At 40.6% G+C, this 288,358-nt stretch overlaps 1 protein-coding gene and 1 long non-coding RNA gene across 5 annotated transcripts; both read right to left on the bottom strand.

Moving 5' to 3' along the window:
- Positions 1–157,720: 157,720 nt before the first annotated feature.
- Positions 157,721–275,075, bottom strand: LOC100663640 (ABC-type organic anion transporter ABCA8). Of its 3 annotated transcripts, XM_010596996.3 has the most exons (40): positions 274,966–275,075; positions 240,840–241,086; positions 229,564–229,665; positions 228,261–228,465; positions 224,860–225,024; positions 222,718–222,821; positions 221,555–221,781; positions 212,045–212,186; positions 211,595–211,780; positions 210,080–210,227; positions 206,116–206,284; positions 200,861–200,919; positions 199,008–199,118; positions 197,178–197,353; positions 196,364–196,483; positions 195,989–196,127; positions 195,285–195,375; positions 192,245–192,384; positions 189,642–189,761; positions 185,060–185,258; positions 181,034–181,200; positions 180,732–180,865; positions 179,842–179,979; positions 177,871–177,978; positions 175,571–175,744; positions 175,260–175,373; positions 173,522–173,641; positions 172,531–172,593; positions 171,988–172,079; positions 170,363–170,483; positions 169,410–169,527; positions 167,785–167,876; positions 165,752–165,912; positions 164,929–165,004; positions 164,759–164,853; positions 163,585–163,704; positions 163,232–163,372; positions 161,542–161,621; positions 160,006–160,061; positions 157,724–159,874 (listed from the first exon to the last, which is right to left on the bottom strand). In XM_010596996.3, the coding sequence occupies exons 3-40, from the start codon at positions 229,657–229,659 to the stop codon at positions 159,776–159,778; spliced, it is 4,866 nt and encodes a 1,621-aa protein (XP_010595298.1). In that variant the 5' UTR covers positions 229,660–229,665; positions 240,840–241,086; positions 274,966–275,075; the 3' UTR covers positions 157,724–159,775. The 3 variants fall into 3 exon arrangements, with proteins under 3 accessions (XP_023412722.1, XP_023412723.1, XP_010595298.1); XM_023556954.2 differs by lacking the exons at positions 175,260–175,373; positions 274,966–275,075 and having other exon boundaries at positions 157,721–159,874; positions 240,840–241,065; XM_023556955.2 differs by lacking the exons at positions 196,364–196,483; positions 274,966–275,075 and having other exon boundaries at positions 157,721–159,874; positions 240,840–241,065.
- Positions 275,076–278,427: 3,352 nt separating this feature from the next.
- Positions 278,428–287,997, bottom strand: LOC111752616 (uncharacterized). 2 transcript variants are annotated; one of them, XR_002787508.2, is made up of 4 exons: positions 287,723–287,997; positions 287,345–287,518; positions 285,352–285,469; positions 278,428–279,166 (listed from the first exon to the last, which is right to left on the bottom strand). It is a non-coding gene; the product is annotated as an uncharacterized LOC111752616 (long non-coding RNA). The 2 variants fall into 2 exon arrangements; XR_002787507.2 differs by having other exon boundaries at positions 287,345–287,997.
- Positions 287,998–288,358: the final 361 nt, after the last annotated feature.

Below are 288,358 nucleotides of genomic sequence, written 5' to 3'. Positions count from 1 at the left end.
TACCTTTTGCCAAAAGTAGACTCTTTCCTGCTGCTAGTCAATCAAGGAGAAGAATATTCCTTCCTCTCTCCTGACTTTTCCAAGCTGTCACCTTTGCAGATCACCCTCCCTCTGACCAGGAACATTGGTCTTCCTTACAGTTCTGGCCTACCGTCTCTGTTCTCACTCTACTTACTCTTTTCCAGGTAACCTCATCCTCTTGCTCAACTTTAGCTGCCACCTATTTGTGTTAACTTGTCATCCACATAGTAGTCATCCTGACCTCCAGATTCATGTAGCCAACCAACAGCTGAATGGCGCCTCTAGGATGTCTTACAGGTTCTTGAAGTCCCAGAGTGAGTTCATCCTCTTTGCCCCCCAAACCTGTTCCTTCTCCAGTACCCCACATCAGTGAGTAACACTAGCATCCTCACAGATGCTCAAGCCTTAAACCCAGGAGCTGTCCTGACTCTTCTTGTTTCCTTGAGTCCCATATCCAAACAATGACAAGCTCTATCACTTTGACCTCTTTGTGTCTTTTGAAGCTGTCTAGTCTCCATTCTCAAGGCCCTAACCATGTCCAGAGACCCCATCATCTCTCTTCCAAATTACTGCCTCAGCTTCCCAGCTGGTCTGCCTCCTTGAGTTTGGCCCTGCACAGTTATAGGGTTGGGGAGACCGCAGTGAATAAAACAAAATGTTTAACGGGGTGGAGAAAGGTGGACATTGTGCAATTCAATATAAATTGCATACTGGCTGTAGGTTCTAGGAAGAAAATTAAAGCAGAGGGAGGGGCTGGAGAGTGATGGGGCATTGCTTCTGATAAGATGGTCACGGAAGGCCTTTCTGATAAGGTGACATTTGAGCAGAGACACAGCTTTATTTGTGTAGTCAAAAACTGGAAACAACCCAGATGTCCATCAGCAGTTGACTGGATAATCAAATAGTTTGGCAATATCTTGAAAGTGTTATAAATATGCCTATCTTTTGATTCATCCATTATGTATCTAGGAATTCTCCCCAAGGAAATAATAATAGATTTCTGCAAAGAGTTTTTTTTTTCTACAGGTGTGTTAACTACAATGTTTACAATAGAAATGAAAAATCGGAAGATCAGATGATTAGATAAACAAATAGTAATAAAAAGCACGAACTATTGATATATGTGACAACATGGATGAATCTCAAAAACAATTATGTTGAGTGAAAGAAGATAGCCAAAGAAGGGCACAAACTGTGTGGTTCTATCTACACAAAACTCTAAAAAAAACTCTAGACTTAACTTGTGTGCCTTCAAGTCAATTACGACTCATAGCGACCCTATAGGACAGAGAAGAACTGCCCCGTAGGGTTCCCAAGGGGCAGCTGGTGGATTTGAATGCTCATCTTTTAGTTAGCAGCCTGAGTTCTTAACCACTTTGCAACCAGGACTCCCTAAAAGACTTAGAGTGACAGAAAAATCAGTGGTTGCTTGAGGATATGAGTGGGAAAGGCAGGTAGGGAAGGCTTGCAAAAGGGCATGAAAAAACTTCTGGGGGTGAAGGATGTGCTCACAATCTTTCATGACTATAAATATGTCAAAACTTATCAAATTGTACACTTTGTCTTAAAGTCCATTTTGTCTGATATTAGCCTAGCCACTCCAGCTCTTTAATGATTGAAATTGTATGCTTTAAACATGCATAATTGATGGGCTGGCAATTATCCCTTAATTTTTTTTTTAAGATCACCAGCTGAAAGTCTCACTAACCGTAAGTGACAGAACCACAAATTTGAGCCCAGGAATATCTGATTCTAAAGCCCAAGCTCTTGACCAGTCTGCAATTAACTACTTCCTCTGTGAGGCAGATGGACAACTTTAGTTTGTGTGGTTGGTATGATTGGACTTCCCAATGTTGGTGTTTTTGGAAGACGGCACAGTTGTCTCTTATACACTTCTAGTGGGAGACTAAACTAATTCAGAGTTTCTGCAGGGCAATTTGGCAGTGGCTCGAAAGCTTTACAGATATGCCTAACTTTTGATTCATCAATTCCATATCTACGAATTTATCCCAAGGAAATAATTTATTTACAAGTGTATCAATCACAATTTTCAAAAAATATGAAAAATTGGAAAATCAGTCTGGACCATGGAATCTTATGTAGCCTCTGAAATGACTACAAAAAAAAAAAAAAAAAAACCGTTGCCATCCAGTTGATTCCAACTCATATCGACCTTATAGGACAGAGTGGAACTGCCCCGTATGTTTCGAAGGCTGTCATCTTTACGGAAGCAGATTGGCACATTGCTCTCCTGATGAGCTGCTGGTGGGTTTGAACTGCTGACCTTTTGGTTAGCAGCCGAGCTCTTAACCACTGCGCCACCTGGGCTCCCTGAAATGACTGTAGTAGTAGAATATTTCCTGACATGGAAAAACATCCAGGATATATTATTATGTGACTGGATCCATTTTAATAAACTACAGGTCATGTATGTGAAGAAAAAAAGCCTGGAAGTACACTTTAAAATGGTAACGTGGTTACTTTTGGCAGGGGAGTGCAGATGATGTTATTTTAATTCTATTCTTTGTGCTTTTTTGAGTGTTTTCCAAATTTTTCGTAAATTCGGATAAAACTATAAATAGGTATCGTTAAAAAAAGAAAGCACACCTGTGTGTGAGTTTGCTTTCTCAGGTGCTCTTCAACTTCTGGATTCTTCCTTGGATGAAAGCATCCACTGGGGCATGTGGGAGGACTTCCCAGGTGAGGAGGCATGTTTATGTGTCACTGGGTCGGGGTGGGGAGCTGTGGTCAAGAGATATGGCTACTAACCAAAGGTTGGCCGTTCGAGTTGACCAGGCCCTCCTCGGAAACCCTGTGGGGGAGCTCTGCTCCTTCCTACAGGGTCACTAGGAGTTGGAGTTGACTCCATGGCAATGGGGTTTTTGTTTTGTTTTTTAAATCTTGGGAGGAGATCACCAGGTCTTTCTCCCACGGAGTGGCTGGGTGGGTTTGAACTGTGAACTTTTTGTTTACAGGTGAGTGTTTAATCATTGAGCCACCAATGTTCTTTGTTAGAGACCTGATGCCCAGGTCCTCACATCACATCTCACTCCCCCATCAGCTGTAGTCTCTGCCATCTGGATGTGTGTTCTCTGCTGTACCCTTTTCCTCATGCTGCTATGTGTTTGCTCGCACTTGGCCCTTCCTCTGTTTCTTTCTCACCCAGCCTTATTCTTTTGCCTCTTGGAATCTCCATGCATGACCCCCCAATTCTCCTATACCATCAACATCTTCACAGGCTGCTTCTCCTTGGCATTTAAACATGTTTTTTATTGTTTTATTTACCCAATCATAAAGAATTTCTCCTTCCATACATCCAACAACCCATTGGATCTCCAACACTTACATATTTCATAGGCAACTTAAACACAACTTGTATAAAGAGAACTCTTCACCTTTCCTCCCATTCTCCTCTATTATTTTACTCTTATATTGAACCAAAGGAGCGTTGCAATGGCACCGTGGTTAAGTGCTCGGCTGCTAACCCAATCGTTGGCGGTTTGAACTTGCCCAGCAGCTCTGTGGGAGAAAGAGCCTGCAATCTGCCCTGGAAAGATTTCAGCCTAAAGAACCCTGTGGGGCTGTTCTACTCTGTCACATGGGGTTGCTATGATTTGAAAATCAACTCAACAGCAACAACATATCGAAGCAAGTTTACATACACGTTTTTCAGCCGGGTAGTTAATACTTTAACTCACTCACGCCTCATGTCCAGGTGTAACAATCTACCATCAAGCATATCACTTGAATGGGATCATAAAGACACGCAGAGCATAACAACAAAGCTTCAGTTTGGACTCTTGAGACAAGCTGCTTTTTCACTTAGCCTACTTACACACTTAATTTCTTCTCCACTTTTCCTTCTTCCTCAAAGAATGTGCTTACATGTCTGTTGCTTCCACAACAGTACAAGGGTATCATGCCAATTATCCTCATCTTTACACACTCCATGTAAGAAGCACCCAGCATCGCACGTGAAATAATAAACTCGAATACTCAGAGGAGTTAAGATGGGCTTGACTGAGGCTGTGATTTAGAATTCGAGTCATAACAAGTAACTGCAGTGTTCCATTTTAAAGTGCTTTAGCAGAGACAGTGTAAAATTATGCTTGTGCCTGGTCATTTCAGTTTCAAATTTAGGGGCAGACAGTCGCTCCAAACAAGAATTCACACAGGGCAGGGGTTCAGGTCAGGGGCGGGAAGGAGTACGGGTATCCAGTTGGCTATATCAGAGGTGGAGTCCCTGGGTGGCCCAAACAGTTAATGCATTTGGCTGCTAACTGAAAGATTGGAGGTTCAAGCCCACTCAGAGGAACCTTGGAAGAAAAACTTGGTGATCTACTTCCAAAAAACCAGCCATTGAAAATGTTCTGCATCCTGCTTTGGTGAATAGCAGCATCTGGGGCCTTAAAATCTTGGGAGCAGCCATCTAAAATACATCTGTTGGTCCCATCACATTCGGAGCAAAGGAGAATGAAGAAAACCAAAGATGCAAGGAAAGTATCAGTCCAAAGCACTAATGGATCACATGAACCACAGTCTCCCAGAACAGCTAGATGGTGCCCGGCTACCAACACCGTCCACGCTGACAGTGATCAGAATAGAGGGTTCTGGACAGAGCAGGAGAAAAATGTAGAACAAAATTCAAATTCCCCAAAAAAGACCAGAATTACTGATCTGACAGGAACTGGAGAGACCCCTGAGACTGTGGCCCCTGGATACCCTGCTAACCCAGAACTGAAGCCACTCCCAAAGTCCACCTTTCAGCCAAAGATTAGACAGGCCTATAAAACAATAACATACGCGAGAAACGTGGTTCCTAGTTCTATCAGTCAAGTATGAGAGATCTAATGGGCAACATCTGCCCAAAAGCAAAGATGAGGAGGCAGGAAGGGACAGGAAAACTGGAGGAAAGGACACGGGGCACCCTTGTAAAGGGAAAAGGGGAGAGTGCTGACACATTGTGGGGACTGCAACCAATACCACAAAACGATTTGTGTAAATTTTTGAATGAGAAACTAATTTCAGCTGTAAACTTTCGCCTAAAACACAATTAAAAACACTGAAAAACCCTGTGGAACCTTATTCTACTCTGACACATATAGAGTCGCCACGAGTCAGAAACACCTCGGTGGGAACTGATAACTGGCATTTCAGGGGTGCCACAGCCAAGGTGGCTACTACAGGTGCTTGTTATCCAGATTTTTATCAATATCCGAGGCTTTTCTAGATAACACAGTGATTGTTACTGGTAAGGCTTTTATTGGTAAAATTAAGACCTTGGTAATGAGCATGATGATTGATAAAAATGAGCCCTCATTGGAGAAAATTGAAGTGTTTGGGTTTTGTGGGTTGGCTGAAATGTTTTAGAGACATCCCTCCCCTCCATGATCAGGGTCTGTAGCCTGTACCCCTGGAGTGGGCACCCGAGGCTGGATCACTAAATGGCCTTGTGTCCAGCCTCTGGTTTTGGAGCATTTCTGGTGGCCAGGAGCCAACTGAGAGTAACTGAATTAGACTCCTGGAATGCTGTTAAGTCTGTCTTGACTAAGTCTTTCATTTAAAGGTGGTGTTCATAGCACCCAAAAGACAGAGAGGCAGGGCTTCACTTGAGTCTGCAGAACTGATTCCGTGAACTGTTTTGTGCCTGTTGTTGTTGTTCGGTGCTGTTGAGTCGATTCTGACTCACAGTGACCCCATGTGACACAGTAGAACCGCCCCATAAAGTTTTCATGGTTGTAATCTTTACAGGAGCAGATTGCCGGGTCTTTCTCCCATGGATCCTCTGGGTGGGTTCGAACTGCAAACTTGTGGTTAGTAACCAAGCGCTTAATTGTTGCACCACCAGGGCTCTGTTTTGTGCCTACTTCCAATAAATGTTGAATAAATGACCATGTGATAAGCAGAGTTTGGTCTGAGACTTGCTTTCCTTATAACCTGGCAGGAAGGTTATGAGGGATTAGCCAAATCTTTCCCACTCTAAACTTCTTCAGTGGCTAGCATTATCTAAAAACAGAATCAAGAGTTGTGCATATAACCCTTAGGCCAGTTGACCATATACCCGTTCTCGTGGAGTCAATCCTGACTCATGGGGACCCCCTATGTGTCAGAGTAGAACTGTGCTCCATAGGGTTTTAATAGCTGTGACCTTTGGGAAGCAGACTGCCAGACCTTTTTTCCGAGGTGTCTCTGGGTGTACTCAAATCACCAACCTTTAGTCAGTAGCTGAGCAAGTTAACCATTTATACCACCCAGGGACTCTTCTTCACAATATGGTGTGTGCCACTGAGTTGATCCCGATTCATAGTGACTTTGTAGGACAGAGTAGAACTGCCCCATAGTGTTTCCTAGGCTGTAGTCTTTATGGAAGCAGATAACCATGTCTTTTCTCCGTGGAGTGTCTAGTGGGTTTGAACTGCTGACCTTTCAGTTAGCAGCTGAGCACATTAACTGTCTGCACCACTCAGGGACTCCTGTTCACAGTATATGTAAAAATAATAGACCGCTTCATTCATCAACCTATGAACTGAAAAATTAGATTTTCAAATGCACAAGTACAAAATTCTTTAGATAACTTAGAGTTGTTGCTCTAAAGAAAAATGTCTTTAAAGCTTCACAGAATATCTAGTGGAAAAGGGATGCATAGAAATTCAAAGATTAACTGATGGCCGCATTAAAGCCCAGGAAGGCTGGGGCTGGGCTCTGGCAAGACTACTGTGGCGGAGCCTGGTGAGATGGAGTCATCTTGAATGCAGTGACAATGAGGAAAAGACTTTGGTTAGCATGTCCCGTTGCAATTATCTTTGCCCATAAGGATTTGTGACTTACTTCCTCTCTTAAATCAAGACCAGACCAGGCAAAGTACTAGCTAGCTCAAATGGCGGTGGCTTACCCACCAGTAGCCCAGGAGAATTAAGGACAAACCCATCTGGACTGAGGACACAGCAGTTAAGGTTCAAGTCCGCCTTGTCATTGTCTTCCCATTCCACACTTCCTTTGGTGCAGGCTGCAACGTCAGCATCTGGGAGACCAAAATCCAAGCAGGAAACAACACACAGGAAATTGTTTTGGGGTGAACATCTCTACTCATCAAATATTTAACTCTGGACAGGATGGTGGTGAGAATGGGAAGCGGTTAAATGAAAAGAACATTATTAGAAGGGTTGATATGCCTTCTACTCATTCTTCCCTGTGTTTGTTTTCAGTGTTACTCAGAGGAACCCAAGGAACCCTGGTGACACAGGGGTTATGTGATTGGCTGCTAACTGAAAGCTTGGTGGTTTGAACCCACCCAGGCGCGCCATGGAAGAAAGAGCTGGCGATCTGTTCCTGTAAACATCACAGCCTAGAAAACCCTATGGGGCAGTTCTGCTCTGTCATGTGGGGTTGCTATGGGTCGGAATTGACTAGATAGCATCTAACAACAACAACAAAATGATCTCTATTTATTTCTTTTCTCTCCAAGTCAGACTGCTTTATTTCTTATTGTTATTCACATCGCAGCACACTGATCCATTATCTATTGCCCAAATACATGCTGTTTGCCACTTCAGAAGAGAAGGTAAGGAAGACTGGCCAACTCAGAAAGGAATGAGAGAGGGGTAGTATCATTTTGACAGAAGGTAGCGCCTTATTCCTGGTGTGCCTCCTATGTGCAGAGAAACACATTTTTGTGTTACCCCTGGCTGCTGTCATGTTCTTTTTCTTCTGCCCTAGGCCCCTTTGATGTTGTTTTCTGTCTGCTGAGCTACATGTGGACACTTTGCCAGGGCATTGCTGCAGGAGGCACCCACCACTAAAGATGCTGGCATTTCCGCTAAGGGCACTGTCTCCAATTCGCCTAGAGGTGCCGGCGCCTATTCTTGCTCCCCATGTAGCTGCGGGCCCTAGGGGGCTGAGTGTGTCAGTGCGGGAACCTTGAGACCTGCTAATCTGCTGATGCCTTTGAGTTGCCAAAGTTGCCCATGTTTCTTACCAAATAGGGATTCCTCTCTCTTCCCATTTTGAGTTACCGCCTCTTGGTTCCAGAACAATGCTGTCTTGGTTCCCATGGTCTCGTAGCATTTCCATCTTCTTATTTGTAGTCCCCTTCCTCCTAGGACTGAGGCATAAGTCTGTGAGAGGTTGATCTGAGTGACAGACCCCTGCAGAAAATTGTTGCTTCTCTCCCAACAGTGGAGGTGTTCTTATTGGATCAAGCTTATGTGCCCACCAGGTCCGGAGTTACGCTTATGAATACCAGAATCCCAGGGAAACACAGCTTCTGTTCACTCAAGATCCTCACTACATTGAGAACATTGGCGGTTTGCTTTTCTGAAACTTCGAGAGGAGTCTTCAGTATCCTCTGCATGTGGGAAAGAGTCAGAACAAAGACCCAGATTCTTCAACACTTGGAAAAACTCAGGGCAACTACGTTTTAAAACAACTTTCTTCTCAGTTGAATCACTTTATGATGGCTGTTTTTTGCCCATGTGAGCATGCATAAGGATATTTCTCCAATCTGCCTGTTAGTGGTTGACTACAATACTATTGTTGTTGGAAGGGATGGGCAGATGGATACCAGCAGAAAGACATATCCAGGTGCCTATGCCATGCCATGAGAGTAGGAGCTCTGGTGCGCGATGGTTAAGCACTCTGCTGCTAACTGAGAGGTTGGTGGTTTGAACCCACTGGTTGCTTTGCGGGAGAAAAAGACCTGGCAAACCACTCCTGTAAAGATTATAGCCTAGGCAACCGTATAGGGCAATTCCACCCTGTCACATAGGGTCGCCATGAGTCAGAATCGACTCAATGGCACACAACAACAAAAAACATATCATGAGAGAAGATTCCTGGGTGGGGCAAATGGTTTGTGATTGACTACTAACTGAAAGGTTGTTCGAGCTCACCCACCAGCACTGCGGAAGAAAGGCCTGGTGATCTGCTTCCATAAATATTATAGCCAGGAAAGCCACATGGGCTAGTTCTATTCTGTAACACATAGGGGTGCCATGAGTCGGAATCGACTTGATGGCACTGGATTTTTTTTTTGTATGCCATGAGAAAATGGGAAGGAACCAAGCTGGGTGCATTCTAAGGGGGTAAGGGAAGTTCAAGGCAAGTAGGGGCAAAGCCCAGCTGAGCTGATGAACGCTTCATGGCAGACTGGTCAAATTATATCTCTTGGACTAAGATCCTCATTAAAGGCCTGCACCTCAGAGACATTTCGGCCTTCCAAGGTGTGTCATTGTGGAAGGCTGAGAATGATCATAGTAATTTAAATGAAAGTTCAAAGAAGAGTTGGAATTAGAACAGGTGGTCATGTTTCAGCTTCTCTCAAGAAAAGCCTCTGCTGGATGAAGAAAATCTACCGAGGAAATCATGAGCAAAATGATCTTTTTTGTTTGTTTTTCCAGTTGCCACTGAGTCGATTCTAACTTATAGTGACCCCATATGTGCAGAGTAGAACTAACTAATAGGGTTTGCAATGCTGTGAACTTTCAGAGGCAGATCGCCAGGCCTGTCTTCCCAGGTGCCTCTGGATAGGTTCAGACTGCCAACTTTTCAGACAGTAATTGAGTGCTTAATCATTTAAGCTACCCAGAGACTCCTAAGCTGCGACCTTTTGGAAGCAGATCACCAGGGTTTTCTTCGGAGGTGCCTCTGGGTGTACTGAGCTGCCAATCTTTTGGTTAGTATCTGAGTGCGTAACTACTTGCACCACCCAGGACTTTGCAAAATAATTTTTTGAAGGCAAACTTTACTAGCCCTGGTGAGCAAGGTTCAGAAACATACACCCTATTCTGTGGCTTTAGGGTTCTATTGTTTTCTTCCACATCATTTCATCACAGAAACATTTTCAGCAGCCACCTTGTCTACCTCGTGACTCAGTAATAATATGTTAGGGCGTTTCATCAAATGCCACCTTGTCCTCACCAGCATATCAAAAAAAAAAAAAAAAAAACCCAAACACATTGCCATCAAGTCGATTCCAACTCATAGTCCCAGTATAGGATAGAGTGGAACTGTCCCGTAGGGTTTCCAAAGAGCAGATGGTGGATTCGAAATACTGACCTTTTGGTTAGTGGCTAAGCTCTTAACCACTATGCCACCAGGGTTCCTCGCTAGCGTCTGAAAACAAAAACCAAACCCATTGCTGTTGAGTTGACTAGGACTCATAGCAACCCTATAGGACAGAATAGAACTGCCCCATATGGTTTCCAGGGAGCAGCTGGTGGATTCAAACCACTGACCTTTTGGTTAGCAGCTGTAGCTCTTAACTACTACGCCACCAGGGTTTTCCCCCACTAGCATAATCATAACTAAATAACTCTTTGTTTTCTTGAACTTCAAGTGAATCTCTTGAGGAATCCTCGATGGAGGATGAAGAGCCTTTTTTGACCCCTGTCCGTAGCTGTGCCTCTCCCAGGCTACTTTGCAATCTTTCACACGCTCTGTACCCAACAGGGGGACTGTAATATAGCAGCTTGGAAGACTACAAAGATTACAGCCTTGGAAAACCTATGGGCAGTTGGACTCTGTCTTATGGGGTCACTATGAGTCGAAATCAGCTCTGGGCATCAAGTTTGTTCTTTTTGGGTGGGGATGAGGGAGAAAGAGAGAAGGGGAGGGCCATTTTCTTGCTGTTCTTCACAGCACCCAGCAGAGGAAACACACAACATAGGTGTGGGAGTTTAGCTGACTTGTGGTAAAAAATAAACATGGTTTCCTGTTGACACTTATTTTCATTCCTAAGTGGCAAGGAGTTGCTGGTACTTCCTGCCAGGACTGGCATTTTATGCAGGCAAAGAAGGTGTGATTTGGGGACCAAAAAATATTAATACCTGCAATCTTCCAAAAATTCTCATCTCTCTTTCATTAGTAAACATCAGGGTAGAATTGTGCTCGATAGGTTTCCAGTAGCTGTGATCTTTCGGAAGTAGATCACCAGGCCTTTCTTCCGAGGTGTCTCTGGGTGAATTTGAACCTCCAACCTTTCCATTATAACCTACTGCTTAATGGTTTGCACCACCCAGGGACTCCATTAGTCCTGTAGTAGCTCATTGGCTCTACTACTACCTGTTGCCATCGAGTGGATTCTGATTCATAGTGACCCTATAGGACAGAGTAGAACTGCCCCACAGAGTTTCCAAGGAGTGGCTGGTGTATTTGAACTGCCGGCATTTTGGTTAGCAGCCGAGCTCGTAACCACTGTGCCACCAAGGCTCCTTGGCATTACTCCTTAAAAAAAATATTTTAGGCATTTTAATTTGGGTTAAATCCTTATGTGACTTACAGTGTTGACAGATTGGTGCTTCAAAGCATTATAATTTTCTCATCTATCTGATTAGTTTGAAGTAATTCCAAGTCCAGAGACTATTTGGCTCTCCATCCGTCCGTCCGTCCACCCGTCCGTCCTCCTGTCCGTCCATCCATCCATCCATCCATACACAAGGGTGAGTGTTCTGAGCTGAGAAAACAGGAAGTGCAGAGGCTCTGAGGAATGACAAGCTTGGTGCTTCTAAGGAAGAAAGAGTAGAGCATTGTAGCTGGAGCCCAGTGAGAAGGAAAAGAGCAGGCAGGGAAGACAACGGAGAGGGTGGAGAGGGAGCAGACAGAAGGAGGGAGAGGGCTATGGGGCCTGGGTCATGGAGAGCTCCATAGACTGCAGGTAAAGACTTTTGGCTATTTTATCTCAGTGCAATGGGAAGGCGTTGGAGGGCTTTAACTCAAGGGGTGATGTGATTAAACTTACATTTCAGAAAGAGCACTCCAGCTGCTACGTGGAGAATGGATGTTAGGAGAGCAAGAATAGAAGCTAGGGGTCCAAGTGTCCTAGAGTCCAAGAGAGGTGGCAGTGGTAATGGAGAGAAGAGGACAGACTCGGGATATAGATTGGTGGTCTACTAGATGTGAAGACAGAGAGGGAAAGAGAGTAACCAGAAGTGGCTTCTAGGTGTTTGGCTTGAGCAACTGGTTTATGTGACGTCATTTACTGGGACAGTAAACACTGAGGGGTGGGCAGGCTTTGGGGAATAGGGAACAATCAATAGTTCTGTTTGGATACTTCAGTTTGCAATGCCTATGAATCCTCCAAGAGAAAGTAGTGGACAGGAGGACATACAAGATTGGAACTCAGGAGAGTGGGAAGGCAGGAGATAGACATTTGGAGGCCATCAGCGTATAGAAAGTGTTTAAGACTATGAGATTAGAAAAGATCACCTAGGAAGAGAGTGTGGGTGGAGAAGGGATGCTGGGGCACTCCAACTTTTAGATGTTGGCAAGAAGACGAGAAGCCAGCAAAGAAGGTGTTTGTTTACTTGTTATCAGCACAGTTTGAGGCTAGTGGGCATGGGGCCTGGGCCATTGCCAGTCCATATGGAGTGTTTATCGAGACTTGCAGTGGTTCCCATAGCAGAAATCAACATTTTGCTGGTATGTTGTCTGTGCTGTCTGTTCAGCTGGCTGAATTACTCTACGTAATACATGTATTCCATGGAGTAACTTTACACTTAGGGAAGTAGAAAATGGTAAGACTTCTATGGTTTTTAGAAATTTAACCTAGTGACCTGGGATTCCACATTACTGAAGTGAAGATGCTCCATAATTTGCTTAGTTTATCTAATTAGTTCAGTGCCATGGTAAGGACTTGCCTGGAGCCTGGATTCCTGATCACCTACTAGCTGTGTGACCTTGAGCAAGTTATATAACCTCTCTAAGCCTCACTTTCCTAACATGCCATGTTGAGTTGTTAGCACTACCCACTTGAGACAGGGTTGTTTGTGTGTGTGTGCGTGTGTGTGAATGTGAAATAAGGGAAATAGCACATGAAAAGTGCTTAGCACACGGGCAAGTGTCTTGGTCATTTAGTGCTGCTGTAACAGAAATACCGCAAGTGGATAGTTTGAACAAAGCAAAATTTATTTCCTCACAGTAAAGTAGGCTAAAGCACAAATTCAGGGTGTCAGCTCTAGGGGAAGGCTTTCTCTCTCTGTCAGCCTTCTCATCAATCTTCCCCCAGACTAGGAGCTTCTCTGAGCAGGAACCTCAGGTCCAAAGGAAGTGCTCTGTTCCCAGCACTGCTTTCGTAGTGGTATGAGGTCCCTAACTCTCTGCTTGCTTCTCTTTCCTTTTATCTCTTGTAAGATAAAAGGTGGTGCAGGCCACACCCCAGGGAAACTCCCTTTATTTTGGATCAGGGATGCGACCTGAGTAAAAAAAAAAAAAAATTCCACCCTAATCCTCTGTAACATAAAATTATAATCACAAAATGGAAGGCAATCACACAATACTGGGAATCACAAATAGCCCAGCCAAATTGATACACACGTTTTTGGGGGGACATAATTCAATCCATGACAGAAAGGTTCCATAAATTATCGTTCTTATGTACTTATGTTGATGGTTATCGTATCCACTTTCTTCTTCTGAAACTGCGTTCTCTGCTCCTCATGGTGCTTATTTCCACTTTCGTTGAGATTTCCCCAACTCTGCAATGTCTTTTCTCCCTTTCCCTTTTCTACCCATCTCCTGTTCTATGTCCTTTACTCAATACTCGCCAAGCATTTCTTAAACTTGACCTGTGTGTCTGGCTCTCTGCCAGGCACTGGATGCCATGAATTCTTCCCTAACAATCTCATCTACCATCCATTCATCCGTCTGTATATCCATCCATCCATCCATTTATTTTCTAGGTACCTCTTTATTTATTACTAATTTTTCACAATCTAACATCGACCTTATACAGCATATACATCAGCTTTCTTACTGAGTGGAGGGAGAACATGTAATACTTTTTATTTCTTTAAATCCATCAGAACGTAGCGCAAAAGACCAAGCACTCAGTAGGTATTCAATATAGTCACAATAAAATAAATCGAAACCTGGGAATTGATTTGGCCAGCCTGGCTGGAGAAGTTCTCCAAACAAAGCTCTCCTCATCTTCCCCTGTGAGACTGCTGCAGTGTGGCCATTTCAGGCTGTGATTTAGAAGATGGGCTGGACAACCCAAATTACACAAAACACACACTACTGCCTAAGGGAAAAGCCTGCTGATTTCAGGGAAGTTTGCTGACATTCATTTCTGCTCCTTTGAGTTTTCAAGCATCGCCGTTTACCCTCTGCCACAGGCAAATTCACCTCCCCAGTCACCTTGCGCTCTCTCCAGCATCATCTTTGGTCTCTGGAAACAGCTGCTATATTGGTGCAAAACCATACTTGATTTTCCAAATACTGGTGTCATGTTTTTTCATTCACCTATTTCTTTGCCAGACATTTAACGAGTAGCCATTGAATCCCAGGCATTGGACTGGGCATGGGAGACTACAAAGAGGATAATACATAATGACTTCTCTTTAGGAAATCTGAGTCCTCAAGGCAGACAACAGACAACCGCAATCCATTGTGATAAACACAATGATAGAAGCAAAATAGAGAGGAACTAATTCTGCCTGTGAGTTCGGGGAGGCTTAACAGAGATGGCAATGCTTCATCTGAGTCCTGAAGGGCAAGTGGGAGGGATTCAGGAGGATAAGGAGTGGAAGGACAGTTTCGGCAGTGGGAACAGTAAGTGCAAAGGTACAGGGGATATTTGGTGGTGGGGAGAAGTTTGGTGTGAGGGTGGAATAGGAAGGATGTGGGTGGAGGAGTAAAGCAGGAGATGAGGCTGGAACAGATGAAGCAGGGCTTTATGTGACATGCTAAGGAGTTTGGCTTTTATCCTGTGCAGGCAACAGAGAGTCATTTAAGGATGGAGAGACAGGATCACAGTTGTGTTTCGGAAAGATCACTGACAGGGAGAATGGTTATGGAGCCATCGTAAGTGGAGAAAACGGAGTAAGATAATTGATTAGAATAATGCTTAGAAGGTAGGAACAATAGGTGAGATGTTAAGAGAGAGGGAGATATTAAGGTTGACCCCATGACTTCCAGTTTCAACAGCTTGGTAAACCAGTTGCCATCAAGTTGATCTGACTCATGGCGACCTCATGTGTGTCAGAGAAAAACTGGGCTCCATAGGGTTTACAGTGGCTGATTTTTTTTCAGAAGTTGATGGCCAGGCCTTTTTCCCAAGGTGTCTCTGGGTAGTCTCAAACTTCCAACCTTTTGTTTAGCAGCGGGGTATGTCAACCACTTGCACCCATCCAATAGCTTGGTGGATGGTGGCTTTATTAAATGAGATGCGGGCTATGAGAGAAAATAAAGACTTCGGAGGAGATATAATGCTTGAGTTTGGGGCATGTTGCACTTGGAGGCACCCAGGCAAATCCAGAACTTGAGGAGAAGGAGATGAAGATACAAATTGTGTTGTTTTAAGGTCATAGAATTTCTCTGTAGTTACTCTGCTTCCTTCATTCCCCCCCCCCCCCCCAGCTCACAGGTAGGGTAAAGTAGAAAGCTTCATCTTCTTGAGCTTCAGCATTAAACAGGCTTGGGTTTTAATTTTGTCACTGTGATTCACTAACAGCTTGTTCTTATATCCGTTAACCAATTGCTACCGACCAGTTTTCTTTCTTTCTTTTTTAATTGTACTTTAGATGAAGGTTTACAGAACAAACTAGTTTCTCATCAAACAGATAATACACACATTGTTCTATGACATTGGTTAACAACCCCGCACCATGTCAACACTCTCCTTTCTCATCTCTGGGTTCCCTATTACCAGCAATCAGCCAGTTTTCTAATCAGAAATAACCCAGTGCCATCGAGTCGATTCTGACTCGTAGCGACCCTATACGACAGAGTAGAACTGTCCCATAGAGTTTCCAAGGAGTGCCTGGTGGATTTGAACTGCTGACCATTTGGTTAGCAGCCATAGCACTTAACCACTACGCCACCAGGGTTTCCAATATGGGGGTATTAATATCTACCTATAGGGTGTGAACTGAACAGAAGATTTCAAAGGACACCTTGAAAAGACGAAGTAGAGTATTATAATGACATGTACAAAGAGCTGGAGATAGAAAACCAAAAGGGAAGAACAAGCTTGGCATTTCTCATGCTGAAAGAACTGAAGGAAAAATTCAAGCCTGAGTTGCAATAGTAAAGGATTCCGTGGGGAAAATATTAAACGATGCAGGAAGCATCAAAAGAAGATGGAAGGAATACACAGAGTCATTATACCAAAAAGAATTGGTCAATGTCCAACCATTTCAAGAGGTAGCGTATGATCAGGAACTGATGGTACAGAAGGAAGAAGTCCAAGCTGCACTGAAGGAAGGCATTGGCAAGAAACAAGGCTGCAGGAATTGACGGAATACCAACTGAGATGTCTCAGTGAACGGATGCGGCACTAGAAGTGCTCACTTGTCTATGCCAAGAAATTTGGAAGACAGCTACCTGGCCAACTGACTGGAAGAGAGCCATATCTGTGTCTATTCCCAAGAAAGGTGATCCAACCGAACGTGGAAATTTTCAAACAATATCATTAATGTCACAACAAGTAAAATTTTGCTGAAGATCATTCAAAAGCAGCTGCAGCAATATATCAACAGGGAATTGCCAGAAATTCAGGGTGGATTCAGAAGAGGACGTGGAACCAGGGATTGTCATTGCTGATGTCAGATGGATCCTGGCCGAAAGCAGAGAACACCAGAAAGATGTTTTCCTGTGTTTTATTGACTATGCAAAGGCATTAGACTGTGTGGATCATAACAAATTATGGATAACATTGGGAAGAATGGGAGTTCCAGAACACTTACTTGTGCTCATGAGGAATCTATACATAGATCAAGAGGCAGTTGTTTGAACAAAATAAGGGGATGCTGCCTTTTAAAGTCAGGAAAGGTGTGCATCAGGGTTGCATCCTTTCACCATACCTATTCAATCTGTATGCTGATCAAATAATCCAAGAAGCTGGACTGTATGAAGAATGGGGCATCAGGATTGGATGAAGAAGACTCATTAACAGCCAGCGTTATGCACATGACACAACCTTGCTTGCTGAAAGCGAAGAGGACTTGAAGCACTTACTGATGAAGATCAAAGACCACAGCCTTCAGTATGGATTACACCTCAACATAAAGAAAACAAAAATCCTCACAACTGGACCAATAAGCAACATCATGATTATGGAGAAAAGATCGAAGTTGTCAAGGATTTCATTTTACTTGGATCCAAAATCAACACCCACAGAAGCAGCAGTCAAGAAATCAAAAGACGCATTGTGTTGGGCCAATCTGCTGTGGAAGCCCCCTTAAAGTATTGAAAAGCAAAGATGTCACCTTGAAGACTAAGGTGCACCTGACTCAAGCCATGGTATTTTCAATTGCATCATATGCATATGAAAGCTGGACAATGAATAAGGAAGACTGAAGAAGAATCGACACCTTTGAATTGTGGTGTTGGTGAAGAATATTAAGCATACCATGGACTGCCAAAAGAATGAACAAATATGTCTTGGAAGAAGTGCAGCCAGAATGCTTCTTAGAGGCAAAGATGGCGAGACTATGTCTTACATACTTTGGACACGTTATCGGAGGAATCAGTCCCTGGAGAAGGACATCATACTTGGTAGAGGGTCAGCAAAAAAGAGGAAGACCCTTAATGAGATGGATTGACACAGTGGTCGCAACAATGGGCTCAAGCATAACAACGGGGCAGGGCCTGGCAACGTTTCCTTCTGTAGTACATAGGGTCGCTAATAGTCGGAACCGACTGAAAGACACCTAACAACGACAACATTAGGGTGTGCGTGTGAGGGCAGTGGTGATTCAGTGGTAGAATTCTTGCCTTCCATGTGGAAGACTTGGGTTTGATTCCTGATCAGTGCACTTCATGTGCAGTCACCACCTGTCTGTAGGTGAGGGCATTCGTGTTGCTATGATGCTGAACAGGTTTCAGCAGAGCATCTAGACTAAGATGAATTAGGAAGAAAGTCTGGTGATCTGCTTCTGAATAGCAGCCAGTGAAAGCCCTATGGATCACAATTGTTCTATCTGCAACTCCTCATGGGGATGGCACAGGACTGGGTGGCATTTCGTTCTGTTGTGCCATGAGTCATGGGCAGGGCCAGTATACCCAATAAGCAAGGTGTGCATGGGCCCAATTGTGCCTTCCCACCAATCTGCAGTGCATAATTTCATCTGACTCCCACTGGGTCAAAGATATGGTGAAACCCCTGTGAAATTGGCACCACGGATTTAGCAAGTAATACAATGAAGCTCTTGCATCACTCGCTCAGTGCACACTGGTACATACGTGTTTGCTGGTTAATCTGCCCCAGGTCAGGTGCCGACTCAGGGTAGCTAGCAATAACAATAGGGTTGTTGTGGTCATCCACTGAGACATGCGAGACACTCTGTAAATAGAAACCAGCAAGGTACAGAGTTCTAAAAAGACCATTGGAAGGACTCGGCTGGGCTCAGTGCGGATTTACCTCTTCCCAAACTTCTCACTTAAAAAGCAAGAAGATGATTTTGGGAAAAGCTCCTGGGCCTGGGTGTTGGGGTTCACCGAGGATTCACTTTGTTCACCTAGGCCCCGTTCCTCACATTGATTAGGTACTTCAGGAGGAAGGCTGCACATTCTGAAAGGCGCTGGGCCCCAAGATTCAACACACATGCTCCCTTTCCTGGCATTCCAGAAAAAAATTTTGGAAAAACACCAAAAATCTACCGTCCACAGTACGGCCCTCAGTGGTTATTGCAATTGCTCAATTACATGGTTATTCACGAAGTGCAGATTATAGGGTTACTTAGCTGAAGCCTCTATGACTTGACCAGATAAAACTAAATTAAAAGAAACATGCAAACGTTGGACATTTTCTGAGCATATGGCAGCATTTTTTTTTGTTTTTTTGTCAGCAAGAAATAGGAACAAAACTATGAGAAAGCTTTTTGTTTGTTTTCTTTTGTTATGCTTCTCAAGGATACGGATATCCGAGACCCCAGGCTTGGTTATAAGGAGCAAGTCTTATTTGAAAATGCCTGATATTAATAAAATAATGAAACTATAGGCTATTTGCAATTTACATATGGTCGCTGTTTCAAAAGTGTGTTGTTAGATCTGCTTTTTAGAAATTCGAATTTGATTTTGCATAGAGTTGGTAGTATATAGCTCTCCAGGTCAGCCTGGGAAAATGTATTCAATCTTATTTCAGCAAATGACATCACCATCCACCCAGTTGCTCAAACCAGAAACCTAGAAGCTATTTTGGAAACCTTCTGCTCCCACACCTGTGCCAGCCACTCTAGCATCAAGTTGTGCCAGCTACCTCCAAACTATGAGACATTGTTGGTTCAGTGGTAGAATGCTCGCCTTCCATGAGGGAGATCCCGATTCAATTCCCGGCCAAGGCACCTCAAGTGTAGCCACCACCCGTCTGTCAGTGGAGGCTTTTGTGTTGCTGAATAAATTTCAGCGGAGCTTCCAGCAGTGATTGGATGGTGCAAGACCAGTCAGCGTTCCATTGTGTTGTACATGGGATGGCCACAAGTCAGAGAATTGATGGGCTTCATTGGCAGACACCTACCCCTGTTCCTTCTAGGGAGGGAACTGGGTAAATTCTTGACTTCCCTTGCTGGCATTTTAATCTTCAAACAGGAAGAGGAAATCACATACTTGAGATTTAAATCAGTAAGGAAAAACTGATTGGGAACATCAGGGAAAGGGAAGCTTTGGGGACAGAGGCAGATTATCCAATAGGCAAGGTAAGCGTGGTACCTACCTTGCATACTAGCTCATCTGTAGTGAGCAATTTCACTTTTTTTTCACCATAGCAAAGGTTCTGCTGCTAGGTAGGGCTGGCATCTGTCTCTCTCCCAACCCCTCAGCACCTTCCTACAGAATTGAAGCCTCTTTTCAAGTTTATAATCCCTGACAGGGACGGATGACCCAGTAAGCAAGGTAAGCACGGGCTGACTTGTGCATACTGGTAATCTGCTGTGAAAAATTTCCCCCATGTGGTGAAAAACATGGGAGGAAACTGATTCCTGTTTACAGAGTACCTTCCATGTCTCAATGGATGACCATAAACATGTTTTTCACCACATGGGGGACAGGGAGAGAAATTGTTCACTATAGATTAGTAGGTAAGTACAAGTAAACCCGTGCTTACCTCGCTTACTGGGCAGTCCACCCCTGTTTGGGAGAGAATAACTCCAGCGGGCAGTTAAAATAGCATAGTGGCATATGGCATAGCATAGGGCATAGGTGCTAGGATCAAGTCTCCTGGGCCCAAACCTTGGTTCTGTTGCTTTGTAGCTGTTATTTTACCTAGTTATGCCTCCATTTTCTGCTCTGTAAAGTGGGGATAATAGTACCTATAGGGTCGCCATGAGTTGGAATTGACTTGGTGGCAACTAACAACTTTATAAGGTGGTTGCAAAAATTAAATGAATTCATACTTAACACATGGTAACCCAGTATAAGTGTTCAGTAAATGTTGGCTACTAGTATTATTTCATATTCATGATGGGAAGTTGAGTTGGGCATAGTGAATCATGAAGCCTACGGAAAAAAACAAATCAGAGGTAAGTGCAGTAGGATCCCTTAGCCAGAAATGGGCTTACAAAGGGCCAGGAAGCTTTTTCTGTAAAGGGCCAGAGAGTAAATATTTTCAGCTCCGTGGGCCATGGGGGCTCTGTGGCAGCCAGCCAACTCCACCATTGTAGCTCAAAAGCAGCAGCAGACAATATGCAAACAAATGGGTGTAGCCGAGTTACCTTAGAATTTTATTTACAGGAACAGGGAGGATTTGGCCCCAGGGCTGTCCTTTGCAATCCCTGGCTTAAGGGCCATGGGAAATTCTAAGATACAGAATTCTGCCTGTGTGATTGTAAATGATCTCAGCAAAGCGTGAAGCAAGAAGGCAATTAAATTAAGCCAGGTAGCTGCACAAGAAGCTGTTTCCGGCAGATTAAAAGAGAACACATGCCCGGAAGGAGGGCAACCACCCTGTGTGCATACCATATTTGTCAGAAATAAATATGAATGTGTTGAAAAAAGAAAAAGTTAAACCCTCCATGAACCTGTGGAACAGGGTAAGGATTAAAAAAAAAAAGTATCTTTTTTTCTTTTTTGTGGGAGTTGCTCTGTATGTTAAAAAGGTAGACACAAGGCAAGGAAAGGCCACCTGCTTGGGAACAATGCTGTAATGTCAACAGATGCCACGGGCTTGGGACCGACGCACATGGGAAATCATGCCAGACCAGGAGCTGGAAGTGTCCAGACGAGCCTCCAGAGATGTTGGGCGCTGGTGCCGAGAGACAACCCAACCAAAACCAGGGAAAGAAGATCTCTGCCCAAAGATGACCTCAGCATTATCAGTGAAGGCAAGAGATAGACAAACCAGCTAAAAGTTCCCAGATGCAAACACTACCTATCTCTAAGTGGCGGGACTTTGGGTAATTGTTATTTTCTTGTTTATACTTTCTAGTAGTTTTTATTATAAGCATATATTACTATTACAGTCAAAAGAAAATGGAAGCTATTTAAGAGGGAGGAGGCTCTTAGAGGAGCACCCTTAGGATTGATTGATGCCTAGAAATTCTAAGAGGACCGATTGTCACTCAGCATAAATAGATATGGCTGGTTCTCATTGTTCACAGAAGTTAAGTGCGATAGAGTCGCCATGAGCACTGAATAGCAAAGACCAAAAGCCCCTGATCCACCTCAGCTGAGAGTGTGTGTATACCACCACCGCCCACTGCTGTCTAGTGGATGCTGACTTATAATGACCCTATAGGATAGAGTACAACTGTCTCATAGGGTTTCCAAGGCTGTAAGTCTTTTATGGAAGCAGACTGCCACATCTTCCTCCCGCAGAGCGGCAGGTGGGTTCAAGCCACCAGCCTTTCGGTTAGTGGCCGAGTGCTTAACCACTGTGCCAGCAGGACTCCATAATGTGTTCCCGCTTCTGCACGTGCATATATCTGCAAATGCCTGCGCATGTACAGTGAATATTGATTTTGGGATTACAAATAAACTTTAGGGAGTGGGCAAATTTGCAAATATGAAATCCGTGAAGAATGAGGATCAACTATATTGGTTTGATTTTCAAAATAGTGAGTGTCTCACCATGGCAGATGTCTTGGGGCCCCCAAAATTGTAGGACACTTGACCAAGATAAAACGGCTGATCCAGAGTCCTGTCTCATACCCCATCCTAACTTCTGTCTCTGGCTAATGGGCTGTTAATCTTTTACACAGATCCAACCCAGTCACAAAGGAAATAATTTTTTTCTCTGTGACGAAGCAAAAAGGGGTGTCAGCAGAATGTTCCCTAGGGTCCATTGCTCAAACAGTTGCTGAAAACCTTTTTGTAAAATGTTCTCAGAAATCATTTTACTTTAAGCCAGTTATTTTAATAATCTGCTCTCAGAAAACCTATTCTGTAATCACCACACGTCTGTCAGTTTGTCCGACTGTGGGGGCATGCATGTTGCTATGATACTGGTAGCTTTCCCACCGACATTTCAAATACCACCGGGGCCACCCTTGGTAGACAGGTTTCTGTGGAGCTTCCAAACTAAGACAGACTAGGAAAGACCTAGCAGTCTAACTCCGAAAAAATTGGCCAGTGAAAACCTTATGAATAGCAGCAGAACACTGTCTGATATAGTGCTGGAAGATGAGCCCCTCAGGTTGGAAGGCTCTCAAAATACGACCGGGGAAGAACTGCCTCCTCAAAGTAGAGTCCACCTTGATGAAGTGGATGGAGTCAAGCTTTTGGGACTCTTCTTTGCCGAGGTGGCATGTCTCAAAATGAGAAGAAATAGCTGCAAACATTCACTAATAATTAGTACATGAAATGTACAATGTATGAATCTAGGAAAATTGGAAGTTGTCAAAAATGAAATGGACGACATAAAGATTGATATCCTAGGCATTATTGAGCTGAAACGGACGGGTATTGGCCATTTTGGATCAGACAATCATATGGTCTACTATGCCGGGAATGACAAATTGAAGAGGAATGTCATTTTGTTTATAGTCAAAAAGAACATTTTAGGATCTATCCTGAAGTACAATGCTGTCAGTGATAGGCTAATATCCATATGCCTACAAGAATTATTATTCAAATTTACACATCAACCACTAAGGCCAAAGAGGAGGAAATTGAAGATTTTTACCAACTTCTGCAGTCTGAAATTGATCAAACATGAAATCAAGATGCATTGGTAATTACTGGTGATTGGAATGCAAAAGTTGGAAACAGAAGGATGGGTAGCTGGAAAATATGGCCTTGGTGATAGAATCAATGCCAGAGATCTCATGATAGAATTTTGTAAGACCAATTGCTTCTTCATTGAAAATGCCTTTTTTCAACAGCATAAACGGGGACTATACAAGTGGATTTCACTGGTTGGAAAACACAAGAATCAAATCTAGTACATCTGTGGAAAGAGATGATGGAAAAGTTCAATATCATCTGTCAGAACAAGGCCATGGGCTACCTGTGGATCAGACCATCAATTGCTCATATGCAAGTTCAATTTGAAAGCTGAAGAAAATTAGAACAAGTCCATGAAAGCCCAAATACGACCGTGACTATATCCCACCTGAATTTAGAGACCATCTCAAGAATAGATTTGACTCACTGAACACTAATGACCGAAGATCAGATGAGCTGTGGGATGACATCAAGGACATCATATATGAAAGCAAAAAGGCATTAAAAAGACAGGAAAGAAAGAAAAGACCCAAATGGATGTCAGAAGAGACTCTGAAAGTTGTTCTTGAGTATAGAGTAGCTAAATTGAACAGAAGAAATGATGAAGTAAAAGAGCTGAACAGAAGATTTCAAAGGGTGGCTGCAGAAGACAAAGTAGTATAGTGAAATGTGCAAAGACCTGGAGTTAGAAAACCAAAAAGGGGAAGAACATGCTTGGCATTTCTCAAGCTGAAAGAGATGAAGAAAAAATTCAAGCCTCAAGTTGCAATACCAAAGGATTCTATGGACAAAATATTGAACAACACAGAATGCATCAAAAGCAGGTGGAAGGAATGCACAGAATCGCTGTACCAAAAAAAAACTGGTTGACATTCAGCCATTTCAGGGGGTAGCATATGATCAAGAACCAGTGGTAATGAAAGAAGAAGTCCAAGCTGCACTGAAGGCATTGGTGAAAAGCAAGTCTCCAGGAATTGATGGAACGCCAATTGAGATGTTTCAACAAACTGATGCAGCGCTGAAAGTGCTCGCTTGTGTATGCCAAGAAATTTGGAAGACAGCTACCTGGCCAATTGACTGGAAGAGATACATATTTGTGCCCATCCCCCCAAAAGGTGATCTAATAGAATGTGGAAATTATCAAACAATATCATTAATATCACACATGAGTAGAAATTTTCTGAAAATCATTCAAAATGTTGCAGCAGTACATCACCAGGGAACTCCCAGAAATTCAAGCTGGATTCAGAAGAGGACGTGGAACTAGGGATATCACTGCTGATGTCAAATGGGTCTTTGCTGAAAGCAGAGAATAGCAGAAAGATGTTTACCTGTGTTTTATTGACTATGCAAAGGCATTTGACTGTGTGGATCATAACAAATTATGGATAACATTGCAGAGAATGGGAATTCCAGAACACCTAAACTGTGCTCATGTGGAACCTGTACATAGACCAAGAGGCAGTTGTTAGAACAGAGCAAAGGGCATACTGCATGGTTTAAAATCAAGAAAGGCGTGTATCAGGGTTGTATCATTCACCATACTTATTCAGTCTGTATGCTGAGCAAATAATTTGAGAAGCTGGTCTTTATGAGGAAGAATGTGGCATCAGGATTTGTGGAAGACTCATTAACAAGCTTCAATATGAAGATGACACAACCTTGCTTGCTGAAAGGGAAAAGGACTTGAAACTCTTACCGATGATCAAAGACTACAGCTTCAGTATGGATTACCTTCAGCGTGAAGAAAACAAAAATTCTCACAACTGGATCAATAAGCAACATAATGATAAATGGAGAAAAGATTGAAGTTGTCAAGGATTTCATTTTACTTGGATTAACAATCAACTCCCGTGGAAGCAGCAGTCAGGAAATCAAGTGACATATTGCATTGGGCAAATCTGCTGCAAAAGACCTCTTTAAAGTATTAAAAAGCAGAGATGTCAGTTTGAGGGCTAAGGTGTGCCTGACCCAAGCCATGATATTTTCAATTGCCTCATATGCATGCGAAAGATGGACAATGAATAAGGAAGACTGAAGAAGAATTGATGACAAAGAATATTGAATCTTCCATGGACTGCTAGAAGAATGTACAAATCTGTTTTGAAAGAAATACAGCCAGAATGTTCCTTAGAAGTGAGGATGGTGAGTCTTCATCTCACATACTTTGAACATGTCATTAGGAGGGACCAGTCCCTGGAGAAGGATATCATGCTTGGTAAAGTAGAGGGGCAGTGAAAAGAGGCATACCCTTGACCATATGGAGTGATGAGGTGGCTGCAACAATGGGCTTCAACATAGCAATGATTTTGAGGATGACACAGGACTGGGCAGTGTTTCATTCTGTTGTACATAGGGTCACTACGAGTGGGAAGCAATTCAAAAGCTTCTAACAACAATCACCTAGGCTTTAATTCACTCCTCCCTAACCTGATAGGCGACTTTTACCTTTCAAAAGACTCCAAGCTGAAATTGACCTTTTTTTTTTTTTTTAGGCGACTTTTACCTTTCAAAAGACTCCAAGCTGAAATTGACCTGGTCTGCAATCAATAATTACCCTCCCCCCTCCCCCCTCGTTGGCCCATTCCTCTGCTGTTATGCACTGTAATTCCTTTTGTAATGTCCAATCAAAATAATGACTCTTAAGTTCTTTGTTCTCACCCTTCAAAAAGTCTCCACAGCTTCACCATTTTAGAAATGTCTGTTTCACTCTGTAAGGTCAGACGGTTTCCCCCGTCCAGACGATTTTCGAACCTTCAATATACCTCCTTGCTTTTATTATAACAGAGTATGGGTTATTACTCCTGAACACAGATAATAATTGAATCTCTACCAGCCATAGTCCTACTTTCCTTTCCTGTTGGCAGAACTTGCCTCCCAGCCAGTGTAACCTCAACACTTGCCTTCTAGCTTCACTTGTAGTTAGGACATGGGCAAGTTATTCCATCTTGGACCATGAGAATTGCTGAGAAATCTGCTCTCCTGGGAGAGGTTTTCCTTCTGAGTGTGTGTGTGTAACGTGAGGAGAAACATCACCCTTTCATTGTTTGATGTGTTCGTATGAGGGTGTGGCATTTGGTGCTGTGGCAGCCATCTTGTGACTATGAGGAGTGAAGCCTTAGGCTGCCATCCAGCACTCTGATAGTAGAGCAGAAAGATGGCAAGAGCTGGTTCTTGATACATTGAACTGTAACCGTTCCCTCCCTCATCTTCAGGCTTCTGAAAAAAGTGTTCTTATTGAAGATTCAGTTCCTGTTGGGTATTGTGGCTCCTAATTGTTTCATCGTCTCCAAAACATTCACACAGAGGCATGTTGGTGACGTTCCTCAAGTTAACAAAGTGTTAAGTCAGGCTTGAGAATGTATCAGCATTACTGAGTCCCCAGACTCTCGTCATTTTAAAGCAAAGTCTTGCAGCAAGGGTCCAGAATACAGTTTGGTAATTTTTATTATTTCATGTTGTTAGATTTTGTGGCTCTAACTATTGGGGGGAATAAAGGCGTTTTAATCTGGCTCATTGGTTTCTCTTTCTCATGGTTGTTGTCGCCCTTTCTCAAGCCCAGTTCTGTGAAAGACAAAGGTAAATCCTGGAGATTGATGTCGGTGGTGCCTGAAGCACCTGTCCTCCGCATGTGGGAACTCATGGGCAGGTCTTGCGGAAACACCAGTCTTCGCATCTCCTGTGTGTCAGAGAATAATGGCAGTGAAATGGAGTGTGGGGGTTGAGAGCAGTAACTCACATACCAGGTTTAAATTCTGGCTCTGCCACTACTAACTCTGTAATCTTGGGCAACTTACTTAACATGTCTTAGCTTTCATTTCTGCATCTATAAAATGGTGGAAGTCATGAGGATTAAGTATTTGTAAAGCCCTTACGCTATATTTGGCACATAGCTCAGTAAACCAGTTGCTGTTGAGTTGATTTCGACTCGTGGTGACCCCATGTGTGTCAGAGTAGAGCTGTACCCCGTAAAGTTTTCAATGGGTGATTTTTTTGGAAGTAGATTGCCAGGCCTTTCTCTAAGGCACTTCTAGGTGGACGCAAGCCTCCAGCCTTTCAGTTAACAGCCAAGCACATTAACTGTTTGCACAACTCAGGGACTCCAAGAGCTCAATATATGGGTGATATTACTCCCAATACCTTGGTGATCTGCTCTCCCAAAGTGGCGCCGTGAGTTAAGAGGGTGTCCCTATCTAGAGACTTTGTTCTTGGAAGCAAGGATGGAGAAGCTTCATCCCAAGAAGGACATCATACTTGACAAGGTAAAGGGTCAGCAAAAAAGAGGAAGACCCTCAACAAGATGACACAGTGGCTGCAACAAAGGGCTCATACGTAGCAATGATTGTGAGGGTGACGCAGGACTGGGCAGTGTTTCATTCTGCTGTACTTGGGGTCGCTATGAGTTGGAACTAACTCGATGGCACCTAACAACAACAACAAAGACCTCTGAGGTTGGTTTTAGCAGAAAGCAGCTCAAACCTGGATAAATGTCGTCATCTTCTGGGTCACTCAATTTATGGAGCAGTTCTGCACATTAGTGTTACATCAATTTTGTGTTTGTAGCATGATTTTGGTAGGTGGCTCAGTTGCCTTAGCAAATTAGAAGCTCCTTGAGGATAGGGTTGGGTTTTCCATACTTGAGTTCTCCACAGTGCTCAGCACTACGCTGTGCACACGCGCATGCTTAAGGCGTTTTAGACAGTGAATGGATGGATGGGCAGCAGCTACCTGCGATGTAAAGAATGGGGGCTAATTTCTAGAAAGTTCACATAGAGCAGTGGCCCTCAACCTTGGCTAACCATTGGAACTACCTATGGATGTGATGACCATCCATTCCTGGTTTGCCTAGGTTCCAGGGACATGGGACTTCTAGTTTTACAATCAGACTGAGGGGTTTCCCAGGATGTGGGGCTTTCAGAGCTAAAAGCAGGAAAGTCCCAGTAAAACCAGGACAAGTTGGTAGCCCTACTTGTGGTGCTTTAAAACATGCTGTTGCTGGGACTTGCCCTAGAGGTTCTGATTTAATTGGCCTGGGGTGAGGCCTGAGCATTAACATTTTTTAAAGTTATCCAGGTGTTTCTGATGTTTAGTCAAAGTTGAAAAGTACTGAGGAGGAGCAAAATTTCCCGACCTGGGTTATGGTGCACACTGTTGAGCTGTGAATAGGTTACGAGGGGCTTGAGTTATCCCTTCAGCCCTAGCCTTGTGAGCCAGCTATTAAATTCACCCCTGTGTGCCATGAAGGGAAAAGGTTGGGAAACCATGACTAAGCAATGTTACATAATGGTGGTGAAGAGAGAACTTGTTAAAAAAGGAAATTCCAAGACCCCATCCTAGACTGTCTGAATTGGAATTACTACAAGCCTGGGAATCAGCATTTTAACCAGACTTCCCAAGTGATTCATGGTCCCACATTTTTGCCTGAATTGACTTGGGTCTAGAAGGTAACAGGTGAGGTAGAGGGAGGGGAACCAGAACCACCTTCCGTTGTCTCACAAAAAACCTCCCCCTGCCCCTTGAAATGACCTTGGCCCCGAACACCACAGCTGCAACCATCTGCCTTCGTACGCTTTCCTAAACCTCTGGCCACTGGCCTGTCTGTAGGATCGATTTAGTCTCTTGTGGTAGATGGGATTATTGCTCTCAGTTTTTTTCTCCCTCCTGCCATGTGAGCCAATGAACAAGAGTGGAAGGAGTATATTTCTCTGCAGACCAGTGAGTGAGAAAAATGGATGCTTGTGATTATAAGCCACTGAGTGTTCAGGTGGTTTGTTACGCTGCATTTTCTTGGCCAGAACTGACTAATACACCCCTCAAAAGGAGAAAGAACTCGGGCTTAGCACTGATCCCACTGAAAGACTTTAAAACCCTTTACAAAAGAAGGATTGGCTCACCGTCGTGGCGAGCGCCTGGAAAGGAGAGAAGATCTGCCCAAACTGGTAGCACTTGTGAATGTTAACGTCTCCAAAGCGGCTGCGGCGCTCCTTCCTGCTGGCCAGTCTCTTCTCTACCCTCATGTCCATATATTGCTGGAAAGGGCCCTGGTGGGGTAGACAGGACAAAGGTGCCTGCAGTGAGGAACCCAGATAGTACGTGGTTACTAAGTACCACAGGCTCTAGCAAAGACAAGGTGTAGCTATTACACCAGGCAACTCTGCTGCGAGCCCCTCATTTACTAACTGGACTTCCATTTATCTTTGTTAATCTTGTGTTGCCTTGTGAGGCAGCCCACCACCTGTCTGACAGTTTGTTGTGTTGTGGTGGTTTACGTGTTGCTATGATACTGGAAGCTATGTCACTGGTATTTCAAATACCAGTAGGGTCACATGGTTGACGGGTTTCAGCAAAGCTTCCAGACTAAGACAGACTAGGAGGAAAGGTCTGGCGATCTACTTCTGAAAATTAACCAATGAAAACCTTACGGATCACAACAGAACATTGTCCCACTTAGTAGCTTTGGACATATTATCAGGAGGGACCAACCATTGAAGGACGACATCATGTGTAATGAAGCACAGGGCCATCAAGGCTGAGGGAAACCCTCAGTGAGAAGGACTGGCTACAGTGGTGGACAATAGCTACAGTGATGGACTTGGACATGCTGGTGATTGTAAGGATGACAGAGGATCGGGCAGTGTTTTGTTCTGTTGCACTAACGATCACCGTGAGTTGGAATCGATTTGACAGCAGCTTTTTTTTTTTTTTAATCTACCTATTGCTGGGAGGCAGAGAAAAGGGCTACCCCTTTGCTTTGTTGCTGGGAGCCTGGCACAGGAGATCGAGAATCAGGCTAACAAGATCTACAGGTGATAGTGCCTCTCACAATGGAACCCAGCTTCATTACCCACCTCTCTGGTGGATTATTGATTAAGGCTTTTTCTGGCCTTGAAATGGCATGCTGTATGTGAAAATAGCGTGCTAGACTGCGATGGGATGGAGGTCCCATTCTGGGATTCGAACCTCGCTTCTATTAGAAACGGAGCAGCAAAGTGGCCCCAACTAGGGTTCCACTAGGAAAGACACCCACATACGGTGCCTTCTCTAGGGTTTTCCCGAACTAGAGGGTTACTCTCACAGCACTCTCCCTCCCATGCATAGGGATGAGAGCTAGGGACGGAAAGCAGCCCTTGCTGGGAGCAACTCCTTCAGGCCTTGCCTCTCAATTCCTGCTCTGACCCTTGTTCTCAGCTGGTTTTCCCAGTTTCTGGCCATCTTGCCCTCACCTCATTTCTCCCTTCTGGCCTGGCCCCTTTGGACTCATGACACAGTCCCAAATTCTGCCTGCACAAGAGCTGGTACTTCTTCCTTCTCTGCCAATGTGTGGCCAGTGGGAGAGTGGAGCCCAGCCTGGATTCTTGACCTGGGGATGTAGCCCAGGCACATTTGGCTCCCTCTTGTTTGGGGAGGAGGGTCAGCAATTGCGGTCTCCATCGACATCTTGATTCTCTTACATTCCATGGAGGCAGGAGTGTGGTTGGCAACACGGTGGTGGTGGATTGGTCCCAGTTGCTGATGGCTGACTACTCCTCTTTTCTGGCTGTGACACCTGGAAGAGTGGGGGTGTGCTGAGGAGTGGGCAGCTGGACATACTACAAGAACCTCATCTCAATTAGGGGGTTAGGCCATTTCCTGCCTCCCACACAGCAGGAAACAATGATGTGTGCTTTTTTATTTCTTCCAGTATTGACCATAAGGATGTTAGATGGGCCCTGAGAAAGCTGCTCTGGAGGCAAGCAGGAGACAGAGGGGCTGATGAAAGTCAGAGGCCACTCAGGATGTTAGGGAGCAAGCACCCAACTTCCCAGACAAAGTTGCTGAGACCCAGCAAGGTGGGGGGACTTTTCTGAGGTCTCTTTGTCATCTTCTTTTGCATCAAGTTCCAAAAAAACTCTCACATATATAACTCTTTATGGGTATATATAACTCTAGGGGTAGCGGCGCTGTTCTAAGGGAGAAGGTTTCCAGAGTCTGCCTTGAAGAGTGCCGCTTGATGCCAGTGGACCTCAGGTTGGGCCAGAGCTGACCTTGACCAGAGCTGTATCTGCAGTGAGATGAGAGTGCCTTCATCCCTGGTCTCTTCTAGCTCTGCTCGTTCCTCCGATTTGTCACGTTGCCTTTCTTTAGGAGGGTCACCAACACCACCACCACCATCCTCATCACATTCTTAAAAACGAAGCCAAATTTTGCATGCACATCTTTTTCTGCCTGAATCCTCCTCCTCACCCGCATCCATTGCTCTCTTACCTTTCCCTGCCTCATTCCTGTTCATCTTTACCAAGCCTGATTTTTGCTTCCAACCAAGAGTCACCTCCACTGGAGGCCTTTCTGGCTCCTCCAATCAGAGTTATTTGTTCCTCCTCTGACTTCCATAACGTTTCCTCCAGGGGTCTGTGTCCCCCACTTGACTTACTGTTAGTGCCTATTTACTTGATCATGTCCCAACTGGATCATAATGTCCTTGAGAAGAGGACTGGTGTTTTATCCATCTACAAGGATTGTCCATCTACATAGGTTATATGTCATGTAATAAGTGCTCACAGAAGTTTGTCACATGAGTGAACATTTAACTTTTGATGGAGGGCATTCCTGAATTTTAAGACAATCAGGAGAAAGGCTTAGGTTAACACCAGACTTTTAAAAATACCTCTTTCACATAAAACAAAATGGACTTGTTAACTACAGGATAAGATGTTAGGGTATAAAAACTCACAACAACTTACATAATGGAAGGGCAGGAGAAACAGAAAAGACCATGAGGAATTTCAGGAAACTGTCAAATCTCGAGGATTCTGTCTTTCTTTTTAGGGACCTCTGATGAGGTTTACAATGCACTGTGACATGTATTCGAGGTTCATTTCTTGCCCCACACTGCTCTTATCTGGTGGCAGGGAGGTGGTGGTGCTGGTGGTGAATAGAAACTACTTAATCCTGCTCTTTTGGTCTTTGTCAACAGCCTTGCTTCATTTGCTCAGCTCCCCCCTCTATGGGACACATTCTCACTTTCTGTCGGCAAAGGTTAAGGGAGAAAAGGGACCCTTGAAAGGCTTACGTTATGGATTTGGAAGCTCTTTGCCATTCGTGGAGACAATTCCCAGCTTCGCCTCCCAGCTTTGGTGGTGTTCATACTGGAGGAGATTAGTGGTGGATAGACAGGTGCCGAGGGGATCGGCAGCTTCCAATCTGTACCAAGAAAGCAGGGGAGAGAATTGATACACTGTAGGGTCCCATGTACAGTGCTCACATCTTCCCCAGCTAGGCCAGGTTTGATTCCTTTGTGGCTGACCCCATAGCACAACAGGACAGAGGTGTCACTAGGGTTGGTGTTACCCAGTGTAGCAACTCATGGTATTACCCTCCACCCCGTGGACCTCCTCCCATACCAGACCATACAGAATCCTTAGTAACTTTTTTTGTACTAATGTTTTTGATTTTCTCCTTCTTCCTTTAATTACTACTTCATTCTCAAAAAAGTTATTCAGATAGGTCCACAAATACTAATTACCACAATATTGTAGCTAAAACACCAGAAAATTTGACGAAATCAGCAACCATAAAAACGCTGGCAGCCAAATTCTCATAAGACCAGACTTAATGGTCTGACTGAGACTAGAAGGACCCCGGTGGTCACGGCCCCCAGACCTTCTGTTGGTCCAGGACAGGAACCATTCCCAAAGCCAAGTCTTCAGACATGGATTGGACTGGACAATGGGTTGGAGAGGGATGCTGGTGAGGAGTGAGCTTCTTGGATCAGGTGGACACTTGAGACTATGTTGGCATCTCCTGCCTGGAGGGGTGATGAGAGAGTGGAGGGGGTTAGAAGCTGGCGAAATGGACACGAAAAGAGAGAGTGGAGGGAGACAGTGGGCTGTCTCATTAGGGGGAGAGTAATCGGGAGTGTGTAGCAAGGTGTATAGGGGTTTTTGTGTGAGAGACTGACTTGATCTGTAAACTTTCACTTAAAGCACGATAAAAATTATTAAAAAAAAAAAAAGCCAGTAGCAACGAAAACAAAATTGCGTGCTTGTAGTGCGTTCATATGAAACAATGTGATTCGAAGTGTCATTGTAATTGGGTAATAATGACAGCTCTGACCCAAGTTTTCTCAGCAGTTTTAAAATCTGTATTTAGGTTGGACACCTGGCCCATGACCAAGTCTTAAAAGATCCAAGCCCAGCCTCGCCAGCCCAATTCAGTGACCAAATCCAGGGCTCCCAGGGACCTTGAAGTCATCCAGCCCATATTCTAGCCTTTAGGTGTGACCACATTTACACCCACTTAGGGATTTGAGGTTCCCCTTCTATTTGGAAACAAGAAGTAAAAACCTCCCAGAGTAAATGATCTCATTATCATGTCCCATAATCCCTCCTCCTGACGCTGGCCGACTTTCAGGGTGCAGTGCGTGTCATCTAACTCATGTGTACTCTAACTTCCTAATGCTATTGGACAGAGTTACTCATTCGCCCACACATATGCACCGAAGGGGTAAGTAATGGCAAGTCTCCATCTCTAGGTTTTCTTTGACGTCTTCCTGTACTGGGCCAGTGCGTCCTTAGGTGGGACTCGTTTCCGCTTCCCCAGATGGAAGGAGCTGACGCTGTTCGAGCCAGGGTGGGGTACCTGGGTGGTGTTTGCTGATGTCGTTCCTAAATGTGTCCAGCAGCGGGGGCTGATTTTAAATTCTAACAGAGCTTAAAAATAGGGAATAAAGTAAACTTAACACAGCCACTTCCCAGGATGCCAGAGTAGGTATAAAAAATAACACCCATTGATTCCTTCTGGGGACTGCAAAAACACTGAGACCATAGTGGGATTCTGACATTTTAAAAATGTAATTGGTGGGGTGGAGGGATGCCAGTCCAGCCTAGCGTGGTGTCTCGGACATAGTAGATTCTCAATAAATGTTGATGAAACAAATGGATGAGGGTGAGGGGTTTGAACAATGCTTTGTCTGGGCAGGAATTTTGTTTCCATCTGGATGAACTGCCTCTCAGACCTTTGTAGGATCATGTGGTATTCTGGGAAAGCATTCCCCTTTAGACCTCAGGCAGACCTAATCCAATTTCAATTTTACAAGACCAAAGCACATTTCTCTCTCTCTCTCTCTCTCAAACGGCTGCAACAGGCTCAGAGCTGTCTTAAAAGAGGAATCTGGCTTGCTTGGGCTTTGTCAAAGCCCCAGCAGTTACACTGTGTCTACTTTCCCCCCACATTTGTAATCATTCCAGCTGGAAGCAAAGAAAATTCAGCAGGTAGAAAATACCGGCTCCCATGCAGTGCAAGATTCTTCCTGGGTTGGGAGTCTGTCCTTTTGTTCAGGAGAAAGAACAGGGGTGAGAAGGGGGAAGCAGAGGCTGGGACTCCATGTTGCTGTTTGTTCGTTGTGAGATAATCATGGTCTTTTAGTTCCTGTCCTTAGGAAGGAGCTCCTGGATGGCTCAGATGGTTAAGCACTTGACTACTAACCGAAGGGTTGGTGGTTCAAACCCATCCAGAGGTGCCTTGGAAGAAAGACCTAACAATCTGCTTCCCAAAGGTCAAAAACAAACAAAAAAAAAAGCCGAACCTGTTGCCATTGAGTCAATTCTGACTCATGGCGACCCCATGTGTTACAGAGTAGAACTGCTTCATAGGGTTTTCTTGAGTGTAATCTTTATGGAAACAGATGGCTGGGCCTTTTTTCCCTGATGCCACTAGGTCGGTTCGAACCACCAACCTTTAGGTTAGTAGTCAAGAGCAAACTGTTTGCACCACCCAGCCTTGTAAGCCCTATGGGATGTAGTTCTACTCTGCAACACATGGGGTCGCCATGAGTCAGAATTGACTCGACAGCAACTGGGTTGGATTCTTTTCATATTCTTTCCTGGGGGAGGGGGTAGAGGTGGGAAAGAAGGGAGAGTTAGAAGGAAGCTGCTCTCTGAAAGTCATTAAACCTGGAGAGAGGTATATTTTATAGAAAATGGTGAATTTTTTTTAAGATTATAAATCTTATAACCTCAAAACCAGTTCCATGCCCTCAATGCTGAAAACATTTCTCCTCTGGCACAAAAAAGCATCTTGGCATTAGACTGACCTCCTAAGGCACAGCTTGGGTCCTGCTGTTCTTTGAAGCCCCAGCACCCAGCATGAAGCTTGGCATGTAAAAAGCCCATTGCCCTCGAGTCAATTCCGACTCATAGAGACCCTATAGGACAGAGTAGAACTGCTCCATAGGATTTCCAAGGAGCAGCTGGTGGATTCCAACTGCCAGCCTTCCAGTTAGCGGAAGAACGCTTAACCACTTAGGTACTTAATACATGTAGGTGACAGAGAGAACATTTAACGAACAAGCAAAAAACATGCCGAACACCAACAGCTTCCTTGGATATGTGTGCAATTTAATCTTTTCTCAACGCTAAAAAAAGAAAAAAAAATTTTTTTTTTCTTTTTATCCCAGCTGTTCCCTGCCCCTGCAGCAGGCAGGCTATCTCTCCTAAAGCAGCAGCAGCTCAGACTTGGAATGATGGTTTGAAAAGGTGTGAAATGTGTTGAATTTCAATCTCTTTGCTGAAAGTAAATGGAAAAGTGCTTTATTGCTGCTCATGTCTCTTTGGCATGTCATGTCTTCAGCAGCTTCTCTTTAAAGGGAATTTAGCTTTCAGGGAATTGGGAGACTTCCAGGCTTTGTCTAAGCAGCAGTTCTCAACACTGGCAGCTTGTCAGAACCTTCTGAGGGGCTTTAAAAAATCCCGATGCCTTGACATCTATCTTCCCCCATCTCTCTTACTTGATCTGCTCATTTTATATCTCAAAATATATTGATTTGAGACACACTCTACACTTATCCTATCTTATTAACATGACAAAGAAAACCCATTTCCAAATGGGGTTACAACTACAGGTATATGGGTTAGGATTTACAACATATATTTTTGGGGGATGCAGTTCGATCTTTAACCGTGCTCTTTTCAAGTATTATCTCTACGTGATCATATTGACAACAGCAACTCAAAAGCTTACATGCAAAGCTGGGGGAGGGGGCAGTGAGTTTATGTTAATGGTGGTTAAAATAATTTGGAAAAAGATAGTGAGAATCGTTGCACGACTTGAAGGTAATCAATATCACTGAATTGTACATGTAGAAATTGAATTGGTGCCTGTTTGCTGTGTGTATTTTCACCAAAAATAAATAATTATTTTTAAAAGAAAAAAAAATCCCGATGCCTGAGTGGACACCAGACCAATTCCAGCTGAGTCTTGGGAATTGGGACCCTCTCAAATGTGTGCAGCCGAGGCTAAGAACCATTGTGCGAGAGTTTGAAAAGTCCCTGGGTGGTGCAAACAGTTAATGCACTTGGCTGCTAAACAAAAGGTTGAAGTTCGAGTTCACCCACAGGCACTGCAGAAGAAGGGCCTGGCAATCTACTTCTGAAAAACCAGCCATTGAAAATCTTCTGGAGCACAGTTCTGCCCTGACGCATGTGAGTCATAACCAGTGGCAACTGGTTATGCTGGAACAATACCAAAAAAACCAAACCCATTGCCATCGAGTCAATTCTGAATCATAGCGACCCTACACGACAGAGTAGAACTGCCCCACAGGGTTTCCAAGGAGCGCCTGGTGGATTCGAACTGCTGACTTTTAGCACCAACTAACTGCTCCTCTGATTGCAATTAACAGTCAACGACGGGAGAAATTCCAGTCCTCTGGATTACAGAATTTGATTGGAGTCAGCACTTTTTATTTTTGATGGTGGCCCCCACAAGCCAAGAGAACCCTGAGTCTTTAGATCAAAAAGTCATTTAGTTGGATGAAAACTGTATTGCTTTGTGCCAACTCATGAACTGAGGAGAGAAGTATTGGTACTAGAGAAACATGGTGGTATCTTTTAGCACACGGTTTGCGTTTTTATTTTCGGAATCCCCAGTTCCTAGAAGGGGGCTTGCTATGTGGTAGATGCGCAAAAATGCTAAAACAGAGCAGCTGCTGTTTGCCGGGTACTTACTATGTTACATTCATGATCTCCTTTAATTTTCAAAACAACACGTGAGATAGGTCCTATTAGAGTCTACGTTTTGCAGGGTGTGGTAGGCAGAATTTGAAGCTAGATAGCCCCCGAGGTTCCACCTCCTGTAGCGCAGGCTCTATATTATCTCCCTCCCCGCCGCCCGCTGACACACACACTTGAGTATAGGCGGGCCCGTGAATATGATGGAAACCCTGGTGGCGTAGTGGTTAAGACTATGGCTGCTAACCAAAAGGTCAGCAGTTAGAATCCACCACGCGCTCCTTGGAAACCCCATGGGGCAGTTCTACCCTGTCCTGTAGGGTCGCTATGAGTTGGAATCGACTGGACGGCAGTGGGTTTCACTTTGGTAAATGTGATGGGATACACCCCTGTGACTATGGCAAAGATGAAGGATTATTGCAGATGTCATGAAGTCAATCAGTTGCCTTTCATCAACAGGAAGCTTATATTGGGTGGGCTTGACCTCATCAGGTGAGCCCTTTAAAAGAGGATCTAGAGATCAGAGACTCAAGACCTGCTGGCCTTGAAGAAGCAAGCCACCATGAGCTCTACAGCTGCAAGGATATGAATTCTGCCAACAACCTTGAGCCTGAGATAAGACTCTGAGCAGAGAACCCAGTTAAACCATGCCTGACCCCTGACGCACAATTGAACAGGTGGTGTCTTAAGTCTCCAGAATTGAGGTAAGATGTTTTACAGCAATAGAAGACTACTATACTGCTGAAGGAACCCTGGGTGCACAGTGGTTAAGAGCTACAGCAAGCTATGGCTGCTAACCAAAAGGTTGGCAGTTCGAATCCACCAGCCGCTTCTTGGAAACCCTTTGAGGCAGCTCTGTTCTGTTCCATAGGGTCGCTCTGAGTCAGAATCGACTTGATGGCGATGGGTTTGGTTTTTGGTATAGTGGTGAAGGAATAATGATGCAGAGAGGTTAAAGGTCTTGGCCAGCGACCCGCTTTAGGAGCTGGTGGATTTGGCAGTCAAACCTTGATGTTTCTGACCCCATGCTGTTTAGAGAAGAAGCCCTTGTGGCACAATGATTAGGCGTTCGTCTGCTAACTGAAAGGTTGTTGGCTTGAACCCACCAGATGCTCCTCTGTAGAAAAGACCTGGTAATCTGCTCCCATAAAGATTTACAGCCTGGGAAACCCTATGGGGCAGTTCTAGTCTGTCCTATAGGGAACGTATGAGTTGGAATCCACTCGATAACACACAGCAACAACTGTTTAGACACTACTATTAGCTTATAACATGAGGCTCATCTTACCTCCCTATAAGCTATGAATAGGAACGAAACCAAGGTCGATTTCCAAGCCAGTTGATTCGTTAAATAAAGTGGGATTAGAGGCAGGAGTGTTGCTGGCAGATCCCACCCTTGGTTTCCACACACACACGGTTGGGGATCACAGCAAGAGATGTGGAAAAAGTGTCTTTTCCAAGTAGTCCCCTAAACTTCCAAAATTTGTAAGCTGTGCACAGAGGGCTGAGAGAAACTCTTTTAATCAGGACGCAGAGCACAAAGGCCAAGTCACTGAATACCAAAGAAGCCTCGAGAAACAAAGAGACACAGCCCTGCTCACTTGGCGACTCCTGTCTGCTTTGCTCCTGTACAGAGGACACCAGCCTCCTTTTCTGATCAGATCCAGAACTTACACCATCATAATTTGCAGAGGTCCCCTTCCTTAAAAAGAAAGCTAGCTTAACCTCCAATACCATAATTACGGTGTTGGCGAAGAATATAAAATATACCATGGACAGCCAGAAGAACGAACAAGCCTGTCTTAGAAGTACAGCCAGCATGCTCTTTAGAAGCAAGGATGGTGAGACTTCATCTCAAGTACTTTGGATATGTTATCGGGAGGGGTTGGTCCCTGGAGAAGGACATCACTCTTGGTAAAAAAGAGGGTCAGCCAAAAAGAGGAAGACCCTTGATGAGATGGATTGACACGGTGGCTCGAACAATGGGGTCAAGCATAACAAAGATTGTGAGGATGGCTCACGACTGGGCCGCGTTCCACTCTGTTGTACATGTAAGGTGGCTAAGAGTTGGAACTGACTGGATGGCACCTAACAATGACAACAAACCTTACTTCCAGTAGTATCATACATTGTGATCCAGCTTTTCCATTCTGTTAAAATAATGAGCGAGGGGGGAAAGACGGCTTGGGGGATTTGATTACCCTGGGCTGCATGTGCTCTTTCTGGAGGGAGCTGGCCATGGTTGGGGGGCCAAGGCCAACCTTTCTGGGGGGATGAATGTGTCCTAGTGGTGCGGTCTAAACGGGGTCTCCGAGAGCTAGTCACCATCCCTCCCCCATCTGGAATCATTCTCTCAAGCAAAGGCCAGAGATGCCCCATAAAGAGCAGGTCATGGGCATTTTATGTGAATTCTGCAACCGCTGGCTGATTAGGCAGACTTGGAATCAGGAGTCAGATGGACCCCACTATGTGGCTTTGGGCAAGTCACTGAAGTTATCTGAGCTTTTGTTGCTATGCTTGGGCAAACCTCCTACCCCATACCCAGCCTTTCCTTCTCCTTCAGTGGAAGGATCCTGACTGATGAAGCAACGTGCTGCCGATAAAAACCATTTCATTATTTTTCAACTGGCTGCCCTTGTGCCATAGTTCTGACCAGTGAGAAGTGAAAGTTCGCTAGTGGGGAAGGAACATCTTGGAATGTCATTGCTTTCTTGTGCTCAGCTAGAATTTGCCTTTCTCTTTCCCCTTCACCCTCCTGTCTCTATCCTGCCAGAAGGTGGATGTGATGCACAGAGGTGAGCAGCCATTTTGTGAACATGAGGATAAGGAGAAGAAGAAAGTTATGAATGGCTTGGATCTCTGATGGCATCATGGAGTTACCTACTGGCCCTGCAGTGCCTTCCTCTGGATGTCATGTCGTGTGAGGGAAATAAACTTCTCTTTCTGTTGTTGGTGTTTTTTCTTTTCCCCCCTCAGGCTAAATGAAATTCTGTCTGCTATAAAACTCTGCTTCATAAGGTGTATCCTTCTCCCAAGTATTTGAAAACATTTGATAAACTGTCAAGCGTTGACATGTGCAAGGAATACTTCAACACATAATTTAAGGAGTCCTTGGTTGGCAAAAGTGGTTAAGTGCTTGACTACTAGCTGAAAGGTTGGCAGTTCAAACCCATCCAGAGACACTTCAGAAGGCAGGCCTGGTTCTGAAAGGTCACAGCCTTGAAAACCCTATAGAGCAGTTCTACTCTGCACACATAGGGTTGCCATAAGTTGGAGTTGACTTGATGGCAATCGACAACAACATTATAATTTAAGGATCTCTTTCTAGAGCTATAATCAGTGTGAGAGGGGAAGGGAAGGGGCAGGGATGCTTCCCCCTGTCAGTACTGACTCATGGGAAGTCCTGATTCTGGTGAGGGGCAGAGAATAGGGGTGGCACAATGGCGCAAGCTCTAGGCTGCTAACTGAAAGGCTGGTAGTTCAAACCTACCAGCTGCTCCACGGGAGAAGGATGCGGCAGTCTGCTTCTGTAAAGATTCACAGCCTTAAAAACCCTATGGGACAGTTCTACTCTGTCCCATGAGGTTGCTGTGAGTCAGAATCGACTCGATGATACACAATAGCAACAACAACAAACTAGGTTTAACTAGAAGAGCAAATCACCTACCAGGCCTGATATGTCTAATTTTAACTGAGGCAGAGAATACCCAAGAAGGTTTTTTTTTTTGTCTATCTCTGAGCAGCCTTTGCCTGAGGGGTTGTTTGAAATCTGAAAACCCCATAGGAGGTTGGGGTGACATGAGTGGGCTGTAGTCAGCATACACAACAGTGAGGTTGTACCCTGCATCGATAGATGCAAGATCTGGGACAAGAGAAGGATGGATCCATTTTTCTCTCCCTGGTCCAACCATACTGGGTCCCAGAATTCAGCCCAAAGGCCCAGCTCCAGGAGGCACCTGGACAAACAGGAGCTCATTCAGAGGAGAGTGACAAGGATGGTCAGAAAACCAAAGCCCTGCTTGTTATTCGGGGCGTGGCTGACGGAGGCAGGGATGATTAGCCTAAAGAAGGATGGGCCTAGTGGGGGCTACGGCAGTTATTTTCAAATATCTGATGGACTACCATACAGAAGGGGAGTCCCTGGGTTGTGCAAATGGTTAACGTGCTTGGCTGCTAACCAAAAGATTGGAAGTTCAAGTCCACCTATAGGGTTGCTATGAGTTGGAATTGACTCAACGGCAACAGGTTTGTTTGTTTTAGAGATTTCTTGGAAGAAAGGCCTGGCAATCTACTTCTGAAAAATTAGCCATCAAAAACCCTATGGACTCAGTTCTATTCGGACACAAATGGGGTCGCCGGGAGTGAGAGTCGACTCAATGGTTTTAACCATACAGAAGAGGGATCAAATTAATTTGGTATGGCCCCACGGGGTGGAATTGGAGTCAGTGGTGACAGCTTCTAGCAGACAGATTTGGATTTGGGTCAATACGTGCAACACTAGCAGTGGTAGCTGCCAAAGACAGTGACCTATCTCAGTAGACGGTCCTGCTGCTGGTGGTATTTAAGCACGTATTGGACCACCACATGCTGGGATGTCATACATGGGATTCTAGCATACAGTCATGTGCTGGTTTCTTCATTCAGTTAATTAACGGATTAATTAAACAGTTATTTAGTACCTGCTACAACGACTCGATGGCAACTAGAAAAAAAAAAAACATGTTAGGAAGCCTTCGTGGTGTAGTTGTTAAGAGCTATGGTTGCTAACTAAAAGGTCGGCAGTTTGAATCCACCAGCTGCTCCTCGGAAATCCTATGGGGCAGTTCTACTCTGTCCTTTAGGATCACTCTGAGTTGGAATCGACTCCATGGTCATGGGTTTGGTTTGGTTTTTGGTTTACATGTTAGGCTTCACCATCCATCTGTCATTTCGTTGTACTGTGGTGGCTTGCATGTTGCTATGATGCTGGAAGCCATGCTACGGGCATTTCAAATACCAGCAGGGTCATGAATCGTGGACAGATTTCAGCAGAACTTTGAGACTAAGACAGACCAGGAAGAAAGGCCTGGCAATCTACTCCTAAAAATTAGCCAATGAAAACCCTATGGAGCAGAACAGAACATTGCCCAATAGAGTGTTGGAAACTGAGTTTTTAATGGTTGAATGATAACATTTAAGGTGCCTTTCAATTTTGTGACTCTTTGGTGCTTTGAATCTGATGAGCTCCAGTTTGCTCAAGGAAAGCCCAGGCACAGAGATCTGGGATGAGTTGCACAAAGGCACACAGCGAGGAAGTAGCAGACCTTTCCTTCTCTCTGAGCCTTTGCTCCATCTGCTCTCCTTCTTTTTCAATCATCTGTTCCTTTCAGAAAAAAAGAAAAAACCAAGTCATGCTCTACTAGCCATCTGGCCTTGGTGAGCGTGTTTGGACAGGGTGGTAGTGACTCAGTATCAGTCTGAAAAACGTGCTTTCCCGACTCTGGACAAACTGCAGCAAGTTCTCCCTTTCATCTGCAGTCTTCCAGATCTCCCCAGATACCCTCAAGCAGAGGCGGGTGAAGGGCGAGGGGATGTGGTTCAGCTTTCATACAACACATGGCTGTCTGACAGGGGCGTGGCCGCAGATTCTTCACCAGATACCGTTACCCCTCTATCCCTGCACCGAGATTCCAAAAATTACTGTGGAAACCACACAGCTCCAAGCAAGCCCACTACTTTCTAAACATTTCTCAATTTCTATGTTTTGTACACACACACACGCACGCACACACTCACTCACACTCCATTGCTAATCTTCACGTCCTCACGTCCTATATCTATGGACCTTTCCTGCCATGATCTTTGGCTAGCGGACCCTGCAAGGGTTGAGGACAGCCTGGGCGGGCAGTGAAACGCTACCTCGCTTTTGCAGATGGGCATTCTGCAAGCTGTCCAGCTCCAGCTGCTGCTGCTTCTTTGTGATGTGTCAGGCTTGCAAGACGTAGTGAGAGAAAATTGCCAGCTGGGGAGGACTGTCTGACGCTGGTGAAAGCATCTGTTGGAAAGCCTGCTTTGTAATTTCCGAAGCTTTTCAGGGTCAGAAGTGGGTAGAAACCCCCAAATGGAAGAAAATCCTAGTAGTTTTCAAGCGTGAGGAAAATAAGAAACAGACAGGCTCATTGGAGCAGCCTGTGGCTTCTGTGCTGCAGCCTCCCAGGGCAAATGTTTCCAAAGCTCTGTTTTCTTAGGAGCAAGCACTGACCTTCTCCTGAGGTGACTGATTTGGCCCAGGCTGGACCTTAAGTGTCCCTGAGTGCTGTAAACGGTTAATATACTCACCCTTTAACTGAAAGGTTGGCAGTTTGAGTCCACCCGGAGGTGCCTAGAGAGAAGGTCCTGGTGATCTCTTTCCAAAAAATCAGTCACTGAAAACCCCATGGAGCACAGTTCTACCCTGACGCGCAGGGTCACCATGAGTCAGAAATGACCTGCTGGCAGCTGGTGGTGGTGGTGGGCGACCATAAGTGGGCAGGAGTGGTGCTCAACTTTGCCCTCCCCCCAACTTTGTTCTGTAGGTCCGGAGGTGAATTGGAGGGTGAAATGGGGCCACTTAGCACATTCTCTGTGTTAGTATTTTTGGTCATCTTTATCGGTCTTATCCACAGAGGTATTTTTGGCACCTAGAAAAGTTCCTGACACACAGCAGGTATTCGGCAAATATTTGTTGAATTTTCAAAAACGAACAGTGTTTGCAGAACTAAAATCCTTTTCTGCTTCTGTGTGAATAGGTCTCCAGGTAACTTGGAGAATGAAAGAAAGAATCCATTTTTGTATGGTAGGCGTGCTTTCTAAATGAAGGCCCTGGGTGGCATGAATGGTTAAACGCTGGCCTACTAACAGAAAGGTAGGTATTTCTCACCCACGCAGAGGCACCTCAGACGTAGGTGATCTGCTTCCTAAAGGTCACAGCTTTGAAAACCCTGTGGAGCAGCTCTACTCTGCATACATGGGTGGCCATGAATCTAAATCGATTTGACAGCAACTAACAACAACAACAACAAAGCACTTCCTAAAGTGCTTGTCACTTAGTTGACTATGAATGGTTGCTGCAGGAAATTAAGGAAAAAAAAAAAAAAGCAAAGGAGGCTTCGATCTTTAAAGAAAACTGGAAGGAAGTATAAATTGGGGAGGTTGGAAGAGTGGGGGAGAATCAATATGGCGGGTTGCCTGTGTGGAGGTGTCTGTGAAGGTGTTGGGCTCATGTGTGGGTCCCCAGAAAGTGTCCTAGCTGGGAGACAGGAGTAGACCTAGAATTTCTCCAGTGCCTTTGAGTCCCCATCTCATTCTGAGCTGTCCGCAGCAATGATTTTGCACTTGCTTTCCTCGGGGACTTTATCCTTTATCCTAAGGTAAAGCATCTCCCTTCTCTCTCCTTCCCATTTTTGCTACATCTCTTCTTTCCGCTTTCCTTACCCTACAATTCTCCTTTAATTACTACTAGCTTCAGTCCTGGGGAGTAAGATCAGGCTTGGCAAATGACCCATTTCACCAAGCTTGCTCTTGAACCTGGTTCACATCTTCACAGCTTTCATTGGCCTGAATGTGACTAAAATCAAGAAGAGTCTGACGGAATTCGAGCTGAGATTTTTCAAAAAGTGAACAGTGTTTGCAGAACTAAAATCCCTTCCTGGTTCTGTGTGAATAGGGCCCTAGGTAATGTGGAAAATTTATGGATCCCCTTCTGGCAACTACAATTTATTTGGCACTTGTAGTCATGATCAGGAAGGTTTGCATCTTTCAGTTAGTAAATGAGCCTTAAAGGTAACTTTTCATCATTAAAAATATTCCTTGCTTACCCTCTCCCCTTCAACTAATGAGGCACGCTTACCAGCAACATCATGTAGACCTATTTGCGAAAGTTTGATTTCCTTAGCTACAGAAAGAAATAGAAACAGAGATGAATTGCCTCTGTGCCTTCCCCCAGCTCTCTTAGCACAGACAGTAGAGACTCCTCTGTGTGTCTAACCAGGGCTGGTAATGAGAGCTTTGAAAACTATGGGCAAGGATAAGTAATTCCTGTGGGTAACAGGCTAAGGCAGGGAAGAAGGGGCGAAGAGAGGGGGGAAAAATTTTACGATAGGGGAAAGAAGGAACGATCTTGACAACTTCCAGACCCAGTTCAGTTACTACTCTGTGTATCAACTCCATGACCACCATCCTCTGCTTTAAAGACATCTACCATTGGTGGTGCAAATGCTTAAGTGCTCTGCAACTATCTGAAAGGTTGGTGGTTCGAATCCACCCAAAGTACCTTAGAAGAAAGTCCTGGCAATCTACCTCCAAAAGATCACAGCCATTGAAAACCCTGTGGAGTGCAGTCCTACTCTGACACACCTGGTGTTGCTATGAGTTGGAATTGATTCCAAACCAAAAAACCAAACCCATTGCCATCGAGTTGAATCCAACTCATAGTGACCATATAGGACATAATATAACCGCCCCACATAGTTCCCAAGGAGCACCTGGTGGGTTTGAACTGCCGACGTTTTGGTTAGCAGCCGTGGCTCTGAACTACTACACCACCAGGGTTTCTGGAATTGACTCCACTTGGTACTAAGTGATGTGTTCCTCATACTTGAAGAGACGTCTCATTGGTTAGTGGCTGTTCTCTGGCTTAATGAGATGTGCCTGGGACTCCTGTATGTGCTCAGCTGGGGTTGGGGGCTGGGCCCAACATGGAAGAGCCCAACTCTGCAGAAGCAAAAGCAATGAATGGGGCAAGGATTGTGAGCTCTTGGCCAGAACCAAACCATCCTTCACCAATGACACTGTCTACTTGTACATCCAATAATCAAATTCTCTCAATTTGTGGCTAGTGAGGTAATCAGCATGTATGGCTTTTGGTTTCATTAGAAGCAGTCCTCTTTGAGCCAACCCTGGATAATACCTAAATATTAAAATTATAGGGTTTTTGACCAGATGCTCCATCATGAAGAGTGGTTTTCTCCTATTCATCTTGTCCTATGACATCTGCTCTGCTCCTGACCCGGTGGCTCCAGCTGCTCCAGATCCCCATTTCATAAAACCTGGTGAATGCTTGGGGCCTGGAGCTGTAGCTCCGGGTGGCTTACCCTTTAACTGTTTGTGTGGTTCTCCTTTGCAGAGTAGGGGGCCTTCCTCTGCAGCCTTGCCCTCTGCTGCCTCCTTGGTTTTGTCCTCAGAGCTCTGGGTCCCCTCCTGGTTCAGTAGCCCCTGCCCTGGGGGCACATGCTGGTCTTCAGGCTCATCTTCTTGTTTCTTGCTCTCCGCCTTCCTCTCACGGGTAGCTCTAAACATTAAAAAAGTCCACCATCAGGTGTGAGGTTTGGAGAGCTTCAACAGCCCCCAAGCAGCAGCCCAGGATGGGGCCATGAGAGGAAGGGGCTGAACTGGAACCCCCCAACCCCATGAAAAATGGCTTAATCTGGGATGAAGACAAATAGAGGCTGTCAGCTTGTTCTTGTGTATGGTAGTAACAAGAGAAGGGTGGGAATACTCTCCCGAGGACAACTGGAGAACAGGTGTTCCACATTAATACTCCCAGTGTGACACCCGAGAAATTTGGATATACACATATATATCTTTATATAATTTTTAAAACAAATTTCATTTTTTGTATAACTATACAACAACTATATAACTATATATAAGGAAAACAGTCTTACAGATGGCTGTTCCTGAGGGAGGGCCTGAAGCAATCATTTAACAGCCAGTATTTCATTTTTTGTACGTCAAAGTGTGTATTCCTTTTTTTCTTTTTCCATTTCACCTTATATCAATTGTTTATTTATTTACTTCTTTTTAAAACATTAAGCAGTTCTTCAGTGACTCTCAAACACCTACATTATCTCACACTGGCAACCCTGATGAAGCCCACAAGGTTCTTCATGATCTGACCTCTGTTCTTGCCCCTATCTACCCCCACCCTCCCAAGCACTGTTTCACCAGGAAACCATTCCAGAGCCCTGGAAATGCCAGGGGCTCTCAATCTTCTGCGACTTGGCTAGGGTTTCTCCGTCTGTCTGGAACGCTTTCCTTCCCTCCCTGGCACTCCCTTCTCTTAGAGAACTCCTACTTGTCACTTTCTTTAGGGTGCTGTCAGAGGCACCTCCTCATCACGCTCCCCAGGCTTAGACCCACCCCCTTTCTGCTTTCAGGCATCTTGTGAGCATCTCCATTTTAGTAACGACCAATTGTGTTATGGAGCCTTGGTGGTGGAGTGGTAAAAGAGCTATGGCTGCTAACCAAAAGGCTGGCAGTTCAAACCACTAGCTGCTCCTCGGAAACCCTATGGGGCAGTTCTACTCTGTCCTAAAGGGGTGCTATGAGTCAGAATCAACTGGACGGCAATAGGTTTGGTTTTGGTTTTTTTGGCTTTAAACGTGTTCTGGAGCCCTGGTTGCGCAAATGGTTAAGTGCTGGGCTGCTAACCTGAACACTGGTGGTTCAAATCCACCCAGCAGGCTCCGCGGGAGAAAGACTTGGTGATCTGCTCCAGTAAAGATTACAGCCAAGAAAACCCTACGGAGCAGTTTGACTGTGTCACATGGGGTCGCTGTGGGTGGGAATTGACTTGACGGCACCCAACAACAATTGTGTTACAATGATCACTATCCTTGCCTGTCTTCTCTCCTAGATTATATGTTGGCCATGAGGTCACAAACTGTGTCTACCTTGTTCATCCATGTATCCCTAGCATCTGGCAAGAGGTAGAGGCTCAATCCATATTTTTTGGCTGGATGACAAATTATTAGGTGAAGGTAGAGGGGAAAAAGAGAGTCGATTCAAAATAATACCTATGTGGGAGAGTTAGGGAACATTTAAAATTATCCCTGGATCCACATGGTAACCTGGGTCAGTTAGGAGCAGAAAGCCAAGGGGGTGCTTCTCTACCTGAGAAAGTTGCCTCTAGGAGTGGTCCAGAGTGCTTGGCCATAGTAAGGGCTCAGAAAGCAGGCCATGGCTTTGCTTTGTGGTTAGCCCATTTACAGAAACACTAAGTGGGAACATCTCTGGAGGGTTTAGTTTTTCCCCCCTGAAAGCCAAAGAAATTGAATAAAAAAACCAGCATCCTAGAATAATGAGGATTTAACCCTGAGAGTATGGCCCTCGGACACGCTTTTAACTCAGTACTGAAGTGACTCCTGAGGTTTACCCCTCAGCTAAAGATTAGAGAGGCCCATAAAACAAACAATAATACAAGGAGCTCAACCATGTATGCGAGACTAAATGGGCACATCAGCCCAGAGACAAGGATGAGAAGGCAGGAGGGGACAGGAAAGCTGGATGAACGGAAATGGAGTACTCAAGGTCGAGAAGGGGAGAGTGTTGACAAGTGGCGGGGTTGGCAACCAACGTCACAAAACAATATGTGTATTTATTGTTTAATGAGAAATGAATTTGCTCTGTAAGCCTTCATCTAAAGCACACACACACGAGAACAGTTGAGGATTTAGAAACAACTCAGTTGCTATTAGCAGCCTTATGTTTAACACCCGTCATTTAACCGGTCTCACTAATACTGGCCAGAAGCCTGACTTTCTTCATGCCATACAAAAAAAAAAAAAGCATCCTTTTTCTTTTATGAGTTTAAACTTGATGGCTTCTAAAGTGGTGGTTTCTGAAGCCTCTATCCACTTCCATCGGTCCTGTCCCTCCTCTCAAAATCCAAGCTGAAGCAGTTTGTATGCTGCCCAGTTGTGAGCAGCTGGGCAGTTTTGAGGAAAACAACATTCTGAAGCTCAGAAGAACATCTGTTCTGTATCTGGTGGTTAGATTCTTCCAACTTTTCGAACTACGTATGACATTTGAACAGACAGCCCTAAGGCGTATTTCGGCACCTTAAGGAAATCTACACTTAATAAAGATGTTATTTTACATTTCTCGAGTTCCCAATTCCAGGATTTTGAAGAGTTTTGCTCCTTTGGGCTTCTCGTTTCTAAAGCATCACCATCTCCCAGACCGAGGCAGATATGCAAATGAGCACGAACGCACAGCACTCAATTAAACCATGCCTTGTCAAGGCAAGTGATGCCAATAAATGTCTGCTGGGGCCTGGGGATGCCCTGGAAGAGGGAAAATTCTGGCACTTAAAAAATTACATTCATAAAATGTCAAAGACAAGAGAATCAATTTTAAAGGGCTCCAAGTCAAGGAACCAGTGGGGAACTGACCAAATTTCCATCTGCTTCAAATTAAATGTGTTTATTTTCTTTGTGTTTTGTTCCCTAGCTCAGCATCATCAGTTAGAAAATATCTTCTGTCATCTTAACTGAGAGTGTATTTTTATAAGCTTATCTGGGTGTTTGCTTTCACTCACACACAGATGGTGATAGCCATTCCCTCACCTTGACTCTGATGTAACTTTTGGGGGGCTCTAATAGGGTGGTGTCTGTGGGCTCTATTCATTCAACATCTTTTGTCCTCTATGATGTCCCAAGGTGCCCTGGTGGTACCGTTTGCCCTCGGCTACTAACATAAAGGTTGGCAGTTCAAACCTACCTAGTGGTGCTGTGGAAATGAAATAGAGAAAATACATTTTCTTTAGTATTTTAATATCAAAGTAGAGAGAATATATTTTCTAGTTGGTTTTAGTATAGCTGTATAAGCTGTGATTAATCTCTAGTCTTGGAAAAATGGCGCAGGTTCTGTTCAAGATGTGGCTGAGCAGCCTGTCCCACTCTTAACACAATAAGCATGACTGAGCTTTGTTTTGCAAATAGCCTTCAAGCTGCAAGACAGCAGCTAGGAAGGCTGCCCGGTGCTTTTGATCTGCAACTTTCTTTCTTGCTCCTTATCTCAGTCAGAGTGGACTTGGCAGAGCAGTTCCACTAAAAATTACTTAAGTTTTTTTCAACCTGTTACAAACATATAGATTAGAGTCCAGATGTCTGACATGCATATCTTTAGTTTAATAAAGAGTTTCTTGTAGTTGTTTTGTGAGGTATAAGACCATCTGTGGGCTACGTGCTTAAAAACAATAGGTAACCCTGACCTTCCCCCCTATAAAACCCTCCCGTTAGCCCTTTAGAATTAGAATTTGGGAGAAATTTAACCACCTCTGTCTCTTGGACACCAGTGTCCAAAAAAGCCCTCTTGCTGCTTACCTCCTCCTGTCTCAGTATTGGCTTTGTGGCAGGTGGCTCGAACCCGTGATATGCGGTAACAGAAGAAAGGTCTGGAGATCTGCTTCTGTAAAGATTTCAGCCACGAAAACCCTACAGAACAGTTCTACTCTGTAACACACGGGGTCACTACGAGTCAGAATTGACGATACGGCATCGTGTTTAACGGACTATTATGTCCCAAAATCTTTGCTAGGTGCTGAAGGTACAGTGGCAACCAGTCAGTAAACAAATATGTAAGTATAGTAAGAAGCCCTGGTGGTACGGTGGTTAAGGGCTCAGCTGCTAACTGAAAGGTCAGCAATTCAAACCCACCCAGAAGCTCTGTTGGAGAAAGGCCTGGTGATCTGCTTCTGTAAAGATTACAGCCAGGAAAACCCTCTGGGGCAGTTCTATTCTGTCACATGGGGTAGCTGTGAGTCAGAATCGACTCCACTGGCACCAGACAACAACAACGACAAAGTAAATGTAGTTTGTGAAAGGTGTCAGAGGGGAAATAAACCGAGGAGATAGAGAGAGAGAGAATAACTGTCAAGGACAATAGTTAGATCGGGCGGTCAGGAAGGCCTCTTTGGACAAAAGAATTTGGGGCTGAGACTTGAAGGATAAGAACAAGCCATTCAAATAGAAACGGGGATATGGGTATTCCAGGTAGAGGGAAGAGCAATTGCAAAGGCTTTGAGACAGGGCAAATGGTCAATGCACTCGCTGCTAACTGAAAGGTTGGCAGTTTCACTCCACCCAGAGGTGCCTTGGAAGAAAGGTCGGGCAATCTACTTCCACTCAACAGTAACTGGAACTGGGAAGTAGAAATTCATTTTGAACGTATTAACTGGAGAGACCTGTTACCAAGCACTATGTAGAAATGAAGAAATCTCATGCCAAGAAGTCTCTTACAAGGGTGAACCTTATAACTTACTGTTAACTCTAGAAATAATGATAGAAACACTAGGGAGGCCAGGCTATGAAGCTTGAGGCAACTGAAGTTTGGGGAATTAGAGAAGATTCAAGGCCTGGCAATAAATCCAGTGAATGTTATAGCATATAGAAGCAGGGACCATGGATTTTCTCCTTCTTTTCTGATCAAACTGTATTCCTGCATTGGAATAAAAGTGCTAGGTAAGAGCATGCAGAGCCCATGGGTGGTACAGATGATTTACGGGCTCATTGCTAACTGAAAGGCTGACAGTTGGAGCCTCCCCCCCCCTCCGGAGGCACCTTGAAAGAAAGACCTGGTGATCTATTTATGAAAACTTAGCCATTGGAAACCCCGTGGAGCACAGTTCTACTCTGACACACGCGAGGTCTCCAGGAGTTGGAATTGACTGGACAGCAACTGGTTTTAGATGAGAGGTGGGTACGGGGAACCCAAGAGCTGCTTGTGCTGAGATGGCTGGTGGAACCATCCAGAAAGGAGGGAGAAAACCACGACCCAGAGGGAGGAAGAGGTACTTGGAGCTTAGAAGGCATGCCTAAGAATGGTACAATCTATTTCTTTAATATTGTCCTTTGAGATCCGGGGAGTGGAGCGAATTTTTTAAAAGCTCTCCTGTAATATGCCATTCTCTCTGTGATCAGGCAGGAGAAACAATGAGTGGAGGCCTCCTTCAGCGTTGCTTCAGCTCAGGCTTTTGCCTTCCTATTATTTTTCAGCAGGTTGTTTGCTTTCCCAGGGGCCTGCCCTCTTCTGAGTACATGCTGTTCCGTTCTTTCCCTTGCTTATCTCTTCTTCTGTTTGGTGTTCTAAAGGTGTCTGTGGGGCTTTTAGGAAGCATAATATTTGGATGGCTGGTGAGCAGCCTGCAAAGCAAAATGTATTCTCTCCAGGTTATCGCTGGGAGCTGACTGCGAAGAACAGAGTGTTCCCGCCGGCCTCTGGTTTGTGTGCCTGGAATCCCAGAGCTGTGCCCGGGAAGGGCCTCTACCGTTGGTAGGAAGGGTAAGTTTTGGAGTCAGTTCTTAATACCAGTTGCCGGGGAGTTGACTCTGACTTATGGGGACCGCAGGTGAGTCTAAGTAGAACTGTGCTCGCTCCATAGAGTTTCAATGGCTGATTTTTCTAAAGCAACTGAGCACATTAACCGTTTATACCACCCGGGGACTCCAGACAAGCAAGATATCCAAGCAAAACAAAACAAAACCCCCACTCTTCCCTGGAAGGAAAATGAGGAATGATCAAGTATAAGGAAGTATTAAAAAGAAACACTGGATATTTTTCCAAAATATTATATCCTTGTAACATGTCTGTCTTACCCACAGCTAAATGTTGGAGTTCATTTAGTATGATTTCCAGTGTGAGTGGAGATACCCACACATTTGCAAAGCTTTCAGATGATAGCAATAGCTACCCCCGAGCGCTTTCTGTATGTCAAGCATCGTGGTAAACTGAATGTTATTGAATCCTCAGAAGAACCATCTGAGGTAGACATTGTTATTATCATCTCCATTTTACAGACGTGGAAACTGAGACAGAAAGAGTTAAAGTAGTTGTCCCTTGCAAACTTTGCTAGATTGTAATGGAGAAAGTTGGCTTTTATCACTGAGCATCCCTCCACCCTTGACTGTTACGCTTGTCAACTGCACTTATACGGGTTACAAAAAACAAACAGACAAGCCTGTTGTCGCTGAGCGATTCTGACTTACAGCAGTCTTATAGGACAGAGTAGAACTGTCCCATAGGGTTTCCAAGGAGTGGCTGGTGGATTCGAACTGCCAGCCTTTTGGTTAGCAGCTGAGATCTTAATCACTGCCCTAGCAGGGCTCCATTTATAGGGTTACCAAAACCAAACCCACTGCCATCGAGTTGATTCCGACTCATAGCGACCCTTATAGGACAGAGTAGAACTGCCCCATAGAGTTTCTAAGGAGCTCCTGGTGGATTTGAACTACCGACCTTTTGGTTAGCAGCCGTAGCACTGAACCACTATGCCACCAGGGTTTCCACTCGTAGGGTTAAACCAAAAAACCAAACCTGCTGCCGCCAAGTCGGTTCCAACTCATACAGGGCAGGGTAGAACTGCCCCATAGCGTTTCCAAGGAGCGCCTGGTGGATTCGAACTGCTGACTTTTTGGTTAGCAGCCATAGCACTTAACCACTATGCCACCAGGGTTTCCACTTACAGGGTTACAAACCAAAAAACGTTTGTTTTGTGCCTAATTGACCACCATTATGTCGGCAAGTTAAATAATAATAACTTGATAGATTTTTGTGGGTACCAGCATGAGTTATCATGCTAAGATGTTTACATATTAAACTATTTTTTTGTGTGTGATTTTGTCACCCATGTTATTCAAACACCAGCTGACAGATTGGCCAAATCAGTGGGTTGTCCCCTCTGTCTAGGGAAGACTGTGCTGCTAACACCCAGAGCTTGGCCCTGGTGACGCAGAGGCGGGGAGAGAGGTGAGCTGATTACCTGGGGTCGTAGGCTGTCATGCTTTTGCTTGCTCGGGCAGCCTTCCACTTAGAGAAATGGAACATTCTCAGGAAGGTGTCCAGATTCCACAGTGTTGACGGGATTTCAGTCTTTATCTCTGACTCTCTAGCCTTTGCCCTTATAGGAAACCCCAGGATTCATGGGGATTCCTCTCCATTCCTTCTCTGGCTTCCTAGACCCTGATTCTGGGCTCTGGACTCCTTTGGAATGTTGACATTGTGATGTCCCTGGGAATGTTACAGATGGAATTCCGAGACCTTGTTCAGCTGGCGACTCAGGGAGCAGATTTCACTTTTTGCGTGCAGCAGTATAATTTTACCTGCCTTAGCTTTCCTTATTTCGGAGTGTCTTTCCTCTTTGTGTTCTGCATGTGACGTTTTAAAGAAATGTTATACCTGGACAAGTGGGGAATGAACAGTGGAGCAAGATCCATTTCCCTGCTCTGACTGGTATTGCCTTGATTCGAAACCACAACCACTGCTTGTTCATGTGCTTCCATTTACTTGGGATCCCAAAGAGACATGATCCGATCTGCCCACATTCAAGAGTGAGAGAACTGCCTAGCTCGATGATAGTACCTACCAGTGTTAATGCGGAAGTAGTAGTATGTGGTAAGTAAAGGCAGCTGACATGTTGAGATTCCGCTTGGCTGTCTGCCCAAACATCCCCACGAGTGTTCCCTCAGCAGTCCTCAGCTTGCAGTTTCTATCAGAGGACCTCTGAGAAGAAGGCCTTGGAGCCACATGAGAAGTACCCAACACTGTGGACAACACTCCCGTGGGCTTTTCAGCTTGACCATTTGCAAAGTGGGGATTGCAGCAATCTCACTGCCTGTCTCAGAAGGCTGCTAAAAATTTGAATGAAATAAAATAAAATTACTTTACAAAGCGTTGTAAGAACTGTACAAAGCGTTGGTGTTGTTTATTGCCTTCGAGTTAATCCCAACTCACAGTGACCCCATGTGTGTCAGAGTAGAACTGTGCTCCACAGGGTTTTCAATGTCTGTGACCTATCAGAAGCAGATCGCCAGGCCAGTCTTCCAAAGTACCCCTGGGTCAGTTTGAACTGCCAACCTTTCGGCTAATAGCTGAGTGCCTAACCACCCAGGGACTCCAAACTGTAGAAAGTACTGTACAAAAAAGTCATGTAAGAGCATTATACAAAAATGAGGACTTGTTGTCATGCATATATGATTGATTTTTAGGAGCTCCCAGCTACCTAGTTTCTCTTCTGCATTGTTAGTAATGTTTTGTATACTGTTTATGCCATGTATTAGGGCTCCTAGCCTTGTCCCTATTTTTTCTTCCATACTCTTTATTGTTTTAGATTTTATATTTAGGTGATACAAGGGATTCTTACTACTTTTCTTTAATATGATTTATTTTATTTTTGCCATTGTTGTTGAGAATATATATAGCAGAACATACAGCAGTTCAACAATTTCTACATGTACAATTTAGTGACGTTGATTACATCCTTTGCGTTGTGCAACCATTCTCCCTTCTTTTTGGAGTTGTTTCTCCCCCATTAATATAAACTCACTGCCCCCTAAGTTTTCTGTCTAATCTTTGGAGTTGCTGTTTTCAGTTCACTTCCATACACCAAAAACACCAAACTCATTACCATCAAGTCAATTCTGACTCATTATAACCCCATAAGACAGAGTAGAACTGCCCAATAGGGTTTCCAAGGAGCAGCCGGTGGATTCCAACTGCAGACCCGTTGGTTAGCCGCTGAGCTCTTAACCACTAGGCCACTAGGGGTCCTGATTCTGTATAGATAGATCTTAGAAGAGCACAATGCTCAAGGCAGATATTCTTTACTAGTTAAGCTAAACTATTTTTTGGTTTTAAGTAGACTTCGGGGGTATTTTTGATTTAAGGTTTAAAAGTTATCTTAGGGCAATCTTTTCAGGGGCTCATCCAGCCTCCATGGCTCTGAGAAAGTCTGGAGTCCATGAGAATTTGAAATTCTGTCCTGCATTTTCCCTGTTTTGATTTGGATTCTTTTACAGAATCTTTGATGAAATGTTTGGTATTGGTAGCCGGGCACCATCCAGTTCTTTTGACTTCATGGAAAATGAGGCAGTTGTTCATAGAGACCATGAGCCACACTGTCCATTTCCTCCTTCTATTCCTGACGCTCCTTCTTCATTTGTTGTTCCGGGCTAATAGAGACAAATCGTTGTGCCTTGAATGACCACTTGCAACCTTTTAAGGCCCCAGGCACTACACAATGGACTAGATGGTACAGCAGAAGCACTAAACATTTTACTAGGCCAATTAACTGGGATGTCCCATAAAACCATCACGCTAAACCTCCAAATCTCACTATTTTTGAGTGTTTGAAAATTTCAATTATAACAAAAGTTTAAAAAATACTTCCTTGTTTGACTATTAAAGGTTAAAAACAAGGATTCTATAGCCAGAATACCTGGGTTCAAATCTAACCTCTGCCACTTACCAGCTGTGTGACCTTGGGTGAGTTACTTGACCTGTCAGTGTCTCAACGGTCTAATTTATAAAATGAGGGTAATAATAGTACCTACCCCAGAGACTTGTTTTTTGTTGTTTTTAGTTGCTGACAAGTTGACCCCTGACTCATGGCCACCTCATGTGCAACAAAATAAAATGCTGCCTAGTCCTGTACCGTCCCATAGTCAGTTGTAGATTGGACTGTTGTGATCCACGGGGTTTTCATAACTGATTTTCAGAAGTAGATTGCCAGGCCTATTTTCCTAGTCTCTTTTAGTCTGGACACTCTGCTGAAACCTGTTCAGCATCATATCAACAGGCAAGCCTCCACTGACGGATAGGTGGTGGCTGTGCGTGAGGCGCGTTGTCTAGGAATCGAACCTGGGTCTCTCACATGGAAGGTGAGAATTCCACTACTGACCCACCAATGCCTTATACGATGGCAATAACAGGGACAAAAACAAGGGGCCTAATGATATTCCGTTCACGTCTCTGGTCAGGCCAAATTCTTGACACCTCGCTCTCACCCCAGGCAGGAGCAGGCAGGCTTGTTACTTAGTAAATTATGGATATGTGTTTGATAAAGAAAATAAAAATCCTTTGGGTTCTGAATATCTCCATTTACAAGGAACCTGAGTAAAGGTCAAGTCCAGCTCTTTACGTAAACATACAGAATATATTTTAGCCTGTCCCATTGTTTCTGAACAAAAAGTAATAAATTTATGGTAGTCAAGATTGATGCTCACAATAAACAGACATAACATAATACTAAAAATACGAGTTTACAAGCAAACACCAAAAAGAGGATTAGCCCATAAAATTGTGTTAAAAACAGTGAGACTGAATCTTCAGGGGATAATATACAGGCAACACTTTTCTACTAGCCTGTTAAAGTATATATTTTTTCCAGGCAGATAGGCAGCTGACTACTGGCAAAGCTGCTCGATGGAATGGTTTAATTCTTTAAGAACCAATTTTCCAGTTCTCTGGGCCCCACTGAAACATTACTAAATTGTATTATCTGAGAATTCTTGGGATAGTGAAATAAAGGAGGGGAAATCTGCTGGTGTACCCAGTCAATTCAGATGATGTTGCAGGAAGAAGTTAATAAGGATCATTCATATAAAATGACATTTCCTGATATTTATGCAAAAAATAGTGAATATAAATGATTATGACGAAGGCAGCCTGTTAGCAGAAAGCTTCCCTTTTCACCTAATCACCAGTTAATGTAACTTGGAGAGAAACCAATCTCCTAATGTTCCTTAGTCATTCAACATCTCTCTCTGAGAGGGACGTGTCCTGACTTTCTGAGGCATTGGCAGGCTTGCTGAGTCTCCACATTCCACACAGTGATTTCTCCAACAAAGCTGGCTGCAGCAAGGAGATCAAGAAGTGGAGGTGGACACCCATCCACAGCTATGTGTAGCTGTTCTCCCTTCTAAGAATCGTCTGTAGTCACGTGCATGTTCTAGAAAGATCCAGAAGAAGAGACTAATCTGGATTCCCAGAAAGGATGGATCACCTTTGCAAAGTGGATGAGTGGCTTCCCCCAACCCTGCACTCCTAAAAGAGCTTTAAGACACCCAGAGCAGATTTCAGTTGACTCTCCTCCCCCTCCAGTGGAGAATGTACAATTCAAAGCCCATTCCAGATGGCTTTCAGGGTATTCTCTGGGTACTAATGACTACGTGAACCAGAGACACAGCAACCAGCCTCCTCTCTCCCCAGCGATTTTGTGGTTCATTTCTCCCACCTTACCCATTCATTCTTCCCCCTCAACATACTCTTGGAATTACTGTATTTTTCTCTCCATGTTTATGCTGATTACACATTTGTTGGTCTTGTCTCCCATACACCCTCTTTAAAGGGCAGGGTTGGAGCTTTTCTTCACTACTCATTATCTGCAGTGTCTATTTGCAGGACAGCCTGCCTTGCTGGGGTGCGGTAAAGGCTTGTTTACCAACTCCTGGTGTCTCAGTATGCCCTCTCTTCCGCTCTGGGAACTAGTCCGACTAAACTTTAGTTCAGGTCTGGTCAAGGCAGTTCAGGTCAATCTTGTCCACAGCTATTGAGTTCCTCCTATGAAGCGGAGCCCTCGTGGCACAGTGTTTAGGAGCTTGGCCGCTATCCAAAAGGTCAGCAGTTTGAATCCACCAGCCACTTCTTGGAAACCGTATGGGGCAGTTTTATTCTGCCCAATAGGGCCGCTATGAGTCAAAATCGACTTGACAGCAATGGGTACATGATTGAAGCATGGAGCCAGACCCTTTAAATGAATAGGACATAATGTTATGAATTGAATTGTGTTCCCCTAAAATTTACATTGAGGTTCTGACCCCGGTACCTGTGAACCCAATCTTTTTTTGGATATAGGGTCTTTGAAGATGTTAACAGTTAACATGAGGTCATACCAGAGTAGGGTAGATTCTAATCCAATCTGAGTAAACCAGAAAACTAAACCTGTTGCCGTTGAGTAGATTCCAATGCATACTGACCCTGTAAGACAGAGCCCATACGGCTTTCAAGGCTGTAAACTTTACAGAAGCAGACTGCCACATCTTTCTTCCTTGGAGCAGCTGGTGGGTTTGAACCGCCAACCATTTGGCTAGCAACCGAGTGCTTAGCCACTGTGCCACTGGAGCTCCTAATCTAAGTAGTGTCCTTATAAAAGGGGAAAAGAGACACAGAGGGAAGAGGGGCAGAGATGGAGTTATGCCGCAGCTGCAAGCCAAGGAATGCCTGAAGCCACCAGAAACTGGGAGACAAGAAAAGTCTTCCCCTAGAGACTTCAGGAAGAACGCGGTCCTACTGACACCTTGCTTTCAGACTTCTAGCCTCCAGAACATTGAGACAATGAATATCCATTCTTTAAAGCCACTAAGTGGTATTTTGTTGCAGCAGCATTAGGAAACTAATACACACAGTCTGTGCCTCCCAGAGCCTTTGAAGCCAGAGGAGGCATTAGTACCACCATTTTCAGCCTTGCTGAAGCTGCCAGGTCCGATTCTTAGTGAGATGTGTCACCAGTCATTTGTTACTAATAATAGCTGAAGATCTGAATGGACATGACTTGCTTTTAAAAATAAATTTGAGTAGATTCAGAGTTATTTTTTATAATAACTCTTCATAATTTCGCTAGCATTGTTTACGATTGTGAAACTCTAGTTTTCAGCTTATTTTTTTTTTTTTGCTGATGCGCATGCCCCACACATATCCATAGGCCTAGGTAAGGAGTGGTTGCTTCATTTCAACTGAGACATAAGTAAGACAGGTGATGGTGTATGTGTGTCAGCCAGTTCACTAGCTCTGACTCCATGCCTGTCTCATCAATGCAAGAAAGCATATCTGGATGCAGGTTGTTGATGTGACATTACTACAGACACCACCTACTAGGGAAGAGAGAGGTAACTTCTAAGGAGGAAGGAAAGAGACTGGTAACATTCTCAGGTTAAGGTGGCTCTACGCTGGGCATAAAAAATTGGACACGAATTGGACAGATAGCTCTGGGGTACAGGGATCAGCAGTAAGAAGATTTGGGCAAAGTTGCACAGAAGGGGACAGCGTGAATGGTGTTCAGAATACAATGACTTGTCCAATGTGAGAAGGAGGAGGTGAGGACTGTTGTAGGCTAGAACAAATCATGAAAGGCTACAAATAGAAGATGGAGATATTTAGACTTTACTATGTGTCACAGGAGCCCAACTGGTGCAATGGTTAAGTACTCAGCTGCAACCCAAAAGGCTGGCCGTTTGAACACACCCAACCTCTCTGCAGAAGAAAGACCCTGGCAATCTGCTCCAATATAGACTACTACCTAGCAAACCCTATGGGGCAGTTCTAGTCTGTCACATGGGGCTGCTGTGAGTCAAAAATTGACTCAATGGCACCTAACAACAACAACAACAGGATTGAATTGTGTCCCCCCACAAAAGATATGTTGAAGTCCTACCTAGCCTTTGGTACTTGTGAATGGGACCTGGTCTGGAAACAGGATCTTTGAAGATGTTATTAGTCAACATGAGGTCATATTGGAGTAGGGTGGGCTCCAATCTAACATGAGTGGTGCCTGTACAAAAGAGAAGAGACACAGAGACATAGAGGGAATTAGATGGCCATGTGATGATGGAGGCAGAGGTTGGAGTGCTGCTCCTATGAGCTGGAGTCCCTGGGTGGTTTGAATGGTTAATGCCCTCGGCTGCTAACTGAAAGGTTGGTGGTTTAGTTTACCCAGAGGCACCTTAGATGAAAGGCCTGCTGACCTACTTCTGAAAAATCAGGCATTAAAAACCTTATGTTGCACAATTATACTCTGACATGCATGGGGTCACCATGAGTCAGAATCCACTTGGCAGAAACCGATGGTGGTACGTGCTGGGTGGTGTGGTGGACATCCTACATACGCATTTCACTTCATCCTTAGAGCATCATTCAGGTCACGTAGCCTCTCGGTGCAGAGACAGTATTCAAATCCAAGTCTGTCTGACTTCAAATCCCATATTCTGTTCGTCAAAACACATTCCTTGGGGCCCAGTAAAGGGTTTCTAGAAAACTAAAACCTAAATCGCTGGCTTCCTGTTGGTGTGAGGATCTTAATGGGAACCTAAGAGGGGACCTAATGAAGAATCAAGTAGCTGGGCTGGCTGCCTTCCTGGGCTGTGCTGTATAAACCACAGCTGGCCTTCAAGGCTGAGAAAACACAAGCTCAGGTCTTTGCCGGCTCAGGCTGGCTGGGATCAGATTGACCTGATCCTTCTGAGACCTTCATGTTTTAGTAGAGGGAGAGGTGATGATTCTTTCCATCCCAGGTGCCTGGAAGTTCAGCTGGGGAGGTCATTATCCCATCAACAGCCTGCCAAAGAGATGCTCTGCTTTTTCGTTCCTTCTCAACATTTCCTGGCAGCAGCTTCCCCTTTATTCTCCCCCTCTCAGTCTAAACACAGGACTTGGAAAGGACAAGGAAGAAGGGAGAAAGGAAATGAATTCAGGGTCCATAACTGAGGAAAAGGGGCCCTGGTGGCACAGTGGTTAAGCTATTGGGTGCTAACTGAAAGGTCCGTGGTTGAAGCCCACCAGCTGCTCCACAGCAGAAAGATGTGGCAGTCTGCTTCTGTAAAGATTTACAGCCTTGGAAACCCTATGGGGCAGTTGTACTCTGATGCTTAGGGTTACTCTGAGTTGGAATCAACTCAGTGGCCACGGGTTTGGTTTTGGTTAACCAAAGACAGGAGCTACATGACTGAAGGAAGACACCGCTCTGTCTTACTGTTGCCCATTTGGGATCAAGAAGAAGAAGGCCCGAGAAGAGGAGGTAATTTTCTCATGATCCCTTTCTGACTTTTGGCAGCTTGAATTGTAGAACTGCAAAACCAGAGCAGGTTTTTCCGACTGCTTTGGGCAGCAGAATGAGTCCCAAATGTCACATGCCTGAGCTCCTCCATTTGTTGAAATTAAGGCCAGCTGCTTGACAGCCAGTAGCTGAGGAATGTGGAGGTGCTAGCTGGTGGATGGGAAGCACAAAAACTCACTCCTCTAACTAGCTTGTTGCTCCTTTGGGAACATGGAGGAGAGGGGGCAGTATAATTGTTTTTTTTCTTCACTGGTTTACTTTGAAAGAAATCTATGACTTAACTGTAACTAAAGGAGAATGATCTTTTAAACAGTACACCAAAAGTTATACAACCCAGGAGTATTAAATCCTATCATTGCTGTCATATTGACTACAAGCTTATTCCAAATATTTTCTGGGGTTGCCTCTTCTGTAATCATTGCTTCTTTACTTTCCGAAGTCATGCATAAAAGCCTATTTATCACAGAGGAAGTGAATTAAAATTAAACATATCTGGCACGTCAATTGGGCCCTGGTGGTGCAGTGATTAAGAGCTTGGCTGCTAACCAAAGGTCAGTAGTTCAAATCCACCAGCTGCTCCTTGGAAACCCTGTAGGCCAGTTCTACTCTGTCCTATAGCATCCCTATAAGTTGGAATTGACTCAATGGCAATGGGTTTGGTTTTTTGGTTTGGCATGACAATAACTGTAAATGGCCTAAAAATCATAATTAAAAAAATATGGCTAGATTACAAAGCAAAACCCAACTATAAACTGAAAGAGAGACATTTAAAGCAAAATGATTACATTAGTTGAAAATAAAAGAATTAGAAAAGGCACGCCAAGGAAATATTAAGTCGAAAGAAAGCATGAAGCCTCCTTTTAGTATCAGACAACGTTGAAGCCAAGGCAAAAAGCACTAAATGGAACAAAGAGAAATTTTTAAAGTAAACCAAAAACAAAACCAAACCCAATGCTGTGCAGTCAATTCTGACCCATAGCAACCCTAGAGGACAGAGCAGAACTGCCCCATAGGGTTTCTAAGGAGCACCTGGTGGATTTGAACAGCCGGCCTTTTTGTTAGCAGCCATATCACTTTAACCACTGTGCTACCAGGGCTCCTTTTAATGTAAAGAGTACAACATTTAGGATTTAACAAATATGGTCTCATCATACTGTAGTTAAAAAATTTAGATACTTCAGTGAAGATTTACAAAACGAGGAGATTTCAAATAAACAAAACTTTAGATTTTCAGTTTCTCTTGTAAAATCAGAAGTTCTGTCAACACTGTGCTTGAATTCTCATGCAGCTTGAACCAGCTAGGCAGTGAATGGAAAATGATGGCCTGTGGCCTACCACCCAAAGAAATATATGCTAAGTCACACACTAATCAAACTCCTGAAAACCGAAAACAAGGAAAAAAAAATCATAGAAGCAGAGAGAGAGAAATGACATTGTACATATAATTGCTCATTGGAAACCATGGAGGCCAGAAGGAAATGGCATAACATTTTTCATGTGCTGAAAGAAAAGAACCGTCAATCCACACACAATTCTCTATCCAGTGAAAATACCCTTCAGGAAAGAAAGGAAAAGCAAAGTATTTTTCAGATGAAGGAAAACTAAGGAAATTTGTTGCCAGCTGACCTACTCTAGAAGAGATTGGTAAAGTGGATAAAAACGTGATCCAACAATAGACAAAATTAATGAAATAAAAAGCTGGCTCTTTGAGAAAATCAGTAAAAGTGACAAGCCTCTATCAAGACTAACAGGAAAAAAAAAAAGGAGTAAAGACGCAAATTACCAATATTAGAATGAAGCAGGAGATATCACCTCAGATCCCTCAGACATCAAAAGTATAATAAAAGAATAGTACAAACAACTTGAATACTGAATATACCACGGACTGCCAAAAGAATGAACAAACCTGTCTTGGAAGAAGTACAGCCAGAATGCTCCTTAAAAGCAAGGCTGGTGAGACTTTGTCTCACATACTTTGGACACGTTATCAGGAGGGATCAGTCCCTGGAGAAGGACATAATGCTTGGTAAAGTAGAGGGTCAACAAAAAAGGAGGAAGACCCTTGATGAGATGGATTGACTCAGTGGCTGCAGCAACCGGCTAAAGTGTAACAGTGATTGTGAGAATGGCACAGGACCGGGCAGTGTTTCATTCTGTTGTACACAGGGTTGCTGTGAATCGGAAGTGACCCGATGACACCTGACAACAACACAAACAATGCTGTATACGTGAATTTGATAATATAGGTGAAATGGACCAATTCCTCAAAAGGCACTAAAACCAAAACCAAACCCATTAACGTCGAGTTGATTTTGACTCACGGCGACCCTATAGGGCAGAGTAGACTGTCCTAGAGGGTTCCCAAGGCTGTAAATCTTTAAGGAAACAGAATGCCACATCTTCCTCCCCTGGAATGGCTCCTGGGTTCTAACTACTGGCCTTTTAGTTAGCAGCCCAACACTTTAACCACTGTACCACCAGGGCTCCTCAGGGGGCACTAACTACTACGAAATGTGAAATAGCCCTATAACTACTAAAGAGATTGGTATAATATTATACTGAGGAAGTCAGTATAACTTGACCAAGGCAAGGTCATGGAAGCTTCATAGACACATCCAAACTCCCTGAAGGACTGAATTCCTGGACTGAGGGCTGGGGAGCATGGTCCCTGGGGACATCTAGCTCAATTGTCATAACATAGTTTATAACGAAAATGTCCTACATCCTACTTTGGTGAGTAGCATCTGGGATCTTAAAATCTCGTGAGCGGCCGTCTAATATATTCCACTGGTCCACACCATCTGGAGCAAGGGGGAATGTAGAAAACTAAAGTCATAATAGCAAGATTAGTCCAAAGGACTAAGGGATCACAACTACCACAGTCTCCACCAGACTGAGTCCAGTACAACTAGAGGGTATCCAGCTACCACCACGGACTGCTCTGACAGGGATCACAATAGAGGGTCCTAGACAGAGCTGGAGGAAAATGTAGAACAAAATTCTAAGTCACAAAAAAAGACCAGACTTAGTGGTCTGACAGAGACTGGAGAAACCCCGAAATTATGGCCCCCGGACACCTTTTAACTCAGTGCTGAAGTCATTCCTGAGGTTCACCCTTCAGCCAGAGATTAGACAGGCCCATAAAACAAACAATAATAATAAAACAAGCAATAATACAGGCCCATAAAACAAACAATAATACATGTATATAAGACTAAATGGGCACACCAGCCCAGGGGCAAAGATGAAAAGGCAGGAGGGGAAAGGAAAGCTGGACAAATGGAAATGGGGAACCCAAGGGCGGGTAGGGAAGAGCGCTGACATGTCTCAGGATTGGCAACCAACGACACAAAACAATATGTGTATTGATTGTTTAATGAGAAATGAATTTGCTCTGTAAACCTTCATCTAAAGCACAATAAAAAAAATAATAAAGAAATTGATGTAATATTAAGTAGTCCTGTAGCTGCTAAGGATCCCTGGTGGTGAAGTGGTTGAGCGCTTGGCTGCTAACCGAAAGACCAGCAGTTCGAACCCACCAGCTGCTCTGTGGGAGAAAGATGTAGCAGTTTGCTTCTGTAAAGACTACAGCCTTGGAAACCTCATGGGCAGTTCTACCCTGTCCTATAGGGTCACTAGGAGTTGGCGTTGACTTAACGGCAATGGGTTTGGGTTATTTTTGTTACAGCTGCTAATTGAAAGGTTAGTGGTTCAAACCCACCCAGCGGCCTGCAGGACAGTGACCTGGCAATTAGCTTCTGTAAAAGATTGCAGCTTAGAAGACACTATGGGGCAGTTCCAGTCTGTCACATGGGGCTGCTATGAGTCGGAATTGACTTAACGTCACCCAACAACAACACAACAGTGTAACCGCTAAAGAAGCTCAGATGATTTCGCTGGAAATTCTACCAAATGTCTAAAGAATTAACACCAATTCTATACAATCTCTTTCAAAAAAGTAGAAGAGGAAGCAACACTTTCCAAGTCATGTTATGAGGCCAGGGTTACCCTGATACCAAAACCAGACAAAGAGTACAAAAACAGGAAAACAATAGGCAATGTCCCTCATGAATATAGCTAACACCCATTTTTGTAAATAAAGTTTTATTAGAACACAGTCATACTCATTTGTCTGCTTGTTATCTATGGCTGCATTCACAGTACAATGGAAGAGTTGACTCATCATGATGGAGGATGCATGCTTGGCAAAGCCTAAAATATTTATCATCTGGCTCTTTATAGAAAACGTTTGCTGATTCCATCTGGAGCTGGGAAGCAGCTGTCTGCTGTAGATAGAACATGGAGTCTCCAATTAGCAGAGGTTTTCCATTTCTTATTATATTACATCTGGCCAGTGTCACTCATTTGTGTTTTTTTCTTCTTAGCCTTTGTACATATTTGCAAAACTGCTTTACAGCCACACTTTTTTGCTTCCCAAAATGCTAGAATTGGTTGTGGTAAGTTTGTTTATTTTCAAATATTTGATCCATCCTTTGAAAATAAAAACTCTGCTCCAGCAAATATGGAGTGGCTTGTAGCAGGTATCAATTCTACTGAAAACAACTAGGAAAGATGGATAAGGTACAATAAACATTTCTGTGAAAGCTCCAGAAGGCAGCCAAAGCGGAGGGGCTGAGATTCTGGTAAGAAAAGAAAGATTCTAGTAAGGAGCTCACCTTTGGTAAGTTCTACATTTGCTTTCTTCCCCTAAGGGATATGCCAGTGTACATCGTGGGTCATATAATTTGAACAAAATGAGGTTACATATAGTTTGTGGCAGTCATACTGAAGGAGGGGGATAAAAGTGGCAGCGAGGACTTAAGGGAAAATGTCCAGAGAAAAGTAAACAGCAGAGAAATTAGTTTAGCATCCTATGTGCAATTTTTCCTCGAAGCAGATACCAATTCCTGAGCTGCACAACCTCAGAGCACGATGTTAAAACACCAAGCAGAAAAGAGCTGCTGAGAATCTCAAATGCCACACAGAGACTTCAGCAGTCTCAGAGCTGGGGAGATGAAAATTACCATTCAGGTCCTGCCAAGGAGGAGCGGCTCAGTAAACACCCTTGACTTTCAGTGGAGTCCCCTAACTTACAACAAAAGTGCCATGGCAGAATAGAGAGAAAAGGGTGGTTTTTTCAACAAATGATGCTGAATCAACTGGATATTGGTATGGAAATAATGAATCTTAGTTGCTTAGTTACAGTGAAGACACAAATCAGTTCTGGATAGGTCTTAGACCTGAATGTGAAAGTTAAAACAGTAAAGGTTCTATTAGAAAACAGAGAAATGTTTTCATGATCCTAGGGTGAACAATAGTTTCTTAAACAGGACACAGTAACACTAAGCATAAAGGAAACATTGATAAATTGGACTTATAAAAGTAAAGAACTTTTTTCCTCCCATCAATTGCCTGGGAGAAGAAATTTGAAATACATATATCTAAAAAAGGACTAGGTCCCCGGGTGGTGCAAATGATTTGCACTTGACTACTAACCTAAGTTTTTTTTTTACTAAGATTGGAGGTTCAAACCCACCCAGTGGCACTGTAGAAGAAAGGCCTGGTAACCTACTTATGTAAAGATTACAGTCAAGGAAGCCCTACAGACCAGTTCTACTATGTAACACAAGAGGCTGGCATGAGTCCAAGTGGAATCATAAGCAATGGATTTGGTTTGGTTTGGAACAAGCACTTTGTATCTAGCATATATAAAGAATTTCTATGAATCAATAACAAAAAGACAACTGGAAAAAAAAAGCGGGGGGGGGGAGATAAACAAGTTGAATAGGCACTTCACAAAGAGAATTTCCAAATGGGCAATCAGGAAAGGAAAGGTGCTCAGCATTATTAGTAATTAAGGAAATGCAAATTCAAACCACAGGAGGTACTATTAGACACCCAAATGGCCCACATTAAAAAACTGAAAACACTAAGTGTTGTTGAGGACCTGGAGTAAATAGAACATTCATACACTGCAGGCCAGAGTATAAATTAATATAATCATTCTGAAAAACTGTTTGCCAGTGTCTATTAAAAACATGCATACATGCATTCCCAACTATACTCAGCAATTACATTCTTAAATATCTACCCAACACAAGAGAGGCCTTATATATCCCAAACCATATACAAGAAATGTTGATAGGAGCATTCATTATTCATAACAGCCAAAAAGTGACAAAACCCAAAATATCCATCAAAGTAGAATGGATAAATAAATAGTTATTATCCTAGTTATCTAGTGCTGCTATAACAGAAATACCACAAGTGGATTGCTTTAACAAAGATAAATTTATTTTCTCACAGTCTAGTAGGTTACAAGCCCAAATTCAGGGTGCAAGCTCCAGGGGAAAGCTTTCTTTCTTTGTCGGCTCTGGAGGAAGGTCCTTGTCTTCAATCTTCTCCTGGTCGAGGAGCTTCTCAGGCACAGGGACTCCGGGTCCAAAGGACACACGCTGCTCCTGGTGCTGCTTTCTTGATGGTATGAGCTCCCCAACTCTTTGCTTGGTTCTCTTTCTTTTTTTATCTCTTAAGAGATAAAACCTGGTGCAGGCCACACCCCAGGGAAACTCCCTTTATGTCAGGATCAGAGATGTGACCTGGGTAAGCATGGTGTTACAATCTCACCCTAATCCTTTCTAACACAAAATTACAATCACAAAATGGAGGACAACTACAGAATATTGGAGATCATGGCCCAACCAAGTTGATACATACATTTCTGGGGGGACATAATTCAATCCATGGTAGTGATATATTCAAACAGTGGAATACCGTATAGTAATGGAAACAAAAATAAAACTTGAACAAACTATGGCTACAAGTGGCAATAGGAAATGACTCAAACTGTGTACATTTTATGGTTCTGTAAATATAAAGTTCAAAAACAGGAAAACTATAGTGATAGAAGTCAGAATAGTGTTTGCCTTTGGGTGGGAAAGAAAATGGGGGAGGCTTCTGGGAGGCAGTTACAGGAGTGTTTCAACTTTGTAAAAGTTCATTGAGCTGGGTACTTAAGGTTTGTGCATTTTTCTATATTATGCTTACTTCAAAATAAGTTTATAGAAAGAAGGACTTTTATTCAAGACTAAAGGGTTACACCAGCCCAGGGGCAAGGACTAGTAGACAGGAAGGAACAGGAAAGCTGGTAAAAGGGAATCCAAGGCCGAGAAGGGAGAGTGTTGACATGTTGTGGGGTTGTTAATCAATGTCATAAAACAATATGTGTACTAACTGTTTAATAAGAAACTAGTTTGTTCTGTAAACCTTCGTCTAAAGCACAATAAAAGATTTTTTTTTTTAAAAAAGGACTTTTTTAATGTTAAAATAGTGGAAAGAATGTTGCCACTGGCCATGAAGTCAGTTCCTGAAGAGGGATTCCCAAGCTGTTTTGAGAAACGAGAGTCACAGGAAGATAGTTACCTTTCTAAGTACTTTCTAAGGGACAACATTCATGTACATGTTCAGCCTATGCTTGTTAAGAAACAAAGTCTAGTCTCTTTACATGCAGCCTTTTTCAACCTGGGTTTTGTTAGGGCATACAGCCCGACAGAAAATGATTTGAATGACTGTGTTCTCAATTCTCTCAAGGGTAGTACAGTCATGTGCCTCATAAAGTCCCTTCGGGCAACATCTGACCACATATACATCTGTGGTCTCATTAGGTTATAATAGAGTTCAGAAATCCTGACCGGAGAATGGGACACAGCTGACGTAAATGGATGTAGTGAACGCAACAGCTTCCCACACACGCAACACGTTTATTTCATGTCTCTTGTATACAAAGTGATTGCGCTACCAGGCGTAAAATGGAATAGTAGGTATATAACCTATAATACATAAGTCTTGATAGTCATAATAAATGCCTATGTTACTGGCTTATGTATGTACTGTACTTTCTATCATTATTTTAATGTGAACTTTCCCTACTTACAAATAAAAAGTTTACCTTATAATAGTGTATGCTTCGACTCGTAGGCAGCAGCATCCAGCATCATGCGTCTTTTGAGTGTTGTAACGTTATCTTTCTGTTTATCATTTGAAAATATTAATGTGAAGTGCATTGTGGCTCCCAAAGGCAGCAAAAGCAATGCTAGTGAAAGCAGGAGCAAAAGGCAAAGTATCAATTTGAAAGTGAAACAAAAGATTATTAAACAACACAAAGGTGGAAAATCAGTGCATGCTCTCGCTCGAGATGTAAGCATGTTCACACAACATCCGAATCGCGTATCCTACTTCACAGAATGTATGGTGGACCTTAAGCGACGTATGACTGTACATAGTTGGGACCATTCTAGACGCAAAGGAGAGAAGTTAACTCATCACCTACAACGAATGCCTCACGACCCTCACTTCTGACTCACAGGCCATTAGGTTTAATTCCCAGCAGAGTCCAGAGTTAAGAAGGGCTGTGAGTTTAGAGTCTCTTCTAGAACCCTGGTGCTGGGTGGAGGTGTGGAAATGGAGCTAGTTATCCTATCCAGTCCTGCAGGCTGCTTTTTGACCCTCTCAGCATGAAAGCAATTTATTTCCAGATACTGGGGAGAGTTTTCAACATTCAAGGAGTAACTGTGCTACAAAAAAGTAACTGTGTGTTTTAGAGTTTCTGTTTCTCCTTCCTTTTCAGAACACTCTTTGGACTTGGAATTCCATAGCACTCACTTCTGCTGGATAATGCTTTCTATTTTGGAATCACAATTGAAGGTGTGTTTGAGCCACTTAGCCTACAGATCTTTGTTCGAGGACTTCAGATTAAGACTAAACTAAGAAGATAACAGCAAGTGGTTAGCTTTATGGAGAGCAGATATCTACTGCAGATTGCCCACATCTGGACATTTCCGAACTCATTAGAGAACAAACCAAAAAAAAAAACAAAAAACAAAAACCATTGTCGGAGTAGAACTGCCCCACAGGGTTTCCAAGGAGGGGCTGGTGGATTCCAACAGCTGACCTTTTGGTTAGTAGCTGAGCTCTTAACCACTGTGCCCCCAGGGTTCAGAACTCATATGAGGGTTGTTTTACCTTTCCTTTGACCTCACACTTACTTATTTCTGCTGCCTAGATCAGGACAGGCCAGCATCACCGAGGAGCAGGCTACAGACCAAATCTACCCTTGCCATAGCCTGTGCAGGATCCATCACTGTGGCCCTAAAACCTTAAGAGGTTTCAGTCACGAAAGTGATTGGTAGTGGTAGTTGTGTTTGCACAAGGTCCCAAAGAGTGGGGTTTTGGTGCCAGTTGGCTGTCTGATCAACTTGAGTAGACTGACCGAGTCAGCACAGCAGACCAGCAGAAGAGGGACAGGCTACTGGACAAGCAAAGGGAGAAGTTTCCTGCTGCAGTGGGTGACCCAGGGAGAGATCAGATTCCTTCAGCCTCGTGGTCTGCAGTCATGTGTGGGAGAGAATGTCCTGAAGCTTCATCACCTGAGAAGGAGGTGAGGCCATCATTCCATGGACTGTGTTGATGTTAAAACATCAGAGGCTTGTAGACCATTGTATTGCGGATCGAGATAATCATCTATACCCTTGTGTTCATAGCTCCTGCACATCAGTCCTTTTATCTAAAGATCCCAACCCACTTCCAAGAAGCTTATGTACCCACAACACCCTGATCATTAAATACATAGTAGTGGGTTTGCTGGGTGGGATTCGTTCCAATGATGATCCATTTAATCTGGTGACCAAGATATATGTGTGGAACAAGGGTAGTGGTTTCAGAAACAGCCTTATACAGACATTATCTACACCTGAAGGAAGACATTTGCTTGTCTCTGGCAAGCTGTAACAAGAAACTAAATCAGGAATGGATTTTTATCTTTGTATTGTTTAATAAGCATTTATTGAGTACTTACTATGGATGAAGTTCTGGGGGATACAAAGATAAATAAAACATGTGCCCAGCCAGCAAAGAACACTCAGTGTGGCTAAGAAAACAGACATATAATCAAATGGTTAAAATGGCATGTGGTGAGGGTTTATAGAAGAATTGCAGCCCAAGACTATTAAGTCTTACGACACATCAGAGAAAACTTTATGGTTTCTGCGGATGTAGAGATGTGGAAACTGTATCCTGTAAGCTGAGGAGAAGGAACTGAATGTGCAAATGAGTGAATAGAAAGACCATGACCTGTTGAGGGAATTTAAAATAATTAGGTAAGGTCAGGCAACAAGGATATTAAAGGGAGAGTAAGAGAGTGAGAGGGAGAGAGAGATTGACTGTGTGTGCATGTGTGGTTGAGGGTGGCAGGAAGGAAGGTGACTGGAAAGATAAGCAAAAACCCAGTTGCTGTTGAGTTGACTGATTCATGGTGACCCCATGTGCTTCAGACTAGATCTGTGCCCCACAGGTTTTGGGTGGCTGATTTTTCAGAAGTAGATCACGAGGTCTTTCTTCTGAGTTGCCTTTGGGTGAACTTGAACTTCAATCTTTCGGTTAGCACGTTTGCACCGCCCAGGGACGGGGCGGATTATACAATAAGCAAGGTAAGCACATGCTTACTTGCGCTTACTTACTAATTTGTAGTTAAAAATTTCACACGAGGTTTCACTACACCACATCAAAGTGAAACTCATGTGAAATTGTTCACTATAGATTAGTAAATAAGCCCATGCTTACCTTGTTTGCTGAGCCATCCACCTGTGTCAGGGATTATACATTTTTTTTTTTATTGTGCTTTAAGTGAAAGTTTACAAATCAAGTCAGTCTCTCATACAAAAATTTATATACGCCTTGCTATGTACTCCTAGCTGCTCTCTCCCTAATGTGGCGGCACACTTCTTCTCTCCACCCTGTATTCCCTGTGTCCATTCAGCCAGCATCTGTCCCCCTCTGCCTTCTCATCTTCCCTCCAGACAGGCGCTGCCCATGTAATCTCCTGTGTCTACTTGAGCCGAAAAGCTCACTTCTTACCTGTATGATTTTCTATCTTATAGTCCAGTCCAATCCCTGTCTGAAGAGTTGGCTTTGGGAATGGTTCCTGTCCTGGGCCAACAGAAGGTCAGGCGGGAGGTGGTGGTGGGGGTTATACATCTGAAAAGAGGCTTTGATGCTGTAGGAAGGTGCTGTGGGGCTGAAAGACAGATGCCAGCCATACCCAGGAGCAGAGTCTTTGATGCAGTGAAAAAACATGAAATTGTTCACTGCAGATTAGTAAGTAATTAACTAAGCACAAGTAGGCCTGTGCTTACCTTGCTTGTTGGATAATCCACCCCTGCCCAGGGACTCCAGAATGATAATAAGCATAAGATCCTTAATGACCGTACTACAGATTTTGGACTTTATCCATTAAAGAGGTTTTAAGATTGGAAGTGATACTCTCAGATTTGTGATTTATCAGAATTGTGATTTAGAAAGCTCTCTCCAGAAGCAATGTGGAGGATGAATTAGGAAAAGGCTGGAGCTCATGAACTAAGACAGTGAAGATGAGAAAGTGAGATCAAAATGACTTGATTTGGATATCAGCTGAATATAAAAAAAAACATGAAGTTGGAGAAGGAATCTTAGGCTGACACTTGAGTTTTAGGCGTGGGTGTCTGGGTGGATGATGAGCATACTAACTTGGCTAGGAAACTCCGAAGGAGAAGGAGGGCCAGAGTGGGCTGAAGAGCAAAGATAAGGGATTCACAGTCTTTTGTCTGAAAGCACCATTGACGAAGCCTGTGTCATGGCTTTTTGTCTACTGAACATTTGAACTTCATCAGCAACGTGCTCAGGATCCAGCTCCAGGTCCATGGGTATTCAATTTCCTATGAGTTTTCTCTTGGATACAGTGGTAGCCAGCCTCCATGATGGCCCCTATCTAGCGTAGATGCTTCTAGCCCAGTAAATGGCACAGCTTTTTGTTGTTGTTTCAGGGAGATTGGTTGGTTCTCAGGAGAATATATCTGATCAACAGAAGCTTAATTCCCACCAGAAGGGAGAGCTGATTCTACCGGTTCCCCTTGTCCTTGGAGGCTTAGTGCTTGTAATTGTTTAAAGAAGAGCTAAGGTTAAAGGTTACTATCCTAAAATGAGGGTATGCAAGGGCCGCAAAGTGAGGACAAGTCTTACTGATGATCTCAAAGCATATGAAGAAGCCAGAGAAAATCACCCAATGTAAGACAACCACCTTTGCTCAACAGTTTTATTCCTTCTAAGTCGATTTGTTTTTCTGGAGATGGAGGAACTTCTACCAAATTTAAAAATTAGCACGCAGCTACATTTAACATCAAACTTTTGCCACATAGGGTCATTACAGGGTCTTGGGTGCCTAGAAGACTTCAAACTAAGTATGTGCCTCTGCCTAGCTTCTATGACAAGGAAAGTCTACTGGTGGTGGTGGAGACACTTTAGCTATGGAGCAAAGCTGCCCACAACCTTGGGCCAATAAAAGAGATGAAGTCTTGCTCCTGGGAGAGAGTTAGAGCTTTTATCATTGTAGAGGAAAGAGACACAACCCTGGAGGAATGGCTTTGGTTTTGGGATTGGTGAAGAACTGAGCAGATTTTCAGGAATATCCTGGTGATCAAGTTGTCTTTCAAGGATTAGGTGACAGAAAGACACTTCTAGAGGACTTGGAGTAGGAGGTGCCCACTGATGCCAATGGCAGAACAGCTGTAGGTAGACTCAGGGTAGCCTTTGGTGGAATGCTTGTGTGCTTTGGAAGGGATGGAAAGAGCCAATTTTAAGTAGAAAAGAGTAATATTTAATCTACTTTCTGCTCCATAATCTCAGGCTTCGCAAACTGCCATGGGATTTGGCTCCTGCTAACTGTTACTTTGCCATAGAAGACCACAAAAACCCAACCACTCTAGCAAAAATCCAGCCGCTGTACACACCTCAGCACAGCAAGGTGGACTGTCAGCAGGGATCACTGCCTACACCCCCCCATACTACAAAGAGAGTATAATTTTATTTAGCATTTCCAAAAGAATATTCCATAGAATACTATTCCAAAGATGCTAATGGGGGTAGTTGTTTTTGCTGGGGCCTTTGAGTCAATACCGACTCATAGTGACCCCATGTGACAGAGTAGAACTGCCCCGTAGGGTTTTCTAGGCTGTAACCTTTACTGGCACATATCATCAGGGCTTTCTCCCGAGGAGCTAGCTGATGGATGGGTTGGAACTACCAACTTTCCAGCCACCAGAGCTCCTTACTAGGGGTGGTGCTGTGGAAAAAAAGTGATCTATGTTCAAGTAAAGTTTGGAAAATATGTGGTTAAATAGAGTTAAGCTGTTTGTTTCCTGCAGGATTTCTCAGGGCTTTTCATCTGCTATCCAGAATTATGCATCTCTAACAGAGAGACTGAGTGTATATTTTAAAGTCAGATTCTAATGTAAAAGTTAGGTGACATTTCTACTTACTTTTGGGGTATACCAGTTACACTGCGCTGTTGCCACAGTTCTTAAAACTGCAGGAACACAAAGCTGGATTAGTGCACTTCTGTATCTGGCATTTGTTTGGTACTTTAAAAAAAGAACCATACAAATGCCATATGCATAAGGAACGAACAAGTTGATGGCGGTAGAGGAGAAGGAGGGCCTGGGTGGCTGAGATTTAGGAAAGTTGCCATGGATTGAAAGTCCAGAGACCATGATTCTAACTCTGAATCCCCAAGTGAACTTTGCAGGGTCACTCAATGTATCTGGTCCTGTTTCCCCATTTGCAAAGCAGAAAATTCAAAAAGCAAAGTCATCTCAAACATTCCTTACAAAATACTATAAGGAGACAAGCCCATGCCATTGAAAATGTTTTCAGCCCTGTGGTCAAGTACATGACCTAATGACAGGGTATGGCCCTGACCACCAGTAGGATTAGTCAAGGGGTTCGAGGAGCAGGGACAGGCAGAGTCTGTTCTCCAAGGACTGTGGGCAGCTGACATCCTGGGGTCAGGGAGCGTCACGCCCTGTTTGCATAAATTCAGGCACGTATGCGGTACCCTTGGTTTTAAATCCCCAAAAGACAACCCTGAAAACTTAAAAAGGAAGAAAAACCTAGAACAATGAGCAGGAGTCTTCTCTTCTGTTGAAAACAGAAAGAAAACAAAATGGTCAGCCAACCTTCAATGAACATGGTATCTTCCTTTTTCTATTAGTAGCCTATGGGATTTTCTATTCATTATCTTTTTGTTGTGTGTTTTGGAGGGAGGAGTGTGTGTCTAAGTTAGCTTGTTGTTGGTTGCAGTGGAGTTGGCTCCGACTAATGATGACCTCATGAATAACAGAATGAAATGTTGTCTGGTCCTGCACCATTTTCATGATCTTTGGTACTTTTGAGCCCGTGGTTGTATCCATTGTGTCAATCCATCTCATTGAGTCTCCCTCGACTTTACTGTCCCTCCAAATATGAAGTGAATCAAAATCTCAGGCAATATTGTGTGATCCATAGGGTTTCCATCAGCTAATTTTGAGGATTGCCAGGCCTTTCTTCCTAGTCTCTCTTAGTCTGGAAGGTTCACTGAAACCTGTCCACTATGGATGATCCTGCTGGTTTTTGAAATACCGCTGGCATAGCTTGCAGCATCGCAGCGTCACGCAAGCCATCACAGTGTGACAAACGGACAGACGGGTGCTGGATTATTTGCTCTGAGCGTGCTCAATCCTACCAAAGAGATGGAACTCCTCAAAGACAGGTTTAAGAAAGGACACATTCAAAAAATTAATTTTTCTGTTGGTGGTGATGGCAGGTTTATATCCACTGGGCACGCAGGCAACGTCCTTTGTCCAATTTTTAGCTTATTTTTCCCCCCCATTGCTGAGTCATGGCACTCACTTGACCTCTGAGGAAAAAAATCCTGAGGCGGGACAAGCAACAAGGAAGCCTGGCTCTTTTGAGTAGAGCAAGGGCACCATCTTGAGTTGTGTATGAGCAATACAAGCTAGAGTCAAACCAAACAACAACAAACCCATTGCCATAGAGTGGATTCAGACTCCTAGGGACCCTGTAGGACAGAGTTCTGCCCCATAGGTTTTCCAAGGCTGTAACTCCTTCAGGGAAGCAGACTGCCTTCTGGTGAGTTCGAACCGCAGACCTTTCGGTTAGCAGCTGAGCACTTAACCCTTGCACCTTAGGTCTATACTCAATCGTGCCAAAAACATTTTCCCTGCTTGGATTATTAAGGTCCCTGGGTGGTGCAAATGGTTTGCATTTGACTACTAACCTAAAAGCTGGAGGTTTAAACCCACCCAGCAGCACCACAGAAGAAAGGCTTGGTGATGTCTGTAAAAAATACAGCCGAGAAAATCTTACGGAGCAGTTCTACTCTGTAACACACGGGCTCACCACGAGTCGAAATCTACCTGACGGTCAGAGATACTTAGATTCTGAGCAGCTCAGAGAGATGAGGCCCATGAGGCTGGTTCCCTTTTGCAACAGAAAGCAGGACAGTGAGCTGTGATTACTTCTATGACATCCTCAATTATTTTTGGTAAGAGATGGCAACTTTAGCTCATGTAAAAAATATGTTTTTTAGCATTTTTTACAGTTTTTTTTTTTCTTTCAGTTTCTGCCAAGTCAGTTTCGACTCATGGTGATCCCATGTGTCGCAGAGCACAGCTGTGTTCCACAGCTTTCAAGGCTGTGATCTTTTGGAAGCAGATCACCAGGCCCTTCTTTCGAGGCACCTCTGGGTGGGTTCGAACCTCCAAACTTTTTGCTTAATAGCTGAGTACCTAACCATTTGTGCCACACAGAGACTCCCTTACAGCATTCACAGGTATTAATTATTCTTGACTTATTTCATTATCATACAGATTCAACTACACTTCTGGTTGTACCTGGTTCCTTACGTTTCTAGGATTCTTCACAACATGGGACCAGGTCCTGATGTGTTTCTGCCAGTCTACAACACATGTCGTATGCCTTCCCGGCAAGGCCATTGTAACAAAGACATGGGATATGTTAATAGGATCAGTTCCCAGGGCTGGGGCTTGTGTGTCTGCATCTGTGTGTAGTTCTGCGGCCGGGATTCTTCGTCCTGCAGTATAAGGCAAAGCGTGAAATGCTAGCCAGAGTCTCTTCCCAGGAGCGGCGCCCTCGTTTCCTACAAACTGACAGGTCTTTGGCACTACTGGCAGGACCTGAGAGTAGAACTTTCTGCCTGGGTAGGCATTCCACAGAGTGAAAGAGCTATCTGGATAGCTGTCCCACTGCCCACTGACCCACTCTGCACCCCCCAAAGCCCTCCTGTCTTGGTGGATTTTTACCCGTCCTATATTTTTTGAAGGTGGAGGCTGTGGTACCAACACTAGAATCCTTCCTCGGCTGACACTCAGAACCTGCAGAAGACACTGGTGGTCGGTTCCTGATGGGAGGAAAAAAGAGGAAGCTGGGTCTCACTGGAAATCTCTGGGCTGATAACAAGAGCAGGAAAACCCCAGAGAATCTGCTAAGGAGGTGGTAGAACCTACAACATCTGTATAGCAGAGGGGACATGTTTATTGGTATGTAACTCTTGTTGTTAAGTGCCATTGAGTCGGTTTCAACTCAGAGACCCTATGTACAATGGAACGAAACACCGCTCAGTCCTGCGCCATCCTCACAATTGTTATTATGCTTGAGCCCATTGTTGCAGCCACTGTGTCAACCCATCTTGTTAAGGGTCTTCCTCTTTTTCACTGACCCTCTACTTTACCCAGCATAATGTCCTTCTCCAGGGAATGAATCCTCCTGACAGCATGTCCAAAGTACGTGGGACGAAGTCTCGACATCCTTGCTTCCGAGGAGAACTCTGGCTGTATTTCTTCCAAGACAGATTTGTTCATTCTTTCGGCAGTCCATGGTATACTCAATATTCCTCCCCAACACCACAATTCAAAGGCGTCAATTCTTCTTAGGTCTTCCTTATTCATTGTCCAGCTTTCACATGCATATGATGCGACTGAAAACATCATGGCTTGGGTCAGGCACACCTTAGTCTTCAAGGTGACGTCTTTGCTTTTCAACACTTTAAAGAGGTCCTTTGCAGCAGATTCGCCCAATGCAATGCATCTTTTGGTTTCTTTTTTAAAATAATTCTTATTGTGCTTTAAGTGAAAGTTTACAAATCAAGTCTGTCTCTCATACCAGAATTTATATACACCTTGTTAAAAATTTGTATACACCTTGCTATGTACTTCTAATTGCTCTCCCCCAATGAGACAGCCTGCTTATTCCCTCCACTCTCTCTTTTCCTGTCCATTCAGCCAGCTTCTGACCCCCTCTGCCCTCTCATCTCCTCTCCAGACAGGAGATGCCAACATAGTCTCAAGTGTCTACTTGATCCAAGAAGGTCATTTTTCACCAGCATCTTTTTCTATCCCATTGTCCAGTCCAATCCCTGTCTGAAGAGTTGGCTTTGGGACTGGTTCCTGTCTTGGGCTGGCAGAAGGTCTGGAGACCATGATCACCGGGGTCCTTCTAGTCTCAGTCAGACCATTAAGTCTGGTCTTTTTATGAGAATTTTGGGTCTACATCCCACTGCTCTCCTGCTTCGTCAGGGGTTCTCTGTTGTGTTCTATGTCAGGGCAGTCATCCGTTGTGGCTGGGCACCATCTTGTTCTTCTGGTTTCAGGATGATGTAGACTGATTTATGTGGCCCTTTCTGTCTCTTGGGCACATAATTACCTTGTGTCCTTGGTGTTCTTTATTCTCCTTTGATCCAGGTGGGTTGAGACCAATTGATGCATCTTAGATGGCCGCTTGCTAGCGTTTAAGACCCCAGACGCCACTTTTCAAAGTGGGATGCAGAATGTTTTCTTAATAGATTTTACTATGCCAATTGACTTAGATGTCCCCTGAAACCATGGTCCCAAACCCCTGCCCCTGCCACGCTGGCCTTCAAAGCATTCAGTTTATTCAGGAAACTTCTTTGCTTTTGGTTTAGTCCAGTTGTGCTGACCTCTCCTGTATTATGTGTTATCTTTCCCTTCACCTAAAGTAGTTCTTATCTACTATCTAATTAGTGAATACCCCTTTCTCTCCCTTCCTCCTCCCTCTTGTAACCATCAAAGAATATTTTCTTTTCTGTTTAAACTACTTCTCGAGTTCTTATAACAGTGGTCTTATACAATATTTGTCCTTTTGCAACTGGCTAATTTCATTCAGCATAATGCCTTCCAGGTTCCTCCATGTTTTGAAATGTTTCACAGATTCCTCACTGTTCTTTATCGATGAGTAGTATTCCATTGTGTGAATATACCATAATTTATTTATCCATTCATCTGTCTTTGGGCACCTTGGTTGCTTCCATCTCTTTGCTATTGTAAACAGTGCTGCAGTGAACATGGGTGTACATGTATCTGTTCGTGTAAAGGCTCTTATTTCTCTAGGATATATTCCAAGGAGTGGGATTGCTAGATCGTATGGCAGTTCTATTTCTAGCTTATTAAGGAAGTGCCAAATCGATTTTTCTTCTGCAGTATACTGTTTATGCCATGTATTGGGCTCCTAGCAAGGTCTCTGTTTTTTCTTCCATGATCTTTATCGTTTTAGATTTTATATTTAGGTCTTTGATCCATTTTGAGTTAGTTTGAGTCCTATTTCATTTTTTTGCAGTGGAGATCCAGTTATGCCAACACCAGTTGTTAAAAAGACTATCTTTATCACAATTAACTGACTTTGGGCCTTTGTCAAATATCAACTGCTCATATGTGGATGTATTTATGTCTAGATTCTTTTCCAATGGTCTATGTATCTGTTGTTGTACCAGTACCAGGCTGTTTTGACTACTGTGGCGGTATAATAGATTCTAAAATCAAGTAAAGTGAGGCCTCCCATTTTGTTCTTCTTTTTCAGTAATGCTTTACTTATCTGGGGCATCTTTCCCTTCCATATGAAATTGGTGATTTGTTTCTCCATCTCGCTAAAGAATGTCGTTGGCATTTGGATTGGAATTGCATTAAATCTGTAGATTGCTTTTGGTAGAATAGACATTTTTATAATGTTAAGTCTTCCTATCCATGAGCAAGGTATGTTTTTCCACTTATGTGGGTCTCTTTTGGTTTCTTTCAGAAGTGTATTGTAGTTTTCTTTGTATAAGTCTTTTACATCCCTGTTAAGATTTATTCCTAAGTATTTTATCTTCTTCGGGGCTACTGTTAATGGTATTGATTTGGTGATTTCCTCTTTGATGTTCTTTTTGTTGGTGTAGAGGAATCCAACTGATTTTTTGTGTGTTTATCTTGTATCCCGATACTCTGCTGAACTCTTCTATTAGTTTCAGTAGTTTTCTTGAGGCTTCCTTAGGGCTTTCTGTGTATAAGATCATGCCATCTGCAAATAGAGATATTTTTACTTCTTCCTTGCCAATCTGGATGCCCTTTATTTCTTTATCTAGCCTAATTGCTGTGACTAGGACCTTTAGCACAATGTTGAATAAGAGTGGTGATAAAGGGTATCCATGTCTGGTTCCCGTTCTCAAGGGGAATACCTTCAGATTCTCTCCATTTAGGATGATGTTGGCTATTGGTTTTGTATAAATGCCCTCTATTATGTTGAGGAGTTTTCCTCCTATTCCTATTTTGCTGAGTTTTTATCATGAATGGGTGTTGAACTTTGTCGAATGCCTTTTCTGCGTCAATTGATAAAAGCATGTCATTCTTGTCTTTTGTTTTATTTATACGATGGATTACATTGTTTTTCTAATGTTGAACCATCCCTGCATACCTGGTATAAATCACACTTGGTCATGGTGAATTATTTTTTTGGTATGTTGTTGAATTCTATTGGCTAGAATTTTGTTGAGGATTTTTGTATCTAAGTTTGTGAGGGATATAGGTCTCTAATTTTGTTTTTTTGTGGTGTCTTTACCTGCTTTTGGTATCAGGGATATGATGGCTTCATGGAATGAGTTTGGGAGTATTCCATCCTTTTCTATGCTCTGAAATACCTTTAGTAGTAGTGGTGTTAACTCTTCTCTGAAAGCTTGTTAGAACTCTGCAATGAAGCCGCCTGGGCCAGGGCTTTTTTTTGTTGGGAGTTTTTTGATCACTTTTTCAATCTCTTCTTTTGTTATGGGTCCATTTATTTTGTTCTACCTCTGTTTGTGTTAGTTTAGGTAGGTAGTGTTTTTCTAGAAATTCATCCATTTCTTCTAGATTTTCAAATTTGTTAGAGTACAATTTTTTCTGGTAATCTGATATGGTTCTTTTAATTTTATTTGGGTCTGTTGTAATATCACCCATCTCATTTCTTACTTGGGTTATTTGCTTCCTCTCGTGTTTTTCTTTTGTCAGTTTGGCCAATGATTTATCAATTTTGTTAATTTTTTCAAAGAACCAGCTTATGGTCTTGTTAACTCTTTCAGTTGTTTTTCTGTTTCATTTAATTCTGCTCTAATTTTTATTATTTGCTTTCTTCTGGTGCCTGAGGGTTTCTTTTTTGCTCTCTTTCTATTTTGTTCAAGTTTTTTTTTTTTTTAATAGGGATAATTCTTTGATTTTGGCCCTTCTTTTTGGATGTGTGCATTTATTGATGTAAGTTGACCTCAGAGTACTGCTTTCACCGCGTCCCAAAGGTTCTGATAGGAAGTGTTTTCATTCTCACTTGATTCTATGGATTTCTTTATTCCATCCTTAATGTCTTCTATAATCCAGTCTTTTTTGAGCAGGGTATTTTTCAGTTTCCAAGTGTTTGACTTCTTTTTGCTGCTTTTTCTGTTATTGATTTACACTTTTATGGTCTTATGACCAGAGAAGATGCTTTGTAATATTTCAGTGTTTTGGATTCTGCTAAGGCTTGCTTTATGACCTAATGTGTGGTCTATTCTAAAGAATGTTCCATGTGCACTAGAAAAGAAAGTATACTTGGCTGCTGTCGGGTGGAGTGTTCTGTATATGTCTACGAGCTCAAGTTGGTTGATTGTGGCATTTAGATCTTCTGTGTCTTTATTGAGCTCCTTTCTGGATGTCGTGTCCTTCACTGAAAGTGGTGTGTTGAAGTCTCTACTATTATTGTGGAGCTGTCTATCTCACTTTTCAGTACTGATAGAGTTTGTTTTATGTATCTTGCAGCCCTGCCGTTGGGTGTATAAATATTTAATATGGTTATATCCTCCTGGTATATTGTCCATTTAATCATTATATAGTGTCCTTCCTTATCCTTTCTGATGGATTTAATTTTAAAGACTATTTTTTCAGAAATTAATATTGCCACTCCTGCTCTTTTTTGATTGTTTTTTGTTTGATATATTTTTTCCATCCTTTGAGTTTTAGTTTGTTTGTGTCTCTAAGTCTAAGGTGTGTCTCTTGCAGGCAGCATATAGACGGATCTTGTTCCTTTATCCAGTCTGAAACTCTCTGTCTCTTTATTGGTGCATTTAGTCCATTTACATTCAGCGTAATTATGGGTAAGTATGAATTTAGTGCTATAATTTTGATGTCTTTTTTTGTGTGTTGTTGACAGTTTCTTTTTCCCACTTAATTTTTTTTGTGCTGAGTAGTTTATCTTGATATATTGTCTTTTCCTCATATCTGTTATTTTTGATTTTGTTTCTGCTGAGTCTCTATTTTCTTCTTGTATTTTATTTTAATGTGTAGGATAGTTTGTCTCCTTTGTGGTTACCTTAATATTTACAGTATTTTCTAAATTTAAACTTAACTTTTATTTCTTTGTATTGCCTTGTCTTCCTCTCCATATGAAAGATCTATGACTGCATTTCTTAGTCCTTCTTCATTGTTTTAATGTTGTCTTCTTTTACATAATAACATCGCTGTTTCCCTGTTTTGAGTGTTTTTTTAATCTTGATTTATTTTTCTGATTTCCCTGTCTGGGCTGACATCTGATTGCTCTGTCCAGTGTTCTAGTCTTGAGTTGATACCTGATATTGTTGATTTTCTAACCAAAGAACTCCCTTTAGTATTTCCTGTAGTTTTGGTTTGGTTTTTATGAATTCCCTAAACTTTTGTTTATCTGGAAATGTCCTAATTTCACCTTCAGATTTGAGAGACAGTTTTGCTGGATATACGATTCTTGGCTGGCAATTTTTTTCCGTCAATGTTTTATATAAATCATCCCATTGCCTTTTGCCTGCATGGTTTCTGCCTAGTAGTTCAAGCTTATTCTTATTGACTCTCCCTTGTAGGTGACTTTTCATGTAGGTGACTTTTCATTTATCCCCAGATGCTCTTAAAATTCTTGCTTTGTCTTTGCTTTTGGCAAGTTTGATTATAATATGTCTTGGTGACTTTCTTTTAAAATCTACCTTATGTGGAGTTCGATGGGCATCTTGGATAGATATCTTCTCATCTTTCACGATATCAGGGAAGTTTTCTGCCAACAAATCTTCAACAATTCTCTCTGTATTTTCTGTTATCCCTCCCTGTTCATGTACTCCAATCACTTGTAGGTTATTTCTCTGGATACAGTCCCCCAGGAGTCTTAAGTTTTCTTCAATTTTTTAAATTCTTTTAACTGATTTTTCTTCAAAAATATTGGTGCCAAGTGCTTTATCTTCAAGTTCACAAATTCTGCCTTCCGCTTGCTCAATTCTGCTCCTTTGACTTTCTATTAAGTTGTCTAATTCTCTAATTTTATTGTTAATCTTCTGAATTTCTGATTGCTGTCTATAGATTTTTCCAGCTTATTAAATTTTTCATTATGTTCCTGAATAACCTTTTTAATTTCTTCAACTGCTTTATCTGTGTGTTCCTTGGCTTGTTCTGTATATTGCCTGATTTCCTTCCTGATGTCTTGAAGGGTTCTGTATATTAGTCTTTTGTATTCTGCCTCCAGTGATTCTAGGAAGGCACTTTCATCTAGAAGATCCCTTGATTCTTTATTTTGAGAGCTTGTTGAGGCGATCATGGTCTGTTTCTTTACGTAACTTGATATCGACTGTTGTCTCTGAGCCATCTATAAGTTATTGTATTCATTTATTTTATGTTTGTTTAGTGTATTGTAGCCTCTTACTTTGTTTTGATGTGCCCAAATGGGTTGCTTGAGTGAGCTAGCTTGATTATTTTCGCCTTTGAAGCTCTGATGTCCCCGGATGGCTAGAGCTGTTATCAGGTGTATCAGTCTAGGAGTCCATTCACTTTTCTTCTATGAATTCAGCTCAGGTGTCCAGGTAGCTGATCATCAAGTGTGTGGTACAGGCTTTGTCCTACCATCTTAGAGGGGCAGGGGTGATTGGTATAGGTACCGTAATCTGGTTGCAGCAGGGGGTCACGCTCTGAACAAGGCAGGGGGCTGAGAATCATCCCTGAAGTGTCTCTGAGGAAAGTGTGTCCCTCTTCCCTAGAGCATACATGTGGGTGGTTTCTGCAGACAGACCATGGGCATGCAATGTTTTTGGTTGTAAGGGTGGGAGGTACCAGTTATGCTTGGACCCCTGTCACGAGTGGCTGGGTGACCTGAGTGGAGCCACCAGTCCTTATGCCCCTGATGTGGGTAGGTGAGGACCCTGTTTAATAGGCAAAGCAATGTCAAACATCAAACACCCACCTCTCCGCCACACAGCTGAAACAGTTGTAGTCTGCCAACAAGGGCCTATTCTCCTGAAATAGGCCCACACAGGTCCATGCAGGGGGGAAAGGTACTCAAAGTCCATGGACTGTTTATGCGTGGACTGGAGCCGCTTCTGTCCTGAGCTCCCCCAGTTAGTGGGGCTGGCAAATTATCTTTTCCCCTAATTGAGAATTTATTCCTTGTCCAAGGCTGGGAGGATGGCTCTAGGTTCTCAACAGGGCCTATCTCAGGCCCAGGGAAATCAACAGCTGCTGAAGCCAGCTTGGGGGCTGGGGGCGTGGTAAAATATACGCAAGTACTTAGCTTTTGCCAAGAGCACCATTCTTCTCTGGTTCCGGAGGAGTGAGTAGGCTGTGTGGCTGGCTGCTTCTCCCTGAGGAAACTGCGGCCAAACGCTAGTATCAGCCCACTTCAGCCGCTCCTGGAATGGTGCCTGAGGGCTCCCAGTGATTCAGGTCCGGTAACTCTTCTCCGCTGCTGAACCATCTCTTCCTCCCCCTGCCACTCAGTTTGTTTTCTAACTTTGCCTTTGATGTTCAGGGCTCCTAGCTTGTCATAAATATGCTCATTTCACTTGTTTTTTTAAGTCTTTATTGTAAGAGGGCTCCCTGGAAGCATCTGTCTATTCCACCATCTTGGCCCTGCCTCCATCTTTTGATTTCTTGACTGCTGCTTCCATGGGTGTTGATTGTGGATCCAAGTAAAATGAAATCCTTGACATCGTCAATCTTTTCTCCTTTTATCATGATGTTGCTTATTGGTCTAGTTGTGAGGACTTTTGTTTTCTTTATGTTGAGGTGTAATCTATACTGAAGGCTGTGGTCTTTGATCTTCATCAGCAAGTGCTTCAAGTCTTCTTCACTTTCAGCAAGCAAGGTTGTGCCATCTGCATATGTCAGGTTATTAATGAGTCTTCCCCTAAATTGATGCCCCTCTCTTCTTCATATAGTCCAGCTTCTCAGATTATTTGCTCAGCATACAGATTGAATAGGCACGGTGAAAGGATAAAACCCTGACACACACTTTTCCAGACTTTAATCCACACAGTGTCCCCTTGTTCTGTCCAAACAATTGCCTCTTGATCTATGTACATGTTCCTTATGACCACAGTTAAGTGTTCTGGAATTCCCATTCTTTGCAATGTTATCCATAATTTGTTATGATCCACACAGTCGAGTGCCTTTGCATAGTCAGTAAAACACAGGTAAACATCCTTCTGGTATTCTCTGCTTTCAGCCAGGATTCATCTGACATCAGCAATGATATCCCTGGTTCCACATTCTTTTCTGAATCCAGCCTGAATTTCTGGCTATTCCTGTTGATATATTGCTGCAGTTGCTTTTGAATGATCTTCAGCAAAATTTTGCCTGTGTGTGATATTAATCATATTGTTCGATAATTTCCACATTTGGTTGAATCACCTTTCTTGGGAATAGGCATAAGCATGGATCTCTTCCAGTCATTAGGGACTAGAATAATGAAATGAGATTAATTTAACCTAGTATTTTTTTGGACGATGGTTTTTTTTAAAAAAAATTTTGTGCTTTTGGTGAAAGTTTACTGTACAAATTAGTTTTTAATTCAAAAATCTATACACAAATAGTTTTGTGACATTGGTTGCAATCTCCACGACGTCTCAGCACTGTCCCCCTTTCCCTTCACACCCCAGGTTCCCCATGTCCATTCGCCCAAGTTTCCTGTCCCTTTCTGCCTTCTTGTCTTTGCTTTTGGGAAGGTGTTGCCCATTTGGTGTCATATACTAGATTGAGCTATGAAGCATATTCCTCACATGTATTATTGTTTGTTTCATAGGCCTGCCTAATCTTTGGCTAAATGGTGAATTTCGGAAGTAACTTCAGTTCTGAGGTAAAAGGGAGTCTGGGGGCCATAGTCTTGAGGCTTCCTCCAGCCTCTCTCAGACCAGTAAATCTTGTCTTTTTTTGTGAATTTGAATTTTGTTCTACATTTTTCTCCTGCTCTGTCCAGGACCCTCTATTGTGATCCCTATCAGAATAGTTGGTGGTGGTAGCCAGGCACCATCTAATTCTTTGGGCTCAGGCTGGTGGAGGTGGTGGTACTTGTGGTCCATGAGAACTTTGGATTATCTTTCCCTTGTGTCTTTGGTTTTCTTACGTTCTCCTTTGCTCCAGATGAGATGTATCATAGATGGCTGCTTGAAAGCTTTTAAGACGGCAGATATTACTCACCAAAGTAGGATGTAGAACATTTTCTTTATAAACTCCATTATGCCAATTAGCCTAGACGTCCCTCAAGACCATGGTCCCCAGCCCTTAGCCCCAGTACTTCAGTCCCTCAGGGTGTTTGGATTTGTCTAAGGAGCTTTTATGACTTTGCCTTGGTCAAGTGGTGCTGACTTCCCCTACTTTGTGTACTGTTTTTCCCTTCACCAAAGTTAACACTTCCTTCATATCTAGTTAGTGATTTCTCCTCCCTTGCCCTCCCTTGTAACCATCAAGGATTGTTTCTTTCTGTGTGTAAACCTTTTCTTGAGCTGTTATCGTAGTGGTCTCATACAGTACTTGTTCTTTTGTGATTGAGTACTTCACTCAGCATAATGCCCTCCAGATGTTATGAGATGTTTTGTGGATTCATCATTGTTCTTTATTGTTGCGTAGTATTCCATTGTGCGTAGGTATCATAATTTGTTAATGGGCACTTAGGTCGTTTCCATCTTTTTGCTACTGTGAATAATGCTGCGATGAACCTCCGTGTGCATCTGTCTCTTCGTGTGATGGCTCTTACGTCTCTAGGGTATATTCCTAAGAGTAGGATTGTTGGATCATATGGCATTGTATTATTTTCTGATATGATGCTAAATTATATTGGCTAGAATTTTGTTGAGAATTTTTCCATCTATATTCATGAGAGATATTGGCCTGTAGTTTTCTCTCTCTCTCTCTCTCTCTGTGTGTGTGTGTGTGTGTGTGTGTGTGTGTGTGTGTGGTGTCTTTGTCTGGCTTTGGTATTACGGTTATACTGGCTTCATAGAATGAATTCAGGAGTACTCCTTCCTTTTCTATGCTCTGAAATAGTTTGAATAATACTGGTATGAGCTCTTCTCTGAATGTTTGGTTGATTTCTCCAGTGAAGCCATCCAGACCAGGGCTTTTTTTTTTGTTAGGAGTTTTTTAAATTACCTCTTCAATCTCTTCTCTTGTTATAGGCCTGTTCAGATTTTCTATCTCAGTTTGTGTTAGTTTAGGTAGGTAGTATTTCTAGAAATTTGCCCATTTCCTCTAGGTTCTCAAATTTGTTTGAGTACAGTTTTTTATACTATTCTGTTATGGTTCTTTTTTTTTTTTTTTAGTTGGTTCTGTTGTAAAACTTGATTTTTTTTAAGGAGCTAGAATATAGCTGTCACATAATGCTTCACATCAGGAGACATATTGCTTCTTATTTTCCACACAGGGCATAGAAGGAAAGCCCAAAGCACCCAGGTGCCTCCTTTCCCATTAGCTGTGTGGTGTTAGGGTATAACCTGATAGGACGGACACAGCCTCTGCCCTAATACCGTTGGACCCTCATGAATTCAGGTCCATACACTCCTTACACTTTTAGGGAACAGTGTTGGAGCAATGGTTTCCACAAAAACAAACAACTTTTTAAAATTTTCCTTGGAATGACCTCTCTTTTTATATTTGAGCATTTATAGCAGTGTGCAGAAGTTTCTGCCAACAAGATTGTCCCTGGCTGTATTAACCTCAAAGGGAAAGAAGAAAAGAAAGGATGATCCATAGTAACTGATTGGCTCAAAAATCAACACAATCACCTCTGAGTACTGTGCTTCTTTAAAAAAAAAATCATCTATATGAGACCAAACAGTCAATATTTACCCTAAAGCAAAGATGAGAACGTTGGTGGGGGCAGGGAAGCTAGATTAATGGAAATAGAACAACCAGAAAGGAAATAATGAGAATGTTAGCACAATGTGAAAACCCCGGTGGCGTAGTGGCTAAGTGCTACGGCTGCTAACCAAAGGGTCAGCAGTTTGAATCTGCCAGGTGCTCCTTGGAGACTCTATGGGGCAGGTCTACTCTGTCTATAGGGTCGCTATGAGTCGGAATTGACTCCACGGCACTGGGTTTGGTTCTGGTTTGGTAGCACGATGTGGAAAATGTGCAGAGAGTCACTAATATTATGTATAGAAATTGCTAAATGGGAACCTAATTTGCTGTGTAAACTTTCACCAAAAACACAATAAAATATTAAAAAAAAAAAAAAAAAAAAGTTCTGTGCTTGAGTGTTTGCCTACAAAACGCTGTAGAGGGCAGTATTTCCTCTCACCTAAAATAATTTCAGGATTCCAAACACAACAGCAAGGCAAAGTAGCAGCTTCCAAGGAGGGCAGAAATTAAGAGAACCTCCTGGGTTCCGTTTTGACCACAAATGCCCGAGGGAAAGGAAACAATTGCTAGAACATGTTCCTTTGCCTTCCTGGGCGCTGGGTTGAGGGTTGCACATTAAAAAAGATTGAGACAGAATGAAAGCAGGGAGAGTGAGAAAAGATAGAAATCTGTAAACAGTGGGAGGATTTTCACAATGAGAGGTGAGAAGATCCAAATTCTCATAAACTCAGGCAACTGCCAAGTTTCTGACTCAGGCAAAGAGTATCCTGTTTCACTCCTGGGCAGGAGTTCTCTTACCCTCTGTAGGAGGCCTGCCCCAAGCTCGATGCCAACAAGGGATTAAGATTGTAAGGCTGAAGAATAATACCTTGAAAATAATACCTTGTTGAAAAAGAAGGCTACTTGGTCCCAGTAGTTGTTGCTGTTAGCTGCCATTGAGTTGGTTCTGGATTCATGGCAACCCTATGCACAAGGAACAAAACACTGCCAGGTCCTGCGCCACTCCCATCATCAGTTGCAGATCAGACCGTTGTGATCCACAGGGTTTTCATTGGCTGATTTTCAGAAGTAGGTCACCAGGCCTTTATTCCTAGTCCACCTTAGTCTGGAAACCAAACCGAAACCAAACCAAAACCAAACCTATTGCTGTTGAATCGATTCTAACTCATAGAGGCCCTATAGGGCAGAGTAGAAGTGTTACATAGAGTTTACGAGGATTGGCTGGTGGATATGAACTGCCGACCTTTTGGTTAGCTGCCAAGCTCTTAACCACTGTGCTCTGCTGAAACCTGTTCAGCATCACAGCAACACACAAGCCTCCACTGACAAGCCTTACTGAGTTACAGATGACAATGACTTCTTCATAGGGAGCCCAAGATAAGATTTTTGGATTTTCCATCTTGGACCTTCTATTTTTCCCACTCAGATTTCTTGCATGGTAGTAGCAATTTGTGATCAGAAATCACCTGATCCTTTGGCAAGGGTGGGCAGAAATGACTATGGACCCCTCCTTAGTTGTCCATAAACTTTTCCACAACAGAGTGAAAAAGGATTGGAGGAATCAGGACCAGCATCTGTGCGTGGAAGTAAAAATTCTGTTCATGACAGTATGTAATACTGGGGGAGCCAGCACAACTTGTCCAAGGCAAGGTCATGGAAGCTCCATAGACACATCCAAACTCCCTGAAGGACCAAATTACTAGGGTGAAGGCTGTGGGTAGCATGGTCTTGGGGAACATCTAGCTCAACTTGCATAACATACTTTATGAAGAAAATGTTCTACATTCTACTTTGGTGGGTAGTTCCTGGGGTCTTAAAAGCTCATGAGCAGTCATCTAAGATACTCCACTGGTCTCACCCCATCTGAGCAAGGGGGAATGAAGAAAACCAAAGCCACAAGGGAAAGATTAGTCCAAAGAACTAATGGACCACAACTGCCACAGCCTCCACCAGACTGAGTCCAGCACAACTAGATGGTGCCTGGCTACCACCACTGACTGCTCTGACGGGGATCACAATAGGGGGTCCTGGGCACAGCTGGAGGAAAATATAAAACAAAATTCTAACTCCCCCCACTCTGCCCCTCCCCCCCCCAAATAAGACCAGACTTACTGGTCTGACAGAAACTGGAAAAACTCTAAGAATATGGCCCCTGGACACGCTTTTAACTCAGTACTGAGGTCACTCCTGAGTTTCACCCTTCAGCCAAAGATTTGATAGGCACATAAAACAAAATGAGACTAAATGGCTACACATGCCCAGGGGCAAGGACAAGAAGACAGGAGGGGAGAGGAAAGCTGGCAACGGGGAACCCAAGGTCGAGAAGTGGAGAGTGTTCACATGTCATGGAGTTGGCAGCCAATGTCACAAAACAATATGTGTATTAATTCTTTAATGAGAAACTAGTTTGTTCTGTAAACCTTCATCCGAAGTACAATTAAAAAAAAGAGAGAAATTCTGTTCATGAAATCAAAAGTGCAGCTCTTTTCTGACCCCGACTGAAAGGAGCACTTGCCAGTCAGAACTATTCCTTGTAGGTGACATTTCAAATTGCGCCCCTTGGTAGAAAGGAGACAGGCTATCCGCTCCCAGCATTGCGTGTGAAATCTCAGGAGTCATCGATGGCTTTCAGCACAATGTTATTGTTGTTAGGTACCATGGAGTCGATTTTGACTCATAGTGACCCTACAGGACAGAGTAAACCTGCCCATAGGGTTTTCTAGGCTATAATCTTTATGAAAGCAAATGATCAGGTCTTCCTCCCATTGAGGAAGGAATCTACCTCACTGGGTGGGCCCAAACTATCAATCTTTTGGTTAGCAGCTGAGTTCCTAACCATTGTGCTACCAAACCCATTGCCCAAAGTGTTTGGGCAAAACCCTTCCTCAAAGGGTTTCCAAGGCTGTCATCTTTACAGAAGCAGGGGGCCACATCTTTCTCCCACTGAGCAATAGTGAATATCATTAAACCTAAACAAGAGGAGGTTCCAAGACATGGCACTTAATCCCCTTGTGCTTGAATTAGCAAAATAAAGGGGAAGCAAATCCTTGCAGAGGAAGTCTGTATGGGAGATGAAGGTAAAGTGGAAGGGAAAGTGCGGTCTGTTCGTTATGAACTACTCTTAAGAGGAAAAGCAAATTGAGTTTCTCCAGGGAAATTTGCTCAATCTTAACAGATTTCAGCCAGAGCAACCCACTGGCAAATTTCCAGAAGGTTATCATGGTGCACACTGTTCCCCTCCAAGCGGGAAACACAGTGTCCTATGAAAATAACCCAGAAATGAAAAGTGGTTATACCTCGTATGGGAAACATATGAAGAGGTTCCTTCCAAGTTTAAAATTCTAGGAAAAGCACCAAAAAGGAGAACTTGATGGATTTGTTTTTTTCTGTTCGTGAGTCATACAAGTTACAGCTTTATCAATCCTTAAGGCTGGAGAGGAGGAGGGGGGCTTTTACCAGCCACTCCAGTCCATGCTCAGTCTCCTTTTACAGAAAGAAACTGAAATCCAATCCTTTTTAAGAGAGTGACATAAAGAGCAAGATTTCTGTAAGGTTCAGTAGAGTCAGAATGTTACAATATTCACTTTAGAATTCAGCTTTCCAAATACAGATGGGCTGATTCACTTCATAAATGATTTATTGACTTATGGGGGAGCTGATGATTTCCTGTTGGCATAACTACAAGCTGTGCTGTTGTTTCCTGGAATTCGCATTGTTGTTACGGCAGAGGCTTAGCGGAATGATATAGATGGGTCCTCGGCCACTCCAGGACCACTTGGTTCAGTCTCTCTTCTCTGCTCTCACGTCATTGGGTTGTTTGCAGTTACCTAGCAATGATGCCTTGGTCCCTGTGTTGAGGCCATCTCTCCTGGTTCTAGGAAATCATCATCATCAACAGCAAACACCTCCCATGCCTGCTTGTTTTATGAGCAGCCCACACTGGTTCAACCTCATGGTGACCCCATGTGTGTCAGAGTAGAACTATGCACTATAGGGTTTCCAACAGCGGATTTTTGGGAAGCAGATCACCAGGTTTTCTTCAGAAGTGCCTCTGGATGGGCTTGGACCTCCCACTTTCTGGTTAGCGGCCAAGTGGGTTAACCTTTTGCACCACCTAGGGACTCTCTTTTACGAGCAAAATTTCCTATGACATGTTTCTTAGAGCACAGCATCCTTCAGGTCTTGTTAGATGTTCCTCTACATCCATATTCCTTGGCTAATGAAGTTGGAAAATTTTATGTTATGCAAATTTAAACTGTTAAAAAATTTTCTTTTCCTTTAAGTTTCTCAAAGCCTTCATAAGCTTGTGTGCACTGTGAATCTCTTAGAAGGCAGATATAACACAGGATATTTCTCCAACTTTTTTCGTTACAGACTGTTTTTGTCAAGCATCTTGAGACACCAGTGTTCCAAGCAACAGATTTTGGAAAATGATGTATTAATTCAACTTTTGCCATATGTCTTAGGCTGGGTTCTCTAGAGAAGCAAAACCAGTAAAGCATAAATAAATACATATACATATATATAGAGAGAGATTTATATCAAGGAAATGCCTCACACAGTTGTAGAGGCTGTAACGTCCCAAGTCCATCGGCCAGGATAGAGGCTTCTCCTGGTTCACACAGCTGTGGGGGCTGGCAAACCCAAGATCAGTAGATCAGAGAGCAGGGCTTTTGCTCACAAGCTCTGAAGATCGATGAATCTCAAGATCAGCAGGCAAGACTGTAAGTAAGCTGCTAGCTCAAGTTCCAAGAACTGGAGGTCAGATGAACAGGAGCCAGCTGCAGGATCCAGAATGAGCGAAAGCCCCCGTGCCCTGCCAGAACGTCCACCCATACTTGATGTAGGCCACATGCCCCAGGAAACTCCCCTTCAATTGATTGGCTACTCACAGCAGATCCCATCATGGGGGTGATCACGTATCAAATCTCAACAGGGAAGTGACCACAATATCATATGACTGCCAAAACACTGAGAATCATGGCGCAGCCAAGTTGGCACACAGCCTTAACCATCACACCATAAGACCAGTTCTCCTGGAAGCTACCTGTCGCTGGAAAAAAACAAAACAAAACAAAACTAAGTGTCATGGATTGAATTGTGTCCCCCCAAAATACCTGTCAACTTGGCTAGGTCATGATTCCCTTGTATGATTGTGTGGTTGTCTACCATTTTATCATTGGATGTGATTTTCCTGTGTGTTGTAAATCCTATCACTATGACGTAATAAGATGGATTAGTGGCAGTTACAATGATGAGTTCTACAAGGTTAGGTAGTGTCTTAAGCCAATCTCTTTTGAGATATAAAAGATAGAAATGAGCGGAGAGACATGGGAAACTCATACCACCAAGAAAGCAGCCTGGGAGCAGAGTGTGTCCTTTGGACCTGAGATTCCTGCGCTGGGATGCTCCCAGACCAAGGGAAGAATGATGACAAGGACCTTCCTCCAGAGATGACAGAGAGAGAAAGCCTTCCCCTGGAGATGGTGCCCTGAATTCGGACTTACAGCCTTCTAGTGAGAGAATAAACTTCTCTTTGTTAAAGCCATCCACTTGTGATATTTCTGTTATAGCAGCACTAGATAACCAAGACACTAAGGTTTTAATACAAAATTGTATTAAGCAATAATTACTTATGGCCTCAGGATCCACCTCATGACAAATCAGGTATACCTTTAGGTCTATGTGTGGATATACCTTTATATCCTGTTCCTTTTAAAACCATCTATATAGATACATTTCATAGAGAATAACAGATTCATACTCCTATTTTCATGTTATTTTAAACAATATTTATATTTTTCTCAAAAAAGCATAGCTGGCTTTGGAAATGTGTGTTTTGCACCACTCTCTGTGCCCAGACTTTGTCACCAGAGTAGCGGTGTTTTCGGTTTTCTGGAAAGCACCACTTCAGCAGTGTCAGCTGAAAGTGGACATTACAATTCTGACCTATTTCAGATTCAGAAAGTGCTGTTGAATTTTGTTCTGGTAAAAGCTGCTGGTCTCAGGAGGGAATGAATTCTGTTCAAGCTCCCCTCTCCTCTCCACTCTTCCATCAAAGGGATGTATTGCCCAGAAGTTTTGGGGGGCATCCTGGGGCTGCAGAGCTGGGCCAAGGCAATTGATTCAACATACCCAGGGACTGGAACTCTTCACAAGGTGTTGCGAGATCAGTTCCTTGGGCTTGCCTCCTTAATTTTGTTGCTATATTTTTTTCTCAAATTTTTTTTTTTTTTTTTATTTTGGTGGTTTGTGTTTTCAGTGCTGGAATACATACTTACTAATTGAGTGTGTTTAAAATTTTGCTCAGTAATATGGATTTTGAGAAATATGTTCTGGCAATGAGGCGAGTGGCATGTTGAAGCCACCGATCCGTGGTTGACAGTATGCCACCGAGACCTAGGTAGACAACTTATTGCTGGTGCCTTTCCTTTTTTTTTTTTTTTTTTCCATTAGGTTACATGGGGGAACCTCTGGTTTTCCAAATATGACACAGTAAAACCAAAACAAGCCCATCAGGGCTCCCTAACTATCACACAGGAAAGCCAGAATTATGCTTACAGGCCTTATCTCACAGAAATAAAGGTGTGGGGGGAGCAAAAGCTTACAAAACTAACATACCCAGGAAACATCACCTAATAAAACGCTCAACCTGAGTGTCGTGCTTTTCCAAAGCGACCCACCTTGACGTTAAATGCCATAGAACCAGAATAATGCCTTACCTCTGAGGTACAGAGCTGTAAAAAGTGGCTGGCATACTGTTTATGCCAAATGGTAACAAAAGGGTTAAGGTTTGTTGTGGGTTGAATTGTGTCCCCTCAAAATATGTGTTGTAAATCCTATCCCATACCTCTGGTTATAATCTCATTTAGGAATGGGTTTTCTTTGTTATGTTAAGAGGCCATATCATGTAGGGTGTGTTTTAAGCCAATCACCTTTGAGATATTAAAAGAGCAGATTAGGCACAGAGTAAGAAGCAGAGATGGGAGAAGATAGATCCCCCTAGGCCACATGAAGATCACCAAGAAGTCAAGGAATAGAAAACGGAGAGACAAGGACCTTCCCCCAGAGCCAACAGAGACAGAAAGATTTAGCCTAGAGCCGTACCCTGAATTTAGACTTCTAGCCTCCTAACTGTGAGAACATAAATATCTGTTCGTTAAAGCCACCCATTTGTGGTATTTCTGTTATAGCAGCACTAGATAACTAAGACAAAGTTCTAGTCTTCCATGAAGTACAAGCACTAGGTAGCTGTGGGATGCCGCCCTCCCGGGTAAGCCTGTCTTCTTTCTCCTTCATTCTGCTCCGGAAAGTCCTGGGGCTGCAGAGCTGGACTTTCGAGTTCTAATCTGGATTTTTAATCTGGATTTTTGAGCTCCAAGAAGAAACTTTGTTATCTGTGTGGCTCTTATATCCTGGGCTTATCTTTCCTTGTTCTTTTCTCCTCAGCAGATACTGGATTAGATTAAGACGTGGGTCTAGGGAGAACAGGTTAAGAGGTTGCTCGATCTTCTGTTTAGTGGTTAGGGCAGAAGCTCAAAAGGAGTCTTGGTGGTGTCTATGTAGAAAGGGTTCAACACAAGGACTCGGGGGCCAAAGTTGTGGTAGCAAACAAAAGGGTTTTTCTAGAATGACCTCTTTGGTCATAATAAATAGACTGAGGATTCCCAATCCTAGTTCTTTCTCTCACTCAATCTCTCTATCAGAGATACAAAAATAATTTTGAGTAAGTTCAGGCAACTAAAAACAAATGACTTATACATCTGTTGGAAGCTAAGAGCATTTTAGAAAGGTCCCAATTCCCCTTCCCAGGGATTGAACCTACATCAGGGCATTAAAAAAAAAAAAAAAAAAAAAGTAATTAATTGCTCTTTAGCAGGAACATGTCCTTCTAAATAAATAAACACTGAACTCTTGAAACTGTCCCACGGTTTGACTTTGAAAACAACTCAAGCTCTCACCTCCTGGGAGGCCTGGATGAGATTCTGGGGAGGCAGATGTTTCTTGCCTGGCTTCCCTGGTGGCGCAGGCTCCGTGGCACACTAAAGACAAGCAAGGAGCTGCCACTTTGGTTTCCGGATTTGACCAGAAGATGGCACAATCTGAAAACCTATTTCTTCATCTCACTAGTAACACGGGGTTTCTGTTTTCTCACATAGAGATCAAAGATCCAAAGTAGAACTGGTTAAAGTCCATATATTGTAAAAGACCTTGATTCACATCCTGAAGACTTTTGCAGTCCTTGCGGGTATTTCTTTGGGAGGGCTTGGGAAAAAAAAAAAAAAAAAAAAACCAGGGAAAAGAAATCTCGTATGTAGATTCTGGGAATTTTAGAGAGAGTTTACCATGTTCTTTTGAATGAAAGGTACAGAAACAAAGCAGTGTTTGTTGTTGTAAATAAGAAGCTGGGGTAGGGATTGGGAGAAGGGCTTTCAGTCCATTTCTAGAAAGAAAGAGCTTCATGATTTCAGTTCTGTGACCTTTCTCACTGCCCTGAAGGAACAGAAACTTCCTGACTGCTACAACAAGACCTTTCCATCCTCCGTATTCTCGTGGGATTTAAGAATCGGAAAGAATTTTTGAGGACATTTCGTTCAACCTTTACCGAGCACGGGAATCAATCTCAGTACCTCCCTGGCTGACAGTAGAAGCGCCATCTCTTTGCAAACAACACTAGGTTCAAGGATTCATTCGTGCATCTTTCATTTCATTCTCTGATCCGCCAAATGGGGTTTTTGTTTTAGTCTTGCTACTGCCACAATTGCTGATCCTAATAATGCTTATCGAGTCACTCATTCATTCATTCATTCATTTATGTAATAAATGCTTTCCTGGGCTTCTTTCTTGTCCCAAGCCAGGCATGGGTTACATGAGGGAAACACGTTGCATACCTTACCTCACTGAATCCTACAACCAGCACCTGAGACAGGTCCCATTTGCTGATGAAGAAACGGGCCCTCACAAAGACTAAACAGTTTGTCCCAGGAAATAATCTGATTAGTGATGATGGTGAAGGGGAGGAGGCTTGCTTTGACCCAGGTCTGCCCTACCCAGAGTTCATACACTGAACTACCATGTTCTCTTGTCTCCTGAAATGTGTATGGACTGTCCGTCGGGGATCCTGTCTTCTCCCTCTGCCAGTTGAACATTTTCAGTGGAATCTCACAGGAAATGTCTACCTTTCAGGGCACCTGGGTCTACCTTGCGCTCGCTCAGCAATTCACAGATCCACTTTTCTTCTTCTTCCACATGATAACCCTTCAAATATTTGAATGCCATGATTTTGCCCCAGCACTAATTCTTTTTTTTTTGTTTGTTTGTTTTTTAGGCTAAAGAGACCCAAAGGAGCCCTGGTGGCACAAATCGTTAAGCACTTGGCTGTTAACTGAAAAGTTGGCAGTTTGTACCCACCCAGCAGCTCCTCGGAGAAAGACCTGGAGATCTGCTTCCATGAGGATTACAGCCAAGAAATCCCTATGGGGCAGTTCTATGAGACTACAAGTTGGAGCTGACTTGATGGCACCTATCAACAACAAACAGGCCCCGCTTTCTGAACTGCCCCTTAAAACATGGCTTTTGATCTCTCACTATCCTGCTGGCCCCTTCTGCAAGCTTCTTAGTTGTCAATGTTTCTCTTTAAAAAAAAATCTCTCACTATCCTGCTGGCCCCTTCTGCAAGCTTCTTAGTTGTCAATGTTTCTCTTTAAAAAAAAAAAAGTTGCCATTGAGTTGATTCCAACTCACAGTGATCCCATAGGACAGAGTGGAACTCCCTTATAGGGTTTCCAAGGCTGTAATCTTTACAGAAACAGGCTGCCACAACTTTCTCCCAAGAAGCAGCTGGTGGGGTCAAACCACTGAAATTTTTCAGCTGGTAGCCAAGAGCTTAACCACTCCACAACCAGGCCTCCTTTCTCTTTCAAAAGGGTGCCCCAAATGGTGTGACCAGGCTAGAGATCAGTGGGTGTGACTTTTTTTCTTCATCAGACAGTGGTTGTCCAGGGTCAGAGGATATGGGTTCTGGTTATATTTCTACCACAAACCAGTTCTCATCTGACCTCATGTAAATCACTTAGCCCCTGTGGAATTCTGTTTCCTTACTTGTTTTTCTCTTTTACCCTGTTGTAACCTTCTGAGACTTGCAATTACCCGCTGGCCAACTGCCTTCCCCACTACGCTCTGGGCTCTGTGAGGGCCAAGGTCATGGCTCTTCTATTCATCACTGATTCCTAGAGCCTTGCTCAGTGCCTGGCATATTGTAGCTGTTTCATTGATAAAATAATGAATCTATAAAATGGGATTCCTCAGTCACAGGATTACTGTGTGAAACAAATGAGAAAATATGTGTAAAAGGAGTCTGTAATGCTTAAAAAAATGCTTCTATTATTACTAAGATTCTCAGTTACATGTGCTTTTTATAAAAGTCACACTGTTGCTTTGCATGGAGTACAAAACTCCCCAGCCGGTTATTCATTGATTTATTGAGTTGTTCATTCATTCACGGTGCAAAGAGTTGACATACCTGAAAGGTTGAGAGTCGGAGTCAACCCAGAGGCTCCTCAGAAGAAAGGGCTTGTGATCTAATTCCAAAAATAAAATAAAATCAGCCATTGAAAACCCAATGGAGCACAGTTCTCCACTGACACACATGGGGGCGCCATGAGCCAGACTCAACAAGACTGCGGCTGGTTTTATGTGCTTAGATAATGTCTTTTTGTTTAAAGTCCTGTTTATGAGTTTAGCAAATTCTTCTTGTTTACTCGAGTTGCACTATTTTTCAGGTTCCTAATTTTGGCACTTTTTCTGTTGTTGCATCTACTCCTATCACTTTCACGTGTACAGCCTAAACCTATTACTTTAATGCAGTATGCAACGTATTAATTGGGTTTTTACGTGGGTTAATTACACACATAATAATCATGCGTTTGATTTTGTTTGTTTGCTAGAAGAATTATATTTGGTAGAATAGAGGAAAGTGCTACCATGTTTTAATGTGTTTCTATTAGTGAAAGAAGCAAAAGGAAACATGGCTTAAAATGACTTAAATACCAGGGAAAATTTTATTGGGGTTGAAGGTAATCGATCCCTAGAGTAGTTTGTCCATTTTAGACTGAAAGATGCTGAGAAAATATAAAAATCAAATCCAAATCAACATGAATCAAAAGTCCCCCTTTTCTGCCCTGTTCAGTTCTGACACCAGCTGCTCATACAGCCTTGTTTCTCTGGCCCTAACCTTGCAGAAGGCTCCCAAGGTGAAGCCGCTGTGTCCCAAAAAGGACATGCTACCCTCCCAGGTTCATGTATGTCTTTCATCAACCAGGAAGCCCATGGAGCTTCCAGGTCCGGAGATTTTATTGGCTTCATTACATAGTCATGATTGAGGCCTCATTGCATAGGCATGGTTGATTGAATCATGTCCCTCTCCTCCCTGAAGTCAGCTGATATCAGACCATGTGGTGGTCTTTCTGTTTGACCAGTATCCAGTTCATTTGGACAAACTCTCAGATGTGGTTTAGATAACAAAAGTATATGTGGGTCATATGGTAATTTTATGTTTAACATATTGGGGAATTGCCAGACTAGTTTTCATAGCAGCTACACCATTTTATAACCCCACCAGCAATGTAGGAAGGTTCCAATTTCCCCACATTTTTGGCTAGTACCTGTTCTTTTCCGTGATTCATTTGTTTGTTTGATTGCTTACTTTACTATAGCCATCCTAGTGAGTGTGAAGTGGTACCTCATGGTTTTGATATGCATTTCCCTAATGACTAATGAAGCTGAGCATCTTTTCATAGGCTCATTGGCCATTTGTGTATCTTCTTTGGAGAAATGTCTATTCAAGTCTTAAACTGGGTTGTTTTTCTTTTTACTGTTCAGTTGTAAATGTTCTTTATAAATTTTGGATATTATGCCTTTATCAGACATAACAATTTTCAAATATTTTCTCCCATTATGTGGTTGCCTTTTCATTTTTTTGGTAGTGTTGTTTGGCGCACAAAAGTTTTTAATCTTGATGAAGTCCAACTTATCTATTTTTTCCTTGTTTGCTTGTGTGTTTTGATGTAATTTTTAAGAAACTATGGCCTAATTCAAGGTCACAAAGACTTACAAGTTTCCTTCTAAGACTTTTGAGCTCTTACGTTTAGGTCTTTGGTGTACTTTGAGTTAATTTTTGTATGTAGTCTGAGGTAGGGGTCAAACTTCATTCTTTTATATGGGGCTATCCTAGAACAGACTCTTGGCTTGTACTCTCATGTTGGAAAAAAGCCTAGCAAAGTCTTGGCAGTTACATAATTCCTGATGAGGAGCCTGACGACTTAAGTCCAGTTGTGAGCATGTGCAGCTAGAGTTATGGTGTGCATGTCAACTCGTAGGAGACAGATTCTCATCCCAACAACCCCCAAGGGACTCTTAAATTATCATCATGGCTTTCCTGTATAGAACTCTGAGGCTTCAGGTTATGTTCCAGTGAAGGGGTATTGGCCAGGATGGAGATATCTTTTAGGCAGATGGAGATTTTGGCTGTAATGGCATTTGAGTAATGGAATTTGGCTTGCAGTGTTCTTGCAACATTAAGCCTGAAGATGGATAATGTAATGACAGGGTCAGCTCATTACCAAATTTCAGTGTGGACAACAGGATTTCCTCTAAGAAGTGTCTCTCTCTCTCCTTTCCTGCATGCTACACACACTTAAAAATATGAGACATAGCAGACCTAGAAAAATGTTAAACTTTCTACCTTTCCCAGAAAGAGAAAAAAAAAAAGAAACAGATCTTAAAATGAGTGGCATTGAGAGTTTTTAATTCCTAGCAGGCAATGGATAAGCTGAGGTTTCTTATTTTGCTTTCAGTTTTTTCCCCCCACCCTTAAAGAAAAGTCAAGGAGCGCTGGTGGTGCAATAGTGAAGCACTGGGCTGCTAACTGAAAGGTTGGTGGTTCGAATCCACCCAGCAGCTCCGCTAAAGAAAGACACGGCAATCTGTTCCCATAAAGATTACAACCCAGGTAACTTTATGGGGGCAGTTCTATTCTGTCACATAGGGTCACTATGAGTTGAAAATCAACTTGATGGCACCTAACGACAACAACAATAATAAGTTAAGCCTCTGAGGGCTTTAGTGGGGGTGCCTCATTTTGGACCTGTCTTCACACTTTCAGCTTTTTAAAAAATACTAGGTATTATCTGAAGATTTAATTAGAATCAATATTTGTGACAAGCTTCCTCCAACTCTCCTGAAAAAATATATCACCACTGAAGAGCAGTTAAAATGTGAGGCCGTGTTGACTCTGGGGTTCAGGTCAAAAGGTCCTTTTAAATAAGTTAAGGGGTGACTTGTTGCTCCGAGTTGTTGTTTTTCTTATGAAACAAGTGTGAATTGTCCTGGCCCATGTCGGGAGTCTAGAATGGAATGTGTGTCAGCCCTCAGGGTGATGGGATTTGGGTTCCCATGTAACGAAGACTGCCCATCTGGGGACCAAATGCCAGTACTGCTAAGGATGTAAACTTCCTAGAGAAGGGACCGCTTGTTCTCCTGGCATGAATAAAGCCCACCTTGTGTTTGTGAAGCATCCTGTGCCAGCTCCCAGCAGCAACGAGGGGACTACAGCACACCACCGTAGGCCGATATCCAAGGCACCGATGGCCGGTGCTCTATGAGCATTCTGTGAACACAATGGCTTTAAACACTGGGACGAAAGGTCACAATGGAATGAAGAGCCAGGGATCTTTTTTTTTTTTTTTTTCCACAAAGACCCAAGGAAACCCCTATTACTCTGAGAACTTGCCTCTCCGGCTCTGAGACTTTTTTCCATCCTATTCATCCCACTCACTTATTTGTTCACTGCAAGTAGTTTAAGGACAATAGACATCTGAGTGAAATTTATTCTGATTACAGTTTTGAATTCCTGGTAGTAAACACAGAATTACAGCTTCAATAACCCCCTGCTGTGGAATAAGAATTCATTATCTTTACTCAAGGTACCCTAAGGCATCTGGTCCTGGTGTGTGAACATGAATGCATGAGGTTTCCCCTGCCAGAAACCAGCTGCCGTTTAGCCGATTCTGACTCATGGTGACCCCATGTGTGTCAGAGTAGGACTGTGCTCCACAGGGTTTTCGATGGCTGATTTTTCAGAAGTAGATTGCCAGGCCATTCTTCCGAGGCACCTCCAACCTGTGGCATGTGTTGGGATTTCATTGTTCTTTGTGGCTGGACAATATTCCATTGTGTATTTTTTATATAGGCCACGTTTTGTTTATCCATTCACCCGTTCATGGACACTTGAGTTATTTCCACCTTTTGGCTATTGTGTTCATGTAAGCTTTTTATATGCTTTATTGTTGCTGTTGTTAGGTGCCAAAGAGTTGGCTCCAACTCATAGTGGACTGATGTGTAAGAGAATAAAATTTTGCTTGGTCCTGTGCCATCATCGCAATTGTTGCTATGTTTGAATTCATTGTTGCAGCCACTGAGTCAATCCTTCTTATTGAGCGTCTCCCTCTTTTTGATGACCCTCTACTTTACCAAGTGTGATGTCTTTCTCTAGCGATTGGTCCCTCCTGATAACATATCCAAAGTATGTGAGATGAAGTCTTGCCATACTCAGTTCTAAGGAACATTCTGCCTGTATTTCTTCCAAGACAGATTTTTTTTTTATTCTTCTGGCAGTTCATGGTATATTCAATATTCTTCGCCAACACGACAATTCGAATGCCTCAATTCTTCTTTGGTCTTCCTTATATGCTTTATAATTTTATATCGCATGCTAGAATTCACTGCTCTGAAGCCATGTGGCTAGGTTTGATGTTTATAATCTGTCTACTTTACCACATACAGCTTGAATGACATCCCTCCTTTTTTTGATTCTATTTTTCTCCATTTTTTTCAAGTACATTTACTAAACTAAATCACAGAAAATTAATTGCACCTGATAATGAAAAAAAAATTTGAGGCAGTTGGCAAGCACTGATGTCTGTGACTAAGAATGAAATTTCCATAGTAGAAGCTTGAAGTTTCCATGAAGTGCCATAAATTGCTCTTCAACTTTTAGGTGATAATGATGGTGCTGCTTTTGCTATCATTTATTGAGTGCTTACCAGGAGCCAAATACATGCTGATAATAAATCTAACTATTATAGATCACTATCTTATTTGATCCTTGTGCCTCAATTATAAGGTAGTTGCAGACATCAGCTATCTACTACTCCTGAGGAAGCTGAGGCTGAAGAGCTGAGGGAACTTGCCCCAAGTTGCCCAGGGAGGAAATGATGGGGCCAAGTGTTTGATCGGGTCAAGTCTTGCCATACTCAGTTCTAAGGAACATTCTGCCTGTATTTCTTCCAAGACAGATTTTTTTTTATTCTTCGGGCAGTTCATGGTATATCGCCCTGAGTCTAACACACCTGCACAAGATGGGCCAGATGTGTGGCTTATATAACAGTAACATGTGGGCCACTGGACTCTACGCTGCAAGGTAGACAATTAAGATGTGAGAGGAAGTACTTTTTGGCTATTTCTCTCTAAAGCCTAAAAATGTATCAACAGCTGCAGGAAATCAGCAACCAATATCAAATATCAATCATATCCACCCAAAATGTCCAGGCTAGAAGAAGTGTGTAAACACCAAATTCCAGACTCAACATAGATCCTGGCAAGCAGACACTGAACCAGTAGACTCACTGGCAGGTGCTAGGCAGTCCTCATATCATAAATCAGGCATTTGTTACCCATTGATTAATATTTTTGAGACTCAAGGCACTGAACAACAATACAAAACGTTCTATGAAACAATGGAAAAACCAATTGTTTCTGACTTTTTTTTCCATCTTTATCCCCAAGTCCAAAGCAAATACGTTCATCTCACTCCAAGATTCACGGCAGCCAATTGAGTAACCTGAGGGAGTGGGGAGAATTGAATAACATCAGGGAAAAAGGAATCAGTGACTGCCATACAAGTGAGAGAACAAATAACAAAGCCAATCCAAGAAGGGTGTTTTATAATTTACAAATACCGTTCATATTTTTCTCACCTAGAGTTAGAAGGAGAAAGGGTGAGAAAGTGGGTGAGGAAAGGTAAAAGTGGAAAGAAAGACTCTCAACAAGAAAACCAGTGCCTCCTTTCTCTGGAATTTGAGTACATTATATGGCAATTGGAACTATCAGAATAAAACCAAGAAATAAGAATCAAGAATAACTGCTGTTCCCAAATATCATGTTATTATAAAACACACAATAGTAAAAACCAGTTGCTGTCGCCTCAACTTTGATCGTGGCGACCCCATGTGTGTCAGAGTAGAAAAGTGCTCCATAAGGTTGTCAGGGGCTGGTTTTTCAAAGTAAATCACCAGGCCTTTCTTTTAAGGTGCAATGGGTCTGGCAGGACTTGAACCTCCAATCTTTCACTTAGCGGCCAAGGTGTGTTAACTATTTGTGCCACCCAGGGACTCCCTAAATAATGGTAGCTGACTAATTTTGTATAGTTATTTCCATAAACATTTAAATAAATGATTTGCATTTGTGAATAGAAACTTTCGAGGATTGGGTATTGCCCTCTTGTGCTTCGTAGACCACTGGACAAATTCATGCACATGACTAATCTTGAAAGAAAACCATCATTTTAGCCTTACTCTGCCATCTTCTGTCTTCTCACAAACCCAGGTCAAAGTTGACAAAAAAGTTTTTGACAGTTTGCATATTGTTATGTTTCTGCATACTGATTCTCAGGCTCAACGGATAATCTGCAGTGAAATCTTGGGCTGTCCATCCTATTTCACCTTTCTGCCTCCCTCAGATTTTACTAAATCCAAGCACACGAGAAAAACACAATAAATCCAAGTTACAAAGGGCCATTGTTCTTGGATCCAGTCCTTTTGCTGGTCAGATCATAATGACTGGGAAAGTCGTGTTCGATGTCCTTCTCCCTACTCACCGAAACCATAAATCTCCGGTAACAGCCCCGGGTACCCGGGGCTGTGGTGGCGTTATGGTTTCTGCTGTAGGTAGGCAACCACTCTCTGCTTTCCTGCAACTTCTGAGCATTCTATCATTCTTTGCTGCACTAACTGGCTGATGCTACATTCCAAGATGGACTTCAGAGTCAATATTTAAATCTTATGCCAAATCGAGAAACTTAGTTCCTGAGTTGTTTCTGAAAGTAAAGCTTCGGCTCAGTAATCTTGACTTTATTCCAATGCCAATGTAATAATACTATTTTAATGTTGTCTTTATTCCAACGCCATCGAAATAATATTATTAAATTTCAGAATAAGTGAATAAATTAAAGCTTTCTTTTTTAAAAAAAAATGTGTTTTAGGTGCAAGTTTACAGTGCAAATTAGTTTTTGCTTAAAAAATATTATATGCAAATTGCTTTGTGACATTAATTCTAATCCCTTCAATGTGTCAGCACTCTCCCCCTTTCCCTTTCCACCCGGGGCTTTCCGTGAGCGTTTGTCCAGTTTTCCTGTCCATTCCTGCCTTCTTGTCTTTGCTTTTGGGCAGGTGTTGTCCATTTGGTCTTGTATAAGTGACTGAACGTTGCTCACGTGTGTTATTGTTTGTTTTGTAGGCCTGTCTAATCTTTGGAAGAAAGATGGACTTTGGGAGTGGCTTCAGTTCTGAGTTAGAGGAGTGTCCAGGGGCCATAGTCCTGGAGGTTCCTCCATTTATACCAGTAAGTCTGATCTTTTTTGGTGAATTTAAATTTTGTTCTACGTTTTACTTCTGCTCTGTCTGGGACCCTCTGTTGTGATCCCTGTCAGAGCTGTCGGTGGTGGTAGCTGGGCACCATTTATAGGTCTTCTGGGTTCAGGCTGGTGGAAGCTCTAGTACATATGGTCCATTAGTCATTCGGACTAATATTTTCCTTGGGTCTTTGGTTTTCTTCATTCTCCTTTGTTCCAAACATGATGGGACCAATAGATGTATCTTAGAAGTCTGATTGCAAGCTTTTTTTTTTTTTTTAAATAATTTTTATTATGCTTTAAGTGAAAGTTTACAAATCAAGTCAGTCTCTCACACAAAAACCCATACACACCTTGCTACACACTCCCAATTACTCTCCCCCTAATGAGACAGCCTGCTCTCTCCCTCCACTCTCTCTTTTCATGTCCTTTTCGCCAGCTTCTAACCCACTCCACCCTCTCATCTCCCCTCCAGGCAGAAGATGCCAGCATAGTCTCAAGTGTTCACCTGATCCAAGAAGCTCTCTCCAAACCACTGTCCAGTTCAATCCATGTCTGAAGAGTCGGCTTCGGGAATGGTTCCTGTCCTGGGCCAACAGAAGGTCTGGGGGCCATGACCACTGGGGTCCTTCCAGTCTCAGTCAGGCCATTAAGTCTGGTCTTATAAGCATTTGGGGTCTGCATCCCACTGCTCTCCTGCTCCCTCAGGGGTTCTCTGTTGTGTTCCCTGTCAGGGCAGTCATCAGTTGTAGCCGGGCACCATCTAGTTCTTCTGGTCTCAAGATGATGTAGTCCCTGGTTCATGTGGCCCTTTCTGTCTCTTGGGCTCGTAATCACCTTGTGTCCTTGGTGTTCTTCATACTCCTTTAATCCAGGTGGGTTGAGACCAATAGATGCATCTTAGATGGCTGCTTGCTGGCGTTTAAGACCCCAGACGCCACTTTTCAAAGTGGGATGCAGAATGTTTTCTTAATAGATTTCATTATGCCAATTGACTTAGATGTCCCCTGAAACCATGGTCCCCAGACCCCTGCCCTTGCTACGCTGGCCTTTGAAGCATTCATTTTATTCAGGAAACGTCTTTGCTTTTGGTTTAGTCCAGTTGTGCTGACCTCCCCTGTATTGTGTGCTGTCTTTCCCTTCACCTAAAGTGGTTCTTATCTACTAATTAGTGAATACTCCTCTCCCACCCTCCCTCTCTCCCCCCTCTCGTAACCACAAAAGAATGTTTTCTTCTCAGTTTAAACTATTTCTCAAGTTCTTATAATAGTGGTCTTACACAATATTTGTCCTTTTGCAACTGACTAATTTCCCTCAGCATAATGCCTTCCAGGTTCCTCCATGTTATGAAATGTTTCACAGATTCCTCACTGTTCTTTATCGATGCATAATATTCCATTGTGTGAATATACCATAATTTATTTATCCATTCATCTGTTGATGGGCACCTTGGTTGCTTCCATGTTTTTGCTATTGTAAACAGTGCTGCAATAAACTTGGGTGTGCATATATCTGTTTGTGTAAAGGCTCTTATTTCTCTAGGATATATTCCAAGGAGTGGGATTTCTGGATAGTATGGTAGTTCTATTTCTAACTGTTTCAGGAAGCATCAAATCAATTTCCAAAGTGGTTGTACCATTTGACATTCCCACCAGCAGTGTAGAAGTGTTCCAATCTCTCCACAGCCTCTCCAACATTTATTATTTTGTGTTTTTTGGATTAATGCCCGCCTTGTTGGAGTGAGACGAAATCTCATTGTAGTTTTGATCTGCATTTCTCTAATGGCTAATGATTGTGAACATTTCCTCGTGTATCTGTTAGCCACCTGAATGTCTTCTTTAGTGAAGCGTCTATTCATATCTTTTGCCCATTTTTTTAATTGGGTTATTTGTCTTTTTGCAGTTGAGTTTTTGCAGTATCATGTAGATTTTAGAGATCAGGCGCTGATCAGAAATTTGTCATAGCTAAAAACTTTTTCCCAGTCTGTAGGTAGTCTTTTTACTCTTTTGGTGAAGTCTTTGGATGAACATAAGTGTTTGATTTTTTAGGAGCTCCCCCAGTTATCTAGTTTTTCTTCCACATTCTTTATAATGTTTTCTATACTGTTTATGCCATGTATCAGGGTTCCTAACATTGTCCCTATTTTTTCTTCCATGATCTTTATCATTTTAGATTTTATATTTAGGTCTTCGATCCATTTTGAGTTAGTTTTTGTGCATGGAGTGAGGTATGGGTCTTGTTTCATTTTTTTGCAGATGGGTATCCAGTTATGCCAGCACCATTTGTTAAAAAGACTGTCCTTTCCCTATTTAACTGTTTTGGGGCCTTTGTCAAATATTAACTGCTCATATGTGGATGGATTTATGTCTGGATTCTCAATTCTGTTCCATTGGTCCATGTATCTGTTGTTGTACCAGTACCAGGCTGTTTTGACTACTGTGGTGGTATAATAGGTTCTAAAATCAGGTAAAGTAAGGCCTCCCACCTTGTTCTTCTTTTTTAGTAATGCCTTGTTTATCCGGGGCCTCTTTCCCTTCCATATGAAGTTGGTGATTTGTTTCTCCATCTCATTAAAGAATGTCCTTGGGATTTGGACCGGAATTGCATTAAATGTATAGATCGCTTTTGGTGGAATAGACATTTTTATAATGTTAAGTCTTCCTATCCATGAGCAAGGTATGTTCTTCCACTTATGTAAGTCTCTTTTGGTTTCTTGTAGAAGCGTCCTGTAGTTTTCTTTGTATAAGTCTTTTACATCTCTGGTAAGATTTATTCCTAAGTATTTTATCTTCTTGGGGGCTATTATAAATGGCATTGATTTGGTGATTTCCTCTTCGATGTTCTTTTTGTTGGTGTAGAGGAATCCAACTGATTTTTGTATGTTTATTTTATATCCCGATACTCTGCTGAACCCTTCTATTAGTTTCAGTAGTTTTCTGGAGGATTCCTTAGGGTTTTCTGTGTATAAGACCATGTCATCTGCAAATAGAGATACTTTTACTTCTTCCTTGCCAATCTGGATGCCCTTTATTTCTTTATGTAGCCTAATTGCTCTGGCTAGGAATTCCAGCACAATGTTGAATAAGAGTGGTAATAAAGGGCATCCTTGACTGGTTCCAATCTCAATGGGAATGTTTTCAGGCTCTCTCCATTTAGGGTGAGGTTGGCTGTTGGCTTTGTATAAATGCCCTTTATTATGTTGGGAAATTTTCCTTCCATTCCTATTTTGCTGAGAGTTTTTATCATGAATGAGTGTTGAACTTTGTCAAATGCCTTTTCTGCATCAATTGATAAAATCATGTGATTCTTGTCTTTTGTTTTATTTATGTGGTGTATTACATTAATTGTTTTTCTAATGTTGAACCATCCCTGCATACCTGGTATGAATCCCACTTGGTCATGGTGAATTATTTTTTTTGATATGTTGTTGAAGTCCATTGGCTAGAATTTTGTTGAGGATTTTTGCATCTACATTCATGAGGGATATAGGTCTATAATTTTCTTTTCTTGTGGTGTCTTTACCTGGTTTTGGTATCAGGGATATGGTGGCTTCATAGAATGAGTGTGGTAGTATTCCATCCTTTTCTATGCTCTGAAATACCTTTAGTAGTAGTGGTGTTAACTGTTCTCTGAAAGTTTGGTAGAAGTCTGCAGTGAAGCCATCCGGACCAGGGCTTTTTTTGGGGGGGGAGGGGGGAGTTTTTTGATTACTTTTTCAATCTCTTCTTTTGTTATGGGTCTATTTAGTCATTCTACCTCTGTTTGTGTTAGTTTAGGTAGGTAGTGTGTTTCTAGAAATTCATCCATTTCTTCTAGGTTTTCAAATTTGTTAGAGTACAACTTTTCATAGTAATCTAATATGATTCTTTTAATTTCAGTTGGGTCTGTTTTTATATCGCCCCTCTTATTTCTTATTCGGGTTATTTGCTTCCTCTCCTGTTTTTCTTTTGTCGGTTTCAACAGTGGTTTATCAATTTTGTTGAATTTTTCAAAAAACCAGCTTTTGGTCTTGTTAATTCTTTCAATTGTTTTTCTGTTTCCTATTTCATTTAGTTCAGCTCTAATTTTTATTATTTGTTTTCTTCTGGTGCCTGTGGGTTTTTTTGTTGCTCTCTTTCTATTTGTTCAAGTTGTAGGGATAATTTTTTGATTTTGGCCCTTTCTTCTTTTTGGATGTGTGCATTTATTGATGTACATTGGCCTCTGAGCACCACTTTTGCTGTGTCCCAAAGGTTCTGATAGGAAATGTTTTCATTCTCATTGGATTCTCTGAATTTCTTATTCCATCCTCAATGTCTTCTATAATCCAGTCTTTTTTGAGCAGGGTCTTGTGCAGTTTCCAAGTGTTTGATTTATTTGCCTTGCTTTTTCTGTTATTGATTTCCACTTTTATGGCCTTATGGTCAGAGATGATGCTTTGTAATATTTCAATGTTTTGGATTCTGCTAAAGCTTGCTTTATGACCTAATATGTGATCTATTCTAGAGAATGTTCCATGTGCACTAGAAAAGAAAGTATACTTGGTTGCTGTCGGGTGGAGTGTTCTGGATATGTCTATGAGCTCAAGTTGGTTGATTGTGGCATTTAGATCTTCCGTGTCTTTATTGAGCTTCTTTCTGGACGTCCTGTCCTTCACCGAAAGTGGTGTGTTGAAGTCTCCTACTATTATTGTGGAGCTGTCTATCTCACTTTTCAATGCTGATAGAGTTTGTTTTATGTATCTTGTAGCCCTGTCATTGGGTGCATAAATATTTAATATGGTTATATCTTCTTGGTATATTGTCCCTTTAATCATTATATAGTGCCCTTCCTTATCCTTTCTGATGGATTTAACTTTAAAGTCTATTTTGTCAGAAATTAATATTGCCACTCCTGCTCTTTTTTGATTGTTGTTTACTTGATATATTTTTTTCCATCCTTTGAGTTTTTGTTTGTTTGTGTCTCTAAGGTGTGTCTCTTGTGGGTAGCATATAGACAGATCTGGTTTTTTAATCTATTCTGCCACTGTCTGTCTCTTTATCGGTGCATTTAGTCCATTTACGTTCAGGGTAATTACAGATAGGTATGAATTTAGTGCTATCATTTTGACGTCTCTTTTTGTGTGTTGACAGCTTCTTTTTCCCACTTGATTTCATGTGCTGAGTAGATTTTCTTTGTATTTTGTCCTTTCCTCATATTCGTTGTTGTTGATTTTGTTTCTGCTGAGTCTGTATTTTTCCCTTGTATTTTACTTTGATGAGTAGGATAGTTTGTCTCCTTTGTGGTTACCTTAATATTTACCCCTATTTTTCTAAATTTATAACTAACTTTTATTTCTTTGTATCACTGTATCTTCCTCTCCATATGGAAGGTGTATGATTACATTTCTTAGTCCCTCTTTATTATTTTAATGTTGTCTTCTTTTATATAATAACATCACCATTACCCTGTGTTGGGCTTTTTATTTTTTTTATTATTATTATTTTTAATCTTGCTTTGTTTTTTTTTTTTTGTTTCCCTGTCTGGGTTGACTTCTGGTTGCTCTGCCCAGTGTTCTAGACTTGGATTGATACCTGATATTATTGATTTTCTAACTAAAGAATTCTCTTTAGTATTTCTTGTAGTTTTGGTTTGGTTTTTACAAATTCCCTCAACTTGTGTTTATCTGGAAATGTCTTAATTTCACCTTCAGATTTAAGAGACAGTTTTGATGGATATATGATTCTTGGCAGGCAATTTTTTTCCTTCAATTTTTTAAATATGTCATCTCATTGCCTTCTTGTCTGCATGGTTTCTGACGAGTAGTCCGAGCTTATTCTTATTGGCTCTCTTTGTAGATGACTTTTCTTTTATCCCTCGCTGCTCTTATAATTGTCTCTTTATCTTTGGTTTTGGCAAGCTTGATTATAATATGTCTTGGTGACTTTCTTTTAGGTCTACCTTATGTGGAGTTCAATGAGCATCTTGGATAGATATCTTCTCATCTTTCACAATATCAGGGAAGTTTTCTGCCAACAAATCCTCAACAATTTTCTCTGTATTTTCTGTTATCCTTCCCTGTTCTGATACTCCACTCACTCGTAGGTTATTTCTCTTGATAGGTCCCACATGATTCTTGAGGTTTCTTCATTTTTTAAAATTCTTTTATCTGATTTTTCTTCAAATATATTAGTGCCAAGTGATTTATCTTCAAGTTCAGAAATTCTAGCTTCTACTTGCTCAATTCTGCTCCTCTGACTTTCTACTGAGTTATTTAATTCTGTAATTTTATTGTTAATCTTCTGAATTTCTGATTGCTATCTGTCTATGGATTTTTCCAGCTTATTAAACTTTTCATTATGTTCTTGAATAATCTTTCTGATTTCTTCAATTGCTTTATCTGTGTGTTCCTTGGCTTGTTCTGCGTATTGCCTCATTTCCTTCCTGATGTCTTGAAGGGTTCTGTATATTAAACTTTCGTATTCTGCACCTGGTAATTCCAGGAATGCACTTTCATCTAAAAGATCCCTGGATTCTTTGTTTTGAGAGCCTGTGGATGTGACCTGTTTCTTTATGTGACTTGATATTGACTGTTGTCTCTGAGCCATCTATAAGTTATTGTATTAGTTTATGCTTGCTTACTGTGTAGTAGCTGCTTGCTTTGTTTTGTTTTGGTATACATCTATGGGTTGCTTGAGTGAGCTAGCTTGATTATTTTTGCCTTTGGAGCTCTGGTGTCCTGTCCCCAGCTGGCTAGAGCTGTTATCAGGTATATCAGTCTAGGAGTCCATTCACTTTTCTTCTGTGAATTCAGCTCAGGTGTCCAGGTAGCTGATCATCAAGTGTGTGGTACAGGCTTTGTCCTACCATCTTAGAGGGGCAGGGGTGATTGGTATAGGTACCGTAATCTGGTTGCAGCAGGGGGTCACGCTCTGAACAAGGCAGGGTGCTGAGAATCATCCCTGAAGTGTTTCTGAGGAAAGTGTGTCCCTCTTCCCTAGAGCTTACATGTGGGTGGTTTCTGCAGACAGACCATGGGCATGCAATGTTTTTGGTTGTAAGGATGGGAGGTACCAGTTATCCTTGGACACCTGTCACGAGTGGCTGGGTGACCTGAGTGGAGCCACCAGTCCTTATGCCCCTGATGTGGGTAGGTGAGGACCCTGTTTAATAGGCAAAATGGTGTCAAACATCAAACACCCACCTCTCCACCACATAGCTAAAACAGTTGTAGTCTGCCAACAAGGGCCTATTCTCCTGAAATAGGCCCACACAGGTCCATGCAGAGGGGAAAGGTACTCAAAGTCCATGGACTGTTTATGCGTGGACAGGAGCCGCTTCTGTCCTGAGCTCCCCCAGTTAGTGGGGCTGGCAAATTATCTTTTCCCCTAATTGAGAATTTATTCCTTGTTCAAGGCTGGGAGGATGGCTCTAGGTTCTCAACAGGGCCTATCTCAGGCCCAGGGAAATCAACAGCTGCTGAAGCCAGCTTGGGGACTGGGGGCGTGGTAAAATATACGCAAGTACTTAGCTTTTGCCAAGAGCACCATTCTTCTCTGGTTCCGGAGGTGTGAGTAGGCTGTGTGGCTGGCTGCTTCTCCCTGAGGAAACTGCGGCCAAATGCTAGTATCAGCTCACCGCAGCCGCTCCTGGAATGGTGCCTGAGGGCTCCTGGCGATTCAGTCCGGTAACTCTTCTCCGCTTCTGAACGGTTTCTTCCTCTCACTGACCCTCAGTTCATTGTCTAAGCTTGCCTTTGATGCTCAGGGCTCCCAACTTGTCACAGATACACTCGTTTCACTTGTTTTTTCAGGTCTTTGTTGTAAAGAGGGCTTGACAGAAGCATCTGTCTATTCCGCCATCTTGGCCCCGTCCCCTGATTGCAAGCTTTTAAGACCCCAGACACTACTCAACAAAGTAGGATGTAGCACAACTGCTTTATGAACTATGTTATGCCAATTGACCTTGATGTTCCCTGAGACCATGGATATTGGTGCTAATATAAGATGGATCCTAGCTGAAAGCAGAGAATGCCAGAAAGATGTTTACCCGTGTTTTATTGACTATGCAAAGGCATTTGACTGTGCCATAAATTATGGATAACATTTCAAAGAATGGGAATTCCAAAACACTTAACTGTACTCATGAGGAACCTGTACATAGATCAAGAGGCAGTTTTTTGAACAGAACAAGGGGATACTGCATAGCTTAAAGTCAGGAAAGGTGTGTGTCAAGGTTGTATCCTTTCACTATACTTATTCAATCTGTGTTCTGGGCAGATAATCCACAAAGCTGGACTATATGAAGAAGAACAGGGCATCAGGATTGGAGGAAGACTCATTAACAACCTACATTATGCAGATGACAACATCGTTTGCTGAAAGTGAAAAGGACTTGAAGCACTTACTGATGAAGATCAAAGACCATAACCTTCAATAGGGATTTCACCTCAGCATAAAGAAAACAAAAATCCTCTCAAGTGGACCAACAAGCAACATCATGATAAAGGAGAAAAGATTGAAGTTATCAAGGATTTCATTTTACTTGGATCCACAATCAACACCCGTGGAAGCAGCAGTCAAGGAATCAAACGGTTCATTGCATTGGCAAATCTGCTGCAAAAACCTCTTTGAAGTGTTGAAAATCAAAGATGTCGCCTTGAAAACTAAGGTACACCTGACCCAAGCCATGATATTTTCAATTGTCTGATACATGTGTGAAAGCTAGACCATGAATAAGGAAGACTGAAGAAGAACTGATAACTTTGAATGATGGTGTTGGCGAAGAATATTGAATACACCATGGATTGCCAAAAGAGCAAATCTGTCTTGAAGAAGTACAACCAGAATGTTCCTAAGAAGCAAGGGTGGTGAGACTATGTCTCACAAACTTGGACATGTTATCAGGAGGGATTAATCCCTGGAGAAGATAAACTAGATGGTCAGTGAAAAAGAGGAAGGCCGTCAACAAGATGGATTGACACAGTGGCTGCAACGATGGGCTGAAGCATAACAATGATTGTGAGGATGAAGCCGGACTGGACAGTGTTTTGTTCTGTTTTACGTAGGGTTGCTATGAGTTGGAACCACCTCGACAGCACCTAACAACAACAACAACATTCATGAGAGATATTTGTCTGTAATTTTCTTTGTTGGCAGTGTCTCTGCCTGCCTTTGGTATCAGGGTTATGCTGGCTTCATAGAATGTATTTGGGAGTATTCCTTCCTTTTGTATGCTCTGAAATAGTTTGAGTAGTATTGGTGTGAACTCTTCTCTGGATGTTTGGTAGAATTCTCCAGTGAAGCCATCTGAGCCAGTGCTATTTTTGTTACGAGTTTTTTTTTTAATTGCCTCTTCAGTCTTTCTTCTCTTGTTATGGGGTTTATTCAGATTTTCTATCTCAGTTGTGTTAGTTTAGGTAGGTAGTGTGTTCCTAGAAATGTGTCCATTTCCTCTAGGTTCCCCGATTTGTTGGAGTACAATTTTTCATAGTATTCTGCTATGATACTTTTTGTTTCATTTGGGTCTTTTGTAACGTCCCCATCTCATTTCTTTTTCAGATTGTTTGCTTCCTCTTCTGTTTATCTTTTGTCAGTTTGGCCAGTGGTTTGTCAATTTTATTGATCTTTTTCAAGAACCAGCTTTTGGTCTTGTTGATTCTTTCTATTGTTTTTCTGTTCTCTATTTCATTTCTTTCTTTTCTTTTTTATTGTATTTTAGATGAAGTTTTACAAAGCTTACTAGTTTCTCATTAAACAATTAATACACATATTGTTTAGTGACATTGGTTGCCAGCCCCATAGTATGTCAACACTCTCCCCTTCTTGACCTTGGGTTCCCCATTACCAGCTTTCCTGTCCCCTCCTGCCTTCTTGTCCTTGCCCCTGGGTGGGTGTGCCCATTTAGTGTTGTTTTGTTTCATGGGCCTGTCTAATCTTTGGCTGAAGAGTGAACCTCAGGAGTGACTTCATTACTGAGCTATTAGGGCGTGGAGGCCATACTCTTGGGGTTTCTTCTGTCTCTGTCAGACCAGAAAGTCTGGTCTTTTGTTATAAGTTAAAATTTTGTTTTACATTTTTCTCCTGCTCTGTCTGGGACCAGCTATTGTGATCCCTGTCAGAGAAATCAGTGATGGTAGCCAGGCACCATCCAGTTGTGCTGGACTCAGTCTGGTGGAGGCGGTGGTAGTTTTGGTCAATTAGTCCTTTGGACTAATCTCTTTCCCTTGTGTCTTTGGTTTTCTTCATTCTCTCTTGCTCAGATGGAGTGAGACTAGTGATCTTAGATAGATGCTCACAAGCTTTTAAGATCCCAGACGCTACTCACCAAAGTAGAATGTAGAACATATTGTTTATAAAGTATGTTATGCCAGTTGAGCTAGATGTTCCCTGAGATCATGGTCCTCACAGCCCTCGGCCCAGTAATTTGGCCCTTCAGGGAGTTTGGATGTGTCTATGGAGCTTCCATGACCTTGTCTTGGATAAGTTATCCTGGCTTCCCCTGTATCGTGTATTATCTTAACCTTCACCAATGTTACCACTTATCTACTGTCTATTTAGTGTTTTTCCTTCCCACCCCTCCCCTCCCTCGTAACCATTAAAGATTGTTTCTTTTTGCATGTAAACCTCTTCATGAGTTTTTATGGTAGTGTTCTCATAACAATATTTGTCCTTTTGTGATTGACTTATTTCACTCAGCATAACGCCCCTCCAGATTCATCCATGTTGTGAGATGCTTTGCAGATTCATCATTGTTCTTTATTGTTGTGTAGTATTCCATTGTGTGTATGTACCATAGTTTGTTTACCCATATATCTGTTGATGGGCCCTAGGTTGTTTCCCTCTTTTTACTATTGTGAATGATGCTGTACTGAACATGGGTGCACATGTGTCTATTCATGTGATTTTTCTTCAAACATAGTATCCAAAGATTTGTCTTCAATTTTGCTGATCCTGTCTTCCGTTGTTTCAAATTTGCACCTAAAACCTCCTATTGCACCGTCCATTTCTGAAATCTTGTTGTTTATCATTTGGATTTCTAATTGCTGTATTTGTATGATTTCTAGTTGTTTATTTATTTTGACATTTTGTTCCTGTATTATTTTCCTGTTTTCTTCCATTGTTTTGTCTGTGTTTTCCATGATTTTTTCTGTTTTTTCCTTATTTTTATCTGCATTTTCCTTCATCTGTTGGAGAACCCTGAATATTATAGTTCTGAATTCCCTATCAGGTAGTTTCAGTTCCTTTCCTTCTACTGGAAGGTCATTTGGTGTTTTATTTTAGTCACTTTCTGGAGCCATCCTCTCCTATGTTTTTTTTTTAAATACGTTTTGAGATTGTCTGCTGTTTTCAGGACCCTCAGGGGTGATTTCATTCATTTATTGATTGTAGATTTGGTTGTTTTGTCCTGCTTTGTTGTTTTATTTGGGTATATCTGTGGGCACAATACTTCTCACCACATTGTCCAGGTGAACAGGGCTGGTCACTCAGCTATGGCGCAGTAGGGCAGATCCAGTGGGGGTGGAGAGGAGGGGATGGGTAGTTTGTGACATGAACTGGGATTGATGGGGCAGGGCTGGGAGACAGTGCAGAGTGGGGTCAGGGGACCAAGTCAGTACGGCTTGGGGGTGTGGCACTTGGTGTATGGTGAAAATAGGCAGGTGGGAAAGGAAAGGATGTGGTGTGCAGAGCTAAGTGGGTGGATGAAAGAAGAGAAAGACACAAAGGCAAAAAAAGTTTTTAAAAAAGGAAAAATGAAGTAAAAAAAAGCAAAAGTAAATAATATAGTGGTGTGGTAGGATATGGTGGGTGGTGGAGGAGCAGACCCAGTAAGGCCATGTGCTGGTGGCTCTCTAGCTGAGCAGTGTGGCTCAGCCTGTTGAGAAGTGGCATACGTGGAGCAAGGGGCTAGGTGGGCAGGAGAAAGGAAAGAAAAGAAGGGAAAGTGAGAGAAGAAAGCAACAATCAAACAAACAAAAAAATAAAAAATAATTAAAAACAACAACAACAAAAAATATGGTCTCAGGAGCACCAGCTATTGGAGGTGGGGTGGAATTGGGGTGGCAGCAAGCTAATGTCTCTCTCACTGGGTGGCTCAGCATGGCTTGTTAGGAAGGGGCAGGGCAGTGCAGCACAGGGCCTAGGTGAGATGGAGAAAGAAAAGGAGGGGAAAGCTAAAAAAAAAAAAAAATGTGGCACTGAGAGAGCTGGCCTGTGGTGCAGCACAGACCCTGGAAGGCCGTATTCCAGGGGCTCTCCAGCCGGGCACTACAGCACAGCCCACCAAGAAGTTGGGGGCAGTGTACAGGAATAGGTAAATGGGAGGAAAGAAAGGAAGGAAGGGTGAGAGAAAGAAGAAACAATAACAGCAATGACAAAAACAAACAAAAAACCCAAAACAAACAATAAATGAATGAATTAAATGGCACTGAGGGAGCTGGTTGGTGATGGTGGCTCACAGACCCGAGAAGGCCATGCCCAGTGACTGTCCAACTCAGCTGTGTAGCACAGCCTATCCAGGAGGGGCAGGGGCAATGCACAGAGCTGGGTGGGCAGGAGAAAGAAAAGGAAGGAAAGGAGAGGGAAAGAAGAAACAGAAAAAAAAAAAAAAAAAGGACAAAGCAAACAACCAAAAAATCATAGCCTGTTAAGAAGAGGAGAGGATGGCACATGGGGTTAGCCGGCCAGGAGAAAGGAAAGGAAGGGAGGGAAAGGGAAAAAAGCAGCAACAACATCAAAGTAAAAACAAAAACAAGCAAACAAACAAAAAATGGCAATGAAGGGGCTGGCTGGTGAAGGCCTGTGGCCCGTTAGCAAGCAACAGAAGCTGTGTAGAGGGAAGAAAGATGGCGGGTGGGAAAGTGTGTAACCCTGGTTACTGGGTGCTCTGTATCCTGCTCGGAGCTTCATGGAGTTGGCTTCCCGTACTCCCTGTCCTCCCTCAGTCCTTGGTGGCTGAGGCCCAGATGGCAAATCTGGCCACATTAGTGGGTATGGGACCTCCACTCCTCTTTCTCTGTTCTCTGTCAATTTCTTATTCCATTCGGTGCTTGATTGAGCTCTTGATTCCTTCATTTGGTACTTAGGGTTCCAGGACTGATGTTTGTGTCTGTTTTACTTAGTTTTTTGGGTCTTTTCTGCAGAGGGATGGCATGGTACTTCTGTCTATAGCACCATATTGGCTCTACCTCCTCTATTTCATTTATTTCTTTTCTAATCTTTATTATGTCTTTTCTGGTGGCTGTGGGCTTCTTTTCATATTCTCTTTCTATTTGTTCAAGTTGTAGGGCTAATGTTTTAATTTTGGCCCATTCTGATTTTTGATGTGTGCGTTTATTGCTATAAATTGACCTCTGTGCACTGACTTTGCTGTGTACCAAAGGTTTTGGTATGATGTGTTTTCATTCTCATTTGATTCTAGGAATTTTTTTATTCCCTTTGATTTCTTCTATTACCCAATTGTTTTTAAGCAAGGTTTTATTCAGTTTCCACTTATTCGATTTTTTATCCTTGTTTTTCCTCTTACTGATTTCTACTTTTATGTTGTTGTGATCAGGGATAATGCTTCGTTATTATTTCGATGTTTTGGATTTTATTGAGGGTTGCTTTCTGGCCTAAAATGTGGTCTATTCTGGAAAAAGTTCCTTGTGCATTAGAAAAGAATGTGTACTTTGCTACTGTTGAGTGGAAGTTTTCATCTAAGTATTTTTTTAAAAGGAAAGCAACTGAGTAATTTCCACAACTGCCTTCCCACAGTAAGACATGTTGAAATATTGAGTGCTTCTATAATTAAAATGCACTTTTTTCTTAATTACAAAATTTAAGCTCAGGCATTATTGGCTTTTTTTTAAAGGCAGCATATATTCCATGCCCCAGAGCTTTCTTCTCCCCTTAGATAGAAGTCCCTTCTTCTCAATACTCCTTGAATACAATGTGGGTCATTTTGTAACCTGTGGAAGAGTACAGAGCATCCCAGTAGAAATATGTAAAAATAGTAGCAACTTCTAACCATTCCCTGTTCTTGGTTTCCAAGTCACTGAGATTTCCCTGAAGGCTGGAGCTCGGGGAACGATTTGCCTAATAATCTGATTCATGGGTGAGATCCTAATGTTACAAGTTTGCAGTGCCTAGCTCAATATGGTTGGATCGACTACGTGGCACATAACAACAAGTTGAAAAATGAAGATCCCAAAGATGTGTTTAGAAAAGCCTTGGAAGTAAATTCTCCTTGGCTTTTTTTTTTTTTTTTAGGGTTCAAATGACAAAGGCAAGAAAAACCAGAAACATGAATGACTCCTTTTTAAGTCATTTTTCTTTGGGCAAATTTTGGTCAGGTCATAAAGTCAGGGGTTGGCACTGGGTTCTTTAAGTTTCAGAGCTTTGCAAACAATGAGGTTATCAGGTTGTGACTCAACGTGCCGTGAATTATTTGATGCCTTCAAGACAAGAAACTGTTGTTGTTACTTGCTATCAAGTCGAGACTCATAGTGACCCTGGGTGACAGTGTAGAGCTGCCCCAGTGGGTTTTCTAGGCTGTAATCTTTATGGGAGCAGATCCCCAGGTCTTTCTCCCATGGAGCTGCTGAGTGGGTTTAAATCACCAATCTTTTGATTAGCAACTGAATGCTTAACTGTTACACCACCAGGGCTCCTTAGGATAACAAACTAACCACCAAGAAATCAGCTCATGTTTACAACGAAGTGGCTCGGCCTTCCAAACAAGGACAGAACTACAGCTTCCACGATCTCTGTGGGGATTTCTATTTAGGACAGGGGAATCACTACCCCCAGAATGTGCTTGCATTCTTACCTAGGATTTAAATAATTCAAGCTTCCGTGGGTGAAGGACTTTATTTTGGACCATTATTTTATTTGAGGACATTTTTCTGGAATGTACAAAGTGGTTGAAGAGAACACAAATCTTTAAGGTTGACAGAACAGGGAGTACTTGTAACTTTGAAATAACAAAAAGCATGACGTTCCCTTTGTATAATAGGGCTTTGTCTATTTTCTTTTTTAAATCAGCTCTTTTTACAGCTGCTTGTAGCACCAGATGTTCTCGCTGTGAGCCCTCCCGAGCACCGACATTCCTATTGTTTCCAGAATTCCCACCTATTCTCTCCCTTTCCATATTATTTCCATGGAGCAATCCATTATTCTTATTACCTTACAGGTCGGAAATCTGATCATCTCTTAAGCGTTGGTAAAAATAAACACAAGCAAGCTAGAAAGAAGATGATGGCAGTAAGGTAAAGAGCTGGTAAATCCAAAAGCAGGAGAGGAGGCAAGCAGGGAAGAAGCTAGAAAACAAGGTGGAGTAAGTGTAGATACTTTGTGAAGATAACTGGCTGAAAAGTAAAAAACAAAGCAACAACAAGAAAAAATTAACTATCCATGTATCTTGCTTTCCACTATGCAAAACATTACGTTTGGTGTGTTTTATTTATTATTGTCATCTTACAGATGTAAACCCAAAACTCAAAACTAGCCAGTTAATTCTGACTCATCGTGACCCTATAAGACAGGCTAGAACTGCCCCATAGGGTTTCCAGGCTCTAGTCTTTTCGGGAGCAGATTGCCACGTCTTTCTCCTGCTGAGCCACTGGGTGGGTTTCAACCACCAACCTTTTGGTTAGCAGCCGAGCACTTAACCAGTGTGCCACCAGGGCTCAGAAAGAGAAGACAGAGAATGAGGGATAGGTCTCCACTCATGTGCCTTTCCTAGTAGGTTGAGTAGCATAAATTTGCCAATATTTGAGTGTTTTTGACCTAGAGATATGGTAATTTCATGATTAAGCCTAACATAATTGCAGATGAGATGACAAGTTTGAGCATAAAGAGCGATCACGTGCATCACAAATCGACCTTTATCAGTTTGGTGGTTACGATGATCAGCTTTTGTGAAGAGAAAATGGAGAGGACTCTGGAAATGACCTTCCTTGTATAAAATCTACTTGACTGAGAGAGATCATGTGAGCTGTTTTACAAGGCAGTTGAAGGAGTTTGACTCTGTAGTTCTAAGCACTTGATATTTTTGGTCAGAAAAAGAAAATACAGTCAGGGATGACCTCCTCTTGAGAAATCTTCAGTGATAATTACAAAGTTGCCTTTTTTTTTTTTAATTTAAATGAGATTCGTTCTCTCTTGAAACTAATCTCTTCACTTACATGGTAGGGGATTTTCAAAGGAGTCGGGAATTAATTAATCAAGCCCGTTTCCTCGAACTTCTCTCTCATTCACTGTAACTTCAACCCAGCAGTTAAACTGAGTGTTTCCATGTGCCAGTCAACCATTTGAGGGCAATTTTGTGCAGATTTTGGGGATCCTTCTCTGTGGTTCTCATTTCTCCAGGATTAATTTCCAGCCACTACGGAAGCCCTGAACTCTGAGTACAGTCTCCTAAAATTCAGTAAGACTCCTACTTCCTCCTTCAGCTCTAGTCCCAGATTGGAAAGTATTGGAAACTTCCTTTAGGAGAAAAGGTGAGTAAACGTGGAGCTTGCCTAGTGTGCACCCCTTATTTCCAGGGTTATATTTTTTTTTATAACCCCCAGTTTTTGCCTGCTTTCATTGTTCTTCACTGCCTTTGAACACTGTTCCCTCAGTTTTGTAACTGTTAGTACTAGTGAGGAGCCCCGTGGTGCAGCAGTTAAAACATTTGCTAACCAAAAAGTTGTCTATTTGAATCCACCAGTGGCTACACAGGAGAAAGGCCTAGCGATCTGCTCCCATAAAGATTCCAGAGACCAAACCAAACCCATTGGTGTTGAGTCGATTCTGACTCGTAGTGACCCTATAGGACAAAGTAGAACTGCCCCATAGAGTTTCCAAGAAGCAGCTGGTCGATTCGAACTGCCAACCTTTTGTTTAGCAGCCAAATTCTTACCCACTATACCACCAGGGCTCTTCCTAAAGATTATAGCCTTGGAAACCCTTTTGGGGGCAGTTCTACTCTGTCATATAGGGTCTCTCTGAGTTGGAATGAACCTGACAGAACGCAACAAAAATTATTAGTAAGGAGCTGTCATGGTTGGAACTGGCATTCACTGATAAAGAGTAAGACAGGACTTTAAAATTTGACATAATGAATTATTTAGTGACTCAAATAAATGACAGACATGAAAGCATTTTGTGTTGGAATAAGCTGCAGATTCCAGGGTTGGTGCTATATTAAATATGGCTGAAAGGCTGGAAAGCACATAGCTTATGGATGTCTGGTTCCGTTGGCAGGAAAGAGTCCTTTGGAGGAGCAACCTGTCCCCAGCATAGAGACAAAATGTATTTGTAAGGCATAATGATGATGCTTAAAAGCTGTCTTCAGATCTGCAGGCACTGCACTTTTGAAATACTCATCCTGTTGGAATTCATTTCCAACCAGTGCCTGCCAAGAAGCTTCGGTCAGATTCTCTGAAGACCGAGACATTTGATGCCACCCAGGTGGCTGGAAGGGGAAGCAAATATTTCCCCATTCTTGTAGGGCCACTGAATATGAAGCATCTAGAAGCATTCTGAAGTTGAAAGTCCATGAATATTTAAAAAATCAGACCACAAGATAGCACCCTTTAAAAATTTAGCTTGACCAATAAAAGGGGCAGGGATGGGGGGGGAGGAATACAGAAACATGCCTTTTATGTCACTTCCAGAAATGGAGTGCAGAGCTGGGAAAAGAACAGCTATTGTAAAAGACCTTAAATGACCCCGTCATGATGATTTCAAGCTTTAAGAGATTGCTGTTGTTGTTGTTAAATTGTTTTCAGTTTAGGAAAAAAATTGGCAAAGAAATCTCATTTGTCCTTTCTGGGAAAATTGGAGACATTTTACAATGTTCTAAAGAAAGTTGCAAACAAAGCCTTTTCTACACTGATGGAAATAACAGCATGGAGTGGGAGGCTTTTTTCATTCTTTCTTGACTTGGTAAGAACAAGCTATTGGCTAAGAAAGCAGGAAGGAAAATAAAGCTCCAAGTCCTGAGACGTCTCACACCAATGTTTGTGTCCTGTTCTGGTTGCTGTCGAGTCAATTTCAACTCATAGCTACCCTATAGGACAGAGTAGAACTGCCCCATAGGGTTTCCAAGGAGAGGCTGGTGGACTCAAACTGCTGACCTTCTCTCAGCAGCTGTAGGTCTTAATCACTGCGCCACCAGGGCTCCATGTTATGTGTAGAGATACTCAACTGACTTTCTAATATTTAGCATTAAAGTTTTATTCATTTTTCCTATCACGAACCAAGAGTAACCAGTATAAGAATTTCATAAAAGTCCTGCTATGTTTAGAAGTTATAACTTGTGGGAATACCTTTTATTCTAACCCTGATGGTCTTCATATCCCAAACCCATATTTTGGGAAAGTATGCTAGGTCCAAAACACAGGAACACAAAATTTATCATTTATTCAGGTTGCTTATACTGTATAGAAAACTGGAAAACTCGTTTCTCTCTTCTGTACTTCCACATTCCTAGCCTTGAAGTTGCTTTAGTTGACTTGAGATTATTTCTAATGAGAGAAATTCACCTGCTAGAGTTCTCTTGCCTCACCAACCATTTATTCTGGGGCCTGAAATAAAGCAAACGATTTAATATGCTTGCCCCCCAACTTTAGGAACCCTCTAGCTAAGACTGTAATCTTCAGAGCTCTTTTTCTGCTCTAAAATCCACGTGGACTTCACATGGAACCCCTCTGGATGTTAGGAAGGAGAATCTTAGTTTCATTTTTATTCCTTTTTCAAATTCTTTCCTGTCCCTTCACCCCATATACACACAGCCCTGTTTGCTACATTACTACAAAGGAGCCCTGGTGGTGCAGGGGTTAAGCACTCAGCTGCTAACCAAAAGGTCGGCGGTTCCAACCCACCAGCCGCTCCTCTGAGAGAGATGTGGCAGTCTGCTTCTGTAAAGACTACAGCCTTGGAAACCCTATGGGGCAGTTCTACTCAGTCCTACAGGGTCGCTATGAGTCGGAATCAACTCCATGGCAAGGGGAGTCTCGTTACTACTCCCACCGCCACCAGTTGTAGTCCAGTCGATTCCAATTTATGGCAACCTCTCCTCATTAGCCCTCAGTTAATCTCTCTGCCCAGTCTTTTCTACAATTGAGCTCGTCTTTACTATGAATTTCTAAAATGTAGTGGTTACACTAAGGAGAAGTGAGCTTGGGTTCATTTGATGTGGGGAAGAGGAGGAATAGAGAGAACTTTAGGAGAGTGGTGATTTTAAAGGTTACAGTGTTCATCCATGCATTTCCTCAATTCTTCAATCTGGTGTTAGTCCACAGCATAAATCTACTCATAGTTCCTTGGAGGTTAAGTGCTCAGCTGCAAACCAAAAAGCTGGTGGTCTGAACCCACCCAACCGCTCTGGGGGAGAATGATCTGGCAATCAGATTTTGTAGATTACAGCCAAGCAAACCCTATATGGGGCAGTTCTACTCTGTCCTGTGGGCTTGCTATGAGTCGGAATTGTCTCCATGGCACACAACAACTGCAACATAGTTCCCTGAACATGAACCCGAAAATTTACCTCCAAACTTTTTCTCTTTCTAGGGGCATGCTCTTTGGTTCATACCCTGTGGAATATACTGCACCCTGTTCTCATCTCTGGAGCCCTGATGGCATAGTGGCTAAGAGCTTGCACTGCTAACCAAAAGGTTGGCCGTTCGAACCCACCAGCTACTCCTTGGAAACCCTATGGGGCAGTTCTACTCCATCCTATAGGGTTGCTATGAGTCAGAATCAACTCGATGGCAGTGGGTTTGGTTTTTTGGTTTTGGCTCTCATCTCCAACCATGTTTCAAAGCTCTGCTCAGAGGTTCCCTATTTGTTGGTCCCTGTAGTTGGATTTTCTCCCTCCTTTCTCTGTGCCCTGTTAGCATTTTTTACTGCCTTGCACATTCCATGGTTGGCTTCATAAATAATTGCTCCAAATGATACCAGATTACAAATACCTGGAGTTAGAAGTTGGTTTTTGCATCTTCCACAGGGTCTTGTTCACAGTAAATATTGACAAGGTCTAAAAGAGGAATATGGAAATGAAACTGGACTGACTGAACTGGGTCTCGGTTCCCGTATGATAATTTTAACCCTTAAGGGCCAGCTTTCCTCAGTTCTCTTTCATTTTGCCCTTTAGGAACCTTCAGGTGGAAATTATTTTATGGCAGCTCTAACATTTACATTTTCCTATCTAAGAGGCATTTTACATTCCCTTTTACATTGGGGCTCTTACCTTTTGTGATTAAAAAACCAAAAACCAGACTCATTGCTGTTGAGCGGATTCTGACTCATAGCGACCCTAAGGAAAGAGTAGAACTGCCCCATAGGTTTTGCAAAAAGTGGTTGGTGGATTTGAACTGCCAACCTTTTGGTTAACAGCCAAGCTCTAAACCAGTGTGCCACCAGGGCTCCAGTTTGTGATTAGGGCATAGTTATATAATTAGACAAGTGTCCTATTTATGGTTACCATTTTTTTTTACTTACCATACAGAATTTATGAATATCTTTTTTTGCCCACATGGCAGAGAACTGCAAGTAGCCTTTGGCCAACAGCCAGTAAGGAACTGAGCCCCTCAGTTCAACAGCCCACCCTCTTGTGCTGCTAACTGAATCCTGCTAACACCACTGAGTGTGCTTGGAAGCAGATCCTCCCCTAGTCCAGCCTTCAGATGAGACTGCAGACCCTGGGCCTAAACTTTGGTTTTAGAGTCATGAGAGACCATGAAGCGGAGGATGTAGCTCAGCCATTCCCAGACTCCTTATTCACAAAGTCTGTGAGATAACGGATATGTGTTATTTTAAACCACTAAATTTTAGGATAATTTGTTATTCAGATGATGGACCTTTTTTTTTTTTTTAAAATATGGTAAAATATATACATAACTAAAGATTTGCCGTTTTAACCATTTTTAAACAATTTTTTTTATTGTACTTTAGATGAAGGTTTACAGAACAAACCAGTTTCTTATTAAACAGTCAGTATAATTTTTTTATACACATTACTCTATGACATTGGTTAACAACCCCACAAAATGTCAACACTCTCCCTTCTCAACCTTGGGTTCTTTATTACCAGCTTTGCTGCTCCCTCCTGCCTCCTAGTCCCTGCCTCTGGGCTGGTGTGCCCCATTTAGTCTGGTTTTAACCATTTTTTAAGTGTACAATTCAGTGGCATTAATTACATTCACAGTGTTATGCAACAATTACCACTGCTGATTTCCAGAATTTTTCATTGTCCCAAACAGAGACTCAGTTCCCATTAAGCAACCATGCCCCATTTTCCCCTGGTAATCACTAAGAAGCTTTTGTCTATAGGCATTTGCCTATTCTAGATATTTCACATAAGTGGGATCATGTTTGTCCTCTTGTGTCTGACTTAACTTCATTCAGCAGAATGTTTTCAAGCTTTACCCATGTGGTAGCATGTATCAAAACTTCATTTCTATTTATGGCTGAATAATATTCCTTGGAAACTCTACGGGGCAGTTCTACTCTGCCCTATGGGGTTGCTAAGAGTTGGAATCGACTCGATGGCAGTGGGTTAATATTCTGTTGTATGCATGTACTACATTTTGTTTCTCCATTCACTCATTGAAGGACACTTGGCTTGGTTGCACCTTTTGGCTGTTGTGAACAATGTTGCTATGAACATCGGTGTGCAAGTACCTGTTTGAGTCTCTGCTTCCCTGACTTTTGGGTATATACCTAGGAGTGAAATTCCTGGGTCGTATGGTAATTTTATGTTTAGCTTTTTGAGGACTTGCCAAACTGTTTTCTGAAGCCATTAGGCCATTTTATATTTGAATGGCAATGGATGAGGGTTCCAATTTCTCCACATCTTGTCCAACACTTGTCCATTTTTCTGATAATAGCCATTCTAGTGGCAGTGAAGTGGTATCTCGATGTGGTTTGATTTGCATTTTCCTAACAAGTATTGAAAGAGCCCTGGTGGTGCAGTGGTTAGAGTGCTCAGTTGCTAACTGACATGTTGGTATTTGGAACACATCAGCCCCTCTGCTGGAGGGAAATGTGGTGGTTTGCTTCCATAAAGATTGTAGCCTTGGAAACCTTATGGGAAAGTTCTACTCTGTCCTATAATGTCGCTCTGAGTCGGAATCCACTCAATGGCAGCTGGTTTTGTTTTGTTTAACAACCACTGATGTTGAGCGTATTTGTATATATTCTTTGGTGAAATATCTATTTAACTCCTTTGCCTATTTTTAAATTGGGTTGTTTGCCTTTTTGTTGTTGAGTTGTAGAAGTTCTTTATATATTCTGGATATTATGGTCTTCATCTTTTTTTAATTGTACATTAGATGAAGGCTTACAGAGCAAACTAGTTTCTCATTAAACAATACACATGTTGTTTTGTAACATTTGTTGCCAACCCCATGACATGTCAGCATACTTCCCTTCTCGACCTTGGGTTCCCCATTACCAGCTTTCCTGTCTCCTCTGCTTTCTCATCCTTGCCCCAGGGTTGGTGTGTCCCTTTAGACTTGTTTTGTTTCATGGGCCTGTCTAATCTTTGGCTGAAGGGTAAACCTCAGGAGTGACTTCATTACTGAGCTATGAGGGTGTCCAGGGGCCATACTCTCAGGGTTTCTCCAGTCTCTGTCAGACCATTAGTCCTGATCTTTTTTTTTTTGTGAGCTAGAATTTTGCTCTCCATTTTTCTTCAGCTCTGTCTGGGACCCTCTATTGTGATCCCTGTCAGAGCAGTTGGTGGTGGTAGCCAGGCACCATCTAGGTGTACTGGACTCAGTCTGGTGGAGACTGTGGTAGTTGTTGTCCATTAGTCCTTTGGGCTAATCTTTCCCTTGTACCCTTGGTTTTCTTCATTCTCCCTTGCCTGCATATTACATTCCTATCAGAAATATGGTTATAAAATATAAAGTCCCCTGATGTACAAAAGTTTTTAATCTTGATGAAATCCAATTGATGTATTTTGTCTTTTGTTCCTCATAATGGATTTTTGATGTTGATGAAAGGCATGATTGAAAATAAGTGGTACACTTCATGCCCAAATGTTGGAAACACTCAGGTGTAGCTGAAACTTTACCAGTTTTTTGCAGAAGCCACAGAAAACTGGTGGCATATTGAGGCTCTATTGTCAGCTCTGGAGTGTGTCTCTTGCTCTGTGTTTTAGAAATATTGCACATATTTTATCAGGTAGAAATGCGTCGCTATAATAAAATTCTCAAGGGTGATATAAGGTAAAAATAAACCATAAATTACCGTTGATAGGTGCTATAGGTCACAAGATGTCCAGAGCTTTTAAGAGGAAGATATAAGCCTTGGATGGTACTCATAAAGAATGACAGAAAAGCTTTCTTCTATATTTTTGTTGTTATAGGTTGAGGGAGGTGAGTAAATAGGAGAGGATTGGAAGAGGCATAATAATGAAACAGGCACAATCTTACAAATTTCTGGGGTTATTTATTAATTTGAGCTGTATTTGGGTTGTTGAAATAAATGCCTGGTCTCAATATTTGGATGGGCAATATTGAGGTCAATGCAATGTGCTTAGATTCTGGGAACCAGGCTATTCTATCTTCATTTACTTTCGGGAATACCAAGGAGGATATGGGGCTTAGACAGCTACGTGATTCAGGAATGTCAGAATTGGTAGCTATTGCCAGTGGTTTGTTTCATTGAATTTTACAAATTCTACCATTTCTGAAAAACATCTTAAACTCGTACTTGGTTTTGAATTGAGTGTTAAATAGAGCACTGTAATAAAAAAAAAAAAAATACTCTATGGATTTTCAGGAGCTAACTTCACTTGTATTTTTAGCTTTTACCTTAATCCAAATTTGTTCTCTCACACGAATAAAGCCCACCCAAGGTTCACAAAAGGAGCATATTTAAAGTTCAAGGGATGGTGTCCTGAGATTGAGAGTTAAAAGAGTTGTATAAATTAGCTTTTGTGATGACCGTGAACACGGAGGCCTCAGTCCTTGAGAGCAGAAGGACAAAGCACAGGGAAGAAGCGTGAATTTTTCACGGAAGCCACAGGAAACCACTGTCTTGGTAAGAATGCTTTGCTCGGCTCTGGAGTGTGTTTCTTGCTCTTTGTTTTAAAGATACTGAACACATTTTATGGGGTGCAAGTACATCTCTATAATAAAATTGTCAAGGATGAGATAAGGTTAAAAAAAAAATCATAAACCACAGTAAATTGGGAGAAAGTCTCTGGCTATAAATTGAACCACTTCAAGATTTTCTTTCCAATGCATGTCTTACAAAGTCCTTTTTATGTTTCCTAAAACTTGAATTTCAACTTAATTATTGTTTACTTATGAACAGGGTAATTTGTAATACTCGCCACTACTAATTTTTAAATCTGAGAAATCTTAGATTTAATGTCTCCAAGCCTTCTTACTTATAGCTGTGTATTTGATCTTGGGATATCAATACTACAAGGATCAGTATGACTAAAACCAACAAAAAAAAATTTTTTTAATTCCACCATTTGACTTGAAATCTAAAGAAGTAATATTTTATTTGCATTTTTGAAAAGGAAGTCACAGGATTACTTTACCTTCCCTCATGTGTAGTCTCATGTATGTAAATGACATAGATTCTTTACTTAAAGCAGGTTGTCTAGTGCATATGAGATTGGAAAGAAAAAATATGTTGTTGATCATGAGGCAGTGCCCGTGGCCATATATCCACCAAATGATGTAGCAATGTAAATTGCTCTTTAGGTTTGGAGTAACAAAAATAAATCCTTACCACATCTATACAACCTTAGAGTTTACCAGATGTTTTTGTAGCCCAGCAAGGAGGGACTTGGCAGTTAATATCAATCAAATTTTATATTATTATCAATTGTCTTTTGCACAAATTTGTTTAATTATTCAGTAAGCTAGTATTATCTTCATTTCATTAGTGGTTTTACCCATTCTGAATTATGTTTTTATAAAGTTTCAATTTGTTGAACTTAAAATATTATTATAGACAGGTAGGTCAAAGTTGGGTGTTACAGATAGCTCCATTTAGATTGAATCCATTTAGAATGAATGAGTACTCCTGTAGGCAAAAAAGATTCACAGCTCTGCACTGGCCTGCCCTTAATCTAGTTTTCTATTTTCTTCCTGGCACAGAATGTGTATAGTGTGCTCTTGAATTGCAATTCATAACCGGAAAGCACTTTTAGAGCTACAATGTCTCTAACCTTTCATGATCATTTACCTAGGTTTAAATCTGGCGCTGCCCTACTGTTATCTCAGGTGATGTCTTTTTATCCTTTCAACCCCACATAGTTCACAGTTGGGAGGTGGGCTAATTGTCCTTTTTGTTCCCCACTGCAGACTAGGAATTCACCACCTTTAAAAAAAAAAAAAACTACTCATTAGAGGTCATTGGCATTCATCTCCTTCCCTCCTCAAGGCTGATATCCAGCGACCACCTAGTCATTCCTCCTCATTCATCAATGACTTTGGCATTTGTTTCATAGCATTTCTCTCCATGGTAAGCTCAATATTCTTCTGGGTACCCTCCTCATATCCTCCAGCATCCACATGGACAACCGAGTGAACATCATGGCTTCTCAGTTCAGACCTCCACAGTTTTCTTCTTCAACCACCCACTCCTCCTCATCGACCCACTCATACAGATACCTCTTCAACCGTCCACTCATTTTGGAAATATGTCATCACCTAGATCTGTCCCACCTATAGAATTAATAATTCAAGCAGATTTCTTTCTGACCATACCTGCAGATTGTCCATCTGCTCCCAATAGACCTTATTTGATAATTTTTTACAACCTCCAATCCTTTGACTTCTCAACTTGCTCCCAATCTGTTGGCTGTTCCCCTTCTTCACTTCTGTTCTTACATAGTTTAAGATCTATGATTCATCATTTCAAAAACACTGTCTTGAATACCAAACTCCCTTGCTTCTCACTTCTCTGTCTTGTTTTCCCCTCTCCCATATAATAAAACCTTTGTCGTTGTTGTCGTTAGGTGTCATTGAGTTGATTTCAACTCATGGTGACCTCATGTGTTACAGAATAGAACAGGAAACAGGGCTGCCTCAGTCTCAAAGGGCAGGGCCATGACCTCTGGGGTCTCAAAGGGTAGAGCCATGGCCTCTGGGGTTTTAAAGGGTGGAGCCACAGCCTCCTAGGTTTCAAAGAGTCAGATCTTAACCAGCTTACTTCCAGACTGTGGGGCTGCCTTTCATGAGTGCCAGCAGGATGGGGCTAGATCTGCTGCCCAAAGCTGAGGGAGCAGGGGTGCTATGTCCAAGGAGCAGAAGAATGGGGCCTGCTGGGGCCAAGGAAGCACAGTTGCCATTCCAGCAGGCCTGGAAGGCAGAGCTGAAGCCCAGAGCCAAGGGATCTCCACCCAGAATCCAGAGAGTATGGCCAACACCCAGAGTCTGGAGGGCAGGGACTTTGCCTAAATGGTCTCAGAGAACAGAGGATTGTTTTCAAGCCTTGAGAGCTAATAAATTTTAGAGATTACACCCTTGTCAGATATGTCATAGCCAAAAAAAAAAAAAATCCCAATCTGTAGGTTCTTTTTTTGTTCTTTTGGAGAAGACTTTTGTTGAGCCTAAGTGTTTAATTTTTGCTGTTGTTGGTTTTAGGTGCTGTCGAGTCTGTTCCAACTCATAGAGACCCTATGTATAACAAAATGAAATACTGTCCAGTCCTGCACCATCCTCACGATCATTGTTAAGCTTGAGACAATTGTTGCAGCCACTGTGTCAATCCATCTCATCGAGAGTCTTCCTTTTTTCACTGACCCTTTGCTTTACCAAGCATGATGTACTTCTCTAGGGACTGATCCCTCCTGATAACATGTCCAAAGTTTGTGAGATGTAGTCTTACCATCCTTGCTTGTAAGGAGCATTCTAGTTGTACTTCTTCCAGGACAGATTTGTTTGTTGTTTTGGCAGTCCATGGTATATTCTGTACTTTTCACGCAATTCAAAGGCATCAGTTCTTTGGTCTTCCTTATTCATCATCCAACTTTCACATGCATATGATGCTATTGAAAACACCATGGTTTGGGTCAGGTACACCTTCTTCAAAGTGACTTCTTTAGGAGGTCCCATTTATCTAGTTCATCTTCTTCTGTGTGTGCAGTTTTAGTTACGTTTGGTATTCTATTTATGCCATATATTAGGGCTCCTAGCGTTGTCCCTATTTTTTCTTCCATGATCTTTATAGTTTCAGGTTTTATATTTAGGTCTTTCATCCATTTAGAATTAGTTTTTGTGTATGATGTGAGGTAAGGGTCCTGTTTCATTATTCTGTAGATAGATATCCAATTTTGCAGCACCATTTGTTGAAGAGACTGTCTCTTTCCCATTCAACAGACTTTGGTTCTTTGTCAAAGATCAGCTGTTCATAGGTTGATGGGTTTATGTCTGGGTTCTCAATTCTGTTCCATTGGTCTGCGTGTCTGTTGTACCGCCACCAGTCTGTTTTGACTCCCATGGTAGTGTGAGGCCTCCTGTTTTGTTCTTCTTTAATAAAGCTTTATTTATTTGGGGCTTTTTTCCTTTCCGTATAAAGTTAGTGATTAGTTTTTCCATCTCATTGAAAAAAGCTGTTGGGATTTGGATTGGGATTGCATTACATCTACACATCACTTTGGGTAGTATTGACATTTCCACTATGTTACGTCTTCTAATCCAAGAGCATGCTATGTTTTCCCATTTATGTAGGCCTCTTTGGTTCAAAGGAAAACTTTCTTAAAGCTAGGTTTAAAAGCAAAATAAGGGGATCATTTGTTAATCTGTCCAGTTGAATAAAAGTGACACAAAGTTGGATTTACTAGCTTTCAAATTCCAAAACTGGCCTAGAGATATGGATTTACTTATCACTTACCTGCAACACCAAGAAGCAAGCTATTAACAGGAGGACCAGACCCTCCGATGTTTCTAGCCAACATTAATTAGACATTTTTCAACAGCTGCAGGAAGTCAACAACTTAATAAAAAACATTGTAAAAACTTAATCTGTCCAGGGTGACCAGAACATTAAATTCCCACAACAGAAAGATGAACAAAAGGTTTAGTGATTCAAGTAACATGAATCAAAACAGATGCTAGCCAGCCTCCTCCTTGCAAAAGGGATTTAACACCATGACAAGGCTAATCTTGGTTACATATCAACATAGTCACGTGTCATAAGTCAAATAGCGCATTTGTTTCTTAAGAGTTTGAGAAACCATTTAAACATGCTTTATTTCTAAATCCAACAAGAAAGTCACAGAATCTTATATGCTCCATGTTTCTCCCTTTCCAAAGCAAGTACGTTAGTCATGCTCCAGATCTCAAATGTAGCTGGATTCAAAAGTTAATAGAGAACATGGATGGTGGATCCAGTGAGTGGTGGGCATTTCCTATGAAACAAAGTATAGTGTGGTATTAACTCAGATGTACAAAGAAAGAGAATAAATTAATAAGAAAATTATTTATTACTTTATAACAATTGAAGTAACTATGCTCAGCTGCTAACTGAAAGTTTAGAGCTTTGAATCTACCCAGAGGTGACTTGGAAGAAAGGCCTGGCAATCTACTTCTGAAAAATCAGCCATTGAAAATCCTATGGAGTAGCTTTACTGTGACACACATGGGGTCACTGTGAGTCAGAGTTGACTCTACAGTAACTGGTAATTACATCCCACTCAAAACTCATTGCCATTAAGTCAGTTCTACTCATAGAGGTCCTGTAGGTCCGAGGAGAACTACCCCATAGGTTTGCCAAGGCTTTAATCTTTGCGTAAGCAGACTGCCACACCTTTCTTCCGTGGAACAGCTGAGGATTTGAACTGCTGACCTCCTCCTTAGCAGCACAGCTCTTAAACACTGTGCCACCAGGGCTCCTTAGTAATTGTATAATAGTATGGATTATGTTTATTTTGAACCTCAGACTGCTTCAATTTTAATCTTTTAAACTATTTTCTTTATTATACTTTACATGAGGGTTTACAGAACAAATTAGTTTCTCATTAAACAATACACATATGGTTTTGTGACATTGGTTGTCAATCCCAAGACACGTCAACTCTCCCTTTAATCTATTTTTTAATGACTTAACTGAGACAAGTACTAACCAAAGTGACTGTATTTGATGAAAACACTGTGCTTGATGGAAGAGATTGGTTTTTGTCATTGTTGCTGTTTTCCATAGCACCTCCATTGCCACAGTTGACAGGAAAAAACACCCCATTGGATTCCCATAGCCCACCTCTCTTGTATTTCTTCGTCTCAGTACACACTATGTTTGAATCTGTGCCCATATATTGCTTGAGTCCCTTAGGCATAAAAAACTCCAGTCCTGAGAAATTCTCAGAAAATCTGTACTTTTGGAGCAGAAGGCAGAGGTGGCCACATAGCAGAAGGTATAGATCACTGAGGATGCTAGAGCCAGAGAAACAGGCAGGCACTTGTTGACTGGTCAACATGCCAAAGGCAGGCAGCGATGCATCATGAGCTGCCTCTTCAGAGAAACCAAGGCTGAGGCATCCCTGTGAACCAAACTGCTGTTGTTTGAAACCCTTGAGTCACTTCCGACTCATAGCAACCCTACATATAACAGAACGAAACACTGCTCGGTCCTGTACTACCCTCACAATCGTTGTTATGTTGGAGCCCATTGTTCCAGCCACTGTGTCAATCCATCTCATCCAGGGTCTTCTTCTTTTTTGCTGACCCTCTATTTTACCTAGCATGGTGTCCTCCTCCAGGGACTGGTCGCTCCTGATAACATGTCTAAAGCACGTGAGATGAAGTCTCACGTACTTGCTTCTAAGGAGCATTCTGGCTATATTTTTTTCTATGATAGACTTGTTTGTTCTTCTGGCAGTCCATGGTATATATACTGAATATTCTTTGTCAACACCATAATTCAAAGGCTTCAATTCTTCTTTGGTCTTCTTTATTCATTGTCCAGCTTTTGCATGCATATGATGCAATTGAAAACATCATGACTTGGGTTAGCCGTACTTTAGTCCTTAAAGTGACATCTTTGCTTTTTAACAGTTTAAAGAGCTCTTTAGCAGCAGATATGCCCAATGCATCATTTGATTTCCTGACTGCTGCTTCCGTGGACATTGGTTGTGGATCCAAGTAAAATGGAATCGTTGACAACTTCAATCTTTTCTCCATTTATCATGATGTTGCTTATTGGTCCAGTTGTGAGGATTTTTGTTTTCTTTCACTAATCCATAGTGAAGGCTGTGGTCTTTGACTTTCATGAACCAAACAACCCTTGGTAAGCCAAAAGAAAGAATGCGAATCAGACTGGGGAGAGGAGAGTGAATGACAAAGCTTAATGATTTCAACATGGAAGAATTTATCACTAATCACACATAAACAAGCCACTAATGTAGAAAACACAAGTTGTGGACTCCACTTAAAACAAAAACAAAAGAAAAACTTCACTTAAATAGTACCAAATGAGGTGAAAAACTTGCAGGAAGAACTCTTCTCAGGACTAGCCCATCAGAAATGCAGTTTTAGTCCCAATACGTCCTTCCACCTCAGCCTTGTTTTATCTGTCATTGCCATCTTCTCTCTAATATTCCCTAGTCATGTTGCATGAACACTGCTAGCCTGAGTGCAGGGTATTGTACAGGGTCAACCTTTCCAAAAAAAAAAAAAAAAGAAAAAATCCTGTTACACACCCATGTTTACTGCAGCATTACTCAGAACAGAAAAAAAAAAATGGAAACAACCTAAGTGCCCATCAACAGATAAATAGATAAACAAATTATGGCACATACACACAATGGAATACTACGCAACAATGAAGGACAATGATGACTCTGCAAAACATCTCACGGCATGGGTCATTCTGGACTGCATTACGCTGAGTGAAATGAGTCAGTCACAAGAGGGCAAATATTGTATGAAAGCACTGTAAGAAAACGTTAACATACAGACAAAAACCACCTTTGATGGCTACGAGGGAGGGGAAATCATTAACTAGATGGTAGACAAGTGTTAACTTTGGTGAAGGGAAAGATAACACACAATATAAGGGAAGTCAGCACACCTTGACAAAAGCAAAGTCATAGAAGCTTCCTAGACACATTCGAACACCTTGAGGGACTGAGTTACTGGGGCTGAGGGCTAGGGACCATTGTCTTGAGGGACATTTAGGTCAACTGGAATAACATAGTTCATAAAGAAAATGTCCTACATCCTACTTTGGTGAGTAGCGTCTGGGGTCTTAAAGGATACATCTATTGGTTTCATCCAGTCCAGTGCAAAGGATAATGAAGAAAACCAAAGACACAAGGAAAATATTAGTCCTAAGGACTAATGGGCCATATGAAGAACCACATTCTCCACCACCTTGAGCCCAGAAGAACCAGATGGTGCCTGGCTACCACTACCAACAGCTCTGATAGGGATCATAATAGAGGGTCTAGGACAGAGTGGGAGAAAAATATAGAACAAAATTCATATTCACACACACACACACACACACACAGAGGCAGATCTGACAGAGACTGAGGGAACCTCTAAAACTATGCCCCTGGACACCTGCTGACTCAGAACTGAAGCCACTCCCATGGTCCACCTTTCAGCCTAAAATTAGACAGTCCTATAAAACAAACAATAACACACGTGAGGAACGTATGTCTTTGTTCAATTAAGTGTATGAGACCAAATGGGCAACACCTGCCCAAACACAAAGACGAGAAGACAGAAAGGGACAGGAAGACTGGATGAATGGACACAGGGAGCTCGGGGTATGCAGGGAAATGGGGAGAGTTCTACACATTGCAGGGATTGCAATCAATATCACAAAACAATTGGTGAATAAATTTTTGAAAAAGAAACTAATTTGCACTGCAAACTTTCACCTAAAGCATATGTACACACACACAGACACGCACACACACACACACACACACAATCATCCTGTTATTTGCCCCCCAGGCCACCTGCTTCTCTTGGTGTCCACCCCCTTGCAGTATGGAGCTTCCACATCACTATCACTTTTTCTCACAGCCTTTCCTATCTATATTTTGGGCTGATTTTCATTTTTAATGTGCTCTTGCTTGTCGTTCTTTCAGGAATTCTTCACATTTTCTGGTCCACCAATTGCCTCTTTTTCTTTTTTTCCCCCAAACTCATTTGTTTTCCCATCTTTTCCATAATTTGTAATTTCTAAGGATAGAGTGGGAGAGAGGGAGGTATTTGAAATGGGAATCTTCCACTTGAGACAGAGCAGCCTAAAATTAAACTCTTTGGGGGCACTTGACGTGACTAAAAGAAGGCTGCCTCTGGGTCTGAACTCAAACTCCATTTTGGAATGCCTGCTCTACATGAAGGAATTAACCTTTATACAGACTTAATCTGGTATCTAAGGGACTGTTTTTCTTTGTAATCAAGCTCTCTTTTTATTCTTTTCACCACTAAGAAGTTAACTTTTGTACAGACTTAATGTTGTATCTAAGGAACTGCTTTCTTTGTTATCGAGCTATGCAAGCCACCCCCAGGAACCACATTGCACGAGAAAGCTATGTTAGCAGAAAGGAATGTCCTGCGCTTGTTTTGTAATTGCCCTGTAAACCCCCTACAGTCATCAAGCAGTAACTAATCAACAAAGCACACATACACTTTTTAAACCAATCATGTTAAGATCCCTTTTTAAGATATCCCACCTTCCACTTCTCTGAATCATCGAGCACCTATCAGAAATTTTGTATTGTTACTTCCTGATTTTACTATATAAATACACCTCTGTAACTACACCACCTCAAAGAATATAGTTCCACATTGTGGACCGAGGTCTCCCCTGTTCGAACTGCCCTGAATCCTCAATAAATCTCTTTGCTTTACTTTATCAGAGTACGAGTTCTTACTTGTTGAAATATTTGAGATGAAGAAAGCAAATAACCAGGAAACGGAAGCATCAGTCTCCTTCTTTTTTCTCCTCCCTACGCCCACAAGACTCACCACCTTCTAGTAGGTTTGAGAAAACCTCCCGACAAGCGTCATCTGAGAGATAAATGTGGGGCAGGCCACATGTTTCTTTCCGTTTCTTTATCCCCACATCAAGGCTCCAGATGAAGACTTTACCGACCAGTTGGGGTGACCAAATGAAAGCAGTGTGAGGATATATTATTCTCCTGTTTAAGCAAAGCCTTGAGCACATGTATGGAATGCTTTTCAATTCTTCACAGAATGGGTTGGTGAAAACTGGATTAATTATAATTCAAAATCTCAAGAAAAAGCAAAAGTATAAAATGCACTTTATTTTAATTGCTTTTTAAAAAGATAATTTATGGAAGAACCCAAGTGGTTTGTTTTTCTTCCAGTGTTTATCCAAGATTTTTATTATTTTAGTTCTGAGCTTATTTTTCTGACCTGTAAAAGGCACAAAATCAGTTATACTGGCTTCTTAATGACGTGACTATTGAGATTCCCAGGTAGAATAAGTTCAAAGGCAACAATGTTGTGAAGATTGTCTTTTATTTGTCTCTAGTGTTTAATCTAACATTTGTAAAATTTCAGATTTGTCTGTGACCTTGAATAGCTTCCCTTGGCAAATGAAGCTATTCTGAATTGTAGAATATCCTTTGTTGAAGAAAGTGATTGATGCTTGGCTAAAAAAAATGTCCAGACTGTGCAACTTTGGGCTTGAGAAGAGGCAAACACCCCATACCTATTGCCATTAAGTCAATTCTGACTCACAGCGACCCTATAGGACAGAGTAGAACTGCCCATAGGATTTCCAAGGCTGAAATCTTTACGGAAGTAGATTGCCACATCTTTCTCCCCTGGAGCGGGTGATGGGTTAGAACCACACACCTTTTGGTTAGCAACCAAGCACTTAATCATGACACTACTAAGTCTCCTCCCCAAAAGTCTCATAAAACCCATTGCTGTGTAGTCAATTTCCGACCCACAGCGACCCTATAGAACAGAGTAGAACTGCCTCATAGGGTTTCCAAAGAGCAGGTGGTGGATTCAAATTGCCAGCCTTTTGGTTAGAACCCAAGCTCTTAACCACTGTGCAGCTTAAATAGAAACTTGGTTTCCAATAAAATGGTGATTCTAGAGAGCCTCAACTCTATCACTGTTGTCATTAAAAGAGGTGGCTTGGAAAGAGAAAAACAAGGTGGTCATCGATCTTGTCAACATACGGAGAACTACTTGAAATCTTTGGGAGGTTTCAGAAACAACTAGCAAAGTGGTTTACAACCAAAACAAAGTAGACATAACCAATTATTAGCTGAGGTCCTTGGAGCATCATGTTGGAAATTATTAATCATTTTAAGGAAACGACCACCAATATTATTCCTTTATTCTTCTCTCCATTTCTTTCTTGCTCTCTCTCTCACACACACACGCGCACACACACACACACACAAGTATTAAACTGTAAATGTATCTGAGATTAAAAGCCTAAGTAACTATGTCTAGATACTTTTGTTTGTTTTAGTCCAGGATACTTTCATTGGGTATAGAAGACGATCTAGTATGGGATCTGAATATTTAAAATAGGTAAAAATTGATGAGTATGAAGAGGAGTATGAAGATCCTGGAGTAGTGACAAAACATGCAACAAAGAATAGAACAAGACCTTCCTCTGATAAATCTGATTTTCTGTTTGTCGTTGAGTGATCCTTCTCCCCTTGCAAACAGTTTTCCAGCTTCAAATCTTCCAGGTGTTCTCCCCTGAGAAGGTCTGTCTTTTTAGGAGTTCATGTTCCTTTCATGGTGACTCATTCTTTCCCGTTCCCTGCAGCATTACCAATAAAACAAGCCATTCTTCTAAGCCTCAAGCAACCTTTCTCACATTTAGCACGACCCTTTTGAATAACAAATTGAGCAATTTATAAGGTTGAGATGATATCATGCTTTACAGACATTTAATTAGACATTTATTAATATGAGCTTAAACCCATAACCCATTGCCATCAAGTCAATTCCGACTCAGCAAATATGAGCTTAGCAGGGTTTTTTTTTTTTTTTTTTTTAAATTTTGGAACCAATATTATTTTTTTAAACAAACATTTTGCAGGTCACCGAGAACCTCATAAAAAAATATCCCATTGCTCTTGAGCTGATTCCAACTCAACCTGGAAACTGCCCCACAGAATTTCCAAGGCTGTCATCTTTATGGAAGCTGACTGCTACATCTTTCTCCCACAGATCATCTGGTAGGTTCAAACCATTCAAACTACTGACTTTTCAGTTAGCAGCTGAGGACTTAACTATTGCACCACCAGGACTCCTGAGAATCTCATACTCCCCGATTAAGTGGGCCTTCTCTGCCTATAGGTGAAAATGGCTCAATGTGGGTGAGGATACAGAAAATATTACAAAGAATTCTTGCCCTGCAGGAGATAAAAATCATATTATGGAGATAAATTATACGTTTTTGAAAACTGAACTTCATGTAAATTTGTTAAATACCAACTCAAGGTAACAATAGAAGGAATTTTACGGGTTCATATGCAATCAACTTCCAAATAAATTTCTATTAAATAATGGCAATTTAAAGTACTGGAGAAAATGATTCAATTTTTGTCTATGAGAAGCTGGACTATATGAAGAAGAACGGGACATCAGGATTGGAGGAAGATTCATTAACAACCTGTGTTATGCAGATGACACAACCTTGCTTGCTGAAAGGGAAGAGGACTTGAAGCACTTACTAATGAAGATCAAAGACCACAGCCTTCTATATGGATTACACCTCAACATAAAGAAAACAAAAATCCTCACAACTGGACCAATGAGCAACATCACAATAAATGGAGAAAACACTGAAGTTGTCAAGGATTTCATTTTACTTGCATCCACAATCAACAGCCATAGAAGCAGCAGTCAAGAAATCAAAAGACGCATTGCATTGGGTAAATCTGCTGCAAAGGACTTCTTTAAAGTGTTGAAGAGCAAAGATGTCACCTTGAAGACTAAGGTGCACCTGACCCAAGCCATAGTATTTTCAATCGCATCATATGCATGTGAAAGCTGGACAATGAATAAGGAAGACCGAAGAAGAATGGACACCTTTGAATTGTGGTGTTGGCGAAGAATATTGAATATACCACGGACTGCCAAAAGAATGAACAAATTTGTCTTAGAAGAAGTACAACCAGAATGCTTCTTAGAAGCAAGGATGACGACGAGACTGCATCTTATATACTTTGGACATGTTGTCAATGAGGTAGATTGACACAGTGGCCGCAACAATGAGCATAAGCATAACAACGATTGTAAGGATGGCTCAGGGCCGGGCAGTCTTTCATTCTGTTGTGCATAGGGTCGCTATGAGTTGGAACCGACTCGACGGCACTTAACAACAACAACAAAAGTATTGGGATTTCATGTAACTTTTTTAAATGGGGGGGATTCTGCTAATTTAAATCACATTCGAATATCTGTAATTTGTTGACTTAACACTATACTGAAAATAGTTGTAGGGATTAGAATGATACGAAAATATTTAAGAAACTAGCCAATTTTTGCCTCAATCCAATGTTAAGTATCAGAGTTATCACTACCTTTATCTTGCCTTTACTTCAGGCTTATCTCTTAGTCATTCAGGCTCTGTCACTGACCAGCTGTGTGACTTTGTGCAAGTCCCTTAACCTTTCTGTGTACCGGTTTCTTCATTTGTAAAGTGGGAAGAATAATAGGACCTAAAGGATTGTATGAAGATTAAATCACTTAATATACATAAACTGCTTAGAAAAGCATGGTAGTCATTTCAAAATTTAATCTATTTTGGGATGAAAATACAAAACGTTTAAGAAAATTTGGTAACTAAAGAAAAACCCTGCTGGGACACTTTGGGCTTTCAAAAAAGGCGAGGGGTCCAAATCTACCCAGATAATTTTCAAAAGCAGAGGCTGAAAACAATGTGGTAATTTCTGGATATAGTGTGACCTTGTTTGGAGCAGAGAACAAAAAAGCAGGAGAGTAAGCTTCAGCTGTTTTCTGTGCCTATTGGCATACTCAAATTTCTGTCTCATTACTTATTTTTAAGGACCAAAATTGGACCTAGCCTCAAGACGAGGGGAGCATCCCTGATTTTGATACTTGTCTTCTACAGTATTGGTGGCTTATTTTTGTTTTCATTTTTATTCGTGTAGAGATTATGCTTGGGATATTTTGAGCCTGTAGGGCTTCCCCTGGCTCCTGCCTAATCTCTGTGTGGATTGAGAAACACATTCAAAGTCCCAGCAAGCTCTCAAATCTCTCCCACCTTACATGTTTTTTCAGGCTGTCATGGGTTTCCCCCATGCGTTCATAGGTTTGTCAGGCCCTTGGAGAGAATTTATTTTCTCAGTCTTTCTATGGTTCACTTCCTTCTAGAATCTCTCCATTACATTTCTAGCTGATTCGCTACCTGCTCGGAATCGAGCTGCCTGCTCGGAATTGAGTTCCCTGTCTGCAGTGGTAGAGCTGTGGGCTTTTGCTTCCAGTTCCAAAATAAGTTCACTAACATTTCCCATGGGCTCCCTGTGGGTTCCGTTGCCCGAGCGTGTCTGAAAGGGACGTGAACACCCCTAGCCAAGAAGGCCACACCCTGGTTCCTCCCACATTTCCCAAGAGGGAGCTCTTCACAATTTGTCATCTTCCAGTGCCTGGAATTGGTAGTTCTTTTAACAATTTTGTTCAGCTTTGTATCTGTTTTCTGTGAAGGGGAATTATCTGACCTCCTCATGCCACCTTTGCTGGAAGGAGTCTTACAACTTTTCTTTGGTCTGCGAAACAAGATGAATGAAATTTTTTAAGTTGGCTGGAAGTGCTCGTATACTAGGGTCTATATATATATATATATATATATATATATATATATATATATATATATTTAACCAAAAAAATAAAGTTTTTCTTAATAGAATGGCACCATTTTGGAGTTATTTTTTTACTTACCTACAAAGACTACTTTTTATTTCCACTTTGTTTTGTGGAGTGTTCCACACTGACCCATCTGTCTCCCAGAGGTCTTCTACAGATGGTATAATTTCAAGGGTTCATGTATTGTGGAATTTGATAGACCATGGTAGATTAATTCCTTTGGGGTCCAGCTGCAGCCATTGCAAAAGATGAAAAAGTACTCAGTTCTCTTTTAAAACCTGTTGAAGGTATGGAGTATCATTTTCCAAATCCATTGCCATCAAGTCAGTTTCGACCCATAGGCGCCCTAAAGGACAGGGTAGAGCTACCCCACAGGGTTTCCAAGACTGTAAATCTTTATGGATGCGGACTGCCACATCTTTCTCCCATGGAACAGCTGGTAGGTTAGAACCACTGATCTGTAGGTTAGCAGCTGAGTGCTTTAACCACTGCGCCACCAGGTTTCCATGAGTACCATTTTACACGTGTCTACATTTGTTTGTCCATTCTTGCTCCCCCTTACTGGTTTTTTTTTTTTTTTTGGTACTGATTCTTTTCCTTTTTTTTGTTCTTTTGTATTTGTCCTAAGTGTCTGGTTGTATTTTTTTCTTTTAATTGTAAGCTATCTCAATGCCTTTTATCAACATGAGAAAGTATAAATAATAAATGAGAACATTCTATTCTATAATTCAGTCATTTTCCTTTAAAATCCATGTCCTTTTAAGCTAAGAGGCAGATTTATTGTTTTGGGCAAGTAAAACTTATTGAATAAGCCACATTACACTTTTTGCATCTGATACTTAAAGACCTCAAGGGAACAAATAACTGAGAAGGAACAAATTAACCCCTCAGCCTGTGTTTCTCAGTTTTAAAATCCAAGCTCTCCTTTAATAAGCAAGATGCTCTCACTGTATTATTGATGTTATCTGAAATTTAAAACCAACAAAATTTAACCATCTTGTTTGATTTGGGGATACTTCAGTCTATCAGTTTATTATCTTAGTCCCTCAATGGACGAGGGAGTTATGGTTATAACATCTCTCTTTAGAACATTCTTCAACTTCTGTTTTAATTCATGGATGCAATTAGATGCTCCAGGGAGAAACTTAAGCTAAACTGAGCTTGTAGCAAAGTCCCCAGTGCAACATGGGTAGGTCGGGAGGGGCTGAGAACCCAGACTTCTGCATGCCCAAGTCAGCAGTTACATTACCACAGGTTCTACAACCAGTTGGCATCAAGTCGACTCTGACTTACAGCAACGCCGTGTGTGTCAGAGTAGAACCGTGTTCCACAGAGTTTTCAGTGGCTGCCTTTTTGGAAGTAGATCACCAGGCCTTTTTTCTGAGGTGCCTCTGGATGGATTTGAACCTCCAATGTCCCAGTTAGCTGCTGAGCACAGTAACTGTTTGACCTGTTATTGCAACCAAAGGGTGAGGAAACAGTAACCAACTCCTTGTCAGTTTCTGTTCCCAAGCCTTCTGAGTATACAAGTAAGCAGCGTGATTTAATAAAAAGTAAAGCAAAGGCAGCATTTTTTTTTCAAGCCCTGTTGATTGGAGGTAACCTGCATGGTGGTTTTGAGCACAGAAGAAACAGTACTGCCATAGTTTTATCTCAAGTTGATATATTTGTGCTAATTGCAGCATTAGCTTTCCCTCAGCTATCTTAGAGGCTTCAATAGCTTAACAGACTCCCCCACCCCATTACCGTTTCATTTTATCCAACCATCTCAAACTTTCGTCTTTCTAGATCTCCAGCAAGTTTTTGTTATCACAGGAAATGGCGCCAGATCAGCTCTTTCCCTTTCCAGCCCAGGGTCCCTAGGCACCACCCGACTCATCCCAGATCTCAGTTTTCATCTTTTCTGCTTTCTTTGCCAACATCCACTCTCTGCTCTGCTGGGATTTCTTAAAGGAGCCAGGCGCTCCAACTTTCTGTACCACAGAACACGGACGTTCTTCATAACGTCCCAGTTTTTGAATCGTAGATATGCAGCACAGAGTTTCAGAAATCTGGGTCCACATATGAATAGCCATCTCCCTGTTTATTTTTAAGCATCTTTGCTATTCAAACTCCCTCTTCAGAGAAAACACAGGAAGTGGCCATCAGAAGGGAACTCGCAGAGGTTAGGACAAGAAAAGACTGGGTGTGTGATTGCTTAGACAGCTGCAACCAAACGCCTGGCAGCTGTGGTTTGGATTTTGCAACAAATCAGTCTAATCTGATATTGGATGACCACAAACCATGACCATGGCTATTATATATAAAAAAACAGTCAAAGGGTTTTGGGCTCAGTACACAGATCTGAAAATACATGCTCTGAGAACTTTCCTGAACTCCCTGTCCCAACTGTCTCTTCCCCCAAATCTCTAGGCAGTTAAAATACTGACCTTATGTTTTATTGGTTTTGACTGTCTTCAAACTGGAATGGGGACTGGATCAAGTTATCCCATGCTCCCTACCACTGCACCTGCTTTTCATTCACCTGCCATTCCTTTCTCCCCTTTGATGACCTGCCACATTCCTCCTCAACCTTTTGGACTCAAGTTCAAGGAAACCTACCCCCTAAAGTTTTTTCTGCTTCAGATTCTACTCTCCCTACCAGAAAAACCCGAGTCAATCAATTACTGTATCGTCTCTGCTACCACTTTAGTTCTATGGAATTGCGTTTGCATTGCATTTGTCATACTCTATTTTCATTCTAATACACTGGGATGACCATGGGTTTTGGAATCAGGCAGATTTAAGTTCAATTCCAGCTCTGCCAACTGTGTGATCATAAGTTTGTCAAACTGTTCACATCTCCATTTCATCACCTGTAAGGTGGTAATAATCATACCCTTAAAGGTTGTCAACTCAGTAACTAAGAGATGGAAGATGCTCAATGAATATTACTGCTCTGCACTCCTTTTCCTGACAGCATTTTATTCGTTTTGGTATTTCTGTAAATTTGTTAGTGCTTGGCACGTAGGGAGTTTGTGGCATAAATTTATTAAAGAGAAGAATAAGACCTCCCTTCCATGAGGTTTCCCTTGGAAACTCTATGGGCAGTTCTACTGTGTCACTGGGTTTTTTTTTTTTTTTTAATGAGGGTAAAGGAAACGAAAGCCTAGAGGCGAAGTGGTTAAGAGCTTGGCTGCTAACCAAAAGGTTGGCTGTTCAAATCCATCAGCTGCTTCTTGGAAACCCTATGGGGCAGTTCTGCTCTGTCTTACAGGGTCGCTATGAGTTAGAATCGAGTCAGTGGCAATGGGTTTTGGTTTTGGTTTGATGAGGATAAACTAAGGAGCCCCGGTGGCCCAATGGTTATGTGCTTAGCTGCTAACTGAAAGGCTGGTAGTTTGAACCCACTGGATGCTCTGTGGGAGAAAGATGTGGTAGTCTGCTTCTGTAAAGATTTAGAGCCTTGGAAACCCTATGGGGCAGTTCTGTTCTTTCCTATGGAGTCACTGTGAGGCAGAATCGCAGGGGTTTTGGTTTGGGTTTGGATGAGGGTAAATTAAACATTGTGCATTTTTCGTCTGGAATTTGAATTAATAAGTAAACTATCTAGCCCAAGTGTGATCTATCCTCCTAGTCATCGATTTTGTATTTTTCATTGATAGTTCAATTTTACCAATTTCCCGGAATCCCAGAAACTCACCGCCTGCTCCTAGAACAATCAGTGACCACTATTTAAATATCAGCCTTTTGGTCAAACAATGTTCAGGCCATTTTCAGGGACACGCTTTGTTCTGAAGATTGATTTGTCTTTCATGACTTTCCATTTCCCCTTTTAGTTCTTTTCTTCCCCTTGGCATACTCATCTGACATTGAGCATCTACTATGCTTTGGGAACTGAAACAAATGAGACATGGCCTCTCCTTTCAAGAAAATGACAGTCTAAAGGAGGAGACATTTTAGTGACAGATGATTACAGTTCACAATAATAAGTGCTCCAACAGAGGGAAGGAGGGGGTGTATTTAGTTAATATATTTGGTAACTGTTCAGTAGTTGCCTATTACGCGATAAACACTGTTCTAGTCTCGGGGGGGAAACAATGGTTAATAAGACAGACAAAACCTGCATTCGTGAAGATTACATCCATTGCGACTGGGAAACACTTTGGATTGGGCGGCCAGGGGGAGATATTTTTGAGAAGGGGACATTTGAGTTGAGACCTGAAAGACAATCAGGACTCAGGCATGAGAACATCTGGGGGAAAAAAGTTTAGGCAGAGAGGATAGCAGATGCAAAGGTCCTGTGGTAGGAGCAGTGTTTGTTTAAGGAATAGAAAGAAGGCTGATGTGGCTGGAGTCTCGGTGAAACGGGCAGAGGCCATATCATAGAAGAATCTAAGTCTGAATAAGGAGTTTGGAGTTTATTTCAGTGCAATGGTGGATTTTAAAAGTAGGGAATGGGTGATATGATTGGAATTACTGTTGCTGTCTAAAAAATGAAATATGGGAGGCAAGAACAATAGTAAGGAGGCTAACGCAGAAGTCTGGGAGAGGATAGCAGCCTGGAGTAGGGTAGTAGCAGCAGGATAGAAAGGTGTGGATGGGTTTCAGATACATTCTGGAGGTAGCGTCAATGGTACTTGATAATAGATTAGCTTAGGAGAAGGAGGGAGCCCTAATAGTGCAGTGGTTAAGAGCTCAGGCTGCTAACCAATAGGTTAACAGTTTGGATCCACCAGCCACTCCTTGGAAACCAATCAAAGATGCCTCCCAGGTTGGCAATTGGGTATTACTATCTCCTGAGGTGGGGAAGGCCAACGGAAATATTAAGAGTTCTAATTTGGACCCATTTCATTTGAGGTGCTAATTAGACATTCAAATGGAGAAATCACGTAAGGGGTTGAATGTATGAGAGGGCCTCAAAAAAGGGTCAGGGCTGGAGATATTTATAAGGTTTGTTGTTGTCGAAAGGTTAGATTTCAGTGTTCGTTCCATCCTCTTTCTAGTGCATTTTCCTGTATCACATAGTCTTGAAATCTAAAATTCCACAATTTGTAGTCTTCTCTGGTTAGTTTTAGGATCATCCCAATAGCCTAGGGAATCAGGTTTCAAATCAAAACCAAGATGAGCAGAATTCCTAGCATCTGTTATGCTTTAGTTATCAGAATTTCTAGCATTTGTTATTTGCTATGCACGTTATTCCTTATTAGTCAGGGCAGCCTTTAGCCCACTGAGAACCTAGATACCAGATACCTCTCAAGCCCCCAAACCACAGCTTTAATCACAGAGCACTCTAAAGGTTAAGGTCTCTACTCTAGAATCTTTAGTTTAGGTCTTGTCTATTTTTTTCTTGGGTCTAAAGAGAAGGATCAGGACACAGATTTTCAATGAGCAGAACAAGTAAAATTCTGGAATTTATAAAAAGAATATTGATTCCCACACCAAAATCTTACTATTTCCTCTGCATTAAGTGGGGGTAACAGATAATTTCTCCACTCAATCCTTTCACAGCTGTCGATGTTCTCCCCATGTGAAGTAGACAAAGGATGTTCTCTCAGGCACTCAGCTCCTACCATCTTGGAGGCATTGCATGTCTTTCTTGGTCCTTTTAGCATTGCTTGTTCAGTATTATATATTAGTTAGCCTCTCTGGGATCTTGAAAGACTGTGGGGTATTATTATTTTTTTTATTAACTTTTATTGAGCTTCAAGTGAACATTTACAAATCAAGTCAGTCTGTCACATATAAGTTTATATACATCTTACTCCTTACTTCCACTTGCTCTCCCCCTAATGAGTCAGCCCTTCCAGTTTCTCCTTTCGTGAAAACTTTGGCAGCCTCCAACTCTCTCTATCCTCCCATCCCCCCTCCAGACAGGAGATGCCAACACAGTCTCAAGTGTCCACGTGATATAATTAGCTCACTCTTCATCAGCATCTCTCTCCCACCCACTGTCCAGTCCATTTCATGTCTGATGAATTGTCTTTGGGGATGGTTCCCGTCCTGTGCCAACAGAAGGTTTGGGAACCATGACCGCCGGGTTTCCTCTAGTCACAGTCAGACCATTAAGTATGGTCTTTTTATGAGAATTTGGGGTCTGCATCCCACTGATCTCCTGCTCCCTCAGGGGTTCTCTATTGTGCTCCCTGTCAGGGCAGTCATCGATTGTGGCTGGGCACCAACTAGTTCTTCTGGTCTCAGGATGATGTAGGTCTCTGGTTCATGTGGCCCTCGCTGTCTCTTGGGCTCTTAGTTGTTGTGTGGCCTCGGTGTTCTTCATTCTCCTTTGATCCAGGTGGGTTGAGACCAATTGATGCATCTTAGATGGCCGCTCGTTAGCTTTTAAGACCCCAGACGCCACATTTCAAAGTGGGATGCAGAATGTTTTCATAATAGAATTATTTTGCCAATTGACTTAGAAGTCCCCTTAAACCATGGTTCCCAAACCCCCGCCCTTGCTCCGCTGACCTTTGAAGTATTCAGTTTATCCTGGAAACTTCTTTGCTTTTGGTCCAGTCCAGTTGAACTGACCTTCCATGTATTGAGTGTTGTCCTTCCCTTCACCTAAAGCAGTTCTTATCAGCTAATTAATCAGTAAAAAACCCTCTCCCTCCCTCCCTCCCCTCCTCCTGAACACAAAAGTATGTGTTCTTCTCAGTTTATACTATTTCTCAAGATCTTATAATAGTGGTCTTATACAATATTTGTCCTTTTGCCTCTGACTAATTTCACTCGGCATAATGCCTTCCAGGTTCCTCCATGTTATGAAATGTTTCACAGATTTGTCACTGTTCTTTATCGATGCGTAGTATTCCCTTGTGTGAATATACCACAATTTATTTACCCATTCATCCGCAGATGGACACCTTGGTTGCTTCCAGCTTTTTGCTATCGTAAACAGAGCTGCAATAAACATGGGTGTGCATATATCTGTTTGTGTGAAGGCTCTTGTTTCTCTAGGGTATATTCCGAGGAGTGGGATTTCTGGGTTGTATGGTAGTTCTATTTCTAATTGTTTAAGATAAAGCCAGATAGATTTCCAAAGTGGTTGTACCATTTTACATTCCCACCAGCAGTGTATAAGAGTTCCAATCTCTCCGCAGCCTCTCCAACATTTATTCTTTTGTGTTTTTTGGATTAATGGCAGCCTTGTTGGAGTAAGATGGAATCTCATCGTAGTTTTAATTTCTCTAATGGCTAATGATCGAGAGCATTTTCTCATGTATCTGTTAGCTGCCTGAACATCTTCTTTAGTGAAGTGTGTGTTCATATCCTTTGCCCACTTCTTGATTGGGTTGTTTGTCTTTTTGTGGTTGAGTTTTGACAGAATCATGTAGATTTTAGAGATCAGGCACTGGTCGGAGATGTCATAGCTGAAAATTCTTTCCCAGTCTGTAGGTGGTCTTTTTACTCTTTTGGTGAAGTCTTTAGATGAGCATAGGTGTTTGATTTTTAGGAGCTCCCAGTTATCTGGTTTCTCTTCGTCATTTTTGGTAATGTTTTGTATTCTGTTTATGCCTTGTATTAGGGCTCCTAGGGTTGTCCCTATTTTTCCTTCCATGATCTTTATCGTTTTAGTCTTTATGTTTAGGTCTTTGATCCACTTGGAGTTAGTTTTTGTGCATGGTGTGAGGTATGGGTCCTGTTTCATTTTTTTGCAAATAGGTATCCAGTTATGCCAGCACCATTTGTTAAAAAGACTATCTTTTCCCCAATTAACTGACACTGGGCCTTTGTCAAATATCAGCTGCTCATACCTGGATGGATTTATATCTGGGTTCTCAATTCTGTTCCATTGGTCCATGTGCCTGTTGTTCTACCAGTACCAGGCTGTTTTGACTACTGTGGCTGTATAATAACTTCTGAAATCAGGTAGAGTGAGGCCTCCCACTTTCTTCTTCTTTTTCAGTAATGCTTTGCTTATCCGAGGCTTCTTTCCCTTCCATATGAAATTGGTGATTTGTTTCTCTATCACCTTAAAAAATGACATTGGAATTTGTATCGGAAGTGCATTGTATGTATAGATGGCTTTTAGTAGAATAGACATTTTTACTATGTTAAGTCTTCCTATCCATGAGCAAGGTATGTTTTTCCACTTAAGTATGTCCTTTTTAATTTCTCGTAGTAGAGCTTTGTAGTTTTCTTTGTATAGGTCTTTTACATCCTTGGTAAGATTTATTCCTAAGTATTTTATCTTCTTGGGGGCTACTGTGAATGGTATTGATTTGGTGATTTCCTCTTCGATGTTCTTTTTGTTGATGTAGAGGAATCCAAGTGATTTTTGTATGTTTATTTTATAACCTGAGACTCTGCCAAACTCTTCTATTAGTTTCAGTACTTTTCTGGAGGATTCTTTAGGGTTTTCTGTGCAAATAGAGATAATTTTACTTCCTCCTTGCCAATCCGGATGCCTTTTATTTCTTTGTCTAGCCTAATTGCCCTGGCTAGGACTTCTAGCACGATGTTGAATAAGAGCGGTGATAAAGGGCATCCTTGTCTGGTTCCCGTTTTCAAGGGAAATGCTTTCAGGCTCTCTCCATTTAGAGTGATGCTGGCTGTTGGATTTGCATAGATGCCCTTTATTATGTTGAGGAATTTTCCTTCAGTTCCTATTTTGGTGAGAGTTTTTATCATAAATGGGTGTTGGACTTTGTCAAATGCCTTTTCTGCATCAATTGATAAGATCATGTGGTTTTTGTCTTTTGTTTTATTTATGTGATGGATTACATTAATGGTTTTTCTGATATTAAACCAGGCTTTGATACCTTTTTTTTTTTTTGGTACCTGGTATAAATCCCACTTGATAGTGGTGAATTAGTTTTTTGATATGTTGTTGAATTCTATTGGCCAGAATTTTGTTGAGGATTTTTGCATCTATGTTCATGAGGGATATAGGTCTGTAATTTTCTTTTTTTGTAATGTCTTTACCTGGTTTTGGTATCAGGGAGATGGTGGCTTCATAGAATGAGTTGGGTAGTATTCCGTCATTTTCTATGCTTCGAAATACCTTTAGTAGTAGTGGTGTTAACTCTTCTCTGAAGGTTTGGTAGAACTCTGCAGTGAAGCCGTCTGGGCCAGGGCTTTTTTTTGTTGGGAGTTTTTTGATTACCGTTTCAATCTCTTTTTTTGTTATGGGTCTATTTAGTCATTCTACTTCTGAATGTGTTAGTTTAGGTAGGTAGTGTTTTTCCAGGAATTCATCCATTTCTTCTAGGTTTTCAAATTTGTTAGAGTACAATTTTTCGTAATAATCTGATACAATTCTTTTAACTTCAGTTGGTTCTGTTGTGATGTGGTCCTTCTCGTTTCTTATTCGGGTTATTTGTTTCCTTTCCTGTATTTCTTTAGTCAGTCTACCCAATGATTTATCAATTTTGTTAATTTTTTCAAAGAACCAGCTTTTGGCTTTGTTAATTCTTTCAATTGTTTTTCTGTTCTCTAATTCATTTAGTTCAGCTCTAATTTTTATTATTTGTTTTCTTCTGGTGCCTGATGGATTCTTTTGTTGCTCACTTTCTATTTGTTCAAGTTGTAGGGACAGTTCTCTGCTTTTGGCTCTTTCTTCTTTTTGTATGTGTGCATTTATCGATATAAATTGGCCTCTGAGCACTGCTTTTGCTGTGTCCCAGAGGTTTTGATAGGAAGTATTTTCATTCTCGTTGCATTCTATGAATTTCCTTATTCCCTCTTTGATGTCTTCTATAACCCAGTCTTTTTTCATGAGGGTATTGTTTAGTTTCCAAGTATTTGATTTCTTTTCCCTAGTTTTTCTGTTATTGATTTCTAGTTTTATTGTCTTGTGGTCTGAGAAGATGCTTTGTAATATTTCGATGTTTTGGATTCTGCAAAGGTTTGTTTTATGACCTAATATGTGGTCTATTCTAGAGAATGTTCCATGTGCGCTAGAAAAAAAAGTATACTTTGCAGCAGTTGGGTGGAGAGTTCTGTATAAGTCAATGAGGTCAAGTTGGTTGATTGTTCTAATTAGGTCTTCCGTGTCTCTATTGAGCTTCTTACTGGATGTCCTGTCCTTCTCTGAAAGTGGTGTGTTGATGTCTCCTACTATAATTGTGGAGGTGTCTATCTCACTTTTCAGTTCTGTTAAAATTTGATTTATGTATCTTGCAGCCCTGTCATTGGGTGCATAAATATTTAATATGGTTATGTCTTTCTGATCAACTGTCCCTTTTATCATTATGTAGTGTCCTTCTTTATCCTTTGTGGTGGATTTAAGTCTAAAGTCTATTTTGTCAGAAATTAATATTGCTACTCCTCTTCTTTTTTGCTTATTGTTTGCTTGATATGTTTTTTCCATCCTTTGAGTTTTAGTTTGTTTGTGTCTCTAAGTCTAAGGTGTGTCTCTTGTAGGCAGCATATAGATGGATCGTGTTTCTTTATCCAGTCCGAGACTCTCTGTCTCTTTATTGGTGCATTTAGTCCATTTACATTCAGCGTAATTATAGATAAATAAGTGTTTAGTGTTGTCATTTTGATGCCTTTTTATGTGTGTTGTTGACAATTTCATTTTTCCACATACTTTTTTGTGCTGAGACGTTTTTCTTAGTAAATTGTGAGATCCTCATTTTCGTAGTGTTTGACTTTATGTTTGTTGAGTCATTACGTTTTTCTTGGCTTTTATCTTGAGTTATGGAGTTGTTATACCTCTTTGTGGTTACCTTATTATTTACCCCTATTTTTCTAAGTAAAAATCTAACTTGTATTGTTCTATATCACCTTGTATCACTCTCCATCTGGCAGTTCTATGCCTCCTGTATTTAGTCCCTCTTTTTGATTATTGTGATGTTTTACATATTGACTTCAGTGATTCCCTGTTATGAGCATTTTTTTTTTTTTAATTCATCTTAATTTGTTTTTGTGATTTCCCTATTTGAGTTGATATCAGGATGTTCTGTTTTGTGACCTTGTGTTGTGCTGGTATCTGATATTATTGGTTTTCTGACCAAACAATATCCTTTAGTATTTCTTGCAACTTTGGTTTGGTTTTTGCAAATTCTCTAAACTTGTGTTTATCTGTAAATATCTTAATTTCGCCTTCATATTTCAGAGAGAGTTTTGCTGGATATATGATCCTTGGCTGGCAGTTTTTCTCCTTTAGTGCTCTGTATATGTCGTCCCATTCCCTTCTTGCCTGCATGGTTTCTGCTGAGTAGTCTGAACTTATTCTTATTGATTCTCCCTTGAAGGAAACCTTTCTTTTCTCCCTGGCTGCTTTTAACATTTTCTCTTTATCTTTGGTTTTGGCAAGTTTGATGATAATATGTCTTGGTGTTTTTCTTTTTGGATCAATCTTAAATGGGGTTCGATGAGCGTCTTGGATAGATATCCTTTCGTCTTTCATGATGTCAGGGAAGTTTTCTGTCAGGAGATCTTCAACTATTTTCTCTGTGTTTCTGTCCTCCCTCCCTGTTCTGGGACTCCAATCACACGCAAGTTATCCTTCTTGATAGAGTCCCACATGATTCTTAGGGTTTCTTCATTTTTTTAAATTCTTTTATCTGATTTTTTTCAACTATGTTGGTGTTAATTCCCTAGTCCTCCAGATGTCCCAGTCTGCATTCTAATTGCTCGAGTCTGCTCCTCTGACTTCCTGTTGTGTTGTCTAAACCTGTAATTTTATTGTTAATCTTTTGGATTTCTACATGCTGTCTCTCTATGGATTCTTGGAACTTATTAATTTTTCCACTATGTTCTTGAATAATCTTTTCGAGTTCTTCAACTGTTTTATCAGTGTGTTCCTTGGCTTTTTCTGCAGTTTGCCTTATTTCGTTTCTGATGACTTGAAGCATTCTGTAAATTAGTTTTTTATATTCTGTATCTGATAATTCCAGGATTGTATCTTCATTTGGGAAAGATTTTGATTCTTTTGTTTGGGGGGTTGTAGAAGCTGTCATGGTCTGCTTCTTTATGTGGTTTGATATGGACTGCTGTCTCCGAGCCATCACTGGGAAACTAGTTCTTCCAGAAAATCCGCTGACTGGGACGCTGGCTCCAGGCTCCGAAAACAATCGCTGCTTCCCCGTATTTGTTCGTTTTCCGTCTCTAAATCTGTTTTTTGTTCAGGTTCATAGATCGTTATGTATGTGATCAATTCACTTGTTTTTCCGAGTCTTTGTTGCAAGAGGGATCCGAGGTAGCGTCTACCTAGTCCGCCATCTTGGCGCCGCCCAATCCAGATCTGCAGGATATTTTAATTGTGGGAAAAAATAATCCCCTATAGTTTTAATTCAACAAAGTCTTGGAGAAAGCTTTGAAAGTGGTATACGACTAGAGGGGAGAAGAAGAAATAAACATGTCAGCAGGAAAGAAATTGAAAGTATGGAAACTGGACCAAGAAGGGAGACAGGGGTCTTGTTCCTTGATGTCAACCCACCTGGTTAAAAATTTGAAAATATTCATCCATTAGCCAGGGGTATTACTTCTGTCATAGGAATCAATTTATTTTAATTGAATTTTTTCCTCTAGTACAATTTTTTTTTTATACTTTCTGCACAACTAGGGAAAAATAAAAACAAAGAAAAGTACCAGACCATTGATTTACCCAGCCAAGAACCTTAACAAATTTCAAGAAGGATAAGCACAAAGAAATACACTTCTGTATTCATAATCAAACTACAGAAAGACAAAGATAAAGATGCATCTATTGGTCTCTATTCGTCCGAAGTAAAAAAGGAAGAAGGAAACAAATGACTCAGAGAAGAAACTCGTCTATAGGACTAATTGTATACAGGAACTAAGGCCTTATCTACGCTGAGACCAGGAGAACTATATGGTGCCTGGCTACCAACACCAACCATTCTGATCAGGGACACAATACATGGGTCCTGACAGAATGGGAGAAAAATGTGGAACAGAACTCAGATTCTTAAAAAGTCGATACTTGCTATACTGGTTGAGATTAGAGGACTCCATGAAACTATCGCCCTGAGATACTCATTAAACTTTGAACCAAAACTATTCCATGAGGTCACCTTTTAGCTAAATAATAGATTGGCTCATAAAATAAAGAATATCACACGTGAGTACTGTTACTTAAAAAATCATCTGTATGAGACAAAATAGTTACTGTTTATTCTAAGGCAAAGATGAGAAGGCAAAGAGGCAAGGAAACTAGATTACTGGAAAGAGAACAACTGGAACGGAAATAATGAGAATGTTAACACGCTGTGAAAAATGTAACCAATGTCACCGAACAATTTGTGTAGAAAATTTAAATGAGAACCTAATTTGCTGTGTAAACTTTCACCGAAAATACAGTAATTACTTAAAAGAAAAAAAAAGATAAAGAGAAAATCTCAACTGCTTGTTGCATCTAGAGGGACAATGGTAAGATTACTGTATTTTTTATGCAAATAATGCACCTTCTATGTTTGTTTGCCAACCACACCCTTGCCCCTGTGAGGTATTTTCAGAAGTGCCGCTACACCAATTTTTTTTTTTTTTTTTAACATGTTGCTGTAAGAAAACTAGCAGAGAGTGCTTACAAAAATATCTCATGGTGGGAGGGCAAGGTTGGCAAACAAATGTAGAAGGCACGCATTATTTGTGTAAAAATACAGTAATAGCTGAATTCTCATCAAAGTATGTGGAAACTATAAGACACAGTGGAGCTCTGGTGGCGCTGTGGTTAAGAGCTTGGGCTGCTGACCAAAAGCCTGGCAGTTTGAATCCACCAGCCGCTCCTTGGAAACCTACTGGGGCAGTTCTATTCTGGCCTATAGAGTCTCTGTGAGTCAGAATTGACTCAATGGCAGCGGGTTAGAAGACACACTGGAACAACACATTCAGAATGCTGAAGGAAAAAAGAAACTGAACTGCCTTCCCAGTCCAGGACTCAGCAATTATTTGAAGCAGCTTGGTGTCATGGGAAGATTGTGGGCTTTAACATCAGATCTGGTTGGATGTTGGATGGGCTAATTACCAACTGTATGATCTTGGTTAGGTTACTTATCCTCTGATCATTGATTTACATATCTAAAAATGAGAACAGTTTAGTGTCTGGGAATCCTTGCATTAATAATTGAATTAACTAAGTTTGGCAAGGTTGTGGGATTTACTCTTGATCACACACCTAGAGAACAACTCATATTTAGATATCCTGGTGTTCCAAATCCCAACATCGTTCTATAGTAATACAAAAGGTGAATGAGATAAGTCACCTTCTACTCAAGCTAACAGGAATCTGAGTATTATTCTCTACACTGGTTAATCAGTTTCACAGTGATAAACACAAAAAGTAGGTGATAGGAAGTAACTGAAATTGGGAATTATTATACTTGGCACACAAAGGTAATATTTAGGGCAATGCCCAAAACATTAGTCCCAATGCTAGTGTAACTTAAGGACCTACCGTGATGGCTTGAAAGTCCAATATCTATAACCAGTTTATGTTATCAGTGGGATATGTAAACAGGAGGCCACTTAGTCAAGAAACACATGAAATAGAAAACATATCTCAAAACTACATATATGCTATATGTGAGATTTTTTTTACATTTTCTACCTACTTGGCTATTTGATCTGTTGCCACATTTATCAACTTTCTGAGACCAAGTGGCAAATGTCATAAAAGACCAGTTACAAGCCAGGAATGTCTAAAGCTTAGATTTAAAAATACAATGAAAATGGGACTTAGTTGCCTTACAGAATTAAAAAAAAGTACAACAAATTCCATAACAAGTTTTTAGTTTTCCAGACAGTATCTACATCATTGATAGTGTTATCAGGTGGATATGTTATCAAATATATTGATATCAGGCATTACGACTCACACAGTTTTAGTGCTTTTAGCCATAAGAAGAAATCTCTGGGTAGCGCAAATGGTTAACACACTTGGCTGTCAACCAAAAAGTTGGCAGTCCAAACCCACCCAGTAGTGCCACGAAAGAAAGGCCTAGAGACCGGTTTCCATAAAGTTTAAATCCAAGAAAACCCTAAGGAGCACAGTTCTACTGTGATACACATGAGGTCATCATGAGTCAGAGCTGATTTGACGGCAACTGGTGAGCCATGAGAAAACACACTAAAATCTACTTTTAAAAAGTATGATACTTTTTGACATGGTCACTTAAAGTCTTATTAAAATATCAGCTTTACTCAGTATTAAACTTCCAGAAGAGTAAATATATGGACTTCTCAGTCTAGGTTAGAAAAAAAAATGTTTAAAAGTTTCAATTAAAAAAATTAAACAACATTTATCAGACTCAGAGACTTAAATAATCTCATAAAAGAAAACTTATTTATTCAGCATTATACAGACGTATGGATCTGGGTGATCTGCAGTGACATAGAGGCTGTGACTGGGAGGTCTGCCCACCAGGTGGCTCTGGCGGTGGCCCACTGTACTTCCCCGGCGCTCACTCCTCCTTTCCCACCCCACCAAGAACCTTTCCAGTATTTCCGAATAAAATCATAACATTATAACTATGACATCATGAAGAACCATTTCAGTGTTTATAATGTAGTTTCTAAAAATAGGACATTAATGATATAAAAATAAATGTCTTAAAAAAAGCAACCACAGGTTTAAACAGCATCACTGAGCATTGGGGGGCTTTACGGCTCTTCCTGGGGGAGGAGCTTCCACTTCACTGAGGCATCAATTTCTTCATCAAAATCATCCAGCTCCTGCTCTTTGGAAAGTTCCAGGAAAACCTGAAAGGATTGAAGGGAATAGAGGGCTCAGAAGGTCACGCAATCTTCTGTAGCTCCAAGTGAGCAGGAAAAATTGCATTATGAATCCATTACAGTCATGTAGCTGATATAAAGTAACTCAAATGACCCACCTGCTCCAGGGTGGACTGAGACAGGCTGTACTCCTCCAGGTCGAAGCTCTGCTTCACTGCACAAGGATGAGCTTATGTTAGAGGTTCATGTATTTTTATATCTAGGCGGTCTGATAAGTCAGCATATAGTACATGTAATATTTAAAATCTTAAATAAACAGGTTAAAGTGATAATTGTTGGTGGCCTAAAAAACATCATTCAGTTAAAAATATACCAATGCATGCATTTAGGTTTTGGAGGAAAGTGTTTGGGTTATGCTTCCATGTGGCACAGGGTTTCAGACCTGGATTTAAGGGAGAAAGCAATGCCGAGAAGGCTTCCTGCCCTGCACTTGATCCAGCATTTTCGCACACTGGGCACAGCAACAGGAAGAGGTGGGAGGAAGGCACATTTTGAAAAATGAAACACCAGAACAGTAAAAGGAAGACGTTTGTGGTTTTCTAGGGAGTAGATATCCTCGTGAGCCTCTCTCCAGAAGCCACTGCAGCTTCCTCTAATTGGCTGAAACCCTTCTCATTGGCCAGAATGGACTGGGAAGGGCAGGTAGAGCCCTGATAAGAACCCAGCTCTGGAAATACACCACCGACCATCCTGGCCAGTAGTGGCCACAGAGCCAGTCTGGGGACATGTGACCTAGAAATTGAGGTGCTCAGCTCAATCAGGGAATGGAAAAAAGATGCGTCACTGTGACCACTGATGCTCTCAGCCAGAGTCAGAACAGTCTTTTCTAGAACCGGGAGACCTGAGTCTCTTCCTAAGGGCAGATGACAAGCCAGCAAAGATGCCACTGAGCAGTGAGGTGAAAATAGCACAGGAAGGGGGCTCAGAGTAGCCGAGATCATGGGCTAGGGATGGCAAGGAAAACGTGACCCTGGTGACAGGTGGTCCCTTTTAAAGTGCGACAGGTTCAAGAAGATTGTTTTGATGGCCAGACAGGATGTCAGTTTCTTAAGCTTAAGCTTAAGGCAATAAAATAAGATGCAAATCCACATAAAATTTAATTTTTATTTCCATGTATCTATGCGCTAAAGAGGGCCCTGGTGGCACAGTGGTTAAGACCTACGTCTGCTAACCAAAAGGTCAGCAGTTCGAATCCACCAGCTGCTCCTCAGAAACCCTATGGGGCAGTTCTACTTTTCCCTACAGGGTTGCTATGAGTTGGAATAGATTCGACAGCAGCAGGTTTATTTTAGTTTTTATGAGCTAAAGGAAGGTATTGTCGTTCAATGAATATATAACTGAGTTTTGACTTATTTTGTACCCACATGTGTGCGTGGGACACACAACACATGCACACAAATATATAAAAAATCTCACAAAATGAAAGTAAAATCACTCCATACCCCTCTCCCCACGTGCACATACACACAGACTCTCTCTGCCTCCCTGGTTTTGTGCTCCTAAAGTTCAATTAGCGTGTTTAACTTTTAAATTTTGCACATTATGTCATGTTTCATTTTGTCATGTATCTGGATTACTTCATTACTCGGAATTATCTGCTTTCCAGGGTCTTATTTCCAAACCACAGCTCTTACCCTGCTCTAATTTGAAGAAAGCCTGGGATAAAGGTCGCACATCCTGCACCGGCAACTTGTAGACCATCAGAGGGGAGTACCTGGAAGGAGAACAGAGTGAGGCTGATACCACCTATGGCAGATGTGAACTGACTGAAAACACCTTTCTGGTCTTTGTTTCTATAAATAAGAGTCTATCTTGTGTTAGTGAAAAGCCTTGGCTGAATCCATAGTAATTCAAAGAAGAACTGGGGATGGGAAGGTCTGACCCAGGTAATTTAGTGCCTCTGGCTCCTTGGATGGAAGTGACTAGGTGTACCAGTTGTCATCGAGTCAACTCCAACTCATGGTGACCCAGTGTGCATGTCAGAGTAGAACTGTGCTCCATAGCGTTTTCAACGGCTGACTTTTTAAAAAGTAGATCACCAAGCCTTTCTTCTGGGCACCTCTGGGTGGACTGAAACCTCTAACCTTTCAGTTAGCAGCCAAGTGCATTTACCATTTACACCTCCCCAGGACTTCTTGAGTAGATGTAGCCCAGGTGAAAATTTGAGATTTGCTAAAGGCACCTTCCACCTTACTTTTCTAAGGTGAACACTTGATCTTGGACATCATGTTCCAACCAGGCGGTGACACCATATAGCTTCTTAAAGTTTCCCAAGTAGAGTGGAGATCTAGGTCTATTCTCCAGGAAGCTTCATACCTCTTCCTCCCTCCCCCATCCTACTCAAATTGCTGTCCCAATATAGGGTACCTGGGTCTCTGATTAGGAGATTGGGACTCTTCAGGAATTCAGCTTCAAATTATTTTTGAAAACTCAGCAACAATCGTTTTAAATAATTTGTCTCTCACATAAATGTTTATCTTTCTATCATTTGCAAATCAGGAAAACTTGAGATTTAATTTCATCAGATACAATCTCATATATTCATGGGAACATCACTTCCATCCATAGTGCTCATTTTCTGTACTTTCATTTGTCTATTCAGTGACGGACTGCATGCTGAGTTATTCCCTTGCTTTTCTATTCTCCTGTGTTGAGGAACTATGTTATCCCACCTTGTCGCTTTGACTTCTTATTATCTTTTCTCCCCAGCTCCTAATTCCTCTGTCTTCTGCAGCACTCGATGGCAGTGGGTTTCTGCAGCACATTCTAGCATTTTTACCAAGGTCAATCTTTGATTTTTGTTGCATTACTTTCCTAAGGAGGGTGCCATCCATCAGAATTTATATAAGGTTGGAAAGACTAACTTAACTGGAATAAAATAATTAGGTTAACACCCTGATTCTATCATTTGTTAGCTCTGCCGTGTGACCTAAACTGTCCATTTCCTATTCATAAAAATAATAATTCTACTTAGTAATTTCTTTGTAAAGGCCAGACCCTCACTACCCTTTTCTCAGGTTATCTCATTTTTTCACGGAAATAGCAGTGTCTCCTTTGGAAAGTCCGTGTGAGGATAAAATAAGCTAACGGAAGATCAGGACAGTACCTGGCACATAGTAGGACCACAACCCATGCTACATTAGTGTCCAAATCAGTTCTATTCCCTAGTTTATATTCTGGAGTATTCGATAAATAATATCTTTCTTTTAGATTCTCATTTATCTTTCTTTTTGGCTAAACGTGGTTGTGAATGACTACAGATCAATGTAACTGACAGGGAAAAGCAGACATCTGGTACTGATCAAAACCAGCAGCCATCTTTACCTCTCCTGCCGAGCAGCCTGGGGGAAGAGCCTCAGAATCTCCTCATGGAGGAGCTCCACCTGTGCGGGGGTCTTCGCCTTCATCTCCAGCAGGTAATCTTTACCAAACTTGCTTTTCAGGTGTTGGATGGAACCGATACATCTGGGGGCAGGGGGAGGAAGAAGCCATAGCAAAAAGGACAACAACAGGTAGAATACAAGACTTGGGCCCCGTGATCTGCCGCTAACATCGCCTGCAGGTCCTCACTGTTAGCAGTAGCTTCTGCAGCCCCACAGTGACCTCTCCGTCTCCACAGAGAAACTCTCCTGGTCCTGCTCCCTGGGGACCCAGGGCAGTTCTGGATGGGCACCCACCTGAGCCTCCCGGACACCATGATGGCCACACGGTCGCACACAGCCTCCGCCTCGGCCATGTAGTGTGTGGTCAGGAGGGCGCCCCGCTCCGTGTTTCTGATGGTGGCTCGGATCGCCTGCCTAAATTTTCATGAGGATACTTGCAATTAAAGGAAGTCCTCGAATTAATCAAGAAAGAATGGCAAAACAAATTTTTAACCAGGGCCTCAAATCGGTTCATTCCAGTTTGAACCCCTGTGGAGAATTTGCATTTCCACCCCCGGATATAGTGAATCAGAATCCACATTTTAATAAGATCCTGGGGTGATTCTTAAGTATAATAAATTTTGAGAAGCACTGCTCTACTAGTGCTTCTCAGAATTGGTCCCTAGCCGGCAGCATTAGCATCATCTGAGAACTTGCTAGCAATGCAAATGCTAAGCAGGGGTTTGAACCGGTTCAAAGCCATGTTTTTAACTGGCACAAATGTGAAACGGTAAGCAAATAGTTATGATTAAGCAAGGGAGATGCCAGGTAAAGGCAGTTAAACTCAAGATATGTTAGAATAGGGCTGTTGGAGGGATAAACTATTATGTGGTTGTATTGAAAGACAAATGCTCAGCAAGAGAGAATTCTTAATAAAAAGGCTGTGCAGAGTTATCACAAGAAGAAAATAAATGTACAGCATATACACACAAACGTCAATCTCCAGAAACCCCACACCTTTACAGCTTAATATACTCTCATGTCACTATTGGCAACTACGTGACTGTGGTACAAAGCTACTGCACCATCCTTACCTAAACGATAAATGAGCAATTATAATACCCCAAAACCCAAACCAAACCCACTGCTGTTGAGTTAATTCTGACGCAACAACCCTATCGGACAGGGTAGAACTGCCCCATAGGGTTTCCGAGGCTGTAATCTTTACAAAGCAGACTGCCACATCTTTCTCCCGTGGAACGGCTGGTGGGTTCCAACTGCTGGCCTTTTGGTTAGCAGCTGAGCACTATAACCACAAGTGAGGTTTTTTTTTTTTTTAACTAAGTATTGGTTTTACTAATGATATTGTATGGATAGCTTTCTTCACACTAAGAAAAAGTTTAAGGGACAAGTTTTAGAGGATAAAAACAATTCACAAATTTCCTGCCAGGTATGGGCAGCTGGCCCTGCCCGTGGTCATGCTGCTCACCACATCTGCTGTTGCCCTTCGGGGTCCATCCCCGTGGACGGCTCATCTAGAAGCACCACTGCTGGGCCACCCAGGATGCTCAGCACGAAGCACAGCTGGAACGAGAGGAGCAGTGTCCGTCCCCGTCTGTGCTGTGGGTGGAGTGACCCTGTGCCCTGCCCTGCCCATACCTTCCTCTTTATCCCCTCTGACAAGGTCTTCACGGGCACCTTCAGCTGGTCCTGCAGCTTGAGTGCGTCTACTAACCTGATAGAAACACAACAGGGCCTTACAGTCTATTGTCTTCTTGACAATGAGGAAAGTTGAGGGGAGAATGGGCCAGCAGGACCGGGATCATGGGGTAGAGCTCAGAAATGAGGTTCTGGTGATAGTGCTGGGGCACCTTGCAACTCACTGCTCTGACACCCCTCTCCCCACAACCCGCCAGAAAAGTTTGGTCTTCCAAAAGAATGTAAGCACATTTCATGATATTCAACCAAATAGTTGTCCCATAGTATAGCTTTTTTTTTTTAGTCCTTGGGTGGTGTAAATGTTTAACACACTAGGGTTGGAGGTTCGCATCCACCCAGAGGCCCCTCAGAAGGAAGGCCTGGTGATCTACTTGTGAAAAAGCAGCCATTAAAAGCCCTGTAGAGCACAGTTCTAGTCTGGCACACACGGGGTCGCCATGAGTCAAAATCAACTCCATGGAAACTGTTTTTTCTTTTTTTAATGTATACTTAAATTTAGTAACTTTGATAAATTTCACTAATCAATGCTTGCTTTTTTTTTTTTTCCATGTTTAATATGAGAAAAAAGAAATTTTCTATACTGTGAAATCCAGGAAACCAGTTTCTAGTTGCAAACCTACCCAATGTGGCCTGGCCCAGCATTTAGAATCTCCCTTTGTGAAATTCCTGTGAATGTTGTCATTCCCAGCCTTCTCCCCGTACCCGCCCTGTACCCTTGTCCTCTTCCTCCAAGCTCCCCCTCCCAGTATAGAACTACCCCTACCGTGTAATGGCAGCTGTAGCGTCTCCTTTCCTCAGCCCTTTCACAGTGGCGTACACGTCCAAATGCTCCCTCACTGTCAGGTTGGGCCACAGTGTGTTCTCCTGAGGACAGTACCCCAAGAACCCGGTGGTATCCCCTCTGCTGCTGCCTTGTAGTAACACCTGCAGAGGCGAGTTCACCTTCAGATCCCGTACGTGTTTTTCTGCGTATTTCAACGACATCTTTCTCTTGGTTGTTGTTGGGGCCATGGAGTCAATTTTGACTAACAGTGACCCTGTGTGACAGAGTAGAATTGCCCTATATGGTTTTCTAGTCTATAATCTATACGGAAGCAGATGGAGAAACTCTAGGGCCTAATAGAGTTTAATAGTTTATAATCATTTTGGGTGGGAGCCCCTGAGTAGTGACAATGGTTAATGCCCTCAGCTGCTAACTAAACGGTTGAAGGTTAACCAAATGGTTGGAAGTTTGTGCCCACCTAAAGGCACCTTGGAAGAAAGGCCTGGTGATCTATTTCTGAAAAACTAGCCATTGAAAACTCTACAGAATAGAGTTCTACTCTTACACACAAGGGGTCGCCATGAGTCAGAATTGACTCAATGGCAACTGGTTTATTTATTTGTTTGGTTAATCATTTTTGGAGAAAGTTGTCGGAGAGTAAATCCATGAAAACAAGAGTGTACACGGCTAGCAACCTAACCTAAGGTGGGAAACCAAATATACCATAAGTATAAAAAAATATACATGTGTGCAAAAATGTGTGGTTTCAAAGGTAAGTACTTTATCAAGGCCAACTAATGTAATTGTATATACTAAAGGGTTTCTTTTATTTTTTTGACAGTTCTATTCAAAATTAAAATATTACATACTAGGAAGACAATGCTTGTTGAAAGTGAAAAATCCATGTGTTTTGTTGTTATGTTGTTAGCTGCCATCAAGTCAGCTCCGACTCTTGGCAACCTTATGTATAACAGAACAAAATGTTGTCTGGTACTGCACCACATTCACGGTTGTTGATATGTTTGAATCCATTGTTGCGGGAATTGTGTTAATTCATCTCATTGAGGGTTCTCCTCCTTTTCATTGGCCCTTGACTTTACCAAACATCCTTTTGTAGCAGTTATGGTTCTATGTTTTGTTGTTGTTGTTAGGTGCTTTTGGGTCAGTTCCAACTCATAGTGACTGTCTACAACAGAACGAAACACTGCCCAGTCCTGCGCAATGCTCACAATCGTTGTTATGCTTGAGCCCATTGTTGCAGCTACATGTCAGTCCGTCTTGTTGAGGGTCTTCCTCTTTTTTCTGACCCTCTACCTTACCAAGCATGATGTCCTTCTTCAGAAACTTAGCCCTCCTGATAACATGTCCAAAGTATGTGAGACGAAGTCTTGGCATCCTCCCTTCTAAGGATTACTTACTTACAGATTAGTGAGTAAGCATAATTAAACTCGTGTGTACCTTGTTTACTGGGTAATCCATCCCTGGATATGAACCTCTCTTCCAAGGAGCACTCTTGTTGTACTTCTTCCGAGCTCAACTTGTTCATTCTTCTGGCATTCCATAGTGTATTCAATATTCTTGACCAACACCATAATTCAAAGGCATCAATTCCTTTTTGGTCTTCCTTATTCATTGTCCAGCTTTGGCATGCATGTGAGGTGACTAAAAATATCATGGCTTGGGTCAAGCACACCTTAGTCCTCAAAGTGACGTATTTGCTTTTCCACGTGTTTTATGGCAGTATAAATAGGATTTTTATGGATTCTGATAATGATTTCTAATTTGATATTGGATGTGTCACATTCCTTCTCAATGCCCTTGAAGGACATAAGATAGTTAATAACTATTCCCTGGTACCGATTAATTTTTGTGTGTATTAATGTGATAATTCATGAATTTATTCCTCTTTATATTTCATGAATCATTTCAATCATTGAATGATTAATGACATTTTGCTCCTTGTATGATTGTAATGTCATATGAATTTATTTTGAGCACTACCGGATGACATATTTTCCACATAATTCACCTACCTGTCCTGCAGTTGGTTTTGTGTCTCCAGTTATAACCTTGATAGATGTACTCTTTCCAGCTCCATTGTGTCCTAATAATCCTAAAACCTCACCTGAAAAAGCATGGCCACACTTAGTATTAATTGATTTGAATAGTAAAATTAAGAATAAAACATTAATGGGGGTGGAAAAACACTAAATAGACAATAGATAAGTGGTAGCTTTGGTGAAGGGTAAGACAGTACACAATACGGGGGAAGCCAGCACAACTTGTACAAAGGAAGGTCATGGAAGCTCCATAGACACATCCAAACTCCCTGAGGGACCGAATTGCTGGGCTGAGGGCTGTGGGGACCATAGTCTTGGGGAACTTCTAGCTCAGTTGGCATAATATAGTTTATAAAGAAAATGTTCTACATTCTACTTTGGTGAGTAAGGTCTGGGGTCTTAAAAGCCTGTAAGCAGCCATCTAAGGTAGTCCACTGGTCTCACTCCTTTGGGAGCAAAGAGGAATGAAGACAACTAAAGATACAAGAGAAAGATTAGTCCAAAGGACTAATAGACCACATCTACCATGGTCTCCACCAGACTGAGTCCAGTACAACTAGATGGTGACCAGCTACTACCACTCACTACTCTGATAGGGATCATAATAGACGGTCCTGGACAGAGCTGAGAAAAATGTAGAACAAAATTCTAACTCACAAAAAAAGACCAGACTTACTGGCCTTACAGAGACTGGAGATACCCCGAGAGTATGGCTCCTGAACACCCTTTTAGCTCAGTAATGAAGTCACTCCCGAGGTTCACCCTTCAGCCAAAGATTAGACAGGACCATAAAACAAAATGAGACTAAAGGGGCATACCAGCCCAGGGGCAAGGACTAAAAGTCAGGAGGGGATAGGAAAGCTGGTAATAGGGAACCCAAGGTTGGGAAAGGAGAGTGTTGACATGCCCATGGGGTTGTTAACCAATGTCATAAAACAATGTGTGTACTAACTGTTTAATGAGTAACTAGTTTGTTCTGTAAACCTTCATCTAAATTACAACTAAAAAAAGAATAAAACACAGTCTGAAGTCTCACTACATGACAAGCATCATGCTATGTGCTTTATGTATAGTTTCTCATTTAATTGTCACAGCTGGCTGAAGCTCTCAGAGGTGAGGTTACCTGCCAGGGTTACATGGATGTGAAGTGGCAAACCCACCCTTGGAAGCCAAGGGTGTCAGACTCTGTCTCCTGTCTTTGTCTCCTAACCACTGTGTGACAGTCATGCAAAGCAAGGCATGACTTGGCCTAACACCTCCTGGCCAAGACTTCAGAATGTGCTAGCTCATCTCCTGTCAGTACTCTTGAGAAAAATAATGAGCCTTACGATATCAGTTGTGTTGATTGCATAGAAATGTCATGGTTTCAGTGGTTCACTTTAGTAGAGAGCTTATGGTTTCAATGTAGATGTGAATATGTCCCTACTCATGGGGGATGTTGATTAAGTTCATTTAGAAATGTATCATGTAAAAGGAGCAGTCAGGGTCACCCTGCAGATCGGTCTGCCTGTGAACCAACAGGTGATTTACAGAATAATTCTCATCCATATCCATAAAGCTCTGAGGAAGGCCCTGAGCCCACAGTGGGAAAGCCCAACCTTTTCTAATACAGAAAGAGACATTTCTTGTGGCTATTTTCTTCTTCTTCTTAGAAATGCAGCATTTCCTCTGCCCTGTATACTCCTTGCGTAGACAGTTGGCAATAATGACTGGCTTCTGTAAATGATAAGTAAATCATGTCAGACTTTAATTTTCTCCATTATCTTTAAAAAGGCTCTACTTTCCCACTGGGTCCCTGGTGGCACAGTGGTTAAGAGATCAGCTGCTAACCAAAAGGTCGGTAGTTGAAATCTTCCAGTTGCTCCTTGGAAACCCTATGGGGTAAATTTACTCTGTCCTATGGGGTCTCTGTGAGCCAGAACTGACTTGACAGCACCTAACAACAACGCGACCCCCCCGTCCCCCAGTGGCTGGCCCCTCACTGCACAAACCAGGCATCAAAGGAGACCGTATATGAGGTGACATGCCCACTGGCCATTCTCCTGTCCTAATACTTATTTTAAAGGACTGTCATTTTCCTCTCCTACAAAGACAGTTACTCAGGAGCATATTATTTACACAACATGCCCAACTCCTCTCAACAAGAGCAAAGAGTCTTGGAAAAGTACTGAGTCATCCTCAAGGATAAAATGGCACATGCTGTGGACTGGACTTGATCCTGAATTTTGGACAGCTCACTTTGCTCAGTTTCTAAAATTCACAAGTTCTTTCTTGGCTTTTGCAATTTTAATTGTATTTTAAAAAAAAATTTATATATATATATATATTCCGCACCCCCCCCCCCCCCCGCCAAGGAAAACAGGTAGTTAACTTGACTTCTGATCTTCTCATTTAGATGTAAGGGTGGTGACTACCTTTTAAAATAAAGGAGGTCCTCATTTGTATAGACTAGAGAAACTCAAAATCATTTGAGAATTAGTCTGGTAGGCTGGCCACCATAATTGACAACATCTGCGTTATTTGGCGAAATGACAACATTTGTGTGTTTTACCTCATCAAAATTTGTAGAATTCAAAGCATTTGCTGTTCTCACTCTTTCCATCTGAACATCTTCATCCTCCCCTTCTGGGACTTCTGGATTTTGACACACGTCATTGCTTCTTGGAGAAATTCTAGAGTCAAAGCCATCCATTCATAATTAATTTTTGGTTTTCATCCTTGTAGCAAGAATATTGAATTCCTTCAATCGTATATTAAGTAGAGGGGATAATTAATAAATCATAATCTCCCTGCAATGCAGCAGTCCTCTCGTCCTTCATAATCTCCTTGTTCCTATCAGTACTACCTATCTATAGAAACATTCTAACATTCTTCTTCAATCTCATTTTGCAACTTAGTACATATTACCTGACAAATTTTTGTATCATAGCTTAATGAAGTAACTATTTTGATAATCATAGCTTTGACACTAACATGTCAGCATTATTGTGTTATTATAGAGAGGATGGGAACTCTGGTGGCATAGTGGTTAAGAGCTATGGCTGCTAATCAAAAGGTCGACAGTTTGAATCCACCAGCTGCTCCCTGGAAACTCCATGGGGCAGTTCTACTCTGTTCTACAGGGTTGCTATGGGTCAGAATCGACACCAACTTTTTTTTTTTTATATAGGGAGGATGGGCCAGGATAGTTGAAATCAGGGCTTTGCCAGAAGATACAAGTTAGCTAGTTGATCTCCTATTAAGCCTGATCATTTCTTTGGAATATGTGTGAGAATCACACTTTCACTCCATTCTGTCTGCTCCTTTACAGAGAGAATAATATTCATTCTAGGAATCCCTGGGTGGTGCCAATGGTTAACGCTCTGAGCTGCTAACCAAAAGGCTGGAGGTTCAAGTCCACCCAGAGATGCCTTAGAAGAAAGGCCTGGTGATCTACTGCCAAAAACTCAGCCATTGAGAACCCAGTGGAACATAGTTCTATTCTGACACACATGGGGTCACCATGAGTAAGAATCAACTAGGTGGCAGTGGGTTTGTTTTTTGGCTTTAATACCAGGGCTAGTCCATGATCTATCAGCTAGGATTCTCACTTCCTCAGGAAAACAAGCACATTTTTTTTTTTTTAATTTTGCCTCTTGCTCATTCTATTTCTCCTTCCTGGATTGGCAGTATTCCTCCAATTGCCAGTCTACTTAAATTGATTGCTGTTTAAACTGAACCTGCCCCACAGAACTTTCCCTTGTGCTGACCACATATAGTGTCAATCCAAAACCAAAATCAAACACACTGCCATCGAGTTGATTCCAACTCATAGCGACCTTATAGGACAGAGTAGAACTGCCCCATAGAGTTTCCAAGGAGCGCCTGGTGGACTCGAACTGCCTACCTTCTGGTTAGCAGCTGCAGCACTTAACCACTACACCACCAGGGTTTCCATAGTGTCAACAGAACCCTTCATTTTCAAAGTTTTAGGTGTGTTAGTTCCTCCACTAGATTGTAATCTTCCTTGGTTTTGGTGCCTGGATCTCTACTGTTTGTCTTGACACAATAGTTCCTCTTCCAGCCTATTCTAGTATGTAGCACCTCTTTGCAAATACATTGGTTTCTGCATGAGGAAATATTTTTTAATACTGATCAATGAAATAAAAGACAGAATCCAGTTTGATTTCTCCCAACCTAAAGACGGGATCCTTTCTCATTGTTCTCTTTCCAAACTTCCATTCCAGACATCGCAGAATAAAAACAAAGATGATAAAATGAAGGAAAGGCTAGGGATAAAGAGAGAGATGCACTCTTAGAAACACCAAAAGATCATTGTTTCGACATCGTAGATGAATTAGGAATATCTGGTCTTCTACAAAGATACATTTGGCAAAATCATTACAAAATGTCTGAGAATCTATCTGGTAAATTATGAAACTATCAAATTCATTTTCAAAATTGTTTACAGAAACGACTGGAAACCAATATAATTATGTGATAGTGTTACTTTGTGTCATTTTCTCTAATGGTTGTACAGAGTTTGTAAAATTTGGGAAGCATATTATCCGGTCAGTGGATCTTCATAAAAAGTTTGTTCCAGATTTTACAGCTTATATCTCCATGAGCTACAGATATCTATACTCCCACTTTAATAAAAATTTCACAGTGCATATAGGAATTAAAATTACTGAGTACAGTAAAAAACACAATAATTTTAAAATGATAACATGTGCTTACGATTAGGAATACCAGGAATGCGCCTACAGCACCTTTTTCACTAAACATAGCAAACATGAAAAGCTGCAAAAGGAAACACAGTGGTTAAATGTAAAGTTTTCTAATTCATGAATTTTATCCAAATAAATGTGATTTGGTGCATTGAATAGTCCTTCTGACATCCTTCCTGCTTTTACCATGCATATCTGGTAACTGTCAGTCCCAAAATGTGGAGGGAAGAGCTGTCTTCTCTCTCCCTATGGCTATGAGCCACTGTGCTGTTATTTGAAGCAATAGGATTTAGGGATTATTCATCACCAGGTGAGAAAATCCTGGGGTTCTTGCTGGCACAACCCCAAACAGTGAGGGAGACAAGACTTATCCTCTGCACACAGAGCTTCACACATTGTTTGTATCCATTGCTCCCCTTTGTGGTGTCATTTCTTTTATTTTCCCTTCCCCATAGATAACTCTTCACTCAGAAATAGATGATCTTAGCTTGGGGTTCATGGAAAAGAATTCTCATGAGTACTTTTCTGAGGAGAGAGATGGTCCATAGTTGTCACCAGATTCTCAAAGGGAGGTTCTCTTACCCAGAAAACCTCTTATTCCTTTTGGGGAAAATTACAGATGTTATACATGTATTGTACCTTCCTTCTTTTTGTAGAAATATAGGTTTCAGTAGGCTAGAAAAAATGGGGTGCTTTTCTAGAACCCTGAAACTGCAAAGATAAGGAGCATTCATTTTCTTCCTTCTAAAGCTGAGAAATGCCCAGGCGTATATAAATCCCAGAATGAGTGTAAACACAGTTCTATTTCCCACCACCTATATATTAACAAGGGCCAGACATCTGATTACAGGTCAACAGGAGCACATCTGGGAGAAAACCAATCACGGGGAACCTTCAAGCGACATGCATGTTCAGCATGTTGTAGAGTCCCAACACTAAGCAAAGCTTTCACAACTGACTACGAATTCCAGGTCACAGAGACAGAAGGTGGCATTACTTACACGAAAAGATAAGAACATACAGCCAATCAGTGTGGCAGGTGGAATTAAAAAGGTTATGCAAAGTAGTGCACTAGTTCCACTGATTTCTAACAGAAATCCAGTCACAGAGAATATGGTGATCTAAAGAAAACACAAGTCTGCATGTTAATCACTCTGAATTCAATGTCTGTTGTCTCAAATTGTGATGGCTTTTCTTGGAGATATTCCTAATTTCAACTCCAACCTCATAAACTAAGCTGAAATCAATGTCTCCACTAACATTTTCTCTTAGTGGCTTAGCCAAATTCCTTTTGCCTAGAGCATCATGAATGAGACATCCCTGGATATACCTAGGATCTGATATATAGAATATTTTAATTACAGAAGTGAAATAAAAGTTGTCTTTGGAGCTAAAATTCAGAATAGTAGATAAGCAGTAGTCATAGAGAAAAAAAAACCTTAAAATTGATCTGAAACAGAAACAGAAAAAACAAACAATGAAAGGAGACTTTTGTTAACTATACCAATAGAGAAATATAAGCATTTAACAACTTAGAGTGGCTTAGATAGAAGTACCAAAATACAAAATTCAAGGATAGGAGAATGAAGCCTCATGCTTTCTCTTCTAAATCCCTTCAAAGACTCCCTAAAAGTTTTTATACTTCTTTCTCTGTATTTCAAACCATCACTTTCATAACTGTCAGAGAACTCTTCCTAAGAGTGTACCTCTGATTGTATTTCTCTTGCACACCAAAAGCTTCCATGACATCCATAGCCTATAGAATAAATTCTTGGGTAGATCATTTATCATTTAAGGCCATTCCTGATTCCAACCTTTATTTTCACTGTAACTAGGACCACATCCAGACAGCATCTTGTATTCCAGCCTGATCCAACTAGACAATTACCAGTTTCTAGGATAGGGATTTTCTTTCCTCCTGAATTTTTGTTCATTCATGATTTCCTGTTTGCACCATCAATCTTCTCTAGCTGTTGAAAACTTATTCTTCCTCAGGTTTCACCTCCTAAAAGAAATCTTGTCTACTCCATTTCTAGAAATTAATCTCTCCCTTTTCTGGTTTTCCCTTTTTACTACTCAGCTATACTCAATTTAAATGTGGAAATACCCCAATGAATAATCTTTTCCTTATCACTCTTTACTTATCAGTTTACTTCCAGAGAGTTCTGTCAGGGTTGAAACTGTCTATATAATATTGCTTCTCCATTATCAGTCTTAGTTTGCAGCACATTGTGGAAGTCAACCAATGTTTATCAAATTAATAATTTACTTTTTGGCATCCTGAAGTCACAGGGAATTAGAAGAGACACTCATGAATTATGCATATTTTTCCTCTCAACTTTAGACAGCTTTTGGCTTTACAGAATTAATTCTTAGTAGGGAGTTTGGAGAAGTAGTTCCTAATTTTAACTTTGCTGCTAACAGAATTTGTATTCACATGTCTGTTTATGGGCTTTGGGCTTTTTTTTTTTCCATTAAAGGTATAGATGGTCCCCGTGCTTCCTTCTAGTTCAATATTTTATGGTTTTACAGGTAATTTGGCCAGTTTTAAAGAACACAAAAATGGAAACAGGAAGAGGAAAAGGTGCAAATTTTTAAAGAGATTCATATATGATACAACCTTAAAATATCTTAGGCTGTAATATTAATATAGCATTCTACCTAGAGTAAAATTTAAAGAACTCGCTCAGAATTGTATATTAAATATATAAAATGAATGGTCACAAGAAACATACTTACAATATGGAAGCAAAAGGCCCAAATCCCACTATTTTTTCTCCCATTTCGAGAAATGAATGAAATTACGTATGTCAGAAAGATAAGTGATGTGGCATAACCAATAGCACATGGTATCTGAAATCAACAGGAATGCTAAGTTTAAAGACAAATACAATCTAGGAAAACATTTAGGATCCAAAACATTGTCACAGCACAGGATTTTATAGTTTTAGTGTATGACAATTTAAATATCAATGAAAAAAGTTTGCATTGTTGAAAATTCTCTAATTAAATCATACAATGATATTTGTTCTTTGACTGTTGTCACTTACTTGCATAATCTTATTTACAATTTTAAATATAGTCTCTTCAGAGCTTAAAATGTAGTCCATTAAATACATAAAAAGGAACATCAAGCAGTACAATGGAACATCCACCAGTGCCTGCCCAAACCAGTAAGAGGAAGGGAAGAGCCCGGATATCCGTAGCTGAGACCGGACTTTGTTCTGATTAGGAGACAGAAAAGATAGAAAGTGGTATTTCAACTTGAGGTTTAAGAAAATGTAGATTATGTAAGAAAATACTCAAATAAAATCTTCATTTGTCATAATTCTGCACCATGTCTACAAATGTCATCCAGGGCAGTTCCAAACATAAATTTTCAGTTGGCTTTTTTAATTAATGACAGCGATGCTCCTCATACATCTGGTACAGAAAGAAGACCTCAGAGTAATTGAGGCGTAAACACTGAAGTAAACAAAACAGTGACTTAATGACTTATGGGGGGGAGGGGAGGCAGAGTACAGATATATCCATCTAAGCAAATAACTTCACATCGCAGAGTGAATCTGTATTGACTCCACACTGAGGACTGCCCTACAACTAGCGGATTAACCAGTAAGCATAGTATGCACTGGATTACGGTAAGCAAGGTACGGAGGGGCTTAATTGTGTTTACTTACTAATCTGTAGTGCACAGTTTCACATGGGTTTCACATACCTTTGATGAAATTTTGCACTACAGAATAGTTGTTAGGTGCTGTTGAGTCAGTTTCAACTCACAGAGACCCCATGGAAAACAGAAAAAAACACTGCCCAGTCCTGCACCATCCTCATAATTGTTGTTATGTTGGAGCCCACTGTTGCAGCCACTGTGTCAATCCATCTCATTGAGGGTCTTCCTCTTTTTCGCTGACCCTCTACCCTACCAAGCATGATGTCCTTTTTCAGGGACTGGTCCCTCCTGATAACATGTCCACAGTAAATGAGATGAAGTCTTGCCATCTTCCCTTCTAAGGATTAGTTACTTATAGATTAGCAAGTAAGCACAATTAAACCCATGTGTACCTTGCTTGTTGGGTAATCTGTCCTTGGATGTGAACCTGTTGGGGTGTCTACCAAATAGCAGCCCCGGTGGCACAATGGTTAAGTAGCTTGGCTGCTAACCAAAAGGTCAGAAGTTCAAACCCACCAGTGGCTCTGAGGAACAGAAGACCTGGCAATCTGCTCCTGTAAAGATTACAGCCTTGAAAACCCTATGGGGGGCAGTTTTACTTTGCCCTATAGGGTCGCTATGAGTCCTGATGGACTGGAAGGCACACAACAATAATACACTGCCAAATATACAGGTATTCACTGAGAACTTTCCCCACTTCTCATGGAACATCTCCCAGCCCTGTGGAGATCTGGAAATTGTTCATCTTACAGCTTCCAAATTGTTCTTTGGCTGGCCTCACCCTATATGTGCTTAGCTTAATATTCACCATTAGACTCTGTGAGACTCCGAGGCAGATTTCTATAGAACACTCCTATCCGATATTCTATCATGTAAATTTTAGCCACCTCAGTTGTCCTAAACCCTGAGCTCTGTATTCTCAATTCAGGAAAACAAAGTGCTCACTTTGAACTTCCCCTCTTTGCACTGTGGTCCAGAACATGCCCCTAGAAAGACAGAGATATAATGGGGTCCACACGATGTCTTTCCTTTCTCTATATGATCATAGTCCTCTATTGCCCATTGTCAAATATCCAATATTCTGTCCATTTTCCTGGTTATTTGTCATGAAAGACCAAGTCAGGCTGTAGTTTCTTCATCATGGCTAGAAGCTAAATTCCTATCTCTCTACCTAAATCTCTCTCTATATTTTTTCCTTTATTTTATATACATATCATATTATTATAGATAAAATAATATATGCATAAAATATAATATGTATAAATAATATGTATAGAAAATAAAATATTTCCCTTTTATTATATATAAATATATATATATATATAAAATATACACACACATATATATATTTCCATGTTTCTTTTTGTTTTTATAGCTTGGATTTTATTTATGAATTGGCCGCTCAATATGTAAACATGTATAAGTATCCTGTTGAAAAATGCTATAATTATGTTGCCATAAGCTTCTAATTGGAAACCCTGGTGGGGTAGTGGTTAAGTGCTATGGCTGCTAACCAAAGGGTCAGCAGTTCAAATCCACCAGGCACTCCTTGGAAACTCTATGGGGCAGTTCTACTCTGCCCTATAGGGTCGCTGTGAGTCGGAATCGACTCAACGGCACTGGGTTTCTGGGAAGCTTCTAATTATACCAAAGGAAATTCCAATTACTCACTATTACCTTATAATCTTCAATGCTGCTCATGGCAATATAAGGAGAACAGCTGGCTGCCAAAATCAGCCAGAACATGGTAAGGCTTAGGAATTCAAAGGGGTTACTCTCTTCTTCCTGAAATTGCAAATAATACAATGAGTTGAACAAACAAATTCAAAATTAATTTTCTGGAGCACATTTTTAAAAAATACTAAACTGATTGTAGGTAATTCTGCTTTAGGCCCTTTTTGAGATTCCCAAACTTTTCCATTGTCCACCCAGTTTTGAAGCTTGACTTTTGGCTTCACACTCAAATATATGGGTAAGGAAACTGATTCAGAGGCGGCGAATGAATTGATAAAATTACACAGAAATTTATGAAGTAAAAGCAAGATCTCTTATTTTCTTGCCTTAGGATTCTAAAATTTATCCTGGTGCTAAATAATACTCCACAGTTAACATATTCAATTGATCTTGAGTTATTTCAAATATGAGTGTTTGACTCAAAAATTGTATAGGGTATTTTATGGGAAAATAAGTTGTCTCTTTAAATATACCATGAGACCAGATAAATACTGGTTTGAGGATTCAAAAATAGAGATGAAGTATTAGAAAGGAGAGTGAAAAGTCCAAGAAAAACTTTTGCTCTTAGTTGCATGTATTGCTGTTCATGGTTTTAATAATCTTCGGGGACAGAAGATTCACAAACTGTCTTGAAAGCCAGAACCCATGTTACTATCATGATTCATAGAGCTGTTGTTTAATTAAGTATATTATTGAAGAATGTCATAGCTAGAGGCTGGTGGTCTTCGTCTTAGCCATTAGAAAGACACTTGTTAACTACAGAATGGTGAGATAGAAGATTATTGTCAGAATCCTTCCAGAACACGCTTCAAGTTGGGTGGGTTCAATGTTGTTGTTGCTGGGTACCATTGAGTCAGTTCTGACTCATAGTGACCCTGTGTAAAACAGAAGGAAACACTGCCCAGTCCTGCGCCATCCTCACAATCATTGTTCTGCTTGAGCCCATTGTTGAAGCCACTGTGTCAAACCATCTCATTGAGGGTCTTCCTCTTTTTCACTGACCTGCTACTTTATTAAGCATGAGGAACATGGTCCCTCCTGATAACATGTCTAAAGTATATGAGATGAAGTCTTGCCATCCTTGCTTCTAATGAGCATTCTGGCTGTACTTCTTCCAGGACAGATTTATTCACTCTTCTGGCAGCCCATGGTATATTCAATGTTTTTTGCCAACGCCATAATTCAAAGGCATCAATTCTTCGGTTTTCCTCATTCACTTTCCAGCTTTCACATGAATTTGAGGTGACTGAAAACACCATGGCTTGTGTCAAGCACAGCTTAGTCCTCAGAGTGACATCTTTGCTTTTTAACACTTTAAAGAGCTCTTTTGCAACAGATTTGCCCAATGCAATGGATCTTTTGATTTCTTGACCTCTGCTTCCATGGGCATTGATGGTGGATCCAAGTAAAATGAAATCCTTGATGACTTCAATATTTTCTCCGTTTATCATTATGTGGGTTCAGTACTCAGTAGCAAATCCATTGACTTTGGGCAGGACAGAAACAAGGTCTGAAACTACTGAAAATTCTTACGTTTGTGGCAACAAGCAGGTAAATCCCAACAGAGAATATCTAGCTACATATTTTTATACTCTTCACGCTTATCACAGATACGTAGTGTACCAACCATGTGCTAGTCACAGTGCTCTGTAATTCCACTTTTGTTGTCTCATGTGCTGTTGAAAAATGTTTTGTTACTTCTATTTTGCTCCTAATATGTAGTTAAATATTCAAGCCCTGAAAAATATAATGTATGGATTTTCTAAACCCACAGAGTTAGCCTGAATCCCAATGTTAATTTTTTATGTAGTGGTTTACTCAATAAGATAAAAGTTGTCCCTTAAAAGGGACAACTGGGGAATTCCCAATTAAGTAGAGTCTATTTTTTTTTTTTTTATAAGATTATATACTTACCCCCCAAAATGTGCTTCTGTCAGTTTGGATATGTGCTGATGGTTTAAACATTCCAAGTAGCCCATTACTAACAATATCCATAAGAACTGGGAAACAATTCAATCTTTTGGCATTGCAAGCTAATGAAAAGTGGTACTTCTAAGACATAAAAAGAAAAATGTAAATTGTCAAAAATATTAATTTTTTTCAAAATCAGTCAAAAATCTACATTTTAATTTAAAAAATCATGATTTTAAAATGGTATCAAATAATTAAAACAAAACATGTATATAGGCTATGTCTGATTTTCAGGACCACCAGCTATCTAGCCTAAGGCTTCACAAAGCCAGGTGTTGAATGTTTATTATTTAAGAACAAAACATAAGCTTCAGAATATGTGTATTATAAAATCCTTGAGGAAATATAAATCCTTTAGACTTAAATACGCACTTGGCAGTGGATATTAAATATGCACTTGGCAGTGGATATTGCATAGTATATATTTTACTAATACATACTGTTTGTGTTGGTAGCCAATGATTGATACATAAATTAATTTTAATTACTTATTACACCAACAAATATGATTTATGAAGTAATAAATTTAAAAAGTTTTTTTTTTTTCATTTTTGTGTCTTCAGTTGGAGACCTAAATATATTGATATTATTTTCAAATAGCCTTCTTCACCTTTGGGAAAATCACCTGGTAGTGCAATGGTTAAGTACTTGGCTATTAACTGAAATGTCAGTGGCTCAAACTCATGAGCCATTCCACAAGAGAAAAGACCTGGCAATCTCCTCCCATAAAAATTACAGTTTAGGAAATCCTATGGAGCAGTTCTACTCAGTCATGTAGAGTTGCTATGAGTCCGAATTGATTCAACGGCACACAACAACAGAGTCCATCTTACCTTTTTATTGCTAGACACTATGATGGCTCCATTATAAGATGGGTCATCCGTGCCATTTCTAGTTCCAAATGCATCCACCTCCAGAGCTATGTTCTGGCGTTCCACAGGATACATAAAGTCATCAATGCTTGCCCCTATTTCCGATACATAGTTAAATACGTTAAATATCACAAAACTAAGAAAATTAATGTCAAGTTGTATAGTAAAATTAAATTTCCTAACACAAGAAGGGCTATTTGTTTTTAAACTAACTCTTTGTACAGTAAGTGTGTTTGGAAAAAGAGTGTTTTCCACATTATCACCTGTTTTATTGATGATCAGTAAGCGAGTGAGGGGGTCATGTGGTTGTTGTCCAGGAGCCAGAAAGTACATATGAGGAGAAAGTTCCCAAGTGTAACTTTTTTGATATATTTTTGTGATGATATATTCCAAAAGAAGAGGAGAAAATCCAACCACTACAATCAATAGCCTACATGGAAGAAAACTGATAATGTTAATCTGTAGCCATTTCACAATCTTTTAAAAATGTCTGAGCAGATTATAATTTAATAAGATCAAGAAATTATGAAAATTAAACATATATAGATCTCTGTCTCAATTCTTGCTTTTTTTTTTGGTCTTTTTGTATCTCTCAGGTGATAAGATGTAGATTTATTATCTTTCATTCATTTCTGTCTGGCCAATGGATATCATACAATTTTACGGGAGATGTCTCCTTTAGCTGTATGTACAAATTCTGCACCTCTTCTGGGCTTCCAGTGTACTGCTCTCCTTTTTTTGTGGTCAGTCCATCAACGTTTATTCTAATTTTTTCACTTCTACTCTTCTCACAGTACCTATTTCTATTACACACCCCACAATTTCCTTAGTCTTTCAGTCTAAAAATTTTTACTGTTTTTCACTGTTTCTTCTTCCCTATTCCACCTTTCAGCAGCTCGAAAAATCTTACCTGCTATGCCCTCAGAAAACCTAGTGGTGTAGTGGTTAAATGCTATGGCTGCTAACCAAGAGGTTGGCAATTCGAATCCGCCAGGTGCTCTTTGGCAACTCTATGGGGCAGTTCTACTCTGTCCTATAGGGTTGCTATGAGTCAGAATTGACCTGACAGCAGCGGGTTTGGTTTGGGTTTATTATACCTTCATTGTATTTATTGCTTCAAAATCTTTCTGCAAGTCCTAATTTTATAATTTTTCATCTTGTCCGACTTCTTATTAAATGACTGGCAACCGTCCATTCTTTAATCTCTCAAGGATCCTTTATACGGTATTGCCAGATTAATATTAAAGATTTTTATTTAGTCATGCTAATCTCTGTCTCATCTTTTGAGTGCCTTCCAACCTGGGGGGCTCATCTTGCAACACTATATTAGACAATGTTCCGCTGCTATTCATAAGGTTTTCCCTGGCTAATGTTTTTCAGAAGTGGATTGCCGGGTCCTTCTTCCTAGTCTGTCTTAGTCTGAAAGCTCAGCTGAAACCTGTCTTCCATGGGTGACCCTGCTGGTATCTGAATACCAGTGGCATAGCTTCCAGCATCACAGCAACACACAAGCCCCCACAGTATGACAAACTGACAGACATGTCAAGCAGGTAAAGCAAAAGGAAGAAATGATGAAGTAAACGAACTGAACAGAAGATTTCAAAGGGTGTCTCGAGAAGACAAAGTATTATAATGACATGTGAAAAGAGCTGGAGATGGAAAACCAGAAGGGAAGAACATGCTCAGTGTTTCTCAAGCTGAAAGAACTGAAGAAAAAATTCAAGCCTCGAGTTGCAATAGTGAAAGATTCTATGAGGAAAATATTAAATGACGCAAAAGAAGATGGAAGGAATACACAGAGTCATTATACCAAAAAGAATTAGTCGATGTTCAAGCATTTCAAGAGGTGGCATATGATCAGGAACTGATGGTACTGAAGGAAGAAGTCCAAGCTTCTCTGAAGGCATTGGCGAAAAACAAGGCTCCAGGAATTGATGGAATATCGATTGAGATGTTTCAACAAACAGATGCAGCACTAGAGATGCTCACTCGTCTATGCCAAGAAATATGGAAGGCAGCTTCCTGGCCAACTGACTGGAAGAGATCCATATTTATGCCTATTCCCAAGAGGGGTGATCCAACTGAATGTGGAAATTATTGAACAATATCATTAACATCACATGCAAGCGAAATTTTGCAGAAGATCATTCAAAAACGGCTGCAGCAGTGTATTGACAGGGAACTGCCAGAAATTCAGGCCAGTTTCAGAAGAGGACGTGGAATCAAGGATATCATTGCTGATGTCAGATGGATCCTGGGTGAAAGCAGAGAATACCAGAAGGATGTTTACCTGTGTTTTATTGACTATGCAAAGGCATTCGACTGTGTGGATCATAACAATTATGGATAACACTGCAAAGAATGGGAATTCCAGAACACTTAATTGTGCTCATGAAGAACCTTTACATAGATCAAGAGGCAGTTGTTTGGACAGGACAAGGGGATACTGATTGGTTTAAAGTCAGGAAAGGTGTGCGTCAGGGTTGTATTCTTTCACCATACCTGTTCAATCTGTATGCTGAGCAAATAATCCGAGAAGCTGGACTATATGAAGAAGAACGGGGCATCGGGATTGGAGGAAGACTCATTAACAACCTGCATTATGCAGATGACACAGCCTTGCTTACTGAAAGTGAAGAAGACTAATAAAGATCAGAGTCCACAGCCTTCAGTATGGATGGTACCTCAACATAAAGGAAACAAAAATCCTCATGACTGGACCAATGAGCAACATCATGATAAACAGAGAAAAGACTGAAGTTGTCAAGGATTTCATTTTTACTTGGATCCACAATCAATAGCCATGGAAGCAGCAGTCAAGAAATTGAAAGATGCATTGCATTGGGTAAACCTGCTTGCTGCAAAGGACCTCTTTAAAGTGTTGAAGAGCAAAGATGTCACCTTGAAGACTAAGGTGCACCTGACCCAGCCATGGTATTTTCAATCACATGTATGTGAAAGCTGGACAATGAATAAGGAAGAGCGAAGAAGAATTGATGCCTTTGAATTGTGGTGTTGGCGAAGAATATTGAGTATACCATGGACTGCGAAAAGAATGAACAGGTCTGTCTTAGAAGAAGTACAGCCAGAATGCTCCTTAGAGGCAAGGATGGTGAGACTGCATCTTACATACTTTGGACATGTTGTCAGGAGGGATCAGTCCCTAGAGAAGGACATTATGCTTGACAGAGTACAGGGTCAGTGGAAAAGAGGAAGACCCTCAGCAAGGTGGATTGACACAGTCGCTGCAGCAAAAAGCTCAAGCATAACAACGATTGTAAGGATGGCGCAGGACCAGACAGTGTTTCGTTCTGTTGTGCATAGGGTCGCTATGAGTCAGAGCCAACTCAACAGCACCTAACAACAACAACAACCTCTGTCTGAAGAAGCCCTGGTGGCACAGTGGTTAAGCATTCAGCTGCTACCTGAAGTTGGCAGCTTGAACCCACCAGCCTCTCTGTGGGATAAAGATGTGGCAGCCTGCTTCTGTAAAGATTTACAGCATTGGAAACCCTATGGGACAGTTCTACCCTGTCCTACGGGCTCACTATGAGTTGGAATCAACTTGATAGTAATGGGTTAATCTGTCTCATAAATTATCAATGAAGTGTCATTACTTATTCATTTAGGAAGCATCTGTTGAGATGCTATTATGTGCCAGGACTCCTATCTATTTGATCCTTAGACACAATATTGATTGACGAGGTACTGATTGGCAGCCAAGGTACAATGGACACCAGGATATTTATGTGAGGTAAACTGGTTTTTGGGAGCAGAGATGATGTCTAGTATGCACATAGTAGGGATGGAGAGTGAGCTACCTTCACTTGGGAGGAAAGGAATGAAGTAGTCAGGATACCTAGAGAAGATCCAGTAGGACAACAATGGGAGAAGCAGAACATTCAAGAAAGAGTCAGTAGGATAACTATACAGTATCTAAAATATTTTAGGGCATTGGTATGGATCCCTGGAAAGAGGATCCACATTCCAATGTGTCTGTCACCTACCACTGTGGAGAAACTGAAAGAGAGGGAATATTAAAGGAAAACCTACATTACTTAAACAACTTCAACTAAAATTTGTCTCTGAAATACTATAAAGTCAACCTGCTGGTCTGCTAATGGATAAATATTAAGACCATTGATTAAACAGGACAGTATACTTCACCCAAGTGTGTAGATGAAGAAATTTATTTTTGTTTTGCATTTGTTTTCTCTTGGTTTTCCACCTTAGGTTTGTTTTTTGATGCACTGACTGAAAAAAAACATGTATGGCAGTCTGGTACTCACAGTGATAAAAGTGCTCTTCTTTCATGCTTTAACTTTAATAAGCGAACCTTTGCAATTGCACAGACTTGCCTCCCCCAGAGAGCCATGCCACTCATTGTGTTTTTCATCTCATTAAGTGAAGAGAGGACTTGTTCCATCTCAATGAGCCTTTCTGTGTCTCCAGCTCCTTCTGCTTGTACTTCTCCCAAAATGCCAATATCTGTAAAACATACAATAAGCAATTTATAAAATCTCGCTTCAGAGGTGCTTTACGGAGCTTATGGTAGGAGTTTGTTCTACCAAGGATATCACAATTAGAGAGTTTTCTGCATAAAAAGAGTTAATAATTTATGTGATACTAGTGGACTACTGCCTTAAACTAGAAGATCAAATTAAAGATTCATTCCTTTCAAAAAAAAGAGTAGAAAGGAGATCTTAGAAAGATATTTTGGCTGTAGACAGTGCATAAAAGCAGTTAAGTTAAGGTAATATACAAAGTCATCATAGTGCCTAGGTTGGTAAACTTGGAAATAGAAACATCTTCCTTAGGTGCTTACCTAAGAAATGATAAGCTGTAAGCTGGGAGTGAACTATAAATTGTTGCCACTAGAGATATTTCAGATCTATTCATGTGGCTTGAGGCTGCACTCTTTTGTATGTTCTGTATAATCCCTAGGTACCAGGATGGTGTCCCTTGTATGATGCTGATAGCAAACCTCAAAAGGCACACATCCATAAATACACAAACACAATCACAAACACAAAAATAAACCATGCCAGTTATGAATATAGATGTAAAGATTTTAAACAAGCTAGAGTTCAATAGTATACTAAAAGAATACTTCAAGAAACTTCTTCCAGTTGCAAGAGGCTGTCATCCCACTTACCAAGAGACTATACTTTAATTTTTTTTTCAATCCATCAGATACAACAGTGCACAAACAAACCAAAAAGCCAAACCCACTGCTACTGAGTTGATTCTGACTCTTAGTAACTCTACAGGCCAGAGTAGAACTGCCCAATAGGGTTTCCAAGGCTGTAAATCTTTATGGAAGCTGACTGCCATATCCTTCTCCTGCGGAACCACTGATGGGTTCGAACTGCCGACCTTTCAGTTACAGCCAATGCTTTATCCACTGCATCACCAGGATTCTGAGGAGGACACAAAGAAGACTAAAAAGACTAAATTTCATAAAGGGAAGAGCCATACTAAGAGAGAAGATGCCTGTGGTTGTTTTAACATCTAGGGGCATGGCAAAAAGAGGACGGAACTACTATAGCCATGAAGAAAGAAAACGATGCCCATATTAAATTCTGATGTTCTCATATGGGCTGGGATGACTGACTGTAATCACATGGTGCCCAAGTCACAAAGTGAGTTTGTATCATCTACCAAGTCCTTCCTATGGGGTCTTTGTTAAGTGTGTGGGGATAGTACACTGAATGCTTGGGGATAGAAAGGAAAAACTGAGGGAGAACCATACCAAGGTGCAAGGGGGAATAGAAGTATATATAATATAATACTATTGGAATATAGACTATTCTAAGTAAAGATTCCTATTGTAATATATATGTTGATCATGAAAAACAAATAATACCAAGAAGTATAGCTAAAAAGGCAATAGGGAGATAAAATGATTTAGTAATAGTATGTAAAAGATGGCAAGCAGAAAGCAACACAAAAGCAAAGACCAGATGGGACCGACAGGACAGATTTAAACCTAACCATACTAACAACTACATTAAAAAATAAATGGGCTAAACATACTACATTTACAAGAAACAGACTGTAAGATGTTTTAAGAAGCAAAATTCAACTACATGCTATTTACAAGAAATATACTTTAAAACCACAAGCAGGTTGAAAATTTTGCAAACAGCGGAAAGCACACCATGCAAACACAAATCACATTAAATCTGAATTAAATTAAAATTGAAATGCCTCTATTTTTACTAGATAAATTACACTTCAGGACAACTGCCATTACCAGAGTTTAAAAGGGATCTTTCATAAGGATAACGGATGCAATTCATCAAGAAGTCATATTACTCCTACATACCAAGGTAAGTCAAAAAGTATTGCTATGAAATCATAGAAAGATTTATTAAATAAAGATATCAAAATGTGAAGTTATTGTTTATTGACACATCCTCCATCTAGGTCTATATACTACTGAAGGCAGTGCTTCCATCTCTCTAACCCTTCCCCAGAGAATTCTGCACTTTTCAATTTATGCACATCAAATCAGCAATTTTGGCATCCTTAAGGGACTCAAATCGTGATTCTTTTAAATGTTCTTTGAGTTTTGGAAACAAAAAGAAGTCTGAAAGAGCAAGATCAAGGCTATAGGGTGGATGGGGTAAAGTTTCCCAATGAAATTCTTGTAGGACAGCCCTTGCTATCCTTGAAGAACAAGCACATGCATTGTCATGGTGGAAAAAAAAATTCCTTAGTTCAAGTTTCCTGTACTTTTTCTCACCAATGCAGTTTACAATTTTCTTAAAACTTCTTCATAATAAGTCCCTGTGATTGTCCTGTGTCCTTTGAGAAAATCTAGCAAGATTACTACTTTGGAATCCCAAAAAACAGTCGCCATAACCTTCTAAGTGGCCTTCCCTCCCTTGGCCCATTTTTGAGGTCTTCCTTACTCTCCTTAAAATGCTTGATCCACCCAAACACTGTTGTCTTATGTGGGGCAGCATTCCCACAAACTTGTTGCAAAGCTTCTATGATTTGGGAAGATGTCCACTGAGTTTTGTTAAAAATTTGGTATTAGCCTGGATCTCAAAATTGTTTTTTTCCATGATACAAAAAGTATCCCTTTTTTTGAAGGCACCCTAACAAGACTAAGACAAGTGTATTACTGAGAGAACTTGTCTGCAGCCATCCACTGATCTCAGACACATGTTTAAGCATGTTTTGTTTGAAATAAACCCATGCATGTATGAACTGGAACCCTAGCAGCAATACTTTTTGACTTACCTTCATTCGTATGTGGTTAAAAACAGATTTCAAATTACATGAAGTAAAAACTTACCCAACTATAGGGAGAAAAAGACAAATCTAGACATGTCTAAAATCATAGTTAGAGATTTCGATAATCCTCAGTAGGGAAAAAAAAATCAGTAAAGACAAAATACGTTGAACAACACCATCATCCAATTTTACCTAATTGGCATATATACAACTCTCCATACAACAACTGGAGTTCTAAAAATACATATTATATATGTATATAGTTCACTCAACACAAACTTTAAAAAAAAAATAGAGTAAAATAAACATTCACCAAAATAGACCAAATGTGAGAAATTTAAAAGATTTTAAATTATCAAGTATGTTCTATGACCACACTAAAATTTTTAATATATCAATAACTATACTATACAGGAAATTCCCAATTATTTGTAAATTAAACAGTGCACTTTAAATGATCAAGATGACAATCACATCTCACAAAATAGGAAAAAAAATTTTTTTTTTTTTTTTTTTTACAAAATAGGAGATATCATTAAAGAAATAAAAAATTATTGAAAAACAAATTATAAAAAATAAAGTTTGAAGTTGAAAAGTATAATAATTGAAAAAGAAAAATACACTACAGGAACTCAACAGTACATTTGAACTGGTGGAAGAAAAATCAGTGAACATGACAAAAGATAAATTGCGATTATCCTATAGGGTTGCTATGAGTTGGAATCGACTCGATGGCACTGGGTTTAGTATTAGGAATGGAAAGAAAAAAGAAATGAACAAAAACGAACAGTCTCAGAGAAATGTGGGATGCTATCAAGCACAAACATACATATAATAGGAGTCCCAGAAGGAGAAGAGAGAAATTGTCAGAAAGTATTCTTGAAGAAATAATGGCTGTGTTCCAAATTTGATGAAAAATAATAATCTACACTTTAAAGAAGCTCGACTAACTCCAAGTAAGACACATTTAAGGAGATCCACACCTAATCACATCATAGCCAAACTGTTAAAAGCCAATGACATGTCAGGGAAACTAGGTTAATGGAAATAAAACAACCAGAATGGAAACAATGAGAATGTTTGTGCATTGTGAAGAATGTAACCAATGTCACTGAACAACTTGTGTAGAAATTATTGAATGGAAACCTAAACTGTTGTGTAAACCTTCACCAAAAACACAATAGGATATTATTTTTAAAAAGACAAAAAGAGAATCTGAACAGCAACAAGGGAAAAATAACTCATCATACGCAAGGGATCCTTGATGAGATTAACAGTTGGCTTCTCATCAGAAACCATGGAGGCTAGAAGGCAGTTATTCACAAAGTGCTTACAGAGAGAGATTTAGAATAAATGTTTAGTCTGAAATTTCTCTTGGTGGGCTGAGGATAAGATAAGGACAATGAATTTGGGTTAGAAGTAAAAGGGCAATCTTCGATAGCAAGACAATCCTGACAATAGAAGTAACAAATGTGACAAGGATACATTGTGTCTTGATGAAGGTTTGTCTAAAAATGGCCACAGACTTTGTAGTCACATACGTGGAACAGAGCCTTCTTGAAATATATATTACATTGGGGGTTGTGAATACTAAATTTTACACGAGTTTTCATGGATTTTATTTACCTGATTCATCAATGGCTGATTTTCCTTCTAATTTCAGGAACACCTCATTCAAAGTTGTTGTGGAAACACCATAATTCTCAATTCCCAGGCCAGGACAGACATCGAGATCCCTGTAAAGTTCTAAAGAACACACACAGAGCAGCAAATAAACACACACAAAAAAAATACAAGTGAGCTGAGAACAGTTTTTCAAATGAAAAAGGGCAAATATATGAAATTATACTTGTGATACATGCAGCACATTTGAAAAACTGAAAATTTCATAATAAATAACTTTATTATTCAAATTCTATATATTATTTTCAATTTGTATCAGGTGTCATCCCAAATATTACCTTCTTATGATCAAGTATTTATATTCATTTGCATTTCTATTAAGATTTCATTTTAGCTTTCCTCTGAATTGCTTATAAAAATTTACTAATATGAGAACTTTTGATTTCTTCAACACTAAGCCTAATTAATTGAAGAGTATTTTCCAGAGAACAGATACAAATGGGAGTCATTTATACTCCAACCAACAAAAAGGAAAAGAACTTTTTTTTTTTAAAGAATTAATTGGATGGTGCAGAATCTTCTTCAGTTCAGAAAATATCTGTAAAAGGAAGGACACAACACATGTCATTTTTAAAATTTCTGCTTCTGGCAATGGAAGAAAAAATTCACAATATCTCACAGATGAAGAATGAGGAATTGATTTAGGGCGTATTCTGGGAAAATTAAGAAATTGTGATAGTAAATACTCCCTCTCAGCAATTCTGTCTCCAGTCATTTTTTAGTTCATCAAAAGTATTTTGTATCAGTTGTCATTGTTAATATAGCAATGAACAATGTCCTTGCTTGTAGAGATTTAAATTACAGTGGTTAATTAAATGAAGTTTAAGTAAAAATCTAATTCCAAATCCTAGTGTGTTGGCAGAAGTTCCAGGGCTTCAACCTGAGGCTTCTACCAGGAGAAAGGAAAAGTTAAAAAAGCTTCTCTTTGTTGAAGTATCCAGTAAAGTAGAAAAGAATACTAAACTGCTAGTAAGTATTATGTCTTACTCTTCATTCTATTGGAAACTCTGGTGGTGTAGTGGTTAAGTGCTACAGCTGTTAACCAAGAGGTTGGCAGTTCGAATCCACCAGGCACTCCTTGGTTACTCTACAGGGCAGTTCTACTCTGTCCTATAGAGTTGCTGTGAGTCGGAATTGACTCCATGGCAGTGGGTTTGGTTTTGGGTTTTGGTTTTCTTCATTCTACCTAAGTCTTTCACAGACTTTCTCTAAATTATAATTACTACTAAAATGCTCTAATAAGATTTAAGTAACAACTTCCTTGTTGGTTCTAAGGAACACTTGTGTTGCCATTATGAAATGTACATTTGAAAGGCTTTGTGTGGTAATTTATGTGTCTTTGTTAACCACCCACATGGCAAGGTTAATTGTTTCAACCATTCAACCTACCCTTCATGGGAAAACAAAAACCTGTGGCCATCAAGTTGACTCATAGGGACCCTATAGGACAGAGTAGAACTGCCCCATGGGGTTTCCAAGGAGCAGCTGGTGGATTTGAATGGTCGACATTTTGATTAGCAGCCATAGCTCTTAACGACTGTGCCCCCATAACATGCTATTATCAGGGAGAAGTTTCCCTGAATGACAGACAAAATTAGAAAATTTTTATGTGTTCACCTGAAAACCCCAAAATATGGCAAAAGTCATATCAAGAGAAATAGCCATATCATGGCTCTGTTTAACATAGTGGTTAAGCCAGAAGTTTTCAACTATTTGTATTCATATATGGTTATGAAGGAGCCCAAGCAGTGCAGTAGTTAAGAGCTTGGCTGCTAACCAAAAGGTTGGAAGTTCAAATCCACTAGCCAATCCTGAATTGTGGTGTTGGCAAAGAATACTGAACATAATACCACGGACTGCTAAAAGAACGAGCAAATCTGTCCTGGGAGAAGTACCAACAGAATGCTCCTTAGAAGCAAGGATGGCAAGACTACGTCTCACATACTTTGGACATGTTATCAGGAGGGACCAGTCCCTGGAGAAGGTCATCATGCTTGGTAAAGTAAAGGGTCAGTGAAAAAGAGGAAGACCCTCAACAAAATGGACTGACACAGTGGCTGCAACAATGGGCTCAAGCATAACAACGATCGTGAGGATGACAAAGGACTGGGCAGCATTTTGTTCTGTTGTACACAGGGTTGCTATGAGTTGGAACCAACTTGACAGCACCTAACAACAACAATGAAGCCATTCCTTGGAAACCCTATGGGGCAGTTCTGTGCTGTCCTATAGGGTCACTATGAGTTGGAATTGACTCGACAGCAACAAGTATAGTTATGAATACTTGAACATTCTTCTAAACACTGCAAGGCAAATGAAAGACTAAAAGAAACTCTGTAAAATGACCAGGTATTACAATGCAACTATTAGAATAAAATAATATTTCCCCATATAGATAAAACAGTCCAGTTACTCTACTATTCCTTTGACCATCTTTCAAATATGTGACACATATTATACTCTCAATAAATGTTAGTTATAGTAATTATCATTATTATTATGAATATTATTTACATATTTCATTTCACGGTATTCATGTACATTACCTGGGAATTTATTTGTTCTTTCTAAGGGCAACGTATAGATAAGTTTTCCTTCACTTTGTGCTGATAATTTGGCATCAGGGATGTGCTGTTTAATAAGTGCTGTTATTTCTTCCTGAATACACGTTTCATTCACCTGCAAACTGGTGTTCAAAAGAAAGGCATATGTTATTTGACATAGTCCCCAATACCATGAAAAAAAATTACTAGTGTTTATGGGACAAAGAAAAAAAAATCACTTAAAACCTAATGTAAGAAATAGGCCATGTGAACATCAAATAAGAGGACAAAAAATCAGGTCCTATAAATGTGGTGGGGAAAAAAAAAAAGAGCTAATCAGAAAAACTGTCCAGGTTAACCAGGGATGGTACCTTGAGAAGATCAGTGTTGATCATGTCCTTAAAGAAGAATAGCTACTGAGTAGGGACACCAGGTGTGCAAAACAGCAAAGATCAGGATTATACAAGATAAATAATGTTCAAGGAAAATTAAATAAGAGGATTGTATTAGGCAAGAACAGAGGACTTTGGATAGACATAGGAGCAAAAGATGCTCAGTATTCAATGTAGTCATCCATTGCAAATTTATTGAGTTCTTAATATGTGACAAGCATCGGACTACCTGCTGAAGGTACAATAGTGAATAATTGGTTCTTGCAGAGTTGACTGACTGTCTAGTGGAGGGATGGGCAGAAAACCAATAAACAAACAGATAAGTGCTATAAAGAAAACAGGGCTATAAGATAGATTAACAGGGTTATGAGATGGATAAATGTTGGTGTGGCTTGGACGATGGCTAATTTTTCCCTTCCTTTGTAATATTAACAATAGAACTTTGAAGAAGAACAGAGTATCAATGAGAAAAATAAGTCTATCCATTCAAAAACACCCCCAGGTAAGTTTCCTATTGTAGAAAAACATTTAACAAGTTCTGCAAAATCAATCTATAAATCAAGGTTATAGAGTATACAGTAGGTAAAAATATAGGTAGTGACCTGGCTTTAAAAAGTGGTTTTGCAATTTGAAATGTGTTAGCCTGTCTAAACAGTTTCCTCATTAGTAAACTGGAATACTGATACTAGCATAGAGACTTGTTCTAAGAATTGAATAATAATGAGGTTTGCACTTAACGAGCTCTCAAAAAAATTGTTATTTGCCCAGTGGTTAAGTCGAAATTATTCCATTTACTCATAAGGTATGCACAAACTTACAAGAATATATGCCATACTTAGAACCAGTGAAATCCACTGTGGGAATGAAGCAAAAAATATCTGAGATGTTCTCCCTGATGTCACCATAAAATACAAAAACCATTCAAGAAATATTTCATGCTCACTTTAAGGACTTGTTATGGGCTACAGAAGACTTCATGAGCAGGACCCAGTGTCCTTCTCCCAGGAGCTTACGGTTTAAAAGAATGGTTTACTATCTATAAACAGCCAGATAGTAAATATTTTAGATTTTTTGTGGCCCTGTAAGTCTTGGTTGCAATTTCGCAACTCCGCCATTGTAACAGGAAAGCAGTCATAGAAAATTTGTAAACCAAAGGCATGGCTCCGTTGTAATAAACTTTATTCACAAAAACAGGAAGTGGGTCAGATTCAGCTCCTGGGCTATAGTCTGCTGACCTCTGGTTTAGAAGGAGAAGTAAATACACAAATTACTATCTAGGAGCAGCCAGAGAGACTTGTGAATTAGCCAGGGATCCTAACTAGCATTGTTTGTTTTTATGTTTTGAGAACATGTTATGTTGCCATGCAATATGGTAGTCATCATCTCATTTATTTTTCTATAACATTTACTCACAACTAGGAATTACTACTCCCACTTCATAAGTGATTTTTAATGATTCCCAAGAAGAAAATTCAAACAAAATGCTTTAGGAAATCAGGGAATTGGGAGCTTACACAGAGCTGGAATCTTAATAACGTCTACAGGAAGAGGTGGCATTTACATTAACTCTTTAGGACTTAAACAGTGGAAATGAGTTCAGTGAAGCTGTGCCAGACTTAGAAAATACCTCAAACAAAGGCAAAATGTGGACCATGATGGGGCATTTTAACTACAAAAATGTATTGAATTGGGTAAGAGCAAATGAGACAGGAGTCATGATAGGTTGGGCTACTCTAGCATTCCGTGGTTAAGTAGTTTGGACTCTGGTAGGTTTAATGGAAGCACTAGAATTTTTTTTTTGTTATCATCATATGTTTTCTTTTTAAAGTATGGATGATATAAATCAGAGCTGTACTTTAGAAAAACAAACCAATCATATATAAATTAAAAAGTAGTTTAAAACATGGATTTAGATACTAGACTTTGAAGTTAAAAATATCCTGACTCAATTCTTGGTTCTACCACTTATTAATCTAGGGAGCTTATATTTTTACCTGTACAGTAAGAGTAACAAAAGTTTCTATCTCAAAAAAAATTTTTTTTAATAAAATAATACTGAATATCATACCTCTGAATTACTCAATAAACAACAGGATATGCTACCATTCAAAATAATGATAATAAAACAAAGAGGAAGGAAAGAAGAGCAAGAACAAGAAAGAAGTAGAGGTTCTAGGGTGAGGGGTGGAAGTAAGGAGCCCATTTAAGAAAGTATATTAATATACTAAAAAAAAAAAACTTATTGCTGCTGAGTCGATTCTGACTCATAGCAAACCTATAGGACATAGTAAACTGCCACCATAGGGTTTCCAAGAGGAAGCTGGTAGATTTGAACTGCCGACCTTTTGGTTAGCAGCCGAGCCCTTTACCACTATGTCACCAGGGCTCCAGATTAATATACTGGATGAGAGATAATGAGCGTGTGAAATACTATGTGTCAATGCTTAGAAAGTTCTCTTATATTCTCAACTAAATATATATATATATTTATATATAATACACACAATATACACAACATACATATGTACAAACATCTGGGTATAATAATAATAATAAAAGATTTGCTTTTGTGTTGTAAAGTTCTGCTTTAATCATTGCGCCTTACTCAAGCCCAGCTCTCATTTATTCTCAGCCTCCTCAAGTGGCCGCACCTTAAGTGATATCCAATCCCCCATTTCTTCTTCAGAAACAGAGAAGAGCCTGCACACTTCAGCTTCCCTTTGGAGAGAAACACTTTCCTATCTGAAAGGAAAGAAGCAAAGAAGAAAGTGTTAGGAAGTTGCCCATTCATTTCTGAGAAAAGACAGGTAATGGATTACATGACAACTTTAATTTAGGAGCTTTGACAGTTTCAAATACATAGCTTAATAAGGGCTCATTGAAATAGACATACTTCTACTCTTTCCTATAGGGTCGCTGTGAGTTGGAACTGACTGGATGGCATATAACAACAATCCTATTTATATCTCTTAGGCTGTTGTTTTACCATCCAACCCATGAGGGATATTAAATTATGTGGGTATATTTTCTAATATTGCGAATCATCACATTATATGTTTTAAAGGAAAATATATTAAAATTATTTGGTTATCAAGTTGGTTTACCTCAATTCTGAGTAAACGTATATCTTTTAGAATATAGATTGTCACTTGCTTTACCATCTGTGTGCTTCTTGGCAGATAAAGTTCCTGTGCAATCACAGTGATACAGATTCTATGGAACGCACTCAATGAGTAATACTCTCTGATCCTAGTTCATATTGTCACCAGTAAAGGTACAGCTGTTTAGGATACCAATCCGAATTTCTTAGATCTCTAAAGCCTTCATCCCCATACTAAAGGAAACCAACAATTACCAGCCAGGATGTCAGCCTCATCCATGAACTGGGTAGTGAAGAGGATCACTCTGTCTTTTTTACGCTCCTTCAGGATGTTCCATACACGGTGTCTTGAAAAAGGATCTAACCCAGCAGTGGGTTCATCTAATAAGAAAATCTGCAGAGGAGAGATATATAGAAAAGCATTTTTCTCTTTAGGTGAATTTCTTCCAGAAGCAATAAAGAAACTATCAATTATCTACATTTGAAAGGTATTATGGTTAGGATTTTACTCATTTTTAATGTTCTCCTATAAATATCATAGATATTCTTTGCAAATAAAGGGTTTGAGTTATTAACAAAGTTTCATTTTTTTAAAAAATTTGAATTGCCTGTAAATTTAGTTCCACTTACCTGAGGATCTCCTAAAATGGCAATACCAAAGGTTAACTTTCTTTTCTGTCCACCACTTAAGTTTTGAACGAGGACATCCTGAATATTTTTCATTTCCAATTCCAGCAAAACTCTTTCTACCTAACCAAAGGACAACATTTATATCATAAAGCAAGATTCATCCCTCTCTCCCTCCCTCCCTTTCTCCGACCCTCACTTCCTTCTTTCCTTTCTTCCTTCTGGCTTCTACATTTCTCCCCGGCATTAGCTCTCTGTTTCTAGCAAGAGGTTGCTAGATGACCAGTGGTGTCACTTTCTAGAAGATTCCGATGAATATTCTGACACTTTCTCATTCTTACCTAAGCTGGGGTCCACCTGAGGGAATGCTGTAAACTTTCTACATGACTTTGTGTGAGGTGGAAGTAACTTTAATTTATGAATATAAGGCTGTAAGGTGTAGTGATTAAAAACAGGGATCCTGGAGCCAGACTGCCTGGGTTGGAATACCACATCATGTTTACCAGCTGCATAATCTTGGTCAAATTACTTGCCCTCTCTGAACCTCAGTTTCTGCATGTGTAGAATGGAGATAATAATAGGAACTACCTCATAGGGTTGTTATGAGGGACAAATGAATTAGTATGTTTACAGTTAGAGATAATGCTTGGCACATTGTAAGTTATATATAACTTGGATTTAAATTGGATTTTCTTGTCCAACATTTATATAATCCTTTAGGCACAGATAATTTAATGAAAAAAAAAAAAAAACTCAGTGAAAATAAGCTTAATAATCTCATTTTGACCAATGTATTAGTCCCAACATATTTTTGTACCTCTTTATCCACTTCTTGTGGTAGAATCCCTCTTATTTTAGCAAACAGCCTGAGATTTTCTTTCACAGTGAGGAAGTCAAATTGAACATTGGATTGCGGGCAAACTCCAGTAAGTTTGCTGATATTTTCGAAGTCAGTCATTTCTGAAAGTTTGTTATTGTAAATGGTGACTGAACCTATAACAAAGATGAGAAGTTAAAATCAGGAGAATGCTTAAATGAAGACCTTTTTAAATTAAAAATAAAAAAACCTAAATATTAATTCAATTTTAAGTGTATGATTTTATTTTTAAGGTATTATATAATTCAGACGTTATGAATTTCCATTTTAGTTTTGTGGTACATGGAAAAAAAAAGGCTTCATCAAGAGGTAGTCTCTTTAGCCACCCCTTACATTAAGGTTTGGCTCTATAACCAATGCATCCCTGGATGGTGCAACAGTTAACATGCTCAGCTCCTGACCAAAAAAAAGGTTGAAGGCTCAAGTCCACCCAGAGGTACCTTGAAAGAAAGAGCTGTTGATCTACTCCTGGAAAATCAGTCACTGAAAGCCTTAGGGAGCACAATCATACTCTGACACACATGAGATCTCCAGGAACTGGAATCAACTCAATGGCAAATGGTTTGGTTTTTTGTTTTTTATATAACCCGTAGGATCTTAGCAAACTTGATACAAGCAGAGGCTAGAAAGTGCTTTGCACACTGTGGTTTGGCCTCTCTTGTTGCTGGGAACATGGCGATCACTGGGTGAAGAATCCCAGGCTAACCTCCTCAAAGATGAAAGTCCACATGGACAGATACGCAAAGCTGTCTCAGCTGAAGCCCCAAACGCATGAGTGACTCCATGCTAAACAATCGAGTCCCAGCCACTTCAGTCCAGAACAGAAAGACTTCCCAGCCAGCCCAGAGAATTGTGAGAAACAATAACAATAAAACGTTTTTGTTTTAAGCCCTTAAGTATGGGGGTGGTTTGTTATGTAGCAAGAGTTAACTGATACAAGTTGGAATGCTAACCATGCCCCTTTCCCTCACCCCCCCAAAGACAACAGTTGCTTTGTAGTTGATTCCTACTCATAATGAACCCATATGAGTCAGAGTAGATCTGCTCTATAGGGTTTTATGGCTTTGACCTTTTGGAAGCAGAGTGCCAGGCCTTTCTTCTGAGACACCTCTGGATGGGTTGGAACAGCTAACCTTTTGAATAGTAGTTGAACGCTTAACCGTTTGCACCACCCAGAGATTTCTAAATGATAATTAATGACCATGAAAATAATTATCATGAACTATTCAAATTCCATATATACAAATTAATTATATACTACTACTACCATTACTACCACTACTACTACCACTACTAGTACTACTACCACTACCGGAAACCCTGGTGGCATAGTGGTTAAGAGCTATAGTTGCCAACCAAAAGGTCAGCAGTTTGAATCCACCAGGCGCTCCTTGGAATCTCTATGGGCAGTTCTACTCTGTCCTATAGGGTAGCTATGAGTCAAAATCGACTCAATGGCAACGGCTTTTAACTACTACGACCACCCATTGCCATCAAGTAGATTCTGACTCTTAGTGACCCTGTAGGACAGAGTAGAACTGCCGCATAGGGTTTCCAAGGAGCGGCTGGTAGATTCAAACTGCTGACCTTTTGGTTAGCAGCTGAGCTCTTAACCACTGTGCCACCAGGGCTTCAAATATATCTCTATAAAATAATAATATAGGTAAAGTTCCAGTTTTTCCCTTGATATCTGTGTTTGTGATTATCAGAAGGACTTTATATTAATAGCTGATTTTTTGTCTACTTGACTTGGGAAAAAAAATCTCTTACCTTTGGTAGGAACAGACAACCCACTAAGAATGTTTAGCAGTGTTGATTTCCCAGCTCCACTGTGGCCAAGTATTGCAGTAATCTGCCCTTCATATATGTCAAATGCCAGATCTGGGATGGAAAGAAGGTTGAAAGAAAGGAAGGAAGGAAAGGACATAGGGAATAAGGAAAAAAACAACAGTTAAAACCACATACAAATTTTATTACGGAGCCAATGAATTATCTTTTTAATTCTTTGAATGGCTGTTTTCTAAGTATGAATACACTGGCTTGTTAAATTCAAAATAAAATATAACAAAATGCCTTTTCATAAACATATTCTTCAAAAGGAGCCCTGGTGGTAGGGTGGTTAAGAGCTCAGCTGCTAACCAAAAGGTCAGCAGTTTGAATCCACCAGCTGCTCCTCCAAAACACTATAGGGCAGTTCTACTCTGTTCTATAGGGTAGCTCTGAGTGGGAATTGACTTGATGGCAATAGGTTTGGGGATCCTTCAAAATATCCTGTTTTGAAATTACTTGGTTTTATTTATTTATTGTTTCTTTAATCCCTGCAAGGTGACAGCACACTCCCCCTCTCCACCCCAGGTCTCCCGTGTTGATTCAACCAGTTCCTGTACCTTCCTGCCTTCTCATCCTGCCTCCGGACAGGAGCCACCCACTGTACTAAGAAGCACTCTTTGTGAATATTATTTTATGTTTTATAGTCCAGTATAATCTCTGTCTGGAGAGTGGGCTTCGGGAATGGTTTAGTTCTGGGTTAACAGAACATCCGGGGCCCATAGTTTCAGGAGTTCCTCCAGTCTCGTCAGACCATTAAGTCTGGTCTTTTTATGTGAATTTGAGTTCTGTTCCACATTTTTCGCCTGCTCTACCTGGGACTCTCTGTTGCGTTCCCAGGCAGGGTGGTCATTGGTGCTAGCCGGGCACCATCTATTTCTTCTGGTCTCAGGCTGATGGAGTCTCTGGTTTATGTGGACCTTTTGCCTCTTGGCCTACTATTTTCCTTGTTTCTTTGGAGTTCTGCTCCAAGTGGGTTGGGACGAATTGATGCATCTTAGATGGCTGCTTGTAAGCTTTTTAAGACCCCAGAAACCACTCAACAAAGTGGGATCCAGAACATTTTCTTAATAAACTTTGTTATGCCAGTTGGCCTATATGTCGTGGAAACTATGGTCCCCAGACCCCCACCCCTGCTATTCTGTCCATCAAAGTGGTCATGTTCAGGAAATGTCTTCACTTTTGCTTTGGTCTAGTTGGGCTGACTTCCCCTATATTGTGTTTTGTCCTTCCCTTCACCTAGGATGATTCTTGTCTACTACCTAGTTAGGGGAATTTACTAACAAAATTACTTGGTTTTAAAGGAATCAAACACGTTTTGAACTCCTCAACTCATTGATATTTCCTGGCATATGGTACCCTTTGCCGTCGCGTCAATTCCGACTCATATGTTAATATTTATTGAATGGGAGTACGATCAATAGTAAGTTATTATATGGTTAAAAATCCTTTGAGGCAATTAACTTTTCTGCACAAAATAAAAAACATACAGTATCTAAAATAATTTGGGATTACAAGAGAAAATTTTCAATTTCCAGAAAAAAAAAAAAAAGACTAGGCTTTCCCAGTATTGCACAATATATCTTTCAAATACATATAATTTCCAAATGACCCAGTTTTTCTAACTTCTCTATAGTAGAAATAATGCAGTTGGAAGGGAAAATGTATCAGGTGGCTCAGATAACTATCTTCAAACCTGAAATACCACTAGAATTTGCTCACCAAGAGTAAAACACATTGAATTAAAGTCAGGAAATCAATATCAATATAATAACTAATTTTTTTTTTTTTTTTACCTTTCAAAGCTTCTATGTTGTCGGGCTTTCTTTTGTATTCTTTTGTAACATTTCTGATTCTGAAGAAAGAAAAGAAAAGATGCTTCAAGGTGACAGTTTTCTTCAGTTTGTAATTCTGAGGTTGGTTGACTGGATTAGATGACTCTTATCTTCAGGGTATAGGAAAATCTGGGGGACCTTCACTTTCATGCAGTCATAGTTGTCTGGCAGAATCAGCTGGAATCCCAATCCTGGCCTCATAGTTTCACCTAGGGAGTTTTAAAAATTTACCTATAATAGTGACCCATCGTTGGAGATTCTTCTTTCATTGATTGGGGTCTGGGTCAACATTGGAATTGCGTGCCAGCATCATCTCTGAACTACAAAGCCAAGGAAGCTAGATCAAGACATAATGATACTATCCAATACTAAAAAGCTCATTATGAACCACTAGCACAGAAGATAACATCTTTGGTTATCTTGAGTCAGGGTCACCAGAGGTTGGGTAGGAAGTGTACATTCTGGTTTGACCCCCTGCTGAGAATCCACACTTCTGCCTCAGATATACTGAATCTACATTTTAACAAGGTTCTTATCTGGGGACTATTAAAATGTAGATTCTGATTCAGTATAAAAACAAAAAACCAAACCTGTTGCCATCTAGTGGATTCTGACTCATAGTGACCCTATAGGACAGAGTAGAACTGCCCCATAGGGATTCCACGGCTGAAATCTTTACGGAAGCAGACTGCCACATCTTTCTCCTGAGGAGCTGCTGGAGGGTTTGAACCACTGACCTTTCTGTTAGCAGCTGAGCATTTTAACTACTGTGCTACCAGGTCTCCTCTTGATTCAGTATATCTGGGGTGGAAATGCAAATATTCAGCAGAGAATCGAACTGGAATGAACCAGTTCGAATTGCTGTAAGGAAGACAGGCAATGTATCATACCAGCAGGAAGATGGATTTCACGGTCCTAACCATCTGAACTTGTCCCATCCATACCAGTTAATAGCGCTGTTACTTTAACCAACGCATGTATCCCAGATAAGCTTCAGCTTTTCCAACTTGATAATTCAGAGTAATTTAGGGTTGTTTTGAAGGTAAATTAAATATTTCATGTTGCATGCACAGTGCTTGGTTCATGGCTGGCATTTAATAAACACAAGATGATACTGGCTAGATGATGATTATGGTAATAGAAAGGAACTGAGTTAACATATGCTGGGTGCAGTTACAGGTCTATAAACTTTATCTGCATTGTTTTATTCTACCAGGTAAGTATAAAATCCATAAACTTAATTCAATTTTACATCTTATCACCTACTACAACCTCATCATATGACTCAGGCTACATTATATGAGTTATGTGAACTAGGAGTCCCTGGGTGTTGCAAGTGAATAAGCATTTGGCTGCTAACTGAAACCCTCACGTGTCTGTCAGTTTGTTGTACTGTGGGGACTTGTGTGTTGCTGTGATGCTAGAAGCTATGCCACCGGTATTCAGATACCAGCAGGGTAACCCATGGAGGACAGGTTTCAGCTGAGCTTTCAGACTAAGACAGACTAGGAAGAAGGACCCAGCAGTCTACTTCTGAAAAGCATTAGCCAATGAAAACCTTATGAATAGTAGCAGAACATTGTCTGATATAGTGCTGGGAGATGAGCCCCCCAGGTTGGAAGGCACTCAAAAGATGACTGGGGAAGAGCTGCCTCCTTAAAGTAGAGTCGAGCTTAATGATGTGGATGGAGTAAAGCTTTTGGGACCTCCATTTGCTGATGTGGTATGACTCAAAATGAGAAGAAACAGCTGCAAACATCCATTAATAATCGGAACCTAGAATGCATGAAGTACGAATCTAGGAAAATTGGAAATCATCAAAAATGAAATAGAACGCATAAACATCTATATCCTAGGCATTAGTGAGCTGAAATGGACTGGTATTGGCCATTTTGAATCGGACAATCATATAGTCTACTCTGCTGGGAATGACAACTTGAAGAGGAATGGTGTTGCATTCATCGTCAAAAAGAACATTTCAAGATCTATCCTGAAGTACAATGCTGTCAGTGATAGGATAATATCCATATGCCTACAAGGAAGACCAGTTAATAAGACTATTATTCAAATTTACGCACCAACCACTAGGGCCAAAGATGAAGAAATAGAAGATTTTTATCAGCTGCTACAGTCTGAAATTGGTCGAACATGCTATCAAGATGCATTGATAGTTACTGGCAATTGGAATGCAAAAGTTGGAAACAAAGAAGAAGGATTAGTAGTTGGAAAATACGGCCTTGGTGATGGAAACAATGCCGGAGATTGAATGATAGAATTTTGCAAGACCAACAACTTCTTCATTGCAAATACCTTCTTTCACCAATATAAACGGTGACTATACACATGGACCTTGCCAGATGGAACACACAGAAATCAAATTGACTACATCTGTGGAAAGAGACAATGGAAAAGCTCAATATCATCAGTCAGAACAAGGCCAGGGGCTGACTGTGGAACAGACCATCAATTGCTCATATGCAAGTTCAAGCTGAAACTGAAGAAAATCAGAGCAAGTCCACGAGAGCCAAAATATGACCTTGAGTGTATCCCACCTGAATTTAGAGACCATCTGAAGAATAGATTTGATGCATTGAATACTAGTGACCGAAGGTCAGACGAGTTGTGGAATGACATCAAGGACATCATCCATGAAGAAAGCAAGAGGTCACTGAAAAGACAGGAAAGAAAGAAAAGACCAAGGTGGATGTCAGAGGAGAATCTGAAACTTGCTCTTGAGTGTCGAGCAGCTAAAGCAAAAGGAAGAATTGATGAAGTAAAAGAACTGAACAGAAGATTTCAAAGGGCCTCTTGAGAAGACAAAGTAAAGTGTTATAATGACATGTGCAAAGAGCTGGAGATGGAAAACCAAAAGGGAAGAACACGCGCAGCGTTTCTCAAGCTGAAATAACTGAAGAAAAAATTCAAGGCTCGAATTGCAATAGTGAAGGATTCCATGGGGAAAATATTAAATGATGCAGGAAGCATCAAAAGAAGATGGAAGGAATACACAGAGTCATTATACCAAAAAGAATTAGTCGATATTCAACCATTTCAAGAGGTGGCATATGATCAGGAACCGATGGTATTGAAGGAAAAAGTCCAAACTGCTCTGAAGGCATTGGTGAAAAACAAGCCTCCAGGATTTGATGGAATATCAATTGAGATGTTTCAACAAATGGATGCAGCGTCATAGGTGCTCACTCGTCTATGCCAAGAAATATGGAAGACAGCTTCCTGGCCAACTGACTGGAAGAGATCCATATTTATGCCTATTCCCAAGAAAGGATCCAACCGAATGTGGAAATTATAGAACAATATCATTAATACCACACGCAAGCAAAATTCTGCTGAAAATTATTCAAAAATGGCTGCAGCAGTATATCGACAGGGAACTGCCAGAAATTCAGGCCAGTTTCAGAAGAGGATGTGGAATCAGGGATATCATTGTTGATGTCAGATGGATCCTGGCTGAAAGCAGAGAATACCAGAAGGATGTTTACCTGTGTTTTATTGATTATGCAAAGGCATTTGACTGTGTGGATCATAACAAGCTATGGATAACACTGTGAAGAATGGGAATTCCAGAACACTTAATTGTGCTCATGAGGAACCTTTACATAGATCAAGAGGCAGTTGTTTGGACAGAACAAGGGGATACTGATTGGTTTAAAGTCAGGAAAGGTGTGTGTCAGGGTTGTATTCTTTCACCATACCTATTTAATCTGTATGCTGAATAAATAATCCGAGAAGCTGGACTATATGAAGAAGAACGGGGCATCAAGATTGGAGGAAGACTCATTAACGATCTGCGTTATGCAGATGACACAACCTTGCTTGCTGAAACGGAAGAGGACTTGAAGCACTTACTAATGAAGATCGAAGACGACAGCCTTCAGTATGGATTACACCTCAACGTAAAGAAAACAAAAATCCTCACAACTGGACCAATGAGCAACATCATGATAAATGGAGAAAAGACTGAAGTTGTCAAGGATTTCATTTGACTTGGATCCACAATCAACAGCCACGGAGGCAGCAGTCAAGAAATCAAAAGATGCATTTCCCTGGGCAAATCTGCTGCAAAGGACCTCTTCAAAGTGTTGAAGAGCAAAGACGTCGCCCTGAAGACTAAGGTGCACCTGACTCAAGCCATGGTATTTTCAATCGCATCATATGCATTTGAAAGCTGGACAATGAATAAGGAAGACCAAAGAAGAGTTGACGCCTTTGAATTGTGGTGCTGGCGAAGAATATTGAATATACCATGGACTTCCAAAAGAGCTAACAAATCTGTCTTAGAAGAAGTACAACCAGAATGCTCCTTAGAAGCAAGGATGGTGAGACTGCGTCTTACATACTTTGACCATGTTGTCAGGAGGGATCAGTCCCTGGAGAAGGACATCATGCTTGGCAGAGTACAGGGTCAGCAGAAAAGAGGAAGACCCTCAACGAGGTGGATTGACACAGTGGCTGCAACGATGAGCCAAGCATAACAACGATTGTAAGGATGGCGCAGGACCGGGCAGTGTTTGGTTCTGTTGTGCATAGGGTCGCTATGAGTCGGAACCGACTTGACGGCACCTAACAACAATAACAACAACAGCTAACTGGAAGGTTGGAGTTTGGAGTCCACCCACAGGCTCTTTGGAAGAAAGGCCTGGCCATGTACTTCTAAAAAAATCAAACATTGAAAACCCTATGGAGCACTGTTCTACTCTGACATACATGGGTTTTGCCACAAGTTGGAATTGACTCAGCAGCAATTGGTAACTGCCCTGGCGGTGCAATGGTTAAAACACTCCACTGCTGGGTGGGGTCGAACCGCCAACCTTTTGTTTAGCAGTCTTAACTGTGTGCTACCAAGATTCCTTTTTATTTAATGTAAATGTCTACAATATAGGCCAGCAAGGGGGGGTTTCTTTAAATGTGAGTAGGAAGTGAGGGAGATAGCATGGGATGAGATTAAGCAGAAGATGTCTGCAGGGAACAAAAGAGAAATTTGCCCAGTGTCATGCCTGAGGGAGGCCCGACACTATTACCGTTGCTGGTTAGTCGATTTTGACTCATAGCGACCCTACAGGACAGAGTAGAACTCCCCCAGAGGGCTTCCAAGGAGCAGCTGGTAGATTCGAATTGCTGGCCTTTTGGTTTGCAGCCAAGCACTTAACTGTATTAGCTTCTCAGAATTTGGCCTGTCCTCCATTTGCATTTGTTACCTGATGGTTTCTTTCCCATGGAACTCTGTAGACACTGGTTCAAAAGAGTCGTCAGATGAAGGATCAGAATCTAGTTTATCTTCAAGGGCCACCTGATCAGCCGTTTGTTGTCGTGACCAAAATGAGGACTTAAGGAAAAACAAGGGTGAATGTTGATGTCCATATTCATCTACATGAACAGGAGACAATTAATTATTGGGTCAGTCACCACTTTAAGGGATTGAGTCAGCTTAATGCAATGCTGCTATGAACCTTTTTGTTTCTAAATCTGAACATATTGTCAACACAAGGTAATGTGCATATTTTGGCATATCTAGCATCCCAAGGGGAAAAAAAAATCACTAAAATATTTCTACTATTTGATTCCCATAGAAAGCAATGAAACTGTGATTTAAAAAAAAAAATTCAGGAGCAATTTAGTTAAACATTAGCAATTTTCTTAGCCTCCAGAAGGTCAGATATTGGAATACAGACTCTAGATACCACATGCATGCTGAATTCTGTCCAGGAGACCATGCGTCATTACACTGGCAAGGGAAGAGGAAATGGAGACGTGACTATTGGGTATCTAAAACAAATATTCCAAGAGAAGAGTAGGATTTAATAAAACTAAGTGACATACTATCAAAAAGGGAGAAAAGGGGACAGAATAATTTATTTAAACTTAACACAGAGTGGAACAACAAAAAAAAAAAGCTATTTTGTATTTACACTTGATCTCTTCCAAAGACACTTTTCTTGGAAGCGAGCTTATGACCTGCTTTAAGAGCATGTTATTCGTGAACATCTTGCTGGAAGTTAATTCTCAGTGTACTTGCACTTTATCATCACTTCTATTTTCTTACATGTTAGGAAAGACTATAAAATGAGAATTATATTTGTCTAATATTCTGCAACTCACCTCCACTGAAAAGGTGATGAATTTTCGAATGGATGTGTACAGTCATTCATCCATGCAATAAATATTGAGTGACCATTCTGTATGTCCCTGGCACATGGTATATGATTAGTCAGCACTGTTAAAATTCTTTATAGAGGGAAGAGTTCAAATGGCTTCCCTGGGTCAAGAGCCAAATTAGTCATAAGGCCATTTACAAAAAACTCAATCTAAACGTAAGCAAGTTTTACTTATCAGCATGGATTAGCAGGAGTTAGCAGTGCTGCTTATCAACATGAGTTAGCAACACTGGTCCAACCATGAAAAAGCAGGTTAAAACCCATTGCCATTGAGTCAGCGTTAACTCATAGTGGCCCTATAGGACCGAGTAAAACTGACCCATAGGGTTTCCAAGGAGTGGCCAGTGGATTCCAATTGCCAACCTTTTGGTTAGCAGCCGAGCTCTTAACCACTGCACCACCAAGACTCCTAACTGTAAACTCCAGCCCCCTCACCACTTTCAATTGGGGTACTACCTGTTTTTAAACAGTTTCTCTAACGGACTCCTTAATCAAGTTTTTTTTTTCCCCCCACAGTGCGCATCTCTTCCCCTTGCTCAGGAAGTCTAACTTTCACTTAGAACAAATAAAAGCGTGCAGCCATAACTGGGTGCATTCTGCCACCAGACTTACTATTGCATGACTCTGCCATTTTCATCCAGTTGATTTTCTGCTGTCATTCTTATCTTTAAAAGACTTTTGAACAAGGTAACCTCTAGTCTGAAAATTCAGGCCTAATGAATGGATGATAATTTGTAAGAAAAATAAAATAATTTTGTTATTTTAGCTTAAAGAAACCTTCCAGTTATATTAATAAAATGAAATATTTTGGAAACTGGAAAAAGCGTGCATGCAAAAAAGATCTTTGTGACTAGAAAAAATGTTAAGAATAAGGTATAGGGATGGAGGTGGAATAATACTTGATATAAGATGCTAAAACAATACCATAAAAATAGAATATTTTAAGTTATATCATCTTAACATGTTTGAAACAATGACTGTGAAAAGATGAAATTATCACACAGTGCACAAGCTATTCAACAACATCAAAAGAAAATTTAAATTGATAAGAGACCTAAGAAAATTCTATTAAGTAATTGCAAAGATAGTGGCATCTGACACTAGTTTGCGCACGCATTAGGAACAAACACCATGAAGGAAAAAAAAAAAACCCAAATAGACGAAAAACTGTAAGTAGGATGGTCAAGAAAAAGCAACAACAACAAAATAAAGAGGAATAACTAGTAGTTATAACACCACAAAGAACCCTGGTGGAGCAGTGGTTAAGAGCTTGGCTGCTAACCAAAAGGTTGGCAGTTTGAATCCACCAGTCACCCCTTGGAAACCTTGTGGGTTTCTACTCTGTCCTATAGGGTCATTATGTGTCAGAATCGACTCGATGGCAACGGCTTTTGGTTTTTATAAGCATCGTAAGAGTAAAGTTCCTGAACTAACAGTGCACGAGGGATAAAAAAATTCTGCGGTGTGAACACAAACAAGTCACTGAAATTTCTCCATAAAAGTAACACCACAGAAGTTGAACAGAGGAAAAATATTTAAATACATTTCTTAAAGAGGCAGTGTCATCAAGGGTTAGAAAAGCTTGGGTTATTAGCAGATGAGAAGAAAAATAATTTTGTTATATAGCTGAATAATTAAAAAATATATATTAAATGTACTCAAACAATTCCAGTTATATAATGAATATATAAGTTTATGATTATAAATCTTGAAATCTTTTATTCTGGGCTCTCCAGAAAGGTACAGCCAGTTACCATTTTTAAGGGATTATCTAAAAGAACAACATGGTTAGTTCATTGCTCAGGGAGTTACTTCCCTTCTTCCCTCTCATCCTTCTCCTTTCTCCTCTTTCTGCGAGTGTTTATTCATTGGAAGGGCCCTTGGCATTCTGTCTCAAACAGGAAATGCTGTGATGAAACACAAGGTCTTGCCTTTGCTTATAGAAAAAACAGTTGGTGTCGAGTTGATTCTGACTCATGGTGGCCCCATGTGTGCTAGAGTAGAGCTGTGCTCCTTGGGGTTTTTAATAGCTAATCTTTTGGAAATGGATCATCAGCCCTTTCTTCTGGGGAGTCTCTGGGTGGACATAACCCTCCAATCTTTCTGTTATCAGCCAAATGTTGGAACTGTTTGCACCACCCGGGAATCCTGATTATAGAAGATGGGATAGAAAAGTCAACCAACATTCCAGCCACCAATATTTACTGAGTCCCTAGTGTACACAGGAGCTCTGGTGGCCCAGTGGTTAAGAGCTCTGCTGCTAACCAAAAGGTCAGCAGTTGAAATCCACCAGCCGCTCCTTGGAAACCCTATGGAGCAGTTCTACTCTGTTCTGTAGGGCCACTATGAGTTGGAATCAACTCAATGGCAATCGGTTTTGGTTTGGTACATCAGACACCGCAGTGGGTGCCTGGGTTACATCTATGGAAAAACAAATACCTGCTTTTGTGGAATTTATACTCTTGTAAGTTGCAAGGTGATAAAAATGAACATTTATGACTCAACAGCTTTCCTACTGTAAAAACTCTCTGGAGACTTTAAAAAATATAGATGCTGATTAATTGAATCAGAATTTCTCCTGGGGTGGGGCTGGCCTTGGCATGTCATTAAAGTTCCCCAGGTGGTTCTGATAGACATCTGAGGTTCAGGACCACAGAGCTAAGTAATTATACAACTGCAACTATAAATTTCTATGATTAAGGAGCGGGCCAGACCCATTGAGGAAACAGCTTTCTAAGCATCTATTAGAAGAGAAACAAGTCATACACTCAGAGAAGAGAGAAATTTAAATAAAGGTTCGTGATTCTGTAAAAAGTCCAGGCTTTAGTTTTCACCCAGAAAGTTGCAAGAGGAGTTAATCCTGCCAATGGTGATGACTATGCTTATCACCTTCCTGTTCGTAGACAAGGTAGTTCTTAAAATACAAATAACACGCGTGCTAGGCCATTTTGTTTAAAGAAATAAAATGATTAAAATGATGTTTGATTTTAATCATATCACTACTTACTTGGCAAAACTTTTTCAAAGTAAATCATCAGTGCCAGATAGAGGAAAATATCAAACACCAACATGAAATGTGTTGCTACGATTGGATTTGAGCCATGTGCTAAATCAGGAAATGCGTTAGAATTCAAGTCATAGTCCAAGCGTAGAAGCTGAAAATATAAAAATAGTTAATTAAAGGAAGTTAGGTGTATGAGGAATTTTAAGCAATTAGCTTTATCATAGGAATGGCTATTTTTTTGTCTAATACTAGGAACACAATGATAAATAAGGAGGCTGCCTACTTTAAAGTTCTCAAGTCTACTGGAAAGTATGGACACATGAACAACTCTAATATGAGTTAGTAATTGCTTTGGTAAAGTCCCTGGGTAGTGTAAAGGTTATGCAGCTTAGCTGTTAACTGAATGGCTGGTGGTTCGAGTCCACCCAGAGGTGCCTCAAAAGAAAATCTGGTCATCAACTTTTGAAAAATTAAAAAAAAAAAAAAAAACCAAAAACCAAACCCATTGCCTTCGAGTCAATTCCAACCAATAGCCACCCCATAGAACAGAGTAGAACTGCCCTGTAGGCTTTCCAAGGGGAGGCTGGTGGATTTGAACTACTGACTTTTTGGTTAGCAGTCATATCACTTAACTACTGAGCCACCGGGGTTTGTTGAAAAACCCTATGGAGCACAGTTCTTCTCTCACACAAATAGGATCACCATGAGTCAGAATTGACTTGACAGGAACTGACTTTTTATGCTAAAGATATGTTCCAAATGAAATTAGAGCATTAGGAGGAGGTAAGGAAGCATGGGAAAAGATCAGATTTGAGCTTGACCTTACATTAATTTTTACCAAATGGAACATGGGAAAAAGGTTTGATGCTCCTTGAAGAGAATTTGCTCTCAGAAAAAATGTACCGATATGCTTAAGGGAGACTCAGTGGGAAAAGTGTTCAAGTTAATGAATACTTTTTAATGAACAACTCTTTTGATAATGGATCCACTTTTGAAAAATTAAAAAATAAAAACCAAACCCGTTGCCTTTGAGTTGACTTACTGATTGGCATTACCATCTAACTGTAGGGAAAGCCAAGGTGGATCCAATGTAAGACTCAAATAGACACAGCAAAAGAACATTTTAGGAATAGAAATATAATTTTTCAATAAGTGTGTTTTCAAGGTGTTTTAATTTAGTTTTATCTTTCTTTTTCACTTTTACCATCATCAGTAGGGCAAAATATGAGCTGGAATAGTTAGAATTAAATTTAGAACAGCAAATAGCCTAAAAAAAACGCTCTGTATTGTCTCTAAATAATTATATATTGACCCTCCACTTTTTACTTGCTAAATGACTTATTTGCTGGGCTAAACACTTCCAACACTTTTAAAAGTTCATCTTTGCAGCCTCACAAGTGTCTTCTCTAGGGCTTTAAATTTACAGCATGGATCATGGAAATGATGACAGACTACTGAATTCCAGAGAGAAAAAATGCTTTGGAAATTTCATGAATAGAAAATCAACTTGATTCTCACCTGAGCCATTCCAACCATGAAGGCAAAAGGGCTAAAAATACTTAAAGTCCACTCCAAGGATACAGGAAGATGTCTATACAACGCTGTGAATCCCAGACTCCCCCAAAGGACAGTGAGAAGGAACACGACCAGGCCAGTGAGGAAAGACTTCTTTACCAAGACGCTCATTAAGAAAGCCAAGGCTATCTAAAATGAGATAAGATCCAGTTGGTTTAGGCTTCTTTGAGAGATATTATTAGCATAAAAAATAAGGGTTTTAATATACAAAATTATAGTTTGCTCTACAAATCGTACTATAAGTTGGCATTACAAAACACTACTGTCTACATATTTTCTCATGCAAACAGAACAAATGAAAGGAGTATATGGAGTAATGAACGTGATTAGATACCAACACTTGTGCCTTAGAGCTGACAGCCGATTAGGAAGAGATTTAATTCACCAACTCACCAAAGACAATCCATAGAGGAGAAAGAGTACGAAGACCACCGCAAAGCCAGACAGGATAACAAACTGGGAAGATTTAACAATAACGGCCACAAAAAGGGCCATAATGAGGATAAAGCCAGCATAGAGCAAACCCCAGGAGAGCCTAGTGAGGAAACAAAATGTTATTTTAGCATTTCGTCTTTAGTTGAAAAGTAGGACCTGGAATGGATATTGACATTATTCATTCATTCTGCAGATATTTATTGAGCATTTTAGGATATATAAATAAAAGATAAATATTCTGGGCAGAATATATTATTTGCCTCAAATCAATTCCAGAAACACACACACCCCATTGTGAACAAAAGGAAAAAAAGCAGGCTTCCAGTCTCATAGATTTGATACAGTAGGAAGTCAATAAACTGGAGTAGTAGTTGATTCCTTCCTCCCATTTCCCACTTTTAGTCACCAGGTCTTCTCCAAACCTGTCCACTCTTCTCCATTCCTCCTACTGCAACCTCATCCTATGATACCTTCATCTCTTGCTGAGACTTCTGCAACAGCTTCCTAATTGGTTTTCTGCTCCGCTTTTACTACATTACTTCATTCTCAATAATGAAGCAAGGATGATCTTTTAAAAGCATATTGTTGTTAGTTGCCGTCGAGTCATTTGAGACTTATGGCAACCCTATGTGTACAGGGTAGAATAGCCCTCCGTAGGGTTTTCAAGGCTGTGACCTTTTGGAAGCAGATCACCAGGTCTTACTTCCAAGGTGCCTCTGGGTGGATTTGAACTACCAACCTTTCATTAGTAGTCCAGTGCTTAACCATTTGCAACTTATAACTTCTTTTTCTTTTTCTAATTTTTTAAAAATTATACTTTAGATGAAGGTTTACAGAATACACTAGTTTCTCATTAAATAGTTAGTACACATATTGTTTTATGACATTGGTTAACAACCCCACGACATGTCAACACTTTCCCTTCTTGACCTTGGGTTCCTTATTACCAGCTTTCCTGTTCCCTCCTGACTTCTAGTCCTTGCCCCTGGGGTGGGTGTGCCCCTTTAGTCTTGTTTTGTTTTATGGGCCTGTCTAATCTTTGGCTGAAGGTTGAACCTTGGGAGTGAACTCATTACTGAGCTAAAAGGGTGTCCAGGGGCCATACTCTCAGGTTTTCTCCAGTCTCTGTCAGGCCAGTTAGTCTGGTCTTTTTTTGTGTGTGTGAGTTAGAATTTTGTTCTACATTTTTTCTCCAGCTCTGTCTGGGACCCTCTATTGTGATCCCTGTCAGAGCAGTCCGTGGTGGTAGCTGGATACCATCTAGTTGTACTGGACTCAGTCTGGTGGAGGCTGTGGTAGATGTGGTCCATTAGCCCTTTGGACTAATCTTTCCCTTGTATCTTTAGGTTTCTTCATTATTCCTGACTCCCGAAGGGGTGAACAGTGGAGTATCTTAGATGGCTGCTCACAGGATTTTAAGACCCCAGACCCTACTCACCAAAGTAGAATGTAGAGCATTTTCTTTATAAATGATGTTATGCCAATTGAGCTAGATGTTCCCTGAGACCATGGTCCCCACAGCCCTCAGCCTAGGAGTTCAGTCCCTCAGGAAGTTTGGATGTGTCTATGGAGCTTCCACGACCTTGCCTTGTATAAGTTGTGCTGGCTTCCCCAGTATTGGGTACTCTCTTACCCTTCACCAAAGTTACCACTTATTTATTTTCTATTTAGTGTTTTTCCATCCTCACCCCACCTCTCCCTTGTAACTATCAAAGATTGTTTCTTTTTGTGTGTAAACCCTTTTATGGTAGTGGTCTCATATAGTATTTGTCCTTTCGTGATTGACTTATTTCACTCAGCATAATGCCCTCCAGATTCATCCATGTTGTGAGATGCTTCACAGATTCATCAGTGTTCTTTATCATTGCGTGATACTCCATTGCGTATATGTACCATGGTTGTTTATCCATTCATCTGTTAATGGACATCTAGGTTGTTTCCATCTTTTTGCTATTGTGAACAATGATGCAATGAACGTGGGTGTGCATATGTCTATTTGTGTGATGACTCTTATTTCTCTCAGATATATTCCTAGGAGTGGGATTGCTGGATCATATGGTATTTCTATTTACAGCTTTCTAAGGAAGTGCCATATCATTTTCCAAAATGGTTGTATCATTTTGCATTCCCACCAGCAGTGCATAAGAGTTCCAAACTCCCCGCAGCCTCTCCAGTGTTTATTATTTCCTGTTTTTTTGATTCGTACCAGTAGTGCTGAGGTAAGATAGTATCTCATTGTGGTTTTGATTTGCATTTCTCTGATGGCTAGGGGTCACAAACATTTCCTCGTGTGTGTGTGTGTGTGTGTGTGTGTTGGCTGCTTGAATGTCTTCTTTGGTGAAGTGTCTGTTCACTTCCTTTGCCCATTTGCCTTTTTCTTGTAGATTTTAGAGAGTAAGCCTTTGTCTGATTTGTAAGGAAACCCTGGTGGTGTAGTAAGTGGTTAAGTGCTATGTTGCTAACCAAAATGTTGGCAGTTCCAATCCACCAGGCACTCCTTGGGAACTCTGTGGGGCAGTTCTATCCTGTCCTATACCACTATGAGTTGGAATTGCCAAAATTTTTTTCCCAGTCTGTGGGTTCTCTTTTTACTCCTTTGGTGAAATCTTTTGATGGGCATAAATGTTTAATTTTTAGAAGATCCCAGTTATCTAGCTTATCCTCTGGAGTTGGTATGTTATTGGTAATAGTTTGTATCCTGTTAATGCCATGTATTAGAGCCTCTAGTGTTGATCCTATTTTTTCTTCTATGAACTTTATAGTTTTCGGTTTTATATTTAGGTCTTTGATCTACTTTGAATTAGTTTTTGTATATGGCGTGAGGTATGGTTCCTGTTTCATTTGTTTGCATATAGACATCCAGTTTTGCCAGCACCGTTTGTTTAAAAAAAAACGAAACTGTCTTTTCCCCGTTTGATGGATTTTGGGCCCTTCTCGAAGATCAGGTGACCATGGGTGGATAGATTTACATCTGGGTTCTCGTTTCTGTTCCATTAGTCAATGTATCTGTCATTGTACCAGTACCAGGCTGTTTTGACTACCATAGCTGTATAGCCAAAAGGACAAACAAATCCGTCTTGGAGAAAGTATAACCAGAACGCTCCTTGGAAGCAAGAATGGCGTGACTATGTCTCACATACTTTCGACATGTTGTCAGGAGGGATCGGTCCCTGGAGAAGGACATCATGCTTGGTAAATTAGAGGGTCAGGGAAAAAGAGGAAGACCCTCAATGAGATGGATTGACACGATGGCTGCAACAATGGGCTCAAGCATAACAATGATTGTGAGCATGGTGCAGGACGAGGCAGTGTTTTGTTCTGTGGTACATACGATTGCTATGAGTCAGAACTGACTCGATGGCACCTAATGATAATCTAACAAACAACAGCTGTATAGTAAGTTCTGAGGTCAGGCAGTGTGAGTCCTACTTTATTTTTCCTCTTCAATAGTGTTTTACTTATGGGGGCTTCCTTCCTTTCCATATAAATTTTTAATGATTAGTTTTTCCATCTCTTTAAAGAATGTTGTTGGTATTTGGGCTGGGATTGCCTTGTATTTGTAAATTGCTTGGGTAGAATTGTCATTTTCACAATGTTGAGTCTACCTATCCATGAGCATGGTATATTTTTGCATTTATGTACATCTCTTCTGGTTTCTTGCAGTAGTGTCCTGTAGTTTTCTTTGTATAGGTCTTTTACATCTCTGGTTAGATTTATTCCTAAGTATTTTATTTTTTTAGGGGCTATTATAAATGGCATTGTTTTCCTTTTCATCGTTCCCTTTATTGGTGTATAAGAATCCAACTGATTTTTGTGTTTATCTTGTATCCTGGTACTCTGCTGAATCTTTCTATTAGTTTCAGTAGTATTTTTGTGGAGTGTTTTGGGTTTTCTATGTATAGTACCATATCATCTGCAAATAGGGACAGTTTAACTTCTTCGTTACCATTTTGGATGCCCTTTATTTTCTTGCCTTATTGCTCTATCTAGGACTTCAAGCACAATGTTAAATAGGAGTGGTGATAAAGGGCATTCTCGTCTTGTTTCTGTTCTCAAGGGGAATGTTTTCAGCCTCCGTTAAGAATGATGTTTGCCATTGTTTTTGCAGAGATGCCCTTTATTACCTTGAGAAATTTCTCTTCTATATCTATATTATTGAAAGTTCTTATCAGGAATGGGTGTTGGACTTTATTGAATGCCTTTTCTGAGTTGATCGAGATGATCATGTGATTCTTTTCTTTCCTTTTATTTATGTGGTGGATTACGTCAATTGATTTTCTAATGTTGAACTATCCTTGCATACCTGGTATGAATCCTACTTGGTCGTGGTGTATTATTTTTTTGATATGATGCTAAATTCTATTGGTTAGAATTTTGTTGAGAATTTTTGCATCTATATTTTGAAATTGACTCAACAGCACTGGGTTTGGTTTTTGGTTTTATATTCAGGAGAGATGTTTGTCTGTAATTTCCTTTTTTTTTGTGGTGTCTTTGCCTGGTTTTGGCATCAGGGTTATGCTGGCTTCATAGAATGAATTCAGAAATATTGCTTTCTTTTCTATGTTCTGAAATAGTTAGAGCAGTACTGGTGTAAGCTCTTCTCTGAATGTTTGGTACAATTCTCCAGTGAAGCCATCTGGGCCAGGAATTTTTTTTTTTTGTTGGAAGCTTTTTTTTTTTTAATTGTGCTTTAAGTGGAAATTACAAATCAAGTCAGTCTCTCATACAAAAACTTATACACACTTTGCTATGTATTCCTAGCTGCTCTCCCCCTAATGAGACAGCACAACCTGTGTTCTCTGTGTCCATTCAACTAGCTCCTGCCCTCCACCCTTGCCTTCTCATCTCACCTCCAGACAGGAGTTGCCCACACAGTCTCATGTGTCTACTTAAGTCAAGAAGCTCACTCCTCACCAGTATCATTTTCTGTCTTGTAGTCCAGTCCAATCCTGTCTGAAGAGTTGGCTTTGGGAACAGTTCCAGTCTTGGGCTAATAAAGGGTCGGAGACCATGACCTCCAGGGTCCCTCTAGTCTCAGTCATACCATTAAGACTGGTCTTTTTACAAGAATTTGAGATCTGCATCCCACTGTTTTCCTGCTCCATCAGGGATTCTCTGTTGTGTTCCCTTGTCAGGGCAGTCTTCGGTGGTAGCCAGGCACCATCTAGTTCTTCCGGTCTCAGGCTGATGTATTCTCTGGTTTATGTGGCCCTTTCTGTCTCTTGGACTCATCTTTACCTTATGTCTTTGGTGTTCTTCATTCTCCTTTGCTCCAGGTGGGTTGAGGCCAATTGATGCATCTTAGACGGCCACCTGCTAGCGTTTAAGGCCCCAGATGCCACTGTTGGAAGTTTTTTAAAATTACCTTTTCAATATCTTCTCTTGTTATGGGCCTGTTCAGATTTTCAACATCATTTTGTGTTAGTTTGGGTAGGTACTATGTTTCTGGAAATTTGTCCATTTCCTCTAGGTTTTAAAATTTGTTGCAGTATAGTTTTTCATAATACTCTGTTATGATCCTTTTTATCCCATTTGGGTCTGTTGTAATGTCCCTCATTTCATTTCTCATTTGGGTTGTTTGTACCCTCTTATGTTTTTCTTTTGTCAGTTTGGCACCAGTGGTTTGTCGATCCTTTCTAAGAACCAACTTTTGGTTTTGTTGATTTTTTTCTATTGTTTTTCTATTGTCTTATTTCATTTATTTCTGGTCTGGTCTTTATTAATTCCTTTCTTCTGGTGGCTGTAGGCTTTTTTTTTTTTTTTTGCTGTTTTCTTTCTGTTTGTTCTATTTGTGTAGCCAATGTTTTGATTTTTGTCCCTTTCTTCCTTTTTGATGTGTGCATCTATTGCTATAAATTGACCTTTGAGGACTGCCTTTGCTGTGTTGTATGGGTTTTTGTATGATACGTTTTCATTCTCATTTGATTCTAGGAATTTTTTGATTCCATCTCTGATTTCTTCTATTACCCAGTGGTTTTTAAGCAGGGTATTATTCAGTTTCTATGTAATTGATTTTTTTTTTTTTTCCTTCCTCTTCCTGTTGTTAATTTCTACCTTGATAACATTGTGGTCAGAGAAGATACTTTGTATTATCTCAATGTTTTGGATTTTGTTGAGCATTGCTCTGTGGCCTAAAATACGGTCTATTCTGGAAAACGTTCCGTATGCATTGGAAAAGAATGTGGCTTGCTGCTGTTGGGTGGAGTGCTCTAGATATGTCTTTGAGTTCAAGTTGGCTGATTGTGCCCTTTAGCTATTCTGTATCTTTGTCGAGTTTCTTTCTAGATGTTCTGTCCTTTACCGAGAGTGGTGTGTTGAAGTCTCCTACTATTATTGTGGAACTGTCGATTTCTCTTTTCAGTGCTGTTAGAGTTTCTTTTATGTATTTTGGAGCCCTGTCATTGGGTGTGTAAATGCTTATTATGGTTATGTCTTCATGATGGGTCACCCCTTTAATCATTATACAGTGCTCTTCTTTGTCTTTTTTGTAGATTTTGATTTAAAGTCTATTTTATCTGAGATTAGTATTGCCCCTTCTGCTCCTTTTTGGTAGCCATTTGCTTGATATATATTTTTCCATCCTTTGATTTTTAATAAATTTACATCTTTGTTTCTAAGGTGTGTCTCTCATAGACAGCATATTGATGGATCCTGTTTTTTTTTTTTTTAAATCCATTCTGTCACTCTTTATCTCTTTGTGGGTGCACTTAGGCCATTTACATTCAGTATAATTATTGATAGGTGTGAGTTTATTGCTGTCATTTTGTAGTGCTGACGTTTTCTTTGTTCCTCTTAGTCTCCTGTGCTGAACTGCTTTTGTTTGTGGATTTTTTTTTCATTTCTTTTGTTTTACTGAGACTAAGTTTTTCTTCTTTATTTTGATGAGTAGGTTTGTGAACTTTCTTTGTGGTTATCTTGAAATTTACCCTTATCTTCCTAGGTTTGAATGAGTATATTATTACTTGGTATCGCCTTACCTTCCTCTCTGTTAGAAAGTTCTATACTTAAACTGTTTATTCCCTCTTTTATTGTTTTGACATTGTTATCATTTACAGATTAAACTCTCTGGTTCCCTGTTGTAATTCTTTTGTTTTTGAATAGTCCTTGAGATTTCAATTCCTAAGTTGGCATCTGGGTGGTACAAACGATGTTTGTTCTCAGACGGAAGGACTACCTTTAATAATTATTTTAAGGTTGGTTTGATTTTTACATATTCCCTTAATTTCTGTTTATCTGGAAATGTCCTAATTTTGTTATCATATTTGAACATTCTTGGTTGGCAATTCTTTTCTTTCAAGGTTTTATATATGTCATCCCATTGCCTTCTTGCCTGCACCGTTTCTGCCGAATAATCACCTTAGTCTTATTGTTTCTCCTCTCTATGTGACTTTTCGTTTTTCTTGAGCTGCTCTCAGGATTCTTTTTTGTCTTTGGTTTTAGCGAGTGTGATTACAGTATGCCTTGGTAATTTTCTTTTGGGGTCTATCCTATACAGGGTTCGTTGAACTTCTTGGATGGTCAGCTTTTCATCTTTCCTGATATTAGGGAAGTTTTCTGTCAGCAATTCTTCAATGATCCTCTGTGTCTTCTGTGTTATCCCCCTGTTCTGGAAGTCCAATCAGTGGCAAATTTTTGCTTTTGATTGTATCTCACATAATTCTGAGGATTTCTTCATTTTTCTTTTTTTTTTCTGATTTTTCCTTGAATGGAGTTCCACCCAAGTGTTTGTCTTCAATCTCACTCATCCTGTCTTCCATTGTTTCAAACCCACTCCTCAGCCTTGTATGACACTGTCCATTTCTGAAATCTTGTTGTTTATGTTTTGGATTTCTAATTGTTGTTTTTGTATGATTTCTAGTTGTGAATTTATTTTGCCATTTTGTTCCTGTATTATTTTCCTGAATTCTTCCATTTTTTTGTCTGTATTTTTTTCATTAACTTGTTTGCCTTTTTTATGAATTTGTCTATTTTTTCCTCATCTTTGTCTGCTTTTTCCTTAGCTCTTGGTTAGGTCTGAATATTTGAGATTTGAGTTCCCTATCAGGTAGTTCTAACGCCTTTTCTTCTACTGGAAAGTCATCTGGTGTTTTATTTTGGATGCCTACTGGAACCATCCAGTCCTGTTTTTTAAATATGTTTTGATATTATCTGCTATCTTCAGGACATTCAGTAGTTATTTTCTTCATTTATTGATTGTAGATTTGTTTGTTTCATCCTGCTTTTTTGTTTTATTTAGTTATGTCTGAGCAGATGGGCTGTGCGTTCTTAGTTGTTTGCTTATCTGTGGGTATGATAATTTTTACCTCCTTGTTCAGTGAGCTGGGCCAGTCACTCAGCTATGGTGCAGCAGGGCAGATCCAGCTGAAGGGAAGGGGCTGGGATGTGTTGTTTGTGGCATGTGGTAGGGCTTAAAGGAATAGGTGCAGGGCAGGTTCTGGTAGGCCATGCCTGTGCTGCTCAAGAGTGTGATCTTCAGGGCACAATGAAGGTAGGCAGGAAGGAGGGGGGAGGTTGTGATGTGTGGAGCGGGTTCTCTGTCTCCTTGTGGGAACTCCGTGAAGCTTCTTTCCCATACTCCTTGTTTACCAATCTCTGACAGGAGTCCAAGATGGCTAATCCGTGCTGTGTTAGCTGATAGGGGACCTCTGTACATATCTCTCCTTGCTCTCTGTTCTGTTAGTTTCTTATTCCATTTGGTGCTTGGCCGAGTTCTTTATCTCTTCACTTGATGCTTAGGGTTCCAGGATTGATGTTTGTCTTTGTTTTATGGGTCTTTGCTGTGGAGAGATGGCATGGTGCTTCTGTCTATAGCACCATGTTGGCCTGCACCATATAAATTCTGTCATCTTTCCTCCATGTACACTGCTGATGATCCCTCAATTTTCATAGGGCAACAATCCAAAGTCATTAATCTGCGATACCACCTCTCTATGACCTTGCTGCTGATGGCCTATCTAGTTTTCCCATGTTGCTGTTTCTACATGGAACATTCCTCCTCACCCCATGTCTCATTACCTGGTAAGACATTGTGGACTCCCAAAGTATCCTATTCTTTTTTTTCCTAGTTCTTACCACAGTATGCTGTTTCTCTTTCCTCAAATCCCAGTGAAGACCTAAATTCTGGCATTATGTCCTGTTGACCTTTCTATTCCAGTCCCTACTATAGACCTTGACACAGGGTACGCCCACAATCATGTTTGTTGAATAAATTAATCACAGATAAATCAGTTAATCACTTGAACTGACAAATGCTCTGAACACCATAATGTCCTTTTTTCACTTCAGAGAAGGATGGCAATACCCAGCCTTAGCCTAGCCAGCATTACATCAAAGGCAAGTTATTCCATTCACAGGGAAAAAAGAAAATGTTAGAAAATTATCAGGTTTTAATAATGATGCTCTGTAGCTAGAAGAAGCCAACTTTGCCTGAGCTCATTCATTTATCTATTTGTATCACTTTTCACTCACCAGAATGCTGAATCTCGAAGACCCATCATTGTCATCAAGCCCTTCATCTTCTTCCTCTCTCTTGTAACATTGATAGAGGCATAGTAAGTGAATGGGGAAAAAGAAATGATACAGAAGAAAATGAAGACATCTGTCATAAGTCCTCCTTGACTTATGAAGGGATATATCTTCATAATTTTTCCAGTAGCTGACATCAATTCTTCCATCACTGAATGATTTGTTGTGCTCTGAAGAAAGATATTAATAAATAAAATTTGTATATTGTTGGGTGGCACACTCCATATATATTTTCCTGTGCGTGTATACGCATAAGAAGATTGTCTCGAGCTGTTGTAAACCTAACTTTCTGCTTCCCCATCATGTCATTGGTCCACTTGTAGCCTGGACTTTAGACATTCTGAGCTACTCACAGTTCTCAGAATCTACTATGTGTCTTACCACCTCCCTGCCTAATTCAGGGATGGATTATCCAACAAGCAAGTTAAGCATAGGCTTACTTGTCCTTACCTATTAACCCATAGTGAACAACTTCAGATTTTTTCACCACATCAAAGATTCTGCTTCTAGGTATGACTGGCATCTGTCTCTCCCAACCCCACAGTACCTTCCAAAAGAATCAAACCCTCTTTTCCAGTTTACAATTCCAGACAGGGGTGGTTGAAATTCATGTGAAATTGTTCATTACAGATTAGTAAGTAAGCACAAGTAAGCCTGTGCTTATCTTGTTTACTGGGTCATCTTCCGCTGCTAATATTGCCCAATGTTTTGCATGAAATGCCTCGTCTGACTTTATATATTCAACAAAACCCCACCTCAAGCTTCAAGTTTAAATGTCATTTCAATTAGGAATTCTTCCATAGCAGTCTTGGCTCATAATCTTTTGCAAGTTTGCTTACAAAGACTTTATTTATACCACCATGATGGCCTATTTCTCCTATTCTAATAATTTTCTTTTTACATGCCTGGCTTCCTGACAGGGTTGAGTCCTTGGAGGAGAAATTTTCTATTGTATTTATATCTTCTTATCATACAGTAGCTTCAATAGACTTTCTTATAGAGATATCAGTGAGCAAATGAAAGAATGCAGCTATCTATTTATGTAGATGCTGCTAACATCGTTAATTTGCATTGCACATTAGTTTGCATTGATGTTTTGCACTTACTTCTATGATAGCAGCATTAATGGCAGCTTGAAAAGCCACAAAACCTTTCTCCCAGAATTCTGAAATTCCACAGTCAATATCTCCATGGATTTCATAACAATGAGCTTTGGGAAAAGAAAGAAACCAAAATATCATCCTGGACTCTCTCAGTCCTGATTATAGGAAGCAGTGAACTTTACAATGGCTCCAAACTCTAAATGTTCTTACGTTGAATCAAAACCCATGAAAACATAAATTATAATAATGATTCTCCAAGTGGGGAAGGCAGAACACTCCCAGGGAAAATTCTGGGTTAAATTATAATACATGCTCTATGCTTTCCCACAATATCTTCTGTGCTTCTCTGCCAGTGAAGGATTTGTGGTGCTCTTCTCTTTTATGATTTTGTACTGTGAACACAGTATTTTTTAAAAATGTTTTTCAAAAGTTAGCAAAGCCTTAGTATGGACTGAGGAACAGTGAACAGCATTAAAGCTCTTACTTGTAGACTAACGTTGAATATACCCAAACCAAAAATACATTGCCGTCAAGTTGATTCCGAGTCATAGTGACTCTGTAGGGCAGAGTAGATCTGCCCCATAGGTTTCCAAGGCTGTAATCTTCACAGTGGCTGACTGTCTCATCTTTCTCCCATGGAACGGCAGGTGGATTTGAACCATCAAACCTTTTGATTAGCAGCCAAGTGCTTTGACCACTGTGCCACCAAAGCATAGCACACGCATAATGTACAAATGGAAGTTCAAATGAGGCAAGTTATTTTGCTTAAATCATGCTGATCAGAAAGTCTTTCGAGGAAAAAGATTTACTTATTAAAACACACACACACACAAACTACCATTCCATTGAGAATTAATCTATATTAAAGAGATATTTTAATATAGTACAAGAATTAAATGAATATTACATTAAATTTTTAAATGTTGAAAAAATTGTTTTGAAATACATCACACCTACAAATGATATAAAATAAGTCATCACAAGAACAGTTAGAATCCCCTATATGCACTCTATGATCTTACTGCTTTCCTTATCACCAAGCCCCAAAGTGGTAGAAGATAACTTCTACCATGTACCCCTAAATGACACATATAATTTTAAAAAATTTCAAACTTTATTAAAAACCATATTCTTCTTTGTTGTTTCTACTCTCACTTATGGCACCTTGCCTTCTCATATTGAACTGCAAATTTGAATTCAGAGATAGTTTATCTTGTGGGCTGAATTGAGGGTGTGCCTTTCTGGAACAGATCTATAATCTCTTCTACCGACCGCCCCAGTACCTGAACAACTCAGGATCACTTTGTTTATATTTGTACTTGAGGTTTCCCAGACCAGGCAGATGATGTAATTAAGAACTCCAAACCCAAGAGAAGGCAGGCTAAGGGTTGCAGTTTCTCAAAGGTGAATTCTTTTTTCCTCCCCCAGAGCCCAAGGTAAGACAAACAAGCTTCCTTTGCCCATAGGTGATTTATTTTTCTTGTCTACTCATTTACTGAGTGTACAGTCTTCCCAGGGTTCCAAATTAATGCAGAAATCTCAACCTCATGCAAGTCTGAGATTTTGTCCTCTGTCCTCATATTAAAACCCAAATCTCTTGATTACTGAGACTGGCAAAATCATATTGCATTAGTAATTACCTACCACTCTGAATTTAGTGCCCTCTTCAGGTCAGGCCCTTGGGAATTCCCCTGTCTTTCATGTGAGCTTATTTAGGCACTTAAAGGGAGGTTTTGTGGTACAAAATGTTGGCGCTTGTCTACTAACCTGAAAGTTGGCACTTTGAACCCACCCCAGTGGCACCATGGATTCAGAAAGGCCTGGCAATCTGCTCCCATAAAGAGTACAGCCAAGAAAACCCTATGGAGCAGTTCTACTCTATAACATACAGGTTGCCATGAGTCAGAATCAACTCAACACCAATGAGTCTGGGCTTTGTTTTGTTCTATCTTATTCATAAATAACTTTATTTTCAACAACCATTACAATATGTTAATATACCTCAAAATACGTGTAAATTTCTAAAATGTCTGGTGTGACAATATTGACCTCAGAGAGGTATTATCTATTTTGCCATACTAACATTTGTCCCCATGTATGACTTAAATTGAAACAGAGTAGTAGATTTTATAGCTGTGAAGTTACCTGTATGGTCCCCGTGTTCCTTCCTTGTTGGGATTCTGTGTCCCAACAAGAACTTCAAATGATATGAGAATGTATCAGTAAAGATGACTTTTACTATTTCCTCAGGATACATTGCAGATAATTCTTCAATACCTTCTTCATCTGACAGTCCCATGACTACCCTACCTGCCATTACAAGAAGGCAATGTTATTGTAAGTACATTACTAATGGGTACAAATTCAGGACACCATGTTCCAAAAAAATTTTTTTATGTTAATAAAACAAAATCAAGCATTGGCTTTAGTAAATTAGACAGACTAAGAGGTTGGGGAAAGGCATTTCTAAAGCTCAGACTAGATCCAATCAGAAGAATTCATGACATTATTTTGTCTTCATGTGCATGTTGATTGAGTCAATTCCAAGCACAAAAATATCATACTATACCGATGAAATTATTTACAGAACAATTAGCAGTGCAACAAATCTAAAATGGTAGTAAGACAATTAATATATTTATATAATCATTAGACACTGGTTTATATCAGGTGGAAATAACTATACAACTAATTTTTCTATAACAACCCTGACAGTATGGTTAAGGTGCTCGAAAAAAAAGTGAACATTTTTAAATACATAGAGTGACAATACTGACATTACTAAATATTTTTTGAAGATGTCTTGTTATCTCCATATAGACGTTTTCTTAAGAATGAAGGAATGATTGGCAACCCCCAGGTGGTGCAAATGTTTAGGCACATGACTACTAGCCTAAAGGTCAATGATTCAAACTCATCCAGAGTTGCCTTAGAAACAGGCCTGGCAATCTCCTTCCGAAAGTCCACACACAGCCTTGAAAACCTTATGGAGCAATTCTACTCTGCACACATGTGGTCACCATGACATGAAACAAAGATACGATGGAAATGTCTAATATATCCTGGGAACTATGACCACAAGGAGTCTAAATACCAAGTGTCTTAACACAGGCTACAGAGAGATTGAATTTCTGGTTACTGAATCCAGATAGGGTCAGAATTCAAGCACAAAATAAATGATTACCTGGACCAGGGTGGAACTATGAACTGAGAAAGAGAAATGAGGTTATATAGGCTGCCAGTGACTGGGTAGAGCAGAATCCATGGGTTTTTCTTGCAGTAATGCCCTTGGTGAGGAATTATGGTGCTTAAAATTAATATCAAGTACCTTCTAAGTCTCTTTAACATTGTCTAAATTGAAATATCATTCACATACCAAAAAAATTCACCCTTTTCAAGTGTACAGTTCTGTGGGTTCACAAATTTTTGTAAACTTTAAGTCACTATTAAAACATAACTCAACTCACATTTGTGAGGTAATTGCCATGGATTCTGCTTTGGAGTACGCATTTATATGTGTAAAGAACATCTGTTGTTTTTATCTGCCTGACATCCAGTTATCCTCCTAGTAAACATCATAAGATACATTTGGAATACTGTCTCTCCTCTATTCTTACTCCATTTCATTTGGATGTGGCATATGGTTTGACCTGAGGACCAACCATGGGCAATGACAGTACTGCACCCCCCATCCAAAGAGATTAGTTCTTAGTGGGTGAAGACCAAGACTAACCCAAAGTAGCCCATTTGAGCCAATGGATATAAGCCCCGAATTTTATGTTTTTAAACTATTGGTAAAGATCTGTACTCCTTTCAGTGAGATTATCTGATAGGGTTGAGATCTGGAGATTCTGCAGACCAGTTCTGACTCTGGGGACAGCCAACCTGTGAATAAAGCCATCACACAGGGTCATCAACCTGCGGTGGAAACATACTTTTTCCTCTGTTGACATACCTCTACACTGAGGTGTAACCCATACTGAAGTCTGTAGTTTTTGATCTTCATTAGTGTTTCAAGTCCTCTTCACTTTCAGCAAGGAAGAAGAATTTATGCATTTGAATTATGGTGCTGGCGTAGAATATTGAATATATCATGGACTCCCAGAAGAGTGAACAAATCCATCTTAGAAGAAGTACGGGCAGAATGCTCCTTAGAAGCAAGGATGGTGAGATTTTGTCTCACGTACTTTGGACATGTTATCGGCAGGGCCCAGTCCCTGAAGAAGGGCATCATGTTTGGTAAAGTAGAAAGTCAGCAGAAAAAGAGGAAGACCCTCAGTGGGATGGACTGACACAGTGGCTGCAACAATAGGCTCAAGCATAGCAACGACTGTGATTATGGCACAGGACCGGGCAGTGTTTCATTCTTTCGCGCATGAGGTCTCTATGAGTCAGGACCAACTTGATGGCACATAACAACAATAGCAACAACAGCAGCAGCAGCAGCATCATAAAGAGGCAAGGGAACTGGAGCGAGAGCCAGAGGAGCACTCTGGTTGTACTTCTTCCAACACAGACTTGTTTGTTTTTCTGGCAGTCCATGATATATTCAATATTCTTTGATAACACCATAACTCAAAGGCATCAATTCTTCTTTGGGCTTCTTTATTCATTGTCCAGCTTTCTCATGAATAAAAAAAAGAAAAAACCAAACTCATTGCCGCTGAGTCGATTCCGACTCATAGTGACCCTACAGGACAGGGTAGAACTGCCCCGTAGAGTTTCCAAGGAGCACCTGGTGGATTTGAACTGCTGACCTTTAGGTTAGCAGCTGTAGCACTTAACCACTACACCACCAGGGTATCCTCATGCATATAAGGCAACTGAAAATACCATGGCTTGGGTCAGGAGCACCTTGGTCCTCAAAGTGACATCTTTGATTTTCAACACTTTAAAAGGTCTTTTGCAGCAGATTTGCCCATGCAATACAACACTGTTTTGCTTCTATTTCAGGAAATTGTTATAGAAGCAATCTTGATAGTAATACTCCTCTTTTGAAATGTTTATTGATAAGTACCCTAACTCTGAAGAATGAAATTTGGAAACACAGAATACTCTTTGATAGAATTTTCAAATATAGTAAGAAAATCTTTTCTTTTCTGGTGTTAAAAACTGAGGATAAAATTCTTATAATCAAACTCAAGAAAAGATGAAACTGACTGCTCTTTATCCATAATAACAGGCAAACCCTACAGCAATAATCTCAGTCTAGTAACAATGCTTCCACAGCTATGTGTCAAAAAACCCCTTTTCAATGTCTTCCGACCTATGCATTTCATGCTTTCCAAAGTTTTCCTTGTTGAGAGACTTGCACTTCAACTGGTAATCCAATACTTGCCAAACAATACATTCGGTTTTGATATAGATATTGAATAACGGCCTCTTACTTCCAACAAAGAGAAAGTATATTAATGTTTCATATAACATAGAAATTTTGTCAATCGACATGGTTTATCAACTGAAATGCAAACTAAACGCATGCATCAGTGGTCTAGTGAACTAAATCTTGACACTAGAAGTTCCTGTAGGGTTTTTAGAAAACTCACCTGTCATGAAGGGGGCTGAGGTTACTTTATTCATTATCTGTTGAGTTGTATTGGTGACGGGTGTGTATGCGATAATATAGTTAGAATCTTTAAATGAATCTACACGTCCCAGGTCCACAGTGGGCATTGAAGAGAAATCATTAACATGATGAATATTAGGAGACAGGTATAAACAAAGTAGAAGGAGCGATGAGATCAACCATTCCTACATAATTCAAGAGAAAGAATAAAAAAAATTATGATTCCAAATTAGTCATCCACAATCAGTTCTGTCATAAAGATTGCTTCTTTGTCCACTTTTGTAATTTCGATATATACCAAATTATGAACCTTTTAAAATATGTATAGTACGAAAGTCAGTGGTCTCAGTAATCCCAAGGAATTATCAGTTGGAATGGAAATTTACTGACCCTCAGCACTAATGCTGAAGCTTGCACTGGATCATTCAAGACATCAGAAGTGACAATGGCAAACTGTGATGAAGTACTCTCAGCTGGTATTACCTTGGTGACTCACTCATGCTGTATTGGATTCTGCTGAACGCTTATGTGTTGCAAGAGAGTTCCAAGGTGCTCATTTAGTAACAATAGATTGGTCACATGCCAAGATTCTGGAATTGGAAACTCAACGGAATGTGGACGACCTGAGAAACACCAGCTTGGTTAACTAGTTACCAATCCTGGTCCCTTGCAAACTTCCAGTAGTAAGTCATTTAATATTTCTAAAATGCATAATCTTAGAAAAAATCCACAGTGGATATACAGTACAATTCCAATTTAGTTAAAAATGCTACCTAACTCCATCTATCTGATTACGAAAAGGTACTAAACTGTAACCGGGATTTTTGTTAGATGGTGAACTTCTAAGACTTCGTGTTAATTTTCCACCATTTTTGCAGCATTAAAAAAAAATTGTTTTTTTTTTCAAGAAAAAGAGATCCAAAAGAGAAAATGCCAGTTCCCTGTTTCTTTAAACAGGGGCTTTATGGTGTTTTTGTCCACTATATCGTCAAAATACTGGTATCTTAATCCCAGTGTTAAGCATTAGTATAAAGTGCAAACTTTGGCTTTTTAAAAACAGGTACTGCATTCTCAATGGCTGATGAGCTTCAGTGTTTTTAGGCTTTAATTTATAGCCCTGTGTTGACTGAAATGTCTTCAGACCGATTCATGTTCTGAGGAACAGCTTTTTCTGTACTATAAAGGTGCTTTATTTTGGGGAAAGACATACAAAGCATATATACCAACCAGAGAAATATATTTTCCTATTAAAAACATGAAGTGACATAGATATTCAATCATACCATTAAGGAGTCTCTTCTCATCCTCCATTTTTTAAGAACATTCTTGCATAGTAAAGCCCCAGTTTGTTGACACAACCTTATCTCTCTCTTACTCATTTTGCCCTGTTTAATGAGAAAGAAAGGAAAAGGATAAAATAAATGTGAAGGTCTTAATAAGACATTTCCTGCAAATGAAGAGCCACCTGGTAACTTCAGTGTACTAAATAAGTGACTTCTGAGGGAAGTGGCCTCCTCCCTCTATGACTGTATTGGCTATGAGATAGAACCACATGGTTGATATGAACTCCTCCATAGTGATAAGGAGTGACTGTGTCCCCACCTGAAGCCTTCATCTCATTCATGGGACAAGGTCATGCCCAGGGTGGAGCTATTTCCTAGAGACAAAGCTGGGTTGTCCAGGGGCCAGTTCCAACAAGAGGTATATTAGTCAAGGCAGCCTCAGACAGCACTGCCAGAGGAAGAACCTACACATGGCTGCTGAATGAAATTAACAACTCTTCTTGAGCTCTTTAGAGAGCTAATATCACAAGGCAACCAGGTGAACTGAATTCCAAACGGTGAAAGTCTCTTCCAAGGATAGATGGGACCCATGAACAGACCCGTGAACTACTTTGGCAGAGTAAGAATGGAAGACACGGTAACCATAAAAGTGGATAAAAAGAAAACAGCTGAAATGTTAACAAATCCTCAAAGGCTTCTAGCATAATTGTTTACAATTCCTGGGAGCCCCAAACACAAGGGGCATGCATGTTCATTCATATAATTTTTTCCTATGGTCCCACTGGGTATTCATAGCAAAGGTCAGGGCAGTGTAAGGGACCGAGACACTCCTCAGAAGGTCACAGGCCACAAAGCCTGCCCACTTCTTAGAATGTTTTCTCCTAAGAGCAGCAGCTATCAGTCTGAGGGGAGGAAAAGGAAGCCCTGGCAGCCCCAAACAAGATCTGCTGAGGGAGGGATTAAAACAAAAGTCAATTGCCACTGGGGGACAGTCTATAAACCCTCCTCCCCACCTGTGCTCCCATTACACTCTTTCTAAGGGACCAGTAGAAGCAAAGCCATTTTCCCTTGGGGAGAGGAAAGAAAATCACCTTTCCCCAATCACTAATCTTGTACTAAGCAAAAAACAACAGCTGTCTACTGCTCAGTGTGGGGTGGGAAATATACCATCCCCATTTCCAAGGAAAGATCAGTTGCTACTGAGGAATGCTGTCTAGACCCAGCACTAATACTAAAAGAAATCTGCTATCACTGAAGGAGGGAGAGGAATATAACTCACATATTCAAGACCTCTCAACACATACTGGTGGGATCTGGTTTCCATGTAGTAAAGGAAAAATGCTGAGGAAGCTCCACGTCAAGGCCCAGGTCCACAGCACCTACCACTGAGGCTGGACAGGAAATCTAGATCTCCCCTTTCCCTCACTCCATGCACTGTACTGAGCACCAAGTTACAACAGTCAAATGATGGGGTAGAGGTGAGAGAATGGAGAGGGACTCTCTATGCGGCTCAGGTGTGCAAGGCCTGTTGAAAGTTGAAGATGGAGCAGGACCTCAGAGGAAAAACCTACAGCTCCTCAGGCCCCACAAGAGCACCGATTAGTAGCAGTGCACCATTTGGTGAATTTCAAGCATGGGGTGATTTGGAGGTAATTATAACAACAAGAAAATCCAAATCCAAGCTCAACTACTAATGATATTGACTCAATGTCCTACACTAATGGCCTGACATGTACCCATTTCCAGCATAAATACTAGTTACTTTAGCCTCTATTGTTCTTTCACACTGTGGCAAGTATTATTACATCAACAAATATGAGAACATAAAAAAGCAAGAAAAAAAGAACTACTGTCAACAGACACAGGCTCAGAGATGACCCAGGAGTTAGAACTATCAGGCAAGAACTTTAAAATAACCATGATCAATGTGTTAGAGGACCTGGTTGAAAAGGTGAAGAGCCTATGAGCAGACTGATGACTTTAGCAGAGAAATGAAAGCAATTATAGTTTAGTGGAATTGCTTACCAAAAAATCCCACAATATCGTAAATGAAGAATCCCTCTGACATATGTATCCACAGAGTTGACACAGCAGAAGAAAAATCAGTGACTTAAAGATAGGTCAATAAAAATTATCTATATTTGCCAATCTGATGGGAGTGCAGGGTATCTCATTATTATTCATATTGCCTTGTTTTCCACATAAGTTGAGCATCTTCTCACATGTTGAATGGCTATTTAGATTTCTTTTGCAAACAGCCTTTTAATATAAAACTGGATTTCTCTTTTTGTCATATCAGCTTTAGGAGTTCTTTATGTGTTCTAGATACTTCTTTGTCCATTATGTATGTTGCAGATGCTTCTCTTACGTAGTTGCTAGTCCATTAAATTTATTAATATCAAATTGGTTTATCTTTTTCTTTTATTGCATTTAAGTTTTAATTTTCTTGTAGAAAATTTAACGATCCTTTTCTTTGTGATTTTGTATTTTGTAAGTGTCTGTATCTTGTTTAGGAAATGCTTCCTTTTGTTGAAGTCATAAATACCTCTTCCTTTATTTTCTTCTAGTAGTTTCAAATAGTTGTTCATCATGTTTACTTCTTTAATCAATTTGAGTTTATTTTGTGTAAGACGTAGAATAGTGACTTTCTTAGTTACCTAGTACTGTTACAACAGAAACACCACAAGTGAATGGCTTTAACAAACAAATTTACACTCTTGCAGTCTAGGATGCCAGAAGTTCAAATTCAGAGTGCCAACTCTAGGGGAAGGCTTTCTCTCGCAGTCAATTCTGGGGGAAGGTCCTTGTTATCAACATTCCCCTGGTGTAGGGGGTTTTCAGCACAGACACCCCAGGTCCAAAGGATGTGCTCTGTTCCCAGCTCTTCCTTTTTGGTGGTATGAGGTCCCTCTCTTCTCTGCTTGCTTTTCTCTTTTATATCTCAAAAGAGACTGAGGGATGATACAACCTAATCCTATAGATTGGGTCCTTCCTTAGTAATATAACTGCCTCTTATCCTACCTCATTAACGTTGTAGAGGTTAGGATTTACAACACATAGGAAAATTACATCAGATCACAAAATGCAGGATCAACCACACAATACTGGGAATTGTGGCCTAGCCACGTTGATACACATTTTTGGGAGACACAATTCAATTCATAACAGTGACCTAAGATGTTGGTGATTTTTTATACTTGTCAATCTAATTGTCCCAACACCAATTACGTTATGGTTCCTTCTTTCTTTATTAATTTGTTATGGCTCCCCTCTCATTTGTCATACACACACACACACACATATATATATATACACAAACCCATCTTCTTTTGATGCTTCCTGCGCCGTTTAATATTTTCCCCATGGAATCCTTCACTACTGCAACTCGAGGCTTGAATTTTTTCTTTGGTTCTTTCAGCTTGAGAAACGCCGAGCATGTTCTTCCCTTTTGATTTTCCATCTCCAGCGCTTTGCACATGTCATTATAACACTTTACTTTGTCTTCTCGAGCCGCCCTTTGAAATCTTCTGTTCAGTTCTTTTACTTCATCAATTCTTCCTCTTGCTTTAGCTGCTCGACACTCAAGAGCAAGTTTCAGAGTCTCCTCTGACATTCACCTTGGTCTTTTCTTTCTTTCCTGTCTTTTCAGTGACCTCTTGCTTTCTTCATGGATGATGTCCTTGATGTCATTCCACAACTCGTCTGGTCTGCGGTCACTAGCATTCAATGCATCAAATTTATTCTTTAGATGGTCTCTAAATTCAGGTGGGATATACTCAAGGTCATATTTTGGCTCTCGTGGACTTGCTCTGATTTTCTTCAGTTTCAGCTTGAACTTGCATATGAGCAATTGATGGTCCATTCCACAGTCGGCCCCTGGCCTTGTTCTGACTGGTGATATTGAGCTTTTCCATCGTCTCTTTCCACAGATGTAGTCAATTTGATTTCTGTGTGTTCCATCTGGCAAGGTCCATGTTGGTGAAAGAAGGTATTTGCAATGAAGAGGTCGTTGGCCTTGCAAAATTCTATTATTCAATCTCTGGCATTGTTTCTATCACCAAGGCCATATTCTCCAACTACTGATCCTTCTTCTTTGTTTCCAACTTTTTTTTTTGATCCTTCTTCTTTGTTTCTAACTTTTGCATTCCAATCGCCAGTAACTATCAATGCATCTTGATTGCATGTTCGATCAATTTCAGACTGTAGCAGCTGATAAAAATCTTCTATTTCTTCATCTTTGGCTCTAGTGGTTGGTGTGTAAATTTGAATAATAGTTGTGCTAACTGGTCTTCCTTGTAGGTGTATGGATATTTTCCTATCACTGACAGCACTGTACTTCAGGATAGATCTTGAAATGTTCTTTTTGACGATGAATCCAACACCATTCCTCTTCAAGTTGTCATTCCCAGCAGAGTAGACTATATGATTGTCTGATTCAAAATGGCCAATACCAGTCCATTTCAGCTCACTAATGCCTAGGATATTGATGTTTATGAGTTGCATTTCATTTTTGATGATTTCCAATTTTCCTAGATTCATACATTCCAGGTTCCGATTATTAATGGATTTTTGCAGCTGTTTCTTCTCATTTTGAGTTGTGCCACATCAGCAGATGAAGGTCCTGAAAGCTTTACTCCATCCACATCATTAAGGTCGACTCTACTTTGAGGAGGCAGCTCTTCCCCAGTCATCTTTTGAGTGCCTTCCAACCTGGAGTGCTCATCTTTCAGCACTATAGCAGACAATGTTCTGCTACTATTCATAAGGTTTTCACTGGCTAATGCTTTTCAGAAGTAGACCGCCGGGTCCTTCTTCCTAGTCTGTCTTAGTTTGAAAGCTCAGCTGAAACCTGTCCTCCATGCGTGACCCTGCTGGTATCTGAATACCAGTGGCATAGCTTCTAGCATCACAGCAACACACAAGCCCCCACAGTATGACAAACTGACAGACACATGTGTGCATAGGGTCGCTATGAGTTGGACGGCACCTAACAACAGCAACAACATATATAAACCCATTGCCATTGAGTCAATTCTGACTCATAGTGACCCTATAGGACAGAGTAGAACTGCCCCATAGAATTCCCAAGGAGCACCTAGTGAATTCGAACTGCCAACCTCTTGGTGAGCAGCCATAGCACTTAATCACTACACTACCAGGGTTCTTATATATATATATATATATATATATGTATATGTATATGTATATGTATATGTATATGTATATGTATATGTATATGTATATGTATATGTATATGTATATGTATATGTATATGTATATGTATATGTATATGTATATGTATATGTATATGTATATGTATATGTATATGTATATGTATATATGTATATATATATATCTCCAATTTGAAATGTTCCATTCTTTCCATGAATCTTTTTGTATAGTGCTTATACACAATCTTAGTCACTAGTGCTTCATAGCAAGGCTTCATAAATGACAAACTAAGACATTATTCTTCTTTTCAAAATTGTCTTGGTTATTCTAGGACTTTAGCATTTGTGGCAGAGACTGCTAGCTCTTCACCAAAATGTATTTCTTTGTCTGCCTGAGCACAGAGCTACATTCCATTCACAGTTTTACACCATTTATTTCTAGCCGATGGGATATGCGTAGAAGTAATATGTGTCATTTCTGAGACAATATTCTTAAGAACTAGATGGGCCTCTCCATACACTTTTTCCCCTTTCACTAGTTGGATGCCTTAGGAGACAGCAGTGCCAAAAGGTAGATGAAGCCTAGCTCCCTAAATCACCAGGGAGGGAAAAAAAATCCCTTGAGCAGAAGCAGACACCTTAGACTCTTTAATGAGTAATAGATCATATGCTACTCTATTTGAGCCATTATATAATACTGGGTAGGTTTATTCCCACAGCCTAATTTACATGAACTAATACACTTCTCTAAAAGAGTCTTAGAGATACTATGACAAGTTCCATGATGAATCACTATAATAGCCAATTGGAATTGCATTCAATTTCTAAACTCAGAAAAATTGACATCTTAACGACATTGAGATTTCTTCTACGTGGGCATTATTTCTTTTAGTTATTATTTCAGGTCCTTTAATGATGTTATTTATTTTTTGGAGTCTCCATAAAAGTCTTGTGATATGCTTTTATCAGAATTCCTTACACAATTTATAGTCTGTGACTACCATTTTGGTATATTACATATGTGCATTGGTAATTGGCAATTTATAGAAATGCTATTGATTTTGTATGTTCATCTTGTATCTAAAAATGCCAATGAATTCTCTAATTAGTATTACATTTTAAAATAAATTTGACTATGTTTTAATATAGACTCATATCATTTGGAAGAATAATCCTTATATATCTTACATCTTCTCTTGCATTGGTTAGGACTACTGTGCAATGTTGAAAAGTTAGGTTTATAGCAGGCATCCTTGCTATCTTCCTAATTTAAATGGGAGTGCATGACAACTTCATCATGAAGGGTTGATTATATTGCTATATGTTTTTGGTATATAATCTTTAATACTTTAAAGATGGTCCCTGCTGTTCTACTTCCCTAAGGTTTTTTTTTTTCATAGATGTACTTTGCATTTGAATAAATACTTTTTACCACAACATTTTGTTAGGATCATGGCATTTTCTAATATAAACTGTTAATATGTAACTTAGATTGATAGATTCAACTTTTCCAGAAAACACTATAATTTTTCATTTTGTTTTACGTAAATGCTACTTGTTAAAATTAAACAACTCCCCAGAAGCCTGGACAACGCCCCAAGACTTCTCGGTGTCTTATCATTAAATGCACCTCTGCAAACCGACCCCATTAATCCCTCAAGAATGCCCCTTCTTATTTCCCAAGGAGATTGCTCACTTTGAAGTAACAGGTGGTAGATACTTAGCCTAAACGTTTATTTTCTCAAGACCCGTATCTCTGGAATTTTTTGTATTCCATGGGACTTGTCCTTCTGCACTACTGTGTAGCCTTCGAAAAACCAAATGCATATTCTTTCTTTTAGCACAAGATTATGAATGGCATGTAGACAAAAACGGCTTTGTGAAATTCGCAGCGGTTTCTCTAGAACTGACTGCCCACTTGCAAACATCTCTCTTTCTCTCTCACTCTTACTAGCTGACCTCTTTGATTGTCAAATTTTTGTTGTTTTTAACATACTAGATTGAATTTGCCAATGCTTTATTTGGAATTGTTTGTTTTGATCATAAGTGAAACTAGACCCTTTTTTTTTTTTTTTTCCTATTGCCCTTGCCTAATTCAGCTGCTAACCAAAAGGTTGGCAGTTCGAATCCACCAGCCGCTCCTTGCATACCCTCTGGGGCAGTTAGTTCTACTCTATTCTATAGGGTTGCTATGAGTTGAAATCGACTCCACGGCAATGGGTTTTAATTTTAGTCTCAGGGTTATATAGGCTTTTCAGTTCTCTCCTGCAGAGTGTAAAATGAGGATGACCTGTTTTTTAGACTCAGAAACTCACCAATAAAATCTTATGAGCCTGGTGTATTTGGGAGAAATTGGGTTGGATGATGATGATGATGAGTGTTATGGATTGAACTGCACAGCCACAAAATATAGGTTGAAGTTCTAATCCCGGTACCTGTGAATGTGACCCTGTTTGGAAACAAGATCTTTGAAGAAGTTATCAATTAGGTTAATTGAGGTCACACTGAGGTGGGGTGGTTCCTAACCCTGTATGACTGCTTGTTCTTATGAAAGAGAAGGAGATACAAAGAGAGGGTCAAAGGAAAAACATCCATGTGAAGATGCAGCTACAAGCCAAGGAATGCTAAGGATTGACAGGAGCCACCAGAACTTAAGACAAAGGTGTAGGGCAATTTCTCTCTCAGAGCCCTCAGAAAGAATCAACCTGGCCAATCAATGGATTATACAAGTTACTGTAGGGAGGCTGTGATATGCCTGGGCTGTGCTTAGGGTGATGGGAAGAAACTCCACCTTCGTTGAGCTTGGATGGACATTAGTCAGATGAAGAACCTAGGGCTGTTTATCCCATATGTAGGTTAGTTGACTGTGAAAATATCCCATGGACTTTACCTCAAGTTGCCTGCAGAGAGTAGCCCAATTCTTCCACAGATGTTGCACCAGCAATCAGAGAGGATTATGGCATTAGATCAGCTATATACTCTCCAGATAGAAGGAGCAAATCACAATTTTAGCATATTTTACCTTGAGAAAAGGGCATGTATATGAGTGTGTATCTGGGGCAGGAGATATTTGGTAAAGGAATTTTATGCATATGTTTTATTTATACATATGCATACATTTTATTTTATTTATACATACAAATGCCTCCCAGAAGGAGATGCCTCAGTGCATAGTAATAATGCCACATCTTTCCATAGTCTAAATCAACCAATATTATGCAAATATGATGTGTTCTCCTGAAAACTGTGGGACCTGAGTGTTCTAAAAAGTCTTTACTGTGGAAGGAAATAGGGCATCTAAGCTGAATTATAAAAAGCAAAGGGAGTCTGGAAGTATTCTCAATTTTCTGGGAAGCGTGCCAGGGAGAAATGGCTTGGAGGAATGGGTCAGGGTTTTTGAGTACAAAGCCAGCAGCTCCATTCTGACTACTCTCAGTTGGCTTTGAAGTTCTGAATTTTTTTTCCTACACACATTCTTTTTTTAATTGTGATACATATATATATATATATAGTTGCTGTAGGGTTGCTATGAGTCAGAATCAACTTGACAGCAACAGATTTGATTTTTGATATACATATGTGTATGTGTGTGTACATATATATTTACATATAAACATTATTATATAAACTATATGTGTATATATATAAACATTTGCCATGTCAACATTTTTTATATGTATAATTGAGTGACGTTAATTACTCTCATCATGTTTTGCAACCATCACCACTCTCAGTTTCCAAATTTTTTCATCATCCTTAACAGAAGCTCAGCATCCCCTATTGTCTTAGGCTGAATTCTCTAGAGAAGCAAAACCAGTGAAGAGTAAATATCGAGAGAGAGAGAGTAAGACAGAGAAATTTGTCTCAAAGAAATGGCTCACACGATTGGAGGCGCTAGAAAGCCCCAAGTTCGTGGGTTAGGCATCAGGCTGGAGGCTTTTCCTGACTCATGTAGCTGCAGGGACTGATGAACCCAAGATCGGCAGGTCAGATGGTAGGCCGTCGGCTCATGGGTGGCAAAAGCTGATAAATCCAAGATCGGAAGGTAAGACAGCAGGTCACTGGCTCAAGTCCCAAGAACTGGAGGTCAGATGATGACAAGCCAGATGCAGGATCAACAGCAAACCAGCAAGCTTTGCCAGAACGTCCATATATGTATATATTGGATGCAGGTCACATTCCCAAGGAAACTGCCCTTACAACTGATTGGCTGATCACATTATGGAGGATGACTACATCATTACATAACTGCCAAACTACATCATTACATAACTGCAAACCACTGAGAATCATGACCCAGCCAAGCTGACACACAACCTTAAACATCACGCCTAAGAAATGACTTCCCCTTTTTCCCTCCTTGGTAACCCTAATAGACTTAGATTTCCACACATTGTCCTAATCTACATATTTTATATATGTGAGATCCTACAACATTTGTCCTTTGTGACTGACTTATTTCACTCAGTGTAATATTTTCAAGGTTCGTTTATGTTGTAGGATGCATCAAAACTTCATTTTTCTTTATGGCGGAGTAGTATTCTATTGTATGTATGTACCATATTTTGTTTATCCAATCATCCATTGGTGCACATTTAGGTTGTTTCTACATTTTGGATGTAGTGAATAGTACAGCAATGAACATTAGTGTGAAAATATCTGTTTGCATGTCTGCTTTCAATTCTTTTGGGTTGATTGGACTTACTGGATCATATGGTAAGTTCTGACTTTTGAGGCAGGTGGCTTCCTCCCTTTATGACTATATCGGCCGTGAAATAGAACCATATGGTTGCTTTGAACTCCTCCGTTGTGACAAGGAGTGGGCGTGTCCATACCTGATGCCCTCATTCCATCCATGGGGCAGGGTCGTGCTTAGGGTGGTGCTATTTCCCAGGACAAAGCTGGAGTAAGTTGTCCAGAAGCCAGTTGCAACTAGTGACATGTTAGCCAAGGCAGCCTCAGACAGCACTGCTAGAGGAAGAACCTACACATGGCTGCTGAGTGAGCTCAAAAGGCAAGTATGTATAGAAAGCAGACCAAGTAAAGGGCTCAGACAGCCCACGGAATGAGAGGAGAAGGAGAAGACAATTCTGAGAATAAAATAGCATTAGGTTCAGGGCAAATAGTGAAGGGGGCTGTGGGTCCCCAGAGATTGTTCCTAGAGCAGAGAATGCGGTGTGGACACCTTTAAGGCATTGTGCAGGGCTGTAAGCGGGGCTAGCTGGCCAGGTGGATGACCTCACTGTGGAATCAGCCATTGTCCAAAGTAGCATGGCGACCTGAGTCTGACTCCAGCCCCTTAGATTTTCCATTGTAAATTAGTATTGCTTGCTTTATTTTCCCCCAGTTTGTGTATGTTCTGTAGTTTATAAAAAGGCTAACAACCACAAGAACTCCTTATTATTCATGTGGTAGGTAGTTTCAAATTGCAAAGACTAATTTTTTTCCCCTCACACTGTTGTTAAATTAAAAAAAAAATGCTGACTATTCATCATGAGAGCCTGAAAAATCTGTATACCGTGAACACTGGGGATTTGAAATCATATTCTGATAAGGAAAAGCTACATATTTCACATTCTGATTCTACACATGGTATCCAAAGTATAAAAGATCCTTGAAAGTGTCTTACATTTTTTAAATTCTTGTAGCCTGAGATTGAGAGACAAGGGCTTTTCTGTAAATGTTCATATAATCTCAGATTCAGAAAAGAGTTTCCTGCATCCAAAGTGCATGAAAAGTATTGTGCAATAAAAGTGAATAACTTCAGACGCAACTCAGACTTAGAAATTAATTTTCAAGAAACCTAGTTCTTCGTAATTTGTTAACAAATTTCAGCTTATCCCTGGATGAGTTTCTGGTTTAAAATGATATCAGAGTTGCATAAGTTTTAAAACCTTATATTTTAACTCAACTCATTTATGTATATAGCATACAGCATCAGATATTCACAAGCATCAAATAATACTTTAATTTTCAAAACAATTTCTCCACAGATAGTTGGCATTGAGATCCATCTTTATAATTGTATGCTAGAGAGAAAAAAAGAAAAACTCAAAAAACAAAAAAACACAAATGGAACAGAAAAAAAAAACACAATAAACTTACTTTTGGGTAATTTGAAGCAAGGACTATAGAAGCACTCTTTATCCAGGATCTCCTTATTTAGAGGACAACAATTCAGTTGTTTTCGTGGGCTCTGCTACATATCTAGATTTTGCTTTAACTGTTTGCCTTCTGTGAAGCGTCCCTGTCGAGACTGCTTTTGGAGCGAGGTTATGATCTCAATTTTGTTGCTGCCAGACACGTGATCCCTCTTGGACTGTTTGTCTTTTCACTGACATCCAGCCAGTTCCTGTTGGGCAGTGGCAGTTGTACTTGGTTGAATGATGTATCGCATGATAACTAACAATCTTATAAAAGAAATCCAGTATTCACAAACTTTTCTCTTTTATACCCAAGGTGAATATGGTCAGTAGCATAATTTTAAGTATTACCTTTAAATCATCAGAAAGTACACAGCTTGGTCAGAGAAAAGCTCTTCTCTCTACCCAGAGCTCTGGAGGGTCAGATTGACATGTTGATATTGTTGGACTCAGGGCTACCATTTTGTTGTTTGTTTTCTGTTTGTTCCCTCTGACTTTCATTCCTCTGGTTCCCATTTCCTTCCTTCTTTTGGATTATTTTAACATTTTTTAGTATTCTATTTTAATTTGCATATTGTCTTTGATTATATCCTTTTGTATAGTTATTTTCGTGATGACTTTAGGGATTTCAAAAGACACATTAACGTATCAATGTCTACATGGAATAATATTTTACCACATCAAGTGGAATGCAGAAACCTTACTATTATTTATGAGCAAAAGAGGCAGGCAGCCAACAAAGCTGCTGCTTAATAGCTATAACTAGAAGGAAGCAGGGATGGAGGAGCAAGAGTCATTCCCATAAAGTCATGATCCCTTGCTTAGTTCCTGGCCATGAGTTAACTTGCAGATCCAGAATCTATTGACTGAAGTTGCCAGCTTTCTAGCAACACCTTGACAAGTATATACAGTGATTGTTCCACCAATCCTTCCTGCCTTCCCCAAAGGGACCTTCAGCCATTTACGTGGGTTACTGTACACTGGAGAAGGGGAAATCTCTAGACATTTAAAGGGTTCTTGGGCATGGGGTGGACGTTGTCCCAATGTGACTATGCCCCCCCCTGCCCCCCATTACAGTGAACTTTAGGGGCAAGTAATAAATGAAGTCCTGGTTAAAGTCCAGCTCTACAAGTGCCTACTGGGTTTATGGACACATCCAGCGGTCATTTCTCTATCCTCAAGTGCTTTATTAGAAATGATATACTTGAAAGTTGGAATAATTCCCACATTGGGTCCTTGGCCTGTGGGGAAATAGCTGTTATAGTGGGGAGGGACAAGTGGACACCTCTGATGCTTCCCCCATTCCCAGCCAAGACAGTCCATAATGAACAATATTGCATCCTGGGGAAGGGGATGGCAGGAAATAATGCTGCATTAATGGCACAAAGGATGCAGAGGTGGTGGTGCCCATCACATTACCATTTAATCTGCCAATCTGGTTCCTGCAGAAACCAGATGGATTCTGGAGAATGACTGTAGACTACTGCAGCTGAAACCAGTAGTGGTCCCAAGCACAGCTGCTGTGTCAGACATGGTAACTGTTCCTGGGCAGATGTATGCCATTCACCCAATGATTAGACGAATCTATTTATTTCCATCCTGATTAGAAAAGAGCATCAGAAACAGCTCACATTCAGGTGGGTGAGACAACTGTGTTTATTTACAATTTTGCCCCAGGGGTATGTTAAGCGTCCTTCTGTCATAATATAGTCTCAGGAGATCTGGACCACTGGGACATCAAGCAGAATATCATACTGATGCCATCATGCTGATCAGATAGGGTGAGCAAGAGATGCTAGAATACTGGACCGGAGTAAGACACACATGCTCCAGAGAGTAGGAGGTAAATCCTACCGAAACTCAGGGACCCATCACTTCAGTGAAGATTTTATGGGTCCAGTGGTCACAGCTGTTCTGCAGATAACCTCCAAAGTGAAAGACAAATTGCTGCATCTTATATTCCCTACCACAAAGAGGAATGATCAGCATTTGGTATGTCTCTTTGGGTTCTGGAGGCAACGCATTCCACATCTTGTAACACTGCTCCAACTCATATCCAGGGAAGCATTCCATCACTGAAAGGGGCCTGAGTAGGAGAGGGCTTTACAGCAGGTCCAGGCTGAGGCACAAGCAGTCCTGCCGTTTCAGCCATATGATTTGCAGACTGTATGGTATTGGAAGTGTCCGTGGTGGGGAGATTCTGTTAAAGTTAGGGCAGTTAAGCATCTGGGTCCTTGTCCTTGAGCTGTATACATCAGAGACTCATTAGGCTGTGATCAATTTACCAATGAAGATTTTAGGTATTTTTAGACAGGCACTTTGTTTGGTCAATGTCATACATTGTGCAGTGTGATTTACGGCATTCTGCTTCTACAGAAAATTTGTGCGAAGAGCTTTATAGTTTACAAAATCTTCCACCTACAGTTTCTTATTTGAGTCCCATACAAACCACTGGGTAAGAACAGTTAAGCTCAGTAGGGTTATGGGATTTACTCTCAATCATATAGCTAGAAAGAGGACCATCTAGTCTTAGATCACCTGGGGTTCCAAATCCCAAGATCTTTTCCATGTAACACAAAATCTGAATTAGATGTTCAACATTTGTTCAACATTCTGCCAGAGCAAATAGATAGTTGAGGATTATACTCCAAGCAGACTGCCTTTTTGTGTGTGTGTGTTTTTATTTTCATTTTAATCATAAACCTGAAATGGGTCCCAAGAAATAACTGGAATTGTATTTAATTTTTATACTTGGCAGATAGTAAAACATCCAACATTGGCTTCAAAGAGAGTTATGATGCTCTTAAAATCCAGTAACTATACATTTACCGATTTCTTCTCCTTCTGTCATGAATAATAATTTGGGCATTTCTGTGTAAAATTATAACAGGTAGTCCAAAAATATTTATTAGCATCTGTCTGAGATGATATATAACGTTGAAGCTACAAAAAATAAGCCCTCGTGTCCTGTAGTTATTGCACTGTTCATTTTAACACCCTTCAAATGTCTGTGACTGCTGAACAGAACTGGCTACTCGTCTGACCATGCTATGTTTTATATTCATGTATGGCAAATTCCTTGATTGTTGCAGTGAAAAACAATTCTTTTGATATTTTCTTGATACTGCTATGTACTTCTTACTTTAGGCAAATTGTACTTTTTTCTAGCTATCTCATAAAAAATGTTGAATTCCATTTTTATTTAAAAGCTAGCACCCATAGAGTAAGCATATCATTTTTTTGGCAAAGATACTTTTTTTTTTTTTTTTTTTAAATTTTTATTAAGCTTCAAGTGAACATTTACCATTCCAATCAGTCTGTCACATGTAGGTTTACATACATCTTACTCCCTTCTCCCACTTGCTCTCCCCCTATTGAGTCAGCCCTTACAGTCTCTCGTTTCGTGCCAATTTTACCTTCTTCCCTCTCTCTCTATCTTCCCATCCCCCCTCCAGTCAAGAGTTGCCAACACACTCTCCTGTGTCCACCTGATTTAATTAGCTCACTCTTCATCAGTATCTCTCTCCCCCCCACTGACCAGTCCTTTTCATGCCTGATGATTTGTCTTCGGGGATGGTGCCTGTCCTGTGCCATCAGAAGTTCTGGGGAGCATTGTCTCTGGGATTCCTCTAGTCGCAATCATACCATTAGGTGTGGTCTTTTAATGAGAATTTGGGGTCTGCATCCCATTGGTCTCCTGCTCCCTCAGGAGTTGTCTGTTGTGTTCCCTGACAGGGCAGACATCGATTGTGGCCGGGCACCAACTAGTTCTTCTGGTCTCAGGATATTGTAGGTCTCTGGTTCAAGTGGCCCTTTCTGTCTCTTGGGTTCTTAGTTGTCGTGTGACCTTGGTGTTCTTCCTTTGCCTTTGCTCCCGGTGGGTTGAGACCAATTAATGTATTTTAGATGGCTGCTTGTTGGCATTTAGGACCCCAGGTGCCACAATTCAAAGTGGGATGCAGAGTGTTTTCATAATAGAATTGTTTTGCCCATTGATTTAGAAGTCCTCTCAAACCAAGTTCCCCAGACCCCAGCCCCTACTTCGCTATCCTTTGAAGCTTTCATTTTATCTCGGAAACCTCTTTACTTTTAATCCTGTCCAATTAGGCTGACCTTCCATGTTTTGAGTGTTGTCTTTCCCTTCACCCAAAGCAGTTCCCATCTACAGATTGATCAATAAAAAGCCCTCTCCCTCCCTCCCTCCCTCCCTCCCTCCCCCCTTTGTAACCACAAAAGTATGTGTTCTTTTCCGTTTTTTCTATTTCTCAAGATCTTATAATAGTGGTCTTATACAATATTTGTCCTTTTGCAACTGACTCATTTCGCTCAGCATAATGCCTTCCAGATTCCTCCATGTTATGAAGTGTTTCAGAGATTCGTCACTGTTTGGCAAAGATACTTTTATAGAGTACCATACTTTTATACAAATAATGTGCACCTTCTGTGTCTGCCAACCACTCCACCCACCATGAGGCACTCTCACAAGCGCCGCTATGCCAATCCTCCTTCACATGTTGCTGTAAAAAAAAAAAAAAGAAAGAAAAATTAGCATAGCACACCTAGGAAAATACCTCGCTGGGGGAAGGAGAGGAGGTGGAGGCGGCACAGCCAGCAAACTAACACAGAAGGTGTGCATTATTTGCACAAAAACATGGTAATCAAAATTTGGCATTACACCTTAGGGAAATTCATGGCATCACAAAGCTATAGAATTTGAGTCAACAACCACAGGGTTTAAAATATTAGCTGTGGTGTCAGAGAAAACTTTTGACTTCCTGCAAGTTACTTAAACTTACATGCTGTTGTGTCATCATCCGCAAAGTGAACATAATAATGCTTTATACCTCCAAGGGTTTTTATGAGGATTAAATGAAATCAGTACAAGGCTAAGTGATTTTCTCCAGGTGTGTTCGTCCTCCAATAGAAAGGTAGGACTATGGAATTGATCCAGATTTGGGTGTTGTAGGGTATCCGTGATTCATGGAGATGATGAAAGAGAGATCTGTACCAGAGAGCACAGTGAGAAAGGAGTCTCAGTGGGGATGGAAATACAGACAGTTCAGTGTACTCACAGGCCTTGACATGATACAATTCTCTTCGATCATCTAAGTAAATATCCCTTGAGACTTGTCAAGGGAAAGTTTGACAACACTGTAGAAATTTTAACAATTATAGAGCAAGTGGAGCTACTCAAACAAAGATGAGTAGAACAACACACCAGTTTCAACAACTTAAATGATAAAGGAGATGGTGTGAAATCTGTGTTAAGTGATATGTATATTTTTGTCCAATTCTCTATCCTTTTTTCGGGACATGGTCTTTTCTAATCACTTCCAACTCATCATTCCATTACCTCCAATCCATCAGCTACTGTGTACCCTTTCAACTTTTGCTGGAGAAATGAGGGTGCAGAAAGAAGGAGCAGACATCCCAGAGCCTAGAGTGAGGGTAAGGGGCAGCTTTAGATTTAAGGAGAAGATAAAGGATCTAGGCTGAGCCAACCATAAAAATGATCATTCTCTTGGCCACAATAGTTATGGATTGCTATAAGTTACTCTGAGTAGTAGACTACAAGTTAATAGCCCAGGCAACCGATAAAATGGAGCATAGTTCTCTCCTGGACCGAGTCTCAGCCATTCCCAATCAATCATTGTGCTCAGTGTATAATATAATGAGATATAATTTTTTGTTGTTGTTCTCCTATACACAGATAAGTTTCTTTACTTGGAAGTTAAGGAAATGATGGTATGGTTTCTACAGTCAACTTCAGACCTATATACTATGTTTATGTTCTAATGCTGGCTAAAATGCACTCCTAAGCCTCTGGTAGGGAGCTTGTATTTAGTTAGGCTGCCAAAATAAGGAGATTTATCTCAATATAAGCACATGGTAACTTTTCAACAATTATTTTTCTGGCTAAGACACTCAAAGGAGAGCCATTTGTTCATGGAGGAGTGGCTTCTATATCCAACCAGATGAAAACTAGATAACTTTGCCATCATTTCAATAATCTTGGCTGTAATTAAATTTTCAAATGTTGCTCTGAATCACTCTACACTACAACTCCTTTGCAATGGTCCTTTGTTTTCCCACACATAAATGATTTACAAATGATTGAGTAACAAAGTTTTGTATCATGTGCCCTTTTGCAAATACATAGAGACCCATGAACTTCAAACAAAAATTTGCTAGATGCTTCTGATTTTGAGTAAGATGTAGCAGATTGTGACAGATCATGGTTTCTTTTATAACAACTACAAAAGAGCCAGGTAAATTTCTCATGAGAAACCATGAAAGTCAACATTCAATGGACCAACATTTTTATAGAGCAAAAAGAAAAAAAGTTAGTTGACATAGACTTTTAACCACCAAAGGCATATGCCAAAAATGAAAGCAAAATGAATATTTTTCAGAAAAACAAAAATAACTGAGAGAATTTAGTACATACTGAAAAAATTGTTAAGGATACATACTGTCAACCTTAGAGAGGCCACTAACAATTAACAAAGAGGTATAGCTAACATGCCAATAGTATACATAAAATGGAATACTAAAAATACACTATTATTTCAAAAGAAGAAAGGAGTAGAGAAAAAAGAAGTAGTGAGCAAAGGGGAAATTAAAAAAATAGAATATGGTAGATTTAACCTAATCATTTTGATAATTACACAAAATGCAAATAATTAGAATACTCCAAATATATACCGCCTACAAAAAACAAAAGCTAAACAAACAAACAAAAACTTTAAAATACTCAAAGACAAAAACTAAAAGAATAGGGAAATACATACCATAAAAATACCATAGAAGCACAAATAACAAGAAACCTGGAGTGGTTATATTAATATCATGCAAAGTATAATTCAGGACAAGAGTTATTGCCAGAGATAAAGAGGAACATTTCCTAACAATTCGTTAAAAGACACACAGTGTTTGATTTCCGATTGTGACAGAAATAAGCTAGAATTCAATAACAGGAAAATATAGGCAAGTTGCAAATGTTTAGAAATTAAGTGATTCAATTCTAAATAAGAAATGGGTCAGTGGGACCAAATGGTGGAATAGTCAGACCCTTCATGTTGCCCCTCTTACAACAAAGACCCCCCAAAAACAAGTGAATCATATATATATGACAATCTAGGAACCCTAACCATCAAAGACAAAGCTGAAGAACTGGACTGAGTGACAGGTGGAGGAGAGACAATTAAAAAACAGCAGAAGTGGAGAATTACGGATTGCAGAATTGCTGGGATCCTGCTGGCTGAAACTGCACAGTGCACACAGGTTGAGGCAAGCAGCAACATTCTAAGCCAAAATCCACCCTATCTGGGGCAGTCAAGCAGCAGTGACTCTGCACACACCTCCAGAACCAAACAGGAGTGACACCAAACCTGCAAAAGTTAAGTGTGACCTCCCAAAACACCACACATGCACTATAACCCTTCCCCTACCAGAGCTCCACAGCTGAGGAGCACTTCCTTCTCCTCATTCATTCCCATCCCTGCTCTGACACCGGTCTGGTGGCATTCAACACCACCATGCACCCTAAGCAGGGAACTCACTGCTGGGTCCAGAAATATCCACTCCTGCACCTAGCCACTGCCTTAGCGGAGATCCATAAACTTGCAGTGCCCTTCATCCCCGCTGACCACCCACACCAGTGCCTTGCAGGCCAGCCTTGCAGGCCAACCCCACATGGCACACCCTCATGAGGACAAAATGGGCAGGCATCCACCTGAAACCCATTTTTTACCTGCAGCAGCCAAGTGAAGCTGCAGATATGTGACATTTGACACCACTCCACCCCATAAGAAGGGGCCTCACCTACCCACACAGGGGGCCTGAGGGCCGACAGTACCACCCATTCCATCTAGCTGCCCACAACAGCACACACATCCAGCCTACTTGGACATGTCACAACAAAACAAAACAAACAAAAATTCAGGATGCAGTAAACAAAAATACAATACATAAATATAATAATTTACTGATGCCTTGGAGACGACAGTCAATGTCAAATCACATAAAGAAGTAGGGAAAGAGGGCTCCAGCAAGCAAACAAAATAAAGAACCAGAAAACCCTCCAGAGGAGAAAAGGCAATAGAACTACCTGATAAAGAATCCAAAAGACAAAAATACAAACCTCTCCAAGAGATCAAGAAGGAGATCAGGCAAAATACAGACCAAACCAAGGAACACACAGACAAAGCAATAGAAGAATTCAGGAAAACAATACAAGAACAAAACAACAGAATAAACAGCCTGCTAAAAACCATAGAAAAACAGCAACTGGAAATCCAAAGATTAACAATAAAATGTCAGAATTAGACAACTCAATAAAAGTTCATAGGAGGAGAACTCAGACAATGGAAGTCAGAATTAGTGAGATTGAAGATAAATTCCTTGACACCAGTTTGTTTGATGAAAAGTCAGAAAAAAGAATGCAGAAAAATGAAGAAAGCCTAAGAATTATGTGGCATACTATCAAGAAGAAAAACCAATGAGTGATCGGAGTACCAGAGCAGGGGGAATAACTGAATAACGGGAAATACAGAGAGAATTGTTGAAGATTAGCTGGCAGAAAACTTCCCTAATATAATGAAAGATGAGAAGATATCTATCCAAGAAGTTCAAGGAACCTCATACAAGATAGATCCAAAAAGAAAGTCGCCAAGACATATCATAATCAAACTTGCCAAAACCAAAGACAAGGAATCCTGAGAGCAGGTAGGGATAAACGAAAACTCACCTACCAAGGAGAACCAATAAGATTAAGCTCTGAGGACTCAGCAGAAACCATGCAGGCGAGAAGACAACGGGATGACATATATAAAACCTTGAAGGAAAAAACCAAAAAAACTACCAGGGAAGAATTATATATCTGGCAAAATTGTCTTTCAAATACAATGGTGAAATTAGGTCATTTCCAGATAAACAGAAATTAATGGAATTTGTAAAAAACAGGTGTTACAAGAAATATTAAAGGGAGTCCTCTGGTTAGAGAATCAACAACATCAGACGACAACCCAAGACTAGGTAGGACACAGGCATAATAGCCAGATACCAACCAAGATAGGGAACTCACAAAAACAAATCAGAGCTAAAAGACTGAAAATACGGAACCAGAAATGTCAATATGTAAATGACATTGTCAAAAACAAAAAAAGAGGGAATAAATGGTGACGTCATAAAACTTCCATAGGTAGAGGCGGTCATGGTGATATCAAGAAACAAAAGACTGGTTAAATCTAGAAAAATAAAGGTAAATTTTAAGGTAATCACAAAGAAAGCTAACGAACCTAACCATCAAAACAGAAAAAGAAAAACATAAAGACTCAGCAATCCACAAAATCAACAATAATGATAGAGAGGAAAAGAAAATAAAAAGAACTCAGCACAGAAGCCATCAACACCACACACACACACACACACACACACACACAAATACAACAAAATGACAGCAGTACCCTCATACCCATCAATAATTACACTGAATGTTTTAAATAGCCTAAGGCACCAGTAAAGAGACAGAGAGTGACAGAATGAATTAAAAAAAAAAACAAAAAACCATGATCCATCTGTAAGAGACACACCTTAGACACAAAGACATAAACAAACTAAAACTTAAAGGATAGAAAAAATATATCAAACAAACAATAACCAAAAAAGAGCAGGAGTAGCAATATTAATCTCCGATAAAATAGACTTTAACGCAAAATCCACCATAAAGGATAAGGAAGGACACTATATAATGATTAAAGGGTCAATACAACAGGAAGATATAACCATAATAAATATCTATGCACCCAATGACAGGGCTCCAAAATACATAAAACAAACTCTAACAGCACTGAAAAGAGAAATAGTTCTACAGTAACAGTAGGAGACTTCAGCGCACCACTTTTGGTGAAGGACAGAACATCTTGAAAGAAACTCAGTAAAGAAACAGAAGATCTAAACGCCACAATCAATCCTCTGGACCTCATAGACATATACAGAAAACTTCACCCAACAGCAATGAAGTATATATTGTTCTCCAACGCACATGGAATATGGAATATTCTGGAATAGACAACATATTAGGTCACAAAACAAGGCTGAACAAAATCTAAACATCAAAATAATATAAAGCACCTTCTTTGATCATAATGCCATAAAAGTAGAAATCAATAACAGAAACAGAAAGGACAAAAAAAATTTTTTTTTGAATACATGGAACCTGAACAACAGTTTACTTAAAAACTACTGGGTAACAGAAAAAAATCAAGGATGGGATAAGAAATTTCATAGAAGCAGTTGAGAATGAAAACACATCTTACCAAAACCTTTAGGACACAGCAAAAGCAGTGCTTACAGATCAATTTATAGTAACAAATGTACACATTAAAAAAGGAGGAAGGGACAAAATCAAAACATTAACCCTACAGCTCGAATAAATAGAAAGAAAGCAGCAAAAGAAGCTCTCAGGCACCGGAAGAAAGGAAATAATGAAGATTAGAGCAGAAATAAATGGAATAGAGAACAGAAAAACAGTAGACAGAATCAACAAGAGCAAAAGTTGGTTCTTTGAAAAGATCCACAAACCATTGGCCAAACTGACAAAAGAAAAACAGGGGAGGAAGCAAATAGCCCAAATAAGAAACGAGACAGTTCACAACAGACCCAACTGAAATAAAAAGAATCATAACAGAATACTATGAAAAACTGTATTCCAACAAATTTGAAAACCTAGAGGAAGTGGACAAATTTCTAGAAACACACTACCTACCTAAACTAGCACAAACTGAGGTAGAAAAACTAAACAGCCCCATAACAAAAGAAGAGATTGAAGAGGTGAAAAAAAAAAAAAAAAAAAAAAACTCCCAACAACAACAACAACAAATCCAGATTGTGAGCATGGGGCAGGACCTGGCAGTGTTTCGTTCTGTTGTACACGCGATAGCTATGAGTCAAAACTGACTCAGTGGCACGTAACAACAACAAGTTCTACTTTGTCCTAGAGGGTTGCTATCAGTCCGAATTGACTCAGTGGCAATGGGTTTTTGAAGAGTGTATGTATCTCTAACCTAAACGAATGTAACCTCCTTCAATGTGTAGTGAGTTTTGTCTTGTACCTTTATGGGTGCAAAATGAAACGCAAAAGTGAAAACACAACCACTCTTTCCTGCAACACACACACACACACACACACCCCCCTCACTTCTTGGGCTTTTGAAATTCCAATTGAGGTTTTAACTTTGAAGATTTACTGTGTTTTGTTCCAATTCAATTTACCATTTATATGGGTTATTTTAAATTTTGGAATTATCTGCTCCCTGGGATCTCATTTCATACTTATCTCTCTTAAACCTGTCTCTAATTTGAAGAATGCCTGTGATAAAGGTTGCATGCCCTCCACTGGCAATTTATAGACCATCGAGTACCTGCAATGACATTAGAATGAAGCTGGTCACTGGGTTTTCAGGTCACCACCTATGGCTGATCTAAATCTACGGGAAACATCTTCAGTATTTACTTTCCTAAATGTCTATTTGGCAGAGTAGTAAAGCCTAGCATGAATCCACAGTAATTAAAGGAAGGCAGTTCACAAGCAGGAGAATCAGGAGAGGAGAAGGTGACCCAGTTGGCTTAGTATCTCAGGCTACTTGGAGAGAAGTGGGTAGGGTCAGTCCAAGTGACATTTTTGGATTTGTCTTTGATACCACCCTTCCACCCACCAAGCAAGAACTAGATCAGGAACTCAAGGTCCTCTTACCACACTATAGTTTCCTAAAGATTTCAAATACCGGTAGAAATGTAGGTCCATTCTCTACAGAGCATCTCCATGAGTTGCTTTCCTAAGATGTTGTTGTTAGCATCCTTTCAAGTCCGCCTTAGTCTGGAAGCTCCACTGAAGCCTGTTCTGCATCATAGCAACACTCAAGCCTCCACTTACCCATAGGTGTAACCCAGGTCTTCTGCATAGAAGGTGAGGATTTACCAGTGAGTCACCAATGCCTCACAAGCTTTCCTAATATAAAAAACCAAGCCAGTTGCCACTGAATTAACTCTGACTCATGGTGGCCCTGGCGGCGTAGCAGTTAAGTGCTATGGCTGCTAACCAAAGGGTCAGCAGTTCGAATCCCGCCAGGCGCTCCTTGGAAACTCTATGGGGCAGTTCTACTCTGTCCTATAGGGTCGCTATGAGTCAGAATCGACTCGAAGGCACTAGGTTTGGTTTTTGGTTTTCATGGTGACCCCATGTGTGACAGAGAACTGGACTCCATCTGGCTTTCAATGGCTGATTTTTCAGAAATAGATCACCAGGGCTTTCTTCCAATTTCCTAATATAGGATACAATAAACAAGTCTCTGAGAAGATAATGAACTTCTTCAGGAATTCAGTTCCAAATTCTATTCAGCAGTGCCCAATAGCCATAATTTATTACTCAGATAAATATTTGTTTATCTCTCACAAATAATTAGAATGAATTAGATTCTATTTCATAAGATTTAATTTTGTGAATTTATGGGGCAATCACTTAAGTCCGTGATGCTTATTTATTATTATGTCCTTGTGATGTATTCAAATTTAGTAACAAACTATACAGGTTACGTTTACATTGTGATCCACTAAAAAAAAAAACTTCTTGCTACTTTGAATTATTTCTGTCATTTATCTGCTTATATTCTCTATCTCCTGAAACAAAATCTAGGTGTAAAATTTCTGCGTTACTTTCCCAAGGTTGGTGTTACCTATGAACTTTTATATAAAATTGTAAATATTTAAACATTTAGAATAAAAATAAGGTTTACATTTTAGTTCTACAACAAAGCAGCTCTGTCACATGACCAAGTTTGTTTGTGTATCAACTTCCTATTAATTAAAAAAAAAAAAAATTTTTTTTCGTAAATGTCATTTACCAAATTCCTTGTAAAAGCCATCTGCTTACTTTGTTTTACTCAAGTTAGTCATTGGAATGGCAGTGTCTACTTTGAAATTTCTCTCTAAGGACTGGATAAGATAACATAAGACCAGGACAGTTCCTGGCTCATAGTAGAGCCACAACCCACGCTACATCAGCTTCTAAATCAGCTTTCTTCTCTGGCTTACTTCCTATATTATCTCATAAATAATATCTTTCTTTTGGGATAAAATTGACCCCGGGTGTCTACAAATCCAAAATAATCATCAGGAAAAAACTGGTACTTGGTACTAATTCAAAACAAGCAACCATTTTTACCTCTCCCACCAAGAAGCCTGGGGAAAAAGTCTCAGTATCTCGGTGTGGAGCGGCTCCGCCTATGTGAGGGTCTTCACGTTCATCTACAGCAGCTGATCTTTCTCAGGTTTACTTTTCAAGGGTTGTATAGAGCCAATACATCTGGGAGCAGGAATAACAAGTAAACAAGAGAAATGTGTTTAAAAAATATTTATGTTGCTGACTCTACTGGAAAATCATACTCCAATCTTTGAATGCTCCTTAGAAGGGAAAGTGGGTGAGACTTTATCTTGCTTACTTTGGACATGTGGTCAGGGAAGACCAAGCACTAGAAGAGGACAGCACATTAGAAGAGGTCACCCAAAATGAGGGAAACCCGCGATGAGATGAATTGACACAATACCCACAACAACGGGCTCAAACATATCAAAGACCATGAAGATGGTGCAGGACCAGGCAACATTTCATTCTGTTAGACATACAGCTGCCATGAGTTGGAGCCAATGTGACAGCAACAAATAAGAACAATCATGGTTAGATGAGACAGCAGCAGGCCCAGCTCGTCTCCTTGAGCTGGCTCACTCCACAGCAAAGCTTGTTCTCCTCTGGGCATAATACAGGTATGGGAGTCAAAGGTGGGCCCTGAACCAGCACCCACCTGAGCCTCCCGGACACCAGGATGGCCAAGTGGTCACGCAAGGGCTTCCCTCTCTGTACTTCCAAAGGTGGCTTGAATCACCTGCCCAAACTGTCAAAAGAATCTTTGCCATTAATGCAAGTCTTCTAATTAAGCTGGAAATGGTGGAAAAAGAAATCTCAAATGGCAGAAAAGCAAAGCAATGGGCAAATTCAGATGAAGGCAGAGAGAGAAGGATGAGGAGGGCGTTTTAGGCTACAGATGAAAACCGGAAACTTAAATTGGAGAAGTGACATGAAAAAAATACTTAGCACCAGGTTGCATGGAGTAAAGATGCTGAGCAAGGGAGAATTGTCTATGAGAAAGTAGAGGGAAGGGGAACAGAGAAACCCAACGAAACTAACCATGAGTCAAAAACAGCCAGGGAGAAAAGGAATGCATAGGAATAGCGCACATGACAGCATCCAGAAACCCCAAACTTTATGGACTATTGAAAACTCTATCCACAAGCTAAGTCTTAGAGGTATTTGACTATGGGCCTAAGAGGAAATATTTGTACACTTACAGGGTCAAAGAAGCAAACGAAACACAGAATGAGTATTGGATCCTGAAAAGCATATCTTCCTTCAGTGAAAACTGGATATGAAATAATATTAGGGAATTTTTTTTTTCTGTATCTGTGTGTGTGTAAGATATTAGTTCCTAATCATATGGACTCATCAGGTTTGGTTTTCGTGTTAATCATATGGATGGTGTTTGCTACATTTAAAAACAATTTTAAGGGACGGTTTTTGTTTGTTTTACAACGTTAACAAAACACATAAATTTCCCACCAGGTGTTTGGCTGGCCCTGCCTGTGGTCACACTGCTCACCACATCTGCTGCTGCCCTTTAGGATCCATCCCTGTGGATGGCTGGTCTAGAAGCACCACCACCAGTCCACCCAGGGTGCTCAGCATGAAGCACAGCTGGAATGAGAAGAACAGCATCCAGCCCCGTCTGTGCCCGGTGTGGAAGGACCCTGAGCCCTGCCCTGGCCATACCTTCCTCTTTATCCCCTCTGACAAGGTCTTCGCCGGCACTTCCAGCTGGTCCTGCAGCTTGAGTGCAATCTACTAACCTGATTTAAAAAAAAAAGAATAAGTAAATAAAGCCTACATTCTCCCCCAACAATAAGGAATATATATGGGAGAATGTGCAAATCAGAACAAAAGTTATAGTGGAGAAATTTGTAAAAGAGTAGCCAGAGTAATCATAAAACTGAGGCCACCTCCTTAACAAAATTCTAGCCAATAGAATTCAACAACATATCAAGAAAATAATCCACCATGACCAAGTAGGATTTATACCAGGTATGCAAGGCTGGTTTAATATTAGAAAAACCATTAATGTAATCCACCATATAAATAAAACAAAAGACAAAAACCACATGATCTTATCAATTGATGCAGAAAAGGCATTTGACAAAGTCCAACACCCGTTTATGATAAAAACTCTCACCAAAATAGGAATTGAAGGAAAATTCCTCAACATAATAAAGGGCATCTATGCAAAGCCAACAGCCAGCATCACTCTAAATGGAGAGAGCCTGAAAGCATTTCCCTTAAGAACGGGAACCAGACAAGGATGCCCTTTATCACCGCTCTTATTCAACATTGTGCTAGAGGTCCTAGCCAGAGCAATTAGGCTGGACAAAGAAATAAAGGGCATCCAGATTGGCAACGAGGAAGTAAAATTATCTCTATTTGCAGATGACATGATCTTATACACAGAAAACCCTAAGGAATCCTCCAGAAAACTACTGAAACTAATAGAAGAGTTTGGCAGAGTCTCAGGTTATAAGATAAACATACAAAAATCACTTGGATTCCTCTACATCAACAAAAAGAATATCGAAGAGGAAATAACCAAATCAATACCATTCACAGTAGCCCGCAAGAAGATAATACTTAGGAATAAATCTTACCAAAGAGGTAAGAGACCTATACAAAGAAAACTACAAAGTACTACTACAAGAAACCAAAAAGGACCTACTTAAGTGGAAAAACATACCTTGCTCATGGATAGGAAGACTTAACATAGTAAAAATGTCTATTCTACCAAAAGCCATCTATACATACAATGCACTTCCGATCCAAATTCCAATGTCATTTTTTAATGTGATGGAGAAACAAATCACCAACTTCATATGGAAGGGAAAGAAGCCTCAGATAAGTAAAGCATTACTGAAAAAGAAGAAGAAAGTGGGAGGCCTCACTCTACCTGATTTCAGAACCTATTATACAGCCACACTAGTCAAAACAGCCTGGTACTGGTACAACAACAGGCACATAGACCAATGGAACAGAATTGAGAACCCAGATATAAATCCATCCACATATGAGCAGCTGATATTTGACAAAGGCCCAGTGTCAGTTAATTGGGGAAAAGACAGTCTTTTTAACAAATGGTGCTGGCATAACTGGATATCCATTTGCAAAAAAAATGAAGCAGGACCCATACCTCACACCATGCACAAAAACTAACTCCAAGTGGATCAAAGACCTAAACATAAAGACTAAAATGATAAAGATCATGGAAGAAAAAATAGGGACAACCTTAGGAGCCCTAATACAAGGCATAAACAGAATACAAAACATTTCCAAAAATGACGAAGAGAAACCAGATAACTGGGAGCTCCTAAAAATCAAACACCTATGCTCATCTAAAGACTTCACCAAAAGAGTAAAAAGACCACCTACAGACTGGGAAAGAATTTTCAGCTATAACATCTCCGACCAGCGCCTGATCTCTAAAATCTATATGATTCTGTCAAAACTCAATCACAAAAAGACAAACAACCCAATCAAGATGTGGGCAAAGGATATGAACACGCACTTCACTAAAGAAGATATTCAGGCAGCTAACATACATGAGAAAATGCTCTTGATCATTAGCCATTAGAGAAATGCAAATTGAAACTATGATGAGATTCCATCTCACCCCAACAAGGCTGGCATTAATCCAAAAAACACAAAATAATAAATGTTGGAGAGGCTGCGGAGAGATTGGAACTCTTATACACTGCTGGTAAAAAAAAAAAAAAAAAATGTAAAATGGTACAACCACTTTGGAAATCTATCTGGCTTTATCTTAAACAATTAGAAATAGAACTACCATACAACCCAGAAATCCCACTCCTCGGAATATACCCTAGAGAAATAAGAGCCTTCACACAAACAGATATATGCACACCCATGTTTATTGCAGCTCTGTTTACAATAGCAAAAAGCTGGAAGCAACCAAGGTGTCCATCAACGGATGAATGGATAAATAAATTGTGGTATATTCACACAATGGAGTACTACGCATCGATAAAGAACAGTGACGAATCTGTGAAACATTTCATAACATGGAGGAACCTGGAAGGCATTATGCCGAGTGAAATTAGTCAGAGGTAAAAGGACAAATATTGTATAAGACCACTATTATAAGATCTTGAGAAATAGTATAAACTGAGAAGAACACATACTTTTGTGGTTATGAGGGGGGAAGGGAGGGAGGGTGGGAGAGGGTTTTTTACTGATTAGTTAGTAGATAAGAACTGCTTTAGGTGAAGGGAAGGACAATACTCAATACATGGAAGGTCAGTTCAACTGGACTGGACCAAAAGCAAAGAAGTTTCCGGGATAAACTGAAGGCTTCAAAGGTCAGCGGGGCAAGTGTGGGGGTTTGGGGACTATGGCTTAAGGGAACTTCTAAGTCAATTGGCAACATAGTGCTATTATGAAAACATTCTGCATCCCAATTTGAAATGTGGCGTCTGGGGTCTTAAATGCTAACAAGCGGCCATCTAAGATGCATCAATTGGTCTCAACCCACCTGTATCAAAGGAGAATGAAGAACACCAAGGTCACACGATAACTATGAGCCCAAGAGACAGAAAGAGCCACATGAACCAGAGACCTACATCATCCTGAGACCAGAAGAACTAGTTGGTGCCCGGCCACAACCGATGACTACTCTGACAGGGAGCACAACAGAGAACCCCTGAGGGAGCAGGAGATCAGTGGGATGCAGACCCCAAATTCTCACAAAAAGACCATACTTAATGGTCTGACTGAGACTAGAGGAATCCTGGTGGTCATGGTCCCCAAACCTTCTGTTGGCCCAGGACAGGAACCATTCCCAAACACAACTCATCAGACATGGAAGGTACTGGACAGTGGGTAGGAGAGAGATGCTGATGAAGAGTGAGCTATTTGTATCAGGTGGACACTTGAGACTGCGTTGGCATCTCCTGTCTGGAGGCGGATGGGAGGATAGAGAGAGTTGGAAGCTGGCAAAATTGTCACGAAAGGAGAGACTGGAAGGGCTGACTCATTAGGGGGAGAGCAAGTGGGAGTATGGAGTAAGGTGTATATAAAATTATATGTGACAGTCTGACTTGATTTGTAAACGTTCACTTGAAGCTCAATAAAAGTTAAAAAATATATATATATTAAAAAAAAAAAAACTGAGGCCACCTGGGATATTTATGACCCCTCCTTGGTGGTCAAACTCATATTCCAATGACTTCTTTCCATATTAAGAATAAGCAATAAAGTTTTTCTTTTCAGGTTTAACATGAGAAAAAAGAACGACACTAGACAGGATTCTAGATGGCCAAGTCTCACCCTACAAGCATAGGGTGGTCAGTTATAATTTCCCTTACTGTCACTCACCTGTAAACCAGTAGTTGTCAAATCGATAATGACTCATGGTGAGCCTATGCGTGTCAGAGTAGAACTGTGCTCCGTAGGGTTTTCAATGGCTGATTTTTTGGAAGGAGATGGCCGGGCCTTTTTTCAGAGGTGCCTCTGGGTGAACTCAAACCTCTAACCTTTCAATTAGCAGCCAAGCTAACTGAAGTCATTGAAATATGAGTTTGACAACTACTGGTTTACAGCCAATGTTAATTGTTTGCCCCACCTGGGGTTTCCTTACTATCAGGAGCACCATCCCCCAGATACAGAATGATAAAGCTTCCCCATCTACAGTGTAATGGTGGCTGTGGCGTCCCCTGTCCTCAGCCCTTTCACAGCCATGTACACCTCTAGGTGCTTCCTCACCTCCACCTTGGGCCACAGCAGGTTCTCCTGAGGACCAAAAAACCAAACCAAACTGATTGCTGTTGAGTCGATTCCAACTTATAGCGACCCTACAGAACAGGGTAGAACTGCCCCATATGGCTTCTGATGAGTGGTTGGTGGATTCAGACTGCCGACATTTTGGTTGGCAGCCATAGCTCGCTGTAGCTCTTAACCATTGTGCCACCAGAATACCCCAGGAACCCAGTGATGTCCTCTCCACTGCTGCCTTATAGTAGCATCCGCAAAGAGTGCTTACTCTGGGATTCTCCATTACGCATTGTTTTTCTGAGCATTTGAATGACATCTTTCTCTGTATATTAACTGTTAAAATAACCTAGATAAGGAGAAAGGATATCAGAGATGAATACATCGGATCCAGTGTGTGCAAAGGTAGCACATTAATCCATGCTGTAAAATCAAATATTCCGAATCTGTTGCATCCTGTCATTATGGCTGAGATCTTAAAATAAATTCCTTCGTCATTGTCATAGTAAAGCATCTTCATTTGGATGTTTACCGCTTGACATCATTCATACACCTTTACTTTTTAATTCCTCTTATGTCACAGGCACTGAGCAGAGAGCTTTGTGCCGAAAGGAGAACAAACTAACCAGTGTCTCTACCCATGTGGCATTTCCACCCTATGGTGTGATAAGCAAAAAGTACCTAGAATAAATGCAGTTTGTGACTGGTGCTTTGATAGAAATATTTTGAAGGTTGGGGTGGAGAGAAATGGGGAATGAACTTGAGGCAGATGGTCAGAGGGAGCCTGTCTGCTCAGGTGCTATTTCAGCAGAAGAGTGAGAAGCGCCACCCATGAAAAAGGCTAGAGGAAAGGCATTGTAAGCAGAGCGAGGAGTGAGAGCAAAGGCCCTGTGGTTGGATGAAGCTTGATGTGTTCTTGGACATGGGGGAGAAGCAGGGCTCCTGGAGCAGAGTGAGCAAGGGGAGAAGGACAGAGATGAGGCTGGAGAGATGCAGAGCTCAGCTCCTGCAGCCACCCACAGGACAAGCGGAGGAGGTTCCCTTCCATCGTAGCATAGTAGAGGTCCTGGGAAGTATTTCAGCAGGAGAATGGCATGGTTTAAAAAGATCACCCTGGCAGATCTGATTAAAACTGATTTTATGACACCAAAGAGTTAGCCTTATAAAGATCCTACTTCAATTTTTTAAAAGTTTATTGCAATACACCAATGAAGAGTTATTTCTTTTTCTTCCATGCTTAATGAGAAATAAAATACTGGATTAACCTGTTGCCATCCATCAATTCCAACTCAGAGTGGCCCCATGTGTTACGGAGGGTTTTCTTGGCTATAATCTTTATGGAAACATGGCACCTCTGGGTGGATTCAAATCACTAACCTTTTGTTTAGCAGTTGAGTATAAACCATTTGCGTGACCCAGGATCTTAAATACCGGACACTCGCCGTGCCTTCATAGTGACCCTACAGGACAGAGTAGAACTGCCCCACAGAGTTTCCAAGAAGGGCCTGGTGTATCTGAACTGCCAACCCTTTGGTTAGCTCTTAACCAATATGCCACCAGGGTTTTCAAATACTGGATTAGGGTCCAGGAAATCATATAGAGGTGATTAAATTGGAGCATAGTGTAACTGAAGTAGAGAGTCCAGTTAGGGTCAGCTGAAAAAACAACGTTACTGAGAGGTCCTCCTTCAAGAACACCACTCTCACCTCAGCTTCGGAGGAATTGACAGTATCTGTCTCCCCCTCCCTCTTCAGTGGAATATTTGTCAATAACATTCCTGGCTGCCTTTTCCCTCCCAAGCTTGATGACCATACCTTTGCCAGGGACAGTTCCACAGACTACTTCTGTGGTATGCTTCTGATTAGACTATGTCCTCAGGTTTCCCTGGAAATACTTCCCAAAGGAGTTTTTAAGGTTTTATACCTTCTGCCATAAAATTAAAAAAAAAAAACAAAACTTTTCTTTTCTTTGCCATAAAATTTGGGGGGAAACATTTTGTTTCTGTTCCCCATTTGCCTCACTTCGATAATCCTGAGGTCTTTTACGGTTTGCGTGGCCTCATGCTTCCAATATGGGACAACAAAGTTGGCAAACTTAATTCCACTTTATACTTCTGTTCGTTAATACCCTGCCCTTCTTGGGAGCAAATTATCCAGATTGTACCAGGAAAGCTTCTAGTAAGACTGTATGTGTTCAAAACTCCAGGTACCACTAAAAGTACTTTGTGAGTGCCAATGAATAAGAGATTTTAAAAAATTTGCTTACACAATTCTATTCAACACTAAACTATAACATACTATGCTCATTGAAAATTTTTTTTTTTTTTAATTTTTATTAAGCTTCAAGTGAACATTTACCATTCCAATCAGTCTGTCACATGTAGGTTTACATACATCTTACTCCCTTCTCCCACTTGCTCTCCCCCTATTGAGTCAGCCCTTACAGTCTCTCGTTTCGTGCCAATTTTACCATCTTCCCTCTCTCTCTATCTTCCCATCCCCCCTCCAGTCAAGAGTTTCGAACACACTCTCCCGTGTCCACATGATTTAATTAGCTCACTCTTCATCAGTATCTCTCTCCCCCCCACTGACCAGTCCTTTTCATGCCTGATGATTTGTCTTCGGGGATGGTTCCTGTCCTGTGCCATCAGAAGTTCTGGGGAGCATTGTCTCTGGGATTCCTCTAGTCGCAATCATACCATTAGGTGTGGTCTTTTAATGAGAATTTGGGATCTGCATCCCATTGGTCTCCTGCTCCCTCAGGAGTAGTCTGTTGTGTTCCCTGACAGGGCAGACATCGATTGTGGCCGGGCACCAACTAGTTCTTCTGGTCTCAGGATAATGTAGGTCTCTGGTTCAAGTGGCCCTTTCTGTCTCTTGGGTTCTTAGTTGTCGTGTGACCTTGGTGTTCTTCCTTTGCCTTTGCTCCCGGTGGGTTGAGACCAATTAATGTATTTTAGATGGCTGCTTGTTGGCATTTAGGACCCCAGGTGCCACAATTCAAAGTGGGATGCAGAGTGTTTTCATAATAGAATTGTTTTGCCCATTGACTTAGAAGTCCCCTCAAACCAAGTTCCCCAGACCCCAGCCCCTGCTTCGCTAACCTTTGAAGCTTTCATTTTATCTCGGAAACCTCTTTACTTTTAATCCAGTCCAATTAGGCTGACCTTCCTTGTTTTGAGTGTTGTCTTTCCCTTCACCCAAAGCAGTTCCCATCTACAGATTGATCAATAAAAAGCCCTCTCCCTCCCTCCCTCCCTCCCTCCCTCCCTCCCCTCTTTGTAACCACAAAAGTATGAGTTCTTTTCCGTTTTTTCTATTTCTCAAGATCTTATAATAGTGGTCTTATACAATATTTGTCCTTTTGCAACTGACTCATTTCGCTCAGCATAATGCCTTCCAGATTCCTCCATGTTATGAAATGTTTCAGAGATTCGTCACTGTTCTTTATCGATGCGTAGTATTCCATTGTGTGAATATACCACAATTTATTTACCCATTCGTCCGTTGATGGACATCTTGGTTGCTTCCAGCTTTTTGCTATTGTAAACAGAGCTGCAATAAACATGGGTGTGCATATATCTGTTTGTGTGAAGGGTCTTGTATCTTTAGGGTATATTCCGAGGAGTGGGATTTCTGGGTTGTATGGTAGTTCTATTTCTAACTGTTTAAGATAACGCCAGATGGATTTCCAAAGTGGTTGTACCATTTTACAATCCCACCAGCAGTGTATGAGAGTTCCAGTCTCTCCGCAGCCTCTCCAGCATTTATTATTTTGTGTTTTTTGAATTAATGCCAGTCTAGTTGGTGTCAGATGGAATCTCATCGTAGTTTTAATTTGCATTTCTCTAATCGCTAATGATCGAGAGCATTTTCTCATGTATCTGTTGGCTGCCTGAATATCTTCCTTAGTGAAATGTGTGTTCATATCCTTTGCCCACTTCTTGATTGGGTTGTTTGTCTTTTTGTGGTTGAGTTTTGACAGAGTCATGTAGATTTTAGAGATCAGGCGCTGGTCTGAGATGTCATAGCTGAATATTCTTTCCCAGTCTGTAGGTGGTCTTTTTACTCTTTTAGTGAAGTCTTTAGATGAGCATAGGTGTTTGATTTTTAGGAGCTCCCAGTTATCTGGTTTCTCTTCATCATTTTTGGTAATGTTTTGTATTCTGTTTATGCCCTGTATTAGGGCTCCTAGGGTAGATCCTATTTTTTCTTCCATGATTTTTATCGTTTTAGTCTTTATGTTTAGGTCTTTGATCCACTTGGAGTTAGTTTTTGTGCATGGTGTGAGGTATGGGTCCTGTTTCATTCTTTTGCAAATGGATAGCCAGGTATGCCAGCACCATTTGTTAAAAAGACTATTATTTCCCCAATTGACTGACACTGGTCCTTTGTCAAATATCAGCTGCTCATAAATGGATGGATTTATATCTGGATTCTCAATTCTGTTCCATTGGTCTATGTGCCTGTTGTTGTACCAGTACCAGGCTGTTTTGACTACTGTAGCTATATAATAGGTTCTGAAATCAGGTAGGGTGAGGCCTCCCACTTTCTTCTTCTTTTTCAGTAATGTTTTGCTTATCCGGGGGTTCTTTCCTTTCCATATGAAATTAGTGATTTGTTTCTCTATCCCCTTAAAGTATGACATTGGTATTTGGATTGGAAGTGCGTTGTATGTATAAATGGCTTTTGGTAGAATAGACATTTTTACTATGTTAAGTCTTCCTATCCATGAGCAGGGTATGTTTTTCCATTTAAGTGTGTCCTTTTGAATTTCTTGTAGCAGAGTTTTATAGTTTTTTTTGTATAGGTCTTTTACATCCTTGGTAAGATTTATTCCTAAGTATTTTATCTTCTTGGGGGCTACTGTGAATGGTATTGATTTGGTTATTTCCTCTTCGGTGTTCTTTTTGTTGATGTAGAGGAATCCAAGTGATTTTTGTATGTTTATTTTATATCCTGAGACTCTTCCAAACTCTTCTATTAGTTTCAGTAGTTTTCTGGAGGATTTCTTAGGGTTTTCCATGTATACGATCATGTCATCTGCAAATAGTGATAGCTTTACTTCCTCCTTACCAATCTGGATACCCTTTATTTCTTTGTCTAGCCTAATTGCCCTGGCTAGGACTTCAAGTACGATGTTGAATAAGAGCGCTGATAAAGGGCATCCTTGTCTGGTTCCCGTTCTCAAGGGAAATGCTTTCAGGTTCTCTCCATTTAGAGTGATATTGGCCGTTGGCTTTGCATATATGCCCTTTATTATGTTGAGGAATTTTCCTTCAATTCCTATTTTGTAAGAGTTTTTATCATAAATGGGTGTTGAACTTTGTCAAATGCCTTTTCTGCATCTATTGATAAGATCATGTGGTTTTTATCTTTTGTTTTATTTATGTGATGGATTACATTAATGGTTTTTCTGATATTAAACCAGCCTTGCATACCTGGTATAAATCCCACTTGATCAGGGTGTATTATTTTTTTGATGTGTTGTTGGATTCTATTGGCTAGAATTTTGTTAAGGATTTTTGCATCTATGTTCATGAGGGATATAGGTCTAAAATTTTCTTTTTTTGTAATGTCTTTACCTGGTTTTGGTATCAGGGAGATGGTAGCTTCATAGAATGAGTTGGGTAGTATTCCGTCTTTTTCTATACTTTGAAATACCTTCAATAGTAATGGTGTTAAGTCTTCTCTGAAGGTTTGGTAGAACTCTGCAGTGAAGCCATCTGGGACAGGACTTTTTTTTGTTGGGAGTTTTTTGATTACCGTTTCAATCTCTTTTTTTGTTATGGGTCTATTTAGTTGTTCTACTTCTGAATGTGTTAGTTTAGGTAAGTAGTATTGTTCCAAGAATTTATCCATTTCTTCTAGGTTTTCAAATTTGTTAGAGTACAATTTTATGTAGTAATCTGATATGATTCTTTTGATTTCATTTGGTTCTGTTGTGATGTGGTCCTTCTCGTTTCTTATTCGGGTTATTAGTTTCCTTTCCTGTTTTTCTTTAGTCAGTCTAGCCAATGGTTTATCAATTTTGTTAATTTTTTCAAAGAACCAGCTTTTGGCTTTGTTAATTCTTTCAATTGTTTTTCTGTTCTCTAATTCATTTAGTTCAGCTCTAATTTTTATTATTTGTCTTCTTCGGGTGCCTGATGGATTCTTTTTTTGCTCACTTTCTATTTGTTCAAGTTGTAGGGACAGTTCTCTGAATTTGGCTCTTTCTTCTTTTTGTATGTGTGCATTTATCGATATAAATTGGCCTCTGAGCACTGCTTTTGCTGTGTCCCAGAGGTTTTGATAGGAAGTATTTTCATTCTCGTTGCTTTCTAAGAATTTCCTTATTCCCTCCTTGATGTCTTCTATAACCCAGTCTTTTTTCAGGAGGGTATTGTTCATTTTCCAAGTATTTGATTTCTTTTCCCTAGTTTTTCTGTTATTGATTTCTAGCTTCATTGCCTTGTGGTCTGAGAAGATGCTTTGTAATATTTCGATGTTTTGGATTCTGGAAAGATTTGTTTTATGACCTAATATGTGGTCTATTCTAGAGAATGTTCCATGTGCGCTAGAAAAAAAAGTATACTTTGCAGCAGTTGGGTGGAGAGTTCTGTATAAGTCAATGAGGTCAAGTTGGTTGATTGTTGTAAGTAGGTCTTCCGTGTCTCTATTGAGCTTCTTACTGGATGTCCTGTCCTTCTCCGAAAGTGGTGTGTTGAAGTCTCCTACTATATATGTGGAGGTGTCTATCTCACTTTTCAATTCTGTTAAAATTTGAGTTATGCATCTTGCAGCCCTGTCATTAGGTGCGTAAATATTTAATATGGTTATGTCTTCCTGATCAATTATCCCTTTTATCATTATATAGTGTCCTTCTTTATCCTTTGTGGTGGATTTAAGTCTAAAGTCTATTTTGTCAGAAATTAATATTGCTACTCCTCTTCTTTTTTGCTTATTGTTTGCTTGATATATTTTTTTCCATCCTTTGAGTTTTAGTTTGTTTGTGTCTCTAAGTCTAAGGTGTGTCTCTTGTAGGCAGCATATAGATGGATCGTGTTTTTTTATCCAGTCCGTGACTCTCTGTCTCTTTATTGGCGCATTTAGTCCATTTACATTCAGCGTAATTATAGATAAATAAGTTTTTAGTGCTGTCATTTTGATGCCTTTTCATGTGTGTTGTTGGCCATTTCATTTTTCCACATGCTTTTTTGTGCTGAGACGTTTTTCTTAGTAGCTTGTGAGATCCTCATTTTCATAATGTTTAACTTTGTGTTTATTGAGTCGTTACGTTTTTCTTGGCTTTTTTCTTGAGTTATGGAATTGATATTCCTTTTTGTGGTTACCTTTTTATTTACCCCTATTTTTCTAAGTAAAAACCTAACTTGTATCCTTCTATTTCGCCTTGTATCACTCTCCATCTGGCAGTTCAATGCCTCCTATATTTAGTCCCTCTTTTTGATTATTTTGATCGTTTATCTATTGATTTCCATGATTCCCTGTTGTGTGTATTATTTTGTTTATTTATTTATTTTTTAGAATTAGTCTTAACTTGTTTGTTTTTGTGCTTTCCCTGTTTGAGTTGCGTTGATATCAGGACGTTCTGTTTTGTGACCTTGTATTGTGCTGGTACCTGATATTATTGGTCATCCGGCCAAACAATCTCCTTTAGCATTTCTTGCAGTCTTGGTTTAGTTTTTGCAAATTCTCTAAACTTGTGTTTATCTGTAAATATCTTAATTTCGCCTTCATATTTCGGAGAGAGTTTTGCTGGATATATGATCCTTGGTTGGCAGTTTTTCTCGTTCAGTGCTCTGTATATGTCGTCCCATTCCCTTCTTGCCTGCATGGTTTCTACTGAGTAGTCTGAACTTATTCTTATTGATTCTCCCTTGAAGGAAATCTTTCTTTTCTCCCTGGCTGCTTTTAAAATTTTCTGTTTGTCTTTGGTTTTGGCAAGTTTGATGATGATATGTCTTGGTGTTTTTCTTTTTGGATCAATCTTAAATGGGGTTCGATGAGCATCTTGGATAGATATCCTTTCGTCTTTCATGATGTCAGGGAAGTTTTGTGTCAGGAGTTCTTCAACTATTTTCTCTGTGTTTTCTGTCCCCCCTCCCTGTTCTGGGACTCCAATCACTTGCAAGTTATCCTTCTTGATAGAGTCCCACATGATTCTTAGGGTTTCTTCATTTTTTTTAATTCTTTTATCTGATTTTTTTTTCAGCTATGTTGGTGTTGTTTCCCTGGTCCTCCAGAAGTCCCAGTCTACATTCTAATTGCTCGAGTCTGCTCCTCTGACTTTCTATTGCGTTGTCAAATTCTGTAATTTTATTGTTAATCTTTTGGATTTCTACATGCTGTCTCTCTATGGATTCTTGCAACTTGTTAATTTTTCCACTATGTTCTTGAATAATCTTTTTGAGTTCTTCAACAGTTTTATCAGTGTGTTCCTTGGCTTTTTCTGCATTTATCCTAATTTCATTTGTGATATCTTTAAGCATTCTGTAAATTAGTTTTTTATATTCTGTATCTGATAATTCCAGGATTGTATCTTCGTTTGGGAAAGATTTTGATTCTTTTGTTTGGGGGGTTGGAGAAGCTGTCATGGTCTGTTTCTTTATGTGGTTTGATATGGACTGCTGTCTCCGAGCCATCACTGGGAAACTAGATTTTCCAAGTAGTCAGCTGGTGCGCTGGCTCCTAGTTCTGAAAACAGTCGCTGTCTGCCCGTATTTGTTCGTTTTCCGTCTCTAAGTCTGTGCTTGTTGTTCAGAGTTCGTAGATTGTTATGTATGTGATCGATTCCCTTGTTTTTCCGAGTCTTTGTTGCAAGAGGGATCCGCGGTAGCGTCCACCTAGTCCGCCATCTTGGCCCCGGATCTGAAAATTTTAATCTATGAATTCTGTGGGCCAATAAATAGAATTTGTCATGTTTTTGGTAAGGATTCCTTATCTGATACTCGATAAGCCACAGTCTCTTTTAATACATTTAAAGGAAAAAAGATAGTTAGTAAGCATCTTCATTTGATGACTAGCATTTATTTATATGCATTATAGTAAGAATTTGTAAATTTATTCTTCAATATATTCTTCAAATTGCTTTAATCAACTAGTAAGTGATGGCAGTTGTAGGTTGTCACAGCTTATAAATTTATACTTGGTATTGTTAGATAAAGAAGGCCTGGTGGCACAGTGGTTAAAGTGTTCAATTGCTAACCAAAAGGCTGGCGGTTCAATCCTACCAGGAACCCTATGGGAGAAAGATGTGGCAGTCTGCTTACTTAAAGTTTACAGCCTTGGAAACCCTATGAGGCAGTTCTACTTGGTTCCCGTAGGGTTGCTTTGAGTTGGAATCAACTCCACAGCAATGAGTTTTTTTTTTTTTTATTGTTAGATAATATATTATTCATCCAGTTCACCCACCTGTCCTGTGCTTGGAGTCGTATCTCCAGTTATCATCCTAACAGATGTACTTGCACCAGCTCTGTTATGACCTAATACTCCTAAAACCTCACCTGAAACCTCACCTGAAAAAAAAAAATTAATAATAATAGAAAAAACTATTAGAAGTCTCACTATGTGACAAGCACTATGCTATATGTTTTACATATAGATATAAAAAAAATTTTTTTAATATCTCATTTAATTGTCATAACAACCCTGAGAGGTTGTTATCATGATCCTTCTTTACAGATTTGGGGATGAAAGTTCTCAGAGATGTGGTTACTTGCCTAAGTTTACACAGATGGGGAGTGGTGAAACCACACCTGAAAGCCAGCCATGTTGAATGAAGAGAGCAGAAGTCAAAGCAAGAGCCAGGCCAAGATGGCAGAGTAGTCAGACGTTTCCTGTGGTTCCTTTTACAACAAATATCTGAGAAAACAAGTGAATCGGCCATCTTTGACAATCTAGGAGCCCTGAACATCAAAGACAAAGTTGAGAAGTCAGTCTGAGCTGCAGGGGGAGGGAGAGACAGTTCAAAAGCAGCAAAAATTTGCCAGACCTGACCTGACCTGACGGGCACTCTGTAGGCTGGATCAGCTGGCACACACAGGCTGAGGCAAGCAGTAACACTCAGGCTGTGTTTCCTACATCGGGAGAAACCAAGCATCTGCTCAAGCCTCCAGAACCAGGGAGAAGTGGAGCTGAATCACAAAAGTTAAATACAAGTGTCCAACCTACCTAATAGGATTGAAAAAATCCTTCCCCTTTCTGGGAAGTACCTCTCTCCCATTTACCTGCCCTTCCCCATTCTGCTTCTGGTCCTGGTCCAGCTTCAGCAATAGCCATTCCCCCTGGGCTAGAAGTAGGACCTGTCACAAGCCCCGAGCCATTCTTCTAGCTTTGAAGAGGGAAAAAATTAGCAAACAGGGAAAAATAATCTTCCAGCTCCCCCAAGCCAGGAACTCAGGGCAGGTACAGTCCCTTTGCCTAGGCATAGGCATAAGGGGTCCACGCACTTTGAATGCCTTTCGCCCCTGCCTAGACCTGCGTGGTCCCATTTCAACAGCGTAGGCCTTCATTAGCATAGTACAACAGGGTCTATAGCTGAAAATTATTTTCAGCTGCAACAGCTAAGGGTGAGAGGCAGAGTCATGACATTTGACACCACCCTGCCCCTTAAGCAGGGTCCTCACCTACCCACATCAGGGGCCTGAGGACTGGTGGCTCCACCCACTCCACCTAGCCACCCACAACAGGAGTCCGAGAATAAGTGGTGCCTCCCAGTCCTTACAGCCAACAACATTGGGTGCCCAAATCTAGCTGCAAAACCTACCCACCTACATGCTCTAGGAAACAGAGACATTCCACCCAGTGCTCAGGGGCAGCTGTCAGCACCCTGCCTTGCTCAGCACGTGACCCCCTACTGCAGCCAGACACCTGTGCCTACTCCAATCACCTCTGCCCATCTAGGACTATAGGTGAGAGCCTGCACCACACACTTGGTGACCAACCACCTGGACACCTGAAATGAATCCACACAAGCAAAGTAAGTGGACTCCTGGGCTCACATACCTAGTAAGAGCTTTAACCACCTGGTGACAGGACGTGAGAGCTTCAAAGATGCCAATAATCAAAGTAGCTCACATGACCAGTCTATTTGGGCATAACAAAACAAAAGAAAAAGAGAAGCTTGGACACAGTAAGCAGACATAAAATAAATAAATATAATAACTTATTGATGGCTTGGAGACAACAGTCAGTATGAAATCACATAAAGAGGCAAACCACGATGGCCTCAGCAAGCAACCAAAACGAAGAACCAAGAAACCTCCTAGAGGAAGAGAAAGTCCTGGAATTACTGGAGGTAGAATTCAAAAGATTAATAAACACAACTCTTCAAGAGATCAGGAAGGAGATCAGGCAAAATGCAGACCAAGCCAAGGAACACACAGACAAAGCAACAGAGGAAGTTAAGAAGGTTATACAAGAGCATAATGACAAATTTAACAGGCTGCAAGAATCCAGAGAGAGAGAGAGAGAGCAAACAGAAATCCAAACGATTAACAATAAAATTTCAGAATTAGACAACTCAATAGAAAGTCACAGGAGCAGAACTAAGACAATGGAAGTCAGAATTAGTGAGATTGAAGATAAAGCACTTGGCACCAATTTATTTGAAGGAAAATCAGATGAAAGAATTAAAAAAAAAAATGAAAAAATCCTAAGAATTAGGTGGGACTCTGTCAAGAGGAAAAACCTACAAAAGATTGGAGTACCAGAACAGGGGGGATAACGGAAAATGCAGAAAGAATTGTTGAGGATTTGTTGGCAGAAAAATTCCCTGATATTGTGAAAGATAAGAAGATATCTATCAAAGAAGCTCACTGAACCCCACACTGGGTAGATCACAAAAGAAAGTCACCAAGACATCATGATCAAACTTGCCAAAACCAAAGATAAAGACAAAATTTTAAGAGTGGCTAGGGATAAATGGGAAGTTATCTACAACGCAGAGTCAATAAGACTAAGCTCTGACTACTCAGCAGAAACCGTACAGGCAAGCAGGCAATGGGACGATGTATACATAAAGCCTTGAAGGAAAAAAAATTGCCAACCAAGAATCATACATCCAGCAAAACTGTCTCTCAAAATATAACGTGAAATTAGGGTATTTCCAGATAAACAGAAGTTTAGGGAATTTGTGAAAACCAAACCAAAATTATAAGAAAAGCTAAAGGGAGTCCCCTGGTTAGAAAACCAACATCGGATAGCAACCCAAGATCAAAACACAGGACAGAACAACCAGATAACAACCCAGATAAAAAGTCACAAAAATAAATCTAAGCTAAAGCACTGACAACAGGGAAATAGACATATCAATACATAAGAGATAACAACCTTAAAACAAAAAAGAGGATCTAAATAGTACAGTCAGGACTTTCCTACGGACAGGAAGTCAAGGTGATATAAAGAAATAAAAGATTGGCTTAAACTTGGAAAATAGAGGTAAATATTAAGGAAAGCATCATAAAGGAAACTAACAATCCTACACACCAAAATAAAAAACACTTAAAACATAGACACTGATGTTCTGAGTCCTCCAGTCACGCACACCCCGCAAGCAGCAGGTGGGAGGGGTGAGATGCGAGTGGGACCATGGCTGCCCAGTGCAGTGGTCCAGGTTGTGCACTGCACAGCTCCAAGGGCAGCCACCACCGCCTAGCTCTGCAGTCTCCCCATCTGCCTCACTGGTCTCGGCAGTGAAATGGGCCAGGAGATGCCACCTGAGAAGGGGTCTGATTTCAGATGGGACAGGTGGTACCAGTCGCCAGGCAGAGGAGGGGGGGAGGGAGGGGATTGGCTAAGGCTGCAGAAGAGAGAGTCAGCAAATACAAACTCAACAACAATGAAAAAGATGAAAAGAAAGTACACAAAGAAAAACAACTCAGCAAAGGAAATTAAGTGGAACAAAGAAACTGACAACACACACAAAAATACACCGAAATGACAGCTGTAAACTCATACTTATCAATAATGACACTGAATGTAATTGGACTAAATGCACCAATAAAGAGACAGAGAGAGGCAGAATGGATAAAAAAAAAAAAAAAAAAAAAAGATCTGTCTATATGCTGCCTACAAGTGACACACCTTAGACTCAAAGACACAAACAAACTAAAACTCAAAGGATGGAAAAAAATATATCAAGTAAACAATAATCAAAAAAGAGCAGGAATGGCAATATTAATCTCTGACAAAATAGACTTTAAAGCAAATCCACCACAAAGGATAAGGAAGGACACTATACAATGATTAAAGGGTCAATACACACCAGGAGGACATAATCATAATAAATACTTATGCACTCAATGACAGGGCTCTAAAATACATAAAACAAACTCTAACAGCACTGAAAAGAGAAATAGACAGTTCCACAATAATAGTAGGAGACTTCAGCAACCACTTTTGATGAAAGACAGAACATGCAGAAAGAAGCTCAATAAAAACATGGAAGATCTAAATTGATTTCACAGTCATATACAGAACACTCCGACAAACAGCAGCCAAGCGTAGTTTCTTTTCCAGTGCACATGGAACATTCTCCAGAATAGACCACATATTAGGCCACAAAGCAAGCCTTAACAGAGTCCAAAATATTGAAATATTACAAATCATCTTTTCTGACCATAAAGCCATAAAAGTAGAAATCCATAACAAAAAGCAAGGAAAAAAAAATCAAATACATGGAAACTAAACAACAGCTTGCTCAAAAACTACTGAGTTATAGAAGAAATCAAGGACAGAATGCAGAAATTCACAGAATCAAATGAGAATGGAAACACATCCTACCAGAACCTTTGGGACAAAGCAAAAGCAGTGCTCAGAGATCAACTTATAGCAATAAATGCACACATCAAAAAAGAAGAAAGGGCCAAAATCAAAATACTAACCCTACGACTCGACCAAATAGAGAGACAGCAGCAAAAGGAGCCATGGGCACCAGAAGAAAGGACATAATAAACATTAGAGAAGAAATAAATGAAATAGAGAATAGAAAAACAATTGAAAAAGTTAACAAGACCAAAAGCTGGTTCTTTGAAAAGATCAACAAATTGATAAAGCATTTGGAAATCTACTTAGTGCTTCCTTAAAAAGCTAGAAATAGACGTACCATACGATCCAGCAATCCCACTCCTTGGAATATATCCTAGAGAAATAAGAGCTGTCACACGAATAGATACATGCACACCCATGTTCGTTGCAGCACTGTTCACAGTAGCAAAAAGATGGAAACAACTTAGCAAAAAGATGGAAACAACTTAGGTGCCCATTAACAGACAAATGGATAAACAAATTATGGTATATTCACACAATGAATACCATGAAACGATAACAATGATGAATCTGCTAAACTTGTCACAACATGGATGAATCTGGAAGGCATTATGCTGAGTGAAATTAGTCAGTCACAAAAGGACAAATATTGTATGAGACCACTATTACAAGAACCCAAGAAAAGGTTTAAACACAGAAGGAAACATTCTTTGATGGTTACAAGGGTGGGAAGGGAGAGAGAGGGTAACTCAATAACTAGAGAGTAGATAAGAATTATCTTAGGTTAAGGGAAGGACAACACACAATACGGGGGAATTCAGCACAACCATACTAAACCAAAAGCCAAGAAGTTTCCTGACCACAACCAAACACTTTGAGGGACAGAGTAGCAGGGGTGGGCGTCTGGGAACCATGGTTTCAAGGGACATCTAGGTCAAATGGCATAACAAAGTTTATTAAGAAAATGTTCTGCATCCCACTTTGGTGAATGGCATCTGGGGTCTTAAAAGCTTGCAAGCTGCCATCTCAGATGCACCAATTGGTCCCAACCCACCTAGGGCACAGGAGAATGAAGAATACCAAAGACAAAAGGAAAATATTTGCCCAAGAGACAAAATGGTCACATAAAACAGAGACTCCATCAGCCTGAGACCAGAAAAACTAGATGGTGCCCTGCTACCACGAATGACCGCCGTGACAGGGAACACAGCGGATAGAGTCCCTGACAGAGCACGAGAAAACTGTGGTGCAGGACTCAAATTCACATAAAAAAAGACCAGACTTGACGGCCTGACTGAGACTAGGGGAACCCCAGAACTAAATCCATTCCCGAAGCCAACTCTTCAGACAAACATTAGACTGGACTATAAAACATAAAATAATACCAGTGAAGAGCGTGCTTCTTAGTTCAAGAAGACACAGGAGACTGTACGGGCACCTCCTGTCCAGAGGCAAGATGAGCAGGCAGAAAAGGATAGGAGCTGGTTGAATAGACGTGGGAAACCTGGGGTGGAAAGAGGGAGTGTGCTGTCACATTATAGGGATGGCAACTAGGGTCACATAACAATATATGTGTAAATTTTTGTAGGAGAAACTAACTTGAGCTGTAAACTTTCACCTAAAGCAGAAAAATAAAAAAGAAAGCAGAAGTCAGCAAAGCAGACTCGTCCTACGCCCATTGTTCAAGATCTCAGAAGTTCCACATGACATTAGTCAGTTCCTTCGTGAAGAGTATTGAAGTCAATCATGTTAATTAAATGCCGAGGCTGTGGTTTCAATGGCTTATTTTACAGGAAGATTACGGTTTCAGCGTAGATAAACCTATGTTCCTATTCATAGGAAAAAACTAATTTCTTTTGAAAAGAAACAGATAAGGTCATTCTCAATGCCATACAAGAGATAGCATCAGGTTCTGAGAGTACAGAATTCTGCCCAAGGACTCTGAAGCTCTGATTAACACCCTGAGCCAAAAGTGGAAACACTACTGTGACCAATCTTTTGTGACACAGAAAGAGACATTTCTTATTTCTTATTGTGTTTTCTTCTTTAGGAAAAAATGTGTTACTTCCTGTCTACATATTCCTTGCATAGGCAGCTGACAATAATGCCTGGCTTCTGTAAACGACAAGTAAATCATACGAGAGAATGATTTTTAGAATATAGATATAGATACAGTTTGTTTAGAAATTAACTTAGTCTGTTCTTAGAACTTCCACTGTTCTCTTACTAGCTATCTTGAGTCATTCTTGCCCTGATTTCTGTAACCTCGTTATTGCCCAATAGTGCTTTCGAAACCCCAGCATTTTCCTTGCACCTACATGGAAACATAGCAAGAAATAAATTGTCTTGATTCCAATAATGTTTAAAATGTTCTTAAAAACTCATCAAAACTTTAGATTTTATATAAAATCTCATTATTTTATAATTCAATATTTTATTCCCAAATAATATTTATATACATATATATTTTTTATATTTAAGAATATACTGTTGGTTTAAAAAAGGGAGATTAGAAGACCTGCTTTCTCGGCTCCCAGCTAAGTTCCCTGGTTCATAGAAGGGATGAATCTCTCTTTTTTTTTTTTTTTTTAAAGGATGTAACTTAAGTAAGGAAAACAGTATAACAAAAGTGATCCTCTCCTTTGGCTTTTTAGATGTTAATCATTTACCTGATTACATCTTCTGCATCAGAACATTTTGAGGCCAATCATTCAGTGGACAGGAGGAGTGATTCAGGATTTTAAACACAGATGCCACAAGCTCTTTAAAAGCCAGAAACTCTTACAGCTTCTTAAAGAAGAAATGGAAAAGCCATTGAAGCATTATATGAGGTAGGTTATTGCATTCCCTTGGCTAAAGAAACTCACAAAATAGCTGGGAATCTAGTAAAGCTTTGGAGAGCTGACATTGTCAAATGCCTGGTATATGAAAAGACAGTAGTAAAAGGAATCAGAATGGTGCTACTTTCTAGCATCACAGCAATTCCTCAAATAACTCAGTGCTTAGGGGACACTGAGCGGTGATGATATAATCTGGGAATGGATAACGGTGATGGCTGGACAACTTGATGAACATAATTAATGTCACTGAACTGTATATGGGAAGGCTGTTAAAATGTTTAACGTTTTGCTACATATATATTACCCACAATAAAAAAGGGAAAAAAGTTGGAGCTGCAACCCTGAAGATTGAGTTGATATTTCATCTGCAGAATCAAACTTTTGCCTTTCAAGTAGACAAATCTACACCTGAAGCAGGCCTTGCTATTTGACTTATATTTGTCTAGCACCAGGAGTCATCGCACCCAATCTGTTTTTTATAAGGAGAATGCCTGGCAACAGACCCAAGTGTTGCTGAAAATTTCAAAGCGCTGAATAACTGTTTTGAACCTCAAGGCTTAACCTGGATCAATCGTGTTAACATTTGCACTGATGGTTCAAAAGAAATGGGGAGAAAACTGCTGGTGCCTTTGTACAAATCGAGGCAGCAATGTCAAGCTCTACCAGTAACTGGTGAATTCTTCCCCACCATGTGTTTGCAGGAGAACAAAACAAAACATTTGTTTCATTAAAAAATGTTCTCGATGAAGCAGTAAAAAGGAACCATTTTATTAAAGCTCAGCCCTGGAACACACGCCTTTTTAATACCCTGAATGACAAAACAGAGCACAGGCTAAAGAATAATAGTTGCTTGTCTGCTGGGAAAGGACTTGTGCGATTGAGTTGTGAGCTGACATGAATGCTTTGTAAACATCGCTCCATTTTTATTTCAAAGAACAACTGACAGACAAACTCTGGTTATTCAGGCTTGGGTATTTGGCCTGAATTTTCTCAAAAATAAGTGAAATGAATTTCCACTTCCAGGAAAACAACTGATCATATCTGTTGCTCTGATAAAATTAGAGATTTCAAGCAAAAATTAAAAATCTTGAAATTCCAGGATTTGGAGCCATTAGTGCCAATGTAAACACGACTGATCCAGGTTAAACCATGAGACTCAAAAGGGTTGAACCATCATTACAGGGTTGACGGTTTCCTAAAGCTTAAAGACTTTTCTGGTGAGATTGGTGATGATATTAACAGACGTAATTTTTTTATACTGAGTGAAATACATATCAGCCTTTAGGAGATCTGCATAACTCAGGGAACCAGTACTTTCCAAATGACCTGTTAAGGAAGTAGCACTTGTCTAGTTTTGGCATAGTATTGTTAAAAACCATAAGACTTTGATAATTAAAGAAATCAACTATTTATTAAGAGTGAGAGAGAGAGAGAGAAAGAGATTGACATTTGCAAACAGCAGTCAGTTCTAGAAAAACTGCTGAGACTATCACAAAGTGGTTTTTTGCTTATATGCCATTTAAATCTTGTGACATACAGCTGGTTCTTTGAAGGCTATACAGCAGTGCAGGAGAACAAGTCACAGGGACCTAGGGATACAGGCCTTGGGGAAAAGAAACTTTTAGGCTACACATCTATTATCTGTGACCTTGAACTCAGCACAGTCCTTAGGAAAACAAGAAGGTGCATTCTTGAGCGATTAATGAGGTTGGTTTGCAGGGGTATAGTTAATGATAAGACACTCAGAAGTCTTGCATTGTTGTCCAGGCTTCTGGGGAGTTATTTAATTTTAACAGTATCAAAGAAAAATATCCACAATTATCTAAAAACGGAGGCTATTAACATACTCCTGTCTTTCCAACTTACTCTATATGAGGCTGGATTTTCCTCATATATTTCAATCAAAATAACACATTGCAACAGAATGAATACAGAAGACATAAGAATGTGCTTATTTTCTATTAAGCCAGACATAAATATTTTTGGGAAAATATAAAATGATTTTTCTCCCCACTAATTTTTTTTTTTTTAAATAAAGTTGCTTTATGGAAAATGTTATTTATGTTAACAGGCAATGGGATTGTTATTTTCATTTTTAATTTAATAATAAGTGCATATTTTAAACATTTCTTGGTTTTACGTCCAATACGGTAAATATTGAAAGATTTAGCCCGTATAAACCAAAGGCCGTTATAGCCTTCAACAATATTTAAGAGTATAAATGGACCCTAGACCAAAAGGCTTTAGATCTGCTGAAACAAAGCAACACGTCACCATTTCAGAAACAGATTGGTAGGCAGTTTATTTCAACTGACAGAATTTTCTGTTATTGGTAAAATAATTACTTTGCAAATTTTACTTCCTCAAGGTTTGGGCAGTCAAGGCTTGTGCTGTGCTTACTGTTTCCATCTGAACATTCTCCTTCCGGTTCTTCTGGATCTTGACACATGCTGCTGCTGCTTGGGGAAATTCTAAAATCGAAGCAATCCGTTACTAATTGACTTCTGGCTGTCAATGTGGCTGCAAGATTATTTCATTCTCCAAGTCTTACACTTGAGTAGATTGGGCAATTAATAGTTCATTATCATTTCTATCTTTCATCGGCAAACCCTTACCTTTTAACAGTATCTTGCTTCTGCTTGAAGTACTACTGAATTAAGCAATCATTGTTTCTTGCCTTTCTTTCGTTCTTCTTACTATACAGGCGACATTTTTCAATCTTTATGGGCAACTGTATATCCAAAGTCTGGCAAAGAAATTTTATATCACGGCTTATGAGATAATATAATGACTCTGGGAACCATAGCTTTACCCCCAAAATGTGTGCAATATGAAAAATTTTATGGAAATGATGGGCTAGAATATTTGAATCAGGACAGTCACAGAAAATTCTAGCTAGATAATTGAGCCTTCCACTAAGCACAGCCATATATGTTTGGAATACATGTCCGATTGACTCTTTCTCTTCCATTCTAGCTCAGTTCTGCATACCCAGAATATTAGTCACTTTATTCTCTCTCCCCTCACCTCTTTCTTCATACTTATCTCAGATGATTTCTTAACGGTCTGATTTCATGTTGGTGGAGTCCCTGGGTGGTGTAAATGGTTGACATACACATCTGCTAACTGAAAGGTTGGAGCTCACCCAGAGACACCTCAAAGAAAGGTGTGCCAATCTACTTCTGAAAAATTAGTCACTGAAAACCCTCTGGAGCACAGTTCTACTCTGACACAAATGGGGTTGTCAGGAGTCAGAGTTGAATTGATGGCAACTGGTGGTTCGTGTTGGCACTCTCCCACCCAACAATCTGTAAAAGTTGAAGATGATGTGGATGTGGTAATAAGGACAGCAACTATCCCAGTTTGTCTAGAACACAGGGGTTTCCCGTTATGTGGGGCTTTTGGGGCTAAAGCCAAGAAAGTCTCAGACAGACCGAGATAGCTGTTTACCTTAGGGATGATGGAGGCACAGGGAACTAAAAGGCTTCCAGTTGTGTTCTTGTATCTTGTATAAAAAGCCTCTGATTTCAAGACCCTTTGATACCTGACCCAGTTTTCCTTTCTATTACAATCAGATAGAAATTGTTCACGATCCACCTCTGGACTTCTCATTCCCCCAGCAAAATATCACATTTATTACTGTTGTTGGCCTGTTGCTCATTTCAGCATTCCTTCCTGGAACCTCAGTATTCCTCCAACAGCCAGTTATGCAAATTGATTGTTGTTCAGATTGAACCTGATCCAGGTAACATTCCCCAGTGCTCCACTGCATGACTATCAGACAGGATCCTTCATTTTCAATGTTTCATGTGTGACAGTACTGTTTCCTCCACTGAACTGAATGCCTGAAGCTCCAAAACCAAACCAAACCCGTTTCCATCGAGTCAATTCCGGTGCGTAGTGACCCTATAGGATGGAGAAAAACTGTCCCATAGAGCTTCCAAGGCTGCAATCTTTATGGAAGCAGGCTGCCACATCTTTCTCCTGCAGAGAAGCTGGTGGGTTTGAACCACCAACCTTTCAGTAAGCAGCCAAATGTAACCACTGTGCCACCAGGGCTCCATGGTAAAGTCAGGTACCCTATTTCTGTTTCTGTATATTGTCACATGCCTTGTATTTCATTACATCCTAGCGAGTGAGATATCCTTGCTAATTGATTGGTTTTTGCTTTATACAATATGATTAACTATTTAATATGTAACACAATACTAAATCAATTTGACTTCTCTAAACCTAAAGAGTGGATCATTTCTCATTGCTTTCTTTCTAAACTTTCAATCCAGACAGCGAAGAATAAAAAGGAAGATGATAAAAGGAAGGAAAGACTAGGGATAAAGAGAGACATTCACAATTAGAGACACTAAAAGATAATCGTTTTAACATCAAAGGTGAATTAGAAAACTTTGGTCTTTGTATATTTGGCAAAATCATTACAAATTGAAAATAATCAATTTGCTAATCACAAAGCAATCAAATTCAGTTCTACTCCTTTTAAGAGAAACATTGAGAGTATATTTATATTATATAAAAGTAATTTATATTATATTAAACTCCGTACTATATTCATGCTTGTTGTTGTTGTTAGGTGCTGTCCAGTCAGTTCCAACTCATAGCAACCCTATGCACAACAGAACAAAACACTGCCTGGTCCTGTGCCATCCTTAAAATTGTTGTTACGCTTGAGCTCACTGCTGCAGCCACTGTGTCAATCCACTTCGTTGAAGGTCTCTCTCTTTTCCTCTGACGCTGTACTTTGTCAAGCATGATGTCCTTCTCCAGGGACTGATTCCTCCTGACAACATGTCCAAAGTATGTAAGACACGGTCTCGCCATCCTTGCTTCTAAGGAGCATTCTGGTTATACTTCTTCGAAGGCAGATTTGTTCATTCTTTTGGCAGTCCATGGTATATTCAATAATTTTCACCAACACCACAATTCAAAGGCATCAATTCTTCTTCGGTCTTCCTTATTTATTGTCCAGCTTTCACACGCATATGATGTGATTGAAAATACCATGGCTTGAGTCAGGCGCACCTTAGTCTTCAAGGTGACATCCCTGCTTTTCAACACGTTAAAGAGGTCCTTTGCAGCAGATTTACCCAGTGCAATGTGTCTTTTGATTTCTTGACTGCTGCTTCCATGGGTGTTGATTGTGGATCCAAGTAAAATGAGATCCTTGACAGCTTAATATTTTCTCCTTTATCATGATGTTGCTCATTGGTCCAGTTGTGAGGACTTTTGTTTTCTTTATGTTGAGGTGCAAGCCATGCTGCAGGCTGTGGTCTTTGATCTTCATTAGTAAGTGCTTCGAGTCCTTTTCACTTTCAGCAAGCAAGGTTGTGTCATCTGCATAACGCAGGTTGTTAATGAGTCTTCCTCCAATCCTGATGCCCCGTTCTTCTTCATATAGTCCAGCTTCTCAGATTATTTTCCCAGTATACAGATTGAATAGGTATGGTGAAAGGATACAACCTTGATGCACATCTTTCCTGACTTTAAGCCAATCAGTATCCCCTTGATACTGCCTCTTGATCTATGTAAAGGTTTCTCATGAGCACAATTAAGTGTTCTGGAATTCCCATTCTTCAAAATGTTATCCATAACTTGTTATGATTCACACAGTCGAATGCCTTCGCACAGTCAATAAAACACAGGTAAACATCCTTCTGGTATTCTCTGCTTTCAGCAAGGATCCATCTGATATCACCAATGATATCCCTGGTTCCACGGCCTCTTCTGAAACCAGCCTGAATTTCTGGCAGTTCCCTGTCGATATACTGCTGCAGCCATTTTTTGAATGATCTTCAGCAAAATTTTGCTTGCGTGTAATATTAATGATATTGTTCTATAATTTCCACATTCGGTTGGATCACCTTTCTTGGGAATAGGCATAAATATGGATCTCTTCCAATCAGTTGGCCAGAAAGCTGTCTCCCATATTTCTTGGCATAGATGAGTGAGTACCTCCAAAGCTACATCCATTTGTTGAAACATCTCAATTGATATTCCGTCAGTTCCTGGAGCCTTGTTTTTCACCAATGCCTTCAGAGTAGCTTGGACTTCTTCCTTCAGTACCATCAGTTCCTGATTATATGCTACCTCTTGAAATGGTTGAACGCTGACTAATTTTTTTTGGCATAATGACTCTGGATATTCCTTCCACCTTCTTTTGATGCTTCCTGGGTCGTTGGTTTAATATTTTCCCCATGGATATTATCCTATCACTGACAGCATTGTATTTCAAGATAGATTTTGAAATGTTCTTTTTGACAATGAATGCAACACCATTCCTCTTCAAGTTGTCATTCCCAGCATAATAGACTATATGATTGTCTGATTCAAAATGGCCAACACCAGTCCATATCAGCTCACTGATGGCTAGGATATCGATGTTTATACATTCCATTTCATTTTTGACAATTTCTGATTTTCCCAGATTCGTACTTCCTACATTCCAGGCTCTGATTATTAATGGACATTTGCGTCTATTTCTTCTCATTTTGAGTCGTGCCACATCAGCAAAAGAAGGTCCCGAAAGCTTTACTCCATCCACTTCATTAAGGTCGACTCTACTTTGAGGAAGCAGCTCTTCCCCAGTTGTCTTTTGAGTGCCTTCCAACCTGGGGGGCTCATCTTCCAGCACTATATCGGACAATGTTCCGCTGCTATTCATAAGGTTTTCACTGGCTAATGCTTTTCAGAAGTAGACTGCTGGGTCCTTCTTCCTAGTCTGTCTTAGTCTGGAAGCTCAGCTGAAACCTGTCCTCCATGGGTGACCCTGCTGGTATCTGAACACTGGTGGCATAGCTTCCAGGATCACAGCAACACACAAGGCCCCACAGTATGACAAACTGACAGACAGGTGGGGGAAAGTGAATATTCATGCTTAGGTGATATCATTATTCTAAGAATTAAGCATTCTTCTTTGAATCTGGGAACGGATATTATCTTGTCAGCTGATCTTTGTAAAAATTGGTTCTACTTTTAGAGACACTGTATTTGTGTGGCATGCAAGTGCAACAAACACCTGAATTAAACTTTCAAAGTATATTCAAAGAAGCATCATTCTTGAATACAGTTAAAATATTTCTCCCAATGCAATAATATTTAAATAAGAGTGCAGCTTTATTATCAGGAACACCAGGAATGTACTTTCATTCTGTGATTCTTTAGGAAATATTTAGTCATCTAGTGCTGCTATAACAGAAATACCACAAGCGGATGGATTTAACAAAGAGAAATTTGTTTTCTTACAGTCTAGTAGGCTAGAAGTCCAAATTCAAGGCGTTAGCTTCAGAGGAAGGCTTTCTCTCTCTGTCGGCTCCAGAGGAAGGTCCTTGTCATCCATCTTCCCTTAGTCTGGGAGCATCTCAGAGCAGGAACCTCAGGTCCAAAGGATGCTCTCTGCTCCTGGTGCTGCTTTCTTGGTGGTATGAGGTCCCCCAACTCTCTGCTTGCTTCCCTTTCCTTTTATCTCTTAAGAGATAGAAGGTGGTGCAGTCTACACCCCAGGGAAACTCGCTTTACATTGGATCAGGGATGTGACCTGGTAAGGGTGTTACAATCCCATCCTAATCCTCTTTAACATAAAATCACAACCACAAAATGGAGGACAACCACAGAATACTGGGAATCATGGCCTAACCAAGTCGATGCACACATTTTTGGGGCGACATAATTTAATCCATGACAGGAGGGCTGTCATAATATTCTTTAATCTACTCAAGGAAAGACAACAGACAAATGCAAGGTTATCTGATTCATGAATTTGATCTAAATGAATGTGATTTGGCCCACTGAACAGCCCTGCTACCATGCTCCCTGATTTCTCCATGTCCATCAAACAAGTACCAATTCTGAAACGGATGGTGAGGGGCTGTCTTCCTTCCTCCCAAGGTCTATGAACCACTGTGCTTTTATTTGAAACAATGGAATTTAGCAATTAATGATCACCTGGTAAGACAATCCTGGGGTCTTCCTAGCACAATCCAAACAGTGAGGGAAATAGGGCTTATCCTCAGCGCACAGAGCTTCTCCTTCCTGTGCCTATTGCTCCTCTCCATAGTACTCCTTCCCTTCTCTCTCCTTTCAGTAGATGCCTAAGACCATCACGCTGCCTTCCTATATCAGTTCTCGGACAATGACAGGACCCACTCTGTCATTCAAAAGTTGGTGCTCTTATGAGAAATTCATGGAAATTTACTGTAAATGTGTACTTCTCTGCAGAGTCCATGGGTGGTCCAAATGGTTAAGTGCTCAGCTACTAACTGAAAGGTTGGCAGTTCAAGTTCACCCAGAGGGCACCTTGGGAGAAAGGCCTGGTGATCTGCTTCTATAAGGTCATAGCCATGAAAACCCTATGGAGTACAGTTCTACTTTGCAACACAAGGCATTGCCATGAATTATGATTAACTCAATGATAACTGGTTTGTTCTTTTTGGTACTTCCCTTAGGAGAGGGTCTATAGCTTTTATTAGATTCTCCAATATTTCCATGACCCAGGAAACTGACTAAAGGAAAAAATGCTGATAATTTTCAAGTAGGTTTGCCTCCTTTCTTTTTATAGAGGTCAGCTAGGAAAATTAGAATTCATTCCTATTGGGTACCACTCTATTAGCCTGGATTCCCAAAGATCTGGGGAGAATTTTCTATCTGCTATTAAGACTGAGCATACCCAATGGCTTCATTAGTGCAAACACTGTTCTATGTCCCATTATCCACTAGCCATTGCATCACAGAAAGAGCGACCAAGGCAATGTTTGGACTTGCAGGTTAGTAGGAGCATGGTCCCTGCTCTGAGAGGAATCTTCATATTACCATCAAGAATTCTAAGTCTTCATTTTGTGGGATACATGTTCTCTAACTCAGGATAGAATTCTCCTAACTGATCTCATATTCCAAGATACTTGGACAAATGGCAGCATTTCTTACCTCCAAATGTAATAATGTACACCAATCAATGTGGCAGGCAGAATTATGAAACTGACAGGAAACACTGCTATTTATCTATAGCAATTAATCATCAAAGGAACGTGGAAATCAAGGTGATCTAAAAGAAAAATACAAATGCCCTTGTTAGTCACTTTCTGAAATTCAATATATTTTTCAAATTAGAGATAACTAATCAGGGAGATACTCTGACTTTCAATTTTAGTTTTATAAACCAAGACCACTAACATTTCCTCCTAGAAATTTTTTTGGCTTGACTATGACAAATGAGACAAAGCTGAATAAATCTAGCATCTGATATATTGACTAAAATTTTTAAATTCTATTTAAATTACAGAAGAATGAAAAAAAAGGCATTTCCTTTGGGGCTAAAAACAAATAGGATATAGGCAATAATCAAAGAGAAAAGAGCTTTGAAGTTGAGCTGAAACGGAAATACTTTTTCTTAGGTACACGAATAGGTGAAATACAAACATGTAACGCATCTCCAGGTGACACAGGTACAATTAATCCAAGATTCACGGACTGAATTCAGAGATAAGATAGAGAGTTATTGGAACATCTTTAGCCCTCCTACTTTCTCTTCTAAACCAGTGAAGTGCTTTCCAGAAGCTTCTGCACTTCCCTTTATTTCAAACCATGATTTTCATGGCTGTCAGAGTAGTCTTCGTAAAAGTGCATCTGTGATCATGTTTCTCTTCCCAAAGCTTTCGTGGTTACCCACATCTTGTAGAATAAATGAGTGAGTACACCATTTAAAGCCATCCATGGTTCCCAACTTTACTTCAGTCTTACCTAGGACCATGCCCATTCTGTATCTTTCACTCCATCCATGTCCATACCAGGCTATCACCAGTTACTAGAGTAAGCCTAGACTTTTTCCCTTTCTGGGTTTTTGTTCATCCATTATTTTCTGTTTGTACCATCCTTCTTCTCTAGCTATTGAAATTCCAATCATCTTCAGAAAACACCTTAGTTCTACTCTTTCCAGAAATGATCTCTCTCTTTTTGGGGTTTCAGTCCTTTTTATTACTCAATTGTATAATAGACTTTTAAAGCTGGATGATCTAGCTCAGTAGATAATCTTGTCTGTATCACCTTGTTGGAGTGTCTGTTTGCTTATCTATTTTTCCTCTGTGAGCTCTTTGAGAGCTGAAGGTACATTTTACATCTTTTCTCCAGCATCAGTCTCAATTTATGACAAATAGGGGAAGTCAACAAATATTTTTTTTTAGTGATGCTTTCTTTGGGGCATTCCTTAGAATAGATGCACAGAAATTGCACATAATTTTCCCTCTTAATTTTAGAGGAAAGAAGTATGGTTTTTCAAAAGAACTCTGAAAAGGGAAGTTGGGGATTTAGTTTCTGCTTCTTGCTTTTGTTAATAACATTCGTAATCTTGTGCAAAACTCTGGAGTCCTTTGGGTCTCAATTACTTTTTCCCTAAACAGAAGATCAACATGAGCTCTAAGTTTCCCTATGGGTTGGAATCGACTCGATGGCAATGGGTTTGGTTTGGTTTGGTTTTTTATAAGCAATTTGGCTACTTTAAAACAAAGAGTAAGATGGGATAGAGAAGGAAGACTATAGAATTAGGAAAGCATATACCCACAATTACACAACGAACCCCTTGAAAGTTACCCCGAAAAATGATATAGAAGCAAAAGGATCAAATGCAACTATTTTTTCTCCCCTTGCAAAGAATGAATGCAATCACATGTCAAGAAGGTCAGTGATGTGGCACAGTCAATAGCACACAGGATCTGAAATCAATGAGAATGTTGAGAATAGTGAACAACCAAAATCTAAGAACCCATTTAGAATCCAAAGTCTTGTCATATAGCAGGATTTTATCATTCTTTTATTTATGATACTTTAAATGTCAGTGAACATATTTGTATTGCATTATATATTAATGTCAAATTTTCTCATTAAACCACCTAATGATATTTGTTCTATGAAAAGTGACGTTTACCTGAACAAAGCGATCTCCACTTATAAATATATTCCCTTGTAGGTTTAACATATAATCCATTAAATACACGAATGAAAGCATCCAGCAATAGATTGGAACTTCAACCAGTGTCTGCCCAAACCAGTAAGCAGAAGGGTAGAGGCCTGACATTCATAGTTGGGAGTGAGCTTTGTTCTGCCAAGAAAGTACAAGAGATTTAAAGAGGGATTACAATTTTCTTTAAGAAAATATAATGTGTTTAAGAAAATAGTCAAATAAAATCTTCACTATTAATAATGTGTCTTATCTATAAATACTATCCAGACTAAGGCATATGGGTAGTTCCAAAAAATAATTTATCCAAATTTAACTGTTTCAATGAATGAAACAACTACTCACCACCTTCCTGACATACAGGGAAGATTGCAGGACAATCAAGGCATTGATACTGCAATGAGCCTAGCAGTGACTGAGATGGGCTAAAAGGGATAATTTTCCCATGTAACAAGCACCTCACTTCCCATGACAGAATGACTTCATTTTGACTCATATGGAGGAAACTGGTTTTTGCTCCTACATAAAGTTGCTTTTTCTTTTCAATTTGGATAAAAGTTAATGGCTACACACAATTATCAGACTAGAATTGTATTGCATGAAGCTTTGGAATGGCTTTATAAATGCCCATATAGGGAACAACTAGTATGATGATATAAATTGATATAGCAACCAATATGTATATTATTTTTATTTTCTAACTAAATTCTTTATTAAATTTTATATTTAAAACTGTTTACCAAGTAATATAAATTATAAAACAGATCATTATCTTATTCTAAGAATTTTAAAACATTTTTCTTTTATAAATTTTAATTTATCTAATTTTTGATAGGCTCTGGTTAGCTAAATTAGATCCTGTCTGTGCTATAATTTTACCTAGGGAACCACATCAAACTCTTCTAGGAACTTCTCTGAAATTGTCTTCAGGTGATCCAGTAACCATTCACGTATGTGTATGTAGGGAGGGTTGGGGAGACA

This window comes from Loxodonta africana, chromosome 18 (assembly GCF_030014295.1).
Source record: "Loxodonta africana isolate mLoxAfr1 chromosome 18, mLoxAfr1.hap2, whole genome shotgun sequence".
In the NCBI taxonomy this organism is placed as follows: domain Eukaryota; kingdom Metazoa; phylum Chordata; class Mammalia; order Proboscidea; family Elephantidae; genus Loxodonta; species Loxodonta africana.
This window is presented reverse-complemented; position numbering and strand designations above follow the sequence as displayed.

What these genes read in the sequence shown, in the direction of transcription:
- LOC100663640 (XM_010596996.3), bottom strand. Translation starts at nt 229,659, where the DNA reads ATGAGTAAGAGAGAGATAAGGTTGTGTCAACAAACTGGGGCTTTACTA. An exon ending in AAGAACAAATAAATTCCCAG is followed by an intron (nt 189,762 to 192,244) that starts GTAATGTACATG and finishes TGTGTTCTTTAG; the next exon opens with AACTTTACAGGGATCTCGAT. An exon ending in ACAGAAGCACATTTTGGGGG is followed by an intron (nt 177,979 to 179,841) that starts GTAAGTATATAA and finishes TTGCAATTTCAG; the next exon opens with GAAGAAGAGAGTAACCCCTT.